This window comes from Lissotriton vulgaris, chromosome 7 (assembly GCF_964263255.1).
Source record: "Lissotriton vulgaris chromosome 7, aLisVul1.2, whole genome shotgun sequence".
NCBI classification, from domain to species: Eukaryota; Metazoa; Chordata; class Amphibia; order Caudata; family Salamandridae; genus Lissotriton; species Lissotriton vulgaris.
Window position 1 is genome coordinate 495,170,661 of NC_141695.1, and position 288,358 is coordinate 495,459,018.

Consider the following 288,358-nt stretch of genomic DNA (forward strand, 5'->3'; position numbering starts at 1 on the left):
GGAGACAGAGGGAGAGGAGAAAAAGGGAGGGAGGGAGACAGGGAGGGAGACAGAAGGAGGGATAGTGAGGGAGACAGAGGGCAGGTGAGAGACAGGGAGGGAGAGAAAGAGTGGGAGACAGAGAGAGAGGGAGAGGGAGACCGAGAGAGTGGGAGACAGAGTGGGAGACAGAGAGGGGGGAGACAGGGGGAGTGGGAGAACAACTGGGAGAGAGACTGGGAGACAGAGAGGGAGGGAGACAGAGAGGGAGGGAGACAGAGGGAGGGCGACAGAGGGAGGGGGACAGAGAGAGGGAGACAGAGGGAGGAGGGCGACAGAGGGAGACAGACAGAGGGAGGAGGGAGACAGAGGGAGGGAGACAGAGAGGGAGGGAGACAGAGAGAGTGGGAGAGAGAGTAGGAGACAGAGAGGAGGGAGACAGAGAGGGAGGGAGACAGAGGGAGGGAGACAGAGGTAGGGAGACAGAGAGGGAGACAGAGGGAGGGCGACAGAGGGAGGGCAACAGAGAGGGAGACAGAGGGAGACAGACAGAGGGAGGGAAACAGAGGGAGGTAGACAGAGAGAGGGGGACAGAGAGAGGGAGAAAGAGAGGGAGACAGAGGGAGGAGGGCGACAGAGGGAGACAAACAGTGGGAGGAGGGAGACAAAGGGAGGGAGAGAGAATGGGAGACAGAGAGGGAGACAGAGAAGGAGTGAGACAGAGAGAGTGGGAGACAGAGAGAGTTGGAGACAGAATAAGAGACAGAGAGGGAGACAGAGAGGGAGGGAGACAGAGAGGGAGGGAGACAGAGAGGGAGGGAGGCAGAGGGAGGTGGGCAGAGGGAGGGAGACAGAGGGAGACAGAGGGAGGGGGGCGACAGAGGGAGACAGGCAAAGGGAGGAGGGTGTCAGAGGGAAGAGGGCGACAGAGGGAGGGAGACATAGGGAGGGAGACAGAAGGAGGAAGATAGAGGGGCAAAGACAGAGGGATGGAGACAGAGAGGTAGACAGAGAGGTAGACAGAGAGGGAGACAGAGAGAGAGAGATAGAGGGAGAGAGAGGGAGAGAGAGGGAGGGCGACAGAGGGAGGTCTACAGAGGGTGACAGACGGAGGGAGACTGACAGACGTAGGGAGACAGACAGAGGGAGAGAGAGGAAGGGAAACAGAGGGAAGGAGACAGAGGGAGGGAGACAGAGGGAGGGAGACAGAGGGAAGGAGAGAGAAGGAGGGAGAGAGAGGGAGGGAGAGGGAGAGAAAGAGATGTGTGCATGCTGGGTCTGGTGGCTCAGTGGACGGAGGCGTCTGCTGGAGGGACCTGTGTTCAACCTCATGGTCACAATTTTTTTTGCTTTAGTCCCGCCCCCTTCCCCTATGATCCCGCCTCCACCGGTGCGGCCCTCGGCCACAAACCACACTGTAAATTTGGTCCCTGAGAGAGAGTTTGTGAGTACCAATGATTTAGAGTTAGTAAAAGATAATGGATGATTTCATTTTACAGGGAAAAGTGCTTCAGTTTGGTCTAATATTGATTTTTAGTTTGCGAGAAATGAAGACTGGATACAGTCATACAATATTTTTTGCAATTTGGTATGAACTTTTAGGGTAAAGCTCTGGATAACGCCCTTTACCTTCTCTTCCATAATGAGCAGAAACTGAATTAGAGAAGGCATTAAAAGGTAGCTCCCTCCAATGAAGAAGAGGAACAGGAAGGGGCGTCATTCATATACACGCACAAAGGATTCTTATGTGATTGAACAAGGGTTACTATGGATAGCTATTTCCCAGTGGTCCATGGCAAATGTAGTAAATGTTGTTTTTTTATTTCTGATGTGCTTTGAAGTCTGCCGGTTAGCAAAGTAAAGAAAGCTATGCATAATCCTTACCTCTATGTCCTTAATAGAATTGAAAGTTTCCTTCTCGTTAGCCAGGAAATTTTTCATTCAGGAATTCACTTCAGCATACTTCTTGTTCTTGGGGTCAGTGTTTCCATTTGCTTCTTGCTCCAGGTTTTTTCCTGTGCATGTGTCCTTGTGTCAGCACTGGTACCCCTCACCTCTCCTTCTTGGATGTTTGTACCAGGATCTTTCAGCTTCTGATGTCCGGGCTTTACCTCTGTAGTTTTCTCCAGGCAAGTGTTCTATTCCAGCGGGGTGTCCTAACATGGTTCCTTTTTTGTCCTCCCTGTTCAAAATCAGAGTCCATTTTTATTGTTGATGTCCCCACCTTTCGTTTTCTCTCCTCCATCTCTCTTGTTGTCCTTTGTTTCTTTCTTTCCTTATCTGACGCTGCCCTCTTTTTACTTTCAGTTCTGGGAAGTGTGGACCAGCTATTGGTGGACCCACTTCAGAAAAGTTTGTATTTCTTCCTTCTTGTTTGTCTACCCTCTCACACTCCCTAACTATATGAGCTTGAACACTTCACTCCTCTTTTTGATCTGTGATGTATGACTGGCCTACATAGGGAGCAATGGATGACACTTTACAGAGGACAATTACTGGAAGTGATTTTTTTTAAAAATCATAATCAATCTGATTAACTAATGTATGTTGTTTTGGTGTTGTTTAAATTGTCAAAAGTTCCTTATGTGCTAAATCCTTTTGGCAATTTTAGGTTCTTTATGCTTCTCAAATTTAAAGTTATTTTTTGGTACTGAAATACTGTGCATGCTTTTTAGCTGAAGGAATACTGTTGATTGAGTCACAGCTACCTGGGATGCACAAGATACCGCATGGAAAGAGTTTTTTTCAACTTAAGAATTAACTGTGTAAATGGTGTGAGAATGTATGCCTTATTTTCCCCTCAGCTACTAAACAATTGCCTCACACGTACTACCAGACATAGGAATGACATGACAGTCCTTGGATGGTAATGATGTCTCTGCGAAGACCTTTGTCTTAGTTTGCTCTGAAACATGGTTGTCAAAGAAGATGAAAGACACTGTAAGGAAGTCTGTCTACCTTTGTGTGTTTCTTATTCTCTTGTTTCTTTCGAACTGGAGGGCTTGTAAACAGGTTTGGTAAAAAGTAATCTGCAAAACCATTTGTCTGTGTCTTCTCAATGCAGCTTCTAGTATTGTCCTATTACTTACTGGCAATCTTCATTACTCCTGGTCCCGTTGTCCTCGTCCCATTCCTTACTAATTGGAGATGACCATCTCCACGACAGAAAAAAGAAAAGGAGGATGCTGGGGTACCCTACCCACTCGCTCCCACTGGGAGTACATAATCAGTACCAGCCCAGAATGCAGCCTGAAAACTCCAAGCCAACAACTGGAAGGCCGCCCATCAGGGAGGGAGGGGCATAAGGAATGGGACGAGGACAACGGGACCAGGAGTAATGAAGATTACCGGTAAGTAAAAGGACATTACCCCCAGGTCCCTCCTGTCCTCGTCCCATTCCTGACTAAATGGAGAATACTAAAGCAGAGAACCCGGCCTTCCAGAACACCACCAACGCCAAGGGCACCAGACCGAAAATCGGCACCCCACAGGAGCAAAATGAGCCCACAAGAAGGAGAGGAACGCAGGAAGGGAAACCCAACCAAGCATGCCCCCAACCCACGCGCAAAGCCAACCCCCCAATGGAGTAACCCGAGGGGCAAAAACCAATGGAGAAAAGGAGCCAGAAAGGGCAAACAACCAGGGAGAAACCCCCAAGGGTGCAGCCTCAGACCCAGGCACCACCAGGCAGCCACCCACCCAGGGACCAAACAGGCCAACCCAGCCCAACGGCCAAGAGTGGAGGAGAACAGACCGCACAGGCCAGCAGGGCCTAAGGTTCAGGTTGGAAAAAACAGAAGCAAATCACGACCAACCACCAGATGACCCCAATGCTCCAGGGGAAGCCACCAGCAGAGCCGCAAAGAGGGCAGAACCGGACAAGCAAACAGGCACCCTCCCAGAGGAAAAACAAGAAAGAGAAGGGGCTGTGAACCCTCCCCCCCCCTGGAGTTCTGGACTTTTTGGTTCCGTCCAGAGGTGTCAGGGAACAACACCCAAAGACCCCGGAGTTCCACCTGTCTTGGTGCGCAAATGAACAGAAACACGGGCTTCTCGAAGGTGGCGTCAAAGACCAAAGGTTTATTACTGCAGGGACACAGAAATCACAGAATCTACACACGGGCAGAATCTAGGAGACTGTTCGATTTGTACATTGAGGGTTGCTCCTTATATACCAAAAATTGTGCTTCAGGCAAATATTTCACATGTCAGTACATTCCCAAACCTTTGTGTCTTAAACAATAAATATTTGGCGTTACACAGGAACTGTCGATAATATCTGATGCCAAACATCACGAAGAGGGGTTCCCACTAGTCCATCACAATCCCTTGTCAATATTGCATTCAAGAGCCGGACCGCCTCATCGTAAAGTTCGTTACCTCCCCCTAATAAAGGCCCAGAAGGAAAGGAGCAGAGCCAGGTGCAGAAGATAGGAAAGCGGGATAAGAGATGTTTGTGGGTTGTAAATGGGCAAGGCTACCGGCTTCGGCCGCCTAATCATGATCAGGACAATGGACAGGAAAACCAGTTCAGGTGGGCTGGCCTCGGGCAGAGGAGGCAGCCTTTGTCGAGTCATGCAGCTTCAGCGTGATCTGGTTTAAGGTGTACGTGTCATGAAAGAGGTGAATCTCCGGCTAAGGCTACGTGTCCTTAATCAAAGTGAAGTGAATGAAGTGATCAGAGGCTATTGCATATGTGAGGGCAAGGAAACACAAAATGGCGGCCATGACCTAAGATGGATGCCATGGGTAGATCAGAAATGTGTTCATAACAAGAGTGCTCTTGCTCGTATCGTAGCGAAAACACCAGGATATGCTAAATGGATCATTTGCGGTTCGCTGATACTAATATTATGTATTTCCGACAAACTTGAAAACACGGGTTCAAATCGTCACGGAACCTCAGACCCTCCTTTTGCCCTTACATAGGCAATTATTCAGTCTATATCAGAGTCTAGTTCTATACTCATCAGGTCAGTGACATGTTGTTGTATCATCATCCTTTCTCGTGCCTTTTCTCCAAACGCCGGTGGTTTCCTAAAACAGGTTGCAGCACAAAGGCCACACAGGGCTGGACCACACTGGATAATCAGACAGCATGAGAAGAGGAATACTAATATGACACCAATGACCATTAGAACCTTCCATCCCCACGCTGAGATCAGAGTCCAAACCCACTCCATAAAGGACCAGTTTCCCTTGTCTACATGTATAGAGTCGGAAATCTTGTGTAGCTTAGAGATCGCCTCATAGACTGTTGGAGCATTATTAGGAATAAAGACACAGCAGCTCGATTGGATCATTCTGCATACCCCACCTCGGTCTGCAAGGATAACGTCTAAGACCATACGGTTTTGCAACGTCATGAGTCTATCCGCCTGAAGCTCAGCTGTTAGATTGCTAAGGGCACCAGCAGTTTCGGTAATAGTAGATTCAACTACCCGTGTTAGCTGACGTATGTTTCTACTATTGGCCATAGGCCCCCAAAACGGAAGGAAGCCTTTGAAGAAGTCTCCAGCTTCCTGACCAGCAGTATCTTCTTTGCTGAAGACACCTCTCGCTACTCTGGTTCTGTGGTAATCAGATGAAGCAGTGTATGTTGGAGGCAACAATCGAGCAATATAGCATGAACCTGAAAAGTCAGCAGGCAACCATGTATAAGCTCGGTCTTGACAAATGAAATAGGTACCCCTAGCAGTAAGGAAGGCAGGGGAAGAGTTAGCCGGAAACACATAAGTCTCAACGCACTCACTCCTCCCTAGCTGAGCTCTCGGATTTCTCCCATTACCTTGCAAACAGACCTGACCTTGGTGAGGTACGACCCAGATTGGAGTTGAGCTTTTACGCTTGCTTTCTCCTAAACTAAGGCGATACTCTGAAGTATTCCAACTCAAATACACTCGTAGTTCGTCTCTAGGGTATGATGGAGTATTATTGACATCCTTGATCATGTCAATAATTCCCTGGACTAAAGCTTTGTTGGCAGAGTTATATTTAGTGGAACGTGGTGGACGTGGAGGATAGGTCTCAAGGGCATAAGCAAAGATGGTTTGAAGGGCCTGAAATGATCCATTGTAACTGAAAGGCAAAACCAGATAGGGAATACCTTTATCCATAGTGTGGGGTATCAAGCCACACACCCAGCAGTCTGTAGTGTTGACTACCAGTTGGTGTTGGTGCAAGAGCTGTACAAAAGTGTTGTTGATGAATTCTGAGCGTCGAGCTTGCTCATGTTCTGGAAATGAGTGAAATGAGTGTATAGAAGAAACAGTAGAAGTAACAGGATCAAGGGGAGGTACTGTAGTAACTGGCACAAAAATCATTTTTATACCAAAGACTATTCCACCCACCAATGTTGCTAAAATAATCAAAAATGTAACGGCACATTGCATCAAAAAGCATTTGCTACGAAGAATTTTGTACAGTTTGTTTCTGCGAACATAAATCACATTTTTTTGTTGCAGCGCAGGAAGCTCCATCTTCTACAATCCGCTCGCGACCACTGATGATGTGTACGTAGATGAAAATGCCTCTGTCAGCCCTGGGAGTTCCCAAAACCAACAGAAAGATCGACCTTGTGTCAGACCCCTGCAAATTCAAACTAGGCACACAGCCACGACCCTACGGCTACCCAGACGGCAAGGCAATTTTAAAAACAATAAACAATAGCAAACTTCCTGGCTGAAAAGCAAAAGTTCAGTATATCAAAATTACAATATGCAGTTGCCTGCTTTATTAGTCCTTTTTATGGCTTCTAAGGTTGTATCTCTTCTTCGCTGGTACTGTCTGATCGGAAAATAGTGTATCACTAGCAGCTGTTGCAGAGTTTAAGTTCGCAGGTAACAAAGTTTCTTCTGATGCTGAAGACAAATGTTCAATGTTCGAAAGAGTTTTCTCAGGAGGAGAGTCAGGTTTCAAAGTGTCAGTAATCAAATCGGCATCACTGAAAGGGATAAATTTCGGGGTGATTTCAAATTCGGAGGCACCAATTCCCTTCTTCACCCAGTCGTCAAAAGGCAGCGGCAATGGAACACGCTTTACGTGAGAAGCGTGGATCCAGTTCTTCCGGCCAGCAACACGTACAGCTGTCCTCGTTGCCAGCAGGACCTGGAAGGGGCCGATGTAGCGAGGCTGAAGATTCTTTGTCCTCGCGAAGTTCCGGACCACAATGAAGTCACCCGGTTTCAGTTGATGCCCTGGACTCTCCGGAGGCTTTGGTAGTGCATCAAAAACCTGTTGATGAATAAGACTCAATTTAGCAGTCAAGTCGTAAAGGTAGTCTATCAACATAGGATATTCAATGGAGCAAAATTGTTTAGGCCTTGGCACACCCCAAATATTTGCCGGGCGGCCAAACACAATCTCGTATGGAGAAAGCCCTATTCTAGAATGCACTGTTGCTCTCGTTGATAACAAGGCCAAAGGAAGTGCGTCTGGCCAAGCCAAACCTGTGGATGCTTGTATTTTGGCTATCTTCAGCTTGAGGGTGCCATTATAACCCTCCACTAGACCAGCTGACTGAGGATGGTTCGCACTATGAAATTTTTGTTTCAAACCTAGGCCTGCACATACACTCTGCATAACTTTCCCTACAAACTCACTTCCGTTATCTGACCATACAATCCGTGGCATTCCAAATCTAGGGAAGTATTCTTTGAGAAGAATTTTGGCAGTTGATAAGGCGGTATTGTCCTTCAGTGGGTATGCTTCTATCCACCTGGAAAAAGCACAAACCACCACCAGGACGTATTTCAAGTTATTACAGCGTTCCATGTGAATGAAATCTAACTGAATCACTTCAAAGGGACAGGAAGGAGGAGCGAAATGACCAGCTGGAGTTGGAGTTCCCTTACCAGGGTTATGCATCAAGCACACCATACAATTTTTTACCACTCTCTCTGCACACTTACTGATCCCATCATTCTTCCAGACCGGAGCCAACATCTTACAGATGCCTTTAGAACTTATATGCGCTACTCCGTGCGCCATTGTCACTACTGCAAGCACATACGCATCCGGCAACATCCAACGTTGTTGCTCTGTCAAATCAATCCAACATCCATTCGAGTCCAACTTGCCCGTACTTTCTCTCCATACACGTTTCTCTTTCTCAGTCGCTTCTCTCTGAATCTCCTTCACACTTTCCATTGTATCTTCACACATCCCAGACTCAGCGATCCATCTTGCAGACGTTGCAACATACATTCTACTCATCACATCTCTAGCTGTCTGTTTAGCAATTTCATCAGCGAAAGCATTCCCACACCCAACATCATCCGTGATTGCTTTATGAGCACTGCACTTCACAATCGCAACTTCAGTCGGCAAGGTTAGAGATTCCAACAAGTCGTTAACTAGTTGACCATGTTGAATCTTAGTCCCATGGGACGTAATGAAACCTCTTTCTCTCCACAACTGGCCAAAACTATGGGCCACGCCAAATGCGTACTGACTATCTGTGAACACATTCACTCTCTTTCCCTCAGCTAAAACACATGCTCTCGTTAGAGCTATTAATTCTGCAGCTTGGGCAGAATTCTGACTCACTCTTGCAGTCTCCACAATCGTCTTCAAAGTTGTCACCGCATAAGCAGCAGTCACATCACCATTCTCCAATTTAAAACATGACCGGTCCACATATAGCGTACCATCCGGATCGAGTAACGGAGTATCTTTAAGGTCAATGCGTCCTTTTGTCTCTTCCTCCGTTTTAAAATAGCAGTCATGTGGCTCAGAATCACTCGACTCTTGATCAGTCGGCAACAGTGTTGCTGGATTCAATACATTACATCTTTTGATCTGAATATGACTCGCTAGTAGTGTCAGTTCGTAACCAGATAATCTCGCACTGGTAAGGTGTTGTGTCTTCGTTCGGTTCATGAGTGTATCCACTGCATGAGGAACCATGACCACTAGCATGTTATTCATCACCAAACCAGCAGATTGCCGAATGGAAGCCGCAGCTGCCGCTGTAGCCCTCAAACAACTAGGCAACGCTCTAGCTACCGGATCTAATGTTGATGAGAAATACGCACAAGGGCGTTGTTTATCACCAAACTTCTGTGTCAGGACACTCAACGCGCAACCTTCTCTCTCATGAACGTAGAGCGTGAATGGTTTACTGTAATCAGGTGTACCCAATACAGGAGCTGAACACAAGGCTTTTCGTAATTCAGTAAAACTCTCTTGACATTCATCAGACCATGGCACCGGACTCGGAACATTTTTCCCAGTCAAAGCTACCAATGGTTTCGCTAAAAGAGAAAAATTTGGAATCCACTGCCTACAGTAGGAGGTAATACCTAAAAAGGCACGTACTTCTCTCTGTGTGCGTGGAACACTCATTTGCGTAATTGCTTTTATTCTTTCTGGGGTCAACTTCCTTCCCTCCTTTGACAAGAGATGACCTAGGTAGGTCACTTCTTGGCAGCAGTATTGCATCTTGGAAGGTGATACTTTGTGATTCAAATCAGACAAATGATGTAACAACGATACCGTAGCTGCTTTGCAAGTTTCCTTGTCATCGGCAGCCACTAAAAGATCATCTACGTACTGTACTAGGGCAGAACCTGGAGGAAGGACAAAAGAATCTAGCTGACTTTTTAATGCTTGACTGTAAATAGATGGACTCTCACAGTAGCCTTGTGGAGCGCGTTTAAATCTGAAGCTTCGACCTCCTAGACAGAAGCCAAAAATATCCCTGCTTTCCTCGGCTATCGGAATGCTGAAAAAGGCATTCTTCAAGTCGATGACTGAGAACCAATTGGCTGTAGCAGGAATCAATGTTAACAAGGCAGTAATGTCTGGAACCACAGGAAACTGCGGAACCACAATCTTATTAACTTCTCTAAGATCTATGACAAACCTATATACTGGAGGTTTCGTAGGATCAGTTCGTTTCAGAATTGGCAATACAGGACTATTACAAACATTTCCTCGAGTTTCTTCAACCACACCTTTCTTGATCAAATCTTGCACAATCAATAAAAGTGCACGTTCTCCTTCACTTGATATTTTATATTGAGGAATTCTAGGAAATTTTACATTTGCTTTCAAAGTTACTACATACGGTGGTATTTCCAAAAGGCCTACATCATTAGGACCAGTCGCCCAAAGAGAATTAGGGAGTGAACGCAGCTCCGGCGGGAGTGCGTCCATTGACAAGTACATCGGAGAAGTGAGTCTTTTACCCAAAGTAAGCTGTACTCCTTCCGGAGAACAGTACAATGTCGCATATAGTCGTTTTAACAAATCTAAACCAAGCAGATTTTCATTACAACCTGTCGTCAAAATCAAGGGTGCTTTCAATTGGCATGGTCCAACAGAAATGGACAAAGGATTAGATATCGGGTTGTAAACAGGGGCGCCTGAAAAACCTACGGAAACATTCGTTGAGCCAGACAAAGGTGCGCCAGGGAGTTTCGCATGAATTATAGAACTTTTTGCGGCACCAGTATCCAACAGAAACGGTTCGACTACACCTGATGTTGCTACTGCGACATAAGGCCCACTCTGATCCACTGGAACTGATACTACTCCCTCTCTCTGTCCATGGCTGTCCTAGTACCCATTTTGCTGGAATCCCTCATCAACTTCACAATAATCCTCAACAAGATATTGCTGAGATCTATTCTGTTGAGCAGACTGTACGTTTCGTTGATCAAAGTGATTAGAGGGACGATCATTCGTTTGCGGAGGCATAGCACCTCGCCCTCGACCTCTAGAATTCTGCGCAAAACCACCACGACCTCTCTGAGCTGCTGCTGCATTATTTTGCGCTAGAATCGGACATTCATTCTTGTAGTGACCCTCTTTCTTACAGTACGCACACTGATTCCACTGATATTGAGGCCTGGTTGAATTATAATCTGTCCTTTGATACGAATTCTGTTGCATATTAGTCTGATTCGTGCGAGGCGGATACGCCTGCTGTAAAAGAACTTTAGTCTTTAAATCTTTCGTTTTCTTCTCTGATTTCTCCTTTTCCTCTTTATCCCTATTTTCGTAGTACTGTGCAGTCGCAAGTATTTGCGCTGTCGTAGATACAGCCCACGCACTTTCGGAATCTTTTAATTTATTGCATAATTCAGGTAACAAATTATGCACAAATTTATCGACAAACAGTCTCTGTCCTCCTTCAGTACTCATATCCTGACCACTATGATCTACAAAAGTCTCTTCGAACCTCGTGAAGAAGTCGGAGACACTTTCGTCTTTCTTTTGCTTGCATGCGGATAATTTATCCCAATTAACACGCAACGCAGGCATCAGAGTCTTCATTAAATCAATTATTCTACCTGGAAGATTAGCAATTAGGGGTTCGGGTTTTGCACCACCCGTTTGCTGACCATCTGCTGCAGTGATAGCTGCCCAATCACCACCTAAGGCTGCTTGATGATCCTCTCTACGAATTTTAGCCCACACTGGTTGTGGAACTACATTGCCAAATAGCATGTCAATGTCTGCCAAATTCATTATACAAGCTTCAACTGTCTGTGTCAATTCCTTGTAATATCCGGCCGGGTTCTTACGCGGATCTGGTAAGGCCTGTTTCACTGCTAGTACTTCTGCTCGCTTCCATGGAATGTGTATCCACACTCGTTGGAACTGTGCTGGAGCAGCTGCAATACCCGCAACCGCATCAGCTTGCACGGCTTCGCGCCAAATTGGAGGAACCTCCCTCATAGGATATTGGCGACTTAGCTTCATTTTACTTTTTTCTAAATCTCTCGGTGAACGAAGAGATGGATCATTCCTAAAACTCAAAATAAGTTCCATCGCTTCCTGTATTTTATCACCCACTATCATTCCTGCAGCAAACTCTTTTTGCACCTTAATTAAATCTTCCAAGTCTGATTCAACATCATCTTCCTCTATTTCCTCACGTAGCAACGAGCACATCTCATCGAAGACGTATCGTTGCGTTGATTCCTTCCACTGCATAAATGTATCTAATACATCTCTCGTATTATATCTTCTAACTTTCGTAATCCATCTGAGAGCCGTGGAATCTAAAACTCCCCGTTCTTCAGTACTTGGTAGCTGACTACGTCTCTGAACTGAATCAGAAGTAGGAGTCTTAATTAAGGATTTATATAAAGGAGACAGAATATTAGCAACAGAATCAGTTATTTTTCGACGTACAGAAAGTGGAGTTAACATACTCGCAGACGTAGAGAACACAGTAGAGGTAGGAACAGATTGCGAAGCAGTAGGAGTATCGATGAAAATAGTTTGTGAAGTATTAGGTGTAAGCGAGACAGATACAGGTATAGAAGTCGGCAACCCAGGAAGAGGAGGAGCCGTAGGAACATTCACATTAACCACAGGAGGTACAGGAACTAGATTCTGAGGAACAAGAATACCAGGTTGTCCAGCAACCGGCAATTGAACATTCGGTATAAGTTGAGCCGCAGCACCTTGTGCGTACGGTGGAGGTGAAGGTAACAGATAAGACAACAGAGGATCGTTTTCGGGGTCCTCCAGTATCTTAGCTGTTTTCGATGGCAAGGCAGGGTAGCACTTGTCAATCGCTAAATTATGCTCTCTGATTGCTACGTCTATAGCCTTTTCGCACTCATTATCTTGCAGTTGCTTAGTTGCTTGCTCTAGAGTTAACTCCTCTTGCTCTTTTTGTTCTTTCTTCAACCTTTTCATTTCTCTCTGTTTAGATTCTTTTCGCCAGTAACGGAAAGAATCAAACATTGCCGGCCGGGCTTTCTTACTAAACAGTTTCGCTTCTAAATTATCAAGGATCTCGGGTTCAAAACTACCATGTAGTGGCCAACTAAGGACACCATCCTTCTTACAATAACGGACCCACACCTCGTTATAGGATATAGGACCCACTCCAAATTTGCAATATAGGTCATAAAGGGGAGTCCCAATCGGAGGAACCAAACAAGAATCCTCCAATCGTGAGTCACTGTTGCAACTAAAACAAGACAACATTTTCCGACTTACCATTTTCAGTCTGGAACACAAAACAAACAAAACACGAAACAGATATGTGCACTTGAACCAAGAACTTAGGCCTACCAAAACCAAACTAATGTATCGATACCCAAACTGAACCAAATAGATTATCGTAACCAGAACAACTAGTGATAATCTTACGAAACCAAACCAAACCAAGAACCGATCAAGGATTTTTAACAATCCTCACAAAGTAACCAGCTAGCTATCACTAAATACTTAACTGAGGCACTGAAGACGTCACCAAGGAGAAACCCGTCACGTTTCGCTGTACTAAGGCTGCACCTCGGGTCCAAGACAGGGCGACGGTCAAGGCAACGGCCCACTGCAGCCGTCCTGAACGGGAACCCTCGTGGAAGAGAACTTCAGGGCCACTTTTGCGATATGCTGGGATCGATGAAGTGGGGCGCCTCCCTCAGGAATCTTCACACGAAGCTTCTCGAACTCTTCAGGCTTTTGGACCGGTACCGAATGACGTCGCCCTACGTTGGGCGCCAATTGGAGTTCTGGACTTTTTGGTTCCGTCCAGAGGTGTCAGGGAACAACACCCAAAGACCCCGGAGTTCCACCTGTCTTGGTGCGCAAATGAACAGAAACACGGGCTTCTCGAAGGTGGCGTCAAAGACCAAAGGTTTATTACTGCAGGGACACAGAAATCACAGAATCTACACACGGGCAGAATCTAGGAGACTGTTCGATTTGTACATTGAGGGTTGCTCCTTATATACCAAAAATTGTGCTTCAGGCAAATATTTCACATGTCAGTACATTCCCAAACCTTTGTGTCTTAAACAATAAATATTTGGCGTTACACAGGAACTGTCGATAATATCTGATGCCAAACATCACGAAGAGGGGTTCCCACTAGTCCATCACAATCCCTTGTCAATATTGCATTCAAGAGCCGGACCGCCTCATCGTAAAGTTCGTTACCTCCCCCTAATAAAGGCCCAGAAGGAAAGGAGCAGAGCCAGGTGCAGAAGATAGGAAAGCGGGATAAGAGATGTTTGTGGGTTGTAAATGGGCAAGGCTACCGGCTTCGGCCGCCTAATCATGATCAGGACAATGGACAGGAAAACCAGTTCAGGTGGGCTGGCCTCGGGCAGAGGAGGCAGCCTTTGTCGAGTCATGCAGCTTCAGCGTGATCTGGTTTAAGGTGTACGTGTCATGAAAGAGGTGAATCTCCGGCTAAGGCTACGTGTCCTTAATCAAAGTGAAGTGAATGAAGTGATCAGAGGCTATTGCATATGTGAGGGCAAGGAAACACAAAATGGCGGCCATGACCTAAGATGGATGCCATGGGTAGATCAGAAATGTGTTCATAACAAGAGTGCTCTTGCTCGTATCGTAGCGAAAACACCAGGATATGCTAAATGGATCATTTGCGGTTCGCTGATACTAATATTATGTATTTCCGACAAACTTGAAAACACGGGTTCAAATCGTCACGGAACCTCACCCCAAACAACAGCAGCAAGAGGGAAACCAGAGTCAGAAACCCACAGAAGGACCAGGCCACAGGACAGGACCGGCCAACGGCCACCCCCATGCAAGACACGGAAGCGCTGCAGCAACCAAAAGGCCACCACACTGGGAGAAGAACCAGGGGAACAAGAAAAGGCCAGGCCCGAGGCACAACCCCAAAGCAGGAGACACCGGGCCAAGACGCCCAGGAACCCACCTAACAGAGGCCAGGGAGAGCAATGAGGCTCAACCTGGAAACAGACTCGGCAAACACCAGAGCCCAAATAGGCCCCACACGGACCGGGGGAAACCAAAACCCCTGACCCGGAAAGGAGGAACCATACCAACAAAAAGCTGACCAACCGCCATGAGGAGAAAGGAGGACACCAAGAACCACAGAAGGCAAACCCCAAGAGGCAGAAGGGCAAAACAGAAAAAACCTACAAGGAGGCCAATAGCCCAACCCCAAGAAGCAAGCTGGAAAACCGTCAGGGTAGCCAGCCAGGAGGCACAGAACACAGCGCCACCAGGACCTGGAAGAAGAGGCAAAAAGAATCCCCAACCACGAAGGGGCACAGGGAAAGGCAAAGAAGACAACCACAGCCAGGCCACCCAGAGAGCGGAGAAGCAGAGGGAGGGATCCCAGAGCCCACACAACAGACCCAGCTCCACAGCTAGCCGAAGGGAGCGGCACCGGAAAGGATAGAAGACCAGTCCAGGACCTCGACAAAGCACACCTGCGGCCAGGAAAGGACCCAAGCAGGGACCGAAAGAGAACCCCAAGCAATCCAGGGCCCCACAGCACAAAGCCCAACCAACCAAGCCAAGAGGTGCACCACCAACCCAAAAGCAAAAGTGAACGGGAGGCCAAACACCGGGACTTGAAGGACAAAACCAACAGAGGCAAAGTCCAGGCCCCCAGAGCACACTAGAACAACCCAGACACTAAAAGCAAAGGAGAGGAGCCCGGAGAAGTTAAAGGCCCACTACCCAACAGGGGAGCGGGAACAGACCCAAACAAGGAGAGAAGGAACACCCCAGAGCCAACAAAAGAGCAAGGGCCACAGACCCACAGGCTGAAAAAAACAGCCCACGCGGGAGCACAAGACCAACAACAGGCCCCCAAAGGAAAAAGGCCAGAGCCCCAGACCCGAGGCAAAGCCAACCGCAACCCAAAGCAGAGCAAAGCACACCACTACAGTACCCCACCCAACAGCACAGTAGAACTTACCATAACAACACAGAATGCCCGGGAGTCCCACAGCGCAAACAGCGTGATTAGAGCAACACCGGCAGGAGCCAGCGCCCGGGGAGGCAACACCTGCACTGCCCATCGGCTCGGGAAGCAGCAAAGCGGCCCCCACAACAGGGGAAGCCACCACTCAACACCCACAAGCAGGGAAAGGGCACAGCAAACAGGGCAGGGCACAAGAGCCGGGCACCCGAAGAGCAAGAGGCCACCCAAGGCAGAGGCCGAGGAAGACCAACGACAACCAGCCCCCACAGGAGGCCAAAGAAGCAGCAGGTGAAAAGGTAAGCCCAAAAAGCCAACAGCCAACACCAGCCAGAACTCACCAGGGCCTAAGCCAGCACCGCCCCAGAGCCAACAGCCCAACAAGGCCAAGGGAACCCCAGAACTGAGGAAGAACACAACAGAACCCCCCCCTGAAAACAAGGGGGAGGGCCCAGCGAACCAGCGGAAGGCAGATACCCCCAGCTCGGGGCAAGCCAAAAGCACCCGGAAGCATTCCAGAAGGGCCCAACAGCAAAAACCGCAGGAACGCAGGCTCCCAGACATGCAACCAACAGGCCCTAACCCACAGAAGGGCAGGAACCAACTGGTGGAAGGACCGCAAGCAGCCAAAGGAAGTCCAAGAACCGCAAGGCACCAGGACCCGAAAAGGACAAAACGTCAGACAAGCAGCCAGGGGCGACCATAACAGGCCACAGCAACAGGCAAATCCAAGCGCACCCCAATCCAGGCACCAACCAGGGTCAACAGAAGCCCGCAGGACAGGATGGTTGGAGACTCAGAGGGCAGAGCAAAGAGGCCACAAAATGAAGCCAACAGACCTCGGGAGAGACAGCCCAAAGCGAGCCACGGCCCAGCAAGCAGACACCATCCCAGGGAGGAACCAGGGCCGACCGGCCAACCTACAGGGCGGGCAGCAGGCGCAACAGAAGCCAAGGCAGCAGCCCAGCATATGCAAGAAAGAATATGCCAGGCATCAGGCCCCAAGGGGACAGGCCAACGGGAGACCCACAGGGACCAACTCTCAGCCCAGAAGCCAACCAGCAACAATTGCCGAGCAAAAGGCTAGGGAAAACACAACCCATGGAGGAAGCACCGAAGGACCCCCTCCACCCCCCAGGCAGAACCACCCAAAAAAAGGCAGCTACCCAGGGGAAACCATGGCCCAAGACAGGACAGCAAAGGCAGGGAAGCCAACGTCGTAGGCAGCTGAAGAAGCAGGAGGACCGCCAATACCCTGGGAGCAGGGGGCAGCAGAGGCAGCAAACCAGTCCGGAGACACCATGGGCCTAGGACCGAGACAGCGAGCAGACCCACGCCACATGCAACCAGCAAAGCACAGAGGGCCAGCACACAGGACAGGAATCCACCAGCACCGGGCGAGACCTGAGGCCAACTGGAACCAACAGCACCTGAAAGAAGGCAAGGAACCCAGACAGCAAAACTCAGGGAAACCAGCGGAGGCCAGCGCAAAAAAAGGGCACAAGAAAAGCAAGCAGGAGGCCCCGGGTGCAAACCCCGGCACCACCCATAGACCCAGTCACACAGTGTGGCAGCAACCAAAAAGCTAAGCAAGCAGCAACCCAAACACCTGGGGAGGAGACACCACCCAGGGCTGCAAGCAAACCCCATGAAAAGCAGAAGCCAAATAAACCTGGAAAACCCAGGTGAAAAAGAAGATGCAGTAGCAGGGAGTGAAACCACAAGAGCATGTACAAAGGCATAGGAACGAAGGCAGCAATGCTGACCCCGTCAAACAGCCCATGCCCTAACCTGCCAAAATAGAAACAGCAGCAAGTGACACTGCAAAGGAAGCCACAGCAAAGGGACACGCACAGCAGTTCCACATAACATCAACATAATACACAAACGTGAGGCACAGCACACAAGGATGGGAACAAGTATGGAAACACAGGATGTGTTAGCGGATGCCAAGCCCAACCCCGCTAACACAGGCTCGAAAGGTGGCAGCTCCAGCCGCACGCCACAACCTCGCCCACCGACAAGAGCAGGAAGGAATGGCCAGAGGAGATGCGGCGAGGGCAGAAGCGGGATGAAGCCCAGGGGAAGAGTGCCTGCACTGCAGGCATGGGGCCCCTGGTACAAACCCCGGCTCTCCAGGAGACCCCGCCCCCCCCCCTCCAGGCAGCACCCAGAAGGAGAGTCAGCCAACATACCCCCAAAGCAGCAGGAGAAAAAAAAGAGGGACCGCTACGTGGTACTCACCAAGGGGGCAGGAAGGGCACACCACAAGCCCACTGCCCCCAAGAACCAGCCCAGGCGCGCACCAGGAAACCAGTGCCGGGAGGAGAAACCTGCCGAAGGCGGCCTCCAAGGCCACAAAAAGGCCTGCTCCAGCATCGACCCAACCAAGGGGAGGCAGGAAAAAGAGGAGGCCGGCAGGACAGCAAACGCCAGGCAGGGGGCCCAGGAGCATCGCCCAGCAGAGCCCATGGACCCACCAAACAGCCGCAACAGCGCGTCCCCGACACCGGCCAAGCCACAGGGAGACGCGCAAAGCAACCCTGAAGAGACCGGGAGGAATGGCGCCCCAGCCGCAAAGGACCGGTCGACAATCAACGCAGCTCCTGGCAAGCCCGGCAGGCCAGGAGAAAGTGGAAGAGGACAGCGAGGACAGCCCAGCAGCCCCGACGAGATGTCCAATAAAGAATCCATCAGGTAAGTCCAACATGTCCAAATCCGTCGGAAGACAGAAAAAAAAAACAGGCTGCATGCTGGGCTGGTACCGCTTGTGTACTCCCAGTGGGAAGGAGTGGGTAGGGTATCCCATCATGCTCCTTTTCTTTTTTTCTGTCGTGTAGATGGTCATCTCCAATTAGTAAGGAATGGGACTAGGACAGGAGGGACCTGGGGGTAATGAAAGCCTCTCATGACCACAATTTCAACTAATATCCTTTTGCTGCCACTTTTCAAGATTCAAATAACTAGCCCCTTGTTAAATAGTAGTAGAAGTACAGGATACGCTATCCTGTTGATTTATGGGAGATATATGGACACTGTGTTGAACAGAATGGTTAGCTGAAAAGCTAAACCATATAATTAGATTATCTCAAAAGAATTACACTGCAGTTTATTTAGTTAATCCCTCACTGCTTCTTGCAGTGTTGAGCTTTGAGCGTGGCCTAATTTCCAAAATCAAGGATAAGGAGTACTGCATGATGGACTTGTGCTCCCCTATGAGTGAATTGCTGGATTTGAGTGTTGCAGAAGCTTTTCTAGAACAAATTGAGTTTCTCTATTCTTTTACTTCTCGAACACAGGAACGTATTCGGATCACTTAACCATTTGGTTTTTACATTGACGCCAAGTTGATTACACATACAGCTAATAGAAGCATTGTAGAGAATGTAGGCCTCTATGTAAAGATATATAAAATCCCTGCTGTTGAAAAAGGATATAGAATAGGTTAATTCTCACATTTATATTAATTGAATACACTTATGAATGCCAGAATAGAAAAATTATGTTCTGAGATATTATGGAAACATATGTCATAGACAATGTTTGTAATATTTCCTATAAAGTTTCAATTGGAAGGATCTCTGCAATTCACTGAATGCTTTCTTTTTAAACAAAATCAGCACTATAAAACAGAGCATCTTAAACTCCCTGCCTCCCCCTCCTCTGGACGATGTTTACCATAATCCTTTTACCTTAGAAATCTTTCCCCCCATTGATGTAAAAACTTTGTCTGATCTTTTTGTAAGGGTTAAATCTGGATCGCCTGACGACATCTGTCCTCCTCATATTCTTAGAGAGGTGGGGTTAGCAATCCCACAGGGCGTCCTTCCGCTGTTAAATGGTTCACTTACACAGGGCAAAGTGCCTAGCTGCCTTAAGAAAGCCCTGCTTATTCCTTTGATTAAGAAAGCAGGAGCAGATCCGCATGATCCGATAAATTACAGACCAATATCTCTGTTACCCTATACATCTAAAATATTGGAAGCCCATGTTTCCACAAATGTGTCCAAATTTATAGTAAAATCTGAATATCTTGAACCCAATCAGGCAGGCTTCCGTCCTTGTCATTCAACGGAAGCTGTGGTTTTGGCGGTTCAAAATACTTTAAGGCGAAATGCTGATAAAGGTATCCACCAGGCCCTTGTACTTCTCGATCTCTCGGCAGCATTCGACATGGTTGATTATTCCATTCTTATCAACCGTGTCGAACAAGCCGGCCTCAGGGGCCCTGCTTTGAGTTGGATCAGTTCCTTTATCACAGGACGCACGCAATCAGTAAGATTAGGTCCTTTCACAGCCCCCACTATCCCCACCACATGCGGAGTGCCTCAGGGCTCATCACTGTCACCTTTATTATTTGATTTGTATCTTCGCCCACTATTATACTCCCTAGGGAATGCTAAAGTTACCATCTATAATTACGCGGACGATCTCCAACTCATCTTTCCTCTTAACACCAAGGACTCTGTGGTGGAATTTCATAACACCATGACACAAATACAGAGATGGATGAGTCTTAATCACCTGAAACTTAACCCAGGCAAGACAGAATTGATCTTGCCTGGGAAAAGCGAACTAAGTTGGAGTCCATGCTTCTGGCCATCTAGTATGGGGGCTCCACCTATGAGATTGTCCTCGGTTAAAAGCTTGGGAGTTATACTTAATGAGGATCTTTCTTTGAAAAGACAAGTTGGCACTGTAGTGTCTGCCAGCTTCTTTCAACTTAAGAAAATAAGAAAAATAGCCCAGTTCCTTACGCGGGCCGCTCTTATACAGGTTACCATTGCCCTTGTCCTGTCCCGACTGGACTTCTCAAATAGTCTTTACTTGGGACTTCCAGCGGGCGTCCAAAAAAGACTCCAGTTGGTTCAGAATCAAGCCGCAAGGCTTATTTTTGGACTAACAAAGTGGCAATCCATTAGACCTGGTCTGACACAACTGCACTGGTTGCCTGTAACACAGAGAATCGCGTTAAAACTGGGTGTATTATCTTTAAAACCTTACAAGATACAGCCCCTACGTTTATAAAAAACCTTGTTTCCAGATACAATCCACAATTAAATCTTCGCTCTGCTCAAAAAGCTTTGCTAATTGTTCCATCCTTTAAAAAGAAACGTATTGGTGGCTGCTGCTTTGACCATCTTGCAGCCCCCTTCTGGAATTCGCTTCCGCTGCACTTAAAAATGAGTGGAGATCTTCTAAGTTTCAGACACTCTCTTAAAACTTGGCTGTTTATCCAGGCCTACTGTTGCGCTGTACTTTGTGTTGTGTTCCCTCCGATAGCGCCATGAAGCCCCAGGGCGTACGAGCGCTTAACAAATGAATATTAACATAACATAACATAACAATAATGTAAATAAGAGTTCAATTTACCAGTAACCAAGATCGGAGAGTCAAGTACGCGGGCCGAACATTCTCCTTTAATTCAGCAGGACTTTGAAACTCCCTCCCTCTCTACCTCCGATCAGAGCCCAACCTGCTATCCTTTCGTAAAAAGCTAAAAACCCTATTATTCAATAAATAAACTCGGCCCCACCTTTCAATCACACACTCTAGTCCGCAGCGCTAGGATGCCTCAGGGTAGCTATCGCGCTATACAAAAACCACTTTCATTTCATTCATTCGTTTCATTTCAATTTCTTATCATACTCTAATAAATTTTTATTGTGGTTGAGGAAAGTCTGCATTTGGGTGACATAATCAGATGAAATAGAAATGAGTAAATCAATATTAATATCAGAACCATTTAAAATTATATTGAAGGTGGGTTAGGATGAAATCAGGAAAGTGGTGTAGATTTCTAATATATATAGGTGTCAAAGACCAGAAAGTCTATACTTGCTTCTACCATGCAAATGTGCGACAGTCCATAATGAAGATGCTAAGTAAAGTGACAAGCTTCGTGTTGAGATGTTAACTCACTAAGAGTACCAGCCTTTCCCTAGTCACTACAGAGGTATTGTGCACTCACCCACCTCAGTGGAAAAAGAGGGGGTACATGGGGATGGGGAAGAGAAACACAGGTGTACTTGCTGTTCATGAATGACATTGGTAAAATCCATACCGGACTGTTGTAGGCTTCTGGACTGGTATGTTATCTGCCATTAATGCTCGAAGATGGGGTACATTTTCAATATGGATGGTAAGTATCTGAAAGCTGGGAACTAGGCAGGGGCAATATGCTATGAAGCCTTTTAGGAATAATGCAAAGAGAATTAGACAAACCAAACAATAATTGACAAATAATCGAGGCAAATATACACAATAAAAGTAATGAGACCCAAGGATGAGTGGGTGAATTATGCAAGCTGTTGCTAGGCATTCGGCCCTGTTTACAGTCATGTTAAATAGACTCTTCCCAAGATAACCCGAAAGTGACTCTCACAATAGGAAATTCCCACCCCTGTGGTGGTTAGCAGTCTAGCTGTTCTTACGTTCCAAAGTCTCTTCTTCTTTACCATCTCATCTTTGCAGTGGGTACTTCTGTAATTTCCTCAGGGAACATAAAGGGGCACTGTATAGCATAGACATTCTGAAGTTCATAGGGCCTGACATGCAAATCCATTAACCATTTATGTGTTGTATAGCATTAACTACACAAGATTGCTAAAAAACAATTTGATCGCCAGAGTAGACTACGGACCTTAATTGCAGTTGTGGCCGGCGAGGCTCGTGGTTGGGGGTGTGGGGGGTGACAGGGGTCACGCAGGGAGGGGGTCACACGGGGGTTAATTTAATAATAATAAAAAATAAACTTCAGTTTCCGCTGGCCGGGTGCCGCGTCTTCTCTATTCCTGCTCTCCTGCTATCCAGGAACAGGAAACAGGCAGCCAGGCTCCCTCCTCTAGGCCAATCACAACGCTGCAAGCAGTGTTGTGATTGGTCGGGACGCCGCCTAGCCAGGGGCTTATGGGGAGGACATGTTCTCCATGCAGGCTGCATTGCAGTCTGCAAGGAGAAGGGCAGAGTGTGCATGACTGGTTTGGGCGGCCACAGAGAGCTGGCTTTGTGCACTCAGGAGTGGGCACACCAATCCTCCCTTGCCCTGCGCACAGAGGAACCCGGCCCACACGCCAGCCCACAACCAAACATAAAATGGTAATAACTTGAAGTTATTACCATTTTATGTTTCTGCTTCTCCCACTGCGAGAAAGCAGTAGGGCGACGCTCCTCTACCCTAGTGGAGGAACCGCCCCTGCTGAATCGATTACACTCAATCTACAAGGACAGCAAACGGTGAGTCACCTTTTACAACCATTATCAGATGCACTGGCTTTAATGTTGTTAGCATTTTGTGACCATAGTTTTAAATTCTGGCTACTGTATAATGGTGGTTTCTAGAAGCATGAATGGGCTTTAAATGTCCAGTTAAGGGTTTCTATATTTATAAATATTATTAAGGTTGCTTTAAATGTATTAACCTTGCACCCCATGTGCTATGTTACAGAAATCATGTACTAGTACAATAAATCAAAAACGGAAATCTTATTTTCACTACTGGGATGCTATCATAATAGGAAATACAGCAGGTATTTGTTTTCTTTAGAACACATTGTATAAAGAGGTTTTGAACAAGGCCAAACTTATACAAAGTTATCTTTGGTGTCATTGCTAAACATCTAAGAAATGTGCTTTCAAATATTTAACTTTTTTTTTTCTTCAGTTTTCTATAGCGCGAACTTGACCTGAATCGGGTATCAGAGCGCTTTACATAGCACCAGTTACGTTACATGAGGACACATATTCATTTTTGTTAGGCACGGGGAGATTACGTGGTTTGCCCAGAATCACAGGAAGTTTAGCGCCATTACCGAGACTCGAACCCAGTTCCCCAGGTCGAGCGCCCTGCCTCATGCCTCCATGCTCCTAGATACTGAAAACGATCTTCAAATAACTCCCAATCAACACCTGAGAAAACGTCAACTATGCTCTTAGTACAAACAAGCTGGACTACGGAAAAGCCCTCTGCACTGGGATCCACAACCAACTTTATCAGGAGGCTGCAGACTATCCAGAAGTCAGCGATCAGAATCACTATAAATCTCCCACGAAGGTCAACACATCGCTCCTCACCTCAAGGAGCTACGACTGGTTACTCATACACAAACGAGCAAAAGCCAAACTTCTCACCCACACTTTCAAGTCACTACATGACTCTGGCCCAGCATACCTCAACAATTTCTTATGGTTTCACAAACCTTACAGACACTTCCACTCATCACGACTCCTACTCGCACACGTCTCATGCATAGAGAACTAGATCCGGCAGTCAGGCCTTCTCCTGCATCACTCATTAAGTGGACCTGTAGCTAAACATCCGAGCCTTCGCCTCACATCTTGAATTCTGCAAGAAACTGAAGACCTGGCTTTTTGAGTAGTCTCTCTTGGCCCTAGGTTGGCTAGACTCATAGCTACACAGCATCAGGATACCCTCCAAGATGATAATGAGCTTTACAAATCACCATAACATAACATAACAAAATCTAACATAACGTAATAGTCCAGTCATCACAGGAGACGCTCGGCAAGATGCCAAGATCCAGGTTTCTCGATATTTGCTTCAGATATCCAGACTTTAGCATGGAGTGTTGCAGAAAACCGTAGTCCAAGTGCTTAAATAGGCTTTTTTGGCTAAAAAAAGCAAAAATGTTTTGGCACTATATTTTCTGTGAGAAGCGTTTTTCAGCAAAGCTAGCCCCACACATTCACATTTGAAAAAATATTATATAGAACAAAAATAGTGGGAACTTAGTTATCTTCATGCCTTCATGTTTTGCTTTCATACAAAACCTCAGATGGAGTAAATAGTCTTTGTTCCATAATCTGTTACAGAAGAAACAACACGATGTACATGCAAGTGCACTGGTTGTCTGGCACCGAGACAGCGTTTCTTAAATGCAGTTTCAGAAGAGAAAGTAAATATTACCACATCAACCACAATAAGTAGTGATACCCGCTAAACGTGTTGACTCAAGGAATTTTAGGTGCCCTGTGATAAATAACAGAATCGCATTTATATTAAATAGGAATAACAAACAACACAATCGGAGAGAACTGAGTTTTCAACGTTTCTTTATTTAAAATAGTGTTGCAAAATTCTTAGTAGTGGAAATAAAAGTGTTGCATAGTTAAATAGTTTATCTCTGGAGAATGAGTTTTCTTAAAAAGTGCACCTTTCCCCCAAACTGGAAGGAACATTTCTTCACAGACTTGTTACGTTTTTCAAACATTACATTTTACTTACAAGACAACAGGATTGGTAATTAAGAACAAAACTTTCACCAGGTAAAGAATCATTCAGTTTCAAGCTCCAGGTTAACATTGTTGGCACATTAGTAAAGCAAAAAACATTTTTGCTTTATTACCTCTCAACTAAAAAATAAATTTAAAGCACGTTTCACTTTACTTCCATTGGCACATTTCTAGTTCTCTGACGATACAAGCATTATGAGCATAACACAACCCTTAATTGAGTCACCATTTAAATATGGTTGAGTATTATATTTGCAGTTTGTGCACAGTTGTGGTTAGTCTTGCATCACACAAGTAGTTCCTGGAGTTCACAATTTCAAAGCATTGCATATTTTTTCTTTCGTTTTGACAAAAAACTAATCTCGTTCTTCCTGTAATTAGATATGGTCAGCCTTAATTTGAAACCATTTGTAACTGGACATCATTGAAGATGCTCAGAGCTTATTGTGTTTTAAGAAGCCATTAATACTTTTGATTTCTTATACGCAGTTGCAATAATTTCTTAGCTATCAGAAGTCAAAGTTTCTTTCCAAGTAAGGACGGACATCAATAGGCCAGCTGCCAAACAAACACTGCATCACTTTAAGAACTGCATGTGATATAGAGCAATATGAAACTTGAAATCAGAGATTTAACATATTTGAAACTGTTTACTTGTTTAAGTAACCGTGTGTCGAATTTTATACACTGAAACATAATTTCATAAAGTGGAAGATTTTTATGTGGGTTTAAATATATTGTTTATCTTTGGCAAGGTAACCTTCTATCCTGATTTAAGTTAGGAAAAGTCTACAAAAGTACCCAAAATTACTTGCTCAGACCAAAATAACTGAATAAAATTTTATCCTAGAATAAGAAAGCTAAAAAAGAAGTTCTAAAACAAGAAATGCAACAATTTTCAATACAGGGCCTGTACTGTACATGTATTTGTCTGTCGCAAAATTGAATCAAGGAACTAACCAGGTAATAAGACCATTTAAACTTTACATATACAATGTTTTATAAAATATCTCTAGACTGTTGCAATGACTTTTGGGAATTTGGATTTAATCAATAGGAGTCGATGAATAAACATTTTTCATAAAGGAAAACAAATTAACAAGCATTAAGTTTTTTTCTGTAAATACTGGTTTTGTATACTAGGTAATGCAAACATTACATAGAGGAAAACAGGGTGAAACTTGTTACATCTATATGTATGCAACTATAGTATTGAATTAAAATAATTGGGGGGATTTATTGTCTAGTTCATTTTCAGAGTTATTTAATGTCAAATGTAAAATAATTAAAGGTAATTTTTAACCAGTTCTATTATTGACTGTAGCATGTGACCCCATCTGGAAAGAGAAGAGGAAGAACTGGATCTAAGCAGAAAAATAAGAGAGGGAATGAGGGAGATATTTACTTTGACTAACCAAGCAGTTCATGGAAGGGAGACTTAGAACAATGAAGAAAATTTCACTGGTGGTTATAACAGAGAATCTCTTGAAACAGTGGCAAAGTATGAAGTAATTTATTAGCTGGAACATGCCTCTGTTTTCACTGATATTACTGGGTATGCAGTATTAAATAGAACATTTTTCTTCTGTAGCAGTTGTTAAGACATTCATTTTGTAGCCGGACATTCTTTGCTGTAAATTCTGACTCTACTAAAAATGTGTTTAAAGGTGTGCGAGTTATAACGTCCCTGGCATCAGTTTGGCTATAACCCATTCAAACTCCTTAGGTGACTGCAAAAGCAATTACATACAAATCTAATAAAGTGTGCACACAGTTTGTATGTGAAAAGAATACTTGGTCCCATGGATGTAACCCATTTAAAAATGTCCCGCGCCTTTGCCATTTGTTTATAAATTGAGGAAAACAAATCACATAAAAATGGCTTGGGGTTTACTAATTCCTAATGTAATTTATTTTCCAGTCAGTATGTTATTGCTTGGTTAAGACTGTTATCAGAATGTGTAGCTTTCTGTGCCAATTCTGGTGTTCCACTAATTCACACTGGCAGTGAGTTGGGGGTCCTGCAACCAGCTGGAACAACATCCAGCACCTCTTACTAGTAAATGGTGGTGATGAGTTAATACAGTGGTGTGACAGTAATGCCTTTGTTCAGAAATGGCATAGGGGGTGTCAGTGTTTCGGCTTGTATCAATCAAGTGGGATGCCATGCGGTGGAAGGGAAAGGTAGACTTTCTGGCTTAGAAATATTTTAGTGTTAATTTCAGCTCTACTGCTAAAACATATAAGAATATTGATATTTGATCCACTCCGGATCAGCGCCTCAATTGTTTCATTAAATATTGTTTCTAATTTACTCTGCAAACACAATTTAAACATCATATTTTTATTATTAGCAGAATTTTGTCAATGCAAGGGCAGCGCTTTGACCATTTTTAATTCAAGTGCTACCAAACATATGTATGGAATGCCTTCAAAAGTATCAATTTACAAAATACAAAAAGCAAAAATCATTTTGTGTTAGAAGATTCTACTCTAAAAGTGCACTGTGAACATATGTACAATATAAAAATGGTGAATTTAATACTTACTGTAAAAAGCTAAATCTATATTGTTCAGAAAACTTGCAAAAACATAACTTTCATAAAGTGTGAACAACATTTTTAGAATAGACTACATTAATACAATTCCGAATAATCCTCCATCAACTACCAAAGGTTTTATACATATATACAGCAATGTGCATACACAAACAAAACAAATATAATATAACTTAGGATGTTACTGCTTCCAAAAGGCTTGCATCTCATATGGTCATGGCATGCAACTTCGCTTTCCTTCCAGTAACTCATATATTAAATACATTATTCTGCAATTTCTTAGCAACAAATATTTCCTTTGTCAAAAATATGTTTTACGAGAATCACATGTTCGTGTGTCAAGAACTTGATCAAAATTGCTCCTGTAACTCAAATGGGCATGATGGAGTTTATCAAAGATGTTCTCTTTGAAGAGGTTCTGCTGGTGTCATCTTGAGATCTTCAATTTGAGCAACAAGAGATTTACATCTTCCAGATATTGCATTTGGCTGGTGTTGTCAATATTGAAAATAAAAGAAAGTCTTGTCTAGGGGTTTGCTACGTTCTGAAGTTGTTGTATAGTAATACCAACTTATAGTCTATCTGAAAGCTTGTATTATTTTGGTTAGAATGCTTAAGAATGCTTTGTTGGTTACTGGGAAGGAAACAATTACTCGTACTACGCTGATGCAGCTTCTCCACAAGGGATGTTGCAACCTCCCTTATTAAATAGTGTGTGAGGAGGGTCACATCCAGATGTAGGATATAATCCAGTATGCATTAACTTATAATCATTTTCACGATCCCTTCTTTTTCTTGTATTATTGCGTTATTGCTCTGTTTCCTTTTCCAATCACTCATCATTATATTACAACAATAGGAAATGCACTTATGATTTCAACTAGCAGGCTCGGATTTAGAAGTGCAAAATTATTTTGATGAAAGATATGGCAATAACGTCCAACTGCCACTTGCCTATTTTAGATTATGCCTTTTTGAGAAAAAAAATAAACCTTGATTCCTATAAAAATGAGACACATTTTACTCAGTTTGCAAGATATATTTGAGATGGCTGGGAGTTATCTCCTCTACTGGGAAAAAACAGTTTCTCACCGTTACTTGCGGGGGGTCTGGTATACCAAAAATAATCCAAATATTTTTACATTCAATAACTACAAAATGAAACAAAAATCACAGAAATATATGTTGATAATGTTTGTTGACCCACCAAAGAACCCTGTCATTTTTTTGGTCGAAAGTGTTTTCCATTTTGGTACATGTAGAGATCTACAGGCAGGCATCAGCTACAGTTTGTTGTTCATAGTCATCATTCTTTCCATAGGATTACATTTATAGAAGTGTCAGCCTTTACCATTGCTCCAAGTGAAGATCCATGGCAGTGTTCAAATTGAGATCAGAGACGTCTAGAAAATCTGTGTTAAAAATGCTAGCGCCATTTGTGGTCAGCGACACAAAGCCTGTTGCAGAACTTGGTGGGGTCAGATCAAGCCATTCCATACTTTCCCAAGGTGATTCAGTGAAACTTAAGTGTTGCAAAACAGTTCCCTCTGAAACTGTGGGTGACATCTGAGCTGGGATGGGTGGAAGAGATGTGTCTAAAATCTCACGTGAGCTACGAACCTCCTCTGATGCTTTGCCTGAAAATCCATCAATCATGCCTTCAAAGTGAGAGTCTTCAGTACCAAGTTTAAGAATGGGGATAGCACTAGCCCTTCGGGTAGGGCTGTGTGTGTTGAGTAAGACTTCAAGGTGACTACCATTGTTGTTTGTACAGTGATCAAAAGGCAGAATGGCAGGTGAAATATGCTCAAATGGTGTAGCTGACTTTGGCAATGAGACTGGTGTGCTCCCAGACGAGGAAACAGTTATTTGAGGCACTTTCTGAACACAGGAACGTTCATCTTTGGCATTTGCTGGCATTTCTATTTGAAAAAAGAAAACATTTTAAATTAATTTAAAATTAAAGAATTATGAATATTTTTTATGCAAAGTTAATAAAGTGCTCAAGATGCTTTAGCTTCATTTGGGGAACTTACTTTTTGTGTATGTTTTGAAATAAACATTGAAATGTTACTGATGTGACACACATTTTATAATAATAATTATAACTTGTTTTCTATATAATGCTTTGTTTCTTACTATTACTCTATATAATCATAGCTGGATTTAAGGTTTTGCGAGTATTCAAACCTGTGACCTTCAAATCACTGCAGATGAAAGTGATAAGAGTTAAGTCACTGGAGCTATGTTACTGAAATTGAGTATTGTGAGAAGCTGGTTTGGTGATTGACTTGAGTGTGGGCCCTTCCTTGTCAGGGTGAAGTACAAGTCAACCCCAAATTAACCTGTGCTCAACCCTCTGGCAGCTTGGCACAGAGAATTCCGGCATAACTTAGAGGCAATGTGTAATTTGTGCAACACTTCAAACAGTAATAAAGTGAAAAGCACCTCAAAAAAAGGATCATTGAACAAGGTAGAAAAATAAAGTTGTTAGTAATAAATAAAACAAAACAAAAACAAATGCCCAATCAGTAGAACCGAAGATATGTCATTTAAAATATTTCAGTGAAAATAGCGCCAAGAAGCTCAAAGAGGGACAAAGTCAGAATTTCAGGACAACCGTGATGGAGCGTGAGCCAGCTACAGGGACCCTGTTAGGCCCTCTGAACAATTGTACCTTAAATACTAGCTTGCACAGCATTGCAAGGTCCCAAATCGACGATGCATCGCTCAGGCAGGATGATGCGTCGGTTCTGAGGAGCGGTGAAGCTAAGATGTGAGGTCCTACATCGTTGTCGAGGATCACATTGATGAGGGCTTGTGATGGGAAGTCCATCCTCGAGGATACGTTGCGTAGTTGGGACTATGCCTCGGTTCTTAGGAGCTAGGAGGCTGCGATGTGAGAACCTGCTTTGTTTTCGGGGCTGCCGTGAAAGAGGGATGCAGAGGCGGGAATCTGGACAGCTTTGAACAGGTGACAGTTCTGATGTGGCTGCAGGGTATATATGGAGTCTTTTTAGTCTGGAGAACCCTTACAGCAGAGGTGATGTGTCAGTTCTGCTCAGGTTTGAACAAAGTAGCAGGGGAGATGCGTCGGTTTTGCTGGAACCACAGATGGGCTGGCAGAGCATCTTCAGGCCCACTTCCAAGGGTGCAAGACTGGGGTAGCATCACTTGGCAGAGTAGGACTCACAGATGGCAGAGACCAGGTGCTGGGTTTAAGATTGTTGGAGACTTCTGTCCCTGAGGCTCTAGTCAGGAAGCCAGACAAATAGCCCTTGGAGTCACTCTGGGGTCTTGGGTTTAACAGATGCAGGTCCGGTCCTTCTCACCCAGACAAGAGGGCAGCAGGTAGCATTCCAGCATGGCAGCAGCCCAGCAAAGCAATAGTCCGGTAGGGTGGCAGTCCTTCTTACTGGCAGAGTGTTCTGAAGAGGTAGTGTCTGAGGTACAAAATGCATACCTGGTGCCCTTCTTGTGGAAGGTGGGATAAATTATAAGTTTTGAAAAGGAAGGTTTGGGCCTGACAAAAGGTTCATTTTGCAAGGCCGAAATTGCAGCTTAAAACTGCACATACATGTTGCAATGGCAGGCCTGAGACATGTCTATAGAGGTTCTTAAGTGGATGAGGAAACTAGTGCTGCAGGCCCACTAGTAGTTTTTACAGGCCCTTTACTAGAGACTTACAAGTAAATTAAAAAAGTGAATTGGGTATAAGCCAATTCTACCATGTTTTAAGGAGATAGCACAAACACCTTAGCACGGGCAAGCAGTGATAAAGTGTGCAGAGACCTAAAGCCAATAAAAACAAATTCAGCAAAAATAGGAGTGAAGCAAAACGTTTGGGGATGACCCTGCAGAGAGGGCCAAGTCCAACAAGAATGTATTATTATTTGAAGTGTAATGGCTTACATGAAAATCATTTCCAATTCTTACAGAAAGTATTAGTATTTTTTAAGAGAAACTGACATTCTTAATTGACTATCATATCCCAAAGTTCCCAGTCATAACTCAGTAAGTAGACTAGTCTGCATGCTCTGCATCCCAGCCCCAGGTTGCTCCATTTCCTCTGTGTAGTGTCATATGATTGAGTTTCATTGATGTAAGACAAAACACTGCACTATGTATAGCATGTGGTTTGGAGACCTTGAAGAGAATGGAACATACTACCTGCTAAAGTACTCTCTTTTGTTAAAGCAGTTGTTTGTGTCCTGGTGTCTGAGGAATATAAGGTTCCTCTATAATAATAATAATACTCATAATAATAATAATAATAATAATAATAATAATAATAATAATAATAATAATAATACATGATTTAAAAAAAATAACCTTTCAATCCAACATACATAAAACAATAAAACATACTTGCATCATCCAGATAAGGGAAATTAAAATCCTCAGACATATATAAACAAGGTTCTTAACCATGTCCATATACTATTCTTATAAAGTGACAGTGCTATTACATAGTTATTAGAATGTGCAGCTATACTTGGGGCAGGATGGGAGACTGTAGAAATCAGTAAATACTGAAAAAATCACACAGTATAAGTCAGTACTATTGTGTGTATACAGAAAATATATAAAAAGGCCCTCATACTCGATGCATAGTCAGAGGCCACATGTAAATGAGTACTTTTCAGCCTTTCATCTCACACAGTTTCAACATATGGGAGAATACTGACATGAACTTGATAAACCTGATATTCAACATTGTTTTTTTGTGGTCTCAGGGCTGCCTTAACCACCTGTCCACAAGTCTGCATGTTTAGAAGGACAAACTGCTGGCGGAGCAGCCGTCTGTGATGCTCGGGCAACATAGGGCACATGCATAAAATGTGCAGTTTCCTGCTCTTTGTTACAAAGCCTGCATTGTGTGTCTGGCAGATGTGTTTGCCCCTTCGGGTAATGGTCCTAAGTTGGAATTGAAGGGCTCCAAAATGGAATGTTAAGTCTCTATCACCCAGATGGTTTTATATATATACATATCCAGGCATGGTTATATATGTAAGTATGTGTTTACTCTCACCAATGAGAGAGCTGCAAGAACTATTTCAACGAGGGTGAGACTGTGTTCTGGGTTCAACGGCGGCATCTGAGGAAGGCCCCATTGGCCGAAATGCATCATGCTTACCTGTTGTTTTCCATTAAAGCCTCCTAAATTGGATTCCCCGAGTGGCCTCTTCCTTTCTGTTCCAGGGAGGTTCATGCCGAGCATTTTCCGTGTCTGCCAGAGGCGCGCTGAGAGGCTCCGGCTCCATCAAGTGGCTGGTTGCCATTCTGGTTTCTGCTGCTGCAGTTTGTTTCCTTTGTCAAGGTATTGGACTGGTACCAGCACACCCTGAAGCGTGATTCTGCAAGGGCTGCCGCCAGCGGCGGCATGTGACTACGCATGGAGTTTGGCACAATTTCGGTCATCTCACGGCCCTGAGGACTTGCGCTTTCACGGTGGGAGTGTATGCGGGGACCCAAGGAGGCTTGAGGAGTGTATTCCAGCACACAGCGCCTGGTCTTGCAAAACACCCGCCCACAAGGATACATCTTTAACTCCCCACACAACACCATCCCAATAGAGATGCATTTTGGGGGATGTAGTGCCTACAGCGACATCCATGGTGTGTGATCACATGACTGGGGGAGGGTGTTTACTCTCACCAATGAGAGAGCTGCAAGAACTATTTCAACGAGGGTGAGACTGTGTTCTGGGTTCAACGGCGGCATCTGAGGAAGGCCCCATTGGCCGAAATGCATCATGCTTACCTGTTATTTTCCATTAAAGTCTCCTTAATTGGATTACCCGAGTGGCCTCTTCCTTTCTGTTCCAGGGAGGTTCATGCCGAACATTTTTCGTGTCTGCCAGAGGCGCGCCGAGAGGCTTCCGCTCCATCAAGTGGCTGATTGCCATTCTGGTTTCTGCTGCTGCAGTTTGTTTCCTTTGTCCAAGGTATTGGACTGGTACCAGCACACCCTGAAGCGTGATTCTGCAAGGCCTGCCACCAGCGGCGGCATGTGACTACGCATGGACCTTGGCACAATTTCGGTCATCTCACGGCCCAGAGGACTTGCGCTTTCACGGTAGGAGTGTATGCGGGGACCCAAGGAGGCTTGAGGAGTGTATTCCAGCACACATCGCTTCGTCTTGCAAAACCCCCGCCCAAAAGGATACATCTTTAACTCCCCACACAACACCGACCCAATAGAGATGCATTTTGGGGGATGTATTGCCTACAGCGACATCCATGGTGTGTGATCACATGACTGGAGGGTGTTTACTCTCACCAATGAGAGAGCTGCAAGAACTATTTCAAAGAGGGTGAGACTGTGTTCTGGGTTCAACGGCGGTATCTGAGGAAAGCCCCATTGGCCGAAATGCATCATGCTTACCTGTTGTTTTCCATTAAAGCCTCCTAAATTGGATTCCCCGAGTGGCCTCTTCCTTTCTGTTCCAAGGAGGTTCATGCCGAAAATGTATATATATATATATATATATATATATATATATATATATATATATATATAGAAACAAGGTCCTGCAATGTGACTCCTCACACATCCATCAGGTAAAGATCTCCATAACACCAAGAGATTAAATCAAAGGTGGCTTTATTTTTCCCTCGCCATCGGCATGACGCGTTTCGGCCGTCAAAAAACGGCCTTGATCACATATGTATATACAACCGTGAGCAAGCCGTCAGTTGGCGGCGAAACGCGTCGGTATTTATTATGCTGGAAACTGTGGATAGATAAATAATCTGAAAAGAAGAGATCCTGCGAGTGCGTATTCATTCCTGAAGGGGAGGTGTGGTTGATACATATATATATATATATATATATATATATATATATATATACACACACAGGTTCTTGTAAACAATGCAGCAGTCTTGATCCCACCGCAGCACCGCCAAAGAACAGGAGACCCAGTTTTTCCGTGAGTAAAAGTTTTATCCTGCAACGGACAGCATACACACATATATATGTATATATATATATATATATATATATATATATATATATATATATATATATATATATATATATATATATATATATATATATATATATATATATGTATACATATATACATATATATATATATATTTATACATATATATATGATCATACAGGCATGAGATCGCAGAGATAGGGTATCTTTGTCGGCCTTTGTGCCCTTTGACCCAGGCACCCGCATTCCCCACTTTTCTGAACTCATTCGGAGTCATTCCCAAGTTCCATACTCCGCTGAGGCAAAGGTCATCCAGACATGCATCCATGTGTTGAGCATGGGAAGCTTTATCTCTGGTATTCTTTAGCTCATTGCATATTTATTGGATCTTTGCCCAGCATCCTTTGACTCCCATAGGCAAGAACTTCGCCTTCATGACATGCAGTATCAAGACCATACTAGGACCCCACAGTTTTTTTCCTAAAGTGGACAGGGCGGCCTGGAGGGCATGAGCCTTATTTTGTATTGAAGTCTTTTGCTTCATGACGGACCCGTTGCATCTAGCCAAACCCTGAGGTATTTATATTCTGACACCTTTTCCATGTTAGCTCCGCCCATTGTTAGCTCCGCCCATCTGTCACATGGCTAGTTTCTTTTAAATAATAACAGCGAGTTACTCTTTTGCCAGTTTATGCTTTTAACAATGATGGCCTGGTCAGGCATTATATGTTAACTAGTGCTCTGGAGACTAAAAATAAATCATCCTTCATTTGGGGCCGCAGTTTCTACCAGTCGTTAAAATGTAAATATTATGTAGTAAATCTAACCAGTATACAAATGGGAAACACACAAATATAGAGGACACAAATGCATATCAATTCAGCACAGAACAAATGTTATAGCTATTGGCAAGCAGAGAAGACATTTATGCCTGTTGGACATGCTCATGATAGTTGTTCAATGTTTGGACATTTATGACATAGCCTTTGTATTTTATTATCGGGTGCTGTTATTTACTGACATAATTTTTAATTATGATTCAAGTAACAATCGTGAAGTTTGGAAAATAACAAAGGCACCTTGTAAAAGAGAATTATTTATTGTTTCATACCTCCGCTCTCAATAAGAACATCGAGTAGTTCATCCATTTGCTGACTTCTTGTAATCTGCTGTATTTAAAAACGATTAAGAAAGTTAAATATTTTTTTAAATAGAGTGTGATCTATTTATAAACAGACAGAATGTACAAGTAAATACTCATGAAAGTATTTTTATGAGTCCCTCCCGAACATTTAAATCACCAACAGCCCATTTTCATTGAAAAGGCAGAAATATTGCTTTTACTGTTTTATACCTCTGATTTGCGCAGGCTTCCAACACTATGGGAATTTACGAGAATATCCAGGCGCACGCACAGTATTGTAATTGTATTGTAATTGCATTTATATAGCGTTTACTACCCCTGACGAGGCGTCAAGGCGCTTTTTCGGCGAGTAGCACGCTACTCCGGGACCCATAGAGGATTAGTGTTGAATTAGTATAGTGAAACATGCAAGTACATTTTAAGTGGTGGATAGGTTAGTCAGTTATTTGGATTTGGAATGATAGCAGAAGGACAGAGGAGGACAAAGGTTTATATATATATATATAGCGCTTGTTGACGCACGCTATTCAGGAAGCCTACAAAGGATTAGTGGTGAATTAATATGGTAAAATATGAAGTCATTTCAGTGGTGGACATTAGTCAGTTACTTGGAGTGAGAAGGATAGTGGAGAGATAAAAGGGGAAGAATGATTTGCATTCATATAGCACTTGTTACCCCTGATGGGTGTTGAAGCGCTTTTCTGGCTAGTAGCACGCCACTCCGGAACCCATAAAGGATTACTATCGAAAATTAATATAGTAAAAAATATGAAATTATTTGAGTAGTGGATATGTTATTCAGTTATTTGGGTAGTATATTAGTATAGTTTATTATGGAATTGGAGAAGTGAACATGTGAGTATGTTAATTTCGATTGAAAAGGATAGTGGAGGGATAAAAGAGTGAAGGATTTTTTTTCTTTTTAGGTCTTAGCAGTAGGAGGAGGCTTTTGGACGAGTAAAAGGGAGTTTTGGAGGGGAGAACTCAGCGGGAAGAGTTTAGAAAGGTTTGTTTTAGGGGATCAGTATAGTAAAAGAGGTGTCAGATGATGCAAGGAGGGGTAGAGTAAGAGAGAGTCTAGAAAGGGTTATTTTGGCAATCATAGTAGTGGTATGGGGTTTGGGATAAATGAGACAGAGGATATATTGATAGATGTATAGGATGAGAGATAGGGTAGTGCATTGGAAGGAGTAGTGGAAGAAGTTTGAGATGAGTCTGAAGGTTGGGCTAGAAGATATATTGAGCAATGTATAGGCCGAGAAATAGGGTAGTGCATTGGACATGCTAAATTTGAAGGAAGTGATAAATATATAGATCCATAATTACATTGAAAGTATATAGATACATAAAGGAGGTAAGTATATGTAGATTAAAGATATTGATAGAGGCACAGGATGAGAAATAGGGTAGTGCATTGGATATGTATTTTTCAGGTGAAAAGTAACAGACACACAGATCCAAGTACATGAAAGGTACATAGGTGCACAATGGAAGTATGTACATGTAGTCCAAAAATGATTTTTATTTATTTGTTATTATTATTATTATTTTTTCTCTCAACAACATAATTATTTTACATGTTTATACAAAGTAATACACAAAGATAGGTACATATTTATAGTGAAAACAAATGCTTGTATACAGCGGAATATGCTGTAAATTTCTGTTTGCGTATGGTGCTTATGTGGTGAAGAGCCAAATCTTGAGTAGTTTTCTGAAGATAAGGTGGTTGTCAGTGGACCTTATGTTGGGGGGTAAAGAGTTCCTTTTTTTTATTTTTTTTAAATTTTTTTATTGTTAGCCAGCTGACATTAAAAAAAGGCATGGATAAGTTCAAACGTGTATTAAAAGACATCAAAGTAAGTATGTTATATAACAAATGAATTAATATATGGAGACAATGAAAGAATTCCAAATTCATAATCGATCTATAAAAATAAGTTTCTTTACACGTTCGAAAAAGGGAGAAAATTAACAATTGTACAATCTTGAGCAGAGTTTTACTCTAGAAAGGTTCCCCAGTTTCTATTAAACTTAATCAGTGAGCGTGTTCCCCTGAGATTTGCTAAGGCTAGATCCATGGCATGTATCTCTGTTACTAGTGCCCACCAATCCCAAACCGTTGGTGATTCCATACAGGTACAGGCCCTGGCCAAGGTTAGTTTGGCACAAGACATAAGTATAGTGACTAAGGCAGATTGTGGAGATGGCAGGGAATAGGAGTCTAGTAAAACCGAGACAGCCGTGAAGGTAGGTAGCCGAATGTTCTTTATTCTCAGAACATTCTGTATGTCCCCCCAAAAGGTCTTAAGTTTGGGGCATGAAAACAGCATGTGTACTAGATTAGCTGCATCGGCTAAACATTTAGGGCATTTAGTGCGTTGGCTATAAGCGGTGTTAGGGGACCATCTAGAAATTCTTTCAGGCGTATAGTAGAGCATGCAGGTTGTTCTGAATTGTTGTAGCCTAAGGCTAGATGACCGTACAAGTTTGTTGATATTAGCCAGAGAGTGCTCAATTTGTTTCGGGGTAATATTTATGCCTAATTGAATGCCCCACTTCACAGCTAGTTTATCACCATCTTTCACTTTAAAGTTACTAAGTGATTTATATGCCTCACTTATAGCTGATTTGTTCTTATTTGAATATAGACAGGTCCATACATCGCATTCGGTAATATTTTGGATCTTTTTTTTAATAATCAAGTAATCGTGCATCTGTAGATGTTTGTATCTTGTGGCTTCCGGTAAGTCATATATCTGTTTGAGCGTATTAAATTCCAAGAACCCTGCGTGCCATACAGATCCGCCAAAACCTTAATCCCTAGCGTCGCCCAGTTATGAGTAATATTATCCGTAAAGATAGCCGGGAGACCTGGGTTACCCCATAACGGAAGCTTCGGGTGATAAAAAGATGTTTTGCAGAATGTTAATACATTGCCCCAGATCCTAACAATGTCTCTAGCGGTCTTAAATCTCACCCTCTTGTAATAATTCGGGTCACTAACTCTAAGCAAAAACAAATGTGAGTCTTGTTTCAACATAAAAAAGTGAAAAAATAGAACTCTTTCTCCGTGAAGTAAGGAACGAAAACGTGTAAAGAACGCAGACCAGAAATACAATTTAAAATCTGGAAAGTTCAGCCCTCCCTCATTTGTATTATTTTTTAGCATTTTTAATGACCTTCTGGCCTTTTATAACCCCATATAAAGCTACTCAATACTCCATCTAGATGTTGAAAGAACTGATTATTTAGTGCCAGTGGGATGGATCGGAATAAATAGACAAACTTTGGCAAAACCTTCATCTTTATGAGATTAATTCTACTAATCAGGTTCAGGGGCAATCTGTTCCACTTTTTTAATAGTAGAATAGTTTGTTTGATCAGCTCGTTGTAGTTTATATTATTAATATCTTGTATTTTGGCCGTGTGCCACCCATGGTTTTTTTCTTGTATGGTGGGATTTTGAGGCGAGATGCTCCTTCAAAGCGGAGGTTCCTCTGTTGAATGTGTTTGGTGATTTTATTCCAGATGAAGAGTGGTCCCATTCCATTTATTGCTTTGTGGGTAATACAAAGCAGCTTGAACGTGGATCTTCTGGCAATGGGTAACCAATGCAGGGCTTTCAAGGCAGGGGAGATGTGGTCTCGCGGTTTGATATGCAAGAGCAGTCTGGCAGCCGAGTTCTGACTCTTTTGTAGTCTTTTCATGGTCGTTAAAGGTGATCCGTGGGAGAGGCTATTGGCGTAATCGAGTTTGGACAGAACAAGGGAGATGGTAGCTTGGACCTTGTGTGGAAATCCCAAATGAGGGAAAATTTGTTGCAGCGTTTTTATAGTAGCAAAGCTTGATCTTGCTAGTTTATCCACTTGGGCATTCATCGACAGCTTGGAGTCCATGGTCATTCCGAGGTTTCTTACTTCCTTCGATACTTTAAGCAGTGATCCCAGTTCATCAGGCCATGCGGCAAGCGGGTTGTAATATTTCCAATCGCCACACGTGAGTATTTCAGTTTTTGAAGCATTCAATTTGAGATGGCTCCAGGTCATCCATTGATCCAAGGCTCTGAGACAGCTGAAAATGTGTGATTTTCCAATGTATTTGGGGCATTCCAGTTGAAGGAGTATTTGCATGTCATCTGCATAGTTATAGCACGTGAGGTGAAATTTATTGATCAGTACTGGTAATGACTTAATGTAGATGTTGAAAAGCATGGGTGAGATGATAGAACCTTGAGGGACCCCTGCTTTTGTGGAGTATGGTTTGGACAAGAAAGGTGGGGTATAGATGACATTAGTTCTGTGTCGAAGGTATGACGCGATACAGTCTAGAGCAGTTCCCTCTATGCCGGCTTCATAGAGTCTTTGTTTCAGAGTGTCATGGTCAACCATGTTAACGGCAGCTGAGAGGTTCAAGAGGAGTAGCGCAGCAACCTCGTTGTGGCCAACTGTATTCTTTAGGTCATCCCAGATGGCAAGGAGGGCAGATTCAGTGCCTCTTCCCATAAGAAATCCTGTTTGTAAGTCTGAAAGTATGTAATTCTCTTCAATGAATTGTGACATCTGGATGAACGCTGCTCTTTTTATCAGTTTGCCCAGAAACTGTCCATTAAGTTGTCAGCATTCAGTGGGTCCAAGTTTCTTTTCTTCAGTAAAGGGCGCATGTATGACTTTTTGAGTTCTTCTGGAAATATTCCAGTAGTTAAGGAATCGTTGATGATTCTTCTTACTGAAGTGGCAGCATAGGTTGTTAAAAGAATTGTCTTGAAAGTTTGTGGCGGACAGGGGTCAGAAGGGCTGCCGGCAGGCCTGCTTGCTTTGACCAGGTCCATAAATTCATCGTGTGAGATGTGTTGGAAGGAACGAAGAGGCTTGATTAGAGCATTCTTGGATTGTTGTTTTGTGCAAGGGTTAGTGCTGGTGCTTTGTTTCTGTTTTAAGTAAGATTCCAACGTGTCTGCTTTGTCCGTGTAATGATTTGCCCGTTTGTCTGTGAAATCTAGAGTAACAGGAGGAGTTCCTTCTAGGCAATTTAGTTTGCGAAATTGAGTATTTTATAGAATTCTTTATTTGCACATTTAGCGTTTTGAATTCTGTCTGAATAGTACCTTTTCTTAGCTTTTTTGATAGCCGACTTGTATAATCTGTTAGTTTTCTGTAGGTGAAGTTTATCTTGTTTGGTATTTGCTTTGAGCCAGGTATATTGCAGCTTTCTAATTTGTTGTTTTATGTCTTTCATTTCTATGTTTCTCCAAGGCGCAATCTATTTAAGTCATATATATCTATGCATATCCCTGCACCATGTAACTTACAGGGTGACACATATATATGTGCACAACAACCTTTTTTCTTTATTTTTCTCATGGTAAACATTTTCCCCATGGAGAGCTCACCCCCTATGGAACCAATGATGTAGGGCTGAGTTCCCTTCCATATCCTAACCTAGAAATGCACTTACTCATGCCTTTCACAGGGGTACTTTACTTTGCCTTTCCAGGATGGGAATCACGGTGCAGAATGTTACCTAATATATATAGGTTTATAGGTATTACATACATATTGCCCAGGAACCCCTGCTCCTCTCCCTTTCATGTCTCAGCATTGTGAAAATCTTGACAAACTAGTACATTATATTTCAATTTCATCTAGGATTGTACATTTCTGCATATCCTGGTTCTTTGTATGATGACAAAGACATTTCCATTTGCAACGAGCCCCCTTTTGCACACCTTTGCTGGAATTAGGCAGACAAAAAGTTTGTGAACCTGTCTGATAGTTGTTTCTCAGGGAGGTAATATGGTCTAGTGCATGCAGGTCAATGAAGGTAGCTGCATCTGTTGAAACCATTTCACAGAACGTAGATGTAGGTGTCTTACACACAGTATTAATAAAGCAAAAGCTTGACACACAGGTTGTCATAGCATGGTAGAATTACATTAAAACAATAGTGAATCATTGCAAATTAACATTAGTTGCATTGAATCATATATATTTTTTTATTAATGTTATTGTAGGATTTGGCCCTATTTGGCTAAAGTCCCTAAACTTTTTGCTTTCCCCCTAGACCTTTTTCTGACATAGTGTTGCCAACTTAGATGCTTTGGACACTTTGCCACTGCTAAACAGTGTCAAAGTGTAAGTGTTCCCTGTATAAAGTAATGGTAATTGGTTGTCCATGATTGGTATGTTTGCCTTACTAAGTGAAGTCCCTTGTAAAGTGCACTATGTGTGCCAGGGCTGGTAATTCAACTGCTACTAGTGGGCCTGCAGCACTATTTGTGCCACCCACACATGTAGCCTTAAAAAAGGAAGTCAGGCCTGCCATTTGTTAAACTGCCATGTTGTTCTGTCCAGTGCATTCACTTGCCCGAACTTACCCTTCCCTTTCTGTGTACATCAGAAACATCTATGGTAGGTCTAGGGTATCCCCTGGACAGGGAGCAGTGCATGTGAGAGGTAGGATATGTACTAAGGTGTGTGTCATGTCCCGGCAGTGATATAATCTCCATTTCGTTTTTTCACAGTTGAAAGGCCATCTTGCCCATGGGAGGGCTGTGTACTATGCTTTCCAGCCTATCTTCCCTAGGCTTAAGATGGTAAGGTGAAGTTTATTATGCCTCAACCTACAATGTAATAACACATCTTTTTTATGAAGGTGTTTTTTGCATTGTGGGTTCAGAAGCCACTCTTTTAGAAGTGGCTGAGTTTTTGTGCTCTAACATTTGTGTGTGTCTCTGCCTAGCTGTGAATTGACTGTCTGTATTTGAAAGTGATAGGATCTGGGGAATGTCTGTACCCAGGGAAGGAGGTGAGACAGCAACAAGCTGACCTGCATCTGGAGTGTAGGGGGAGGAGAAGCCCTTAGAGATGAAGAGGCCTGGGTGGCTGCTATAAAACAATTGGCTCATCTCCTGCTGAGTGACTGAGAATCCAGACCCCCACTAATCAAAGGAAGAAAGGTGTCACTTGCAGGGGGGCACCCAGAACTGGTTTGAACAGGGGTCAGTGCCCCCTGAAGCACAAAGACTTCAAAGCCATTGAGGGGTATATCTATAAGAGCTGAAGCCCTTGTACTTTGGAGAATGGCTTGATTAAGTGTGAACAAGACTGGTCCTTCGTGGTCAAGAGGACCTTTGCCAAAGAAGAAACAACTGAAGAGACTGAAGGATAGGACTGACCCTTGCTGTGTGATCTGGGGCTGGCCTGCAGTTTGCTGTCTCATCCAAGGAAAGGCTAAAGAGACTCTGTTGTGTGCTGTATCCCCTTGCCTGAAGGACTTTGCTGTGTGCTGTATCCTGAAGTAACTATCGCCAAGGGCCTGAGGTGATCTGGCTCCCTGTTTGGAAACACACAAACATAAAAGTTTCCAGCAGAGTCTCAGCAGCACTGTGGGAGCGTGCCTGTTGCAGTCTGAGACCCTCGTAAGAACTGCCTGTGATCGTGGGCGCCTGGTGTCCAAATGAATCTCAGTGACGCTGCGTGCGTGTGCTTTGTACAGCAATGAGACCTCTTCAGAAGGATCGGTCTGTGATCAGGGGCATCTGGAATCCAAGCAAAGACCAGCAACGCTGTGTGAATGTGCTTTGTGCAATCTGAACACCGTTGGGAGGATTGTCCAGTGGTCGTGTGCACCGGAATTCAAGTGAGTCTCATCGACGCTGGGAGCGTGGGCCTAGTTCACCATGAGACCTTCATGAGGATTTGCCTTGCTATCGTGTGCACTGGAATCCAAGTGAGTCTCATCGACGCTGTGAGCATGTGCGTTGTGCACTGTGAGACCTCCGTGAAGATTTGCCTTGTTATCATGTGCACCGGGATCCGAGCGGGTCTTATTGCCGCTGTGGGCGGGTAAGTTGTGCACCGGGAAACCTTCGTGAGGTTTTGCTGTGTTGTGTATACCGGAGTAAAAGGAGTCTCAGCGACGCTGTGTGTGTGATCTTCGTGCAGCCTGATACCTGTGTGTGGAGTTCCTAGTGATCGTGCACCCGGAGTGTAAGAAGACTCAGCGATGCTGTGTGTGTGTGCTTTGTGGCAGCCTGAGGTCTTCCTAAGTGAAGCAGCCCAGGAGCTGTGTTGCCTGCCTTAGCTGCCGTTGCCATTTCACAAAGCTGCTTGGAGGCCCAGACGCTAGACAAGGAGAGGAGAGTGGGTTTGAGCCCCCCAGGTAATGTGTGCAAACTCCTGGGGCAGGGCGCGGGCTCGGAGGGAAACGCTCTTGGCCTCTCTCTCGTGTTGGCAGCGCAAGCCTGTGCTACAGCTCGTATCGTGGCGTGTATTGCCAAAGAGAGTGGCGGTACAGGGGCAGGAGTGCGAAGCTGCACTTTGGAATTACATCGTACTGTGTTGGGGCAACTGTGAGAGGCTGACTGTAGGTCAGAAGAGGAGGCGGAGAGACCGCCTAAGGCCCAGTGATCAGGGCCTGAGTGTACAACGTAGTATTCCATTTCTGAGAGTGGAGTACCTGACTGACATATTACACATTGCAACATTTCTGTATAACAAACTACTTGATTGTCATATGACGCATTGCTTGTTCCTGCATAACGAACTACCTGATTCGCGTTTTGCTCATTGTATTGTTCCTGCATAACAAATTACCTGATTAGTGTATATGCATTGCCTTATTATTGCAGAACGACATATGAGGTGGTTGGATTACGCATTGCATTGTTTTACCTTGCAGAGTGTCTGCTTGTTACGTTACGCATTACAGTATGTTTACATTGCAAAAGAACCTGATTCTAGCATTACGAACTGTATGACATGTTATTGGGAGTACAGGAGAATGTTTAGTGCTCATTGACATCGCCAGAACTTACAAGGGCAGGCTGGTCTAACAACCAGCCAGGAGAAATATTACACAACCTCATATGTTGGTTTTATATTGTGTGGTCTTATTGTATATCTTTTTACATAAAGTTGATTCTCATTTTATAAAACGTGTGTGGAGTCTATTTGTGGTATCATCAGTGGATTATTGTGAGCGTGGTTGCGAATACTTTACACATTTGCCTTGAAGCTAAGCCTGGCTGCTTGTGCCAAGCTACCAAGTGGGTGAGCGGTGCTTTCTAGAAGGTGACCTTCCTTTCCCTGGCGTTGGAACGTGGGTCCCTACTTGGCCTAAGGTACCTACCTCAGCCAACCAGGAATCACGGGTCTAACAGTTATGAATCAGATAATAACCATACAAAAGAGCATATTACACTCAACATACTAACAACGAGTACTGCACTGCATCTTGAAGCTCGTCAATCATACTACAAGTCTCCTTTTTATGGGACAGTTCGATCTTTCCAATGCAGACATGTCCAGGGAGTGTTTCAGACACACTAATATCTGCGTTGTTTGTTTATAATGGTTTTCTATTGACCTGAGAATGTTATTTTGTTCTTGTCACGTAGCTTAGGCGGTGCAGTACTGCGTTACTCTGTTATCGAAAGAGAGGCCTTAGCTGTTCACTGGGCTGTGAAGAAACTTAAGAATCTTCTATGGGGATTGAAATTTGAGGTTCGCACTGATCACAAGCCACTATGTCAAATTTTCAACAAGAAAGGAATTGATGCCATTTCTGGGAGAATTTCCAAGTGGGTAGTCGCTCTGCAGGGATACAATTTTAAGGTCGAACATTTACCTGGTGCTAAGAACAATGTTGCTGATATGTTTTCTAGGCTGGTGGTACAAAATGACGATACCACTTATTAAGAAGAGCATGATTTGAAAGAATGGGTTTGTGCCATTGAGAGTAGTGGGATGAAAGAAAGCAGATGGTGAAGAGAGTGCTGTTGATGAAGAATTTTTTGAGTTAACCACATTGCTCAAAGGATGGAACAATAAAGTGAAAGGTGTGTGTGAAACGTTTTGGTTGGTTAAGGTTGAATTATCTGAGAGTGATGATCTTATCTTTAGAGGCACCAGGTTAGTTCCCCCAGGTACCGTTCGTCAAGAACTTCTTGAGATAGCCCATGAAGGACATCAAGGAATGTCTAAAACTAAAGAGAGGCTCAGACTTTCTTACTGGTGGCCGGGCATGGACTTGCAATTGGAATGCCTTGTACGAAATTGCATACCGTGGGGCATGAGTGAGAGATGTCAGAAGCTCAGAGTTCAGCCCATGGTCTTTAGAGTACATCCCAAAAAGCCATGGGAAGAGTTAGCTTTCGACATACTGGGGCCTATTCGTGGGAATGGTTGTGAAAATGATGTCTTTGTGTTGGTCGATTTATATTCCAGATGGCCAGAAATTAAAATCACAAGAGTCATTGATACAAAACAAGTCATAGGGTTTCTTGGGAAGGTCTTTGGAAGAGAAGGATTACCAGGAGCCATATTAACTGATAATGGAATGCAATTAGTTTCTAATGAAATGGAGGAATTTTTATTGAGGTGTTCAATCAAACATAAGAGGTGCTCTCTGTATCACCCAGAAAGTAATGGTATGGTGGAATGTTTCAACCTCGTTTTGAAGGAAACAATTGACTTGGCCAAACAGAATTGCCTAGATTGGAAGGAAAAAATTGTCAGAAAGGTTTAAATATACAGAATATCCCCTCATGCCATTACAGGTCGCACCTTTTTGAGTTGCTTAAAGGTAGGTGTGCCAGCACATTGGTTGCACCGTTCTGGATCAATGATGCTGAATCCAAAAGAGGTGAGCAAGTCTCTGGTGATGATTGGAGATTAAAGGAAAGTGAAAAAATCAAACCATGCAAGGTTTGCTATGATCTAAGAAAAGCTGAGAAAGTCACTGCCGCCAGGGTGGGTGATTTGGTTATGATCAGAGCTATATTGGAGAAGTGTGGCTCACTGGTTAGAGGAGGCCGACCTGGAAGCAGAGGTCAGCCCGGGACCAGGGTTCAATTCCCGGCTCGGCAGGGTCTTGAGTCCTAAAATGTCCATGGACTCGACAATTCTCGCTCCGGTGCCTACTCGATTCATGGGTTCACACTCTGCGACTCTGGGCAATAGCTTGCTTAATCTCCACAACGGCCCCTCGCGGCGGGATGCCTGGCTTTCACCTTGCGGATACCCTGCTGGGGTTATCTCACAGGGGAATACCAGGACGGGTTCCCTAAGCAAGCGCTTAGAGACCGGTTGGTGATTTGCGCTATATAAATACCTGTACATTTACATTTACATTTACATATTTGGCAGGAAGACTTCAAATGTGTTTCAAAAACCTCATAGAGTAATCAAGGTGTTAACTAATGCAATCAAAACTGAAGACTCACGCATTTGGAACTTAAACGGAATTGCCATCATTAAGAATAGTAAACTAAATGTTGATGAAGGAGGTTCTTCTTCGCACATTTCTCCTACAAACATTGCGAAGGAAAGTAAAAATAGTAATAATCCAAAAGACAAAAGAATTACCAGACTACCTGTGAAATTTGATGATTATCAGATGTAGTATATAAGTTTTAATAATATTTATTTGTTACATTTTAAATTTCAATGCTTCATGTTATAATTTATATATGTTTTGTGTTTGGCTCGACCTTCCTTCTGTTTAGTGTAAAGGGGGAAGGTGTGTAGTATTGTGTAATTACCTATGTTTTACATCAGCACAGTTCTGTATTCATCTTGTGTATGCTTGAAGCTGCATCATGGTGATAGAACCTGGGGAAGTAGTGATGCTGTTGAATACTGTCAGTTGCATCTGACGCTGGCTTCTGGATGGATGGGATCTTTTTACTACATTAAACTTAATCTACATTTCAACTACTTGAAGAGCTCTCTTCATCATTTAACTTGAATCTTACAGAAGCCCATACCTGTTTGCACTAGTTGGGGCGAATTAAGGCATCATACGTTTAGAGAGAGCAATTTAGTGCCCATTGTGTGGGTCATCCATGAGTAACGTGTGGGTTAGAATCTGCGGGCAAAAGGGATGCAGGGGGGTGAAGCAAGGAGGACAGGAAGGGGTCCTGCATCATGTCTCCTTCCTTCACATGAATGATCATTCATGGCGATTTCCTGTTTTTTATGTGTGCTGTACAATACAGCACACATAGAAACAGTAAAAACGTTGAGAAATTAAGCATTTTTCCTTGTTTCACCATGTTAAAATGTTGGTGCTGCCTCATATTTATGCCACCCTTGTAAATAGGGGGCAGCATCAAAATCAATGGGTGCTACGTCTGAGGGCCCACCGCATCACCCATTGCACGCCCCCTTCACTGTAAGTGTAGCATGAAAGGGGGCCTTATGTACAAGGCGGTGTTAAGCCACGTTAAGTGGCTTAACACCGCCTTGTAAATAAGGTGAAGGGTTTATCGCCACTGGAAGTCAAAAAAAGAGATGCTCCTGTGGCGAGAGCGGCTTGTAAATATGCACCTACGTGTCACATTAGCACACAATTTGCGCTGTTTCATCTTGAACAAATTGAAAGTAAAATATGACCATTTGTATTTGCCAATTTAGCCTCATTATATGAAAATGTCAAATTGTGTGACCTCACTCAACTATTTTATAACATACTTACCAGTACCATTCTCTTACTCTTTCGGACTTTTAGAATGCAAAAATTTGAACAACTGAAATTCATGAATGCAAAACACAAGATTTGTTCAATAAATAAAGAAATTAGCTATGTTCATCAAATCTGGTCTTGTATAGAACCAGTTTATGGTAGAAATTTACCACAGCAATACTCTTGGTCGGAGTATCTAGAAAACTTGGCTGCCCTACACCCACAGGTTAACTACATTGCATGGGTGTAGATATACCCATTTTTCAAATCTTCAACGGTTTACCAGTGTATCCCTTGGTATATTGAGAAGTCTGCTGAGCAGGGGCAAATGCACTTGTTCACTGCTTTTTTTTAACTGTTTTCTCATTATGAAAATATATTTGCCTTTGGAAAAACACTGCTCCTACATTCCCATAAATTTCATTCCCCTGCATACTTGGAATGGAACTTACTCCTGACCTTATTGAGAGTAAATTCATTGCCTTTTGAGGGTAATAGAAGTTGGAGAGGAGTTTGATAATACCATTACGCTGGTAGGCTGTGTGTGTTTGCTGCTCAGTCTCTGGTAGTAGATTTACTCACACAATATCTTTGTTTGCACAGATCTTCTTACGAGTGCAAAACCAGCTAATGTGAATTACAAAACGGGTTTTACCTTTGTTAAAAAGTTTATTTGCGCTTGTTGATCAAACATACTGGTACTTCATAGAAATTGAAATCAGATCTTGTCCTTTGATAGTGGAACTTTTAATTCCAAGTTTTCCTTGGCCTAGACTGAATAAAACAGGCATTTTCTGTAGACCACAGAAACATACTGGAGTGGAAACTTTGGGTTTAGAAGCATAGGCTTCATGTACATAATCACATATTGGAACAAATTAAAATAAGGTATGGGGCAGTGAATCAAATCAATTAGAAAGCCCAATTGATCAAAATGGCTTTAAAAACTTTCCTACAGCATGTATTAAATGGTGTTTTGAAATGCTTCACTTTAGAATCTGTAGGGAGAGAATGATCGTTCCTTTAAACTGTATACATCACCTCACTTACCTGTATATGTAATTAGGGGAATCAGTTCCCCTGATTTTAGATTGCTAAATCGGTAGGCATCAAAACTTGACAGTGAATGTTTAGAGTCTATTGGCACACATGTTTTCACTTTAATTTGTGTATGACAATATAGATGCTTATGACCTTGATATGTAATAGAAGTATGCTTAGAAACGTTTTAATGAGGGCACTGACAAGTGTGAACACCCAACTTGTTGTCCTTGCAGTAGAGGTTTCTTGGCACAATGCTGTCTCTAAATGTTTACAAGGGAGGAGACAAAATTAGAGCACATTCCTATTTTTCGTAATGCTTGATAGGGGAAACTTCTGGCTGCACTGGGCATCTGATAACAGTTTATGTTGCTACATATCTCTGCTGATTTTATAGAGGCCTCTAGTAATGACGTTGTAATACACCTTTGTGCAGTTGGTAGCAAAAGGATGGAGATTCAGATAAGAAGTTACTCTTGAGGAAGTATGGGGAGATGTGTAGTGTCATTAGCATAAATATTAAGTCAAATGCATATGCTTCTCTTGTCTCCAAATGGAATGTGGCGGTATTACTGAGTGATGAAGGTGAGAGCCCAGCCTGAGTTTAAGTCCCTCCTCCTAAACGCCAGATCTTTAGTTAAACACAGTGCTGAATGCTCCCTGTTTATTGAGGAACGGGGTGTCAAGATGGCCTATATCACAGAGGCCTGTACTGACAGTACACCAGGGCCTGACATCATTAAAGCTTCTCCCCCAGACTTTCTCTGCCATAGGCTTGACAGACCTTTAAGGAAAGGAGGAGGTCTAGCGATCATTTATCACAAGAGCCTTTTGCCCTCATTTGCGGCTGCTTCTAATGCAGACTGTGAGGCTTTATCAGTAATGTGAGGTTTAAAGCTATGCTCATTTATCGACCCCCAGGCCCCAGAGGGGGTTTCTTGGAATCTTTGGGTTCACTTCTGGAGGAGGGATTCGGTGCCAAAACGTTTACCATATTGGGCGACTTCAACTTCCCTCTCGAAGACTCCTTCGACCCAGATACCGCCAGACTGCTGGAGATAATGGAGGGAGGTGATCTTTCGCAACGGGTGGAAGGCCCGACACAGAAGGTGGGCCACACCTTGGATGGAATCTTCTCCAACTCCCCTAGTCTCTTTGTTCGGGCCATATTGCCACTGCCTTGGTCTGACAATGCGGGAATTGTTTTTTCTAGTGCACGGCTCCTCACCAAATTACAATTTTTAAAGACCAGGGAGAAGATAGATACACAAGCCTGGAAAAATATTAACAGTACCAGCTTGGATAAAACCCTGACAGACACAATTCCTAACCTTTCCACTAATATTGAGGAAGCCACTAGGGCGTTCGAGGGGTGGATTGACTCCGCCTGTCAGAGATTAGCACCTGTCAAATGGTGCTTTCCCAGGCGTGGATCCCCTTCTGCCCCTTTGTTTCTCTCAGAAGCTACAGGATCTGGAAATCAGAGTGCGAGAGGCTGGAGCGTCTCTGGAGAAATAGATACAGACAGACCAATAAAATAACCTACAAAAATAGTCTTATTGACTATAAAAAAACAAGTCAGGAAGCAAAAAAAACTATTTCTCACAACAGATTGCTGTTGCAAAATCTTCAGTAAAAGAACTGTTTAGAACAGTGTCTAATCTTACGACTCCCCCTGAACCTACTACGCATAGTAGTCCAGAATTCTGTGACTCCCTAGCTTCTTTTTTTCTAAACAAAGTTGAAAGTATATTTTCCTCTTTTTGCCACAATCAGGATGAGACTAGTATTGAGGCTTTTAGGGCCATAGAAACACACCACCCCCTTACGTTCAACAAATTTACACCATTGAAGAATAAAGCGGTTAACATCTTATCGATGGGCAGTAGATCTGGCTCCCCTAAATAACCCGTGTCCGGCTGCGATAATGAAAATTTCACCAATCATAATCTCTAACATCCTTACCTCCTTACTTAACTAGAAATTGGAGGCAGGGCACTATCCGGTCGCCTGGAAAACTGCCTCAATTCTGCCACTCATAAAAAAAACTAATTTAGATTGCAGTGATCCCAACAACAACAGACCCATCTCCTGCCTCCCATTACCACCCAAAATTTTGGAGAAGGCCATGAACGTGCAATTAAGCCTGTTCTTGGAGAACAACAATATTCTGGATCCCTCTCAATGCGTGTTCTGTTCTGGTCACAGTAGGGAGTCAGCCCTGATTAAAGCTACGGAGGAGGTGCGTGAGGCGGTGGATCAGGGAGGCTCAGCCATTCTGATCATGCTTGATCTGTCGGACGCCTTCGATACGGTCCATCATGAGGTTCGGATGGATCAACTATCGAAGGCGGAGGTCCTGGGTGAAGCCTGGAACTTATTAAGATCTTTCCTAGCCGACAGAGTTCAATCTGTAGAGTTTGGGGGAGCAAGATCCAAACCATTCTCTCTTCCCTGTGGGATTCCCCAGGGCTCTTCACGTAGCCCAACACTCTTTAATGTTTACGTGAGACCACTGGCTGCCATCATAAGATCTTTTGGACTATTGTTAACCTCATATGCTGACGACACTCAAATCGTGTTATCAGTGCAGAGAGGCAAAGAAGCCAAAAAAGCCCCTAGCTGCCACAACTGCATGGTGGCAATAACCAGCTGGATGGAAGAGAATTGCTTGATATTGAATGTAGGCAAAACAGAGGTCATCATCTTTGGGAACAATCCCAACATCTGGTCCCCAGCTGGGTGGCCCAGCGATATGGGCCCCCCGCCACCACCGGTACGGAAGGTCAAAAACCTGGGAGTGATTGTGGATAACACCTTTTCTTTTGGTGATCAGGTTAGTAGCGTGGTATCTACCAGCTTTTTTATATTGAGAACTCTAAAGAAAAGAAAACTCCTCCTGACTGATGAAACGTTTAGAACAGTAATATCTGTTCTCGTGCTTTCTCGCCTGGATTACTGTAACAGCTTGTATCTGACCATCTCTAAGAAACATCTTAACAGATTACAGATGGTATAGAATGAGGTGGCCAGCCTGCTCACAAGCACCCCGAGGTTTGTGTCGGTTAGAAATGGGCTACGCCAACTTAATTGGCTTCCTGTTAAACAACGGGCCCAATTTAAAACCCTCTGTATTGTTTATAAAGCCTTGAGGGGGATTGGCCAGGAAGATCTCATAAAACGCATCCGATGGTATGTTCCAGTCACTTCGCTAAAGGGATGCAAAGAGGGAGGCCGTCCCAAAGACGAAAAAGGTGAACTGGGGCGGGAAGAGCTTTGTTTTCAGAGCCATTTCGGCATGGAATTAGCTCCCTCTCTATCTAAGGTCTGTTATGTAATTTCTATCTTTCAGAAAGGGCCTGAAAACATGGTTGTTTCCAGTTTAGCCATAGGTCCGCTTGCAAGATGTGGATGCTCTCAGGGAAACAGTGCACAGCGCCAGGACACCTTTGGGTAGCAGCGCGCATTATAAGCTGATATAACATAACATAACATAACATGATGCAAATACAGGTATGTACTGAGTATTAGTAAGTGGTGGTGAAAATCTTGATGTAAACTAACACTTACTGAGTGTTGGTGCAAATCGGATTATGTGATAGGATTATTGAGTGATGGTGTAAATCTGCCCATTCAGGGAGGTCAGCTGTATAACAGTGCAAACATAGCCAGACAATCAAGGCTTCTGAGTGCAAAGCTACAAAACCATTTAATATGAATGAGGTATTGTGTCAATCTGAACATGCACTATTGAATACTAAGTCATGGGTCAAATTTGTAAACACATTCAGGCCCTCATTTCGATGGCGGTTGGATGAGCCTCCGACTGCCATCGTATCGATAGGGAGACTGCCAGACATGTAGTAGGTGGCTCGACTTGACATATTATGATCCGACCGCCATGTAGGCGGTTGGAAACATGACTTTTTCAATTGAGGCTTGTGCTGCAGTCTGGAAAAGGGCCACAACACAAGCCACAATTGCAAAAGGCATTTTTTCAAACATCCATGCACCATGTGCTAGGCACCGTGTGGTCCCTTTCCATGGTGGTTGGACAGCCACATAAAGAAAGAGGGAAAAGGGACACTGTAACCCTTACAGTGGTGCCACCGGAGGCACTGCCCCATTGTAGGGATTAAGCTCCAAGGGCTTCTTGAGCCTGTCGAAGTCGTCAATCGGTCCCTCCACTGGCTGTGATGGTCAGACTGCTATGCTAGGTGTTGGAGGGCCCGCCACCAACAGCCTGTCAGTGGCGGACCCACCGATATCGGAATGAGACCCTTAGTACTCCTGAGTGATTGTGCACATCTGAACTTGCATACAACAGACACATTTTAGCAGATTGTGGGTATTTTTGGCACTATAGTGTCTTGTCCTCGTAATTCTGGGACTAGCATAATGGTGGAAAAGTCTTACCAAATTTTAGGCAATCATATGCATGTTTCGGGCATTTTTGGCATGCTCATACACATATCAAGTGTAATACCCAGCTTTCAGATGCCCTAATGTATAATATCAGTGTAGCCTATCTGCACCCATCAATGCAGTCACTTCATGCACTCAATTATTCAATAATTTAAATATCTACTAACTCAAGCATCCCCTGGCAATCTATACAATCAGCAATTTACTCATTAATCCAATTGTAGACTCTTTATCACATTCAGCCAGCCTTCCATCTACTCACAGACACTCTACATTTTTTACCTTTCGAATAATCACATAAATATTTTTCATTTTTCCCTAACGCACTTCCACTTCCCTCCACAGCTTCCAGCTAAAGCAACTTTTTTTGTAAGCAATATTTACGAACCAATATTCCACATCCCTCCCAAGGCTTTGGCCACCCCATACATCTCCTGCTCTTATTTTATGCTGTTTATTAGTTCGAGCCTGGGCAGTGCATGTGCTGCTCTGCAGGTATGCTGTATTCAGGTATGGACTTGAAGCTCCACCCATTTCCGTCTATCTTTTTAATTTGCTCTTGTTACTGTTGTTTCTAAATGATTGCTTTTGATTCTTGAATAGGCTTTGTAGTCCCTCCTTAGTTCCGCCTGGTCTGCATTTGTAACCTCCCATTAGTACTGGACTTTTTACTTGTTTTATTCCAAGGTCTGTTTTATCTACAGTCTGTGAGCACCATTTTCTTTAATGATTTTCCCCTATTACAGCCACAAAGTGCTTTCCTAAAAGGGTGCCCTCTTTGCCTCCAGGTGCACGCTACAGTTTCAGCACGGCACCCTCTTTAACGTTTTTATTCGGCCAAATTCACAAACAAACTTTTTTTGTAAGAGCGCCCCATACCGCGATTTCACTTTAATGGCTGCCACACACTTGAGCCACGTCTAAAGAAAGGGGTGCTTCCGCCATTAAATTGAAAGCTCGGCATGGGGCGCTTTTACAAGAATTTGCAATGCAATTGGCGAGAGTTGAATTGAAGCTAGTGGCATTTTGTAAATAACAATGCTTTTTATTTATGTGTTGTCTTTTAAAACATAAATAAAAGGCATTGTCATTTACAATGTCAATAGCTTAAACCCTAACAAATAAGAGACCTTTTGCATTACAAATGATTGTCAATATCTTCCCATTGATTTGTCCTTCTCCCTTGTTCTAGTGCTAAACTATGTGATTTGCAACATGCAATGGCCTGTAAACAGTATATTTTTTTTAACCCAAACTTTTCAAATTCAGTGTGTACTCTCTTCTATAGTGTTAGACGTGCCTCCTTCTGTGTACTTCAATGCCTTATGCATCCTATGTAAAACTCAGTTCATGTAAAGTTCTTTGACACCCTATGCAAGGGTTTGTGAAGCTATTTATTACGAGATTCGTGCCAGGAAATAATAGTAGCATCTCATATGAGTGAGAATATTGATTTAAAATGTCCATGAAACGTGAAACTAATATATTCATAGCCTTACCTAAAGTAAACTCAAAACGCGCCTGCACATAACACAATTAAGAGTTCTTGGAAAGTGTAGCAATGGAAACCACATTTTGAGCTTCACCGTGAGAGAACCTTCAAACTTTGAGAAACATTGGCTAATGGGATAGATAAAATGGTACATTTACCTGCTTAACTGCATCCTCGTAAGAGGGAGGCTGCTTTGTCTTGGCAACGACTGTGTTTGAATTACAAAAAGTTGGCGAGGGAAACTTCTGATTCGCCTGAGCAGAAGTGGTTGCCACAGCCATCTGCATCGAAATATGAGTAAAAGTAAGATATTTGTACATGATCTGTTTCATGGCCCATTTTGTTTAAATTACTATGTACATTTTGATGATAAGCTAAGATGCGCGACTTTTTTTTACAAACACCCCATCCAATACTTCAAACTAAACGGAGAATGTGGTAAGATCTTTTGCGAGTGGTTACCATAACTGGAGTTTGGAGTGTTGTGCGAGTAGTTGGTTTGTAATCTTTGTGCTTTCAATCAAAAGAGTGATTCACAAAAAGACAAGGTTTGTGAACGCAAAGTGGCTTTTCGTATGCATTATATCAATTTTGCAAGTCAGAAAAGCATTTCTGATTTGCAAAAATGGGTTTACTAAATCACAATGAGGAAGGGGAATTCCCTCTTGACTATGATTTGGTATGGTATGTTTCAATAGTTTGCACCCTCAAATGCGGTTGCGAAGCATGGATTAGTTGCCTACACCTCAAAAGAGGAGGTAACTGATTTGCAAAACGAAAGGGAATGGCAGCCTTGTGGGGATCGGGTAGTGTTTTTTTCTAAGTAGCACCAGTTCCTTTACAGAATGTTAGCAGCTTTAAAAAAATGTTTTTGGCAATGCATTCTCAAGTATGGTGGCCAGCTGTTCCTTGCAGGCCACCATCCTTGCATTTGTTGCAGTGCCTCAACATATGTCCCATTTAAATGTTCGCCAAGGAACGTCATGATATATTTACTCTATCATGACATTATAAGGGCAGTGGTCATTTAAAACATAGATGAACCACTAATAAGAAATATCTAAAGCATTCCACATGTAGCTGCGCTATTGTTTTTCTCTCCTATATTCGGTCACTTTCCTTCCGAGCTGTCAATCATCTGACAATACTGCAGGTAGGGCAGTATTTAGTAGGGTCAGTGTGGTCAAAATGTTTAGCTTGACATTGCTTTATGCACGATTTTCAGATTATGGGGGAAAATCCTGGCTATACTCACACTGAAGGAAACTCAAATCTACTATGAAATCTAGGAACACCTTTACCAATTAAACAAACAACCACAAAGAGAGGAGGTGTAGCGCTGCGGTCAGAGCGGCTGACTCCAGAGCACGATTTGAATCCCGGCACTTGCAGCAGCTCAGCTCAGCATCATGTGACTCTGGGCAACAGCTCTCCTTAATCTCCCCATCGGCCCCTAGCGCCTTGAAACCCTTAAGGGTACGCTTTACAAATAGGAATTGCTAATGTAATTCATTAAAAAACACAAATTGTTATCTAAAAATGATTGGGTACTACAGCATGCAGCATAATAAAATATAATTACGTATGTTGCAAACGTAGAAATATCAAAGCTAGTGACCAACCCGCTCTCCTTAAGTAACCATGTTACAAATTACACGTCAGAATGTATGACTGTTAGTTTCCTAATCAGAATATGGTTACTCTGTTAAACGTTTTGTTGTTTTTGAGAGTGCAAATCATATTTCGTATCAAAGCAGGCAGGAGCACTATATTGCTTTAGGGTTGGTGGTAAATTGAAATCAGTCACTTTTTAACCTTACCTTGTTACTTAAGCTTGGGCTCTTCGGTGATGAACAGTCCGGGTTCACTTGTTTGTTTTCGCTCTGGTTCCCCATATACGTGGGCTGCACGTTGGAAGGGTTCTGCGAGAAACAGTTAGGACTTCCAGTTTGTGAAATTGTACTCTGTTAAATAGAAAACAAAAATATGCATAATGAATTACACGAAACCAGTGCATGCCCTACCAGACAATTCTAAATGTCCAATGCATGCGCTAGATTACAATTCAAAAAGTCAACGTTAAATAATGATTTTTAAAAAAAAGTGATCATTTTTTAAATCCCATATATTTATTTACCTCTTTTCAGTTGGCTATGAAAGCGAAATTCAAAAATGATTTGATTGAAACCTCCTGCTGCACCTCATTAATGGCAAGTTCACTGATCGACGAGTGTGGTTTGTGGAAGGTAAACATGTCTGCTTGAATCTAAGTTCAATTTTGGATTGCTCAAATTTCAGCCTGTCATAGCTCTCATAAAACCTCTCAGGTGGAACATTAATGAGCTGAGGGCCACTTTCAGGTCAGACCTGGCCCACATTCTCCCTGGTCCTGTTAAGTCTTGATAAAGACCTGAAAATGTGTCACGCTCACAGTATAGAGATTGAAGCTGTGGCACTCAGCCCCGCAGGCCTTGGAGCACACGCAGTACATTTTAGTAAGAGGAAGGTTACAAAAGACTGTCATGGTGGGTGTAGCAACACTCGCCAATTAATTGACCCAAATTGTAATTTCACCTTTTGGTTCAGAGTTATGGACCTTCACTGCAGCATAACATAACATCATGAGGTGACCTGTAAAATACCCTCTTTTATGAAAAACAGTGGTCCATAGGATTAAATTTTTTCAAGAACAAATGGAAATATAGACTCCAATCAGTACTATATTGATTAGTTTTTTCAGTGCCCAGCCGGGCCTGAAATTTTATTCCAAATATAAACAATTTTAAAAGACCATCAAGGAGGTCTAATGCGAAAGTTGATAGGGTACAAGCCTGTACCTATCCAGAGTACACTCGAGGGTGAGAAAGGAAGCAGAGAAGAGAGGGTAAAGAATATCAGGCAAAAAGAACATGGGAGCCAATTGTCCCTTGCATCAATAGCATATTCGCAAGGCAAGTTCAGACAAACAATTCATGTAACAGTATCAACACAATTGGAAAGTTACAGAACTGAAAAAAGTGTCGACGGCGTTTCGATCCCCGGCTCCTAGTGAACTGGGATCATCATCAGGACTTAAACAATGTATTGCCTGTACGTGCTTTTTCTTAAAAACCTGTTGGAAATGAAAATTTACAGAAATGGGAAGAAAAGGAGAAAGGAAATTCTGTTTAAATACAGCACTAATTACAGGTACAATGCATATAGTATTCATTTTGTGTCATGCCAGGGTGATCATGTTGATGTCATTCAAGAGTCTTCCAGTGTTACAATCTCATGCTTTCTGAGAGGGTGCGAAGAGTTTAGGCTGAAGCCGACTCGATTTCTTACACCGTGAGCGTTTCGACGCTATCGTGGTTGTGGCTACAAGTGTCGCTTTCAGGGGTGACGTGGTAGTGATGAGTCATGTGGTTTTATCTTGTGAAACCTAAACCCACCGGATTAGGAAACCAAGGTAAACAAATTTCTTGCTCCCTTCCTTATTGCCGCAGGTTATTTTTAAACAAGCCTAATTGATCACCCTTCGCTTTAGGCACCAGCCCGCCACCCAACCATCTCGCCTTGACTCACAGGAGGTACCTGAAGACCTTTCGAAAAGGTGTGTTCTTTCACCACCATCATCGCCAATCTTTAGGCACGTAAAAAATCCCGCCACACTCACGTAACGCATGTTTACGTTGTAGTCACAATAATCTCAATCACAAGATAAAACCTTAGTCACAGACCCAAGCGTCAGACAGTAAGATCGAAACAATATGTACTTCACATGACTCATCACTACCACATCACCCCTGAAAGCGACACTTGTAGCCACAACCACGATAGCGTCGAAACGCTCACGGTGTAAGAAATCGAGTCGGCTTCAGCCTAAACTCTTCGCACCCTCTCAGAAAGCATGAGATTGTAACACTGGAAGACTCTTGAATGACATCAACATGATCAGCCTGGCATGACACAAAATGAATACTATATGCATTGTACCTGTAATTAGTGCTGTATTTAAACAGAATTTCCTTTCTCCTTTTCTTCCCATTTCTGTAAATTTTCATTTCCAACAGGTTTTTAAGAAAAAGCACGTACAGGCAATACATTGTTTAAGTCCTGATGATGATCCCAGTTCACTAGGAGCCGGGGATCGAAACGCCGTCGACACTTTTTTCAGTTCTGTAACTTTCCCATTGTGTTGATACTGTTACATGAATTGTTTGTCTGAACTTGCCTTGCGAATATGCTATTGATGCAAGGGACAATTGGCTCCCATGTTCTTTTTGCCTGATATTCTTTACCCTCTCTTCTCTGCTTCCTTTCTCACCCTCAAGTGTACTCTGGATAGGTACAGGCTTGTACCCTATCAACTTTCGCATTAGACCTCCTTGATGGTCTTTTAAAATTGTTTATATTTGGAATCAAATTTCAGGCCCGGCTGGGCACTGAAAAAACTAATCAATATAGTACTGATTGGAGTCTATATTTCCATTTGTTCTTGAAAAAATTTAATCCTATGGACCACTGTTTTTCATAATAGTTGTTTGCCCTAGGTCCCTAGGTACTTATTGGGTCCCCCTTGTTTTTGAAAATAGACTGTAAAATACCCTCAGCAGCAGAATCCTAACCCTCGAGGCATGGCAAATGTTGTACATTTTTTCAAACATTAACCAAGAATATGTAAAAAGAATGTGAAATTCAGTGAACAGTAATTCATGTGAAAATTGAGCTAAACGAAAGGCCATATCTTACATTCAAAAGTCACACAACATACAAGCAAAGCAACTCATTTGATTAGAATACTTTACTACCAGAGTTCTGCGAGACATTTTCTGTTCAAAACGTGTCTCTAACATAAAAATACTGTGCGAAATGTCACACCTTGACATTTGCAGAGCAACCCCCAGCACAGCATAGATAGACAATGGAGAAACTGGCAGGGCCTAGAAGCGTCTGATGCCAGGGCTCGAGTTCATCTTTTATGGACACACAAATCACCGATTAAATGAAGGCGGCTCAGCTCGTGGCAGTCTCACAACTGCTTGGAGTCAGAGATATGGAAGGGAATGTTAAGTGTCCCCAGCCATAGAAAGTACATAGCAAAGAGTGAGAAAGAGTGGAATTCACCGGCTTCTGATGGAAATATGAATATGAATGTGCAGACATTTGCTATTCCAAAGGTTTGCGTGCTAAAATGCTTGCCATATGCATCTGGCAGTAGACACATTCAACTGTTCTAAAGGCAATGATCATGGGAAGGTCATACGAAGGTCGATGTGAGTTTGAGTGTTTCAATAAGAACAATAAAAATGTTATGTCTCAGAGGAGTGGTTCACACAGGGTAACTGTATATAAATGTACTGAACTTTTTTGGAAGATACAAATCCAAATTATATTCAAAGTTCGTGACATGATTATGCACCACAGCTGCCAAAAATCAGCTTAAATATTCAGGGCCTAAGGTAGTGATGCAAGCATCGACATGCGCATGCGCCAGTCGAGGGTATGTGTCCAATGACACTGGCCGGCTGGGTTGAGCATCAGTCAACGAGATATTGGCGCCTGAGAACAAGCAAGAACTAGTAAAAACAATTTGCTTTAGCTGGTGCAGCGAGGACTGGAGGAGTTGTTGCACGGTTTTGTTTTCTGGTTCAGGCATCTGTGCAATTATTTCATGCGGTTCACGTCCTAAAAGAATGCATTTTGTTCAGCCTAATGAAAATATGTTTTTTGGAATGAGTTATGCGTGGATGCGCTGCATTTCGGCAAATATGTGAATTTATCTACAGGCTCGTTCCCTGCAAAGCTGAAGCACGAAATGTTTTCTGAAATGCCATAGCCTGCCCGATTTTGGTGTTTACATTTCACTTGTAATGTGGCACCAACAGCCAAAAAGCCATCTGTTCTCCAAATAATGAACTCATTACATATTCTCTACGACCCGAGGTGCAAGATGACCTGCACAGCGCCCTTCGAGCCTGATCTTGCTCACTTTACTGAGACAAACACTGACACTTACATCATAGGTATCTGCTGAATTGGTCTTGGGACAGATCATGATAAGTGTGCCAGGGCTGGCAATCTAAACTGGGGTGGCATGGTGAGCAAAAGAATGATGGATTTAACCCAGGTCTCTTGACTGGGGTGAATGCTTTGATTTGTTCTGCATTCCGTCCATCAATTGTGTGTCTAGGGCTGGCAATCTAGAACTAATGCCGCAAATGTTACCCGGGTATAGAGCACATTTACCACTGCCTTAGGCCTCAGTGAATGTGCAGTGATAGACTTATACAGAATATTATTTTTGAACTGGTGATCAATTTATATTTACTTATATGTACTTTGTATCATCCAAACTAGACCCACGTGGGCAGAGCTGTTCACCGAAGAATACAACAATTACAGCACACACAGTTACAAGAAGGTAAATCATAGAAATATCTGACAATAGCATTTACGAGTTGGTAAAAGGCATAATTGTAAGACATATTATCACGAGGGAGCAGAATGACAAAAGAAAGCATATGCATATTTACTATAAAGGGAGGAATGGCAAAGTGACAGTGAGGGCACAACTTCTCTCATTAAGCATATTTCGAGTTGGAAATCAATTAAGGAAATTAATTTCGAACAGAAGATGGTTCATTTCACTGTTGCAGGGATGGTGGGATCAAGCTCCATACCATGTGTGTGCTGCCAGACAAAGTTTGCAGTCTTTTTATTTATTTGCTATTCGAGCATGAGGGTGTCAGAGCTTGGCAGTTGAGGCTGTTCAGCCAAGATAACTCTTTTAGGTTCTAGGTAGTTCAAAGTCCCGGTATGTCGAGTTTTATGTCCAGTGTGAGTGTAATATGGCTGAACCACTTATATGCATGGTTAAGGCAGTCGGCATTTCAACTTCTGGCTGGCAGGGAGAGGAACCGGAGAGGAGGGCATGCGTGAAGGCGGGGACGTAATGAGGTAAATTGGACTGGGACTAGGGCTTCAGTGGGGGGCAGATTTTAAGGGAGGGGCCGGTTTTAGGGTTCAGGTGGGGGAGCAGAGGGGGCTAGGTTTTAAGTGAGGGGGCAATCTTAGGGCTCGGAGCAGGGGGCTGGGGTAGGTTTTAAGGTAGGAGGCAGAGTTTTAGGGCTGAGGACAGGGGAGGCGGAAGGGGCAGTTTCTAGGCCAGGGGAAGCGGTTATTAGGGCTCAGGGCAAAGGGAAGCTTGGGGTAAGGAAACGTAGGGGGAAGAGTTTTAGGGCTCAGAGGAAGGGGGAATTTTCAGGGCAAGGGGGCAGTTTTTAGGGCAGGGGGAGTCAGGTTATTTTAAGGTTTAAGGGGTGGGGTCGTTTTTATAGCTGGGGGTAGGGTAATAGGGCAGGGGCCAGGATTTAGGAGACTGGGTGGAGGAAAAGGGCAGTGAAATTTACTGCACATCCCTTTACCAAACATGCCTTTATCACAAAATTGCATGGTAAAGGCATGCTTGGAAAGTCATGTGTGGTAAAAGAATGCTTTCTTGAGACACATTCATGGTTCGGGCAGTGTGGTAGAGGCACGCGAGGTTCTACCATGCATGCCCCTGTCATACAACCCTGTGCCAAAGGCTGCAGACAGGTTCAGGATGGGGACAATGTATGAGTTACCTATGACTAAAACACAGAGTATATTGTCAATGATTTGCAATATTGCAGTCTCCACTCTACTGCCAGATCTAAATGCTGACTGAAAAACTTCAAATAAGACATTTCCCACCATAATTTTTGGGAGCTGGTTTTCTACACATTTTTCCAGCTCTTTATCCAGGAAATGTTTTGTAAGAGGGAGCAATTTATCAAGTTTACCCAAAATGGCATTTGTCATCTTTTCCATATGTTGAGTGGTTAACCTGGTAATTCCAGTGATGCTCAGATCTGTTGCAGCATTGAAGAAACTGTGTAAGTTAGGGTGTCTAGGTGAATGGCTATGCGGTCTTGAACCCATTGTTTTGGTGAATGCAAAGCAACTGTTCATGCAAGCTTCGCTGCAAAGTTTCTGGGCATCAGGGCAAAATGACCCATATCCAGTGCAAACATTTTCTACATCAGTGCAAACTATGTGATATCTCCTTAGTGAACAAAATCAAAAGAAACCCAATATCATTATTATTCATTTGTGGCTATTTAAATCAAAGCCTCCACTGACACACATCTTAACAATAAGATCACATGGAGGTTGGGGAAAGGTGGTTCAGAAATGCATTTCTAGTCCCATTAGCTGATCCTTGAGCCAATAAGATTACGAAGAAGATACTTAATCATCTGCTACATTCTGATTTTATTTTTCAGCAAGAAAAGTGCTCAGTATGCCACCTGGCACAGGCACTGTGTTTTATCTCCATGCTTAAAGCATTTGAGGCAACAACCTGAAACCCTGGATGCAGTACAAAACTCACCAAGGAGAGAGACAGCATGTGCTTGCCCAAGCTTTAAATGTTGACAATGCCCCAAGGGATCAATTACTGGAAATTCATTTTTACAGGCCCAGTAGACACAAATCGGCTGAATACGGCCATGATTTAATTTGTGAATGGTGCTATGGTCACAGAGTGCTGATTAGCACAGCTCTCTCCAGCAATTCACAGCTAAAGGTTGAACATGCAAGGTTTTCTTTTAGTCGATATTAAAATGCCATGGAGGGCACACGTTGTACTATAGAGAATTTTACAAGTAGATGTTACCTATTTCCTTTTAATAGTGTAATGTTCTATGTGGTGTCGTGTGGTGGCATCCTGAGTTGCCAAGTTTATTTCTCCCTTCACTCAAAGTCAAGCTTCTTACCCCCTAAGACGACCTGAAAGCTGCTACCTAGGCTCTTGTCATCCGAAGGCAAGACTTTGAAAACGCTGTTTTAGTAGGCATCAGACAAGTCTTCCTATCACTCTTCAAGGAATATTGCACTAATCAACTAAACTCAGCACTGAAACAAAAACCAAAAAATTCAACCACATCACGCTGATTCTCCAAGACCGCCAGTGGCTCCCTTGTCCAGCAAGGATTACATTTAGAATGACATTTAAATCCTCCAGCATCACCAATTAAGCCTTATATCTGTTGAAACTCACTTATTGGGCCATGCTCCTCACTATCTTGGGTGGTCTAACAGATAAAAGCTTTCTATAGTTGGCAGTTCCTTGCTTCAAAACCTTCCATACACAGATACATTTCTTCTATGGAGGGATTTTCTACTGTGTGAGAATACGGCTGAACCCACTCTTCTTGCATTCAGGAGACAGTTGAAACCCCCAATGGCGGCTCCTCCGCTATGGCGGAGGAGCGTCGCCCTACTGCTTTTAAGCAGTGCAAAGTACGAAACATAAAATGATAATAACTCTGAGTTATTATCATGTTATGCTTCATGATGCTTTGCGGGCGGGCGGGCGGGGCTGCTTTGCTCTCGGGGCAGGGCAGGGGAGAAGTGGTTTGCCCCCTCCTCAATGCGCAATGACTAATTGGTCTGCCCTCTTGGGCCGCCCAAACCAGCTATGCACATTTTCCCCTTCTCCATGCAGGCTGCAATACAGCCTGCTTGGAGAGCATGCCCACCCTTCCAGCCCTAGGCTGAGGGCCGGGTCATGGCGCTCAGACCAATTACAATGCTGCATTTCAGCAATATGATTGGTCAGGGGAGCCTAGGTGCTTACCAATCACAACGCTGCATTGCAGCATTGTGATTGGTCAGTGGGGCCTGGCTGTGCTTTCTGTTCCAAGACAAGGAGAGCGGGAGCAGAGACGTGGGACCCAGCTGCAAGGTAAGCGACTCCCTCCATGCCCCGCCACCTGCAAGCCATGCCGGCTGCCACTGGAAACCCCACCTGAACTGTGCCCTTATTCGCTACAGTTTGATCATTGTTTATCTAGAAACTTTATATCATAAATTGTTTATTCTTCTATTTCAAAAATGTTTTCTTTAAAGTGCTATGGTAAAAGTATGCTATATACACCTGTTAACTACGTTAAAAGCAAGTTTACATTTTGTAACCGGCTTCAAACCAAAATATATGGCATAAGCAATCACTGATTTTCACAGCGCTATTTACATATATCCGACCCTGTTAACAGGAAAGGCCTGGAATGTGCCTGTGACGTCATAATAAAGGGCGATTCTTTGCAGCATATGGCGAAATAAAATCATTAACTTCAAATTCGAACATAAACAGATGCAGAAATTACTGAATGCGATTTTTCAGTTCAGTGTTGCTCAGTACACAATAATGATCAAGAGGCAGGGAAAGATAGTTCAATACTGTGGAAAGGAAAAAGGTTCTATTTCAATGTTTGGCCTCCAGTTTTTGGGTTGTCTGTTTGCAGACACAGAGAACACAAGAGCTTTAAATGAGGGCGCTGAGCAGAAAAATAGAAGCTGGTGGTAGGAAAAACTAGTAGAACTAGGAAGCCAAACAAGAAAAACTGTGGAAAACATAAGCAAATTTGAAATAGGGGAAAGTCAAATATCACCACATCATGTTTAATGTCGGTAGAGAAAGTTAACTTTTAGCAAACCTTTATCTGTCAAAAAAATAGGAAGGGCAAGTGCCCAGGTGGAAACATGTATTTCACTTCCACAATACCTACATTGCTATTACTGGACAACTATCACCTAAGGAAGCAGAAATTGACAATTTACCTGATCAAACAGAAGAAAGACAGAAACAGTGGTGCCCATTAAAATGCAAAGACAGTGCAACAGTCCCTCACCTGCACTCCTCGCAGTCTACTGCTGCCTTGCGGAGACACGCTGCGCCCGTCTGCCTGGGATACTGGTGACACTGGAAGTAGATAATGGCTGTTTGGGGATGGTGGAAGACTTATGTGCTGTGGGCTGTGCACAGTTCCAAGCGGAGAATGCTGGGGCGAACACTGCGGACTTAAAAATGTAGAAGATATGGCATTTTGCCCTGATGAGTCCATACAATGGCTGTTGAGAATGTGAGAGATTTGCTGTGAAGCACATGATCTCATATTGTCCGGGGAACTGCTCGGTTGTGTCTTTATAGACATCTGCTCTGATGCAAAAGGACAACTAGAAACAGGGTTTTCCTGCTTGATGGGCACTCCAAAGAAATGCTGGGACATTATGTGCTTTTCCTGGGAGGCACTGCTTTTTTTTCTCTTTTGAAGCTGCAATTTCAGTTCTTCAACCTGCCTCTGCTCCTGTTGGAGTTTCCAAGTGAGTTCATTAATGACCTTTTGCTTCTCCACCAGCATTTTGTCCTTCTCTGCATCCATGACTTCCAGGTCACACTGGAAGCTGCCTCCATTCATGCTACTCATGAGGCTTTCTTCTGCACTGAGATGCGCTGGAGAGGGCTGCAGGCCATACTGAGGGGACGACATTGGTCTGTCGCTGAAGGTATCTGGGAGAGACCCTCCAACTGAAAGATCAGACGATGCTGGAGAAATTGGCGGGGTGGAGCTGGTGCTTCCAAACTGATAAAATCCATTTGACAAAACACTTGGAGATGGATGAGACTGGTAATTTGTCAGCGAGTTGTTGGGTGTTACTGGAAAGGTAACAGTAGTTATGTCATTAAATGGTGGCGCTGAGTTACCCCCACAGTCTTGGAAAGGTCTAAGGCGTTCCATAAGTGCGGTTTTTGTTCCAGATACTGGCAGGCCTCTTATTCTGAGCTGTTGCCTCAGCTCTGACACCTGAAAAAAATGTGATGAATATCAGTTTTAAGGGTAAATTGTATCAGTTCTTGAATGAAAAAACTATTGTAAGAATGTCTTAAAATGCACATGATGGTAATGCAGCAATAAACATTATGCTAGCATTGCCCGTTCTATGATTGGCATCCTAGTACCTGCTGAAGATTTAAGTTCTCCTTCATCTCTTGTTAGTGAATCCCACACAAAATCAACATTTTCTATTCACTTCAATAGAAGTACGGAAAGATAGACAAATTGCTTAAAGCTTAGGGCATTCAGCAGTATGGTGTTGTGTGTGTGTTACAGGTAACTATTGGGTTCCACAGAACTTTGGCCCAGGAGTTACCTTTTCTAACTCATTGGACCAACTTTGTATTGGAATATCCCTTTCTACACTTTTTCTCCTCGCATACTGTATCTATCTAAACTGACTTCAACCAGTTCACTCAAATACCAACTTCTAATGATCATTAATGTGACACAAAGTTAGATAACACAAGATTTAATTTGCTACTCTTTAGTTCATGTATTCGTCCATTCTTTGCTTCTTTGCCACCATGATATCTGAATATTAGGTAATGGCTGTCGAAGAGCATGGCAGGGATCAAAATTGGCTACACAGTGTAACAAGCCTTGCAAATGCCGACATGTCTGGCTTATGAATGCACTGTCAAAACAGGCCTACAAACCCATGTATGTTAATGTATGTCCTCCTCACATCTATGCTGCTGCCACACAAAAATACCATTTATGATGTAGTTATCTCAGACACTTTAATAGCATTAACAGGGCATGAGTGTGCCGATGTAGGTGAAAGCTCAGGATACTGGATAAGGAAAATGATCACAGCAGTGTAGGGGCAAACACATTTTTGTGGAAGCACATACTCTATCCAATCAAAACATGTACTTTGTTACCTCCTTCAAACTGAAGCGTGTGGGCGGTGCCAGGTTCGCTATACTAGCTCCCAGCTACTGGAATTCCCTGCCCTCCGAAATTAGATCTTGCACATACCTTTGGGCTTTAGGAAACTCCTCAAGACTTGGCTGTTTAGACAAGCTTACGTGTAAGTTTCCAGGAATCCGGCACCTCTTAGAGCAGCGCCGGTGTACGTGCGCTATACAAGAACTTGTTAACATAACATAACATAACTTCTGGTTCCCAACTTGCGTGTGCAGCCCAAAGCCCCTCTCCTGGCGATTCTCATAAAATTGTCTGGCAACAGCTCCGTTGTCAAACCAGATCATAAAAACGGACTCTCTATTAAGGAGGGACACACAGTAAAGCATGTTCCCTCAACGTCCCTTAGCTATCAGAACAGAATTAATGCCGGATCTTTGGCATTGTTTTCAACATAATAAGCAGTGGTTCTAATGATAAATTAGTTTATTCCAGCATTCGTATTCAGATGTTCATCCTACATTTTTTCTCATTTGAAGCAGAGCCTAACCGGACAGAAGGCGACAAGTTGATTGGCCTTGAATTCATAGCTTGAGGTCAAATTAAATATGCAAGAATTGAAGTACCTGTCAGAATATAGTGCCGCAGGACCTTTGATTTTATTACAAAGAATACATTTTGTGTTATGTAACAAACTTAAATTCAATCTTGTGCAATATTATAAAATACAAAAAAGTGTCTTTATTAAATGCGGTAATGAAGAACATGATGTATTCTGGAAACTGAAGCCGACATGAGAATTATTTTGGAAAGACTATTAGTACATAACAGTTTTGCAGACTTACAAAATACAGTGCATCATGCATTAGTTTCACGAATGTTATAGTACAGGAGGTGAAGATGCTTCTCCTGCTGTTAAAAGGTAATTACAATCTGCAGATACAATGGAAATTATTTTAAGCTACTAGAACATGCTATTGGAACATGGTGAAGACAAATTTACCTTTAGGTCATCAAGGTTGGAAGGTAGGGGGCCTGGTTTAACAGATGAGGCATTGGACTGCCCTGAGAATGTGGTTTTCACTGGAGACAGGGAGGGACTGCTGCCTGTAGAAGAGTTTGAGCTTCTTACCATGTGCTCACTTGGTTGCCTTAAAATACAAAATTACAAGGTTAGTTAAAGACTGGTGCTTTCCCAAACTAAAGTTTATTGGACTTCTGTAACCAGGGATGGTATAGCTGTCTGGCATGCAGCAAGTCCAACATCTGGTGCTCAACCATTTAACACTAATTAGAGTTAATACATGCCTTGAATATATAAATCGCTTGCACCAATGACGTGGTCATTCATACTATGAAGATAGATCAGCATATTATGGCTTTTTGCAGTCTGAGTTTTAATCCAGTTGTGGAGAAATCCATTGTTGTTACTATCTCTAAACTGAGATTTTCCTACCCCGTGGCAAGAAAATCAAGATTTTATTAAAGACATGTAGGAGATATTATATGTTTTTCCTCCTTTCTTTTTCGATTCTCAGAAGCAAGATTGGGCATCGATCTTCCCAGTACAGGTTCACAGATGGGAACATGCACAGACCACAGGAGGATTCCCTCTAATTACATGGTCTAAGGAAAAATGCAAATGAGGAGGTGTCTCTTCAATAATGTGTGGCTCCTGAACCAGTGAAAGGTATTTTGTACACAGAAGAGAAGCAATATAATTCATGGCTCACCCATTAGTCTTCTGCACCTGTGCAGTAGTTGAAAGCAGGGACTGAAGATTTTCAGGGCAATATGTAGCATTAAATTATAGATGGGGAAAAAGTGAATTTCGGGGACGTTTTTCCTCTCTGGGCTTTTTGTTCTATTTGATGTCACTCAGAACTCCTCAGTGAAAAGTATCACCTGAATTCACAGTTATAGATCTAGATTTCTATATGTGTGTATGGCTCTCATTGGGAGCCTCTATTGTTTATTTCAGTTTATGAATCTCTTAACCCACTGCTATGGTATAACAACAGTTAATAATAAAACTGATTACCCACCGTTGGGATGTCATAAAGGCCTTCAAGCTGAGCTCTGCTTATCTGCTTTGAATGAAATCAGAAAGCACAGCTCCAGGATGGGGAAAGAAGGCAAGGAAAGTGGTGGGGGTTGGTCAAGGATGGCAGGTAAGTCTTATTTCTTAACCTTTGGGACAGGGATACATAACAGACACCATATCATGTATGGGTCCCTCATAATCCCTCTGCCACTGCACAGCAGAGGGAAGCAGGGGCTGAGGGTTTTGGGGGCCATGCATAACTTAAATTATAGATGGGTAAAAAGTAAATTACAGGGATATTTCAGCGGCGGCTGCCACTAACAAAGGGTGGTGGGAGTGCTAGGGGGTAGCGTGCGGGGGGCGTGTTCATAATAATTTCGACAAATTACCTGAAGCTAACGGCCACCTCCCATGTCGCTCCTGCTGGCCTCTTCCTGGTCCCAACAGCACCTGGGACAGACTCCTATCCTATCCCAGTGCGGCAGAGCAGTGTGGGAATTGGCCTGAGCGGGCTGGAAAGACGCTCTGCCCAGGTCATGGGGTCTGTGGGGTTTCTCCAGCCTGGCTGCTGAGTGCAGTGAGGCTGGAGAAACCTAAGTGCGTATGTGTGTTTTGGTCAGTCTGAGGCAGCCAGCAAAACACATATTTGCATGTAAGGAGTGCACAAGCACTCCTCCTCCCGCCTCTCATGCCCGCCCACCCTGCACAAGCTGGCTTAGAGCCGGCAAATGGAAAATAAAATGATGCTAGAACAACGTTCCTCCACCATTGAGGAGGAGCAACTTCTGGCTATTTTTCCCCACGGGTTCTGAGTGATATCCTAGACAAATTGAGGTTTCCTCTCGTTGTCTATTTAATATCTCTCAGAACCCCTCGGTGAAAAACATCACTGTAATTCACTTTAACCCATCTTTAATTCTATTGGTTTGGCATTGCCTCCATAGGAAGCCTCAGCCATTTACACCTAATACTAGATCTGGTAACTCACTTCTATTATATAGCAACAGTTGATAACAAAACTCATTATCCACTGTTCTATGTCATAAAGGCCTTCCAGGCTAGGCTGACAGGACTATCTTAGGTCTGCCAGTGCTTGTCTGCTTAAACCGAAAGTGAAAGCAGAGCTGCAGGATGGAGAAGGAAGGCAGGTACATTTGTAAAAAAAATATTTACATTTTGGACAGAGATATCTAATAGAGGCCATATTATGTATGGCTCCCCCATCCCTCCTCTGCCCCTGCGTAGCAGTAGAAACTGACTTTTGGACCCAGACATTGCAGATGGGTTGAAAAGTCAATTACAATTATGATTTCCACCCTGGGGTTCTGAGTGACATCATAGACAATGAGAGCTTTGCTCTCGCTGTCTATTTGATGTCATTAAGAACTCTTTGGTGAAAAGCATCCCATTAATTAACTGTTACCCATATATAATCCCATATATTATTTAAAATGTTATTATTATCAAACAATCTGATTGTAACTGGCAAGAAAAAGCCACGCTTTTCAAGCACTGAAAAAATGTGGCTGTTGAAACTTCCTGCTTATTATGAATGAATGTGCTTTCCTTCTAAAGTGCTGTACAAATGTGTATGTAAATGATAAAATAAACGAATAGGGTGGTCATAATTCGTCATTCCTTCAAGGGAGAACTGTTTAACTGATAACCAAAAATGGAGAAACACGAACCCCACAGAAATATTTAGCAATGCATGGAAGTGAATTGTGACCTATGAATTTTCTCGACAGTGAAAAGGCAGGAATCGGGATACTTTCAGAAAGGCAAGTAGGTACAGAAGAGTCATTTTGCCACTTCCCTTGGCCATCAGACGTAGTGCATCACTTGCACTACTTCTAGAATGAATCTGATGCCCTCTTGCTCAGGGGCAGCTCCTGCGTGAGAGAGGAGGAGAGTCGCCCGCCACCTAAATTGCCCCAAAAGCCCCAAACATTAAAAATAAAATAATAATAAAGTTAATTTATTACCATTTTTTTTTCTTCCACCCCATCCAGAACTGTGGACCAGCACGGGGTGGGACTTGCTGAGTCAGCAGTAGGGAGGATGGAGGTCTGCCTGGGTGAGCCAAAGTGCATATGTTCCTTTGCCCGGTCGTCATTGGATGGCTAGCCAGGCATACGCACTTTGAAAGATCTAACACAAGACAGCTGGGTTAGAGGAAGTGCAGCGCTCATGTGTCCTCAGGAGCGACAAGAGAGCCCACTCCCTCCAATCCTGGCGCTGCTCTCATGCTGTTGAGATCAGCGCCAGGATTGATTAAGACAGTTGGCAGGGGTCCGCGTTGGAAGGCAGGAGCAGGAGTACGTATAGTGAGGAGGAGGGCGCGTTCAAGGTAAGTGTTTTTTATTTTTATTTATGCCCACCACCCATTTGCCCGCCTCACCACTCCCCATAGATGCCAGCCGTGACTGCTGTGTGGCTCACTACCGGGTGACCACCATCTACGCCTCTTCCGAAAAGGCAGAGATGATAGTGATGTGACAAATATTTTTGCTCAGCAAAGGATTGTTTTTACCAAAGGAGTGGGCTTATTGGACCCACCATCTTGCAGATTTATTTGTTCAGGTTTACGTATCAATTAATTGATGGCCTCTCCACATTTAGAACCGATGCTATTACCACTACCCCTCAAATGAATCCACTTGATTTGCCAGAACAAGGTGGATCCCTGCTTAAGCTGCCCTGCCCTAAACTCCAACTTCAATTTCTGCTTTCAAGAAATTGTCCCAAAGCTGAGGAAAACAGTAATTTGACCATATTTCCAATTAAATTTCAGTCTAGATTTTGCAGTAGCTTGCACTGGTAGTACTTCTGAATTTCAGAAATAATCCTGGCTTACTCTTGAAATTCATGAGTAAGACAGGAGTAATAACGGAGTAGGTTACACTTACTCATACATCAATCTTTGTAAATCTGGCCTGTGTGTATGTGTGGGCATTTGTATAGGATAAACCTTGTACAGGGGTAGTGGGTCACTGCACTTAGCCATTGCCAACAATATTATCCAAGATCATTAGTTATGTGGAATAAAGTTATAGTAGACTGAAAAAGTAAGACTTTTTTTATAGTATTGTGATAGTATTCCTTGAAGAGGCACCCTTTATCTAAAATGGAGGAGGGTCTGGGCATGTCTAATTGTTATGGGGATGTTGTTACAGATCCTGGTTGTGTTAATGGGACAGTCATTTTTTCTCACTTCTTTTTTTTCTTTTCTTTGATTCTTGTCAGGAGTTGTTCTGGCTGTGGTTATGGTGTGATCTTTTGGAGGTGGTTACTTTTTTAACCAGCCACGTGGGAAAGCCATTGCTCTGATGTGGAAAACCTGCAACCTTTTGTAGGCATGCCTCCTATATTTTAGGCTGCTTGGAGCTTAAAGATCGTGGAACCAAGAAAGCATGCAGAACAGTTGGATAATTTTCAGCCAGAGGAAAGGCCTACTTTGAAAGCATGTTACAGTCTCTTTTACAATTTGTGTGAGGCACTTTGATTTTTCAGGGAACATCTCCTCAGCCTTAAGGGGGCTAGCTGTCCCTACCTGTGAAAGTGTGCAGCCTTCTCAGAAAGAAAACAGTATTGCCCCACTCAAAGGATTTCTATTTTTGTAAAAATAAAAAAATAAACTGACTAAGCATTGAAAAAGGGAGCTCCTGCCTTCCACAGAATTAAACATACTAGACAAACCTGAAAGATTGAACTGACTCCGATAAAAAAAGTTAGAATTGCAAACTACATTTGACTCGTGCAACCCTCCAACACTCACCCAATCTCATCTATTCAAGGGTTGGTCTTGCTTGCTTCCTAGGTATTTCTGAACTCCTATGCAGTGAGATATTTTTCCTACCGCTCCCACCAATTTGCACTGAAATTTTCTTTTCTCATTGTTTCTACAGTTTAATAATTTTTAAATCACTTATCCGATTTTATCCCTCCATGTCTATGACTTTTATACATGTAATCCAGCTTGGTTAGGGACAATGAGGTTGCACTTTCTTACACGTTTATTGTTGTTTAGAGCACTGTATTGAGGGCTAGGCAACATTTTCGTTACACTGGTTTAATCTTGCATCATTTCTGGCCTTTTGCTTTACGGTTGTTTTGTAAAATTCCCAACATTACGCCATTACGCCTGGTTGCATAATTGAACACTGTTCGGGTAAAAATCCTATCGCAGGAGCATGGCAACAATGCTAACAACCAGAACACGAGTGTCTGTTCTCGGCTTTTATGGTTTTTCCCTATTTTTTTTGCAAAAAATGTGTCATCATGTCCAAAATGAACATGAGGATGCATTTCACACTAAATATTGTGCTAAATGCTAAATTTCAATTTCAGAATTTCAGAAATTTTGTGAATTACGCAAAAATAAATTACGCAAATGCCACACACCCCTAATTTTATCAAACATTATAACTCACACACATTTTTCTCTAAATTTGCTTTGTGGCTCAGTCTGTCCAAGAGTCAAGGCAGGCTCAGGGCATTATGAAGTGACCTCCTGTGTGAACTCACAGACTTCATTAGGGATGCGACTTCTCTCCAACATAGCTCGCCATGTTCTTTCATTCAACACGGCTTCCGCTTTTCTTTCATTCATCATATCACTAAAAAACGCTGAACTGTGTCGGAAAGGGACAATAGTCGCATCCAAACCCAAGAGCACTTACTTGAGCTGGGACTGGTGAAGGCCTTGATAGTTGAAATGGTGCTGCTGCTGCTGGCTGAGTATCTGCAGCTGGAGAAAGAGCTGCTGCTGCTGGAGCAGCCTGGCGTAGGCAGAGTCCATGGGGGGTGGGGACTTCTCTGCCTTCTGGTCCGGCGGAATGTACTGATGGTACTTCAACTTCTTTACCTTCGGCTTGGTGTCCTTGGGCTTCTTGTGGCGGTTCTTGTCACAGGACAGCTTGGACTGTGCATCACAGGGAGGAAGATCACAAGTAATCAGATGACAATGTGAATGTGTGCATGCCCTTAATTAAAGAAAGATTCCTGTTAATTTGATGTGGGACTGGAACATGCCAAGTCACAGTTCAGTACGGGCAGGCGAGGGGAAGTTGTATTTAGTTGTCTACTATTAGCTTAGTAGCTGGGAGTACCCACTCTTGAAACCAACGTGTAACCTGGAGATCACAGACTGAAATCCTGGCAGGGCTGAGTCTGCCTTTCTGTCTTGTAAGAACGATAACATAACAGCCATTGAAAGGGGCAACAATAATGCATATTATTTAAGCAGCAAAAGCCAATTCAGTTTGTGATGTACATTAAAGGAAAGACTAGAAATGAAGCATTACTGACCATAGCCAGTCTATAATGATAGTTATTGGTCCTCGACCAAATTTTGGACTCGAGACGCAACAAAGTACGCACAAAAAGAGTAATAGGCCATACTATTACTATTGACTTGATCCAAGTTCAATGAATAAATGTGTCTGCCGTGCCCATCTCACGTCCTTCCTCATTCAGGTGCCGGCTGAACGATAATTTCAACTAAGAGCCTATATCAGTAATGATGTAAATTCAGAACAACCTGATTGGTCAGCTCACTCTCAACGTTCCAATGAATGGCACATCATAACGGTGCTAGGTTAAGGGCACAGTTCTAAAGTCTGCACCAGAGGGCTGACAAATAGCTATATAGCAGGTAGGACATTAACGACAATTAAGGTTGCATGATAATGGAATGCAGAAGGTACTTGGGGCCTCATTTATGAAAACTGTCATATCGCTGCGACAAAACAGCGATGCAACAGTTTTCACTGCGGCCTCCTTGCGACATGATGGATGCGCCGTATTTAATGTACGACACTGCATGTCACAAAGAATGAAAGATATGTCAGGAATCCTGACACATCTGTCGGTGTAAAAGTCACACATTGCTGGAGTTGTGACATAAGCATGACACAACTCCAGCAATGCATGAGGCAGGCCTATACACACTGCATTGCATCACTCTTACATCTGCTATGAGGCAGGCGTAAGGTTTTGATGCAGTGGCGTCCTTAAAGAGGCACAGTAAAATCTGATAGATTTCACTGCGCCACTCCTACAAGGCTTTGTTGCATGGGAACGCCCACCCTACATACATTAGACCTGATGCAGGTATAATGTGGCGCTGGGCATTACAAGGTGACACAGCTGCCTATATGCATCACTTGTAAATATGGCGCAACGTGGTGCATTGTTTACGCCACCGTAGCGTCAAGAAAAGTGACGCAAGGGCAATGCAAAAGTGTCCCAAGGAAGACATAAATAAGGCCCTTGGGCTTCTGATAACAAGCCATCTGTAAATCATGGTATTTTGCAATGGAAAGACATGATTTACAGAATAGAGTTCAAGTTTCTGCTCAGCATTAGCAGTGTCTGTCCTATCCCTCTGTGTCCAGCAGTTGGTTTTAATGGGCTGGAGTTGGAGGGGGTCCATTACTTTCACAAGTCCACTCGTTCTAATGTTTGGAAAGATTTTGCAGTGCTTCAGTCACACACAGTGGGGGAGGGAGCTGCAGTTTGCTGCACAACTAAGCTGGCTCTGTGCTGTGGAAAATGTAAGCAGTCGTCTCTGGCGCGCTCCCAGGCACGCGCCGCCGAATGAGACTGTGCTGATGGGTTTGAAGAGTCTGCTCATCATGTTCTTCTCATAAATAACGGGAACACTAATGCCTTTTCCCTGACACACACACAGGGATCTTTGGGTGGCATTACACTTTTGGCATCTCCTTGTAGGTTTGCCTGTTTTGAAAGACTATATTAGCGGCATTTCAGACCCAAATGGCCTTCTGGGACAAAATCTGAGGATGGCTATGTCCCATAACCGGCCCCATCACCTCACTGCACCACACATGAAACCTAGATTCTGGGCAACAATACAGAGCCTTCTAAAAGAAAATGCAAATGGAGGTGACGAGGATCGCAGTCCCTACTGGTGAAAAGACCTCAACCTTAGAACGTCCTATCAACACTTTGGGAGCCCAAGTGAACTATATAGTTTGGGCACAAAAACAACGCCGGTAAAAAATCAAAGCAAGTTGAGCAGTGACTGCTGAGATCTGAGCGTGATCTGCTAGTCGCAGATCCGAATCATGCCAAAGTCGAATCAGCCTTTCAGCTTTCCGAGGTCAGTAAAATACACAGAAATTTCAATCAGTTAATAGTAACTGCATATAAAACAATGTACTATGTAATGTGCGTTTAATGCATGATAGATTTTTATTGTATTAATAGTATCTAGTAAGACAGCAGCTGATGCATCCCTCTACAAACAGACATTCAGTCGGCTCTGTGCACTATTACCAAGATAGTCAGTCAGCTACAGTACCAAGAGACCTAACCTCAGGGAGGCCTGACTACTACCTCTCTTCTTAGCAGTCTATCAGCATCCTATAGGCTTCTACATCTCAGTCCAACACCCTTCACAGTCTTTCATGTGACCACCATGACCATCTTTCCTCCTCCTGAACCCCAGACATTTTCCTTTCCCCACTTTTCCCTGTCTTTCTTCCTCATTTTTACTTTCCACTCTCTGGTCCCCTAGCCTCAAAGAATCCGCACACCCTCCAAACTTTGGGCCAGATGTAGAGTTTAGTGGGTGGGTACTCCATTACAAACATGGCTTTTGTCCCATTCGTCTTAAGATATAATGCACTTGTAATAAGACAGGATGGTGCGCTACATATGTGATGGAGTAACTGCCTAACAAACTCTAAATAAGGCCTTCTGAGCTCTACGCCCCGGTACCTTACTCAATCTGACCACAGCCTCCTCTGCGGCATGCCAGCCTCCAGCACCTTTCTCTCTTTGATTCGCTGCACTTGCATCTCTCCCATCTGCCCGCTGCTTATGTCTTCCTCTCGTCCACCCTGCAGCATCTTTCTATTCCTGATTCATCGGTGACATGCACAATCTACTCTTGCATCTTACACCTTCCTTCCTCTGCCCTCATTTGCTCTGCATATTCCTCTTTTTGATGCACCTCCCCCTTCTCAGCCCCACGCCCCTACTCTCTACTACGGGAAGAGGAAGAGAGGACCAGGCGGGGATGGAATCGACAGATGTGCTATAAATGGTACACGGATCAACTCAGCAGTGCAGCATATCATTATGTGATAATAAAACACCGAGTGTTAACAGCGAGGTGGACTAACAGGCAGCCCAAACCATTCGCGGGGTCCGCGACTTTCTCGTCAAGTTACTTCCCCAACCCCCCGGCCCTCATGACCAAGTTACTTCTCCCTCCACCCCTTTCTAATGGAATGTGCAACACGGGCCAAAAGATGAAAACCTTGCTCATTATGCTGCACGTGACGTCTGGCAGTTGGAGCCCGGAAGTATGACCGTATTACCCCTATTTAGTTTCATTTTCATTGGCTCTCCTTCTGCTGTCAAATTCAGTTTAGGTTACTCTGCGCTGCTTTTAAGACACGTCTACTGTTCCAACCTCTAGTCCTATCCGAGACGCTGTTTTGTTCTTTGATTTACAGCTTTTCCCTGCTATATTCATTTGCCGTTGCTTTTTATCATGTTTTTCAATCATCGCTCATCTCTTTTCCGATTATAATTGCATTGTTATTTATTTTATGTATTATTTTTTCTTTACATTGCGGATAGCCTAAACCGAGCACCGCGAATTGTGCACCAAAAAGGAAATATATGCAATTATACCTCTATTACGAGTCCTTCATAGCTGCATTATTTATTGCACCTGATAAATAACAAAATCCCATGGACCACTAGTTACCCCATTCAATAAGAAACGGGGACAGTGGTGGCTCCTTGAGGGAGTGCTGCGGGCTGTGGGGCGTGGTTGGGGAGGGACACTGTGGGGGGGTAGTAAACTCCGGCATACGGCCGATCGGAGTTAGGTAAAGAAATAAATCAATAAAACTAATGAAATTGTGTGCTGCAACACCAAATGCGTAGCAGCGCACGCAATTTCATTAGTTTAATTTATTTATTTCTTTACCTGACTCCGATCTGCCATATGCCAGAGTTTACTAACCCCCACCCTGTCCCTCCCCCCAGCCATGGCCCGTGGAGGGAGTTTCAGTGCGGCGGAGAGGCGGGGCGTGCTAAAAACTGGAGTATGGATAATTGAAGGTAAGTAAACAATTTAATTAATAAAACGAATTTCGTAGCGCACCCTGCATCGCATTTTGCGATGCAGGGCGAGCTACGAAATTCGTTTTATTAATTACATTGTTTACTTACCTTCAATTATCCATACTCCAGTTTTTAGCACCCCCCCCACCCTGCTCCTCCCCCTCCCCGCCTCTCTGCCTCACTGAAACTCCCTCCACTGGCCGTGGCTGCCTCCCCCACCTTGTCCCACCGCCCGCAGCACTCCCTCCAGGAGCCACCACTGAACGGGGATTACGAGTTTGGTGCTTCCCGCACCACAGTGCACCTAGCTGATCATTTACCAGGCAATCCACCCCTAGTAGATTTCACCAGGTGTAGCCTATTGAAATTTAACAGTGAAAAATCATGCTGTTAGATTCTACAGATAAACTTGGAGTTCCAGCACCCATACTAGTTGTGGTTTGTGTGGGTAGCGGAATTTTACGAGGCACTAGTAATCGGGCACCATAACAAGCACTTAAATTGTTAGATCACCCATCCTTAACACTATAGGACCGATGCAAAAAATGTGCATTGACAGTGACAACGTATGGAAAGAGGGGAACCTGCCCATACTTCTCATTCAGAGCTGGTAAAAAAATGATGCTTCTTGAGATGTGGAACCAAAGGGACTATTATACCAAAGCGTGGAGGAAAAGCAGATTTGCGACACAGGATTCCTTCCCCAGAAAGATGTCTCTAAACTTAGAAATGAGAAATATTTATGGAAGATGTGATAATTAACTACTGTGCTTTCCATTCTGCCTTGATTCATTCAATACACTTCAATAGAAGGTCTTGGAAGCTGATTTAATTAAATTATCTACTGGGCAAAACTGGTACAGGTTTACTTTGCATCCTTATCTCCTCAGTATGGAATAGAGCTGATTAATATTCCCATATGCTGTGTTCAACATGACACTGGGTAGGTCGACTGCCTAGCAGTGTAGGGCCGGGGCACCCACCGGTGACAAAATGTAGCCGAGTGAGTCTGCACTCCTTGAGACTGCCTGGAATGAATGCCAACTTGTTTAAGTTCCAGTGGTGGTAAGCAAGAACACCACATTTGTATTACAATGTGGGCCCTATGGCAGTAGGCACAGGCGAGTTTACATGATACTGCCAGAGTATAAGGGAGGATGGAGGTGACCAACTAGGGGAGGACGCCACGTGTCTCACTTCGACAAACATTCCAGCGAACTGCTCAGAAGGAATGATTGGATGGGTGGAAAATATCATCTACCCCACCTGTGTGGAGAGGGTATCAGATGTGATATCATTCCTCTCCACCTACACTAGCACAGGAAGTACATACAAAAATTCAGGAGTGTATTACAAGATTAAGGGTGAACATAGTTGTAGTACCCTTCCAGATGTGCTTGTGTGTGGGAAAGAATCTGGGGGCATATTACCAAGCAATAGCGATAATTATCGCTATTGCTTGGTTAGAGACAAAAATTTACCGCTGAGCTGCGGCGATTTTTACCGCAAATAAACCTTGGTATTACCAAGGCTTATCGCAAATGCGATAAAAATCGCTGCAATGCATGAATATCGCTGAAAAGTTAGTGATATTCATGCATTACCGAGCTAATGCTCTTAGCCATGTTATCCACCTCCTATTGGATATCATGGCTAAGAACTGCTCAGGGCAGGTGTTAGCTTTTGGAGATATTCGCGCTTAGCACGATTATCTCCAAAAGTTGGTAATAGGAGATAGCGATGTTAGCGACTGTTTTCAGTCTCTAACATCTTGGCACGCCCACTTTGCATGTCATTAGTGATAAATATCACTGACATGCAAAGTGGGGCCCAAGATGGTCGCTATCTCCTACTAGCTGTCGCTAACTGGTGTTAGCGACAGCTAGGTAATAGGGAGATAATTTTATCTCCGCTTTCTTGGCTTTTAAAGCCAAAAAAGCGGAGATAAACCCCCTTGATAATATGCCCCGAATCTGGTGTCCCGCGTAATTCGAGAGAGAGGCTAAATATGGCTTCTTCCTAGGTGAAGAACACTATAGAACCCTTCTGTCCTGAGTGGAGACACTTCTCAAAGCATCCAGATGAACCACTGAGTGACAGTTGCAGATGGGCAAGAAGCCCGACTGATCACCAATATCTAACTGAATGGATGCAGATAGATAACTTGACGAGACCCATCTGTGGTTGTTGATAACACACGTTGGCCACATATAGGTAATAATACCATGAATCATCACTGTTGGCTTTCACCATCCTTGTTTAGAAAGCAACTAACATAGGGTGACTGTGTTGCTTGCATATCTGAACTGTTGTGAAATGTATGTGGTGTATACACCTAATTATGACCGCAGAAACCTTGTTAGAGAATACCTTAATGATTCAAACATTCTGGACTTTTTAAGTTTCCAGATAGATCCTAAGTGCTAGAATATTGTTCTCCCATATTTAGCAGTGGGTCATTATGTGCAAGAAAGGTCCATGGTTTGATTGCACATCATTGAGAACCCTACAGGTCGTAGGTTAAAATGGTTGCTGGGCTGTCTCGTGCTTTCAGCCTTCTGAATCTGGACAACAGTAATACCAAATATTGACCTGTGACTTTCGTTTCCCGTGAGCGCCATATAACTATTCACTCTTGCTAAAATGTGTGAAGTACAAGCTCCCTCCCTACTCACCTTGACTGCAGCGGGGACCGGGATGGCAGGTGACATCTGTTCGCTGCTGTGGTTTGGGCTGTCCCCACTCTGCACAGACCCCTGGTCACAGACTCCATTTTCAGAGCCAGATGAAGGGTCCTGCAAGGAAAAAGGGAAACCATGACCACGAGGCTATTGACACGTGTCAAGCACCAAATAAGGCCTAATTGGAGCTCGTGTGGTGTGGTCTGATGTCAACATGCGTATACAATTAAAGCATTCACTTCCATTGCCAGTATTAGGGAGACTCTTCATTATTTCCAAGGCAACCATTATTATCACAATGTGAAGGTTACTAGCACCGTGTTTGTGCTCCGCATCTTGTTACTGGCAATTATGCTATTTTGACAAGGTGTCAGTAAAGCTGCCATTCGCCTAAGCAGGCTGATCAATATATATTGCTTTATGTCGACTTTACTCTAAAAATGTTGCCAAACAGTAGTTCCAGAGGGCACCGGAAGATTTGCCCAACGCCATCGAAGAGCTAGACCAGGAGTGTGATGCAACATTGGCGTGACGCCCTTACATCCGGGTCCTGGGAATAACCGGATGTGGCTAGTCTCCATCTGTGTCATCAGTTGCACATTGGTCAATGCTTGGCTTGCGGGCCTCCGGAAGGAGGTAGATGCAGAACACAGACAGATGGGAGTATGGAGCAATGCAGCAGGGAAGCAGACAAACCTCAGAGCAGCTGCAGCCTCCATTCCAGGCATGAACTGCACTAGAGTCTGACAGCGCCACATGAGCCGCATTAAGAGGCCGCACGTGACGGGGGCCGGGGAGAACATACATTTGGTTCAAAACCACACCTGTATTTAACTAATTGATGAATGAAGTCTTTGGTGGTCCACGCATTGTCTACATAAGAGAGGGGGGGCACATTACCTTCAAGATAATGTATAATATACATAAGCAGAAATGAAATCCAGTAACCACAGAAAGTATCAGTGCAACCTATCTGGTAAGAAGAGAACCAAAAATAGATCAAAACTGAGGCCCAGATTTGCTCCGACCTTTCAGCCTTGCAAAGCTTTGCACTGCTTTGCATCAAGGGGTTAGTGGGGCAGATGAGCACACACAGCCATTGGTGTTGACTCAGAGCCAGATGTACTAAGATAGCCAGACAGAGCTTTTCATCGAAAGCCAATAGCTACCTGAAACAGGAATCAGAAAAAGGAAGGTTTCCACGTCTGAAACAGGTGTATATTGCATGCGCGCTGCAGTGCCCAGCACACATCTAATACCCGGCATCCTTCTGAGTTTGTCTACGCATAGGAATGTGAACTCAATGGTATGTTTCCAGTATAGACCCGATGCCAGATAGTGCACTGTCACCACTGCAGCATAGTGCGAGGCTCTACATTGCACAAGGCAGCCTTGTCAGAGCACCAGCACAGCCGATGGCGGCAGTAGACCAGGCTGAGCAGGTGTTTTTTCCCGTGCTAACCAGTGCAGCTAATGTAACCGCTTCTCTGCGTGGCATGAAAAGTTAGGACATCTGGGCCTCAGAAAGGAAAAGGAGGAGAGCAAAGAGGCAGAGAAGACAAAAGCGAGAGAAGCGAGAGAAGCGATGACGTGTTACATATTATGCGATCTCAAACCCTACAAGGAATCTTGTTGTCATTTCTAGCTGTTTCAGTTTCCCTCTACCTACTGTAAATGTACACACCGAATGCACATTTACACTGATATCATGTAAACAGATGCAGAGCGAAAGTATACATCATAGTGACAAAATACATTACAAATAGCTTTAATGCCACCAACACATATTTCATATATACAAATGATAATACAATATATACATCTGAAGGCTCTTTAATACTAGGGCATTTTTTATTGTTGCATGGTTAGTCGACTATAGTTTTCTAAAATGCCAGAGGGAAAGTAACTTCTAAGTTACTGTCACGCAGAGGCACTGTGGATTTTTGTCTCATTTTCTGACAACCCTGGGCTGCAACTACAGTTTCTTGGCATACAGGGACGGTGAACAGAGAGAACGTGTAAACTAAAAGTGTTTCCATTGCCTGGAAAGTGATATTCAGTGTAAGAGAAAATATTCCACCACCCTCTCAAACTTCAGACCCTTGCTGCAGTTTGTTACTGTACAGGTCATGTGTTCATGCCTTAGGCCGCATGTATCAGCCCCTGCGTTTGCTGCCCGCGGCGGCCTGATCGAAGAGCGGGGGCGGTGGTTGGTGCTGGGGAGTCATGCGGCTGCAATGGCCTCAGGTAAGAGAGGGGGAGGGGGTGCCGCCCCCAAAACTCGTGCTGCCTGGAGTGGTCTGCCCCCATCACCCCTCCACCCCCCAACTATGCCACAGATTCATGCATTAAAAGTGGGGAATCAGCTGATATGTGCTCCAGTCGACTATGTGCAAAGCGATGATTGCATGTTTTGAGTATAGAAAACGTGCAGAACTGTCCCACCACCAGAGGGAGCTAGAAAACGTAGGTCACCATGAATGTGGACTGTAGGGTGTTCTACCATAATATCAGATTTAAACTATCGAACTTCAGGTATATCCAACCCACAATATCAACGTCTAGCATATCATCGAGGTACATAGAAGTGGACTTAAGAATAGCAAATGTGTACCTCCATATGTGCTTACCTTGACAATGTCCTTAAGTATCCATATGTGCTTACCTCGACAATATCCTTAAGTATCCATATGTGATTACCTTGACAATGTCCTTAAGTATCCATATGTGCTTACCTTGACAATGTCCTTAAGTATCCATATGTGCTTACCTTGACAATGTCCTTAAGTATCCATATGTGCTTACCTGGACAATATCCTTAAGTATCCATATGTGATTACCTTGACAATGTCCTTAAGTATCCATATGTGCTTACCTTAACAATGTCCTTAAGTATCCATATGTGCTTACCTCGACAATATCCTTAAGTATCCATATGTGATTACCTTGACAATGTCCTTAAGTATCCATATGTGCTTACCTTAACAATGTCCTTAAGTATGTGATGGCGTAGATATTGTTAATGAGATATATGTACACAGGCACGTATGGGTCTCTCTCTCGCTCTCTCTCTCTCCTCTCTCGCTCCCCCTTCCCTCACCCCTTTACGAAGCAGCCTGACTGCCCCCGGGATTCCTGCACTCACATGGTAGCATGGGTGCAGCTAAAAGTACTGTAAGTAATCTGTTGTGTACCCTCAGACTTACAAACACTATTCTGGGCTGTCACAACTTTGGATCATAAGGGGTAGTATGCCCTAGGCCTGGCACTTTCCATGGCCCTCTCTTCTTAAACCGCATATATTTATTAGGGTTGGGTGAAGCTTGCAGTTTCTGCTGCTTTTTTGCTACTGCTCTAGTAGATTTTTTACTCGAGTGGCAGCTTTCTCACTGCGTACGGTCGTAAATGCCTGTGATCACCCATGGTGGGAAAATCTGACTGGATGCCATCTTAGTGCCCGAAAATCGTGCTAGAGGACACAAAACTTGCGCCTACCAACTTAACGTTGGCGAGCACTCGTGAAAACATTTTTTTTGCCGAAACACCATGTTACAAGCATAACCCGGAGATAGCAAAATTCCTCTAAGTCCAACCCGGAGATAGCAAAATTCCTCTAAGTCCAACCCGAAGATAGCAAAATTCCTCTAAGTCCAACCGCTGAGCAGAATTTTTCTGCCCCCCTAATATTTATAGATTTTTGTATGTAAATCTGCTGGTTTCATTGCCTGGCCAGACCAATAGATAGCGCCCCATGCAATGTTTCTCTTTCCCTGGAATATATTTTTTTTACACTGAGAAAGAGAAAACCATGAGGGACTATTTTAAATTTTAAGTAAAGTACAGTAAATCTAAATGCATTTAATTCTCCATCTCATACATGCATAGCGTACAGAAAGCATTTTATTTACTGCGGCAAACAGCACATACAGACAGCAGCAGTGCAAGCTTCGTTTACACACAAACATATACAGCACCAGTATGGTATAGACAATAGCAGTGAAAGTTTCCCCCTCCCCCCAAACACACACACACTCCCTCCCCCCACCCAAAAAAGCAGTGGAAGCACAAATCAGCAAATAACATTTCGCTTTGGACACTGAGAAACGTTACCCTTTCAGGATGACTAGCATGTAGCATGGAAAAAGACAATAGATCCGGCTTTAATTTGCTAACACGTGCAAATTGCATCTTCAACATGCCTGTGTTTGCATGTATTACTATCCCTTCATAGCCAGAGTTAGTGGCTTTGCAAAAGCTTGTTTTGTGTGGTGTGGGCGAGAAGCTCTTTCTTTCACGCAGTTCCACGGAGCGTCAGGCATATACGGCCACATGCATCAAAGTCCGGTTTTGCGATTCCTTAATTGCGATTTTTAGGGAATCGCAAATAAGGAATCGCAAAACGGGATGCATGATTTAAATCGCATAAAATTTGCGATTCGGTTAAAATCGCAATTTTTACCGAATCGCAACTATTATGCGAATTCCAAATTGCGATTTCGCAATTCCCATTGATTCCTATGGGCCAAAAGGCCCATAGGAATCAATGGGAAGGCATTGACATTTTGCGAATTTCAATTAGCGATTCGCAAAATGTTAATGCATTCCATGGGTGTAGGGGGGGTCCAAAGGACCCCCCCCTGCACCCCTGAAATGTATTTTGAAGTGCATGTTTCACACACACATGTCCTAAGGACATGTGTGTCTGTAACATGACAGTGTTTTAAAATGCAATTTTGAGCATTTTAATATATTTTCGCAAATTTGCACCCCCTATTTGCGAATTCGCAATTTTAAAAGTAATCATGCATTGCTTTTAAGGAATCGCAAATTTGCGATTCCTTAAAAGAAATCACATTTTTGGAATTCGCTAAAAATAGCGATTTTGCCAAAAATGCTTGATGCATCCCAAAAACCTATTTAGGAATCGCAAACTGCCGAATTTACCGATTCGCACTGTTTACACTTCCTAAATAGGTAGATGCATGTGGCCGATAGCCCCGAATCCAGCCCTTCCCAAGGGGATCAGGAAATTGTTGCTCCAATACTTATTTTTTTCCGCGTCATTATGAGCATCCCTCCTCTTTTTCTTTTTCAAACAGTATCAGTTCAGGGCACCAGTGAAGACCAAAAGTATTCTACTGTTTTGCTATTCCACCCATTAATCATGGCCTGTTGGTTTATACAACCTGGGCACCTGGTCTAAACTAGTGGGAAAAGAAACAGTGCCAGTGTGGGAGCAGATTAGTCATCTGGAACGGTCCAAGAATAACAGAAGGGACATGAAACGAGGGATTTCAAATGAAGTTAAACCGAGTTTCTCTTCCTTGATCGATACATTCAAACATCTCAGTACAGATGACCAAAGGTCTTTCCTGTAACTCTCATTCCAGCCCACCCTGTACAAAACCTGAACATTACTAATATAAGCACATCTAGTCCAAGAACCTTTCACATAATGTCAACTTGCTCCAAAGGTGAAATTACGCATACTAGCTCGGGGACTCACCTTATCCTTGCCATAACCCGGAAAGTTTATTTTTAGTGTTTTGCCAATCTATTGTGCTCAAAACAAGCAGCAAAGAATAGGTGGTGCGTGTCTCGATGATGCAAACAGCAAAGTGCCTGCTAATTTGCTCTGTGTCTTGTTTTTATGCATGAGCATTAGTTGTCATTTTCAGGACTGCAGGTTCATTGGCTGCTCTACTTCGTTGGAAGACAAAAAAATCACGTCACCCAAAGCAATTAAGGATACTGAAGATAAAAATCAACATGCAATCAAGGGCAAAACTTTAAAGACACTTTGGAAATTAGCATTAATTACACTGCCTGCATAGATAACTGCAATATACGTGTTCTCTCGAGAGATGCCATGTATCTCCATCCATACTCGTGCTGCCTCATACAATTTACTGATGCTAAACATCGTTGTCATTGGGAGCATGGCAAAGCTATAAAAATGAACACCATAATTGAGAAAACATGATAAACAAGCACTGGCAAAACCAATTGGCCCGGGATTGGCAGCCAGCCGTTTGTTTTTTTTCAATTCTTGCTTATTCATGGTTTTCGAAAAACCTTATTGTGAGAAGAGCAGCTGGCCCTCACCAATATAAAAAGATGATTGAAATCAAAAATTACTTTTGTTCTACCACAAATTACTAGTTTAGTCCTTAGTGCTGAAGAAAACTATTTTGTGTGTGTAATTTGTGAAAGAGCAGAAAGCCATCCTCAAAGTGAAGCTAGCCAATGGTTAGAGTGCACTGACCCATTGCTCCATGATGTATGTCATAGTGGGTGGAAGAAATATGTGATTGACACCACAATGGAACAATGGGTAAAAAGGGCTTGCAAAATTAAAACGTCTTGGCTAACGCAAGAAGTAAATGTACTCCGAGTATGAGGCGCGGAATATCACTATCATAACACTTCATGCTTGAGATATTGATGTGACAAAAAGCCCAACAGAGCAAACAATGACTCTTTCTAAAGAAACTACTAGGATTGCCGTCAAAGAATTTCATTACAAAGGCCCTGTTAAAATCATGAATACTGCATAGGGTGGGGAAATGATGATAACGCTTTTTGGGAGAACAACAAGTTGGAGTTGCATATTACTACATTTGTTCCCCTGGAGTTTCACAAAGAGGTCTGAGCTGCTTTCAGCAAATGAAATCTCTGTTTCACAAACCATAACTACCAGGCGCATTGGAATTCATAGCCCACTTGTAATTGAGGCCTCAGTTTGCTTTGCTTTGGATTGCAAAAACTGGACCTTTGGCAAGTCTGGACAAGAATGGGCACATTTTGCTGCATCATTTGTTTACCCCTGTTTCCTGTTTTTTAACTCTCCCTCATCTTATTTTTATTCTACGCTGGTTAAAGCTTAGTTGAATAATTGATGCATACAAGTTGTGCTTTTTAATGCAACCAATTAGAGGGCTGATGTAGGGAAGACTTTGCATTCACAAAGACATAGGATTTATTTGTATATTAAATATTAATGTAACAAGGAGTATATATTTATTTTAATCTATACCACTATTATAAAGAGAGAACACAAACCTTTGAGCCAGGTAAACTCGGGAACCACAGCGCAAATCCACACACCCGATACATCGTAGAAATTGTCAGGGTGTGCAGATGGACATAGGCTATAAAAAATAAAAAATAAAACGTAAATTTAAAAATAAAACTTAAAAAAAAAAAGTAGTACCCTGAAAGAAGAGCCGGCCGGGACGCTGCGCTGGCCGCGACGTGCGTGATGACGAGGAGGAGCGGCGGACATGGAGCGGCGGTAAAGTGAGGAGCGCGGGGAAAATCGGCTCAGGTGCGTTATGACGAGGAGGAGCGGCGTACATGGAGCGGCAGTGAAGTGAGGAGCGCGGGGAGGAGCGGCGGCTCAGGTAAGGTAAAGGGACACATTGGAGTCGGGGCGGGAGCGGGTTTTTGCACAGAGGGACGGGCGGGAGCCCTTACTGCACGCAAGCCTCAAATGTTGCCCCCAGCGGCGGCTCCGGTAAGGTAAAGGGACACATTGGAGTCGGGGAGGGAGGGAGTCAGGGCGGGAGGGGTTCAGGGCGGGAGCGGGTGCGCACAGAGGGACGGGCGGCAGCCCTTAGTGCACGCAAGCCTCAAATGCTGCCCCCAGCCCCCTTCTGCCCCAGGCAATGCTGGGGCAGGCTGCTAGTGTAGAATACATGAAGAGAATTGTTTTTTTTAAAAATGTCAGCACTATTAACTTATTTGTATGAAAGATTTAATTATTTAAATATAGAAAGTTTTAAGTTAACATTATTTCTTCGAAGTTTAAATTAAAGAATAAATAACCACCTAAAATAAAAAGCAACATGGTTTATTATGTATTTATAATTATTAAGCATGATGTATAGAAATAATTAATATTAATACAATTATATTTTAATACAATTGTTAGAATAATTTACTAATTCAAAAAAGGTTATTAAAATATTTTTAATTTAAACAAATATTTTTTATTTTTAGATTTGATTTTTTAACATTGAATTATATTTATTTGTATTTAAAACGATTTTAAACAAGCTAATTTAATTATTATTTTATATGGGGTTTTAATTTTTATCTTATCTCCATTATTTTCTATGTGAGGGTGTTATGGTATTCGTGTTTGGCCATGTGTGGTGCTAGAGTTCCTACTGTTTTATTTTTGGCACTAATAACTTACACGTGTAAAGTTGACTCCACCCCATTTTTTCAGGCAATGGAGACGTGTTCGTTTACACTTTTGAGTAAGTTTACAATCTGATTTTATGATCAGCAAAAAGTAGTAAAGTTACTCAAATGTGTACAGATATAAGTTAAAAGTGTAACTTACCTTTCAATCTATCCATCAGGGGAATTGTTCGCACGCTACTCATCCGTGAGGGTCTCAAGGCGCTGGGGGGGGTAATCAGCTCGGTTCAGTCGAAGAACCAGGTCTTGAGCATCTTCCTGAAGATGTTCAGGGAGGGGGCACATCTGATGTTGAGCAGGAGCTTGTTCAAGGTCTTGACTGTTATGTAGGAGAAGGTTATTCCACCTGTTCTGGCTCTGCGGATGCGTGGGATTTTGGAGAGGATGAAGTCAGCGGATCAGAGGTTTCTCTTGGGTACGTGGAGGCAGATTCCCTCATTGAGGTATTGGGGTCCGGTGTTGTGGATGCATTAGTAGGTGTGGGTGAGTATCTTGAAAGTGACTCTCTTCTCAACGGGGAGCCAGTGGAGGTTACATAGGTGTTGGGTAGTGTGCTCATGTCAAGAAATGTCGAGGACGAGTCTGGCTGCTGTGTTCTGTATGGTCTGAAGCTTGCGGAGCAGAGACTTGTAGATCCGGGCGTAGAGGGCGTTTCTATAGTCCAGTCTGCTGGTTATGAGTGCGTGGATGATGACCTTTCTTGATTCATGGGGGATCCCCTTGAAGGTCTTTTGGAGGATTCAGAGAGTGTTGAAGCAGCTGAAGGCAACGGCGTTGACCTGTGTCATGTCATGGTGTTGTCCCATGCCGAGGGGGAGGGTCTAAGGACAAGGACTTCTGTCTTCTCAGATTTGAACTAAAGGCAGTTTCTGCTCATACATGATGCGAGGTCCTTCATTCCTTCCTGGAAGTTGAGTCTGGTAGTGATTGGGTCCTTGGTGAGGGAGAGGATGAGCTGGGTGTCGTCGGATACTATTCTAAATCTGTGCTGTCTGATGATGGCTGTGATACCAAAACTGGGCTGTGGCTTCAAAGCAGTAAGACCTTCCCTCAATAACTATTAAACAAAATAACTGCCAGTACTGCCTATTTATTTAGTGAGAATTTCAAATAGGACGTATTGACTGTAGAACAATATATGCCATAGACCTTTTGTTTCGTCTGAAATCAATCACTTTTACTTTTTTCTTTTGTTCACATTACAAAAACATTTTCAAAGTTTTTTTTTCTTTTTTACATTCCACAAAATTTACATTTGCACCATAGAAAAACATAGAAAACCAATCACTCAACTTCTCTCTTTCTTCACATTCAATCCAGCTTTCACAACCACAAACACACTTATTCACAAAATATTACAATATATACTTATATCAAACAAAAAATTCGACATTAACAGCCTTGGTATCTATTCATAATTTTACAAAAATCACAGTTTTTTAAGTAATCCTAGAGCTGTATTGGAAAGAAGGTCTACGCGTTTCGAACTCTCTGGGTTATGGAGAGTTCTCTTCAGGACCAGGCAAGCTTTTTAAGGCTTGAGCTAAACAGCTTTCAGAGAAGCCGATTCATCTGAGGCTGTCTTTCCGAAATCATGCGCTAGTCGTGAACTCGACGATAGCATAGAAGTCTGTAAGATTAATCCAATTGAGGGAAAATGGGCACCAATTCTCTGGCGTTTGTCGTGGTGCAAACTCTGTTGTTTGTTTCTCGTGCCGGTACCTTTTCATTGTATCCGACGCCTTACACTCCTTTCTGCAAATGCTTCCGATGGCAGCACAGGGAGCAATGTAGATGTTGAAGAGCGTGGGGCTGAGCAATGATCCTTGAGGGACTCCACAGTTGATTTCCTTGGGTTCGGAGAGGAAAGGAGGTAGTCTGATTCTTGGTTTCTGCCGGTGAGGAACGAGTGGATCCAGTCGAGGGCAGTTCCTTGTATGCAGGCATCGTGGTGTTTGGCAGTGAGTGTGCGGTGAAAGACGGTGTTGAACGCTGCAAAGAGGTCGAGTAGGATCAGAGCTGCAGTGTGTCTTTGGTCAAGGAGGGTGCGGATGTCGTCTGTGGCGGCAGGTAGGGCGGTTTCAGTGCTGTGGTTGCTGCAGAATCTGGATCAGGAGGGGTCGAGATTGGAGTTTTCTTCGATGAATTTGGTTAGGTGTGTATTGACGGTCTTCTCTGTGATTTTGGCTGCAAAGAGGAGGAGGTTGATGGGTCTGTAGTTCTTAAGGTTGGTGGGGTCTGCTGAGGGCTTCTTGAGCAGGGCACTGACTTCTGCGCGTTTCCAGTCGTCGGGAAAGATGCAGATTTTGAAGGTGGTTGTTGATGGTGTATCGTAGATGGGAGCGATGGCGGCTCTGTGGAAATTATGCAGGGGCTGGGGTCCCTGGGGGCCCCTCAGTGGATGGCTTTCATGGTCGAGGTGGTGTCTTCAGTGGTGACAGAGGTACAGAAGGAGACGGTAGGCAGGATGGCGTTTCTGGAGCAGGAAGTGTTTTTGGAGTTGGGTGTCTGGTGGTTGAAGTTGTCATAGAGTGCCTTGATTTTTAGATGGAAGTAGGATTCAAGCTTGTCGCAGAGGTCCTGGGAAGGGGCGATGTCCGTGGTTTCGCTGGGGGGCTTGATGAATTCCTGGATGACGCTGAAGAGTTGCTTGGAGTTGCCGGTGTTGGCGCAGATCTTGTTTTGGATGAAGGTCCTTTTGATGGATCTGATGCATTGGTGGTATTCCTTCATGGCGTTTTTGAAGGTGGTGCGACCTTCTGGCATTCTGATTAGTCAACTATTTTATCATCATATGGAACTTAAATATTAAACAAACAATCAAACACAATTTTTCTAATTGGAAGAAATTCATTTTGCCACCTGAATGCAATCTGATTTTCATGAAACACACAGTAAAAGGAAATCTCATTACTCTTTTAAATTTGGCATTCCTAGCAATGTTAAGTCTGGGTAGAGGTGATAAAAATAAAAAACTTGCAAAAATCCAGCATTATACATTTAAAGTGAATGGAGGTGGTCCTTGGTCATCTCCTAAGAGAGCCAATAGGATTTCAAGGCAGTAGTCAGAGCAGAGTCGTTTTAGCTTCTGATGCATGTGACCTGCCATTGATAATGCAAGACCAAGAGTATTTTATATGTCCCATACAATTAGGCCAGCAGAGGAGACAATTCCTTGGCTGGCTGCCATAAGTGCTTGGAAAATAGAGGTGAGCAGCGCCAAGTACACTGTGTAACAAAGACACAGGAATGAAGTCGAGCTGACAAAGCCAAGCATCTGTCATTTCCAAGTTAACAATTGCTCAGGATCCTTCACAGGACACCATAATATTCTGCGTGGCCACTAGAGGCCGCTATAACTGCATATGTAGTCAGTGTGCTATTCAGTGTGCTGTGCGCGCTGCTTATTTGAGGCGGCGGAGTTGAGGAAGGACCCTGCAGTCAGGGTTGACTGACGGCTGTTGGATTAATCTCTTATTATTACAAATTTCAACATGATGTTTTTGATTGCTATCGTACGTTAGCAGACGCATTTGGTATCATTAATTGGTTGGAGAACCCCAAATAGGTTAAAGAATTAAAGGGGGCGATGCACACATTATGGACACTTGCAAAGGTCAGCAGAAGTCTGTCCTTAGAAAAGGCCGTCCTGCCTCCAATTGCCTGCATGCAGCCAGTCTAACCTTTCAACTACTCACGAGTGGGCCTCTGTTCAGAACAGGCATGCGTGTCATTTGCCATTGCGCATACAGTAAGGCCGCCATTTTGTAGAAAACAGGAATTCACAACGCTTTTTCAGATTTATGCCTGCGACTGCTGCAGCCTTCCAGGCACACTTCTGGAAAGATTTGTGAATGTCAGCAAGTCTTAAAAACTGCATCCATGAGAGGTAGTAACCCTGTGAATGTAGATTTACGACTAATTTTAGATTCGGGACCAAAGTTTTCATTGCATCTTGTGCGGGTTTAATGCTCAACAAAAACAAAACAGGGACATATTACGGATTTCGGGGGCCCTCGGCCAATTGTAATTTGGGGGGGCGGGGGGGGGGGGGGGCTGTGTGGAACAGATTTGGGTTCATGATCTAATTTCAGCTCTACCGTGCCCTCTATGGCCAGATCACTGAAAGTTTACATTTAATACTCAAGGAGAGTGAGTGACCTGTTTTCAATATTAGAATATACAGCAGCAGCGCGCCAAAATGATTGCCAATAATGTTTGCAACCCCCACCCATTTCTCGTTTGAAAGGTCCTGTTTTAATGTAAGAAACACTTTTTATATGGATGTTGCTGATGTTGAAAAACATGAACATTTCTCTGAAAAATGTCTGTAATAGACTCTTCCACACACCACTCACATTGAAATTAAATTAAAGGAAAACGGTGTTTAAAAAAATCTGTTTAAAGTGTTTCCAAGGTCAACAGGGCAACACTCTGCAAACAAATGTGGCTGTACCAAGGAGGGGCCCCCTGAAAGCCTTGGGCCCTGGGCCAGGGCCCACGTTGCCCATGTCTTAGAATGTATCTGCAATAAACAGCATACCAGCTTTGCTTCTGTTCAGTGCTATGACAGCCTGCATGACAGGGCGCACTGTTAACGCTGCACCTGCTGGGGCTACACGTTTTTTCCACACCACATTGCGGTGGAACCTAAAATGTGATCCCTGCACACTGATGTCGGGCAGACTTTTCTGTCTGATCACAATATCATATATTCGGTTCATACTGTTTCTTTTGGTACCGAGTAGGGTGATAAGCTGGTGGTATTTTTCCACATGTAAGCTCTGGAATACGAAAGAGGTTTAGGAATTTCGGCATAGCAGCTTTTCTTTTTGTTTTGGGGTGGCTATCGCTGAAATCTAGTGTATTGTTTTCTGGTTTTCTGCAACCGCGAAATGGACCACCCAGAGCAGTGTAAAGGTTGGCCGTGTCAGCAAGCCCTGGATCGGTATCTCCTGTTACTGACATTTAAAAGTCGAGGTTTAGGGAAACTGGTTTAGAGAACTCAATATGCACAACTGCACACAACTTTCCTACCTGATGAAATCTGTATTTGAAGCAGTAGTAAAGCATTGGCGCCTAGAGTGCTAAACTTTCTGCACAGCAGAATCGAGGGGACACAAGCGCCATACACAATCTTGAGGGTCCGGATTACATATGTTCCTATGATGGCAGTGTCGTTTCCACAAGAAATGTAAACCAACCTAGCACTGCAAAATGTGAAATAAGCAAGGGTCATATTGTGCAAAAGTATTTTTGAACTTGTCAGATAGTACACAGTTAGGCAGCACCAGTGCAATCTATATAATCTGCAAAAATTGGTGCATATTTCACCGACATTGGTGTAATCTGCGTGACGTGTTCCAGCTTTATCCTACGAACATACTCGTGTGCCATCTATGCAGTGCACAAGTCAGGGGTACACACGGGTGGACAGCATCCACCCACTATTTTTACAGGGTGAACGCCGTCCACCTTGCCTAGAATTTGAGCCCCAATGAATAATGTGCTGAACTCGTCCCAGTGTAATTTACTAACACCAGGATACTTTCAAAAGCACCTGCATGTTGTCTGCTTTCCATCTGCAACAAGTGCAGATGGGACTGGCTTTTTTGTTTCAGACTCCTGCTGGGCCCATAACAAAGGCCGAATGTGAGGGGTCATGAGGGCTCCTTTTGCTGGGGTCTCTTGGCTGGGGGCAGTCAGGAGCCTCACACCTGATGCAAATGAAGCAGAGGGGAAACAAAGTCTCACTCCTTGTGAGCAATTCACACATACTTAAGAGAGGCAGCTTTTCACTTTGTTCAGTCCTTGTTCAGGAGATATTCATGCACTGTAAGAATGTCAGATGTGTTGGTCTTTTCCAGTATTTACACAAAGCAAATTGCATTTATCTAGAGTTTACTTACCCTGAGGAAGCATTGAAATAGTTTAAGTACATTATTTTTTCTTGTATAGCCCTACTCATCCCAATGCAGGGTGTCAGAGCACTTTACATCAACACATGCATATTACATGTACAATACATTATATACGTTTCTAAATGAATGTGCAGGATGTGTTACATAAAACTGGGAGATTGCAAGGTGTAGAACTCACATATCATCTTCCATAGCTCACTGTGCTATTATCCTCACAATGTGCTAAAACCTACACATGGAAGGCCTGCTAAACATATATGAAAGGGCTTTAGATGTGATGTCCCTTCTTGTGATACCACTTCCTGTAAAGTCGTGGCTTGTGATGCCACTTTCTATGATGCCAATTCGTGTGATGTCATGTGTGATGTCCCGTGCCGGGATTTTGTGCACCGTGATGTCACTTGCATACTGCCTAACTAGGTAAGCCCCCCCACTTATTTTTTTAGGACTTGTGCCCTGCATCTATGCATAAGAAGGGGTGCTCTTACCTCCAAAGCTGCCGGGGTGCTGGAAGAAGCCATCTCGGAGCTCTGTACCTCCGGGGGAGATCCCGCTGAAGACCCCTGGGAATCATCGCTTCTTGGCTGCTCAGGGGACAGACCGTCACTGCTGTCTTCGTCAAAGGCAAAAGCATCTTCTGACTTCGAGAAGTTCACCTGGTTCCCTTTGCAAAAAAAGAAATGGACAGCGCTTTGGTAAAAAGGGGAGTCGTTCTCACATTTTTCACCTTAAGACCCTCTTCACTCCCAAACTATAAAGACGGAAAGGGCGATACGATGTTAAAATAATGATGATGTATTTTCCAAATTGATCAGAACAGAAGTGCACAATATTCACCACAAACGAAATATGCCTAGTCAGCGCTTGTCAAATCATTGTATATTTAAAGGTAACTTTCCAATCTTTTTGCTCTTTCCTTAAAATTTATGTTAGGGAAGCAGAAACTGCATGTATACCAACCCCAATTCGATCATGTAAATGGAGGGGAATCTGGCACAGTGTCCAGTGAGGAGAGGTGTTGGTTCAGTAGATCCATTGCATGTTTTATATTGTATGCTGTATGTACAGAGACATTAGGGAAAGGGCAATTGAAGGTGAATAATACACCAATATGAATTCCTGGGCTACTTTTGCTAGTCCTAATGAAAGCCTGGGAACCTTAGGACTGTTAAGTAGAGGCTGAAACATGTTGATAGTACAAAGGGTGTAGTGCCGTTCTACCTCACAGATACCCAACCTTTGTTTTTATTCATACTGTGGACATCCTCTATTAAAGGGATACCTGGCGTTCCTTAGGTATTTTTAAAGTGCAATGTATCCCGGCTAAAAATCAGTATCTCAAAGTGCACCCTGGAATATGGTTGAGCCTGTCCTGATTTTTGGATGGATGAGACTCCATGATGAAGCATGTCATTAACAGAGTGGGTAAGGACCCTTCATCAAACCTAAATATGTTTTTTGTGGGTCACATTTAATTTTCTCTTCCTTCATTCCAGTAAATAATCTTGTTCGACATAGGTTATAGAATACCTTGTTGTGATAAGATGTCTTCATCAGCATTAAAATACCGGAACACAGTCTGGTTTTGTATTTGTTTTCAATCCCCTGCTCCATTGCCAGCAGAAAACATTTTGAAGTTCTAATTTTGAACCACACTGCAGAATAACATTATTTTCAGCATAGACTAGTAGTATGAGCCTTATAGGCTGATACTTCAATACATCTATCTGATATCTATTTAAAATCAAAAGCGGTAAAAGCAAAGAGAGAAAAATTGAAGATGCCAGATGGATTATCACCCTTGGGCCCAGCATGCATTGTATAAAGACATATAAAAAAATTAAATTAATGCGCAGATCATAGAATGATTTCATAAGTGGGTTGCGATTTTACCTTTATTTTGAATTGTTTCCTAGTGTTACAAACAGTTGGGGCTAGATTTCATAAATTCTGCACTGCTTTAAAAAGGGAGCAAACGCTGTCTTGCTACTTATCCAATAGGGAAAGGAGCAAAGAGAGTTTTACTACCCCATAATACATAATGCACCGGGATAAAGAATGGTGACAAAAAGATCACAAACAATTTCAGAATGTAACTGGGATCTTCTGGTAGTGTGTGTATGCATTATAATATATAATTGAAATCAATTAACGTGTCAATAGAGAGACTATTTATTCCTTCGCGTACCTCACCTCAATTGTCTGTGTCCTGATGAAGAAATGTATAAGTTGGGTGGCCGAAATGTGCATTGATTTAGGAAGATACTTTAAAGCAAGCCTGTGCACCACTAGCTAGTTTGACTCTGTAACAATACATATTCAATAATTACCTTTGTTCATCTTTTCAATTACATAATTATACTGTTAGTATTGGCACAGTAAAGGGACCATCATGTAGGGTTAATTATATTTGGTCATCTGTTTGAATCTTCGTATTAAAAAAACGTGAATACAATTTTTTCATCATTTTTAGCCTCCTGGCTTAATTTTTAATGTTATTCCTCGTCCCAAACTCTGTTTCACCCCTTTCCTTCTTCATGACAATTAAATATTCTAGATGTCCAGTGCCTTTGTCATTTACCTACCCATGGCATTCTGCATGTAGCATCATTTTGTGAGGACAAAACTCAAGTCTCTTCTGGGACATACGTTTAACCTACTTTTTGCAATTGAATCCACTACACAAAACATTAAACACAAGACAACGTTATGCCTATCTGCTATCAGCTGCTCTTTCTTTATATAATCAGCATGTTAGAGACATGTTTTGCTGTATTGCAGAACTTGCAATAGCTCCTGGCCCCTGGAATCTACTGATTAGCTAAGTGCTTTGAAAACAAACCTATTAGCCGAGTCAACTCATCAGGCTGACACCGCATTGGAGGAAAGGCTACCGACATTCTAATCTTGAAGGTCTCGCTTTGGCCATTCTCTGTCCAAATCATTACTTAGGTTAATCGCAATGTGACCATTTCTATATGGTACACCACAAACGGAATTGTCTCTTGGTACTTAATGGATTCATGTAAATAGGAGAGATTTAGATTAAATGTATGTCATTGACGTCCTAAGGATGGAAGGCATGGTGAGGGAAGCAGAGAGAGCTTGCGGGCTGCATGTTACACACAAATTGCAGAATTTTGCTTTCTCACTAGTTAGGCCAGACATTTAAAACCGAGTTGGATGGATATAATACAACTAAATAATGAATTACATAAATGTTTATGGAATAAGGAAGGTAACAAACTAATTATCAATCACCATGTCCTTGATTATTTCAAAAATATTATTGTTTTAAGAGGTCATCTGAATTTTCTACAAAAAGTGGCCTACTGGCCTAGAACATCAGCCTGGGGATAAATTGACAGATAGGTACAATATCACTAATGGTTCTATCTCTGGGCTCTCACTTGGTGTGGTGTAGGTTTGCAACACTGATGCTGTGTTCTTAGCTGGCTCGGATTCAGCTTAGATAGGAGCTGACAGGCGACAACATCCATTGGGCTCAAAGGGCCTCAGCCCCGCCCGTCGTGTGGGTCAGCCCCGGCTGAGACAGCTTCCCGGCACACACACAGCCACACCCAAGTACTTCACAGGTCTTTTGAAGACCATTTGCTTGTAAATGAGACTTTGTTGTGTTTTTCACCCCTTCTTAGAGCCCCTGCATCTCCACTGTGCCTATGGCTGGAAGAATTACCCCCCCCCCCAAACAAATCTGAGCACCCCCTCCAAAATTTGGCTCTAGTTGTGCCTCTGGGAGCTGAGATCGGCTCTGGGTTGGGGGTGTGTACAAGGCCGGGCCGTCTCGGAGGCAAGTTGTATCAGCAACACAGAAGAAACAACTTAAAACATGGCAATTTTTCAAAAGTTACATTTAAAACTGAAAATCTAAAAAGAGAGGTCAGTGGTGTGAGACTCTTCAAAGAGATCTGGAGGCCACACATTGAAATTGTCATGAGCCAAGTTCGTCTTACATGTGTCCGAAGTCTAAGTCACGTAATAAATAGTCTTGGTGTGCATAATAAAACAAATTATTAAACGCGTAGAGATCATTTAATTATATCTTCACACTATATATTATTAAAAATATTATTTTTAATATTATTGCTGTTGTTAGTAGTAAAATACACATCATTTCAGTTAATCATTATAGAGCTCCTTTTAATACTAGCATTACTTACTTTTGACAATATTCCCCAGCAACAGGCCTGTGCCTAATTCTGCTAGGTATAAAAAATTAAAAATAGTTTTTTTGATTTGTATGAAAATAATATTTAATTAATATTTAATTATACACAACATTAACCTGAAAAAAGCCATCAACATATTTAACCAATTAATAAACAACATGAAGCATGACCAATTATCATCAGAACAGAGTCAAACCTAACACAGGACACTAAACAATATACTCACACTGTGGGCAAAGGAGGCAAAAAGAATGCACTGCAACAAATTACAATACCTTTCTTGCGGAAAAAACATTTTTCTAGATATTTTATTCATCATACTAACACCAACATTTTTCCTACGTTGTTTTTAACGGACATGAAAAGTGTGACAACTTTGGTCATTCTTTACTTATGAGTAGATTAACAGAGAGCCCTGATCTACCTGATTCCAGTTAGATGTGCTTCATCTTCTTCTTCTGAATAAGATTATCTGGAAGAAGTGAGAACTCCCTGGAGCCAACAGCCGCATCTACCAGGGGCCTGGGCCTGTCTGGATTTCTACTAACTCCTCAGTTGACCTGCCTATCTCTAATCCAGAAACACAAATACAATTTGCAGTGAAACGTAGATGATGTCAAAGTGTATTCTTTGGGACTGAGAACACGTAGGTTGAACTCTGGTGCAACAAAATAAAGTCTGTATTTTATTGCCAGAGATTAGATTGATAGAATCAGGATCTGTGGACATTCACACCTACAAATTGAATTTAGCACCATGGAAAAGCTGTCCGTACTGAGGATGTTTTGCGCTACTATGTTCAGGGGAAAGGTCAAGACTTGGGTATTCTCAGGATATGATTGGGGAGGCAGTGGCAATGGAAAGGCTATTTCCGGCAACAAAGTTGTAATTTGGTGGGTACTCACAACCATATCATATAGATTTTACTCCCTATTGAATCTTATTCCAAGTAATTTTGGGGTAAAAGCGTAAGTCTAAGGGGCTGACTGTGACTTTGGCAGTTTGGGAGCCTAACGCCACGCCAGTGCCCCGCTCCCCCACCGCCAAAGTCAACCGCCAGCCACCCGCCAGATTAGAACTTTTCTCCTGGTCTGGCTGCTTTGGCATTTCCTCAGTGGATCTTTTGAAAAAGGCACCGCAATGGGAATGCCAAAGCATGTTTCTGCACGGCATGAAAACTGAAATCCATGCCGTGCAGGAACTGGGTGTGCATGCACACAGGGGGGCACAGCATGAGCCCCCAGGCATGCATCCCAGTGTGCACAGGCAACAGGGGTGCCACCATGTATTTGGCAGTCGATGGACTGCCAAACTCATATTCAGCCCCTACGTAATTTTATTTATTTATCATTGTTTCCTCTGAGATGGTATTTTAAGTCCCTGCCTAAATTTTTTCTGTGAGAGGGTGTTGCAATACCAGACAGTAGCACTTTACCTACTTCAATGTTGGGTTTTTCGAGCATTTACTACTATTTTGACTCTTTAAAGTAGTAGTATATTTAGAAGAGCAGCTTTTCAATGGCAATGGCTTACTCTTTTGTGGTTGGATGTTTGTAGCAGCCTATCCCTCTCTTACTCCCTTCCCATTTTGTAGTACATATTACCTCTTTTGCGGCTGATCCCCCTTGTCCCTCGAGATGTATTATTAAAATGTAGGTTAATGAGTTCGGAGCCCTCTGCTAGTACATAAGTGGTAATACTGTAGTACTAAAATCTGCACATAACTTTTAACAAATGCTAATGTATATTTAATACAAAATAAAATGTTAATTTGGGGGTTTATTTGTTATTTGTGCTTTTCGAAATATTATAAATATATTGTTATTGATTAAGCATTGAATACACAATTAATTTAATGTTTTGAGTATTAATAATTAATGGTTTATAAAAATATTTTGCATTCTTTTACATTTATATTTTATATTAAAATAGGTTTTTATTTTTTCATAGTACAATAAACCATTTGTTACGTATACTTTGCCATAGAGAAATCTCCAACACAGTGGCAGAGATCACCACTTATGTGTGAAAAGTTGTAAGTGGTAACTTTACACCCATCAGTCCTGCTATAGGTGGCCCCAAAAAGGGATGTGTCATGTAAGAATATGCTTAGGTGTAAATCTGCACTCGGATGGGTGAATAGCAAAGAAATGTAGATTTACATCTATCTGCAGTAGTAAATTTACACTTGAGTAAATCTACATATGTAAATGTACCTTTCTGAATTAGATCATATGTGTATTACTTGAAAAAGCTGATATCATGAAATCTAAGCTGATACCCTACCAACTATTATTTTGCTTAAAACGTGCGCATACTCCTGCCACCTAAAGACAAAGGGGCATATTATCAAGCCCATTAACGCCACTTTAGAGATAATTTTCGTCCGAATACGGTCTCTAATATTATCGCAGTATTATGAAGGGCACGCTAACAGGCTTTCCTTGTGCTAGCACCTGTTTTACTAACGCCTTGCATCGCATCACTAATGAGATGCAAAGTAGGCGTTCCTCACATAACTTCATGGGAATACATCTCTAACTCAGCTTCGCGATATTTACAACGGTGCCCCGGTCCCACGTACCGACAATTAAAATCGCGCTAAGCCCCCTTTAAGGGTTGAATCTAATGTCTGCAAAATCATGCATTGCTTTTAAGGAATCGCAAATTTGCGATTCCTTAAAAGCAATTGCATTTTTGGAATTCGCTAAAAATAGCGATTTTTCCAAAAATGTTTGATGCATCCCAAAAACCTATTTAGGAATCGCAAACGGCCGAATTTACCGATTCACACCGTTTGCACTTCCTAAATAGGTTGATGCATGTGGCCGTTTGTATTAGCCCCAGGATCGCTGTTCATTTCTACTTTCAAGCAAACACCCAACCTGCTCACGGAGGTCGAGATGTCTTATTCACCGAGTGCTGCACATCAGACCTGCTGCTTCACAGACAACAAGGAGACCACCCTTTTGATGCTTTTCATTGGGAGCACCTAAGAGCGTCGCACCAGTGCTGTCACCCAATCATATATCCAAGTTTTAAATTTGCTATGTGTGACATTTCAGCATTTTAAGTGCACTTTAAAGTGACGACTTTTTAGTGCTTTGCGTGTGACACTTTGAGTGACTCTATCACACGAAATAACAAGCCTTGGCATAGCCAATAAGTCTTGCCTTGGGGACCATATAACTGTTTAGACATGCAACAGTTAATGTTGTTGCACCGAGGATACTGTGCTGCATAACTAAATACTTATAAGGTCCCAAAGGCGAGACCTATTGGCTATGCCAATGATTGTGTTTAAATGATTGTGGCTCAATCATTAAAGCCAACGGCCTGGAAGTCAAGTGATTCCTTCAGCGCTCTCTAATTGGTTGTCCAAGATGTCTAGAATTCAGACTTCAGCAAGCTGATTCTATTAAGTGTGTCACAGTCATAAAACATAATATACATTTGGAAGTGGATTTGTTTTCCATATTTTCGTTTTTGTGTATTGTTTTGCACTACAAATTAAAAAAGCAAGAAAAATATAAAGAATGTTGTGCAAAATGATATTATAAGGCACAGGCCAGAAATGAGGGATACCAGTTGTAGGGTTCTGGGCCCTAGGCCTGCATGTAGAGACAAGGATGACATGGACACATAAGTAGGGTACTCACAACTGGCCCAGGCCATGTGCGCTGGCCCATTTAATTGGCAGGCACCACGTCACTAGTGACGCCTGTGCTGGATGGGTGTGGGGTGAGTCGGAGGCCAGCCCTTAGGGAGTAGCTGAATACAGTGACGTGTCCTGCAGAACTCTACAACAGTGAGTGTGTGCTTTTGTGTGCTACACTAAGTGGAAAGAGTATGCACTGTTTCCACTGCATGAAAGGTTTGCACTTGAACAGGGCCGAGGCAAATCAACCAATTGTTGACAACTGTGTACCCAACTTGAAAAATCAAAGTGCACTTGAGACCAGGAGAATATTTTTGCACATTGTGAACTCCCTTTATAATGCACCAAACCCAACTTGTTGGGCAGTCAGGCTTTGGCCAATCACAATCAGTCCGTGGTTTCCCTGTGAAAGAGTCTGCTAGCTCTATTTATGGTGGTGCGTTATAGGAAAGGGCACAATGCCCATCTTTGAGCTTGGTCTGCCACCAGACTCATTCCAGAGAGGCCATTCAAAAACCACAGGTGGGTAATGAACTTTGATAACCATCAGCGTACATTGGATGAAAAACCATGCCTGCAGGTAACAGACTGCACGGTTATTCCTTTCAATGCAAACCTGGCACAGTGTTGGATTTGCAGGCATCATACAAGGTAGGTCGCCGTTCTGGTACTCCTTTGGTTATGACGTTGCCATTTTTAGACACTCTCCCTTACAGTTGCAACAGTTGCTTAAATACGTGAAATTAAAAGGCCGCAAAGCTGACGCTATTAATTTCTTTCCACCTGAAGTCCACCTGGAACCATCCCTTCTCTGCTTCAGAAGAGAGCTCCAAACCTCCTCTAATCGGGCAGTGCACTCTACAGATCACAGGAGGAATTGGGCGTTGCAAACTCAGACCCTTCGGCTGACCCAGCACACTTACATCTAACTGAAACTTCTCCTGTCCAGCATTGCATGCCCCGCAGCCCTCAATCATGCGCACCTCCGTTACACCCCCACAAGCAGCCATCACTCTCTCCTTTCACCCACTTGCCTTTCTGCCCTCATTCAACATCTACTGTACAACGCTCGACTGCTTTTCAGCGGCGGCCGGCACAGGTAAATGCAGTGGGGTGGTGGGGCATGTGGGTCGGGGTGGGAGAAGTGGAAGTCAACAGATGACGGAATAGGTATAATTAAATAAATAAATAATACCTATTCTATGGTCTGTCGGCTTCCTCCTTGCTGCGCCCTGCCCCACCCCACCGCGTTTACCTGAGCCAGCCGCCTCTGCTGCTTTGCCTCTAAGTCTGCGTCAGACAAACCCCTACACATACACACAAACTGAATGCAGCCTCCTGTCAATGAGCCATAACCTCAGAATTACAACTCAGCTCATGAAGACTGCATGAGAACGCTACTGCTGGTTGCTCGGGATGTTTCAAGCACTTTAGCATGGTGCATGTGAACCAGACAGCCAAGGCGTACCTGATCTACCAGCACAGAAGATGCAGGCATGTGATGCCAGGGTATGAGAACCCAGAGCCAGTGCTGCAACCCTCCCTCAAGAAGAAGGCAACAAGTGTACCAATCGTTGTCTGCAATAGTACTGCAGCAAAGGCCCACCCGTTGGGTATATTATTGCTGCAACTCTGCACAGGAAATAGAACATTCCTGCACAAGATCAGGTTGGCCACTTGCTGCCTTACAAAAACATTTACACTCACCAAACAACTAATGAAACATTTGCACAAACAGACCATGTCAAGTTTGGTTTCACGTTGGGTATTGTTTAAATGTCACTTTGCACAAGCCAGCTGGTAAACGTTGCAGTGCAAAATTGCCCCAAAGTAGCGAAACTAATGCAAGCGGGGAATTATTAGCAATGAATATTTTCAAACCACCATGCTTCTTATTGTTTGGCAAGAAATACATGGATGTGTGGTGCGGCGTTATTCAAGACTGCATTCATTCAATTCTTCATTCACCATTCACAAGCTCAGATCAGGATGTCACAGTCCAAAAGCAAATGAGACTGGCCTGGTCCTAGTTTGGACTACATCGAAAACCCACAATGTCTAACGTTTTCAAATAAAAGGAACCTTGAAGTCCAAACTCCCCGCATAGGAGGCAGAGCGAACGCGCTGCTGTGTTTAAACAGCTTCAGACGCTATCTCACGAGCGGTCTCGTGTTTCCTTGCTCATGCCAGCGACCTGCACACATTGCGCAGGCCATGCGGAATGCCATGTGTGCCTGTTATCTCCCCTGCTGGCTTTAGTGTACCGGTGCCTGCCTCTTGCTTTATTTTAGGACGCCATGTCACCGCTGTAATCTCAAACACAACGGATCTTGCCTTGTGCTTTTTATAAAAGGCACTGTGTCCTGTCCCGTCAGAGGCAGTGCTCCGAGTGATGACAGGAGCTTGGCAGCAAACCTTCTACTATCGAGCTTAGGGTAAGCCGAGGCTTGCTGCAGCGCCCCAGCCCGCTCGACCGTCTCCGGCGAGGAGAACCAAGCCGGGGTGCCCCACCCCTCCTCCCGCCAGTATCCAACCGTCTCTTCCGGATATAAACACACTGGATTCAAAGGCTGAGGTTGTGCGGAGTCACTCCACTGGTATGATAAACAAAGTAACTACATGGCAAAGTAATGCCAAAGAACAGATTACCCGTAAATGTTAAAACGAATTTTTATCAAAGCAACTAAAATTGGGAGTGCTTAGAAACAGGCTAACTCCATAACTTGCTGCTGGGCAGCCGTGAACGTCCTGGTCTGTCAGTGATATTTACAATGATTAGCCCTTTCGGTGCACCAGTGCACAGGGGAGGAACTATGCCCCTAAGTACAGTTTTAAAACAAACCCTTGAAGGAATTCCAAAGCAAGACTCCGATGAACTTCCCACCATTTGTTGCTGCTGTTTTTTTATTTCACAAAGTCATTTCAACAGAGAATGTGCTCACTATATATGAGCATTCACAACTATACCACTTATGTATGACTTTCACACATACATTGAGAAATCTGAACGGACGGCTCCTCCATTTGAGTGGAGCAGAGTCGCCCCACAAGCTCCAGAGCTGAAAATTCAAACGGTAATAAAGTTTATTTATTACCGTTTTCTTTTTCAGAACCAGTCCTGAACTAAGTGTCAGGATGGGGCGTGGCCAGTGCTGCCGAGTGGCAGCAGCAGAAACTTATGCGTGTTAAAATGGGCATGTCTCTTTGGCTGCTCGTCTTGGGCAAGACAGTCAGACATGCACATTTTCAAGTTCTCTAACTTAGCTGTCTTAGACAGCTGGGTTACAGAAAGCACAGGCCTCCGGTGATTTTAGGAGCGCTGGGAGAGCCTGCTCTACCCAATCCTGCTGCTGCTTTGATGCTGTGAAAGCAGCACCAGGATTGGGTAGTGCACTTTCCTGCATCAGGAACTTCCTGAAGACACACGAGGGAGGAGGATGTTTTTTTCTGTGCCTTCCCACCTCCGCCCTCAGTACAAGCCTGCCGCCTCTGAATATGAATGCAGTCTAATGACATGAGCTGCTGAATTTCACTCTGGGGATCCATGTTCGAGTCTGAGCTTTGGCTCAACATCCTTTGACTCTGAGCAAACTACTCAATCTGCTGTCCTTCAAATAAAATGAATCTGATCTTGTGTATTGTACTCTAGTGCTCCTGTAACGTGCTCCAATGCCTTATGTAAAGTCCAAAATGCATTAATGGGCCTCGTTTTAATACAAAAATTGATATGAGACCATATTCCACGCTTTGCTACAGAAGAGGTTTTTCAAATTTGGTAAAATCCCTAGTATCAACACCAAGATTTTTCAGAAGCAGTGTGATTATAGTGAAAGGATGCCATAGGCCAGCACCCCACTCTGACAAAGTATTCTAGCTCCAGAACTCCCCTAGAGTTCACTATCTACCAGTTCTATGGGCAGATGAATGTCTTGGACACAGTTCAATATTAAAGGGCACGGTCAAGGACCCGACAATTACAAGCAATTGCTGTTATTACATTAAAAAAATCTCCCTGTCTCATGTTCATTAAAGTTAGGTGAGTCACACAAGTTTTTTGTTTGAATATCAAGTGGTGGTTCTAAAAAGTTTGGGAAGCTCTGTTTTGTTGGATCTCTGTGGCGGTCATGCACCTGCGATGGGGACTAACAGGAAGTGTTTCTGACTCTATAGTTTACTTCTTCTATAGTTTACTTCTAGAGCGCCAGCAATGGGTTCAGTTCTTTACACATATACTTTCAGTCCATCAGTAACCTCAAGATTGCTCATGGTTATCCTTCTGTTTACTAAATCCTGGAATTTCTTTTCCGCTGTTTGATGAGGGCTGTTTTGTTATATATTTTCAGTCAACTCCACTTTTGCATTACAGTGAAACCTATTGCCTTTAAAACTCTAAAAGGATGCTGGATTTGTTGCAACAACATATGGCATGGTGCCTGAGATTTACTGAAATTGCAAACTGAGTACAACATTGTGAGCAATACAATATGTCAGCTTCTTTAGAAGCCTGCCTCAAATTGGCTTCATTTTATGATGTTTGACTTAAACACATTTCCTACTTGCCTTCCTTGTTTCAACTCTCTCATGTTCATTTTGGATAAGTTAGAATAGCTCGGAGTATCATATCTATAGAAAATGATTTGTAATTAACTTGGCCAGGCTCCCAGAAAAGTGAGTGCCATCCACAACAGCAAACTTAAGGCAATGTATTTTAATTTTTAGTGTAGCTTCCTCTGAACTCGGTAAAACCAAACATGTGGGGCTTAATTCCATGGAATGTTGCAACTTCTATATTTGTTATAAATTCAATTTCTGTGTGAATCTGAACTTCAGAGGATGTTTACATACCAAAGACTGACAACTAAAAGTAATGACACCGTAGAGCTGGCACTTACTCAACCATTGGCCCTTCCATTCCCTACCCCGCCTCTGCATCTGCCTTGGACTTCTGTGGAACGCATCCCTGTGGTGGCAGCCCTGCATGTTTTAGATTTAGGGGGCAACTACTTGAAATTGATTCTCAAAATGCTTTATTTTTAAAATCTTAGCAGCCATAATAAGGGTTTGATTGGAAGAGTACTTGGCCACAAATTCTGCACACCCCAGTTGGCTTGCTCTATTTAGAGTTGGGCGAACCATCATGTTCCCCCGATAGAGCCTCCACTGTCTCATCCATGGAAACCATAGACCGATGGCCCAACTAATATTGGGCCATCGGTCAAAGTACCTCAGGCCATCTTCCTTTTTTAGGACTGTTCCAGAAATTCCTTAAATTATACCATTATTCCACATACATGACAGTTGTGGTAACAATTTACAGTGAATGCTTAATTTGCTGTACATTTTTCTTAAATGCATGGGAATTACAGAACATGAGCGCCTGTTGTTTGTTTTTCTGCACTATCATTTTAGAGTGAAATGAGACCCCACATCAAAAGTTGATGTGAGGATTGAATTTATGCTGAAATAGAATGCGAGATGACAGATTTGCATTTTGCATAATTGTGTTCATTTCATGTAATGTTGCCAACATTTTGAGCAATTATGCAAATGTTTCACACCCATAAAAAGCATCTGTCGCAGAAATATATGCTCTAAAATACAGATTACCAAACTCTTGACTCTACTTAACATCTTACTATACAAATGTTGACCTATATTTAATGCTTGACACTCATCATTTTGAAAATCTAACTGGTTTTCAATGAGCTTGCTCAAGGCAAGCCCTTCCGCAAAATAGTTTCCATTATCCAAGAATACATTACAGCCTCTCATTACAAACATTTGACGGTGTCCACCATTTGTCCTTGAGGGTTGCACTTGTGTCAGGCTCGAGCCATCCTGAATTCTTAGGATATATGTACATGAGCTACATTTGCATGCAAACTAATCTCAATTGAACCAATTTACGCAGTCAGAGGTGTTCTTAAATTCCAGTATCATTCCCCCTCTTGAGGACAATTGTAGGACACCTTTGCAGAGCATCCTTGAGATGTTTTACTCTTTCTAGATAAACTCTATAGACATAAGAGATTGATAAATTATCTAATTTATTTCTGTTAATACAACCTAGATATAATTTGCATATCCACGTCATACTGTTCATAGGTGGCTGCAGAAAATAAATAAGGAAATAGTGCTTGGTCTACCTTTCATCGCCTCTTTCACAGTTGAATCAACTGGAATGATATTCTTCTCCACCAGTTCCAGGGGACCTGGCCTGAGAGCTATCTTTTCATTCAGGTCATCTGCAAGGCGGGCTCTTTTCAGCTTCATCTGAGTAGCCTGAAGCGACCCATCTGCGCCTGAGTCTAGGAGGTCAAAACCAACAAGGTCAGCTCAGAAACTCGACAGTTTTAGTTTTACTATGAAATAAAGACAGACACTAGCTTTGATTTGCTTGCTTGTTAGAAAGAATTACACGGAGACTTATTATTGACAGGATGATGCAGTTAGTTAACACTCTCTGTTGACTTCCGCGTTAATATGAATGTTATTAGCTCAAATTTTGACAAGGCCTACTCTGGTTTTAATTCTTCCACAGTCAGTAAATGTAGGACCATAAAATGTTTATGATACCAGTTCTTTACAGTACTTAGGTGTGCATCAGAATGTCTCACAGAGAAATGTTGTCTGCCAGAAACATTACCTAGAATGGTGAGATATTTTTGCAGATGGTATTTAGGAAATGTTATTTGTTGGACAATATTCTGCCAGTGCTATTCTGATATCACACCCTCATCAGAGCTTTTCAAATGTTTACCTACTTGGGATGTGGAAGTTGACTGTTTTCTATCCTGATGGGAAAGAATTACTCTTACAAACCTCTAATGAAGGCTACCATGTTAATCTGTCACTTCCAGGTATGAGGTTGGATCTCTGTGGATAACATTCGAGTTTGTTTTTCCATTTATTAACATAACATAAAATAACACTGGCTTGCTGGGCCTGAAAAAAACGACATTGACATGACTTCCCCTGATATGGCACTTCAATCCTGGAAGTATCATCTACATAGAAATGATGCCTCTATCTCTATGATCCCTCCCTTTTAACAATATATGGAGCATTGAAGGACTAGAGAGATGTTCTGGAGAGGTCATACAGGCAGGGAGCCTCCAGCTAAGCAGTTGAAGGTCTCTATCAAGATGCTAATGTTGTTTTTTTAAATTTGTTTTGAACAGTAATGATATGCGCCATTCGGTGGTCACTTAAGGTTACTTTTACACCATTGAGTCATTTAACAGGTTCAGTATATCTTTCTGTGTTACCTTGGTGACCCTTGCATAAGTGTATACATATGTCACAGGCATCAGATCCCAGAGCAGATTTCATAAAAGTTTAATATTATTCTATAGCTCATCTGCATATGAGACTATTAATGTGGTCTACAGTATAAAAACACATTACGTGCAGTAGAGACCAATCAGGGGCAATAGCAACTTGGTAAGAATTGTAAAATCACATAACTGTATTCAGAGAACGGTTTAGGGGAGTAGTTCTTAACCTTTTAACTTATGGGACCTCCACTTCAATATTACTGGAGCCTGGGGACCCCCCTCTGAACCATTATTGTGATCAGGGTACCCTTACTGAGTCATTAATTTAACTGGGGACCTCAGGCTAAGCAATTTCAGTGATTAGAACCGCAAAACAATACACAAAAATTATGAAACAAGCATTCATCAAACAAATACATAAATGACGAAATATTTAATTTAATTTACAATCAAATATTAAAAAAATCTAAACTGAAATTTTAATGGGAAGGTTGGAGCTTTTCTAAATTCAATTGAATCCACCCATTATGCATACTATATTCTGTGTGACACAGCCGCGGTCGGTAGCGGAGTGAGTACCTGCCGGGGCGGTGACGTAGGGAGGGGGTGGGACAGGGTGGTGGGGGGGTAATCTATTGATAATGGAGGTTTACAGGTAAATAAACATGTAAATAAATGAAACGAATTTCGTTGTGTGCACTACATCCCCACATGCAATGCAGTGCGCGCAACAAAATTTGATTGATTTATTTAAATGTTTACTTAACTGTAAACCTCCATTATCCATAGATTACTACCCCCCACCCTACCCCTCCCCCTCCCTACGTCACCGCCCCGGCAGGTACTCCCCTACCGACCACGGCTGGTGTGACGCACTGCTCACATTAATTAATCTGAAGATACCAACATGGTGCCTAATTTAGAGTTTGGTGGATAGGATGCTCCATCCAAAAAGTGACGAATATTCCAAGCACCATATTACAAATACCATTTAATATAATGCATGTATAATACGGTGGACAGGATATCCATCGATTTTGTAGAGGAGTATCTTATCCTCTAAACTCTAAGGGGCAGATTTATGAGGCCCTTGCGCCACGTTTACGCCGCTGTTGCGTCACGCAAGGCGGCGTAAACGTGGCGCATCCCTATGAACGATTTACAACGTGACGCATCTAGGCTGATGCGTCACGTTGTAAAGCCCTGCGCCGCTTGTGGGCGTTCCGGCGCAGGGTGGGCGTTCCGGGGCAGGTGCGCCTCGCAAAAGTGGCTGAGTGAAATCTATGAGATTTCACTCAGTCACTTTTAAGCCAATGCTGCGTCAAAAGCCTGCGCCTGCTTGAAGCAGGCGTAGGTCTTGACGCAGCATTGTTAAAATGGGGCACCCCCGAGCCTTGCTGGAGCTGCGTCGCGCTTGCGACGCAACTCCAGCAATGCGCCACATTTCCGGCACAGATGCGTCACGCATCTGTGCCGTTTTTGCACCATGGTGCGCCGCATTATAAATGCGGCGCACCATGGCTGGCGGAGCTGTGGCGCACTGTGGCGCATGTTAACTGGCGCATCCCTGGGGATGCGCCAGTTAACATAAATCTGCCCCTAAATTAGTCCAAGAATTTTTAGCTCCCAATTTCAAATTCCTACACATTTACTGAAAGTTTTAAACATTTCAGTTTTCAAAGTTGCTTCTTTATTTACATAAACGTTATTAATATGTTAATATTTTTTTAATTTCATATGGAATTGAGGACCCCCTGGGCAGGTGTTACGGACCCCTAGGGGGTCCCAGGACCACAGGTTAAAAACCACTGGTTTAGTGGGTAAAGTCAGTATATTGGGTGGATTATGACTAAATACATAAGGGTGAAGTAAAGTTCAGATTGGGCAAGCTATTTACGGGCAAGAAGTGCCTGCAGTTCTTTCCTAGATACAAACAATAAAACTGAGCTCTTAAAAGATTGGGTAGAACGTTCTATAATTCAGGACGGTCCCTGAAAAGAAGTGTCTAAAGCCTGAGGGGTTCTGAATTTCAGCTGCACCGAAGCCATCCTTATTTCTGTGCGTGGCCTCTTGGAACGCTGTTGTTTTTGAGGACCATTTTTATTATGCAGTTCTCTGGGACTGTCTCCCACAATGAGGGCTCCAGAACTGGATATATGGCGCTAGATATGACCTCTAAAACTGGATTTGAGCCTCTATGTAGTGCCTTGCCAATGATACTTCGCACAAAACTCATTTACAGACTTACAAATAGGCACAAGTGAATGGCGGCAAGCTTACTGAGTGATTATTGCTAGCCACAGAAGCGCTATCATGGTGAGACAAGAAGGAAAGCGAAAACCTCTACAAAACCTACATCGGCCTTAAAGGAAAGTGATTAGAAACTGAAGAACTAGCAAGGCTACTGTTTTCCAGACTCTTCGGAAATGGTTGTGGTAACTTCCCACAAAGCAAGCCATGGTTGAAAAAGACATGGACATTGATTCAACAAAGTCCTGGGGACCTTTGTTTAGCAGAATGACATCACACAGTCGAGGCTTTGCCTATCAATAGCCTTCTCTTGGCTGCTGAGGGTCTGGGGAAGAGAAATGTGTGGAACCACAGAAAGTAAGCAAAGCTAGAAGGCCCAAAATACAGGAGATTCTTCCGAGTTGTGGAAATATGAGGTCATTACAAGATCGTCTCTTAGAGATGGGGAATGATGTCCAGGGATCAGTGTCACAGGACTGATTCCCACATGTTATATCTCATTTGCGGTCCATTTTTCACCAGTAAAGCTCACCTGTTTTGAAGGAGAAATTTCCGGTTATAAGACATGGAAGTCGAAGTACTCTTACAACATTTCTAATACCTGGTGTGGCTGGCAACTCCTAGCGGCCACACGCGGAGTTACGGGATTCGTGTAATGAAGGCCAGCCTTTACCTTCATGTATCCTGTGGCCTGGGGTTGACAGAACAGTCCCTGGGGTGTTAAAGGGCGGGTAAGTGGGATCCACTGTTAACTTGTCTAAGGGATGCCCAGGAAGGACACCAGGGTTCATCTGTATATTCTTGAAAAGTTGTTTCCCCAAATAAAAAGTGAGGACTGAAACAACACATATCTTCATGAGTCTGCTCAGTTATAAATATGGAACTCGGTCTTGAAAAACAATTTACTTAGTAAAGACCTTTAATCCATGAAAAGCGAACAAGGGGCCAGGCGGCAGGTCTGCTTTCTGTAGCAGACGACAATAACAAGGCTACATGCCTGTACACGACACCTTCATTTCCTGACAGCCCATCTGCCTGAGCTATGACTTATTGAATGTTGTGAGTTATTATTCATTATCTACTGTGATAAAGGCTCCCCCTTTTCTCGCCTGTCCACACATCTGGCTTCTAGATACCGCTGTCTTCATCAGTCGCCAATGCCAGAACTGATCTATCAGAAAGACTGATGTACACTATTAATGCATTGCACCAACTGGGATTGCACCAGACGTGCTCCATCAAAGATGTGACTGATGCACTAAATCAAGCTTCGACATCAGTCTAACTGGGAGTCTGATGCCATTTGGGAAGGTACAATCTTGGCAAGAACTAAACATATCTCCCAGTCTTCTCCGTGCAATTAAGCCACTCCTCTCTCTCTCTCCCTCTCCCTCTCTCTCTCTCTCTCCCTCCCTCTCTCTCTCCCTTCCTCTCTCTCTCTCTCTCACTCTCTCTCTCACTCTCTCTCTCTCCCTCTCTCTCCCTCCCTCTCTCTCTCTCTCTCTCTCTCGCTCCCTCTCTCTCCCTCTTTCTCCCTCTCTCTCTCTCTCTCTCTCTCTCTCCCTCTCTCTCTCTCTCTCTCTCTCTCTCTCTCTCTCTCTCTCTCTCAATCTCTCTCTCCCTCTCTCTCTCTCTCTTTCTCCTTCCCCACTCTCCCTCGTTCTTCTCTCTCTCCCCCTTACTATCTCTTCTCTTGTTCTCCCCCCTCCCTCTTCTCTCTCTCTCAGGTCACCTATGTTCATTCGCTCAGCCTCTAATTGAAGGCAGTCTGCCCATTTGGTAAAGTACATATTCACTCCTTGGGGCTTCTTGGTGCTGAATAGCAGATGTTTGTTGTCACCTAACTCAATAGCACTCATAGTGTCCAACTTGGAGGGATGAAAGGCTGAGTGGCCTGTTGTGGTCCAGCCTGTGACCAAGAGGCAAACACTGATTCCCGGAGCGGGCGCATTAGTGCACAGGAGTCTTACTTTACGCGTATCTGCCTCCCAGGAAAAGACGAAGGGCAGGGCATGTTATGCTTGACATCAATGGACGCTGGGGCTTAACTCCAGAAAACAAAATAAGCTCTAACTTTTCCCATTTGCAGGTGGGTATGTGGGTGCTCGCAGGCGCGTCCCCTATGCTGGGCCTTTTATGGGGGCAAACACAGCCATTTGTCGGACCGACCAGTAATGTATGCAGCGTACTTGATATGATAGGTGAGTGGTTCACTGCAACCCCGGCGTGACTTACATGCACCCCTGTTTGTAAATCTAAGAACGAGGCTAAATATGAATTGTTTTGTAGTTTGTTTTTGTGTGAATCTTTCTGATTGCATTTTGTGATCGGTGCTTATTAACTCGTGCTTCCTAAATAAGGTGGGTAGTGGAGTTCGTAGTACCACATACAAAATCAGGAGGTGAAAATGAGGAGCGACGCTCGCGCTTCCAATGCTTCAATATCATTTCACGCATAACTAGAAACAAAAGGAAGCACTTCTTACCTTCTAGAATGTGCATATTGACCAAATCCGACCTTTCGGGTCTGTTTCTCATTTTGTGCTTTAAATATTCTTCAGTCTGTGAAACAAAAATACATACCAATGGTTTACACCCTGAAGTATGACACTTTGTATTTTACTTATATTGGAAGGATTTTCACATATTTCTATTGTTATGTCACACAGATTCCGGTATATAGCATAAAACGACTTTAAGCAATTTAATTCTCCAAATGGTCCAACCCATGTATATTCATTCATTCATTTATTAATTCACTCTTCTACTGACACTCACACACATGCTATGCCACTGTGTCAGACATGACTAAGGGCACTGAGATACTAAACCATCAATACGCCTCACAGCCACCAATCAGTGCTTACTTCTACAGATGGGGACTTATGGAGCTGCTATGGAATATGTAACTGCTCCATATGGTTATACTAGTCTTACCTGAAAAGGTTGTGTGTCAGAATATCATAGACATAAAAGAAACCTGGCATAAATACTGTGTCCTAAATTTCGTTTACAAAAATTCCACCCCATTGGGCATAGATGTTCCAATATTAACTCCAATGGGCTGATATTTTTGGAAAAGATATTTAAGACACAATACTTCAGACAGTGTTATGACTGCAACATTCTGGTGCCAGAACCTAATAAAACAAGCGTGCTTGCAATACATTTAGACACATGCAGCAATTTCTTTCATCCACATACATAAGACCATAGACATAGGCAGCCTCAGGTAGTGCTAAGCACTGAGTGATAGAGCAGGGCCTCTCTGATTGGCTCCAGGGCATGGACAACAACTGGTAGAGTCAAGAGCCCTGCTGGTCTCTTATTTTAACCAAGCTTCATAAAAAGTACTGCAGGTGCCCTCGAGATACTCCTTCTCTGGCACTCTTATCTGCCGCCCCTAGTGGCTCAAACTAGCTGCACCTCAAAGTTACCCACAACGCACCAAGTCCTCATAACGACCCACACCTAATGGAAATATGTAACATGTTATCTGAACACACAAACACACAACTGAATTAGAATTAGATTGTTGAACACAATCCTAGTTTTTTGTTTACTTTCTGACTATATGTAGGCTCAAAGGTCATTGTTCCGCAAAACCACACTATAAATGTCAGCCTGTTCTCTTTAGGGAAAAAAAACCTCAATGAATGTTTTCCTGGCTCAGTTATTTGTTCCATTTGGGAACTGTCTGAATGATAGCTGTGTTTAAAATTTCTCCCATTATTTACGGTAGCCTGCGCCAGACTGAGTCCCTTGACACTTGGCAGCAGCATTATATATAGCGCGCGCCCATTCCAACAAGGATTTGCAATGCAATAGGTCTCTCATACACGCAAGTTTGAGGTAGTGGCATTGTAAGTGACAATGCCTTTAATTTTTGTTTTGATTTTTAAAACATAAATAAAAGGCATTGTCATTTGCAATGCTAATAGCTTAAACTCTGGCAAATGTTTGTATTCCAAATGCTTGCTTGCAAAAGCGCCCTATGCCGCACTTTCACTTTAATGGTGTCCATGACCCTTTCTTTAGACGACTCGCGTCTAAAGAAAGGTGCGTGGCCATGATTAAAGTGAAAGCTCGAATGGGGTGGTTTTACAAAAAAAAGCAGTTGTGTAAGTTGTCAAACAAATGTTTTTTTTTTGTAAAAGCGCCCTATACCGCACTTTGACTTTAATGGCGGCCACGCCCATTTCTTTAGACGAGGCTTGTGTAAAGAAAGGTACGCAGCCGCCATTCAATTGAAATGGGGCACTTTTATAAAAAAAACATTTGTTTGTCAAGTTAACAAATGATTTTTTTTCGTAAAAACGCCCTATGCATTTCTTTAACTTTTAACGTCGGCCACACAACTATCTTTAAGATGCAGCTCATCTAAAGAAGGTGCGGCCGCCATTAAACTAAAAGCTAGGTATGGGGCACTTTTAAAAGTCAAAAGCATTTGTTTAGTAGCATAGCACGCTCAGAAGAGCCGCCCTGTGCAGGGAGCATTTTTGAAAGATAAAGCGCAGCGTCCATGATCGGGCGCCGCGCTGTCATAGAAGCAGGGTGGGTTAGAGAGAGCCTGTTGTGCCTGCAAAAGCAGCTAGATTAAAGACATTAAAGAAAGTAGTGCTCACAGACTGTAGCTAAAACAGACTGTGTAACAACACAAGTAAAAAGTCCAGTACTCATGAGAGGTTACAAATGCAGACAAGGCGTTACCAGCCGCGGTCCGTGCAGGTACCAGCGGTGGGGCTACCTGGGGGTGTGGGGGATTTCGTGGGACGATGCTGAGGGAAAATTAAATAAATAATTAATTTTCCCACTGCATGGTCCCTCGAAATCCCCCCAACGCGGTCCCACTGCCCCACCGTTGCTACCTGCACGGACAGCTGCTGGGCGTTACTAAGGCGGTACTAACAAGCCTCTTAACGAATCAGTAGCAACCATTGAAAAAGGACAATAGCAGGAGCCAATTGATAAGATGGGCGGAGAGTGGGCAGAGCTTCAAGTCCATACCTGAATACAGCATGCCTCGCAGAGCAGCGCATGCGCTGCCCATGCTCGACCGAAAAAGTCTCTGTGAAACAGTTTTTGCTGCAAAGTTGTCAAGTTTGTTTTACCAATGACTCTATGAGGATAGCCTCACGTTAGATATTGTCAGTCCGAGTACACAATCTTCACATTTTATTGATCGAATCAGAAAACCCAGACTGTTCACCAGTGAGTGTGGAATTTTTTATTCGAAATATCGTCATCAGTTTCTACCAGTCAATAGCTGAGTCAAGGTTTCAACAAATTTCACTCTCACATTTATCGCAAAATGCAATTCCCAACTTCCATGTTTATTGCGTCAACAAGTATTTCCTTTACACTTGTTGAATTCTCCAAATGTACACCTACTAGAATTCCCTAAAAGAAATGCCACTTCTCCCCATCCTATGTATGACCCATATTCCTTGTCCCACCTCTCCACTCTTCCTTTTTACCCCTTCTGTTGGATGATCCTCTTCCACCTCACTGTTTTCCCTCTTTTGTACAGACCACAGGTGCTTTGCCATTGGACTTGTGCACAGTCTCATACCTAAGACTATAGAGCCACTGAAAGCTAGAGCCAGGCTCGAGTGAGGCTCGTGCAAGGTGGCTGACTCTGATTAATTTTGCAGTGTTTTTGGACCATTGAGCCTAAAATGAGCTTCACTTTTAGGTAGCTTCCACCTGCCACACATGCTCAAACCTGATGCACCATAATCAAAGCCAAAGGGTTAACCTTTGATGCAAAACAGGTGTGAGAAAAGATAACCAGGGAGAGGCTGAATTGCATAATGGCAAACTAGAAAACCTGATATCAGTTCCGGCTTCCCTGCTTGAACAAATTGAGTGATCCTAAGCAAATATTTAATTTAACTATGCCTCCTTTTTCATTGCTAGTGCACATTAGAGCATTTTGAAATATTCAACTTCAGAGTGTGCACTGTTCAATTGCTTCTTGTGTTTGATTTAATAAGCTATAATGTTGATCCATATATAATAAGAATCTAAGGGCCCGATGTAGGTCGGTCGGTAACAGCCGAAAATCGGTATTTTCGGCCGTTACCGATCGGTAAATAGGTGATTGGAATGTAGGGGGCTTTATTTTACCGAATCGGTAAAATTACCGATTCGGTAATTTTACCGATTCGGTAAAATTAAAAATCGGTAAATTTACCGAATCTGAGCCACCCATATGTAGGTGGGACTCTTCAGAGTCCCAGGAGCCTTACCAAATCGGTATTTTACCATCAAATCCAATTTGATGGTAAAATACCGATTCCGGTGTGCATGCACATGTGTGCATGCACACCTATGCCATGTGACAGGCAGACCTGCCCTTAGGGCATGTATGCCTGCCACAAGGCATCCGAGCCTGTTTTGGGGGTGCCAGAGGGTGTCAAAGTGACATCCCCTGCACCCTTGTGAAAATCGGTATTTACCGATTCGGTAAATACCGAATCGGTAATGCCCATTCATTCCTATGGGCTTCAAAGCCCATAGGAATGAATGGGCATTACCGATTCGGTATTTACCGAATCGGTAAATACCGAAATCATCCGATTCGGTATTCCAGCACATCTGGAATACCTACATGTCGACCCCATAGATTTACAGATTTTTAATTACCGAATCGGTAAAATTCGGTCATTTAAAATCGGTAAATCTATTTCACCTACATCTGGCCCTAAGTCACACATAAGGTGCACACAAAAAGTGACTTGCCTCTTAATTAATACACCAATGGCATTGTCTCAGAGGGGAACAGCGTTTACAACGCAAGTTTTACCACGCACTACCTTTACCACGCAACTTTTAAAACTCAAGTCGTTACAACGACTTACGCTGGGGGGCGCTGTAGGATAGGGAATGGTTTAATTTACTATCCAAAACCTTCCCTACTATCCACGGGGACTGGAGTTGGAATAGTAAATTAAACTATTGACTATCCAGCGCCCCCCAACGCAAGTCGTTGTAACGACTTGCGTTGTAAAAGTTGCGTGGTAAAGGCATTGGTTGTAAAAGCAACAACATACATCCGTCTCAGATGGTGGAGGGTCATAAATGCTTCTGACTTCATGTTTAAAAACTATCCCTTTTATAAAATCCTTCTTAATGCAGCGATATAATCTGAGGTACGCACGACCGTTGGCCGATGCAGCCTTGCCCACCTAATGGAATGCCCGCACCACTGTGGAATTTACGCCGCGGTAAATGGTTTATGTAAAACCTTCTGGATTTGAACAAAAAAAGATTGCTTTATTGAAAAGCAATCACAGACATGGTGGCATCGCAAAACATTGGTATTTGGCAATCACTATTTCAAATAGGCTTTATTAGTTTTAGTGCGGTCCGTTCAAAGTGTTTGTGAACAGGAAGCGTTGTAGTGGTCTCTGCTTAGAGACAGTGCTTAAATTGTACAAACATAAGCACAGGGACCCAACTTGTTTCTTATGAGAGCGCTACTGGCACTGGTGAATGCTGTATTGGATGAATCCTAGGTTTGCTGCCTAGGCCTCATCCCCTTCATTCTTCTTTCCAGGTGGAGAAGCAAGGCTGCCACGTGCCCTAATTTAATCAAGGCAAATGTGCGCTCGCCCCTCTTTTTAGAAGTTAAGAAAACATCTATTAGTGAGGTGTCCATGGGTCCTGGTGCCATTCCCCCTGCTCTACTGTAGGTAGCCATATTAACCTTCCGGCTATTTTATTTACATTTATTACATTTATTATTCTATTTCTCTACAGCTTACTGCTGGACACCTGTAAATCACTCGTGTCCTCTGGAGTTTATCCCTTTAAAACAGTTTAGTATAGTTTTAGAAACGGTATGCAAGCTGACCGACATGAAATATGCGAATAATAAAACTGAAAATTGGATGCTAGTAACATTTTATGTCAGGAAGCTTTCCTTGCTTTGCTGGCAACCATTTTTAATATTCTTTTGAAACCCTTTCCTGTTCTAAGTCGTGTCCGTTCCAGTTGAGGAGTCTCAATATCTGAAATAATCAAAACAGAATGATGCGTTTCAATTAATAGACTGAAGGGGGTGCATGCAGGTGTATTTGGCAAACACAAATCTGAATCAAAATTTGGGATTTTTTAAGAAGTTAACCCCAGATACCTTTTTCTAATTGATGTGTAAGGCACTAAGGCACAGTATTAAACCCAACCATAGATGGCAACGTTATATTTCTCTGATTGGCGGGAAAGGTGTTAAGGCACAGTATTTAAACTAAATGCTAGATGACCATAGCAGCTTTCTCCTATTGATGGGTGAGGTGTAACGGCACAGTATTATATCCAACACTACTAGGAAATAATAGCTTTGCCTGGTTGAGGGGAAACAGCATTATGACGCAGTATTAGATCCAACTCTAAACAGCAATGTGATGTTTCTATGAATGATGTGAAAGGCACTATGGTACAGTGTTAAATTCAGCCCTTCATTACAAAGCTAGCTTTCTCTGATTGATGGGTAAGGTGTTAAGGCACAGTATTAAACTAAATCCTAGATGACCATGAAAGTTTTCTCTGATTGATGGGTTAGGTGTTACAGCAGAGTGTTAATAAATCCAGCTCTAATTGGTCATGCTAGCTTTCTCTGGTTGACAGATGAGGCATTATGACACAATATTATATCCAATTAAAAATGCAATGATACATTGCTTGGTTGCTAGGTTTCGAGGATGATTGCTGTGTAAGGTGCTATGGCACAGTATTACGTCCAACCCTACATGACAAACTTAGCTTTCCCTGATTGGGGTAGGGCCTAATGGCACAGTGTTAAATCTAACCCTAGATAGCCTTGCTAAATGTTGTTACAGCGCAGTAAAAAATGCAACCTCAGATGCTGATGCAAGGTTTCTCTGACTGCAGTCAGGCTCGTAGTAAACCGTGAGGCGGCACATGTTTATTTGCATGTTGGTTGTAAATGTGTCTATTGCCTTGAAAAATTGGATACAGAAAATTGAATGGACAATTAATTAGATACTTTTCACGTGAATTGAAATGTAGTTTAAGTTTATGAAGATTTTGAGGAGTTCTGCTCTCGTGTCAATTACCTGACGCAGGATTTTCTATAACAATACATTTTGACAAGTATTTGAGGCATGACCTTTCTCATTCATTTGATAATCAAAGCAAAAATAAAGCGAATAACAATAAAAAAGACAACCCGGATCTTATCCACTCTGCTAGTGACCAAACAGTACCCGGGCTTTTACAGGCTTCTTGTGACGTTACATGAAGTAATACGACATGACAGCTCGCGAACATTGATGTCACGTATCAGAGATGCACCGTTTCCATTGTATATCTCTCCGGCAGTACACAAGAGAAATATTTCAGGCTAGGTTGGAAACTGAGGGGCATATTATCAACGTTAAGCGATATTACCCGCTAACGATGCTTAGCAACAAATTTTTTAACGCTAAGCATCGCCGGAAATTATCGCAGAGATAACTTGCTATTAGCAAGGTTTATCTCAGAAGTGATAAAAATCCTCACGCTAACTGCCAATTGAGAGATTATCACTGGAAAACCAACGATAATCTCTCAAAGTTTGGCGTTAGCTTGATGATAGGGGCTCACAAACTTAGCCATGATATCCACCTTCCATAGGATATCATGGCTAAGTCACGAAAATACCAGGTGTAAAAAAAGCAGTGCTAACCGTGGTTAGCGCTGCTTTTTTATCACTAACAGGGTTAGCAAAATCCTTGATATTAGGAGAAATGTCGCTTAACAACATTTCTCCTATTATTTTTCTCTGGAACGCCCCCTTTGCATCTCATTAGAGATGCAAGGGGAAGCGTAGAGAAAAAGGGTGCTAACATGCGAATTTGCGTGTTAGCACCCTGTTGCTGATAATATAATCTCCGCTTTCTTGGCTTTTAAAGCCAAAAAAGCGGAGATAAATCCCTTGATAATATGCCCCTGAATGTTGATAGTTTATGGTACCTCTAGAGCTATGGTCTTGGAGAAACCTACACTTGCAGTGCTTGTCATAAATTGTGCTCCGCTGAAATGGAACCCTTGGGTTGCGCTGATTTATAAAGACAGGTGCGGATATGCGCAGACGTTACCTTGGCTCGCTCCAGACTTTTCCTTTGCTCATGGAACGCAGCTGGGCTCTTGAGTGCTGGAAGAATAGGAAGAAGATGGGGCTGATGAGAGACAACTCTGCAATAGGAATGCTCATTACCTGCTTTTAATCATTGGACACAACCTCCTTAAACACTGCACAAAGGAAGTTTCCATTGTTTAGCAATGTATCCTAGACCGATCTGGAAACGAGAGCAGTTGCAATGGAATTGACTGGGTAGAACCCTGCTTCACTTCATCTCTTCCACCAATCCGAATTATACGTTGCCAATAATTAATTTTGTCATAGAGTAGAAAATAAAAGTTGCCAAACAACACAATTTTAACCTTCCTTTGATTAGAGAGACTACCATGACGTTGGATGGGTGCTGGTTATAAAATATCTTGAAAATGATACATAAATATTTTTACATCAACTTTCCTCAAAATAAGTGATATTTTTTTTACAAGAAAACAAGAATATGTCACAAGATAATGTTTCAATACTGGTGTTCTCATTTAAATTGTCAAAACGTGACCTATGTTATTATGTTATATGTTTAACAAGTAATATCCGGTAGTATCTTTTAAGATCTGTAAACAGAAGTGGTGCACTGCCACAGGAGTCCGTAGAGGGGACCCTGGAATATTTAGTGATGACAAAAGGAAGGTTGCCAGCTGCTGATAAATCACATAATGATACTTTTTGTTAATAACGTCCCAATAGTAAAATACCGTTAACATGTTGGGCACAGAACATCCTCGAAATAAAGAGGTATTTTTTTCTTATTCAGAGATAGACTAAAAAACATGACAATTGGCCTCAGAAGACCGCCCCAGCATGAAGTGATACTGCAGGCAAAAGAACGCATCTTGAGCATGGTATTCAATTAAAGGTGCCATGAGATGTAGCAACAGCAACCCTTGGCTTGTTCTATGGTCCCCTTCCCGCTGCCCTTCCTACCCCTGGTCTCAAGGGCCATGTGGGCAGTGCTATGAACAGAAGCAAACAGGGCTTGAATCTCCCTGCATCCTTGTGATGTTTAAGTGCCTTGAGCTCCGTGTAGCACTTCAGCAGCAGTGCAAACAGTGGGACAAAGAATCAAGTGCAAAGTTATCCAAGTCCAACGAGTGCATGGTTTCGCTTCTTCTACCCCTAACATTTTGGTAAATCAATACGTTTACAGCAAGGATGTCTTGGAATCTTATGCAAGCAAGGAAGATGGGCTCCTCAACCTGCTGGATTGTAAAAGACACACAGAATTGGGATGCAGTGGGCCCTTCACACATCTTTGCATCAGTGTCATTACACCTGCTGCACTATTGATAGTTATGCTCTTAACCTTGATGTCCATTCATGTGTGTGTGTGTGTGGGTGTGTGTGTGTGGTTGTGTGTGGTTGTGTGTGTGTGTGGTTGTGTGTGTGGTTGTGGTTGTGTGTGTGTGTTTAGTTGTGGTTGTGTGTGCAGTTGTGTGTGGTTGTGTATGTGGTTGTGTGTGGTTATGGTTGTGTGTGTGGTTGTGTGTGTGGTTGTGTATGTTGGTGTGTGTGGTTGTGGTTCTGTGTGTGGTTGTGTGTGTGTGGTTGTGGTTGTGTGTGTGGTTGTGGTTATGTGTGTGGTTGTGTGAGTGTGGTTGTGTGTGTGTGGTTGTGGTTGTGTGTGTGGTTGTGGTTGTGTGTGTGGTTGTGTGTGTGTGGCTGTATGTGTGTGGTTGTGTGTGTGTGGTTGTGTGTGTGGCTGTGTGTGTGGTTGTGTGTGTGTGGCTGTATGTGTGTGGTTGGGTGTGTGTGGTTGTGTGTGTGGCTGTGTGTGTGGTTGTGTGTGTGGGTGTGTGTGTATGTGTGGTTGTGTGTGGTTGTGGTTGTGTGTGTGGTTGGGTGTGGTTGTAGTGTGTGATTGTGTGTGGTTGTGGTTGGGTGTGTGTGTGTGTGTGGATTTGTGTGTGTATCGTTGTGTGTGTGTGTGTGTGTGTGTGTATGTGTGTGTGTGTGTGTGTGTGTGCATGGAGTGTGGTACCTGTGGTACGTGAAGGGATACATTTAAGTAGGCCACTCCACGTTATTTCCAAAGGTGCAGTGTGCCATGGGAGCAACTTCCCCTTTATGAATCAGTTAACACTCCAACTTGAAAGTAGGGTTGAACTGGCCTATATGGCAATCAAGCAGTACCCGAGTGGCTGGCCGGATAGGTCTGTGTGTGGGCCAGTTTCTTGGAAGTTTGAGGGCCTGTTTTATGGTCTGGTGGGCTGTTTTTTGCAGTTGATTTCCTTGATACAATCACAAACATTGACTCAAGGTAGCACCAATGCACGCAGTCTCTCAAAGTTTCTAAACACCTGTGCAGTGTGTCTTTGCCAGTTCGAAGGCACCCTATTTACAAGTCTGGGACACCTTTTTAGCTATCTGATTCACTAATGGGCTGCCACTCCTATTTGGTGTCTGGGCCTGTTTTCTGTCTCAGTACAACCCTCCTTGGGAGTAGATAAGATTTCAATGGCTTTACGTCAGTTGTTGCCACAAATCATTGATACATTACAGTGCAATTCTCAAAGAGAAGGCAGAATCTACTTTTATGTCCAGTCCTTTTTACGATTTGGAATGAGTCACAAAAGGTATTTAATGAGTCAGAAAACTTGACCAACCGACTCACTGTTTGCAGCTACAAAGCCTGTAATTTTGTTATTTTCCGGCTTTGCAATGGCATAACAATGTTGTACATCAGGTATGTGTAGATGGGGGCCTCCACCTCATTGATTCCTTGCATGCTTTGCCAGTACCCTTCATAAAAGTACTGCACATCTGGACAGCAGCAGGTTGGTCTAAACCTGGGCATCTTTCCTACTGCCCCACCAACTTTATAATATTAACCCGGCATTTGGTGCAGGTCGAGACTGTAACGAAGAACCGTCTTTAAATGTGGCATCCACGCTGGTGAGGGACTCCCACCGATAGAGCACCCTCCAAACTCTCCTTTCCATTACCGCTCCCAAACACCATGCTCCCCACGCACCTTTCACTGGTCTGGCCCATTGGATTGTCAGTGCTTCCTTCCCCCCCGCCCCTCCCCCAGGTCAAACCATTGCACTCGAGGTCCTAACTTAGTGAATGTTCGCTGAATAGTGAATCTACTGTCCCCCTTCTACGGCAGTCCGTGACTTCTATACTTATGCTCTGTACATACACATATGAATGACGCTTGCACATCCTGGTTGCCAATGTAGTCAACCAGCGTTGATGTGGATTCTAAATGAACCAGTGTTCTACCATTAATAAAGAACGTGTTATATGTGCTTCGCTTGCCGCCGCAGCCATGCAGCTCTCCGGCACTGCAGGCAATAGGTCTTACCACCTCGAAGGTCTGCTGAACTGGGAAAGGGGCAGGATTTGATTATTTGACTTACAGGTAAGTGCAACACACACATAATTGATACAATTGCTCCATCCCAGTGAGCTATTTTACCAATCTGGAATAACATAAAGCAACCAATGCAGTGCAATCAGTCGCAACACAAGACACAACACAATATAACATATTCCAATAAGCAAAATGGAACAGCGCCGCCATCAATCACACTGTCGATTAAGTAACTTTGAGTGGCTAAAACAGGATTTATAAGTTAAAGTTTCATCTTTCAGACAAGAATACACTAGCACTCGGAAAATACTTTCAAAACACAACTACACATTCACAGCCCAGGAACCAAGGGTGCTTTCGCTGCAGTTTTTTTCCTTTTCTTGATAGGGCCACTTCACTTGGGTTTTGAGAGCATTAGGATATTTTTAAAGGCGACAAGCAGCACCCGAGTAACAGATAAAAACACAATCTGAAATTCCTTCCAGGCCAGGCACACTTTTGACAATCTCTATTTCCGAAGGTTTAAATGCCTTGTGAGATGGATAAGCGTTTGCTCTGCATTGTCTCTTTCTGCACCATTTATCTAACAAATTAGTGCCCAGCAAATGATGCACTGGTAATTAAATCCAGAGACCTCTGTGTATGTAACAACTACAGAGAATCGAGTGAATGCAGAACTCGCACAAGATATTTACTGCCAACCCACTGTCATTTAAAAGAAGTATTAACTGATATGAGTTTTTATCTCACCCTCAGAAAGCACATATATGTACCTAATCACAACAACCAGTGACAACGCATCATACCTCTGTTCTTAGAGCACCACTCATGATTAGCTTAAATTTCAATAGGCAAACATGTTTGCTATATTGTGTGACTCATTCTATATTAACTATTGAACCATATCAAAAATTTAAATATATACCTACACTGAGCTAACTCCAAAGGGCAGCCTGAGGCAGAATAAATAAAGAGAGAGGGCAAAGAGACATCATCTACAGGAGACCACGATGTGCTCGAACAAATGATGGCTGCTAGATCTTCGTAAGTGGCACGCAACATTTCTTTGCAATCTTCACAAGGTTCTAATGAAATCTGCAAGTTTTTGGCTTTAGAACACGCAGCTCCCCCGTGTAGGTATCTTTCCTGAAGGCTGTTCCTGTGGTCTGAGGATTATCACAATCTGCAAGGAGGGTTGGGGGAATGAATGGTGCCTTCTGCCTTGGGGGTCACTTATATCCCTTCAGGTTGTTTCAGCTTCTTGGCTGTTTGCTCTGTGTCCCAGATAGGGTACGTGGCTTGACCATTACTAAATCTCAAATGAAGCCATCCTTAATGGTAGTTAAGATGGCTGTCCAGATTTGGGAGATTTCCAACTGCACTCACAATTACACTCCCATAACTCTGGGGCCGATTACAGAACTAATCTGAGATAAAATCCTAAACTTACTACTTTTGGTATTCACAGATGGCATTTAGTAGTTGAAAAGTTAGGAATCCTAACTTTACAACTACTAAATGTCTTGTATGAATACCAAAAGTAGTAAGTGTAGAATTTTATCTCAGATTAGTTCTGAATCGGCCTCACCATTTTTTAACACCTTGCCTGCGGCGCCGATTCTCCCCCGGTGCTGAACATTCCATTCGCGGGTGTGGTCGTGACGGAACCATTCCGTCATCCGCACAGCCCAACCGTGAGGCATGACGGAATGGTTCTGTCACTAGCATCGAAGGGGTTAATGGTACTTGCTGCTCAAAATCCTAATTTAAGCCTCACATCATTATTTTGGACACGGCCCGTCTTATGCTATGGTGATTTCCATTTCTGGTAATGCTTACCCCATTAGAATACTATTTCCAATTCTGTAGTATTCCAAGCAGCAGGGTTTTGCTTTTTGACTGTACCAAGCATTTAACAGTAACCATTTGTCCATCCCTTTACCCATTTCTCTCTCTGATACCTTTGCTGTACTTTTCACATTCTAAACAAGGGACACACAGCCATTCCTACTGATCTTGGATTTTTCCATGAGACAACCTCAAAGGAGCAGTGACAAGCATGGATCGCTTAGAAACCCCCTCCCCATCCCCCAGTACTATCCTCTGCCTATGCAGAGAGATGGGTTGTACAGTGTTTCTGCCAAAGTTTTCCTTGTTTTGTCATTTTCTTGCACAGGCACATTTGTGCAGAATGCAATCAACAAAACAAATGGTCAATGTGTCTCAACCTAAAAGATACCACAATATGTGGTTTTAGAAATTGTACAAGCTACTTTTGCCAAAGTATGTTCATTTCTGCACTCGTAACGGACTGAGGTCTGAAGCCACAATTATACGAACTTGTTAAAAAAGTGGGCAGCCCTTCCTGATTTGGTCTGATACTATTTAAGTTACTCTATCTATAATTGGATCGATTACTGTAATGAACTCATATATTTCTTTTCTTTTCCTATATCAATTGTATCATTATGTATTGTATCTTAACTTTTTTAACCTTCTAAATCTTTAATAAACTTATTGAACTAAAAGAAAAAAGTGGCCAGCCCTTGTCACTAAACTGGTAACCCAGTACCTTACCTCTACATCTCCACTGGTTCAAAAAAGTACAGTTTTGTGACCTATCTAGAAGACTTACTTGAGCTGGCTCCTCTCCAGCTATGGGACATCATTTGGCATTCTCTCACGTTTGGTCTCACTCAAAGTATTCTTTTAGACTCCATGGTCTTGGACAAGATGGTTAATATTCCCTGGTTATTAATGTCATCATCATTTTTTCAAGACTGGGGGTTTCTGAAGTTTTTACAACCCCTGAACTTCTAAGTCTGCTGCCAGAGCCTGGATAAGGCTTAATGTACACTCCGGACCAATGCCCTTCGTTGTCCTCTTTGGCAAGTTATTAGACCTTATCCCCCAGATACGAGTTGGAGTTTTATCCAATCTATGCAGACAATACTCAGCATAGATTAGATTTAACCAGTTAATGTATGGGTGTTTTACATTTTCTTTTAGATTTCATCCAACAAGGAGCATGGTTTGAAAAGCTTCTAATTGCCCGTGTGATAACCACTCACACCAAAGTATAGTTAATTTTATGCTTTGTTGTTGTTGGTGTGAACTCGATTGTCCAATCCAGTTTTACTCCCTTTAAATTGAAAATCCTACTAAAAGGATTACTGCCACTTACAGAAGCTAGATGTGCCAGAAGTCTGGTGTGCAATTATTAGTTTCATTAGAGGGTCATTAATTATTAGAAAAAGATATTCTTAACAAGTGCCTGCCACGAACTTCTCATTACAATTATGCATTTGCACTTTGTCCTTCTAGCAGTAATTTGCTATGATAGCTTAAAGGGGATTCGAATTTTCTTAGTCATATAATGTGTGATTTTATGTCGCTCATATCACATTTTAATTGTGGTCCTTGTCATTTATTGTTGTTAGAATGATTGCATGAAATCTTTTTATGATTTACTTTTACAGTATTAATGCCGAATGAAGTTTGTTTGATGATAATGATGCCCAGCGCTTAATTTGAGCCTGTGGAAGCCACAGCACTTATTTTTGAGGACCAACAGTTATTTTTCTGCATCAGATATTTACAGAGTTCAAGAGAAGGTAAAACACACAGATGAGAAAGAGGACGAGACTGGAGGAAGCAGACACTTGCGAGGGTTTGATAATGAGGCTGGGATTGTCTAGTAGTGGAAACAAGAGGCATCAGGTGGATTTAGGGCTACCAGCCTTGGTATGCATCACACTGACATTTAAATTAAGCACTGTTTGTGACCATGGGGTGGTTGCTTCAAACACCATGGGCTGTGATCATGCTCTTCACTCAGGAGAGGTGGTTGTGGGTTTACCAGAACAACGTGGAGTATTTCTAGACCTTGAGAAAGTAACGGGTATATTCACAAGAGTATGTGATAACTACCGCAAGAGTAGGTTAACGCAATTTTCAACATCGCAGCCCATCGCGGGAAAACAACTCTGTAACAACGAGGAATTCACAAGACGGCTGTAGCATGCGATAGTCTGCCGACACCGCGGACAATGTCCGCGACACAACCACCTCGACGGAGATAAAGAAACAAACCCCAACGCAAAAAAAGCACAATAAGAAAACAGTGACAACCAGTGCGAGGGCAGCAAAACTCAAGCACAATGCGGGAAAATAGTACAAGAACAGCATGCAGAAAATGCCACAGAACAAAATCTACCAGCAGTGGAGTATCACGGATGCACCCTGGCCAACTGCAGAGGACAACATGTACACCACAACATCCAAGCACTGTAGAAGAACTGAACCGACAGGCATTCTGCACAAAAGAGACCAGTGGCAGACAAATCAGAGCCGCAGGAGTGATACACCCACCATGCAGCATATGCACATAAGGAGGAGTGCACCCCTGCATTGACAACATCACGGTTCAAACAGCACCCCCACCACATCTGAGCACAGGACACAACTGGTTCAGCAAATGTGCACAACCTTCCAAATCACATCCGAAATCGCAGGGAAAAGTAACATTAAAATGTAGAAGTACAAGCTGAGACCTGCAAATATGTTTTCTTCACACATGCAGTGCATTTGGACATTTTCTACTGTCGATTGATTGGCAGGGAGAGTCACAATGTGATGTGCTCATGAAAATTAAGTGTCAATGATGGTATTCCGACGGGTTATTCCTGCCGCTGCTGCAGTGGGATGTGGGCTACCTGCCCCATCACCACCACCATCGGCCGGTACCTCTGGAACTGGGAGCCATGGGCCCTGGTGCAAACACAGATGTTGTGCAACACACAGAATGCAACGATCAGCTTGCACATGATGTCCGAACTGTACAGGAGCTTCCTACCTGTGCCATCCAGGCACCTGAAACGTGACTTCAACACGCCAAATGTGCATTCAACGATGCTCCTGGTGTGTATGTGGGTCGTGTTGTACTGCCTCTGGGTGGGTGTGGCCAGGGGGGTGTCATCATCCAAGAGCAGTGTGCATATCCCTGATCACCTATGACAGTGCAGGGAGAAAAGAGTCAATACTTGGTTTGCAGAATGTGATGGCAGGTCCACCAATCCAGTGACACCCGTGCTGGCTGTGTGTGGGGTGAGTGTTAGGCAGCCCACAGGGAGTAGCTGATGCTGGCAACTACACCACCAGTCATAAGGCCCTCAGACATGCAATGTCAGAACTACAAGGGGGGATGACATGAGTCGCACAGGGCTAGTGGCCCTGTAAGCACAGCGTGCAACATGGGCCCACCACCACGGGTCGCTGGCTTGCGGGGGACTGGGGTAGGGTCATATGGGCAGAGTAGTGCTTCAAATGTGTTATGCCTGCATTCCGCAACTCCACACGTTCAACTGTTGTGTGGCTGTGGTGCCATTATATGTCTGTATTGGGTGCAGGGGTAGCCTGGGTAGTTGGCGACAAAATTGGTGAAGAGTCCCCGGAGGTCCCATATTGCCTACACATTGATGGAATGCAAGTGCTTTCTGTTGCGATAGTGGTGTGCAGTATCCGCAGGGGGCACAAGTGGGACATGTGTGCAGTTGATTGCCCCCAACACGGCTGGGAATCCAGCTATGGTATATAAGCCTTGCTTTGTCTCCAGATGTTCCTGCGCAGTGTTGGGGAAGTGAAGGTACTGGGGTATTAAGCTGAGGATGGCATCCAGGACAGGTTTGATGAACTTTGATAGAGCTGGATATGATTCTCTGCTGTGTTGGGACCGTCAGCCTGTGGGCGATGTGGGTCATGATGCGGTGAATGGTAGTCCTTTTGAGCCTGTAGTGGGCAATGACTTCCTCGGGCGTTAGGTCTGTGAGAGTGGTACGTTTTTGGTAGGTCTGCTGTCTTACTCTGCGCTGCCTCTGTGGTGGTCCGGGGGTGGGGCGGGTCAGGGTCCTGGGGGTGGTGGCAGTGGGTGTTGTGGCCCTGTTGGGGCTCCTAGATGCATGATGAGTAGCTCCATGGCCTTGTTTGTTCTTCGAGTGTGGCTGTAAGTGGGGTTCAGTTGCCTACTGCAGGTAGTCATCCGTCTTTACACATGCTTGAGGCAGGTGTTAAATACCTGCATCTCCCGCGCCTTATCGCATGTTTTCGGTTCGCTTCGCGGATCAGTCAGTTAATTGTGAAAGTGTTGTTGTTTTTTCATGTGTTTCTGCACGGGAACGCCTACTCTGCATCTCATTAGCGTTAGTTGGTGATGTCCGCCGTGGTCTTAGGTTTTGGGTCTGTTATCGCCGGAAATCTGACTATGTCTGCTGTTTGCACCAGCTTGTGACTGGGGTGTTAAATCTATCTCCAATGTTGCTGCGTTAAGGTGGATTTAAATCGGAGTTAACTCCTTGTGAATATACCCCTAAGTCTTTCAAAACCTTGCACTTTGTTAAAGGCCTTGCTTCAGCTACAGAGGAACCGCAGGATGGTCACAGCGGTCACTAACCACTGGTGTTAACCTCTTTACTGCCCGGAGCTGCCTAGGTGATACTCTTTCATTCTGACTGGTTGCAGCCTATCGGATTCCGCACCTCTTAGTCTAGCTTCTAGACTTACAACGAGCAAAATATGGCGGAGCTGACACCGTGCGAAAGTTTTTCACAGATAATCAATAACATTCGTTTGTAGAGTTTGCTGTGGCAGGTAGCAGCGCTATCTGCTTCAACAGATACATGCTTGAATCCGACACAGAATCGCCCCAAGGGAAACTGGAAGGATTTGGACCCCTTCCTTTCTACACATCCATCTTTAACGAAGAACATCTGCAAATCTGTTTTCAACTAGGAGCCCCTTTCTGCCAAACTAAGACTTAATTATATTCCAGTAGCAAACTGCTCCCTGGATCATGTGTAGGTTGGACTTAGAAACACACCAGTGACTAAAGTTAAAAATTTCAAACACGCACTATCGTGTGCACTCACACTTTCATTTTTCTCAGTGCACTTAATAGCCATAGACCAGAAGTTATAACCATTTTCTAAACTTCATTGATTAAAATTGCCTTTTAAATGTAATTTCATTTAAATAGACTATTATCAGATTTAAAAGACAAGCAGCCCAATTTCAGAGTGTGCGATGTCAATTTTGAGTGTGCAAGGATAAATGGCTGTGGTCTCACAAGTCCGCATTATGACTTTTTAAACTGCTCGTATTTCACCCAACACGATGCTGACAACGGTAAAAAGATATTTTAAAAAACAGGTATGAAAAAAGACTCAGCACCACACTGGGATACTTTCCCCCCAACTTGCAGCTGCAGGCCGAGTTCAGTCGTTTATCTTTGTCATTGGCAGAGTTCCCCTCTGTCTCCTTTCCCCACTGCCGCAGGTTCCACCTTGAGAGGGTCTTTTTGAGGGGTCAAGGAGTGTTCAACAGACTTTCTGGAACAATCTGAAGAAGGTGCTGACATATATTGCACCTTCCAGTGTGAGGTGAAATTACCGTCATGATGGATACAGACAGTGCTGAGTAGGCACATTCCACTTCCAGCTTTTAAGGGGGGATCCGACAGCAGGCGCTCCGCTGCCTTTTGGCTAGGTTTGCGCAATAGAAATACCACATATATACATAAGTTTAATGGTGGAGGATGCAGTCTCTCGCTGAAACCACACCACAAGGGAGCCCTCAGGAAGAATTGCTAAAAAACGTATAAAAATGATTGGATGGAATCCATCAAAGTGGGTTTAACTAGTTGAAGAGGCTGGAACACTGTTTTTCTCCTTGTAAAATAAGCTTAGAATAAAATGATCATTTTGGAGACCAGAAAACCAGCGACTTTGCATCATTCAAGATGTCTTTAGAATGCCTGGAGAGGTAGAAATTACGCCCACGTTTACAAACCGATTCATCACTGCATTCTGTCAGGAATATTATATCCAGGTACACTGGCACAACCCACCACGCTAAGCTCAGACCTAAGAGTCATGGAGGACGGCTCCTGAGAGCATCATCGTCTCTTTTCTGTTGAGTCTATAAAGACTCAACTGAGTTACTGACCATTCACAAAGACTTAAAATTGCTCTGCTAAGAGAATGATTTGGCTCCCAAAATGGCGAAGTTTGACACCCACCTCCAGAAGGACCTAGGGCCATATGTACAATGAAGTGGTGTAGAGAGGCGTTAGCCTTCTCGGCTTAACATCTCTCTCCAGCACTTCTGAAATGCAAGGCTGCACAATATTTACAAGAATGTGGGGCAGCCTTGCGATTCCCCAAGCGATGGCGCTAAGTTTAGCAGCTTAGCACCAACGCAGCCACCCTTGACCCATAGTGCAAAGGTGTCTCTGTGCAGGGGAGGATTGTTTATGTTTAGGAAAGTGCCCATTCCTGCACATAAACAATCCTGAAATACCATTGTGTCACTTTCATGTGTGCTGCTTCATGCAGCACACATGAAAGTGACAAAATAGCATTTTTTAAAAAGATTTTTTTATGTACAGGAAGGTACACCTTCCTGTTTATAAACACACCATGGCATTTTGCTTTTTCCATATGTGCTGCACAAGGTAGCACAAATGGAAAAAGCAACAACGAGGAGAAATAATGCATTTCTCCTCATTTCGCCAACTTAAGACCAGGATTGACCTGGTCTTAATTTTGGAGCTGCCTCCTATGTACGCCACCCTTGTACATAGGGTGCAGCATCAAAATGAATGGGTGTTGAGGTGGAAAGCACAACACCCACTGCCCACCCCTTTCAAGCTAACCATGGCATGTAAGGGGGCCTTATGGACAAGGCAGCGTTAAGCCACGTTAAGTGGTTTAACACTGCCTTGAACATAAAGTGGAGCCCCTATCACCACCACAACGTCAGTAAATGTGACGTTGTGGTGGCGATAGGGGCATGTACATATGCCTCTTAGTTCTTTCATCCAATTCGTTTATCAGACCCAGGCTGCAAGCAAAATTCAGTCAGATCCATTGTGCACAGTTCCTTTTTGGGAGGATGCCTCCTTAGCATTGGTTGTCAGACATTCATGAGCTGAAATCCAAAATTGTAATCAACAACAACGTGGTTCAACTTGCATCTCAGCCCCTGACCACTAAAATGTCGCTCACTTTACTTGTAAACAGACACAGTACATCCATCATTTAGAAGGCCCTTGCCAAAGGTGGGTGGAGAGTCCCAACTTTGCCCAAAGTCTCAGGGGGAGCTTAAACCAATCCATCCAGCAGCAGACAGGATTTCCTACTGCACAATGGCTTGCTGAAGGGCCATTTAGCAGCAGAGAAGGGATCCTGAGCAGCAGGGAATATATCCTGAGCAGCAGGGAATAGATTCCAAGCAGCAGGGAATAGATCCTGAGCAGCAGGGAATAGATCCTGAGAAGCATGGAATAGATCCCGAGCAGCAGGGAATAGATCCTGAGCAGCATGGAACAGATCCTGAGCAGCAGGGAATAGATCCTGAGCAGCATGGAATAGATCCCGAGCAGCAGGGAATAGAGCCTGAGCAGCAGGGAATAAATCCTGAGCAGCATGGAATAGATCCCGAGCAGCAGGGAATAGATCCCGAGCAGCAGGGAATAGATCCTGAGCAGCAAGGAATAGATCCTGAGCAGCATGGAACAGATCCTGAGCAGCAGGGAATAGATCCCGAGCAGCAGGGAATAGAGCCTGAGCAGCAGGGAATAGATCCTGAGCAGCATGGAATAGATCCCGAGCAGCAGGGAATAGATCCCGAGCAGCAGGGAATAGAGCCTGAGCAGCAGGGAATAGATCCTGAGCAGCATGGAATAGATGCCGAGCAGCAGGGAATAGATCCTGAGCAGCATGGAATAGATCCCGAGCAGCATGGAATAGATCCTGAGCAGCAGGGAATAGATCCCGAGCAGCAGGAAATAGATCGTGAGGCTGCAGCGCTCTCTAGAGTCACAAGATGAAGAGTCTTGGAATGTGAGTGTGGGTTGGGGTTCCTAGAAGGGCACGGTGCAGGAGACAGGGCACAGCAGAGAAAGAGATTGTGCAGGAGTGGAGGCTGGGGGTGATGGGGGTGCAGAGGTTGGACAGAGGAGCAGGTTACGCAGATGCAAATAGACTTAGGAATTTGCCAGAGACTCAGGGGACAAGAGATGTGGACGGTTGTTAAGCAATGCCTGCCCAATAACTGCCCTTCACTCTCCTTTATAGCTCCATGTAAAAGATCCCACTGCGGCAAATGGTAGTAAAAGTGCCTTCTTTTAAACCACAAGCTTTGCACAGCACAAAACTCTCAAAGCTTCAAAAAGCACAGTCGTAAGTCAGATAGCAGTTGTGCACACCCCTGCATATAAAAGATCTAGAGTGCACAGACATCTGTTTCTGCATGAATCATGACTAAGCAAATACACAAAGAAATTGGTTGTTATTTTCGGGCTCATTTTGTGTCTTGTCCTCAATTCAATTTTCAGGAGATGAGAAAATCCACGTCACCCAAAATACCAGCGATACCTTAGCACGTTAGAATTGTTTAAACTCGAGACTATCCTGAAAGTTAACTATCTTTACTCAAGATGCTGTTGTGACATAATTTACCTTCTGATCATCACTCAGCAAGACCCATCCTACAGCCAACGGTGGTAACCAGATGTCAAACCTTGACTGACAGCCACAGAAATATTGTGAAAGTCAAATAAAATAGTACAGTGAACGTCACTAGCGTCTATTCTAAGTGATGTTAGTCAACAACGTAATGTTAGCATATAGTACGCATACGCGACTCACCTGGAGCCGTAGATGTTAAAACCTTGGGACATAATCTACATTTTCCCATATCTCTTCTTCCTAGTCTCCAGGTAAAATGTAAAATGCACTTTGAGGTTTTATAACAGTGGTCACGTTCTTCAGAATGATGTAATGGTAAAAGGCATGCAATCAAATGTGTGCTTGTAACCCTACTTGCCAAACAGTGGGATTCATTGAGCTGTTAATTGTCTTTAAGTTCACAGACGTTTTGTTTATGCTTCATAACTGTTGTGCGAATACAAGAAGCAGAACTGCGCAGAAATTTGACAGCTCATCGGCTCAACCAGATTTCGTGAGATCGTGAATATTCGATCGGGGATCCTGAATATTTGACAGTGCCATCCAGGTTTTCGCTATTAATCTATTTTGAGCCTTTGCCTTGGAACATAGAGGCATATGATTTAGTGCATCTGAGTGAAAATATCCATCCCTACAGCTTTTGCATATTCCCTGATTTGGGGGTAAACCCCTTGGTAAAAGAATGCAGAGGAGGTCTAATGTTGTATAGAAATGATCTAGCTCACTGGACACACTTTACTGGGTATATAGGTTTACTGTAGGCCACTAGCTGTAATCTTTAGATAGAAGGTTGTTATCTAGTACTACATCAAAAACGGATTCCACTCAATTTTGTGACTGTACAAAAGCATACATCAAACTAAGTTATGTACTTTCAAGCGACTTCATTTCATAGAAAAAATGTATGCCCAAATTTACTGAATTTGATACAACAAATTATACCAGGTTGTGCATCAATTCATGCCTTGAATGACCTAACCAATAACCTACAACATTCTATGCTCCTTTTTTTCCAGACAACGACTCTAGAGGCATATCTCTACAAAACATAAGAAATAAAACAACTACACATATATTACGGCCAAAATAGCAAATGGACAGAAGCATGTGAGACTCACTATTGGAAGCCGGAGACTCCGACCCAAACCATTTCTATGCTGTGCACCTCAACAAAATACAGAAATAAGGTCACATAAAGGAAATACCCAAATGAGAAACTATTTTCTTTAATTCACAAACAAAAATAATAACATTGAAATTTAAAGCGCAGGTTAGAGTGGTTCAAGACTGGGTTTTAATTTTAAAAGACACATCGATAAACTACATTGTAGCATATCACTTCATCCTTTCTGCTCCAACTACATCCTCTCTTTTTGTCAGAACATACCAGTGCTTCAATTGAGGCCGCCAAACGGCCAAACTATTGTTTTTCTATAATTGTGCCCTTTCCAAAAATCAAGATCAGGACACTAACTTAATTTTTAGCCTACAATTTGAGATTCCTTCCCATTTACAGAGTGTTAAAAAATATAAACATTTCCATTTTGATTTGTTATGTGTGTATACTTTTCTAAACAGTTCGGGATCCCTGAGTAGATGTCACAGACCAACAGGGCCCACGGACCAGAGGTAAAGAACCACTGCACTAAGGTGTACCGCAAGCGAGGTCTCCACTGCAAGAAGGTCATTCCCATTGACTCTGGAAATTGACCAGATTCCAGATAGACATCTCCACCGCAACTACATTTTTGCAAATACCTCCACGGCTTTAGCAAAAAAAATAAGCACCCCATAGCTCTCGGGGTCTTTTCCAACTTTCATTACTAAACTAAGGGGGCTCATGTGCTATTGTGTGATAACACTGTGAAATCAATGAAAGGCGTGTCTAAAAGGTTTAAAAACGTCAGCCCACAAGGAAAAGGATTCCAAGCAATGCCGCTGGAGGCATCTGAAGATGTCAGGAGCTCTATAGGTGTGCTCCTAAGCACAAGCCACAAAAAAGCAACAGGATTAAATAGAGGAAATTCTGCTAGGATACCTTGGAGTTTACTTTAGAGGACAAACCAAGTTAAGCAATTTATCAATTTGTATTAAAATTGCCTCATCGCCTATTAAAAAGGATCACTCAGCCAGACTCCTAATGTTCTTTAAAAGTGAATGGAACATAATTATTCAGAGATAAACTCAAATTGCTTTCACGAGCGAACATAACAGATCCACAAAGGCCAGTAGCTTAAAAGATCTCAAATTGAAGGATAGTACTCAGAGATGTTTTTTTTTCCTATATTGACTCAAGTTTGCAAATAAGAGATACCACATCTATCCTGACCTGGGGGTGCTGCTAAAGTGAAGCTGCTCTCAGAATGTAAGGGAAATATTTAAGATGATTTCCTGTACAGAGGCGTACACATGACCTTCATGCACTGTTATGTTTATGTTGATTTCTAAATTACAGTCTTCATGTATCTGAGCTTCTCTCCCTTCTCCTGTTTCTACTGCTCCTCTAGTGTCTTCCTGCAGATTGGACGCATTCATATTTCAAATCTGCCAGTAGTAGTCTTGATTAATATTTTGCTTTTTTTCCAAGTTGTCTCCATTGCACACAGTGAGGCAGAGTTACTAACAACTTTCAAGTCACAACAGTGCTGTAAACCGGGGCAAACTGTTGATATTGGATTTACTTTTCAGCACAAACTTTATTTGTGCTGTTAAAGAATCCCTAAAGAAACGCAAAGTAGTGCTCTGTGCTGCTTTGTGTTGCACTGTGCCAAAGAAGGCGTACCATGAGTGGTACATGGGCGTTCCCATCCGTGGCAGCCCCTTCGCTAAGACCGCAGAGCGTTGCTCAACTGCCCTCCAGCAGTCAAACTAAGGAAACATAAAATGCTAATAACATGAGGTTATTATCATTTTATATTATCCTGCTGCGGAAGCTTTGCGGGTGGGGCAAGGCTGCTCTGATGACGCAGGGGGCGGAGTGCTGGCACACTGTAAGTGTGCATGAATATTTGACCAGCCTTATGGGGCTGGCTGAACAGTTATGCACACTTTGCATGATCTCCACCCAGGCTGTAATACAGCCTGAGTGGAGAACATGCCCAGTCTCCCATTGCCTGTCTGAGTGCCGAACCGTGGTGCTCAGACCTATCACAACGCTGTTGTGATTGGCTTAGGGGAGCCTGGTTGCTTCTTGTTCCAGCCCGACGCGCAGGAGAGACGGAGGAGAGATGCAGCGATAAGATACGCTTTTTCCTTTTTTCACACCCTCTTACCCTCCCCACCCCTCCCCGGCCACCCCGATCTGTGCCTGCCTCCACTGGTTGCCATACAACAACCATGGGGTTAGATTCAAAGTTCGATCTACTAATATGTGTAGACAAGGCTTTGTGCTGAAAATTAATGCCTCTTTGAGGCTATCGTCAACTTGAAGAAAAAAAATGTTTCCCACATCTTGCATATGTGCTGCACAGCACACACACAAGTAGGAAAAGTGTTTAAACTATTTTTTTAGGCATGGTATTTTGTAATGGAAGGATACTCTTTCAGCACAAAACCTTTGCTAGAAATCACACAGAAACCCTTTCACTGTGGCGCTTTACCCGTTGACCGCGGCTGGAATTCCGCCGCGGTGCGGGTGATTTATGACTGGGCGTGGTCAGAATGGCCCCCGGCTGTCCTCCGCACACGCCCACCGTGACGTTGGACGGCAGGGGGCCGTCCGACGCACGGAAAGGGTTAATGGCTGAAGTGTGGCAGGGGTCACCGGAGGGAGGGAGAAAACAGCATCATATATTAGTAGAAATGGCTCTGTCCTGCTATGTCCCTTTCATGCGACACAACACAGCACAGCATGCAAAGTTAGTAAATTGGGCCCAGAATTTGTAGTATGTAGGCAGCGTCATTGTGTTGGCAGTCTACTTCTTTCATGAGTAGCCCAGCTGTAAAGTCTCTGGTGCTGGACTCAAAGTTCCAGATTGGCCGCCTCTAATGATTTGCACCCGAGGCATTATTCACAACTGCCTCTGACTGGAGGTCATACCTCTTCAGACTTAAAAATCACTTCCTGCCGTCTATTTACATCGTTTTAACATCTACACAAAAAGCCAGATGTTCAGAAGTTTTGAGTCACATCATTCAGCAAGCAATACTCAATGAAACCAAGGACTGCTGGTCAACCACAGAAAATGTAAGTACATTCTTTCTACCAGACATTGCTGCTTGCGCAGTCGTCTTTCGCCCTGCCCTTCCCCTTCCTTCGTTAATCTTTACTTCAGGGGCACATCCAAGCAAAATAAAATAGTTTTCTTCTAGATATCAACACAAAATAGCAAAATGTTTAGTGTATGCTGTGCATGTGTCCATATAATGAAGACTGACTAATGTATAAAGAATGTGCTTGTTTACAAGACACATCGACATGTAAGTAAGTGTTTACAAACTGTGTACACATACACACCCTGAAATTCCAACATCACTTGCTCAGTGATCTCCGAGATACTTCTAAACTGGACTGTGCAGAACTAAAAGCTGATAGTTATTATCTGAATATCCAACTTTTGTTGCAAAAACGTACAAGCACATGAATACTCCAAAGGTAAGTGTGCATGCACTCCTGCACACAGACACAATCTCAGACAACCACGCCCCTCTACTATAGCTCTACTGGCACTTCTAATGCATCGATTCAACGCTTGAAAATCCCAAAGCTGTAGGTACGGTCATATGCGTGTCCTGTATTACCACAACATTATGAGTGTTTTCATTAAGATGGAGAATTACTGCCGAAATATGTATTTACATACCAATGTCAATATAGAGTTCCTATATTTAAAGGTAATTTTCCAAATACATTTTTCACCAGGTTTGATGTGCCGAAATATGTCTAATTCTTGTTTCCGTCAAAACTTTAACACAAAGAAACTCAGAAAGAGGGCATAAATGTGCATTACTTTCTGGTTGAAATGAATAATCAATCATTTTTTTCCAGTTTTGCATAGCGCAAACTTGACCGAAAGTTATCAGAGCACTTTACCTGAGCACCAGTTACCTTACACAGGGACACATTCATTTTTGTTAGGCGTGGGAGATTAAGGGATTTGCCCAGAATCACAGGATGTTGTGCGTCATTGCTGAGACTCGAACCCAGTTCCCCAGATTTGAAATAGGGATGTATGACGTTATAACGCATACCATTACAACTACCTACCATTACAACGCGACCATTACAACGCATACCATTACAACGCATAGCGCTTAGAGGTGCTGGATAGTGGTAAGTATAATTTACTATTCCAACTCCAGTCCCCGTGGACACTAGGGAAGGTGTTGGATAGTAAATTAAACTTATTCCCTATCCTAGAGCGCCCCCCAGCGCAATGCGTTGTAATGGTATGCGTTGTAAAAGTTGCGTTGTAATGGTAGGTAGTTGTAAACGTTGCGTTGTAACAGGTGTATACCTTGAAATAGACCACCCTAGCTATTAGGCCACATCTTCTCACCTTCGTTATACAGAATAGGACAGTTTGTTCAAATAAATCACTCAGACCCAACATGAAGACACAAAAACATATGTTATGTTATGTTACAGAAATTTATATCGCTCACGGCTACTCCTGAGTGTCCCGGCGCGGAGCCAAATAGAAGACTGTGGGGAACCTTAGTCCCTGCCAATTAGATAAACAATAGAGTTTTTTATCTCTTCCTGAACAGACGAGGATCATGAATGCTCCGCAAATCAAGAAGAAGAGAGTTCCAGGCTTCAGCTGCTTTAAAAGATAGAGAACTCCCACCAACTCTAACAAGCCAAAAGCAAGGAATCGATGCCAGACACTGTGAGGCAGAGCAAAGATGCCTTCGGGGGGAGCAGAACCTAAACCGTTTCCTCAGGTAGAGCGGGCCACATCAGCGAAGGGCTGAGTGGGCCAAAGTGAGAGCCTTAAATTTGACTTTTTGAGCCACTGGAAGCCAGTGCAGGTCATGCAGGTGTTTCTTTTATGCTAGACCTGCCCGGGATGCCCATCAAAGCTCTGGTCGCAGCATTCTGTACTACTTGGAGTTTTTGAGCTGGTATCTTGGTAGGCCAATATAAAGAGCATTGGCATAGTCAAGGCAACTGAGAAGCAGAGCACGAGTGACCATCTCTGTCGCAGTCCTGGGTAATAGAGGCAGGAACTTCCTAAGGGATTTCAGCGTGCCAAAACATTGACCTGCCAGTTTCTTTTTTGCGTGGAGAACCAAAGGATCTCCTCAAACCAGACTCCCAAGTTGTTAACTGCTTTTCCTGTAGAACTGGGGAGAGGGTAATCTGGAAGCCAGAGAGCTTCCCTAAACTGTGGAGGAAAGCATGCACACATGCATGTAGACCTAAATATACACATACACCTCTAATCGTCTAACTCATCTGCGGTGAACAAATTGCTAATGTTTGACAATCTTTCCCCAAGAAAGGTATTCTGTTTGAATTCGGCATCATGATTCTACTGCCCTTAATCTGGGAAGACCAGAACCAATCACACAATAATCATACAACCCAAAGATCCTTCCCATCACAAACCCCAAGCCAGGCAGCACACTGCCAACCTACACCAATTTCACACTTTTCCAGCTAGAAGAATGTAGGTCTGTTCATCAAAATTCTAACGGAATACTGCAGTTGTGTGTATGCAGAATTCACACAATGGAGCACTCTGTTAATGTAGTTTGAAAATGGATATCTGTTAATTTGTTCTTTTCTTAAGAGAGATGAAGCTGCTCAACACCCATGATTGTAGACCACCATGTAAGAAGATCTTGGAGGTCTTACTCCGTAACTTCAGACATTAAAGAGAACATGTGGAGGTGTGTGGCTGATACTGAGTCTGGGCAGACGAAAACTCTAAGAGGTGGAGCTTTACAGGAGATTGTTCCCCTTCCAAGGTAACTTGCCTAGTAACAGATGACATGGCTGTTTTAAGGGTTAATATAAGATAAAAGAGGATATGGTTGTTTCAAGAGATGTTAAAATGTGACATATTCTTCAATAAATGTAAATATCTCTTGAATACAATGCCATCCTCATGAACAAAGACACTATTTCTAAATAAAAAAAAGGTTTACAAAGCAACATCTTTCTAAGTGTTAAAACATATAAACAAATGAAGCAATGGTCACCCCATCCTTTTCAGTTAGCTTTCTCTTGCAGACAGCATTGTACTATACTGCATAGGGTGTCCTTTGGGTCAGCACTTGCTCTTGATTGGTTGGCTTTCCAGTACATTCCAGGTCCTACTCCTGATTACATAGCTTTCCTCCCTATACTTGCGTTTGTTCAACCAGTGAAGAATTTAGGTTACAATCTCACTTTTGAATGGTTCAGCGTATCCTTCAACTTCTGGCATCAGGCACTTATTTTTTGTATTTTTTTAATTGTTTATTGTTTAGTCCTATGCTTCCTTCTCACTTATTCCCCTCAGTCCATAACCCCATCTCTCTTTACCAACATCATAGTCATCCTGAATTACCTGACATAGGCGGCTGATGTCAACCTGAGAGGGAGGGGGCGGAGGGGGGGTGGAAAGAAAAAAAATAAAGTTACCTTTGCTGCTGGCCGCCACAATCCTCTCCTCCCGTGCCGCTCTGCTCCACTGCCCCTGTACCGATGACAGTACATTTCCCATGGGCACAGGCTTCCAAACCCCACTCAATCCCAGTGCTTCTCCCAGCATGAGAGAAACACTGGGATTGGGCGGAGCTGGCCCTTTTTGCGCTCCAGCAGGGTCTTGGAGCCTGTGCCCCCGAACACTAGGATATCTCCAAGGGAACAGCCTGGAGATATCCAAATGTGATGTGGGTTTGGCCGTCCGTGGATGGCTGGCCAAACCCACTGCGCACTTTTATTGCCTGCCTACCACCACTACCCTTGCTTTGTGATGCTGATGGCAAGCCCCGCCCCCAACGTGGCGGGCTGGAAGTAAAAATAAAATGTCAATAAATTGTTTCATTGTAATTTTGTATTTTTTCTTACGGCTGTGTTTTTGCAGTGCGGCGACTCTCCTCCGCCATAGCGGAAGAGTCGCATCTGTGCTCCACTAACTCTTCACCTGACACCGCGCACTGTAGAAGTTCAGTTTCTCTCTCTGCCTACTTCCCTTCTGTCGGATCACTACTACTGGCATAGTCAATGCTTCTAAAACTGAGCCGGCATCTGGAAAGCCAACAGTGGCTTTCCTTTGTCTTACAATTGTGTTTTCAACACTTCCAAAATATCCTTCTCGTGTGTGTAGTTGCAACATGGTGGCAATTTGAACGTTATTTTTATATTTCCATGATAATAGTCATGTTGAGTCTGTACACAACGCGCCTGTTGTTTTGGAACTGCAGAAAATAATGTTTCTAGAAGTCCAGATGCTCTTTTCTATGCTTTCAAGATGCCCACTGTGTTGCATCTACATGCAATGTGACGGTCATTTGGAAGCATAGAAAAGAAAATTCCAAAATGGATGGTCACTCTTTTGCCGGTGCTGGCTCAATTTTAGAAGCATTGGTAAAGCTAAGAACAGCAAGCAAAAAGAATTTGCAGAGTGAGACCGATTGACTTTGTCAATGCTTGTTAGAAAAAGGTTGATAGATACTAACTATAATGTCCTACCTGCCTTTCCCCGCGGTGACGCTGGTGAATGAATTATCCATTAGGTCCTTCTGAGTCCTCTGGCTTCTTTTCTCTTTCACCCCAAAACTTCTACTGTCTGGCCCGTGATCAGACTCTATGGTTAACCTTTTCATCTTTGTAGGCCTTCCTACAGCCCTGCGTCCTTGGATGCACTGCAGTGCTCTCCGTAAGGCGCTCTTGTGCTGATTCATACCTACTCTGCACAACTTTACAAAGCGCTTTAAACGACAACAAATGAAATAAGGCATATTAAAAAATATGTGAGATAGCATAGTAACGAAACTGCAAGAATGCACAGCAGTTGGAGCCTGAGGGGTCACTGTGACAAGAACGTTCAGAGTGTGAGAAGGAAAACAATAGGAGAAGGAGGCACAAAGGTTTAAATGAGAAAGCACTACCATCGATTGGTGAGGGTGCAACACTCACATAGAGGTGTGGGTAGGAACAGATGTATGCATCTATGCCGGGACAATGACATCAACAAGTGCAGAGGGTAGAATATGTTAAAACACTTAGATACAAATCAAGGTGGCATCGATTTAAAGGGGACTTGAAGTGTCACAATACACCTCAAAACTTCAGCTGACGTAATCAAAGGAGCTAACATTCTAGAGGCCTTTTATTGGTGATTGCTAGAGGTGCAGGACTGGCTGAAGAGAATTGTGTTTTCCTCTACACCGGAGGGTCCCTTTAAGTGTTGGGTATTTCTAGGGAAAGGAAGAGGGTAGGGTCAGTCGGGTGTGGAAGTAAACCCTGGAGCTCCAAAGCACAGATTTAAAGCAGGCATCTACAAAAGATGAGCAGCGGAGACTGCACCAATGAAGACTGGCTCTGCCCCACCCCACATGGCTACAGGGCCCGTATTAATAGGTGCACAACGCTTCACAGGTCACGGTGAGCTAAGAGCAGATCTCCGGGGGAGGATCCATCGCTACTAACAGTGGGATTCAAAATTGGATCAAAAGGGAAGGGGATTCAGTCGGGTACTCACGAGGCATGGTGCCCTGGTCCGCCAGCTGCTCTCGGGTTCTTCTCTGCTGAAGCCGTAACTGCAAAACTGTTAGAAGAAAAATGTCAGGAAACACACCTTTTCCTTGATGCACGAGCCGCTTCCACCGCACGGCACACCCCGGAGACCTTTAGGGCAGGTGAGGAAAGCTCTGCCGCACAGTCTCTGGGCAGGAGCCAGCTGCGGACCAGCATGCACCTCGGCGCTCAGGAAGGAAAGGGTCAAGTTATGACGAGCGGTTAGAGAGGTCCCTACAGTCATGGTTAGGAGTATTAATCATCTTAGTACGCGTTATTGATCCATGCAGGAAGGCAAATCAAAAGTTAAAACCATCACACCCCGAAGATGATATTAAACAGAAGACAAATGTTGTGATTTTGTTGGTAGTATAATGTGTTACAATGGCACAGCCCGGTTCAGAAATGGACAGCTCTCTACTAGCAAAACTCATTAAAAAGGGAAATTGGCCTGACTGGCCTACTTGGGAGTGTATGAACTTTGTAGATTGTGTGTTGAATGATGAAGCCTTTTTTTAACTGCAGGGCTTGCTCCACCCACCGATTTTCCACTCAGCTCACTCTTCCTCCGGGATACCTCTATGGTACCCCCAAAATCTTCTTCCTACCCCTGAATTGGGAGAAAATAATAGAGGGAGGAGCAAATCACAGAGGGAAGCCTGTGAGAAAGCCATGCCGCAGAAGGAGTGCGCCGCCTCGCATACATACAATATTTGGGTTTTGATTCACACAGTACCAGATGATATATTGACTCACGGTTCTTTGAGGGCGCTTTCAAAAGAGAAAGACTACTTAATAGGTGGGCACTAGTAGCATATAGAGTGAGTAGTAAGAGACACTGCACCAGTTTCAAATACAAAGTTGAAACATATGAAATTAATAAAAGCTTATGTAACTAGTGGGTGCCAAGCATTGAGGAAGTAATTAAACAACAGGGGGTGGTGATGGACAGAGTTTCTGAATTAAGCAGAATACTCTCACCCAGTCAAGAGATCAGGGCTTAATCCAACACCGTTTTTTAGCTCACTGCACCATCTCAGCTCAGAACCTGGCTATATGCAAATTAGTCTGTCCCTGGCCCAGTGCATCATGGGAACAGGGACAGGCTAATTTGCATATAGCCAGGTTCTGAGCTGGGATGGTGCAGTGAGCTGAAAAACGGCGTTCAATTAAGCCCTGATCTCTTGACTGGGTGAGAGTATTCTGCTTAATTCAGGAACTCTGTCCATCACCACCCCCTGTTGTTTAATAAGCATTGAGGAAGAGCAGCCACGCCAATGGTCTCCAAGTGTAAACTGACTAGTTCAAACACCTCATCTGACAAAAGCTGTCGCGCCAAAGCTTAAGGGTAGAGCTGTCCTTCAGCAAGAGCCAATGAAAGTAAGTCCATGTAAAGCAGCCTCCTTTTATTTATAACAATCCATAGGTAACACGCGTTTTGTCATGATAGTGATGAACCATGGCTACGTCCGTGCTGGATAGTACACGTACCAAGTGCATTGTACTGCTTTTCAACCTCATTTTGGTGAGAAATCTCCACCAATGTACACAACATATTAGCATTGCATATAGTGTCTGGCAAAGAATTCCATTTGATTATGCCACGGTATACCATGTCCTTTTCAGTGCATGCCTCGGTGTATAACTTACTAGAATGACCAATACTGCATTTCAAAAGCAAGCAATCATTATGTTCACATACATGTCCTGGTAAAGCCCGTTTGCATTAAATTGTATAACATTTAAGCTAAATACGCAATCAAACGTGCTTTACTTAGACACAATTACCTCATAAATGTAACCATAGTGATTGTTTGCTTTTAAAAAATCATCTTACAAAATACACAAAAACCGCGATAAACTTGGCATCTTTAACGAACGCTTCTTTGCCAAATTAAAGATGAAGGAGAGTCGAAAAATACAAAAAAATAGTTATCAGAGGATATTATTGCTCACGAGTGTCTTCAATAAAATTATGGTTATCTTTGAAAAATGTTAAAATTCATCTAAATTTGCTCTGAGTTGGTGCAATTTCATAAAACATGTAAATGTAAAAACTATTTTCTTACATTTATCGAGTCATTTTTTAGACTAGACTGTTTATATCACAATACTTTGAAACGGATATATCTTTAGACTTGCACTGTGCTTGATACCACAAAAGCAGACCATCTTGGGCAATTGCCAAGGGCTCCATCAGCAATGGCCATCAAATTGTTCCTTAGCCTCTTCGATGCGTCGAACGGCCCCCGGCCGTCCGACATCACAGCGCGCGTGTGCGGAGGGCGTGGGCAGCGGGGAACCGTCCGAACCGCGCACGTGACGAATTCCTTAACACTGCAGGGAAATTCCGGCCTCAGCGAATCGGTTAAAAAAAAGAAATAGAGCACTATTGTCAAACGTGGCAACATATCAGTTTTCCTTGGGATACAAAAAGTCTTTGCATTCGTAAAAGAGACAAAAGGAACAACTGATGCTTCACTGCATGGCACTGCTTAAATTGTGACAGTGGTTTCTGGCGCTCAGCGCCGGCACATTATTGTTAACACTGGCACTTATGACAGTCTGCCACATGGTGGTGCTGTTTGAGTAACTTAGAGATAAGCAGAAGAAGAGTTGTGCATTAATTCAATATACTTTGAAAAAGACCTGCCTCCCAAGCCATTCTTAAAGCTATCGAGGCCTGGACTAGTTTGTGTTATCTCACTTGTAGGAAGGTGCTTGTTAGTAGTTGTGTGCTACTGTCATTGGCAGTGCTGGCAGGAGTCCCTAGCACTTTATTTTACTAATTAAGCACTGCTGTATGGTAACTGTTTTGCGCTATTTTTTCCAAGACACACGTGTCCTCTACTCACTCCCGAGAATGAAACATAAGTTCATAGTGAGTCAACCTGAAGGAATATTATGCTGTTGACCTCAAATGAGGCAATAGCAATCTCAAACTCCAGCTACATACTTACTTGTTTGTCTTGTACACAAACTTTTAAATTCGACAAATCACACACTGTTTGACCAAGAGCGGTCAGTTGTTTTCTCACCTACTTTGAGGCATTGACACTTTCTGCTAGTAAACCCTATATTTCTTTTTTTAAATGCAGCCTGACGCAATCTTTCTCAGATAGTGTCCCAAAATTCAGAAATCACATTCCTTTTCAACTTGCAAAAAATAAATTAAAGGGGACATTCGGTGTAATGTAAAACACATAATTCTCTTCACTAACAATCACCAGCAGTAGGCAAGTTATAATGCTACTTTTATGATAGTTTGGGGTTTTGAGATGTATTCTGACATAAATCTCTGGATGACCCCTTTAAAACAATTTCTTTTGCACCCACATTACCACACAGACTCTTTCTGCATACCAGGCCACCTGTTAAGTTCTAATGAACATTGATAGAAATAGTTGACTTGACTTCTTCTTGAAGATGTGATGGCAACTCTATGATATGTTGTGCCTTCCACATTATGTTATCCTCAATACCCTTTTGTATGTAGTTGTTAAATTACGTTAGCAAAATTTAGGTTATCTTCTACCAATTATTAAGTGCTGTTTTTTATAATCTTTTAATAGACCGATGATGTACTTTGCCGTTACAATTGCTTATGTTTATTTTGCAACCCTGCTTGTGTACAGCGCTCTGCTGCTCTGAGCCTTGTACATGCTAGATAAAACTCTCTAGAAATAAATATCTCATTTTCTGTGTAGAGAAGCTGGAGTGTTGAGTGGTGTTGAGCATTTTAGGTGAGTAGTTTAGTACATGCATGAGGGCTGGACTTGTGCTGCTGAGCAGCTTGAGAACAGGGAAGTGTGGGGAGCTCCGAGTTATGGCAGATGAATAGGAGAATGGTTGAAATGATCTATAGTGGGGGAATCCAGGAAGCTGAGAATTTGGGTGCTGAGCTTTTGAGAAAACAGGGAAACAAGGAAATTGAATGAATGGTGGAGCTGGACATATGGTATCAAAGGAAACGTGGAATACGAAGAAAAGACATTTTAAGGAATGGCCAAAGTGGGCTCTGGCCCAAGGCCTCAACCTTTTAGGGGGGTCCTCACCCAAGGTTTTGGTACAGTTCCAACTCACCTAAGGTTTTGGGACAGTCCCTGACTATATACTGTACATAATTGAGGGTGGTTAGCTATCAGGGTACTAGCGCTCCTGGGGGAAATACACACTATCTAAATGTCATGAGTCTACTGTGCGGTGCACCCATCTCTCTATAACGTGGCCTAGGCCACCTAATCAACACATAATTCCCCAGTACATGCTCAAAATTTTAAGAAATCAATCAAATTTCACAGTTGTGTCTGCTTCCTTTATTCTTCTTATAATCGTAGATCCACCATTCTCAGACGACACGTGTTTCGTCGCCTATAGGGGATCACATCCTGCGACTTCTTCAGGGTTCCAAGTGTAGAACGTTGTGCTTTGTTTTCAGTGTAAATTCTGAACCATCCGCTAACAGTATTGCGGCTCCTCTATTGTATAAACAATCATGGTTTACGTGTTCCCAAATATTGCTTGAGCAAGTAACCAAATTCTAGACTCTAGACTTACTGCTATATTTGGGAACAGGGAGACCATGATTGTTTATACAATAGAAGTGCAGCAATACTGTTATCGCCGAAGCGGACAGTTCGGAAAGCACAACGTTCTACACCTGGAGCCCTGAAGAAGTCACAGGATGTGATGCCTGGAAGGCAGCGAAGCACGTGTCGGCTGAGAATAGTGGATCTACGATTATAAGAAGAATAAAAGAAGCAGACAAAACTGTCAAATTTGATTGATTTCTTAACATTTTGAGCATGTACTGGGGAATTTTGTGTTGATTAGGTGGCCTGATTGTCCAGATTGTATACAGTTTTAAAATAAACTGTTTATTTACTTACTTTATGCTTTTATTTTTGAGACAGCGCAGGATGTCTGGCCAGGCTCCACACTGCCCGAGAGATAGAGGGGGTTAAAGAAAAATACATGTTTTATCTGGTTAGATTCAACAAGAGCTCTAACCTTTTAATGTGTTAGGCCCAGTCAAACTGCACAGCCCAGTTAAACTGCACAGGCCTTTGCCTTTATTTAGCATGTGCCAATTATGTAAATATAGGCATTGTATATGCCCTCTGTGATTGTGGAGATGCTTCCACCTGTTTCAATGACAGCCTGCTGCCTTCTGAGTCCACATGCCTGTCTCACACAGCACAGGCAGTGCAGTAAACAAAAACCCCCATCAGCACCGGAATCCCCAAATGGTGATGACAGACTAGCTACAGCAGACATTTTTGGTAGAAGGCTTAGTCAGAACACAAGTCTTTCTACTTTTTTGGCAGGTAGACCATGTGCAATTGTGAAGTGCAGAAAGGCATTATTGGCTCCCTCAATGACCACATTGTATACGTAAAGCAGCTGATGGCTGGTACTATCACAGGTGAGTGCCAATGACTCAGAGTCCCTACTACTAATTGAGCAAGGACTAAAATGTAGTATGAAAAAAACCACCCTCTACATGCACAGACCCAACGAGTGAAACACCAATCTACTGACCCATGCACAGCATGCAGTGAGCTCATTTACGCCATTAGTATTTCTGCTTTTCTGGTGCTGAGAAACACTGTTTACTCCATGGTTGGGCTCAGATCTAGGCTGGACAAGGAAGAGGGTTGTCAATGATCCACCCATAGTCGCTGAGCGCATGAATAAGCCTAAAATGGATGATAAATTCCCCTGATAGGAATGACTGGAAAGGGACAAGCTGGGTGGCTGAAAGCTGTCAACCCGACTGGTACATCTCCAGAACTGGAGAAAAGGAAAGAAGTGGGGGTGGTGTAATCATAATGGACTCAGGACAGTGATCCATCATACCCTCTATGTATTTGATTAGCCCCTAGCACTACTTTAAAGGCTGTTATGTTGATTTGTATAGCACACTAATCACTTGAGAGGATATACAGGCGCTTGGCCACGAGGTGTAGATGTGTGTTCACAAGGTGCTTATATGAAGAGCTAGATCTTCAGCTTCTTGCAGCACTGAAGAAGAGGGGGGCTCTGATGTGTTGACGGAGGTCATTCTATGTCTTGACTGTGAGGTAGGACAATCAGCAACCTCCAGTTTTGCTTTTGTGGATGTGGGGAGTGTGTGTGGGTGAGAGTGAGGCAGAGCATAGGTGTCTGATGGGCTGGTGAAAGGTTGCGGCTGTTCAGGTATTCTGGCACTGCAGTGTGTAGGGCTTTGTTTGTGTGTGAGAAGTTTGAATTGGATGCACTTGTGAATGGGGAGCCAGTGAAGCTTCTTGGGGTGTAGTGTGATGTAGGTGCGGCGTGGCGTGGGAGGTCAAGTATGGGTCTTACAGCTGCGTTCTAGATGGTCTGGAGTCTTTGTAGGAGTTGTTTGGAGGTTCTGGAATAGAGAATGTTGCTGTAATCCAGCCTGCTGGTGATAAGTGCTTTTGTGCCTGTCCGTCTGGTGTTCTGAGGTAACCATTTGAAGATCTTTCACAGCATGTGTAGCCTGTAGATGCAGGAGGTGTACACTGCATTGGCTTGAGCCGTCACATTGAGCTTGTCATCTAGGATGAACCCTAGATGTCTTGCGTGATAGGTGGGTGTGGGGGTTGGTCGTTGCTCCGATGGCCACCAGGTGGAATCCCATGGCGAGGTCTTGTTAGTATTGAGTTTCAGGTAGTTGGTGCTCATTCAGTTTGCTACCATGGTCATGCAGTTGCTGAAGGTGGTTCTGGTGGTGTTTGTCTTGTCCAACTGGGAGAGGATGAGTTGGGTGTCATCAGTGTAGGAGATGACGGTGATGTCTTGTGATTGGATGATGTTGGCGAGCGGTGTCTATGTTGAAAAGAGTGGAGCTGAGTGATGATTCCTGTGAGACACCGCCTATCAGTTTCTAGGTCTTTGATGGGAAGGGTGGCAGCCTGACCATTTGCATTTACAATCGAGATCTCCAGGTAGCTGTTGAAGCTTCCTTCAACGCGGACCACTACTGCTTTTTTCTTGGTGTCTCTAATTTGCTAGTAATAGCTTCTGAGTGTAGTCTTGTAGGTAGTTATGTTAGTGACGTCGTGGCTGGCTCTCCATTTCTTTTCGATCTGTTAACAGTGTCATTTGGTGTCTTGGCGGTCTTCTGTATACCATCTTACCTGCTTGATTGATTTACAATGCTTGTTGAGTCAGATGGGTGCAAGAGAGTCTGTACAGTTCTTGATCTTGTTGTTGAAGTTATTGATGTCCTTCTCGAGGTTATCTGTGGGGATAAGCTGATCAGTGCTGAGGGTGCTGGGATAGTATGCATCTGTGATTTTGCCCCAGCTGCGTCTTGGAGTGCAGAACCTGATAGGGGTGTCGACTTGAGGTGTGTTGATTTGGAAGTGGATGATGGAGTGGTTGGTCCATGTATCTGTGTGGTGAAGGAGTGCCACAGAGTATTGCTGGGCAGTCATTGGACAGAGTCCCTGGCACTGGACGTGGTCCAGGTATGGATGGCCGCAGATGGACGTGCCTTAGGAGTGCCGCTGCGTGTGTTCCCTGTGTGTCTGTATTGTAGCTGTCATTAAGTAGGTCCTCGGAGGAGGGAGGAGTCCAGGGTGTCATGATGTAATTTTCTGTGCTGATAGTGATGGGAAATTATGTCCTCTTGCTTGCCTTCTTCTTTCAAAGATGGTTCTGGTGGGAAAACCAGTAATGCCACTTCTTGTCCAGATGGATGATGGGACATTCAGTGATGTCACTTCCTGTACAGGTGGATGATGGGCAATCCAGTGATGATGGGTCGTGGGAAGTGAGGTCCGCTTTCTTGGCTTCTTCTTTTCAAGACAGTTTTGGCAGAAAAAACAGTAATATCACTTCCTTTCCACATGGATAATGGAAAGTTGAGTGATGTCACTACATGTGCAAGTGGATGATGGGAGATCCAGTGTTTTCACTTCCTCAGCTGATGGGTGGTGGCCGATAGTTTTCTACTTGATAGTTAAAAATATAGCACTGTAACAAGTTATATTTTTATTTGATGATTGTCTTTTAACAAGATAAATGATTTGCCTTTGGAACTGAAACAAAGGCTAAAGACCACACCTGTTGAAAAGGCGTAAATGTTCCCTTAGTTTATTAAGCTATCCAGCAGCACAAAATGTCAAAAATATCTATTTTAGATAAGTATGACTATTTGGCCTGTACTATACCTGCTTACTCGACCATTCAGAAAGCACATTTAGGGGGTAAGAAAGCACTATACAGTTGCTATGATACAGTACCACCCATCTTCATGTAATGATGCGGGCATGGTATGCGACATTGCAATTGTGTGGGCAGCAATAATGGGCATTATTAATACAACTCGTCCAAAGGAAAGATTGATTTTCTTGTCAAAATGGTGTATTTTGATATCTAGCCGATTATTTTGCAAACTCATAGCAGATTTGTGTGTCCCATTTAGCAGATTGTGCTTATGTTTCACTAGGGAAGCATTGTATAAGACAGCCAGCATTCTCTTGGCTTTCCCACACACACTATTGCCACATGTGACCTAATGCTGCGGCGACCTCTTGTCAAGGAAAGAGCAAATGACGCTACTGCCAGAACTGCTTCCGGAGTTGGCAGGTCAACAGCTGCTTCCACCCCACCCTAGCAGCTCGCGACCAATGGCCGGGGGTGTACCGAGACCCGCCTAAAATGTTTAATGAAGGCCTCGAATCCTTGCAGGAGTGTTCGAGTGGCGGGTGCTTCCGAACGTGCTCCCAGCACAGGACTGTATTTTTAGCTCGCAGATCCTGATCAGAGAGGAGCCCAACTCCTCCGCAGTTGTGCAGCAGCAGTGTGAAGTGGGCTCTTCAGGAGGCAATGAGCTCATGGAATGCCTCTGTATGATCTTAGAGGGTGAGGGGAGGGGCGGGCATCTGATGGAGACCTACAAGTGCCATCGTTTTTTCAGGCAGGAAATTAAGAATTAATGAACATTAGTCAGAGCGGCTCAGGAGAAACGTAAGGAGAAGACAGGCAGACCTGCTGATGGCACAGAGAGGTTCTTCACAGGAAAGTCATAAATACCTGGGTGTAATTTTGGGCAGAAGTGGCCCGGGGTAGTCATAAACAGAGCTGGTCGGAACACATGGGAGTGATGATGACAGCATAACACAACACGGAGGGAGCGTCAGTGGACCATGCAGCCTAGACTTGCCACTGCATCGTCCTTTTCTCTCAGTATCTATGCACGGATGGGACCGAGTGTTCGAGCCACGCAGGTGTTCTGAATGTCTGTGATACATGCATATACAGGAGCTACATCTTGATATAAACACAATCATTATCAGCCTCATCTTTCGGCATTTACCTCCCGCTATCTGTGCTCCTGTCCAGTCCCGCAGCCCTGCATTTGTGAATTTTCACAATTGATTTTATTTTATACGTTGACAAAAGACAGTATTTTTTAAAATGTAAACATGGTTGTGTAGAATTTTCAATTAATGCAGTCAGGTGGCCTGAAAACACCACAGTTATCAACCCCTAATCTATTTGACGAACGCTAAAGTCTCACGTCTTCCTAAAATGCTCCACAGTGAAGACAGATGGGCGGAAAAGAACAAAGAGAAAATCGCTAGGGCTATTCGAAATTGTGAAGTAATTTGCACACTTTTTCCAAACGGTATGCCAGATTCATTAGCCACGAACCTGGCAAAGCTTTTTAAAAAGCAGCCCTGGCCTGTGTGGCAGTGGCAACTGTCCCGCTGCATAGAATGGAGGCTTCAGCTGCCTACGTTGTATTGGCCACACCCACTCCTTGTCTCCTCTATACCGGAAGTGAGGATGTCCAGAATCAGGTAAAGACCCTTTGATTGGTAGATCTTAGAGAGAGGTGGGCGGTGTAGCCAGGCGGTGTAGCCAAAATACATTCCTGCATTCTGGTACCCTGCAAGGTCCTGGTGAATTTAACCTATGGTTCACTGGACAGACGTGTGGAGCGTCTCACTTCAATGCGATATTCCCAACATTCTCCCTGGTAACATGACAGTAATTAAAAATCCACTCGGTACTAAAAATGTGGCTTCAATGACACTGGCATTCTTGCAATCATTGTTATGCAGTTTCTGAAATGCCAGCACCTGGGATGCATGTCCTGAGACACTAAGTGGTTGACATTTACATTAATGGCCTGTATATTTGCACCAGACTGATGAATAACTGTGCATGCCTGTCTTTTGCGGGTTCAATTCTGCACAGCATTCCCTTTTCCAAGGAGTTTAACACTCACATTTACCACCTGCTGTTAGATTGGATCTGAGGCCTTTGTTGAGCAGTAGGCTTGGGGTGGGTATCAGAGAATGTATCCGGGCAGGGCGTACATTATATGTGCCTCTGTCCCTAAGAGGAGATCTACTGGGGGGTGGGTGGATTTACAGACCATTTCTTTACTGGCTGGATTTGCTGGTTAGTAAAATCGGGTCTTGTGTTCGGGTTTGGGAGCAATGGGCCATTTTTAAGCAGACAGAGTGGTATCTTTTTTGGTATGCAACCTTTACAACGCAACTTTTACCACACAGTGCTGTTACAACGCATGTATTACAACGAAAACCATTACAATGCATTACACTGGGGGGCGTTCTAGGATAAGGAATAGTTTTAATTTACTATCCAACACCTTCCCTAGTGTCAACGGGGACTGGAGTTGGAATAGTAAATTAAACTATTCACTATCCAGCACCCCCAAGTGTAATGCGTTGTAAAGGTTTTCGTTGTTATACTTGCGTTGTAACAGCATGCGTGGTAAAAGCATGCGTTGTAACGTCATACATCCATCTTTTTTTTTTATTGGAGGATTGGTCCGACCACTTCACAGACATACAAATGCCGTGGGCTGCGCAAGGACTCCATCAATGGGGTGCTCATTAACACTACATTGACTCTAGGAGCTTATTTTATGCTCTGGGACTAAGGGCTTTTTTTCGAAATAGACTATTTAAAGTAAATACCAACTCTTTACCTCCGTGCAAATAGTTTCCCAACTCTCTGACTGACCAAGACTGAAGATCAGCAAGAGGACCCTTGAAGCAGGAAATTGTACTGTTAAACATGCACAATGTTTGGTAAACACATGTCACTGCGGCGTGTGGCCAGAGATACACACTGTGTGCAATACAGGAAAGTTAATGGAAGATATGCCTAAACAAATCCAGGCGACAGTGAAGTACCCCTCCTCCAAGCCAGAAGCATAGGAAGTGCAGAGACACTGTCAGGACTACATTGAAATGCTACCCTTTTCATTGAATGGCGGGGAGTGCCACCATCACAGGGATTTCAGTAAAAGAAAATACAAGTTTTTGTCTCTAAATATAATGACTTAAAACATCGTAAAAAAAATGTAAACACACCAAGGCACTTAAATGACAAGAGATTCTTTTCTGAGGGACTTGAGTGCACAACCCATATCCTGTTCTTAGTTCAATTACGAGCAAATCATTTGTTGTGACCAGCTGTGCTGGGCTAGAGGACACTCTTAGTCTTCCTCCGTCGCGAGGAAGTACATTCGCAAAGGTGTGGTCTGTATGCAGTCTCCAGGTAAGGCGGAGCAATCCAATCAGGGGCTTGTAAAGCGTGGCTACTCACACGTGAGGGTCTCAAAGCTATGGGGAGGGGGCTGCTGGTTGGACTGGCTGGAGTAGTCATGGGTTTGTATTACCTTCCCCAACGACACCCGGGGAGATCCATCACATATCTTCACCGTTATCATGAAAAGACCCCTTCCCCCTTAGTTGGAACATAGCTGTTAGACCAGCCTGCAGTAGTCTAAAATTGCATAATGGAGAGTAGTGCAGTTGTATTGTATTGCAGTTAAACTGCGCCTCAAGCCCATATGTGGGGTGCTGTAGAGCATCCCTTGCCAACCTACAAGCTGACCGTTGGGGACTGCCTGACTGGAAGGGTGTTTTTTTCAGTGTGAGCCTACATGGGAAGCACTTTGGTGTCGTGCAGGAGTGACCAGAAGGGTGTTCTTATTTTGTCTTGGGGCAGAGAACTTAGCGACGTGATAGATGAAAACAGTGTGAGAAATAGGTGTGTAGGCTTATTATAGGGTGGAGGCTAGCATTACCTCTGAAGATCCCCAGTTGTTATGTGGTTTCTTCCTTTCAGAACCATTCAAGCTATTTACATCAGAAAAACATTCACCTTGATTTCTGGACAGTGTAGCAACAACTGAGAAAACTAAAGGAAAATATCAAAGGGGACAGAAAAGTTCACGTATTAGATTTGGCCGTATGGGTTATTGGGCAAATGATAAGTCATGTCCTGCACGTAATGCTACATGCCTGAAATGCAAAACATTAGGACACTATGCACATGTCTGCAGAGGTATGTCATCTAAATATGTTGGAGTTGTAAGTGACATGAGTTATGTTGACTCAGAGAATGAAGATGGGTCTGATGATCACATTTGGTATATTATTGAGGTTGAGGGAGAAGAATGCGATGAACAAGTAGTCTTGTCAGTCATTGATTGTGATAAAGAGATATGCTTGAGGGTAAGGGACCCTTAGTGTGTTATTGAAATTAATGGAATCCTTTCTGTATGTTGGTGGACTCTGGAGCTAAATATACTATCATTTCAAAAGAAGATTTTAGGAAATCGGAGATGTATAAAGCCAAGGAATTGTGCAAACCAGGCTGAGTTGAGGGGGCCAGCAGATATAGGTTTGTGTTAAAATCCTCCTCCTTATGATTAGTATTGGGCAGGTATAGACAGATTGCTGTGGACACTGTAGAGAGGATTATGTTAGAGGCCTCCAAATCTGTATAGCAGATATTTCTCTACGGGTGTCTGCCAGTTTTACATGATGTGCTTAATTACAGTGGACTCCTAAGTTACTCAAGTGCAGAAAAGCTCCTGCCGACGACTTGAAAAGACATGGAGGAACAACAGAAGCCCAGTAACACGCACCACCTACAGCCACCACAGCACACCACCAACTCATCAAATCCACAAAGAAGAAATCCCTCCAAGACAGAATCCTCACCAAAGCCCCCAGCACCAAAGAACTCTTCTCCATCAGCAAGGAATTGGCCAAACCCAACAGGGAAACAACAGACGTCCCACCCTCCCAAGATCTCTGCAACAGACTCAGTACCTTTCTTTACCTCAAGATTAAGATAATCTATGACAACTTCGACAACCAAGACCTCCGCATCACTCCAGATTCCACCCCCAGTGACACCACCCAACAAACCCTGCTCACCTGGACTACGCTCACAACAGAATAAGACTGTGAAGAGCATACACTCCGGAGGACCCTCAGACCCCTGCTCACCTCACATCTTCCACAGAGCCACCACGGCCATTTTACCCGAACTACGCTGGATGATCAACTGCTTCCTTAGAACCGCCATGTTGCCTGATGACTGGAAACATGCAGAAACATGCAGAAATCAACCCCTACCTGAAGAAACCCTCCGCAGACCAGATGGACCTCAAGACCTCAAGAACTTCAGGCCTACCTCCCTGCTTTTATTCACAACCAAGGTCATTGAAAAGGCCGTCAACATCCAGCTAGCAAACTTCATAGAAGCCAACAATGTCCTGGTCTCCAATCTGGATTCTGCAGCAACCACAGCACCAAGAATGCTCTACTCGCGGCCACCGACGACATTCACTCCCTCATTGACCAGGGTCAAATGGCAGACTTCATCCTCCTGGACCTCTAAGCTGCCTTCGACACCATCTCCCACCACACACTAGCCACCAGACTCCATGACACCAGTATCCACGGAATGGCCCTTGACTGGGTATGCACATATCTCACAGGCAGAACTCAGTGAGTGAGACTCCCGCCCCATCGTCAGAAATCACTGGCTCAACATCGTCTCCTTCGCCGACAACACCAAGATCATCCTCTCCCTCACCAAAAAACCCAACATCACCAGGCACAACTTCCAAGAAGAGATGAAAGCCATCGCCACCTGGATGAAGAGCTGCTTGAAACTCAACTCAGAGAAACAGAAGTCCTTATCCTTGGCTCCACCCCCTCCACATGGGACGACACCTGGTGGGCCCCCACCCTCAGAAACCCTGCCAACCCGACGGACCTCGCACAAAACCTCGGCATCATACTTGACTCATCTCTCACGATGAACCACAAGATCAACGGCGTATCTTAGGCCTTGCTTCAACACCCTCCGTATACTCCGAAAAATGTTCAGATGGATCCCATTCAAATCCAGAACAACAGTCACAAATGCCCTCATTAGTAGCAGACTAGACTATGGCAACACCCTCTAAGCCGGAATCAACAAGAAACTACTCCGTAAACTTCAAGCCGGTCAGAACACTGCAGCAAGACGGATCCTAGACAAGCCCCATCACAACCACATCACCCAACACCTCTGTGATCTCCACTGGCTCCCCTTTGAAAGAAGAATTACCTTCAAGCTCCTCAGTCATGCATACAAGGCCCTTTACAACATTGGACCAGCATACCTAAAAAACCTCCTCTCCTTCCCCACACCCAAGAGACACCTCCAATCAGCTGACCTTTCTCTGAACAACATCCCACGCCTCTACAAGATCATAACAGGAGGAAAGTTCTTCTTCTACCTCACAGCCAAGGCCCGGACCAACCTCCCCTCTCCACCTCTGGCAAGTCCCTACACTGCTCCAGTTCAGAAGGACCTCGAGACCTGGCTCTTTGAATGACCATAGAGCTCAACAGAGCTGTTCCCCCTCCCTCCTAGTGCCATGAGACCCTCACGGGTGAGTAGCTGCACTTTACAAACCCTTGATTGATTGATTGATACAAACCTTTCTGTAGGGCTTGATATTACCAAATTATATTGATGAGGAAATCTGGACCAACGGAGTATGATTTGCGTTGGGACTTCTATGACTGACTTAATAGTGGAGGGTAATTGTTAGACAGGCTTGGATGGGGTTACTTCCCCACAGAATACTTTACTATGGGTAAGCCAGAAGAATTCAAGAGCGTATTGTCATCTTTTTGATTTAGGCTAGATGACTGTGTTGGTCTTCTAAATGTTGTGGCCATTAGTCCATGTTGGTGCCTTATCATGGTGTCTATTAGAGAGTGTTATTTTTTAGTGCTGCTATTTGAGTAATGAATTAGTTTGTCTTGGGAACTGACATGTTTTTACTTCTGATTTGAGGATCAGGCGCTCCTGTAGATACTGTAGACTGGCTAGCAGCAAATTCCAGAGCCTTGTGGCATATAAAGACAGAACCATCAGTTGACTTCTAATTGTACTAGGGGTTTAAGGATATTTGAAGCTAGTGTTGAACATTGTGTCCTATTTTGAGTTTTATTATTTGAACCTTAATTGTTGTAGGTACAGTGGACCTTTTCCTTGAGTAACTCTGTGGATGATATAGAGCCACAATTATAAGTGCCATTTCGACCTGGCATAATAAACTTTTCTCCAGTCCTAAACTTTGCTTTTTAATACATTTAAGTCACCCTTAGTTAGGGCCTAAAGACACATATTGCAGGGCCCATTGTATTTAAAATGTTGGACATGTGAGTTTAAGTTTGACATGTCCTGGCAGCGAAAAACTCTTACATTTAGTTTTTCACTCCTGTAAGGCCTATCTTTTCCATTGAAAAACACGGGATTACCATTTACATTTAATAAGTGCTAACTTTCCATTGGGAGCAGGTAGAAATATCATGTTTGCACTGAAATGAATTGTAATTCAGATTGATTTTTGATAGTAAAGCTGGATTTTAAGTCGCAAATTTGAAAATGCCACTTTAAAAAAGTTTTAATTTTCTTGCCCTAACCACTTTATGCCTGCTGCCAGTGTACTGATTCACATGACTGGGAATGGATCTGCTGGTGGGGTTTGTGTATTCTTGCCAGACAGTGAGCCTGGATGGCTGGTGGCGGAGCTCTACCCTGTACCACTAACATTTCAAAGAGCTTGCCTCCAGCATACATAAAGGAACCTGACAGCAGCCTTTTGTCACTCCAGACTTCTTGAATCCTTGGTAGGGGAAGACCGTTTCAGATGGCAGGGTAGCCGAGGATGTCCCCCCACTTCAAAGGCTTGCACTAGATATGAATATTGGGCTCTCAGAACACCTCTTCAGGGCACTCCTGGACCTGTGGAAGACTTCAGAAAGACTAACTGGACCCCCAGAGGACTACCCTGCTGCTAACAGAGCACTGCCCTGCTGCTTGAAGGCTTGCCTTGCTGCTCGAAGGAGCTGCTCGAAGGAGAACTGCTTGAGCCCAGGATCACCAGAATTGACTCCAAGGGCTAGTTGGCTGCACTCCTGTTTGAGCTATAAGGACAGGCTCAAGAGACCTTGAATCCTGTACCCGAAAATGAAATCAAATTTCTTCAAAATCTGAAGTTAGGCCAAGAATAGGAACAATCTACCGTGTGTATCCGACCAGTGCCCTAACTTTCACACGCTAGTACCTGCGTTTTGTACTGTGATCTTTTAGGCGCTATTTTGCACAAAAAAACTCCAACATTCAGATTCTATAGATTGGATTTCATTTTTTTAGGTATCATTTTTATTTATTAAAATGTACTGGTTTTTCCGAATTGGTTTAGCCTTCCGTTGCTCACCCTGACAAGAATTGTGGTTGTTGCATCAGCTGGGCTTCCATCCCCTTCAACCATTAACCCAATTTCTAACAGCCTGTTTTTGATAGCTGAATCATCCTATTGAATAAGTGCATGCCAAATACTGGCTTCTTTGGGATAACTGTGTTGTACTTACTGGTTACCATGGCTTAATTAAAAACCGGAACCAATGAACAAACCGTGGGGCATATTACCAAGCAATAGCGATAATTATCGCTATTGCTTGGTTAGCGGGAAAAAAATATCGCCGAGCACCGAGGATTTTTACAGCTGAGATACCTTGCTATTATCAAGGTTTATCTCAAAAGCGGTAAAAATCCTGCGAAATGCATGAATATCGCTGAAAAATCAGCGATATTCATGCATTATCGTGACAATGCTCTTAGCCATGTTATCCACCTTCCATTGGATAACATGGCTAAGAACTGCTTTTAGCAGGCGTTAGCTTTTGGAGATATTCGCGCTTAGCGCAAATATTTCCAAAAGTTGTAAATAGGAGTTAGAGATGTTAGCGACTGTTTTCAGTCGCTAACATCTTGGCACGCCCACTTTGCATGTCATTAGCGATAATTATCACTGACATGCAAAGTGGGCCCCTAAATGCCCGCTATCGCCTACAAGCTGTCGCTAACTGGTGTTAGCGACAGCTTGGTAATAGGGCGATAAAATTATCGCCGCATTAGCGGGTAAAAGTCCCACTAATGCGGCGATAATGCCCTTGGTAATATGCCCCCTAGAGTCTTCTCACAACGTAACTACAATTAATGCTAAGTTTCATATATTTTGGTGCTGATCCATCCCTAAATAGCATTTTGGATCGAGTACAAAGAAAAAAACTTATGGGGTGAGTTTCCACAATGCTTAAATTACATTTGATATGGAAAAAAATTACCATATCACCAATTTATTCATTTAATCAGTTTTTAATCCAAAATTTGCAGTTTCTAATACCTTTTATGATGCTTTTTCGGTCATAGGCCCTTCTTTAGGTGAAGTAAATATTGTACACTTAAGAGACGTAAGAGACTTAAGACGTGGTTGTTTACCCAATAACTTCAATAAATATAGGTAACTTGTTGAGCACTTTAACATCGATCTGAAGTCTGCAAATTAACTAGCGCCAAGACGCCTGCGGGTATTTGTCGCGCTTTACAAATGACAATAAATATATACACTTCGATAAAGAAATGAATACACGGTGACTGCATTTGAGAGAAAGTATCATTGCTTAGTGTTCACCAACTGCCATATTGTCATTAATGCTTTCAGGTGAGTGAACGCATAGTGATTAGGCCTGGGTGGAGTTTGTTGATTTTTGCTTCGCGGAACTCTGTGAAGTGACCAAAAAACTCTGCCGTGGTACGGGGAGTTCCAAAGCTGCGGAGTGTGTTAGGTCACCCGTTGGTGTTGATTTTTAGCACCAGGAGTTTGTCCTGCGCTGCAAAATCAGCGCGAACGGCACCATGAGCAACACAGGATAGCCTGTTTCTTTCTGCAGCTCGAGTAGATCTTGTTCTCGAGTGGCAGCTTCCTCAATGTGAATGGATGGTTTCTCAACTTAAGCGGTTGTGACCATCCGCGACCGCCCGCGCTGAGAAAGTTTACCAGGACGTGCTTTGGAGTAAGATTTTAGCCACTCGCGCTCGTCAACTTAATGTTGGCGAACGAAGAAAAAACATTCCCCCCTTCAACCAAGCCACGACTCGGAATTTGGCTGAATTAATTGAGTTCAAACATTGCTAAGAAATATTCATTCGCCCCAAATATGTAACATATCATCTGAGTAAAGAGACTTTGTAAATAGTGATTAACAATGGAAAACTTTAATCAGGGACCCTTCACTGAAAAAGCCACACTGACGTCAGGCAAAAATAAACAAAGGATTGCAAAAAGACTTTGCAAAACACACCCCCTTAAAACCACCTTAGGTCATATCCCATTGCGAGTATATTTAATGTGTGCATTCGTCATCATTTCCTTTGGCTAACCATTCACATCCTTTGGTGCAGGTACATGTTCGGCACGAAAAGTTCCAACACTCCTTTTTTTGTTGGAGAGAGATTCCAAAGTTTGAGTGTACAACTTGCACAATTAAACAAACAATTTCAAACAATGAGCTCTGAAGACAAATGGTTCTAATAAGACCACCACCATTCCCTTTTAGAAGTCGTCCTGGCTTGTTTATATGTCCACGGGCCAAGCACTACAGATGAATTAAAATGACAGCGTCCGTACGACATAAGTCATTTATTACACCCGGAGACAAAGAACGTTGGAAAGAAGCTTGCTGTCTGACGTTATACACTCCAAAGATGTCGCTGGCGCAAGGGAGACATTGGCCAACCCACGCCTGTTGACTGAATGCTGGCTCACTCAATACGCGTCTGGGCCGTGCAGTATCGCAAGGAGCATGGCAGCCCAGGATTTTTATGCGGCCTCATTCCAGTGGCATCATTCTTTATTTCAGAAAACCTTTATTAAACGGTAACAAAGCATCAGAGTGTTTTTTATAGTACAACTCTTTCTTAGCATCATCTTTTTTAATATATATTTTATTTATTGAGTTTTTTCAACGTATAAAACAACAATACAGTTTGCATTTCAGCCAATACTGCGCATTACCTACCATTTGGTACTTTTATACTGGGAATGCAATGAGCCAAGGGGCTAGGGGGTGTAGGAGGGAAGAGTAGGAGGGAAAAGATGAGAGGGGGAGGAAGATGAAGGAGGAAAGTAACCAAGAAAGTTAACCAATAACATTGACACTCCGAGAAGTCTTCTTCTTGCTAGATAGCTAAGTCTGGATTGAGCACATCTATTTAGGACAGATTGTTGGGACGCCTGTCAGCCATAGTGGGGCTTACGGGCAAGGTGTCACTATGTACAGGAGACATAGGCAGGGATGTAGTCTGTGGTCCTCGGTCGGATCGATAAGTGACCTAAGATAGCTTGTCAGGGGAGTGCAGGTGTCTTTGGGTTGGAGTGGCCTGGCATCAACTCCTAGTATGCGCCCAGCAGTTCTTGACAAAGAGCTACATTCTGTGGCCAAGCATTCCTCGCGGTAACTTGTCGCTCGCCCCAATACATTGCCACCCTATGCTTGGCCATCATTAGCGATTCAGAAAAGGGGGTGGTGATGGACAGAGTATCTGAATTAAGCAGAACACTCGTACCCAGTAAACAGATCAGGGCTTGGTCCATCACTGTTTTTTAGCTCACTGCACCATCCCAGCTCAGAACCTGGCTACATGCAAATTAGTCTGTCCCTGGCCCAGTGCATCATGGGAACAGGGCAGACTAAACTACCAAGCCAATTATTTTACTGGAAAGGAAACAAGCTTCCGGGGACCGGTTTCTGGCATTACAGCCGTCTTCGGCCCGGCTTGCTTGAATCCTGATGGTACAGTGAGCAAGGGACTCATGTCTGAGCATACCCTTCCACGCTTATGGTGGACAAAACGATTCAGAAAAGGGGGTGGTGATGGACAGAGTATCTGAATTAAGCAGAACACTTGTACCCAGTCAACAGATCAGGGCTTGATCCATCACCGTTTTTTAGCTCACTGCACCATCCCAGCTCAGAACCTGGCTACATGCAAATTAGTCTGTCCCTGGCCCAGTGCATCATGGGAGCAGGGCAGACCAAACTACCAAGCCAATTCTTTTATTAGAAAGGAAACAAGCTTCCGGGGACCGGTTTCTGGCATTACAGCCGTCTTCGGCCCGGCTTGCTTGAATCCTGACGGTACAGTGAGCAAGGGACTCATGTCTGGGCATACCCTTCCACGCTTATGGTGGACAAAACGATTCAGAAAAGGGGGTGGTGATGGAGAGAGTATCTGAATTAAGCAGAACACTCGTACCCAGTCAACAGATCAGGGCTTGATCCATCACCGTTTTTTAGCTCACTGCACCATCCCAGCTCAGAACCTGGCTACATGCAAATTAGTCTGTCCCTGGCCCAGTGCATCTTCGGCCCGGCTTGCTTGAATCCTGATGGTACAGTGAGCAAGGGAGTGTTCTGTTTAATTCAGATACTCTGTCCATCACCACCCCCTTTTCTGAATTGTTTTGTCCACCATAAGCGTGGAAGGGTATACTCAGATGTGAGTCCCTTGCTCACTGCACCATCAGGATTCAAGCAAGCCGGGCCGAAGACGGCTGTAATGCCAGAAACCGGTCCCCGGAAGCTTGTTTCCTTTCCAGTAAAAGAATTGGCTTGGTAGTTTGGTCTGCCCTGTTCCCATGATGCACTGGGCCAGGGACAAACTAATTTGCATGTAGCCAGGTTCTGAGCTGAGATGGTGCAGTGAGCTAAAAAACGGTGATGGATCAAGCCCTGATCTGTTGACTGGGTACGAGTGTTCTGTTTAATTCAGATACTCTGTCCATCACCACCCCCTTTTCTGAATCATTTTGGCCATCATTAGCAGCATTGCCAACAGACCTCGGGGAGATTTCTTTGACGTAGCTTAAAAGGGTGTGCTATCTGGGGCTTGGCCAGTAATGATGGCGATATCTTTAACCACCATTGCCCAGAAGTCACAAATCTCGGGGCATTCCCATGCTAGATGCAGAAAGCCAGCGCGCTGTGCAGTGCAGCACAAGCAGTGCAGGTCCTCCACTAGCCCCATTCTCTGTAGTCGCTCAGGTGAATGATATAGTCTGTGTAAAGATTTGAAATGAAATAAATTACAGCCTGCAGTTCATAGACACTCTTTAGACTGAGTGCAGTATTTAGCTTAATCTTTTCACCCAAGGAGACAACAGTGCTTTAAACTGCTCATGATATAAGATCTTAGTAGGAAACATAGGAGTAGACTTACTAAATGTTCACCTTTCTTGCAGAAAATACCCTTTGCGCTTGAAAGTAAATGTGTCACTTTGTGTCACTTTGTGATGGCTCAAAGCCTTAGGAAGTCTGGGCCATAGTGAAAATAACAATGCGCTAAACTTGTTACATATTTGGTTGCCTCTTTACAGACATGGTACCCGTAAATTTTGTGTAGTTAGCCAATTTGAAGATACCTTTTATGCCATAATTCCTAACAGCATACAATTCGGTGTACACTACGGATCTATTGAGAGCCACCAACAACTTCGGAGTAGGCATTTTCAAAATTGACAAATCTTTAATTGGAGTATATGTACACATAGAGGCTGTGGATACACTCCATATTCCAATAGTTCTGGGTAATCACTGAATCCCTACGTGTCAAAAGTGTAAATTCCTGGGGTTTTACTCCTGGCAAATTACTAATCTACAGAGATAAAAACTATTCTGGATGGTACTGTTAGATGTGTTGGTATTTTGAGGTGTCCGCAGTCACATTATATAACAGTTGAGACAGGTGTATACCTTTATCACAGGGGCTGATCATTTTCCACAGTGAAGGAAAAAAATGCCACTGGCCAGTAAATAAAAGAGTGGAGTTTTCATTATAAATGCTACTACTTTCAAATAGATGTATTTTGTTAAATGGGGAAGAAATCTGTAAATGGCACGGAAAGCTTTGCCACATCGCCCCTGTTTGGATTTTTCAAGCTTACTCTAATGTTATCCCCTCAGTAGACTTGACAATGTGTGATTTAGCTGAAGGAGCTCATTTTTAGGTCTCACCCAAATAGTACACGTGTTGTCATTTTGAGACATTTTATTTTTTATCAGTGGACTTAGAGATTGCTTACTATTTGTTGGTCTCATTGTCATCAGCTGCTGTATGCATCCACCCCCTTCATGTGTTTGTCCCACCCATGGAGCATGGATGCATTGCTTGCGTCCTTCCATTGCTCAGTTCTTTAGGCACACTTTTTTTCTCTGTTTAATGATGATACCAGAATGCATCGTTTACAGCTGACTTCCTTTGTTTACTTCCTCCCAATCCATGTTCCTCACCTGTCCATGTTAGCTTGCCCCCATTCTCTTCTTGTCTGTGTTGGCTTGCACCTTCCTCCCACCGGTTGTATGTGTTGACTTGCCCCCATCCTCCCTCCCTTTAGCCATATCAGCTTGCCCTATCCTCACTTCTATTCTCATTGTTGCCCTACTCCCACCCTCCTGCTCGTTGTTCATGCTGCCCTACTATCTCCATGTTGCCTTGCCCACCTTCCCTCCCATTTTCTGTGCTGGCTTTCCTCACCCTCCTTCCCATTGTACATGTTGCCTTGCCCCCACCCTCCCTCCCATTGCCAAGACCATAGAGGGCCTTATGAGCAATGGTCAATATTTTGAATTTTATGCGAGATTCCAGTGGGAGCCAGTGCAAGGTGTGCAGATGTGCGCGCACACTACACCTATTTGTCATACCCAAAAGTAGTCTGGCTGCCGAGTTTTGGACTTCTTGCAATTTCTTTATGAGGTACCCAGGGATGCCCACAAAGAGTGCGTTAGCATAGTCCAGACAGGACAAAATCAACGCACGGACCACCGTTTCTTTGGCAGATCTAGGGAGGAGAGGAAGAAACTTCCTCAGTGTCTTTCAGGTGCCAAAGCAGGTCCCCGCCAGCTTCTTAATCTGTGTTGAAAAGTTCAAAGTTTCATTGAACCAGATGCCCAGATTTTTTGCAGCATTTCTCTCTGCACTCGGCAGGGGGAAGCCAGGGGGCCACAGTCTCTCTCTAAAGTTGGCCGGAAATGAACAGCATAAAAGGACCTTGGACTTCTCCTCATTGCATTTCAACTGTGCCTGAGCGAGCCAATGAAACACGGAGGATAGGCAATGCTGTGCCGCAAGGACTGAGTCATCGTCCCTGTCTCAAGTGAACAAAAGCTGAGTGTCATCAGCATAGGCCTTCACCTTAGCCCCTAATGATTCCGCTAGATAAACCAGGGGAGTGACGTAGAAGTTAAAAAGAAGGGGTCTATGGGATGACCCCTGCGGGACACCAGTGTCCACCTGCTGAAGCCCCGAGACAAACGGAGGAAGCCAGACCTTTTGAGACTGGCCCTCCAAGAAGGATCTGATCCAGCAGAGCACAATCTCCGAGAGACGGTCAAGGAGTAAGAAGTGGGGCACCGTGTCAAATGCCACAGAGAGGTCTAGCATAACAAGAGCTGCTCTCCCGCTGGCATCCAGACTCTCCCAGATCGCCTCCGACACTTCCAGAAATGCAGACTCTGTGCTGTGCAGAGGCCGGAAACCAGATTGTGCCGGATGCAGCAGACCCGATGCCTCCACATGATTGGTAAGTTGATTCATGGCCACCTTTTCGCAAACCTTAGCCAAGCTAGGCCGGAACGAAATGGGACAAGCTTTGTCCTTGTTGGTTTGCACCCATTCCCCCTTTCTGTTGTTTGTATTGCCCTGATCCAACCCTCTCTCACATTTTCTGCGTTGCCCTGTTTCCCTTCTCCTTTCCGTTGTCTGTGTTACCCCCCCATCACCAGAACAAAAAAAGCGCTATGACATGGACACTGCTGACCTTGCTATATCGTTTTGCCTCCCTCCCTCCTTCCTTCTGCTGTCTGTGCTGACCCTCTCTCCCATGTGTCCTCCCTTCATTGTCCGGGTTGCCCCCTCAAATCACCATAAGAAAACAAAGCATTGTTACACTGACACAGCTGGCCGCATCGTATTGCTTTTTAAATTGTTGCACCTTCCCATTTTACCTCTCCCCTTTCATTCATGTTGTCTCACGTCTCACCCTCCCTCCCACCAGCAATAGAAAACAAAAGCGCTATGGTGTGACTAGCCATGGCTGGGTCATATAGTTTTATTATAGGTTTCAGCCGTGCTGAACAGCAGCTGTGCTGGTGTACAACATGTCAACAAAAACATTGATGAAGCCTAAACCTCCAGTATGAGAGACCAATTAGCAATTCCAGTGCTTGTTTTCTCTGTATTGAGGAAGGGAGGTACCCAGGAGTTCTGTAAACATTGCACCTTAGGGGCCAGAGAAACAATGAAGGACATAACTAGTTAAAGCTTGGCGAGAGTTTTCTATGACCTGCCAGTGTGACTGGCCCCTATTCTCCCACTCCAGCCATAGCGTGTCTGGCTTGATCAAAGCCCTAACTGACCTAATGCATGCACAATGGGACACACATTTTCTCTCAGCCTCCTACAACTAAAGGTTATCCATTTGCTGAGGCTACTCATCATGAATCCAAAACATTTTAAACTCCCTCCACCCCATTTACAGTGCTCAAGATTTTGCAATCTGAAGTGACAGTTGAACCCACACCCTAAATCCGAGTCCACGGTTCCTTGCAGTGAACTGGTGAGCCCATTGCATACTCCAGGTACGTTTGCTGACGCCACTTACAGTCTTGGCTCCCACTGCCATTTCTCGAGATACAAGCCCATCAAGTTTAGTGCTCTTGCTGGACAGTATTTGGTTGGCAATCCCATCATTAGTCTAAATCCAGAACAAGCACATCTTAGCTCACCCCAAAATTAGTATGTTGAATATCCAATTGGATTGCATTATTATCTACTAACTTAGGACAATGGTAACAAATGGCATACCCTGCCACTGCTCTGCCTTGGGACCTCTGATTGACAAAGGACAGAGACAAGATAACTTGTGGCAATGCATTTACCACTGATAGAAATATTACCAACTGTGGTAATTAGGAATTGATTTAGTAGACAGGTCTGCAGAAGTTTAAGCTGTCCTCCCCTCCTATAATCATCAATATCATGCAGTATCTTAACACCTTAGCATCTTTGGAACGTCCAGCTCCAATGCTGAACGTTCCATTGCGCAGGTGCAGTTGGAACGTCCAACGGCCGACGGCAGCACTCCCGAGGTAGTGCTGCCGTCGGCCGCTGGTATAGGCGCAGCGCTTAAGGGGTTAACTTACCCTTGGAGTAAAGGGCATTGTAGACTAATTGTTATATTTGTATGGTGCCACATACTAAGGCATGGAGGTTTCAGGCATGCAGAGGAGACATCTTATTTGGAATAGGACTCCCTTGAATATTAGTATTTGGTCTTGAGCAGTGATCTCAAGCAACACTTTCCACAATGCAACATTACTACTTTTCAACTGTTCCTTAAATTACTTGCTGAATGTTTAACTTTCCCCAAAATATTCCAGAATTGGAGTTACAATAGTAAGCACGCCTCTTGGATTATTTAGGTGAAGCATCTTCTGCAAATATTCTACAACTGGAGTTAGAATTAAAAGTAATTTCCACAATGGCCACTGCTGAATAGAGGGTACAACTCAAGGCAAAACACATATAATACAAATATGGAAGGACACATTGAAGTAAACCTACAGTTTTCACAGTTTGTCAATGACAAATATAGGGATAAAGGACTGCCACATAGATCCCTGTAAAGTGTGAACTCTCCTTAGAAATAGTCACTAGCCCCTGCCTCTTCAAAAAGAAGCTGATATTTATTTTCTAAAGAATCATGCTAAAAGGTAGTTGAGTTCGGAAAAACATAATGTTAATGTACTTTCACCCTCTCTCCAATGGTGGACCACAGTGATACTATTCCTTTTTAACATTCAAAAGTGAGATGCTAGCTGGAGAAAGTGCCTCAAACTGTAGCTAGTATTTCATCTGAAGCTACTGAAAGGTCTTTCAATAGCAGTCCTAAAGATAGTGATGAGTGTCTTTATCTGCCTTATTGGAAAGACCAGAGACCATATGCAACTGTCCCACAATAGTGTCTATAATGGAGGCAGATCTATGTCCACTGCGCACCAATTATACGGCACTTGTTTGGAGAATTCAAAAATCATCTTGAAATGTCTGTAGCAGGTCAACGGTAAATTACAATGTAACATTTTCAGTTTATTATCTAATTGATAAATCAAGACTGAGTTTAGAAAAATATTCTAAAATGCAGAAATCAGGTATCCCAATCCGGTCTTAAAGCACATTCAAAATCTCAAAACAGGGGTAGCTTAATACAATGAGTGGTACATATTAGGAGCACTTCATGTCAGTGATGAGATGACAATCAAAGGTAATGCCCTCTGTGAGTTGTTGCCCAAATGCCATGACATTCATAAACCGAGGTGCCACAGAGAACACCATTCTCCCCTCCCAAGAACTCTGCAACACTGTCTTGGACTACTTCCACAGCAAGATTGTCACCACCTACAACAGCTTTGACCCCCAACTCACCACTCTCAACCTCAAGAGCCTCAACCGACCATCATGCACCAGCCAAATGATCACAACCTGGTCTCCGATCACCACCCATTTTGCCACACCCATCATGCTATCCATCCACTTCGGGGCACCAAATGACCCCTGCCCCATGGTATCTTCAACCTTTGAACCAACTCTATCAGCGCAGAACTCACCACCATCACCAAAACCTCCATCTCCACAGCAGCCTTCCCAGACAGATGGAAACATCCAGAGGTCAGGCCCACCCCAACAAAACCATTTGCTGACCTGAGAATAATCACAAAATATTGACCGATTTCCCTGCTCCATTATCAAAGTACTTGAGAATCCAATCAACTAACAGCTCACTGAATACCTCGAACAAAACCAACTACTGGACGTCTCCCAGTATGGGTTCTACACCAACTGCAGCACTTGGACGGTGCTGATCGATGCCACAGATGGCATCAGAACCCTCCTTGACCATGGCAAGACTGTGGCCCTGATCCTCCTTGACCTCTCTGCTGTGTTTGACATACAGCAAAAACGTCCTCATGTGGATCGCTTCCTTCCTTACAGGATGCAGTCAGAGCATCCTGCTGCCTTTCGTCACCTCTGAACCCAAGGAAATCATATGCAGCGTACCCCAAGGATCATCCATCATTCCCACCTTGTTCAACACCTACATGACCACCTCTCGCAGACATAATCAGATCCCACTGCCTCAACATAATTTCCTACACGGATGACACCAAACTCACCAAAGACCCCCTCCAATGCCAAAACTAACTTCTGCAACACCATGACCAATGTAATTAGCTGGATGAGAGACAACTGCCTTTAACTAAAACCTGACAAAACAGAAGTTCTGCTCTTCGGGAAGAAAACCTCTGTCTGGGACAACAGCTGGTGACCAGCAGGACTCGGGCCAACACCCACCCCAACTGACCAGGCACGCACACTTGGTATTATCCTTTACAGCGAACTGTGCATGACAAGACAAGTCAACACAGTCGCCTACTCCTGCTTCCACAACCTTCACATGCTTTGAAGAATCTTCAGATGGATCCCAGTCAGCAGCCGAAAGACCGTCACTGAAGCCCTCGTCACTACTGCCTCGACTACGACAATTCTCTCTATGACTGCATCCCCACCCAGCTCCTCAGAAGACTTCAGACCATTCAGAATGCCACAGCCAGACTCATTCTGGACCTCCCCAAATAGGTGCATTCCCCCCCTACCTCAGAAGCCTCCAATGGATCACCATTACGAAGAGATGCCAGTTCAAGATCGTCACACACGACTACAAAACTCTACATGATCATCCTACTTCAACCATTGACTGAACTTCTATGTACCAGCAAGAGACCTGCAATGCTCCTTACTTGCCCGTGCACACCCCCCACATCTATTGCGGCTGAAGCAGAGGCTGCTCCTTCTCCTACATCTCGACTAAGACCTGGAACAACCTGCCCCTCCATCTCCGAAAAGCACCCTCCCTGGCAGACAACAGAAATAAACTAAAGACCTGGCTTTTTGACAGAGACGTCTCACCCACAGGACCCAGAGATCCCTACGGGTGACAGTGCTGCGCTATACAAATGCTGATTTGATTGGTTCTCATACAATGACACTTTCTCAGTTTGAAATAACTGCAATTAAAGCAATATACTCCATAGAAACATAGGCATGTGAGCTTTAAAGAGTACGCTATTTTGATTTTCTGTCAAGCTATGTTTTTCACTCAGAGCTATGTGATAACGGTCACTTGACCTCATGTTAATTTTCCCATTGATCCACCAGATGTGGGCTGCAAAGCCCTAGGCTTACATCATGCTTTACTATTGGTGCATATATTTTATCAAGTGTCCAGCCAAGTGGCAATAATGGGGTTACAACACAGTAGTGTTTGACTTTGGAAATATCACGGAGTTTAAAAAATTCAATGGTGGTACCATCCCTCTGATCTGAAGTCCCCCTTATGTTCTTATTTCTACGCTCATAATTTCATAATTTAATATTCCTGAAATGATGACATCTTTGAAAAAAAACGAAATGAAGCAATTTAACTACATTGAACTTTTGACACCTACTGGTCAGAAGACCTATCATGAGTTTTAGAAACAATAATCTGAAAGATTACAGAAAGAACTAATTTAAAGTTCGTTTTTTTTGTATTGGTGCGTTTGTAGAGGTGCTTTCAAGGCACCTCTGAGCTCACAGACTCCATAAGTAACACGTTTGTAGTCCATAATTAATACATATTTAACTTAGTTATATTCAGGTGAGGTTTGGAAAGTCTCAAAATCACACAAGTCTGTCTGCCTCAATGATTATATTGTGTTACATGCTACATAATGGAAGAGTCTCAGAAGTTCGGCAGCAAATTGAACTGGGTGCATATTCACTTGATCAAAGCACTTCAGATTCAACAAATGTAATTAGTAAATAAGCATACAAAGAAAGTGCACTGCTGAAGTTCGGCGCATACCTTGGGGCGAGCTACAGCGACTGCTGTAGTGACATTTGTTAATAGCGCAGTTGCTTTAGTCACCTGTATCGTTTCTGCACAAACAATACGTTTCTTATACAATCAAATGTATATGATAACTCAGCACATATGAGGCTACATGTGCTAGGTAGACTCAAAGGGGAATGATAAAACCTCTGACAACGGTGGCTCATGGTAATGTCCTCTTTGTAAAGTAGAAGTGTCACACTGCAGGTCCTGCAATCTGATTGGTCGTTTTCACTGTGAATTAGTAATCATATTTTACAGTTAATCGGATACCTCTTTTTAAGTACTCACTGTTTCAGAAACAACACTGAAAATGGAAAAGATAAGTAATCTGTATCTTAAGGCATATATTATTATAGTTGATGCCATAATTACCAAAACATTCTTTCAACTCTACAGGTTTTGAAATGTAACCTAACTTTCACACTGTCAGTTTTTTAAAAGTTTCAGACTCCTTGGTAAGGCGATAAATTTCCCACCATCTTGTAAGATGTTCCTATCAGGTTACCATACATGCACTTCCATCCTTTCTGAAATATATGACTGCCTAATGAAAGAAACAAAAGCCACGGTAATACCTTGAAATGGACCTACTCAACATAGGTGAATGGAGATGCTGGAAGATTATCTGTATATGTCACTTTTTGGGTGTATTTTTCATTACCGCCCACATCTAAATTAGACTTGGAAATTGCACTTCAGCTAGAAGTATTATCATACTTTGGATAATGATTTCGAAGATATTTGTAACAGATAGTACGAAGTCGATAGTAGAGCAAGGCACTAAGCCAAGGGAGACACATTTAGGTGCATGGCAATTTGTAAAAAGAAAAATATTGATGCTAATGCAAAATTAGTTCAACCAGCTACATTCTTGCCTCACACATGTAAAGTATTCTATTTTTAAATCACTCCTGTCCATACTGCAGTGTGGTGACGTAGGTGGTTTGACGCAATTCACATTAGAATATGCCCTTTCAGAAGACAGCCTTTCTAAGCTCTGCCGCGTTTGCTCTAACTTCAGGGCACATATTGCCTGCACACCAATGTGTCAGAACACCCAAGTCTGACAGTTTTATCAGTCAATCAGTTTGACTTGGTGAAAGGAATATTTTAGGACGGAGCAGCTAAATGTGCCTTGAGAAATATTATCAAGTGTGGCTTCAAAGAGGAATTCTCTCTCTAGATTAGGAAGGAGTGACCCGGTCAGCTACTGAGTTTCTTAGAGGAAGAATAGCATACTCTGGAGAACAGTGAACCCTAATGAAATGCATTTTAAGGCTACTAGCCTGTCCTGTAATGTAATATCATTATAATATATGAGTGTGCGCAATTCCTGTATCAAAAATGAAAAGCTGTCTCAAATTTCTTTATACTACTTGGATTCTGCAATCCCGTTACAAAAACCTGACTGAATTCTTTATAATCAGCGGCTTGTGACACACAAAGTCGCCTGTTATAAAGAAATGAAGTCAGAACTCAACTGTTATAACGTATTTACAGTTGAGTTTTTCATCACTATGCCTGCTGCCAGAGCCAGCAACATGGAAGAAATGCAGGCCACACGATGAAGCATAATTAAAGCTTCTGTTTAAGGAACAAGACGGAAAGTTACTTTTCTTTCTTGTGCTCTGTTTTTCTAGTTGTGTAGTAACATGCAGAGTTGTAGGAGTCAAGGAGATATTTATGGCAATATGTTTATTTTTTTCACTTTTTAAGATATTATTGAAAAGTTTGAATCTTGTTGCCTGTTTCTTCACATTCTGAGGTACTGAGCCTTTAAAAAACTGACTTGTATTGAACTGATTTTAATCTTTTTTTTGCAACAAATATCTAAAAGCATCTATTATGTGTTTCATTTTGCACTAGAGATTCTGTTTTTATTCTTCATGTTTGCAAACATGCTCTCTCTTCATATGAAAGAGCTGGCACCACAAATTGAAGTGGTTTGTGAGAAAGGTGTTGGTGTAGCCATGTATTATATGGAATACCGTATCCCCTGCCATACATGATAAGGATAGTACAAGTCACCTCAGAGTTTGATAACTTATTAAAGGAAATCAGTCTTCAGCCTCGTACCTCTTTATCGCCATGGAACACATTGGTGACGCCCTTAGAATGTATGGCGGGGTACTTTATCCCTTTGACTATGAGGAACATTCATCAATACATACAACGAACAACAAATAATAGCTACACTCCTAAATGAAGCAGCTTATGAAACAGAATTGTTGCAATGAACTCATAAAATGTGTTGCTGCTACCCATCTCTATGGTATTTGTTGACCTTGGAAGGTCAACAAAAGCCTGGGAATTTCCTATTATACAAGACATTTGTAGTGGTGCATTAACTCATCAATGTGTTGTACTTGCAGTTTATTAGGCATAAAGGACGTATGTGGCCAATATCCACTCTATTCCATCCTGTCATGTTCAATTAATAACACCACAAAATATTATGTTTTGGAATAGTTTTTTGAAAACTATTACATTTAGAATGCTAGAAGGAACTTAAATTATTGTAGCCACATTTGCGTCAATGTAGGGCTAAACTGTAGACTACTAACAGTTATTTGGAGGCCAGTACAATGGAATTGAAAATTGGAATGTTTTGAAATCAAGCAAGTGTACAGTTTTGTAACAACTGAGCAAATTTGAGGGATGACCCAGAAAGCTCTACATAATGTTTCCGTTTGTACAGCTCTAAGCACAATTTTACGATATTGGCAAACCCTAAACTGTGCCTGAGAGTGCAACAGTTTTTGCCACAATCTTTGCAGTCATTGGCTGTTCATAAATTAAGCAATAAGCAGCTTCAATAGTTCAGCAATGATGGCAAATATTATATCGTAAAATATGGACTATTTAACATATTGTGAGGTTACCTTAAATATCATTTGACAATTTGTAAAAGGCTGCTTATATGTAGCTATAGATTATGGATAAAACAATCAAATAGCAAGGTTCACACATGGTGGTTAAGTGAGAATGCTGGGATCAGCACTCTGAGCTCCACATTCATCAGCTAAAAAAAATACCCACACAGCCTGCTATGAATGTGGTGGACAGTTTTATTTTAATCAGATAGCCAGCATTCTCCCCAAGTAACCAATTTGTACAGCCATCTGATTTGGTGAAATTGCTTGCTGGTGGTACTCAGTCCCAGGTCCTCTCTGAACCAGATCGCTGGGTCTAATGTGAGTCCCCGAGGTGGGCAAAAGAATGATGAGTTGGAATACTGCCCTGAGCGATTGCCAGTGGTTAGATAAATTGCAAGCAATTCTCCCATCAACTTTTGTGTGTTTAAACTGAATATCTCAACAGTCCAGCTCGAAATTCCAAGACAGGTCTTCCCTGGTTCGGAAACAAACATCCTGGGACTGGTTTCAGGGTAACACCCCTCATAAGTCAGGCTAGCTTTATCCAGTGAAAAAGTGAGCTAAGGACCAGCGTTTCGGCATACCATGCCACCTTAGAGCAAACAAAGCAAACACAAGGAGATGATGGACGGGGCACTGAAACTTTAAAATATGTCGGCACTGTGATGCTCATGAAGGTACATTACCTCCCTTGCAGCATGATGACTGTGAATGTAGGCATGTGTTCTGGTCTAGAGAGAGGAAAAATAAATCTAGAATCACTGGTGTATTACTGCCATTAAAAGAGAAACAATGTTGTAGATGGGACCAGGTTGCAGCCTGAAATCCTATGGTTGAAGTTTGCAATTGATCTAGAGTTTCAAAGTGTAGCCTTAAACCTAATAATCTAAACTTAGAACAATGTCCAGAAGGCATGTTTGTGGGATGGTGTTTTCTTTTAAGACTTTTCTAGAGAGAAGATGTACAGATGACATTTGCCGCCCAACACAATTTGAAAAAAATGGAGCTCTGAAAATTCTTTAAGTGAAATATTAAAGCACACCTTATACAGCTTTATGCCCCCTTGAACTGTTAACCTTCTTCTAACTCCTTTGCCACTCTAGAAACATGCTCCTATTTTAGTTGAATTTCAGTTTCATTTATTTTAATTTCTGTATTGTGCTCCCTTCCCTATCCATTTTCCATGTAAAGTTTTGTGTAGTTTTAACTATTTATTACCAACCTATTTATTGACAATGTGTAATTCTAAAATGGATCTTTATAGCTATGACCCTTTATCAAGTGTGTGGTTGTTTTTGCATTTCTATAACTGACTACTTTATTGAGTTGTTTCATTTAATGCTAGTTCTTACCATTAATTGGCAATTACGAGCTTTATTGATTAAACAATCTGTGCTCTAGTAAACGAGTTGCTAACATATCTATAATTTAGCGAAACAGATGAAAACTATTTATCTCACTCTACATCTTAACCCTTTCGGTGCTCATGACGAGCTCAGCTCGTCATGATGCACAGTTGAGCTGTGCTGATGACGAGCTGAGCTCGTCATGACACCAGCAAAATGGCAATTTTCAGCACAGGGGGGGGGGGAAACGCCTAGCAGCCAAGGTGTTAAACACAACACAAATAAGTAAAGGGAGAATGACTTAAAAAAAATTAGAAAAGCGATACCAGCTTGAAGTGCTCACTTGTGACTGCAATCAATTGATGAATTGAGAATCTCAGATTCATCAACTAGATAACGATTATTTAGGACTCGATGCCATAGATTATCACTAGTTCTGGATTTTAATTTTCTAAATAAATCTCAGTGATCATTTCTTTTCAAGACAAGCTCTAAGGTCCTGTTTTATTGATAAATGGATTGTCAAAAGGTTTCCTGCACAATCCAATTTCCAAAGGCTAATCAAATATAAGTTCTTGTCCCATGTACATTGTGTAGCAATTCCCCTAACATGCAAAAGGTAGTAACATGTAACGTGTCCTCTTTAGTACGATAAGTGTTGGCTACTGAGCCTATCACGCCTTGAGCCCTATTGCGCGCTTTTCTCTATATTGTCCACAATTAGAACCTGTTGTCCTGATTCCCTACCCGCATGCACCCAGTCAAAGCCTGCGCCACATCACATGCGCTACAGCACATGCGCAGCACATCTCATGAAAAGGAATCCTGCCAGAGCTCCACTTATTTCCTTCAGCCTGACAAAACCCATCAGGAATGCTCACTCATAAAGAGTAATCGGCTTGTACAAGGTACTAAATAGGGCTTTGCAAATGTTCCTTTTATTGTGGTAAATGTTTGCTGCTCTGGAAAATATGCGCCACGTGATCTTGCCCTAAATCATCATTGTGACGGTCCTGCCAAACAAAGAGTGAAGAAAGAGCCTGGGCAGGGTCATTATGACAAAGAGAATCAGTGTCACAGAACGCACTGATCAAACGAGAACACTCATCCCTACCATATTCCCTTTAGTTACAGCACCGTGTTTATATTTCTGCATTTTAACCACTAGATAAAGATTATTTAGGACTCCATGTCATAGATTATCACTAGTTCTGGATTTTGATTTTCTAAACAAATCTCAGTGATCATTTTTTTCCAAGAACATTTTGTCAGGATGACCGTCTTTATTTTTTTTTTTTTTATCAAAGCAGTGTTTGTCACGCATTGGCTTGGCAGGGCTTTTGCCGCAGTTGCCCACCTGGGGCAGTGCCAGGGCAGTTAAAATGCCTGGATGCAGCAGAGCAAGCCCGAGGAGCAGTAATGGCATGGTAGTTTGACCCGCTGAAAAAATTGGCAGGAAGGAGGTTTTGCAATGAATGTTCTACGGTGGTGATAAATATAGAATTGAGAAGATAGAGGTAAAATGAATGGTATTTGTAGGGTGATTGAAACAAGAAGGTAAAGTTATTTAGGAGAGCTGTTAGGTTAACTGAGCCAGTGGTTCATTCAAATTTAGATGACATGTAATCCCAGCAAATGAAAGAAGAGTAAACACAAATTGAGGTAAACTCTTGTTTTACTGTCGAGCTTATGAAATGTAGACATCAAAAATCTGTATTAACTATTAGAATACTGTCATGATTTATCCCATGGTAATAGCTGCAACCCATTTAGAGATCACGTGTTAACATATAGCATATAGTTCATCTTCTGATGTTATATGGCCATGGAAAGAATATTTGACAGAAAGCAGAAAACTAAACAACATTTTATATGACGACCTGTCAAGTGTCTTACTGTGGGATTTTACCATGTAACATCAAGTCCCTGACATATAGCGTTTACTATAAAGAGCTGGACCACATGAAGGATTGCACCCTTGCCGCCCGCCCATGATGTCGAGGGATGTCCTTTGAGGGGTAGTGACAATGGATATCCTAGCACACAACAACAAACAGGTACTGCGCATTACCTCCTCGTCCTGTCTCCCCGTCCCATTCCTTAACCATGAGCAGCTAGTATGCTCTACAGAAACATATTACCTAGCTGAGCTTTTGCACTTCCCCCAACATGGCGTCACCATCACGTGACAATAAAGGGGGAAGTGCAGTAGAGAAACTTCCTGTTCTTTTTTTTCTGCGTTGCAGTCCTTGATGCCTAGCTGTGCTATGGATCTACTTGTAGTAAGTGTTCCCTTTTCTTTTTGTTTGTGTTGCGGCGGCCTGCTTTAGCGGCCACCTTTGTCTTCATGCTCCAATGCTGCCTGATGTTCCAGTTTCTACGTGGTTCGCATTAGAGGCCACTTTTACTGGGTGCTCTCTCCTGTTGGGTTGCGGCCTGCCTCAGCAGCCGTTCTCCTGTTTGCCGGTCCCGGTGAGCCCTGCTTTAGTGGGCGGGGGTTACTAAGGTGTTTTTGGCGGCGCATTTATTCCTTTGTGTTACCGCTTCTACGGGATGGATCCTGGGGCGAAATTCGGCTGCCGGCTGTTGTTTTAAAGCTGACCCCCTTTTCCTGGTCCCGCGGAAGCTCGGGTCCTCGGGACTTCATTGCTTTAAGATGGGGTCCTTTTTTTCAAGCACTTGTCCTATTTGAGTGCATGTTTTGGTACGTTGCTGTTGCAATCATGGACTCGGGTGCCTCTTCCTCTGCTGCTCCTCTTGATGCCCTGCGCCTGTTGATTAATGAGGCGGTGGCTGCTGCCTTCCAGGCCAGGGACGCTGCTGGGCCTCCTTCCAAGGTGCCTCGTGGTTCTGTGGATCCACAGGCTGTTCCTGATGATGAGATGGCTCCTGAAGAGAATGAGGGTGTCCAGGGGCGATTTGTTCAGGGTGCTGAGCTCTCTGGCTTATTTGCCCATGTGCGGGACAATTTGGGGTTCACTCCTCCTGTGGCGGATGTTCTGGAGGATGACTTCTTTACGCAGTATCACCAGCCGGCTCCTGACTCATTCCCGTTGCATGGTGCTGTGCGCAAGGTGCTGTATCACGAGTGGAAGGAAGTGGACAAATACGCCTTCCATCGCTTTTTGTCTAGGCGTTACCCTCTGAAGGGTTTTGCTGCTGAGTTTCCGCAAGCTGTGAAGGTAGACAATTTGATGGCTGGTCTGTTCTCTCAGGGTTTGGTCCTCCCAGATGACGCCCTTCCTGCAGACACTATGGATAAGCATGTTGAAGGGGCGGTGAAGCGTTCCTACGCTGCTTCCAGTTTTTCTGTCCGTGGTACTGCCTATTCAAATACATGGTCCAGTCCCTCCTCAAGGATTTTCAGTCCCTGTCCGTTCTGTTGAAAGAGGGTGAGGATGCCTCCCCTCTTTTGTCCATGACGGAGTTGCAGGTGCGATACTTGTCGGATCTTTCCTTTGACAATTTGAGTGCCGCTGCGGCTGCTTCTGGTGCTTTGATTGCTGCACGGCGTCATATCTGGATGCGTTCCTGGAAAGCTGAGTCTTCCCAGAAGTCGGTCCTCCTTTGGTTGCCCTTTGGGGGTTCCAAATTGTTCGGCCCTCAGCTGGAGGAGATGGTCAAGCAATCGGCGGAGAACCGCAAGCTTGTGGCTCCTGTCCGCCTTCCGTCTTTGGGCCATGGGTTTGGCTACTGTTGCGCTTTTGCCCCTCCTGCTCGGGGAGCTTTGCAGCCCTTTCGTGGCAGGGGTCGTGGCTGGGGGGCCCCTGGAGGTGCCAAAGCCTGAGATAGTGTTGCTGCCACCGCTTCTTCCTCTTCCCAATAACTATCTGCCTTTGCCAGTTGGTGGTCGCCTTCAGTCTTTCCTGCCCCAGTGGTTGTTGGTTCCAGATGCCTGGGCGGATCAGACTGTGTCGGAGGGTTGTTGGATAGAATTTTCCTCTCCTCCGCCTCCCGTCTTCCTTGTGACTCCCCTGCCCCATCTTCCTCTGCGAAGATAGGCGTTGTTGGCGGGTGTGCGACTTCTGTTGGAGAAGAAGGCTATGGTGGACGTTCCGCCTCTGGAGAGAGGCGAGGGTTGTTATTCGATCCTCTTTCTGGTCTCAAAGAAAAATACTTTGGATCTGCATCCTGTTTTGGATCTGAAGTGGGTCAATCGCTTCGTTCTCCATCGTCCGTTCAAGATGGTGACTGGCATTCCATCCTGCCTCTGGTGCTTCCGGGGGGCTTCCTGGCATCCCTGGATCTGATGGATGCGTATCTGCACGTCCTGATCCATCCGGCTGATCAGATATATCTCCAGTTTGCTGTGGGTTCCCGTCACTATATGTTCTGGGTGATCTCCTTTTGCCTTTCATCGGCGCCCAGGGTTTTCACAAAACTCTTGGCCCATCTGGTGGGTATTCTTCATTCCAGAGAGCTGCAGGTTTTTCCCTATCTCGATGACTGGTTGATTGTTTCTCCTTCTCTTTCTCAGGCTCTGCCAGATGTGGACCAGGTGTGTCGTCTCCTGGGTTCCTTTGGGTTCCTCATCAACCACCGAAAGTCCTCCCTGGTACCCTCCCAGTCCCTAAAGTTCCTGGGGGCTCTATTCCGCATGGATCTAGGAATGGTGTTCCTCTCCCAGGAGCACCAGTTGACATTGTTTCTTAACCTTTCTTGGCTTCTGTCCGGGTCCCAGGTGTCCGCCCGTCTGTGGTTGAGGAGTCAAGGGGAGATGGCATCCACTTTGCATCGCCTTCCTTGGGCCAGGCTGCATTTGTATCCCCTCTTGCATCATGTCCTGTCGCACTGGGATCCTGCCTCCCTGGACTACGAGGCTCTGATACCGGTCTCTCTGGGGATTCGGGTGGATCTCCAATGGTGGTTGTCCCCTCATTCTCTTTCCCGGGTTGTGTTGTCCATGGATGCCAGTGCTGTGCGTTGGGGTGCTGTAATGGGTGCCTCCAAGGTTCAGGGTCGTGGTTCAGTTTCGAGTCCCTCCAGTCCTCGAACTGGAAGGAGTTGATGGCGGTTTGGTTGGCTCTTTGGTGGTTCCCTCCTCTTCTTCGGGGTCAAGCGGTCTCGGTGCCAACCGACAACCAGGTGGTTCGGGCTTTATGTCAATCGAAGGGGGGAATTTGTCGGTCTCTGTTTCTCCTCTCCAGGAAGATCGGGCTTTGGGCCGAGCAGAATCTCTTGTCTCTGACGGCGGTCTATCGTCTGGGGAAGGAGAATGGGCCTGCGGACTCTTTGAGCAGGGTGTTCCCCTCCTTTGTGTCTCTGTGTCTGTCCCCGGATCTGTTCGGTCAGATTGTCCTCAGGTTCGGACGTCCTTGGCTGGATCTTTTTGTCTCGGAGGATTCTGCTCTTCTTCCTCGGTTTTGCAGCCTCGTTCCCTCCCGGTTGGCATCGGTGACCGATGCTTTCTCAGTTCCGTGGTCACTGGGGCTCCTATTTGCCTTCCCTCGCTTTTTTTATTCCGCGGGTCCTCCGGAAGATTCAGTTGGACCGGGTGCAGGTTCTCCTGGTTGTGCCGGAGTGGTCTCGTCAGTCTTGGTTTCACCTGCTGCTGACCTTGTCTGTATGGCCCCATTGAAGGTTTCCCCTGTGTCCCTCCCCTCTATGGACTCATCTTCTCGGGATTGCCTACCTGCGCCGCCTCCGGCAGGAGGTTGCCCGGTGCCTCCAGTTGTCGCGACACCCTTCCACCTTGAAGTCCTATGCCCGTCATTGGAAGAATTTCTCCTCCTGGGGTCTTGGGAAGGGTCTCACTTCGGCCTCCTGTGAGGCTGTGAGGGTGTTGGACTTCTTACGGGATGGTTTCGTCTTGGGGCTCGCTGTTTCTGCCCTGCGTGCGCAGTGGGCGGCCATTCTTACTTTTCGGGGTTCCTCTGACTCCTCTGTCTCTCCGTTGGTGGCTCGCCTTCTGCAGAGTTTTTTGATTCAGCGTCCTGTTTCTCACTCTCTTGTGCCTGCCTGGGATCTTCCCTTGGTTCTCCAGGCCTTGACGGGCCCCCCTTTCGAGTCCTTGGGCTCAGTGGACCTTAAGTTCCTTTTGCTAAGGTTCTTTTCCTGGTGGCCGTTACTTCTGAGCGGTGGGTTGGTGAGATTGGGGCTTTGATGGCTTCTCCCCCCTTTTTGCGCCTTTGCGCTGACAAGGTCATTCTCCGTCCCAGTCAGTTTTTTCTGCATAAGGTGTTGTCATCTTTCCACTGTCAGGAGGATATTGTTCTCCTGGGTTTTTTTTCCGGATCCTGCCTCTCCTAAAGAGGTGGTCCTCCATTCGTTGGATGTGCTGAGGGCTCTCCGCATCTACTTGGAATGGACCTCTAGTTTCCGTAAGGTTGATTCCTTGTTTGTCACCTATGGCCTGTCTGGACTGGGTTTTCGTCCTTCTTTGTCCACCTTGGCTCGTCGGGTCAAGGGTGCTGTAGTTTCCGCCTATGATTCTGCCCACTGTCCTCTCCCCTTGTTGGGGATGGCGGCCTCTGCTGCCTTTGGCGCTCATGTCCTGTCTGCAGTACATGGTTTGTGATATGTACTGTTTTCTGTTGATTAAATGGACCTGTTTTTCTCGCACTTCTGGTCTGTTTTTCTTACAATTACTGTGTGCTTGGGTATGGGCTCACTGTTAAGGAATGGGACGGGGAGACAGGACGTGGGGATAATGCCTGGTTACTCACCGGTAATATTCATTACTCCAAGTCCTGGTCTCCCTGTCCCATTCCTGAGCCCTTCCCTCCCTCCCTGTGTTGCATTTAATTTTTGGGGTGATTGTTTCGTTTTCTGGGTTCTTTTATTTGGTATTCTCAGGAAGTTTCTCTACTGCACTACCCCCTTTATTGTCACGTGATGGTTATGCCATGTTGGGGGAAGTGCAAAAGCTCAGCTAGGTAATAGGTTTCTTTAGAGCAGACTAGATGCTCACTGCTAAGGAATGGGATGGGGAGACCAGTACTCAGAGTAATGAAAATTACCTGTGGGTAACTGGGCATATCTGCATGCCGGCTTAGTGATGTCACTGCACCAGCATTGTGGTACAAGGTTGTGCAGCTTGCTGCTATTTATAGGCACTATTCAGTAAAAATTCAAATGTGCCCTCTTATCGAATCTCACATCGAAAGGCGGGAATGTCCTTATGGTTTATGACATCTGGTTGGATTGTAAAACATATTGTGGTACCAACCACTAGAAGGTCCCTTAAATATTATTCACAAGAGTTTCCCATAAAGGCCCTACCACACGGTTCTGGAGTACCAGCCTTTTAAGAATCCGTTTATTAATTATACCAAATAATTGACTGATCACCTTCCTATACCTGCTGGTTTTGGAATTTGCTAAATCATTTGCCAATAAGTAAAATGTTTTAGGAGCACTTTTGACTCATTTTTAGGCTCATTATTTGTCTTAAGTCCAGAGATTAAACCATCGCATGTTAAGCTGTGGATAAAGCCTCATGGATGAATAACAGAAATAAAGAAAGGTCTTTGATGGTGCAGCCAGACAAAACGCCTGCGTTGATATTGACTGATTCGCCAGGGCAGCTTCCATTGGCCTTGCTTCTAGCTTTAAAATAAACTATACTTTGATAAATGTTGTCTCAAGAAATCCGGTGTTTCTGCATTTAGGTCCCCTTGATGCTTTCACTGCCTCTGTGCACTGCATTGTATTTAGAGCTGGTGTGACATTTTCTGGTGTTTGGATTACGTGCTATTTGTTGGGTAAAGTGAAGAAAGAGAGATTATTCACAAAATGCAATAAAAAACAATATAAATACAGGGTTTTCTGGAAGACCAGCAGATAATAAAGGGACAATGTCTTTTCATGCTTCTGGAATTAAATTTAACATAAAATTAATCTTGTCTACTAGCCACACCACTAAGTGATTTTTCAATAGCCAAGCAATATGACCCTGTAATTATTTCAGGTCATCAAAAAAGTAATGCAATCTTTGAAATGGATAACTTTCTGCAATAAAATGTGGCCATGTAAAATGTCTGCCATTTGAGGAGACTTTGCTGAATGATAATTCAGAAAGGTTAATGATATATATGCATGGTTGCCACTGTGTAGTTATAATTATGTCAAAGTTTCTATAGGAAGAAGTTTTTTTTGTTTCGCTAATAATTTTGGAGCATTTTAAAAATATTCACAAAACGGTCCCAAAAAAAGTTAATTCAATTCAATTTTTTCCTGAAACATTTCACACCCATCAGTCAAGCGGGGACAGGTAAAAAGGTGGTCCAAAAATATAAATTTTCCATAGAACAATTCTGTTGCACCTACAGAAAAAAAGCTAAGCGGAATAACACCAAATATGACAAAAAGTTAGAACTTTACTGAAAATGTACGTTTTTTTGTGATTTAGTGTAAATATGTGCAGTTGTTTTCAAGAAATTAGTGTTTAAAGACTTTCTCGTAGGGCATGAAGTAGTTATAAAAACGTTTGGTACATCTTTACTGTTGGGGTCCAGATATATTCTGATTGCCCATTTTGAAGGATACTAGTGAGTCCGAATTTCTGGCCACAACCTGAACAATATGTTTTGAAAGCCCTTGACTCATGGATATGGTCCCAGTGTACTGAAAATAAACCAAGAAAATATTTAACAGGCAGTATAATGTGGCAGGGTAAGCACAACCTGACCCCAAAAGGGCTTGTGGGAAGTGCCAAGGGGACTAAAGCACCCTTGACTGGCTGGCCAGAACATGTATATGGTCTGTGTTTAAATGAATGTAGTGAAATCTTGTTTTGAGAGTTACACAAAGAAGCACATATAAAAGGTGAAAACAGATTTTAGTCACAATATAAACCATTTGTTAGCTGTATCATACTAATTGTATAAATTACAGAGTGTTATAAACTGATCCCCTGCTGAGATTTCATGAACCATGTGTGAGGAAAAACTGGTTTCTCTCACGATTTGCTCATAGAGGTAATGGAAGGTGCTTCAGAAGCTATAATGAGAGCACGTTTTCTATAAGTTCACACTATTTTCCATGCGAGGATAAAATGTGATATCCTGAGTAAAACGTGTACTTCCAACAGCAGCAGTCTGATTCCCAAGTGTTCTACAGTAGCTCCCCACAGTGTTCTAATGAACACTTAGGATCTCATTCACAAAGGTAAACTATCTTATGTGTGTAAGTTTGTGATTCTTTGCTTTTCACAAAGGGATTTATGGGTAGTATCTTTACAAGTGCGGTAGGCCTACACATAAAAAATAGGACTGACCTCTCTTTTTTATGTGCGGAGACTTCGCACACGTAAAGATACTACTCATGAATCCCTTCATGAATAGTAAACAATTGAAATCTTGCACAAAAGTGTAAGTTGATCTTTGTGAATTAGGCCCCTAACATTCTGTATTTATGACAAAACTGCAGCACACATGAAGTAATCTAGTAAGGAATCAATGTTGTAAAAAGTAAAGCATTTCCTTTGGAAATTAAGAAAATAAGGGGATTGTTTTGTCATTGAAATTATGGTTAGTACTCTAGAAAGCTAAAATTACATATGTTCTATTAATTTTAAAATATCTTTTTCATCCACACAGTAAAACATTCTGACATGCAGACTGAAACATGTACTTTTAACACCAGCATAAGTCTGTCCATAAACGTCCTAGTAGTCAAGGGCAGTTTCCCACAGTGTTCTAATGAACAACTATAGGCCAAAAATTCTGACTTTATGACAAAAGTGTTGCACACTTGAAGCTATCCTGATAGAGTCATACAGTAGCGGCTTGTGGAGGGAGTGCCGCGGGGTGGGGGTAGTAAACTCCGGCTCACGGACGTCCGGAGTAATGTAAACAAATAAATAAATAAAACGAATTTCATTGGGGGTGCTGAAACTCATATGGCGTTTCAGCGCGCAAAATGAAATTCGTTTTACCTATTTATTTGTTTACATTACTCTGATCGGCCGTGAGCCGGAGTTTACTACCCACCACCCTACCCCTTCCCCACCCCGCCCCATAGCACTCCCTCCATGGGTCGCTACTGGAGTTATAGCTGAAACACTTAAAGCAGTTCTTTTACAAATGAACAACATAACACGAGGCACTTGTTATTCTCAAATGAATTATGGTTAGTGCTTGAGAAATCTAAAATAAGGGCACATTTTCAATGCGTACTCGAACATCTTCCTCATCCATTTTTAGTATAACATTCTGACATGCAGACTGAAACGTGTACTTTCAACACCACCAGCAACCTGTCAGTTAAAACCCCAGTAATCAACACAGCTTTACTGCAAAGTTCTAATAAGCAACTAGAGAGCTAGTTTTTGATGAAATCCAAGCTGTAAAACTGAAACCATTTCCTACAGAGCATACTTCTGGAAAATAAAAAATGAAGGGGTTCTTTCTGTCATTGAAATTATGGTTAGTGCTCTAGAACACTAAAATGAGGTAACATTTTCCATGAGTTTTCAAATATCTTTCTTATCAATTTCAGTAAAACATTCTGACAAGCTGACTGAAACATGTACTTTCAACATCACCAGCAGCCTGTCAGTTAACTCCCTAGTAATCAACTACCACAAAGTTCTAAAAACATCTAGAGTGTTAATATTCTGAATTTATGGCCAAACTGTGGCACACCTGAATGCTATATTGATGAAATCAAAACTTTAAAACTGAAAGCATTTCCTAGAGAGGATACTGCGATAAATGAAAAATTAAGGTTTTCTTGGTCAAAGAGATTATGGTTATTGCTTTAGAAAACTAAAATGAGATAAAATGAGATCACATCTTCTATGAGTTTTCTCAGGTATCTTCATTATGAATTTCAGTAAAACATTCTGATATGCTGACTGAAATATATACTTTTAACACCACCACCTGCCAGTCATTAAACTCCCTAGTAATCAACTGCCACTTTACGACAAAGTTCTAATGACAAATATGAGGCGTACATCAGAAAGGGAGCAGACATTGTTAAATAAATGGCCTACCGGTGTACAAAATATATATTTGCCACTCAAAAACAAAGGGTAAAGTCATGCTATAATTAAGTGTTGAGCAGGGTAAAAACCAAGAAAAACTATGAAATTCACCATTTATAGTTAACTGAACTAACTACAATGTGTACCCTTGCCTTGCACTGCTTATGATTTCACATATTACATCACTCAAGACTTCTTACATGACATCATGATAACACTATAGTCTAGTGGTTCACACACACTTTATAGAACCGTGACCCACTTTTTAGAGCAACAAACTTTTAAACCCACCTACCTTTAATGGAAATGACGCAGAGTGCTTTTTGAACATAACTAGAGTATTGTGATAGCACATTGTCATTTGCAGACACCACATTTTCCATTGAAATGGACAGTAAATAAGCACAGACATACAGTTTTATAGATAAAACTATATAGAACACAAATGATGTGTGGAGCAGGTTTCTGTGAATATTTATTGTTTGTGCCTCACCAGTAAGTGTCTTGATTTGTTTTGATCCAAATCTTTTTCCAATACACTTTAGAATTACTAAAAGGTGGTTCATTTTTGATACCCTAACTGCTGGATGCATACAGTTCATTTACAGGTAATTACATTTTGTTGTTTTTTGCACAAAACAATGACCCTACATTAACACATAATTCACTTTAAAAACTCCTCTCACTTTGCAGTCAGAGAACGAAAGGTAAACACCAGTCACCATGTTAAAAGAATAAAACAGCCTGAAATGTGACCTTTGTTTTTGAATCACAGCCGAATGTGACAAGTTAAACACAGAATTTAAAGGCCTCTCTATTTATTGCTCTGACTTTCATGACCCACCAAAAACCAGCTTGCAACACATTTTTGGGCCATGCCCCATAATTTGGGAAACACTGCTATAGTCGTATATAGCACAGAGTTACAGAGTGTACACATGTACACATGTGGGTCAAAAGCATGGAGATAGTGTAAGCCATGGAGACAAGTGTAATTTTGCATTTTAACAGTTAGGTGGTGCATCATTTACACATCTCTAAGATTGGGGTGGACAAAACACTCTATGTTAAACAAGGTAAAGGCTGAGCATACCTAATGTGGGTTGCAGATAGATGTTTGAAAGTAGCTTGTGATTTAAAGCCAATGTTTGTTCTAACAAATCTATGAGAAAGCTGTTGTTGACATCTTAACCACCAGTGCATATCCAGGCACATACCAATGTTAAATGGTTATAATACAGTGGCATAGACAAATTCTATAAGCTGTGCATGTTTATTTCTAGAACGTTACTAAAGATTTTGAGAAATTGCAAGATATTGGATAATGTAGATGGTAGGGTGCTCCTCTTAGAACTGGTTTATCTCATATTGGTGTTGTAAGCATGTCTCTTAGGTTTTACACCATTATGTCCATCTCAGGACTTTGGTAGTGTATTTCATTAAACAAAGGAGGGTCCATTGAGCCTGACAAAAGGTGTATTTACAATTTCAAATGTATACCTGTCAACTTCTTGACTTAAAATTGTGGTTGTAATGAAGTAATTAATTGGGCAATCCCAATAAGTTGAATAGAAAATGATCCACAGGTGTAGGTTAGTTAATTACCTCAAGTCCACAAACCCTATAGAATGGTGTCATAATAATTGCAAAATGTCATTAGTGATCTCATCAATGACGTCATTTGAGACCTTATCAGTGATGCCAACAATGATGTCATTTAAATTGTTATTAGGAGAATCACAACTCACAAGCGCATTTGTTTTGTTTTTTAAACGTTAGTTTTTACTATAGTTCAAGTCTTAATCATAACTTTACTTTAACCATTGATCTTTGGAGCGAATATATATATGCTATGCATACAGGTAGGCCATTTATTTAACAACATTGGCTCTCTTTCTGATACACTTACTGTTCTATGCATTGAGATACATTATAAGACCGTGCGGACATTCTCTAACATAATGATGGTTCTTTGTTAGTGTAGATGGATTATTTGCAGTGTGCACTTTAAAATGGTGGTGATGGATCGAATTGGACAATCTGATGAAGGAATGAACCGAAACACCTCATTGTTTATGAGCAGCATTTTTTAAAAAAATTTTGCAACAGTATAAGTCTGTGTGTGTGCGCACATACGTATATGTGTATGTGTGTATAAAACATCTGGTGACCCATCCAGTCAAATGCAGTATTCTCTTTTCCACTTGTCACCGTGTTTATACACTAAAAGTGCTGGTAAAAAAATTTTTTATTTTGAAGTATGAACATTTTATATTTCTGATATTAAGCGTTGGATTTTCTGCACATGGCCTCTGTCTTGATAAGTTGTTGGTGTTGCACAAGTAAGTACGTAAATGAACCACATTTTATTCGCAAATATTTCATAATATATGTCGAAATAAATGCATCTAATAATCTATTGGGTAACAAATTGGATGAGAAACATTCTGTTGACAAAAAGCAAGTAAGAGAAATGGGTCCGGGAAATATTTCATGGACACGCTAAGCATGCATGAGTACCGATATGTCATGGCTACACTGATAAGTCAAGGATAGCTTAGAAAATGATTTGAGCAACCCCCAAAATATGCTGAACATCTAAAGAAACATTCGGAAAATACGGGCCAAATTATACATTTGACAGCACAATTTTGCAAAAATATTTACAACAATTCTGAAGGGGTACAAATGGAATACTGCAGAACTGTGGCATCTGCCATGGAACACAGAAGCAATATTTCTCCATCCTAGCAAATCATATGCCATTCAAAAAGTGTGCACCTAAGACAAAATATTTGAAGCAGAGCAGACACGTACTTCTTCTACCCAGGGAGGGGTGTTGTTCAAATAAGGCAGATTTCTGTTTAATGTGCATGCTTGCCGAGGAACTCGGACCTTATTTTGTAAAATAATAAGTGACAGGTCCCAAAGTTTTGCTCAGAACCATGGGGCTGAGGCTACTAAATATCGGTGTGCCCAGTGCCAAGACTACTTAGTCTCAATTCCATTTTGAGCCTCTTTAATCCACCACCAGACATTCCCTGACAATTTATCTCACTCGTGCAAGGGTTTTTTCTTCCGTGCTTTCTCCGTTTACACGTTTTTTTCATGTTGTTTTCCCTTCCTCTTTTACCCTTGTGTTTTCTATCTCTTGATCTGGGTCAAATTCTGATAAGAGAAATAATGCTTGTGAGCCCAACCTGCAACCCCCTCTTCAAATTAAGCACTGACAAGCGTATTCGCTAACGTTCAATTAGACCAGACCTGGTTATTGTGCTAGTCAGGCTACAGGGATTTCTCAGAATGCTGCAGGTTACTTCTTAGGGGTAGACTAATGATCCTGCACGGGAGGCCTCAGAATTATTAATTATCTATTAGTCTAAAGATACGCTGGTATCCATAGTTTTGTAGCATGCAATGCTCCACAGCCAAGCCATGTCTAAATCTCCCAAGTAGTTAAAGCATTGTAACAATATCCAGTTGCCACATTACGTATGTAAACTACCTTAAGCAGGCCATTTTCCACATTTAGATTCACGTGTATTTTAGGGATTTAATCTATCCCACTTTTATATGCTTACTTCAACAATATAATATTTTCCTTTCTTCTTTCCATCTTATGTGGGCAATTGATTAATTGTACTTTTAAATGAGCCAAATAAAAATACAATGAATCACTTGCCTACGTTTGCAAAGCATCATAACCAAGACTCTTCTACAATGCGTCAGCTTCTAAAAAATAGTCAGTAGGGACATTGATTCATTATGTAAAACAGCATAACTGGGCCGTTTCCATACTGAAGTATTTAAAGCACAATGCCATTACCAACTTCTACCTTGCCCCATCATGTTGATCATCATAGCCATATTTAGCAACAAGCATCGTGGCCAGTACAGTTTTCACAATGAAAGAGTTTCTAAGCAAATTGACCAGGACAGTTCTCACAATGAAGGAGTATCTAATGCCCATTGGCCAGTGCAGTTTTCACAGTGAATGAGTATCGAAAGCACATTGGCCAGGGCAGTTTTCACAGTGAATTAGTATCGAAAGCCCATTGGTCAGGGCAGTTTTCACAGTGAATGAGTTTCTAAAGCACATTGATCAGGGCAGTTTTCACAGTGAATGAGTATCGAAAGCACATTTGCCAGGGCAGTTTTCACAGTGAATGAGTATCTAAAGCAGTTTTTACAGAGAATGAATATCTAAAGCACATTGGTCAGGGCAGTTTTCACAGTGAATGAGTATCTAAAGCACATTGACCAGGGGAGTTTTCACAGTGAATGAGTATCGAAAGCACATTGGCCAGGGTAGTTTTCACAGTGAATGAGTATCTAAAGCAGATTTCACATAGAATGAATATGTAAAGCACATTGACCAGGGCAGTTTTCACAGTGAATGAGTATCTAAAGCACATTGACGAGGGGAGTTTTCACAGTGAATGAGTATCGAAAGCACATTGGCCAGGGCAGTTTTCACAGTGAATGAGTATCTAAAGCAGATTTACAGAGAATGAATATCTAAAGCACATTGTCCAGGGCAGTTTTCGCAGTGAATGAGTATCTAAAGCACATCGGACTAGGCAGTTTCCACAGGAAATGAGTATTGAAAGCACATTGGCCAGGGCAGTTTTCACAGTGAATGAGTATCTAAAGCAGATTTCACAGAGAATCAATATCTAAAGCACATTGACCAGGGCAGTTTTCACAGTGAATGAGTATCAAAAGCACATTGACCAGGGCAGTTTTCACAGTGAATGAGTATCTAAAGCAGATTTCACAGAAAACGAATATCTAAAGCACATTGACCAGGGCAGGTTTCACAGTGAATGGGTATCTAAAGCAGTTTTTCACAATGAATCAGTATCTAAAGCAGATTTCACAGAGAATGAATATCTAAAGCACATTGGCCAGGGCAGTTTCCACAATGCCACTTATGTCAAACACTTTAGCAAGTCCAGTATTCACAACACCTCTGTCTATAAAGCAACACAGCATGGCTAGCGCCTACACTTATCTCCAGAGTGTACATCTCTATTACTAGGAAACTCAAAACGTCCCTCCACCCACTTCCAACTGTCCAGTTCCGATTTCCACAGCAAAGTCTTGTGACAACTGCAGTTCCTGCTCCACCACACTGGCTACTGGAGCAGAAAGTGAAGCCCAAAAGGGCTAAGGGGCATATTATCAAGGGGGTTTATCTCAGCTTTTTTGGCTTTAAAAGCCAAGAAAGCGGAGATAAAATTATCTCCCTATTACCTAGCTGTCGCTAACACCAGTTAGTGACAGCTAGTAGGAGATAGCGACCATCTTGGGCCCCACTTTGCATGTCAGTGATATTTATCACTAATGACATGCAAAGTGGGCGTGCCAAGATGTTAGAGACTGGAAACAGTCGCTAACATCGCTATCTCCTATTACCAACTTTTGGAGATATTCGCGCTAAGCGCGAATATCTCCAAAAGCTAACATCTGCCCTGAGCAGTTCTTAGCCATGTTATCCAATGGGAGGTGGATAACATGGCTAAGAGCATTAGCTCGGTAATGCATGAATATCGCTGACTTTTCAGCGATATTCATGTATTGCGGCCGATTTTTAACGCATTTGCGATAAACCTTGGTAATACCAAGGTTTATTTGCGATAAAAATCGCCGCAGCTCAGCTGTAAATTTATGTCTCTAATCTAACCAAGCAATAGCGATAATTATCGCTATTGCTTGGTAATATGCCCCTAAGTTCCTCACCAAGGCGATTTCACCACGCTGTGCACTGCAGGGGTGACTTGGTGTGCTGCAGGGGGCAGTTGTGTGGGCTAAAAACCTTGCATTATGCTAAAGTACTAAGCCAGCTTTGCATTCAGTAGTGCATGTGCACCATCAGTGCACCTGCCACTGTGAAAACAGAATGATTTCAGGAGTCCATTTGTGGAGCTGCCCAGATTTCACCCCCTACCTCTTTGAGAATATCTCCTTAGACAGAGCAGAGCTCCACCAAGGCCCTCTTCTCTGCTGGCAGTCTGGGGCTTTAACCAAAGGGCATGGAATGCCCATGATGCACATCTGTCCTGCTGGCAGCTCAGGCAGCAACATGTGGCATAACAAGGTGGCTTGGATCCTATTGCAAGCAAGGAAAAGGACCCTCCTAGCTTCCAATTGGATATTACAAGACAGCCATAGTCAGGGTGCAGATCCCCCAAACCCATAGATACTAGTGCCACTGTACCTCCTTCAATAATGTTTGCCATACCCCTGAGCAGGACATGGACGTTTGAACGTGAGCAATTGCCTCGGGCCTCCATCTCCTAATGGGCCCCTCGGCAAAGTCACTTTTGTCAGGTTCTCTCACTTTATTGAATTCTGTCAGAACCTCTCTCCTTCTCCCTTCCTGCCTCTGACTCCGGGCCTCTCTCTACCCAGTGTCAATGTAAGGATTTGTGGCCAACCGGCGAGACACATTTCTGCAGTTTTGTGTGAAAGTTAGGTGCAATTCGATATTGCTTAGCATCATACTGACTTGAATTAACAGAAAATACGGAATAAAATGCAACGTTTTTGTAACAGTGGTCCCCAACATATTTGATGCCCGAGGCCCCAAAGAATCTTAAGATCAGACTGGAGCAGGACGTTTCCAATGGTGCGACAAAGGCCAGCCCCGCAGTGCTCGTGTACATCCCGTGGGATTACCCTCCTGCCCACGGTATACTGCGCAGTGTGATCTGCACCCCAGAGTGCATCATGTGCAGTCTATGAGCCTCATCTGCGCATGTGCCGTAGAGGAAGCCACCGGGCTCTGAAAGCCATCCTCCAGTCTCAGGAGGGTCTCGCACTGGCCCACATAGCCAGCAGGACATCCAGCAGGCAAACGGATATTAACATTGGCATATATATGGTCTACAGCAAGTTTGGGTGTGAATAATATCAGGTGTAAACTTTAGTTTAATTATAATCTGCATTCGAAGAAATTCCAGGAAATGCGCAAACATTCCTTTAAGATTGACCACAGAGAAGTATTAAAGTTCATGTTACCCTTTCTGTCAAGGGGAGTGTTGAGATAATGCCAGGCCTGGACAGGCCATTCTGTCACTCTGGCATTTTACCACTTGGCTGAAGGCTTTCTGGTGCTGAGAATGGGGATTATCTGGAGACCTCACTCATGTGACCCCAACAGAAACTCCGTATAACGAGTCAATACTGAAGCAAGACAATGACAACTTTGGATGAACTCGGGGTCTGTGCTGGAACTTTGGGGTGCATGTATGTATGGTCAGCAGATGGTTATGTGGCATGTTTGTTTCACTGGGAACAATGGTCGGAGACTTTAATGGCAGGTTTTCTGTGACAAGAGCATTATTAGCCTGGACACGGCTCAATTTCATGATCCTGCTTTTAACATAACACAGCTTTGGGGCTGTTTTGATCATGACTAACACATGGGTCTGAAAACTGCTATGAACATAGCAGTCTAAAACAATTTCTAGTTTTAAATTATTTTGGCACCATTCACATAGTTCATGCATTTTACATTTCTGGTGGTTCTTAAATCACACATAAAACACTAGTACGCAGAGCCTGAGGTGTGTAACAACATTCACTTCAGGTGAGTAGGTTTCTTCTAGCACAGACTCACTTTTGTTGCCTCAGTCGAGGAAGAGGTAGAGTCCGGCAAGTCAGCTTGTTTTACAGCTGAGACAAAGTGGGCGACCAGAGCACAGAAGAGGGCTCATTTGTCTCTTTGGCTTCAGCCTGGTGCTGAGATCAGGGTTGGAGCACTCCGAAGAAGCACTATAGAATGAGGCGCTACAATGAGCAGTTGAAATGGTCGTTGCACCTTAACAGTTACATGTAGGTTAATTTTCTCAAACTAGTGAGATGTCCTGCTAGTGGAGAGTGGTGCTGACTTTAATCTGAAACTCTATGGATGAAAATGATGCCGAGGATAACATAGGGGAGAACAATAGTCATACACTCCACCACTCGACAATCTATCCACGAGGGCATCCATTTATGCCCTCATCCACCCATCCAACTCATACAGTGGTAAGTGATGTGCACTGGCATACAACAGGTCCCAATCTGTACTCCAACTACTGTAGAAAGCAAGCATGCTTGCAAGGGAGTGGAGTTTGACAAAAACTACTTTCAAGCTGTATTGTCAAATGGGAAAAGAAAAGGAAGAAAGATAGCAGCTACACCTAGTTAGTTAGTTCACAATGTCTGGACAATGTCACAAAGTCCAGCAATAGACTTGTGACCTGAGACTTGGTGCATATAGTTGGGAAACAAAACTACAGCGGACCATTAAGGTGAAGAAAGACAACACTTATCACTCGTCTGGTCTGCTAAGTGCAGTTGTAGTATGTGCCACACAAATGGATTTATTGAAAATGGCTGTCCTAGGGAGCGAGTCTATCATTTGGGTTTACTGACCTATTTAAATGTCTCCTAGAGTCGTTATGGTGCCAGCTACAGTAAGGTGTCAAAGACAATTGCACTTAAGTACTCTTTATATGTAGCTTAAAAATGGTAATTCAAAAGAATCAAGGAAAACAGCTATGCATAAACATATACTTATTTGTGCCGTAGCTTCCATTGTACATGTTCCTATTAAGTGATGTAACCCCAAAGGAACATGGTGGGTTGTAGATTGGTTGTGTGGTTGATGGTGTCCATGCAGGGACCAACTGAACGGGAAGATCTAGACTTTGTGCTTGAAATTTCATTTTTAAGCACAGCATGCACATTATTATATTCCAATTTGCTGAACTCATGAAATGTTTAACAGTCAAGAATTTACCAGACTTCTGGTAAATTCCAGCTGCCATAATGATTCAACAACTGTGCACGGCACCCTGCCTTGCATATGGTTACACTTTGATTGTTTGGGATCAGTGCTTTGTACCATTGGCACTGTTGGAACCCTCATCTGGTATACTGTTGATTCAAATTATACATCTTGCTGGTTGTTCCCAACTTTTGTCCCTTGTCCTGATGGTGACCTAATGAATTAATAAGGTCAAAAGGTCATCAACGTCTTACTTTGGCAAAAATAAAAGAGGGAGCATACAATGCATGTTTTTCCTGTTATCTGTTGGACCTGTTTTGTTTAACCTTTCTTTTTGCCATTGTTTGTGTACACTGTAAATTGTATTTTTTAGTTGTTTGTTTTGTGTTACTTTAAGAGCACCATTTGTGTATTGTATGTTGGAATTTTGTATTTTTTTAATAAATATTTGTAATAAACGCTTTTTGAATAATTGTAATGGGTATCTTCTCAGTATTTTCTTTCCTGTTTTCTGTTTCTAAATTAATTTGTTTCATTTATGTATAATTATAGTGGTCAGCTGTCTTGTATGAAATAATTAATTCAACCACTGTAGCTGTTATAATATTTAATTGGTCCCAGGTTCTGGGTAACAGGGTGGCCCCTGTTTTATGCAACCATAATAGATCTATTGGAGGGTTTTTAATCTATCCAGAAATTAATAGCTACTTTTTTATCGGGATTTGGTATATAAATGGCATTTAATTGGTAAGGATACCTTTGGAAAGAATTATTGAACCCTTGACTGTATAGGCTGTGGTAAGCTCGACTAGATGGATTCTCAAAGCCAGGGGTAGGACCCTAGGGGGTTCAGCACAAAGACTATCTATGGTCACTCAGGGAAAGAAGCCCAATCAATATTAATTAATAAAAAAAAAACTTAGTATTGTTAAAAATGAAGGGAGTAGGGGTATCAACACTGTATGTATATATATACAAATATATTAAAAGAAAGGAGGGTCCTGAGGAAAAAAACTTGAGAATACCTGGTCTAGTTGTAAAATAGTTAGAAAAGAAGTCAATTGTATGTTCTGAAACCAGAATTTTCTTGCTGTAGCCGTCTACTTTTGTGGAGCTGACAACAGACAAACCACTTTAACTCCCAAGTGCTTCGGATTAAACAACTGTCAACTAGTAACACTAACAACACTTCTGTGTCCCCTTTCAGAGATTGTCATACCGGCCGTCATCAGATATTCAACAGAAACTGCTTCATACACAACATTTCTTTGGCACTCTGCTAGGAAAATGCTTTGGGGTCTTGTTTGGATTGGATGAATAGCTTGTCCTATCATGAGTTAACCATGCAATCCTGCTTTCTCTACAACTAGATCAAGTTGAATATGTAGAATTTAAACAGCCAATTCTGTGGGTTATGCCATAATCCACTAAAGTTTAGAGTTCTAGAATGACGTCTATTCTCAGATTAAAAATTGTAAGGCCTTATTGAATTTATTTGATGTTTTTCATTGTTTTGTTCAATGTGTAGCATTACTTTTCTTAGCCCCTTTCTCAGTCACATTCTTTGCTCACTTACTCAACTACCCATTATCCACCCTTCTAATCATGCACTCACCAGATTAGTCACACCACCCACTCACCAATTCCAAACTCTTAGTCAAGGGCAACGTGTTTTAAAGGAAAACACCGGTGTCCTAATTACTCACTAAAAAAATATTTTCTGAGTAAGCCTTTCACTGTTGGTCTTCCATGCTTCACTGTTTCAAGTGTCTGATATTTTGATGCACACCTTGAAAAAATATCAATATTGTATGCATCACGTATATATCACAGTGCTGATATCGCAGAGAATCCTCTTAAAGCGCCACTCATATTTACTTTTCGGTTTTTCAGGTAATTGGGTTCTTTCAATTCACCTTCCCTTTCATAATTTCAAATACAAAAGTGTTACTTCTTCTATAGAATTTAATCTTAAAGAACAAAAGCAGGTTAAATTGAGATAAACTTGAGCTCCCAATGTTACCTTTTCTTTATGTTTGCTACTACCCATTTAACCAGCCTTTTCCCTGGATTCGCAAAAACACGTTTGACTGCAGTTATACTTTGGAATTTAAGAATACATACAACTCACACTGATGAGCGGCATAGATTCCTTCCCGATCACAGGTTATGAAGTCCACAAATCCCGCTCCAGTCAAACTTGCCTTATACATATATTGGCCTATACACATAGATATTTGGAGTATGCAAAGTAGTACTCCTGTAGTTCTCTTTTACATATTCCAACAAACCTTTGTGAATTATCCACAGAACATCTAAAATGGGAGTAAACTTGGAGTAGACAGGTAATATTCATTTAGAACTAGCACAAATAGAATACCCTATTCACACGTTTAGTAATAGGATGTTGGATGTTTCAAGTCTGCTTCACAAAGGCATGTGAAGCAGACTTGAAAGTGGCAAGTGGACTAGTGTGGCTACTTGTTAGAGGCGGCAGACCTGTAAGCAGAGAACGGGCCGGGACCAGGGTTCAATTCCCGACGCGGCAGGGTCATGGACCAGGGTCAAAACGGACTCGATAATTCTCGCCTCGGTGCCTACTCTAACCAGGGAACACACTTGGCAACTCTGGGTATTAAGCTGGCCTCATCTCTACAATGGCCCCCCACAGACGCCGGGGATGCCTGGTTTCCCCTTGGAGATACCCAGAAAGGGACCATCTCACAGGGAAAACCAGGACGGGTTCCCCAGCGGTCTTCAGCGCCAGGATACTCCATGGAGTCGCAGTGCGCTTTACAAGTACACCCACATTTACATGTGGAGTATGTACTCCTGTAGTACATTTTCCTTCATCCATAAACGTTTTTATAGATTGGGTACTATGTGTGTATATGTAGATAGGTGAATTATAGATGGCTCTTTCATAAACTGAAAAAAAATATAAATATTCTCTTTGAATTTATGATTCACTTTGTTAAAAAACACACGACTTTGGGGTCTTCGTTCAACACAAGTGATCTACACTGACAAAACACAGCAGATGCAGCAGCAACTAAAGGCAGCTTTGGACACATCGACTTACCTACAGATTAAAATGAAGGGTATTTATTGATAGAAAAAAGTACAATGCACATAAGCACTTTTGAAGTTTCTGGTGCTGTATGCTACATTCTTGTTTTTAAAAGGGCTTCAGTTCGCAATATAGTAGTCTCAGCAATAATGAAAAAACACAATAGCATGTAAATTCGAGTCTTTTCTGCAGATGGTAGAATTATGTTAGTTTGCACTGAAAATTGACAATTGACTTTGGTCGTGTAATGAAAGCGCCTGCTGGTTACCACTAAAAAACGGGTTTAAAATATTTGCCCATGAGCACCGGAGCCAATCTAGATTTTTAAGAGAACTATTAGTTATGTAAACTACAGTTATTTGAATTCATTGAATGTAAATATTTCTAAGCTGGATACACTGAAACTCTCTGAGTTAGGCACTCAATATGTTTAAATGGCCAGATTAGTGTTTTATTATAAATCTCAACCAGGTCTGTTATTTAACAATGTTCCGTTTTTTTCAGTTTGGTTCCAGGTAAGGAGAAATAGCGTGGAAGGTATTTTTACTGGAGAAGTTTTTTGTTATACCTGGAGGGGAAGCTATCATTGTGGCATGATTTTTCCTCCTCCGTTGGGGGCGTGCTCAGTCAACAACGTGACATGATAGCTGCGGGCTGTCTTTCATGCAGTGACATGGGAACAGGCCTCACGGGACACCGTATGTGAAAGTACCACAAACATACCAACAATAATAATAATAATACGAATAGTAAATAACAATTACCACGAAAAGTACTAGTGACTGCATGGTGTTAGGATGCATTTCCTGTGTTGGGTTATTGACCGTAAGTCAATCGTGAATAAACATACACAAAACACCTCACAGGTCTAGAGACCTGTCTGATAATCCTGTTCAAGGGGCCTCTTTTTCCAAAAGAGGTGAGGTTGCGTGCTGTACGTGCCCTGGTTACTCATTACACAATCATACACCCACCTTTTGGTAAGAGAGTGCTACAAAGGCACATACTTCACAATCTTGCTTTTTACAGTAGTCGTAGCGTTTTATTCCATTACTGTATCACAAACCATGTACTGACATCACGACGGATGTTCCATGTCTGGAGTTAGTAGTTTCTCCAGTCCTGGTAGTTTCTTTACACGGTGGTATGTGTACTTTTCATCTTCCTAGTTATTATACAGTACTATAAGTACCACAATGCACATAAAAATAACACCTGAAAAAAACTGCATTAACGTGATAATCGTATCAGAGCGTTTACTTGGACTCTTCAGTACGATCTGAGAATGCCGTCTGCCAGGTGTGGGTAAATAGCCATGCATCGCTGGAGGAAGTCACCTGCGCTTTTTTACTCACCTCTTCCCCAGGGGGGGTGTGAACGCTGCTCGGCGCGAGCCAGACAGTCGTGGCACCTCAGACGCCCCTCCCTAATTGCAGGAGACGTGGAGATGCGCCCTCTGCCCTCCCCGAAACCTTGAGCCGGATCACATGGGATCCATCAGTGTCAGAACGGCGCAGCGTCAACGTGTGAAACGGAGAGGGGCTCGGCTGAGGGGCAGGGCCCAGAGGCCGCAAACATATATATGAGTGAACTATATTTCAAGTATTTCAGCGCCCAACTTGCGAGGAATGCTGCTTAACTGGTGGGAATTGGAGCGGAGGGAAGTGCGTGCCATAAATCTGCTGGCCTGGAAGTCCTGGAGAGGCAGGCTGATTTATGGACCCTCTGCCCATAAAGTTTACTCTCGCCGCAGAATCACTTGAAAAATATGTTTTGGGATCCTAAAATGAACCGCGCGATGAAAGCTTTGGAAGGGGAAAATAGCGGGGCTGAGTTCAGAACAATAACACGCTGGTTGGAGGGCAGCGCGCGAGCCGAGGCGCTCGTCAGAGAGTGGCAGTGTTGCTCTGTTGCTCGCGCGAGGCGACTGCACTCAGAAATGCTGAGGGGAAGATTGAACGCACGCGCCAGTGGCGTAGCCTGGGGGCCACGGGCCATCACACCTAGGGAAAGGCCCCCGTGCGCTCGTGTAAAAGCCATTGTTTGAATGAAGCGAGCCCCTTGCGTCACGGGGCCCCGGTTCCATGCACCTGTTGCACTAATTACGACTACTCCAATGGCGCCGGCCCCTACAAAGCACCCACCAACCACGTAAAACGATGGAGTAACTTGGCGTGGCTGGCATATAGGTATGACGCAAATCACAGACAGTCGAGTCCCCGGTTGTGTATAGGATGGGAGTGTTGGGAGGTAGTGTGGGGGCCACGTCAATTTGTAGAACTAGCCTAAGAAGCTATGGAGCTAGAACGGAGGGAGTGCTAACGGCTCGGCCTCACGGCGCTGTTTGGGTGTTTTAGCAGAATCATATCATGTTGCCTGTTTGAAATCGAGAATGTACCACCCTATCCTACTTTGATATTGGCTTACATACAAGGGGTGTGGGGGGGGGGGGGAGGGGGGAATAGTGGCTTGCAGCAGAGTATTAGGCTCTTGGGTTTGCCTTTTGACTAAAGTGAGTTATTCTTCGACAAAGGCGGTAAATAACAGTTATAAAATATAACTGTTGTTTATTATAACAAAAAAAGCTCCCACTCTTACTTTGAGGAGTTCATGTTTTGCGGACAGTCTCGAATTTGCTTTTTCTCACTTGTCAGCATTGACAAACACTCGCTTTTCCAACTGTACACTGGAAATGCTAGACTTCAAACCCCTCTGGTGGGTTGGCCCTGAATCCAAAATCAGAGAGTACGGACATTTAGTAAACACGAAACTAAAGTTACCCATGTTAGGGGAGAGCATTGCATGCGGTCCTGCATCTGATCGAGTAAAAGGCACCAGTGGATGCCAGTTTTGTGCTGTGGTGGTTAATTGTATACCAGTGCCTGACTACTTTACATCTGAGGTGAACGGAAGTTTGCAATAACCGACCAGGACCGAATGTCGATTCCTCTCTCGTCAGCTGGTGCAAATGTTTAGCAGTAGCCTGTCATCCAATTCTGTCCCCAAAAATACCCAGCTACAGCGCAAAACTGCTCAGAACGAATTCTGCACTGCATTTGCGTGATATGGTCTCTTCTTCTTTCTGGCATTTTAAGATGTTCTTGCTCTCCCTTAATACCCAGGACCTCATCATAAACTACAAACATCAAGTACCACACTGCAGTACGAAAAAGAGCCCCCGGGCCTGACTGCGGGAGATATCTGTTGTAAAACTGAGAAAATGTCTCCAAAGTGTATCATCTGAAAACGTTTAAAGGCCAGTATGCACTTACTGTGCGCTGACTGGAGTCGAGATCTATGTATCCTGGGCTCTGATACCAGCTACACTAGTATTACAGTACCATATTATCACAGTAACACTTACACCTCTCGAATATTACAGCAGCACTTGCACTACTCGAATATCACAGTACACACTACTACACTGATCTAACTGTAGCACACTACACTAATATTACAGCTGCACTTGCACTACTCGAGTATCACAGTGACACACTACTTCACTGATCTAACAGTAGCACACTACACTAATATTATTGTAACATACTATTACAGTAACACTTACACCACACTAATAGCACACTTGCATTACTCGAATATCACAGTACACACTACTACACTGATCTAACTGTAGCACATTACACTAATAATAAAGCAGTGCTTGCACTACTCGAATATCACAGTAATACACTACCACACTGATCTAACAGTAGCACACTACACTAATGTTACAGTAGCACTACATTATTATTACAACTGCACTTGCACTACTCGAAAATCACAGTGACACAATACTTCACTGATCTAACAGTAGCACACTACACTACACTGATATTACTGTAACATACTATTACAGTAACACTTACACCACACTAATAGCATACTTGCACTACTCAAATATCACAGTACACACTACTACACTGATCTAATTGTAGCACACTACACTAATGTTACAGTAGCACTACATTATTATTACAGCTGCACTTGCACTACTCGAAAATCACAGTGACACAATACTTCACTGATCTAACAGTAGCACACTACACAACACTGATATTACTGTAACATACTATTACAGTAACACTTACATCACACTAATAGCATACTTGCACTACTCAAATATCACAGTACACACTACTACACTGATCTAATTGTAGCACACTACACTAATGTTACAGTAGCACTACATTATTATTACAGCTGCACTTGCACTACTCGAAAATCACAGTGACACACTACTTCACGGATCTAACAGTAGCACACTACACAAATCTTACTGTAACATACTATTACAGTAACACTTACACCACACTAATAGCACACTTGCACTACTCGAATATCACAGTACACACTACTACACTGATCTAACTGTAGCACACTACACTAATGTTACAGTAGCACTACATTATTATTACAGCTGCACTTGCACTACTCGAAAATCACAGTGACACAATACTTCACTGATCTAACAGTAGCACACTACACTACACTGATATTACTGTAACGTACTATTACAGTAACACTTACACCACACTAATAGCATACTTGCACTACTCAAATATCACAGTACACACTACTACACTGATCTAATTGTAGCACACTACACTAATGTTACAGTAGCACTACATTATTATTACAGCTGCACTTGCACTACTCGATAATCACAGTGACACACTACTTCACTGATCTAACAGTAGCACACTACACAAATCTTACTGTAACATACTATTACAGTAACACTTACACCACACTAATAGCACACTTGCACTACTCGAATATCACAGTACACACTACTACACTGATCTAACTGTAGCACATTAGACTAATATTAAAGCAGTGCTTGCACTACTCGAGTATCACAGTACTACACTGCTCTAACAGTAGCACACTGCACTAATATTACAGTAACATACTATTACAGTAACACACACTACACTAATATTACAGCAGCACTTGCACTATTCCAATATCACAGTACACACTAATACACCAATCTAACAGTAGCACACTACACTACACTAACGGTACAGTAACACTACACTAATATTACAGCCGCACATGCACTACTCGAATATCACAGTAACACACTACTACACTGATCTAACAGTAGCACAATACACTAATGTTACAGTAGCACTACATTATTATTACAGCTGCCCTTGCACTACTCGAAAATTACAGTGACACACTACTTCACTGATCTAACAGTAGCACACTACAGCAACACTACACTTATATTACATTGGGTAATATTGAACGCAAAATAGCTTCTCTCTGTGCATCACTTCCCGGTTCTGACCAAAGTGAGAGCGCTTTGAAGCTGTATAAATGCACGCTCGAATCACCATAGTGAAAATAGACATTTACATCACAGCGCACACATCCACCTTTCTATTCATACATTAAGACTCTGTCAGGAGCTCATCATTGCCCTCTCTTTCTTTTGCATTCTGACACTTTTACTCTAGCATTTACCACCTGGAAAGTACAACTACAAATGCCAGAATGCAAATAAAATAGAACTGTGTTATCTGTGCACCCATCGGGTCTCCGCAACGCGCGCCTTCACAGGCTCCGGATGTGAGGCGGCTAGAGATGGGAGCCATCCGGAGACATATCCCTTTCGCTGATGAGTGGGAAATGACGGGGCGCACCACTTTAATTTGTATAATCGTGCCTAAGTTGTTGTCGTTGCAAACTCAAGAAGTGGGAACAGGCTGGAATCACACAGACCATATTTCCGATGTCTGCCCCCTGGAACATCTGGCTTCCACATCTGTGTGGAAGCGCATCTCACACGCAGTGGCTGAAACCGCAAGGATGCGGCCAGGCAAGCAGGAGTTCCCATGCAGACCTCAGCTGATGGAGAGAACAGGGGGATGTGGGAGTTGTCGTTTTTAATGGGACTGGTTAGCATGCAACAAGAAAACTGCAATCATCAGTCAAGTTCACACGAACAGTGATTATTCGACAAAAAGTTATTTTGCCTACTTACAGGCGGGGAGCCCACGCTGTTAATGGGTAAGGGGTTGTTTAAAAATCAGCTCCGCTCCTGGGTACGAGCCCTACCTGATCTGAACTTGTTCCTGATCAGCAGAGAGTGTTCAGAGCCCAGAAGAGTCATGGTCATTTTCAGAGAGAGAGATTCCAGCAACAGGGTGAAAAAAACACACCCCTCACTCAAACCATCAACAGCTTCGGAGAGGGAGAGATGCCACAGAGCGGGGAAAGGGGCACATCCAGAGTCCTGTGCCGATGCCCCTGGGCGCCTTCACAGCTGCGGATCTCAGCCCGGCACAGGTTTGGTCCCATGTAGCACTCGGAAGCATCTGCTGGCCCTCTCCTGAGCTGAGCTAATGAACGTCCAGCCGGCGGGACCCTCCCCCCTCGCATCCCTTACTATCAGCAGCATCACCGCTGGGCTGGGACTGACGTCATAGTCTAGCAGGGACCATCCCCGCAGACAGGGCTGTGATATCCGAGCCCTTTGACAACCACCGCCCCCAAGCCGGTCCTCGGGCTGCTGTCTCCCACTGCATCAACACACTACCCGGGACTTAACCCTTTCCAGGTTGAGAGCTCCCCTTGCCCCTGCCATGATGTAATGCTTCCCGAACTATTTCCCAACTCTTGGGAAGAATTTTTTTTCAAGATTCGAAATCTTTGACAAAATATTTTTTTACCATTTGTTCAAGATAACAATGTGCCTGACTTCGTGTTCCCAAATTACATGCGAGCGCATAACACCCCCCAGAAAATTAATTGCTACTAAGCACTTCCAGGGTGAACATAACATTCCGTTAATTAACCCCCCCCCCCAAAAAAAAAAACCCCACTTAAAACATATTTGCCAGATATGAGAACTAGAATACCAGAGCAGATGCTTTGTGCACGATCACACACTTTTTGGCCAGCGGGGAAGCCGGGATCCCTGAATTCAGTACGCGTAGCTCGTTTACAAGCAATTTATCTGAAGGGTGGCCGCTATATTGAGCTTATATTATTTCCGTATCTCTCTCTCTCAAACACACACGCACGCACGCACGCACGCACACGCTCTCTTTCTCTTCTTTCATCCTCAACACGTTGTGTATATATTTATTTTATTAACTCAGGTTTCTAATGCCATGTTACTAATTTTGTACTGCTCTTTCGCACCCAAAGGGCTTCTTGCGGGTAACGAGTTAGATGCATAGCGGGCTGGGAGAAGGAATGCAGAGCGCCAAACATGTAGTAATATGTCAGCAGGATCAAGGATGTTTAGAATACTTGAATATAACAATACATTACACTACACTTCTTAAATAAAATCACATGTGGCACTTGGTTTGTTTTCAAATACATTTAATCTGTGCTATAAACTAAACACATACTAAGTTAAAGGGAGTCTCCAGTGATAAAAGGCACATCATAAAACGTGTGATTGGGACTGTCTCTCGCGAGGTTGTTTGGCTGTCTCCATTTTCTTGTAAACTTCACTTTTTACCATTGCCACCATTCAGTCTGCTAGAAAAACAAACCGAGAACGCGCCATTTTCTGTTCTGATGGCAGGCCATTAAACATCTGTTTTGTGATGAGATCAGCAGCAGACAGGACACATTTTGTGCTCTGTGTTATGGTCAAACTGCAGATTGAATCACTGTCAGAAGAACTTCTACTACCAGTAAAATGTATTGTCCTCAAAAGCAAAGGGAATGTTTTATTTTAATGGAGTCTATGCTGTTGCTGGAGTTTTTTATTTACATGCAATTAGGGTATTTAGCTTTCCCTGTGGGATAATGCACACAAAGTTAAATATGCCAGTTTAATAAAACGTGCCTCGGCATCCACGCGCCAAATGCTGGTAGAAAGACACCAGGCTGCTTCAATCCAGTTTACGTCCATTGTCACATTTGTCTCAGAGGCATCAAATGGAATGAAGAAAAAAAAGACGAAGGCCCTCTTGTGATCATGTGTAGTTTTATAACCAGCAGAGTTATATTACCATTTTTACACTTGAATGAGATTTCAAAACAAGACTAGGGAGAGTATAATACATTGTACACTTAATAAATAAGGGGAAATTAAGGTCGCTGTGTGGCATTAGGGGTTGGGGGTCAGCCGACCAGGGGGAGGTATGGCACCCGTGATGATTGGGGGAGTTGGTGCAGTCCAGGTGATTGCCAATAGTTTTTTGGCTACTTTCCGTTAGAGGATGTAGCTCAACGTATATAGCCAGGTATATAGTCAGTCATTTTGGTCTACATAGCCACCTTTTTGAGGTAGGTGACCCGGTGGCTAACTGCGAGTTAGGAGAGGGAAGAGGATTTGGTTCTGGAGAAGTGTGGTCAGGATGGAAGAAGATAAGGTTGCCCAGGTGCTGAGCTTAATGATGGAATCAGGCTGTCTGGATCTATTGGTGGTGGCTGTTGATGCTAGCTTTAGCCGATCAATACGTAGGGTCTTGGAGATGTTGGCTGCTCCATCTGGGCATGCTCCCCGCTTTAGAGGTCACAGTCGGGAGGACAGAAAGTGCAGGTATGTGCAACAGGCCTCTCAAAAGTTTGATGAGCAACCTCGATGGGGGGTGCACGGCAGAGTTGGGGTTGGGGAGAGTCCCACTATGGTAGTGGGCAGGGAGAGGCTGGGTGACCCTCTGTGGCAGGAAGGATCAACCCATGTGTCGACTGCCCTCATTGTCACGCAAACATCCACAGAATCAGGAAGTAGGCAATGGGATGAGCCGGGGCCTCGTGGAGTGTCGGAGGAGTCTTACAGAAGCAGCGCGAGCAGGGTTATTGCTGAACACGGCATGAGAGAGTCAGGCACGGGCCTAGCAGTACACCTGGGGTGTGCTATTTTTATCCTTAAATTATAGAATGTTATGCTTAGAATTATAGGAGGTTATATATGTAATTAGTTATTTGCAGGTTAGGCCGCTCCCCACTCCGCACAACTCCACCTGTGTGTCCCTACCTCTGTGCCCGCTGCTGCTGTTCTCTGAGTTCGCCGCTCCTCCTTCTCTAGCTGTATTTTTGCCTGCTCCTGTATTTATTTTGTGGCCTTCTGTAAACTGTTTTTTTGCCTTTTTGCCTATTCTGGTTTGCCTCTTTCTTCCGTTCCCTCTTTGCCTACTGTACCCCCGTTTCTTCCTGCCGCTGCTTCCCTGCAGCCTGCCCCTCACTCACCCATCCGCCACCCTGCTCCCGCCTCCCAGCTGCTCCTCCCTCCCACCTCCCCTTATATGGCGGCCGCGCCGAATACGCCCTAAAGCAACCCAATCTACGCCCGCCATGCCTGGACCGCGCCCAGCACCAGAACCCCTGGTCCCCAAAAACGCCACAAAGCACAACACTGCTACGATACCAGCACCCTCCATGCACTCAACACCGGAAAATCAAAAACCTGCTTCCTGGCCGCAACAAAGCGCACCCAAGGACCCACTCCTGCTGGAGCAGCAGCTTCATCAGCATACAGTCTGCCACGCCAACCACCGTGAAAGAATGCAACCACCTCAGATGCATTCTTCCCAACACCCGCTCCGCCTGCAAACACGCAGTCGAACTCTGGGACCAACTCGACTCAACCTCCCCAGACGTCGCCTTCCTGACGGAGACCCGGCTGAACCCCTCCTCGGCACCCGACATTGCCATATCCATCCCGGACGGCTACAAGATCACCCACAGGGACCGCACCAACGGAGCAGGAGGAGGAATCGCCATCGTCCACAGAAACACTCTCAGAGTCTCGACGAACACTGATGAGACCCTCAGCACCGCCGAACACATGCACTTCCAGATCCACACCGATCCCAACACCACCCTCAGAGGAACCCTCATATACAGACCCCCTGGACACATATCACAGTTCAGCAACTCCATCGCCGACCTCGTCAGTACACAGACTATATCTCTACTTGTTCTTCAACAGCAGTGCACCACACGTCTCTCTTGCTCGGTTCATGATGATGACTGTTCTGGGACGTAGTTACTCGGAGTCAGGGTTCAGAAGGAGGATGGAAGAACTCAGGGCGGGAGTAGCCAGACTACCTCATCAACAGCTATAAGCAAGACGTTATCAACTTCATTTCAACAGTGAAACAAGAGTCCGAGGCCTAGTAATCAGCTATGTGAACTAGAGAGAGGTGCTTTTCTGAAATGCTGCTGTGTGTGCGTGTGTGTGTTGGACTTGTGGCAAAAGTGAAACTCTGAGTCCCCCTCTTGTTTTTTTTGCTCTGCCTCTAAGTCTTCCTGATACACTCCTCATGAAGCTTACCTTCCTTCTGACCTTCTCCTTGATTCTAAAATACAGATTCTCTTTTACAATCCTCAGGCGTTCTTCTAGTTTTTTGCATGAATGAAGGGCAAAATCTAAGTTCAACAACACTCCTGTGTACATTGTGGACCAGTCGAGACAGGTACCAAAGAGTGGAAATTCCAGAGGAGAATGCAGATGCACCACCTAATTTTGAAATACAGTATCATTTTTCTTTTAACAATCATATTTGGAGAACTGGGTGGGTGGGTGGGTTCACTCCCTAACCTAGAAGACAGAACATTTAGATATCTTATAACTTGAGTCTTGGGGGAAGAAGAACTGTTTGCAATCACTTATATGTACTCTGTCATACTCATTCCTTTGTTTTCTTCCATAACAAATTGATGATGAATGATGTTCTGCTCATTGCCCAGATGAATGTTTTCCTTTGTCAAACCGTTCCACAAATCCCCCTTCCCATTCATCCATTAATCAAACCCTAATCTTCTTCCCCCAGGCTGTGTGATATATTGAGGTGTGGCTTAATTTACACCATCAATTGATCACACACTTGGTGGGGCGGATGTGGTGAAGGAAACATCAACTTACTACAGGATCTTCTAAGCAATAGCCCACACTGGCTCCATTTACCCACCTATGCATGAAAAGTTATCCATATTTTATATATAGAAGGAAAAACATCAGCTGTCATCATGCTCATTCAAGCCTTGTGTCGCGTAACCAAAAATGCCTAACCTAAACTTGTCCACTCCAGACTCTGAGTCTATTTTTTATAACTGGAGAAGTTTTTCAAATAATACTACTAGCTCTCCATTAGCCAAAACTTACTAGTATTGCTATTTTTTGTATTTAAGCACTGTCAGGCATTCTCATTGTGTCATCATGTGTACTCAGGTGTGAATTCATTGTAAGGTTTTGATAAGATTTAACCCACTAACTCAGGATTTTTTCATTTCCATTTAGTTGTCTACGATGGATAGTCAATCATTCAGATTAATCCTACAGTTGGAGCTCACCTGGGTGGAACTGAAAGTGAGACCTCACTTTGGAAGTTGTGATGCCTTCCCTGTTATTGCTTAATCTATATTCAGGTAAGAAAACTGAACTAATTAACTTAGTAAGTAGTTTAGTAAGTAGTAAGTAGGTACTGCTACTATTTTCTATCTCGGTTGTTGTAGACAATATAGGTCATGGCAATATTCCCCATAATGCTCAAGATAGTTAGAGAAGTAAAACTCTAAAACTAAGTGCTACACTCTCTCTTACAAACACATAAACAGGCTGAATAAAAGCTGAAGGCAGCAGTGCAAAGTAAGAGTAAAACAAACTACTTCAGACATACATTTAGCTGAAAAAAAAATATTTCACTAGTTATGTTTTTTTTTATAAAGAAACCCACCCACTCACCCACACAACATGCCCACCCCTCCCCAAACAAAACTGAACCAAGCCCCAAAGTCCCAAAATTCAAAGTGACCTAAGAAAGTCACTACCAACTACCTTCCCACCCTCTCCAACCAGCCACTCCCACCAAAACAAAACATTTGCAAAAGTGCTAGAAGAGGGCATTGTGGATGTAGGTCCGGAGCAGGTCAGGCCTCTGCTCTATTGTGGTGCAGCAGGTCATAGAAGCTGGCGGTGGTGCCGGCAATGGGATATTCAGGAGGCTGGAGGCTGAGGGGTACTGGTTGCATTGGGGTGCAGTTGAGAGGTGTTTCTTTCCTCCTCCTCCTCTTCCAGGACCACCAGCCACCAATCCTCTTTCTGGATACACTCCAGCCTCTGCCGCTGCAAACGGGTCGCTATCTCCTGCCTGTTGGATGGTCTAGCTGGACCAGAAGGAGCAGCTATATTAAGAAAAAAAAGACAAATTGTAAATAATGCTCTGAGCAAACAATTTGTTTTAAATTACTGGGTGGCACAGTAGCAATACATTGCTAGTCCCCTAGGACCATTGGAATTTGATGCGATTATGATTAGGATAGTCACAAGGTCAATTTTATGTTTTACCCACACATCCCTTGCATAATAAGCACAGGCAGTGTGGCCGGAAAAGTATTAAAAGATAGAACAGCACTGTATTAAAAAAAATTGTGATTTGATTATTTTTTTCTTAAAGGCTTTTCAAGTAACTTTGAGTTGAAAAATAGATTACCTTTCATTAACGAGAATGTCATTATGCACAATGGAGTACAAGGTGTGTGTTGTGCCAAAATAAAGAAGCCATGTTCATTGCTAGCCAGCGCTTTGGGTAGCTTGTTACTGTCTGCAGCTAAGGGCAGCTGGAGTTGTCATTTATCTCTTTTTACTTCTGATGGCCCTGCTCTTCTCCAAATGCATTTCTCTTTCTATCCTGATTCTAAAAAGGTAGATAGATAATAAATAAGATACTATGTCTCACACCTCACATAGGAAATGCAGGTATTAATATTACAATTATTCTGTCTGCCATTGGGGAAAATTAATCATGCTGGACTGCACTACAGGAAAAGGAATGGGCTATATAGATTGGAGTTTGCACATTTGTTACTATGTTGGTCGCTGTCCCTCTGGTTAAGAGCAGCCGGGCGGGAGGGCGTTCCTTCCGCTATTTGGCAGCCAGGCTGTGGAACTCTTTGCCGGAGCACATCCATGGTATGGATTGTCTAATTGCCTTCTGAAAAGCTGTCAAGACTTTCCTCTTTCCATTAGCTTAACTTTTGGTATTTCTGGCTGCTGCTTTGTTTCCGGTCATTGTGCCTCTCATATTTTGTAGCTGAAAGCGCCGGGATGCCCCTTTGCTGGGGCAGCTGTGCGCTATACAAGCCACTCTAACATAACATAACATAACATAACATAACATAACATAACATTACATAACATAACATAACATAACATAACATAACATAACATAACATAACATAACATAACATAACATAACATAACATAACATAACATATCTCACACCTCAACCTTGACATCAAATCATGCTCTTGCTCCCACTTTTCTTTATGGCCTCACCCGCCACCACATATTTCCAACTAATTCATTCACTGGGCAGCAAGCAAGGAATGGAAACTTAATTTATTCTCTACTGCAGGGGTAGGGTAGAGGGATCAGACAGATAGGGTAGAGCTTTTTGGATATAGAGTAGAGGGGCCACTACACAGATTATCATTATCTTTGGGTTTTTTCAGTCACTGTACAAGTCAAAAGGAAAAAATCTGAACAGGTGTAAAATAGATCTGTTATGGGAAACCATGGAATATATTCTGGAAGCACTTCACTTCTCATCGTTCTAAAATGAAATGTGGCACATGTCAAAAATGGATTTTCCAATTCGGTAGGCTGGGACGGAAAACACGAGGAAAAAGTAGTAAGAGGTGAAGTACTAAGAGGTGACTAAGAGGGTGAAGGAAAACAACACACCCTGTGTTTTCAGTTTGCAATGCATTGAAAACAGCAGAAATGCTGCATTAACTGAAGCAGAGCAGACACACATTGCTGAGCCGACAGTGTGGTCACAAATTGCACCATATTACATTTCTGTCATAGGTGGCAAAAAAATGACATAGGCGGGGGGTGATGAATGATGGGTGGGATACATCTGGCTCACTTAACAAATACAGCGAGTCAAGGAAGTAGAACAAAAAATAAAAAATACCCCTCACTTTGAACCATAGCTTTTGATAACCCTACAAAATAAGCAAAGTCTGTGAGCAGTATGCTCCTAATGAGAAGAGCTGCCTTGCTTAAACATCCAAACAATCCAACTATTCATTTATCAGTTCATTCTTCCAATTCACTCTTCATAGTCAGCACGATTAAGCTTTACATTCTCTCTCCCAGTCTTTCACCAACATTTCAATCCATTATCCATCCATTCAGTTAACCACCCTTTCTTCTAACCATCCTTTCACCCATTCATCCCTTTTTAGTTTTTACCCACCCCGCACCCTTTCACCGACTTACCCACCCTTTCACCCACCTATCCTTTCACTCATTTACCATTAGCATTGAGAATTCTACTGAAGCCCAGGCGCATATGCTAGAAGTTCTTAGGTATACAGTCAGCTGGATGACTGTCAACCTATTGAAAATCAACCCTGAAAAGACAGAAGTCCTGGTGATATCTACAGGAACATCACCCTGGGGTGATGGGTACTGGCCACAAGAACTTGGTCCTACTCCAATACCAGCAGCAAATGTAAAAAGTCTCGGCATAAACATTGACTGTGATCTGTCAATGTCTGCCCAGATTTCTACGGTAGTTGGCGTGTGTATCGGTCTTATTAGGCAATTACGTAAGCTTGTCCCTCTCCTCTCTCAGTCGATGCTCCGCACGGTAGTGTCAGCCACGATTATATCACGATTGGACTATGGCAATGTCCTTTATTTAGGCCTGCCAAATAGTCTGATCAAGAAACTACAGGTGGTTATGAACGATGCGGCACGCCTGATTTTTAAGCTTCCCAGGAAAGCCCATGCCTCCCCCCTACTACATACGCTTCACTGGCTTCCGGTGAAGCAGAGGGTGGAATTCAAGAGCCTGTGCGTTGCACATAAGGCAATATATGGACAAGCACCAGTCTATATCAAGGATCGTCTGACTCGTTACAATCCGAAACGATCACTTAGATCCTCGGATGCTCAACTGTTGGTTTGCCCTCGTTTCAAACTGGCAACAAAGGGTGGAAGATCCTTTTCCACACAAATCCCACAGCTGTGGAATAAGTTGCCAGACATGCTTCGTAAGGAGGCCAATCTTCTACAATTTAGAAAACAACTGAAAACAACATTATTCAGGGAAGCTTTTGGCCCTTCTTAATTATAAGGTATTCTATTCCTTCGCTAGCCTGGAAAATGTTTTGTGTTTCTTGGTCTGAAAGCGTCTTGAGACCGGTGGGTGAGCTGGCGCTATACAAACTAAAGTAACAATAACAATAACAATAACAATTTCCTTTCTTTTAACATTCTGTTCTTTCATGTTTCCTTCAAGCCATAAACGCTCATTATGTGAGCTTTTCATGAGTTGCAGATAAAAGAGGCCATATTCTCAACCACCGTTGCAGCTGGTAAAGCTATATGGGGGGCAGTTTCACAGACACATGTTGAGTTAAGTTTTTATTTTTTATTGAAATCCATCATGAAAATGTTATAAATTCATCCATACGATTTATTCAAAATGTCAAATAATAATGCCTGTCAACACCACATACAACGTTTAATACAATACCCTAATCAAAATGGCCTAGAACTAAAAATGATCATTAGAGACCAGATACAGGGCCAAATCTATCAAATGGTTTCACCCATTCTATGTCAATGGGAAAATGTGTTCATACACAGTATCATATCGACTTTAAGACAATTATAGCAAACGTTCCTACAATACATTGAAAAGTACATGCAAGTGAATCTTATAAATGTAACCTTAAATAAAACTACGGATAATATTTTAAGATCCAATACAACGACTGCCTATTTTAAAATGAGCTAAAATATCGATTATGCCTTAGTTACATTAAAATATGCAAAGATTTCCACATGTGTGCCGTAGATAATATTTCATCCTATAAAAGCAACTTCAAGTACTAAACAATAAGAACTAAAGTGTGTATAGTGCAATAAAGTGCTAAGAATTAGGTGTCCTTAGTGCAATCAAGTCCAAGAAGGTGTGCAATTATATCAAGAGATGCAACAGTGAATAAGGTTCCAACATAATAAGAATACTTCCAAAAATATAAGCTCTTGTTTGAAAATGTAATCAAAATAGGCCGCCCAGACATGCTCAAACTTCTTGATCCCCCCAATTCGCAGTGCATAGAGTCACTCCCTTTTCTTAACCTGCTTCATTTTCTGAACCCACTCGCCTTTTGTTGGTATAAGATCTGATCGCCATCTCTAACACAGGAGTGACCTGGCAATTGCCATTGCGATAAATAATGATTTAACCACCTTATCGGTAAAATGTAGAGTGGGTTCGTAACCAAAAACTTTCAGATGAATATTGGGATCTATTGTGATTAAACATTCAGCTTCCAAATGACCACAAATATCATTCCAGAACCCCTGAATCAAGGGGCACTGTGGTATGATGTGTGTCCAATTGGCTATAAGATGATTAAGACTGTGAAAACACTGACCTGATTGGCTGGGGAAGATCTTAAATAGTAAATGTGAGGTTCTGTAGAGAAGCCACTTGCTAAAGAATAGCATCCGGCACCAATTAGCCCCACTCAGCGTGCTGAAATTAAGTTTATTTAATACGGACCGCTTACTCGCTGTGACTTCAAAATCCTGATGTTTTTCCCATTTAGTTATTGCTTTCTCCGTGAGATCTATATGCTTGATAGAGGCTAGACAATGTTTCCACTCCCCGGGGATCTTAACTATGACCATTCCTTAAGAAATCAGAGATTTTCCAAAAGCCGGCCTTAGACCATTTTTGTATGATTACAGTCAAATCTCTAATTCCAAATACTGAAGTGAGTTCGGATAGCGGGGTTGAAGAATTACTTACGAGGATTGAATATCTTCGATAAAAAGCCTGTTTGTAAAAAAAAACCCACTGCATACACTTATAGCGCACTAGTTTAGGGGATTTCAAAAATTTCAATGGACAGCTGATCTGGTTCTCTTTACAAATTAATTTCATAAAATAATTTACAAATAGACCTGTTTGTGGTTCCAGCTTAAACCTTGAAATATTTTGTGCAAAACATGCAAAGAATAATCCCTGAGATTGGGGAGAGCTAATCTGCCATTATCCCGCTCCTCATATAAAGCGCTGAGTGCAATTCAAGCAGTTTTCTTACCCCAGAGAAAGGATGTAAACATGGGCTCTATTTAGCAAAGAAAGTTGCTGTTAAGACGAAGGGGATCGCAGAGAATAAAAAATTAAATAATGGGAGGACAGACATCTAGTGGAATTGAGTTCCATCGATGGAATAAATCTTGTACTTTCAGCAGAAGAGGGGCAAAATTAATGTCATATAGTTTGGAGATTCATGATGAGAAATAAACCCCCAGATATCTTTTCGGTTTAGAATTTAAACAGGAGAGGATATCAGCGTGTAAAACATCAGGCTTGCAGCCAAACTGGATTATTTCCATTTTGTTTTTGTTGATTTTATAACCTCCAAGCAACTCAAACTGCTCAAAAATCTCGAAAACTTTTGCTTGGACCTCCTTATCCCCTTTTATTATTAGCATGATATCATCAGCATATTATTGAAGTTTTCCCATAGTTGGTAGAGGGGGATGAATATCTGCATTATTTGGGATGGCAATTGCCAAAGGCTCAATAAAAAAAGCAAATAACACAAGGGACAGTGGCCAATCTTGTCTAGTCCCCCGTTTGACACTGATTTGGCCTGCCTCAGAGGCATTAATAATAATCTTGGCTTCTGCATTTAGGTACATTCTCTGGATCAGCCCCATCATTTTGAGAAGTATACCGAAGTTTTAAAGAATACAAAATAAGGTCTCCCAAATGCCTTCTCAGCATCTAATAAAAGTATGAAAGCTGGTATCTTCTGGGTCTCAAAATAATTCAGTGCTTCGGCTAAATATTGTATATTGGTCCCAAAATGTCTCCCTGCGATAAAACCATTTTGATCGGAATGGATCAGTTGCGAGGCTATTACATTGAATTGGTTGGCTAAAAGTTTAGTAATGATTTTCTAATCAGAATTTAAAAGCGTAATAGGACGATATGATTTAGGGACTTCACAATCTTTTAAAAAAACAGACTACATTTCCATTTCGGAATGAAGGTGGTATTGGGCCGCCCTCTAAAATTGAATTTGCGATCAACAAAAGATATTCAACAATGGCGCTCAAAAAGGTTTTAAAAAACTCCTCCGGAAGACCTATGGACCACATGCTTTACCATTTTAGAGATTTTTAACAAAATCCCTAGATTCTTCTTTAGAGAAAGGACGCGTCATTTTAATTTTAACAACCTCAGAGAGTTCCGGCATTTCATGTCTCAGGAGAAATTTCTCCAAGGATGCCTTATCAATAGACTGTTGTTGGCCATAGATATTCCTGTAGTGTTGTAACATTGTATCGCGATGACCACTGGATCTTCAGAACGATTATCAGTTAAAGGGCATCTTTATGTACTAATCTGGTTGTTTGCTGCCTGCTCCCTGGCGTACCATGCAAGGAACCTCCCGGTATAATTACTCTCTTCATATACCTTTTGCCTATGGTTATTATGAGAGGACTTGCATTTAACATAATATTCTTCGCTAAGATTCCATATAGTCTGGTCAAGTTTCTGTTGGTTAAGGACCGAGGGGCTACTAAGAAAGATCTCATAGCACCTTTGCACCTTCTGCTCTAGATTTTGCTTTTTTTCTTCACTTTTCTTGAGCTGTCAGCACCTTTCCCAAAGACTAGTCCATAAATATAAGCCTTAAGCGAGTCCCAGACTATGAAGATGGCGGACAGTCTTGCGTCCGCCCGCCACCCCGGGGTGGAGGGACCGTCCGCAGGGGCAGCGGCGTTCCCTCCATTGGGATTGGGATGTGATCGCCACCCTGGCGGTCACATCCTGTATATTTATCATTGCGGCGGGTGCTGCTTTAAGCAGCCCCCCCGCAAGGTTAAATATGCACGCTTTGCATTTGCATGCACAAAGCGGCAGGCACCGCGTGGTGCCTGCTGCTTTGTACATGCAAATGCTGTGGGGTACCATAGGTACCCCCCGTATGCACCCCCCACCCCTGACACCCTGGGGGCCCACGAGGGCCCCCCAGAAGCTAATCTCCACAGGCTTTTCCACAGCAGAAAATCTGCCGCGGAAAAGCATGTTTACATACCCATCGTAATTTGGCTGGCGGTGTCTTGCAGACACCGCCACCAAATTGTGGCCAACACCTGCGGATCAGCGGCGGATGGACCTGCCATCCGCCGCTGCTCCCACCGCCATCATAATCTGGCGGTGGGTGTTTTGCAGGTCTGCAGCGGTGAATCCGCATCCTCCGGGCCAGCGGTGGCTTCCATCGGCCCGGAGGATGCGGATTCACCGCGATCATAATCGAGCCCCATATGAGGAGGTGCCATACCGTGATTTTGCACAAGAAACTCCTTTATCTCTGTTTTATCTAGAAGCACCCAGCTTTCGTCTGATAGTTATTGCCTATTTAAAGTCAATCTTTTGGAATATGTAACGTTTTTGCCTGACTCTGACTCTAACTCTAGAATGATCATGCCATGATCCGAGAACCCGTTCGGAAGAATTCTCTGCTGGCTAAAAGTCAATGTCCTAGATATGAGAAATAAATCAATACGTGAGGAGGTGCAAAATCTACTAGAAAAACAGGTATATGCAATCTTAGTCAGGAAAGCTGCCCTCCATGGTTCAAATATATCCTAAGATCTTCCATAATTTTTTACAACTCTAAGAGTCTTCAGTTTTAATTGTTTTTTTAAAAATGACTGAGGAATTCATTTTAGGGTTCCTTAAAAATGTAAATCCCCCCCTATAACCACTTCACCAAGAATTTGAATTAGAGATTGAAAAAGCTCTTCGTATTGTAAAGGATTATCTTCTACTGGGGCAAAAATGCTAGCAAAAGTTAGAAGTCTATTCCCCAGATTGCAGGTTACCCAACACACCTTCCACTCTGATCACTTACAGAATTGACCACCTCGTTTTGGAGTTTTTTTTACCCAAGAAGATGGCTGTGTTGCCATGTGAGGCAGAGGAGCAGGAGAAGCCCCGATATACTGCCCAGGACCAGAACGTAGGAAAGTCTACTAGCTTCCCAGCTGATATATGGGTCTCTTGAATTACAATAACAGCTGGATTTTCTGTCTTAATCCATGATTCGATGGCCTACATTTTCTTTTTATTGTTAAGACCATTACCATTAAAATAGACCACCTCTAAAATGTGCTTTTTATCCATTAGCACACAGCACAATATGTTCTCAACGGGATTACGAAGTAGGCTAAGGTGTGCTGAAAAAGTGTGGCATTGATCATTGACCCCATCCTTGCCCCAACAAAATATGAATTTATGAATAGTGATTGGATAAATCTAAATTTTACAAAGGGATTTCTTTTTCCCCTCATTCTTCCCATTCCACCCACATGACCCCCCTCCCTGAAAGCCAGGTTGAGCAGTCCACTGTTCATGCTCCCACCTAAAAGGCTAACCCAACTCCCCACAACTGGCACCCTGACTTTGTGCCAAGTACTACCAGCCTACCTACCCCACCATCCCCCCTTCCCTCAGTGAAAAAGAAAAAACAACAGGAGAATAGAAGAAGGAGCAGTATCAGCCCCCAGACACTGTCTGAACAGACAGAACATAAAACTGAGAGACCGAAACAGAGATAAATGAGAAACTGGTGACATCTGCAATTTTACAAGCCCAAGTCGAAGATATCAGGACTTGTTTGAAGAAATTTGTTGCAATAATTCCTGTGCTTCGGGGACATTGCAAAATGCATGGAATCTGCCTTTTACGAGCACTTTCAATTTGTTCTGTTGGGCAATCATTACCTGCGCCCCCTGTTCTTTAAATAGGTGTAACATTTTAATGAACTCTTTTCGCCTGTTGGCTTCAGAGGCAGACATGTCAGGGAAAATACGACAAAGTGGAACCTCCGAAGAGGTGAACTGTCGCTGCTTTATGGCCTTAGAAAGTATTTGTTCCTTGACCCTGTAGTCCCAAAGTTAACAAGGATTGTCAGCGGAAATTTGGCATTGGGAGGAAGATGCCCAGGCACCCGATGGGCTCACATAAGAGACAAATCTCCGTTATAATCCGGGAGGACATTTTTAATGAAGGAATCAACCCATTGTAATGTCTGCTGCCTCTCGAGGCCTTCCGCAATTTCAAGGATACGAAGATTGGAGCTTCTGGAGTGATTCTCCAATTCCTCCAGTTTATACTCCACTGCTGATTTTTAACTGTGATAAGCTGCAGTCAATCAATCAATCAAAGCATTTATATAGCGCGCTACTCACCCAGAGGGTCTCAAGGCGCTTGGGGAGGGGGGGTCCGCTACTGCTCGAACAGCCAGGTATTGAGCTTCTTCCTGAAGGCGAGGTGGTCTTGGGTCAGGCGGAAGTGGGTCGGGAGGGAGTTCCACGTCTTGGAGGCCAGGTAGGAGAAGGACCTTCCTCCTGTGGTGGCTCTTCGGATGCGGGGGGCGGTGGCGAGGGCGTGGCTGGTCGATCAAAGCTGGCGTGTGGGAGTGTAGAAGTTGAGGCGGTTGTTGAGGTATCTTGGGCCTTGGTTGTGTAGGGCTTTGTGTGCGTGGGTGAGGAGTCGGAACGTGATTCTCTTGTTGACCGGGAGCCAGTGCAGGTCTCTCAGGTGTCCGGAGATGTGGCTGTGTCGGGGGATGTCCAGGATGAGTCTTGCTGAGACGTTCTGGATCCGCTGGAGTCTCTTCTGGAGTTTGGCAGTGGTTCCAGCGTAGAGGGAGTTGCCGTAGTCCAGTCGGCTGGTGACGAGGGCCTGGGTGACCGTCTTTCTGGTCTCAGTGGGGATCCACCGGAAGATCTTACGTAGCATGCGCAGGATGTTGAAGCACGACGAGGAGACGGCGTTGACTTGTCTGGTCATGGAGAGGGAGGAGTCCAGGATGAAGCCCAAGCTGCATGCGTGGTCCGTTGGTTTGGGTGCGCTGCCCAGGGCAGGGGGCCACCATGAGTCGTCCCAGGCGGAGGGCAAAGATCCCAGAATGAGGACTTCCGTCTTGTCTGAATTCAGTTTCAGGCGGCTGTTCATCATCCAATCGGCTATGTCTTTCATCCCTTCGTGTAGGTTGGCTCTGGCGGTGGCGGGGTCGTTGGTGAGGGAGAGGATCAGCTGGGTGTCGTCGGCGTAAGAGATGATGTTGAGGTTGTGTTGGCGTGCGATGGCCGCAAGGGGGCTCATGTAGACATTGAAGAGGGTGGGGCTGAGCGAGGAGCCTTGAGGGACGCCTCAGATGACTTCGGTGGCTTCTGATCTGAACGGACGGAGGCGGACTCTCTGTGTCCTTCCGGCGAGGAAGGAGATGATCCATTCTAGTGCCTTCTCTTGGATTCCGACGTTGCTGAGTCGCTGCACTAGGGTGCGGTGGCAGACAGTGTTGAATGCTGCGGAGAGGTCCAGGAGGCTGAGGGCTGCTGTTTCCCCGTTGTCGAGCAGGGCTGTCGTCAGTGGCTGCAATGAGGGCGGTCTCGGTGCTGTGGTTGGCCCGGAAGCCAGACTGCGAGAGGTCGAGGGATCCGTTTGTCTCGAGGAAGGCGGCCAGCTGCTTGTTGGCGGTCTTCTCGATGACTTTGGCCGGAAACGGGAGGAGCGAGATGGGGCGGTAGTTTTTGAGTTCGGTGGGGTCCGCGGATGGTTTCTTCAGTAGAGCGCTGAGTTCGGCGTGCTTCCAACTCTCCGGGAAGGTGGCGGTGTCGAAGGAGGTGTTGATGATGCCCCGCAGGTGGGGCGCGATGACAGCGTCGGCCTTGTATAAGACGTGGTGAGGGCAGGGGTCGGTTGGAGATCCGGAGTGGATGGAGTTCATCGTGCGTAGGGTTTCTTCGGTGTTGATCTGGGTCCAGGTTCGGAGGGCGGTTGTGGGGGGTGCAGGTGCGGTCGTGGGGTGCGTCGGCTGTGTGCTGAAGCTGTTGTGTATGTCTGCGATCTTGTTGTGGAAGTAGGAGGCGAGGGAGTTGCAGAGGTCTTGTGATGGGGTGATGTCGTTGTTTCCGGCGCTGGGGTTGGAGAGCTCTTTGACGATGTTGAAGAGTTCCTTGCTGTTGTGGGCGTTGTTGTCCAGTCATTCCTTGAATGTGGTTTTCTTGGTGGCGTGGATCAGTTGGTGGTGTTTTCGAGTGGCGAGCTTTAGGGTGGTCATGTTGTCTGGTGTTGGGTCTCTGCGCCAGGCTCTCTCGAGGGCTCGGCAGTTCCTCTTGGAGCTCTTGAGTTTGTCGGTGAACCATGGTGCTTTCTTACTGCCGGGTCTGCTGGGCGGGGTCCTCAGTAGGGCGAGGTCGTCTGCGCAGTTGCTGATCCACTTCGTGAGGTTGTTGGCAGCCTGGCTGGGGTTCACTGAGCTGGCGGGGGGGTCCCGGCTCAGGGATGCGGCGAGCTGGTCGGCAGTAATCTTGTTCCAGCTTCTGCGTGCAATCTGTTGCTGGTGGTGGTGGATCGTGTTCTTTCTGAAGCTGAAATGGACGCAGCTGTGGTCCATCCAGTGGAGTCCGGTGGTGTGGCTGAAGGTGATATCCTTGCTGGAGGAGAAGACGGGGTCGAGTGTGTGTCCGGCGTGGTGGGTGGGGGTGGTCACCAGCTGCTTGAGACCCAGGTTGGCGAGGTTTTCCAGCAGGGTGGTGGTGTTGCGGTCGTTGTTGTTCTCCAGGTGGAAGTTGAGGTCCCCGAGGAGGATGTAGTCAGCGGAGGGGAGGGCGTGTGGGCTGATGAAGTCGGCGATGTCTTCGCTGAATTGTGTGTGAGGTCCCGTATCATTCATAATTGAAACTTGATCCTCCAATTGCAAGATTCTAGTCTCTGCCTCAAGAAGATGCGCCAGGACCTGAGCCATGTTTTCTTCGGTTTTAGTGAGGCAGGCATGAATTGCAGCAATTTCCGCAGATTGAGAGGTTTTAAGCTCTTGGATCTCCTCCACAATTAAGTTGAGGAGACTCTTGGCATCCCATTGTATAGTGAAGGATCTATTGTCCTGAGAGGAGTTTTCCTGGATCAGTTCTGGCCCGGATTCAGATTCCAACACTGAAGGGACAGAGGATACAATCTTATCTGATACAGCCAGCCCATCGTCTACAGGAACGGAGAGTCCAGATGGGCTCCACCCGGGAGAAGGCGAAAGTTGAACCGGGGGTTGTGGAGGAGGGCGACTGCCGTCACTAAGTCATCCATCTTTAATAATGTCAGGAGGCAGATCGGCTGATGATAAAACACTTGCTGCTCTCTCTGCAACAGATGTTAGTCCAGACTTAGCTTTAAAAAATATAGGATATTTTTTAAGATCCTTGGATTTCCCAGGCTCAGCATCAACCCTAGAGGTTGTTGTCTTTGGATCATCAGAATCTTGGGAAGTAGAGGGACCTGCCCCGGGAGAAACCATAGGGACGGGGCTGGTGCTTGAATCTAGATCAGCACAGGCACCTCCCATATAATCTTGCTTGGAAGACTCTAGAGTAGCCCTCTCAGAGTTTTCTGGGAGCAGTCCCAAATCTTTCCTCAGAGCTGCGGCACAGTTTGCCCGAGCTGCTGCTTGTCCAACATGTTTTTTGACCCTTTGAACCAGAGCTGGGGAATCAGGATGGGCTGCAGCAGTGCTTCTAGAAAATTTTCGTATATTGATAGTTGCCAAGAAAATTCTTTCACTGTTCCTGTAACAGGTTAGCCGTGATAAGAACCTGGAAAAAAAATAAAAGGGGGCTTTGGCACATGGAACGATCCAAGCGGCCCTCAACCAAGTAGTACACAGAGCCCCATACACCAACAGGCCGGCAGGCATAGCCCATGTACTTACCCCCCTTGGTGAGAAACCTGGTGGTCCCAAATGGCACAGCGAAGGAAAAAACAATCTTGAGAAGTTGCAGGTTGTTCAAGCTCTGAAAAGATGATACAGCATGAATCAAAGCTCTTAATGTGCCCTTGATGTCCACAGCATTATTCCAGTACTATTCCGGAGCACCCCCCTCTGGGAACGGAGGGCCCGGAGCTTCGTGGGTGACAAGGCTCTCACAGGCTCTCACAGGCTGTATGATGGTTACAAACTGTAGCTTAAAGTTAGTAAAAAAAAGGGAAAAAAACATAATTCAGGGCTTGTCCTGCCTTCCCCGGTCCTCTCAGCAGTATCCTTAGAGTGTTCCCAGACCGGGCATTCAACTGTCTCCTCCCAGCCTGATAATGTTGTTCTGTCTCCAGCCAGGAAAGAGCGAGGAGAGGGTCAGGATGAAACAAAAGCAGCTCCCCTGCAGGTTAACACCTCCAGAGACCCTGCACAGAACTGCACAAGTGCCTGCACTCTATCCAGTCAACCTGGAGCTGCCGAGTTCTATAGGGCGGACCGCGGGTCTCACCCAGGCCTCACCGGCTCCCAATCCCATTCGAGGTGTCCTCCGTGGCGACTTCTCTGTGCAGCGACTCAGCCGGCATCCTGCGTTTGTCTGTCATCAGCTGCAGCCCAAATCCAACATCCGGAGGTGAAAGGAGGGCGGTGTGGTTTACGGCGGGATCAGCCCAGCCACATGTTGAGTTGACGATGCCATGTACAAGCTAGTGAGTATAGTAATCTCAAGAAATTATGTGACTTACTAGTGTCTATCCCTGCTGCCATTTCTTCAACTACAGCTGACCCATTTCCTCCTGCAGCAGCACTGGAGCTGGCATCACTGGTGCTCTGTGTGGCTAGAATAAAACATTATACACATTTTAGATGCCATACACACCACCCTAAATACAAGTTCATTTAGCACTGCAGTATCTTCTAAAAAAATTATCTCTCTGGGCATTTGATTGCTTCACAAAGTTAGACAAGCCAGGGGTGGAATAATGGACAGTGAAAGCCTTATGGTGTTGGCTGGAAAATGCAGGAGTGAGACCTCATACTTTTTTCCAGCCATGCTGCACTATCATGGGAAACTGCTGGTATACTGTAACTATAAACGAGTGAGACAGCAGTACACTACATTGGGGAAAGGGTGGTCCATGATGACCATTGGCACTCTCTTGTGAACTCAACTGTATTAGAGCATGAGCAGGAAAAAGAAAGCCTTCTTAACGAACATGCATGGTAAATTTTATTTATATTACTAGCTTACTTGGGCCTGCAATGTTCACAATTAACAGCATCAACATTTCAGTAGCCCAAGATTTTATCCTAAATTCTCAACAATCATAAAACCCAACATTAGGGAAATAATAATGGTAAATAATAAGATTTATTAGGTTTAGGAGATCCCTTGGCCATGGCACTGGTGGTCAACGCCGGAAAACCAGCTACTCCTGGACCTACCTCCTGAACATCTCTCTTCTTGCCCTTGGGTGCTGGTGTAAGAAATGAAGAACATAAAAAAAAATAGATGAGTGATTCCATTAAAAATCTCCACAGATCTTTTATGACAAGCAAATGCTGTCACATTGCGCTCCTCTAGAACAGATCGTCTACAGTACTACTAGTTTTGAGTCGAGTCTATCGACTATCGTTGAGTTGCCCATACTAATCCTGAAATGGCTATTCCAAATTTCTTTAACAAACACTACATTTGGACCTAATGCATTGCAGTGAATGATCTTTCATTCTATTCCCATTTCCCAACCCTCTTGATGGACAAATTCAGTCACCCTTTTTTGCAGTGCATAGATGCATACTGCACATCACTGTGAAATAAATTACTTAGAACTGTATGAGCTAAGTAAAGTCACAGAGAGAACGCGCTTCTCACTGATATCACTGATTCACCATAGTGACAGGAGAACAGTCTGAAATTGCTTCCTAATTAAACAGTCAAAGCGAATGCCAATGATGAGCATGATTAGATAGCACTGAGCACCTGCCTAGCAGAAACTAAAAACTAAATCACACAGTAGTATACCAACGTAAACTAAATGTAACTTACCTCCGAATGTGAACACCATGCTATTATGATTTTTTTTGGTAGCATTGTAGAATGCAATCACAACAAATAATTAATACTCACTGAGTCCCGGAATCTTGATACCTAGCAGGTCGAGCAGTTCCTGTTCCTGGTCCAGGATGTCTCATCCAGGGGTGCATCAGCTGCTGGACGCTGATCCAAACCTGGTTGGTGGGTGGCATGCATGGGCGCACCCTCCCCCAGCACAGCCGATGATCCCGCAGGGGGTATCCGCTACTGTGCTTGCCGCCTGCTGCCACTATGGAGGAGAAGTGGTGCGGCACAAAAAAACATAGCTGCCCTGCCTCTGCCATGGAACTGGGTGGGTTCAGAAAAAAAGAAAAGGAAAAGGAAAGGAAAAAAGAAAAATAAGGAAGTAAGGGGAAGTAAACCATAAGATACGGAAAACACGATTATTTTTCCCAAAAATGCAAAATACACAAATACAAAGACATAAACTAATATGAAAAATAAAAGTGAGGGGTCGATTAGTTTAAAAAGGGGGGAGAATTATGCAGATAAAAGCGAGATTACATTTTAGGCTGAGTTCCATACAGAAAGCAGAAAAATGAGATGTCCGCACCCCTGTGGACCATATGGTGCTCTTCATGCGAGATTCAGAACGTGAGAACGCACTTTAGAACAGCGTGGTGCATTTCATATACAATTTGGAACGTGAGGATGCACTCCGCATTTCCATCACACCACGAATTGGCGCGCCGGCAAACATCACCCGCCAAAGGAACTTCGCGTAGCGTGGCAGTTTTTTTGCAACTTTGTGGCATTCCTCATAGCGCAACTCTGTGACCTCCACCCAGGTCTACTAACAATGCCCTCCTTCCCTAGTTCTTTTCCAAAGTGGTGTGTCCTCAGGATTGGGCAATGAATACCCTTTCAATCCCCTGGCACTTGGGCTTTCTGTATGCCTAGCCTCTGATTTCCGTCCTCCAGAGGGTGCTGCACAAGATTCGGGTGGCGAGGGTGTCTGTTCTCCTGATTGCTCCTTTTTGGCCTTGTTGCCTTTGGTTCCCACTGTTGCGATGGTTGTCTGGGGTCAGGTTTGTCTGGCTTTCAGTGATCCTATCGCCACTTCAGTTACCCCTCCTGTCATTGCCTCATTTCCGTCAGCTGAAACACAGGATATTCAACATTCTCACCGAACTTTCACCCTTAAGTCTTACAATAAACATTGGAGTTCTCATGGGGTCGATCCTGTGGCTGGGAAGCCAACAAAATTCTTGATTTTCTCAGAGACACTTTTTTAAAGAATCTTTCCCCCTCTACTTTGGCTGTACAGTGGGTGGTTATCAATGCCTGTAGGGGTTTGGGGGTTGTGCTGGATGGTGTTGCTTCCTTAGTGGGTCGGTTGCTGCAGAGTTTTCGGCTTCATCGCCCGGTCACTCCAAAGATTGTACCCTCTTGAGATTTGTTGTCTGTCCTGCAGGGTCTCCAATTATACCCTTTTTAGCCTTGGGTGGAGGCCAACTTGCTGTGATTAACTGCTAAGTTGGCCTTTCTGTTGGCCATTACTTCAGCTCTGAAGTTGTTTGAATTAGGTTTCTTGTGTATATCTTTTACCTATTTACAGTTTCTCTCAGACAGAGTGGTTTTGTGTCTGGATCCGGGTTTACTCCCTAAGGTCTTCTCTAAATTCCATTTACATCAGGAGGTTCTTCTTCATGATTTTTCAGAGGAGGAGGGTGCTCTGGTTCCATCTGTATGAGCTGTTCAGAGGGCCCTTTAGATAAGCACTGTGCCCTAGGCTGTTGTCTTTCCTCTGCTCTGTTTGTGTCCTGTGGGGGTGTGGCTAGGGAGAAGAAGTTGTCTACGTCCACCATAAGTAGGTGGGTGTGCATGGCCGTTTGCCAGTTTTATAAGTCTATGAGGCTGGCTCCTTCAACTCATGTTCAGGGTTACTCCAGTCGGTCAGTGCCCACTTCCTGGGCTGGCGCAGCTGGTGTCTCACACCTGTAGATTTGTAGGGGGGCTACCTGTCAGTCGCATCACACTTTTATCAAGCCTTGTCATCTTGATGTGTTGCATGCTTCTGTGGACTATTTTGCTGTTGGCGTTATAAATGCAGCTATATCATAAAGTTTGCTTTTGATTAAACTTTGTTTTCAGCGTGTATTTTTTGTGTTATGCTTTGTGTCTGTGTTTTTTCTTTTGAGATCCACACTAATGTAAGGACTGGTTGATGAGGTCCTATGAGGGGGTAATGTGTTGGTACATACTGGTAATCTTCATTACTTGGATTAAGGTCCTCCTCATCTCAGTCCTGTTCCCTCCCTCCCACTGTTATTGTGTCTGGTCTTGCTACTAGCAGACATGGCAGAGGGTGGGAGGGGTTTAGATACTAAAAAAAAAAAAACAGACTAGGACTGTAAGGACCCTGCTCCAGTTTACATGACTCTTGCTGGGAAAAAGAAGAGAATTACTTGCACTCCTGCAGACTTCTCAAAACCAATCTGTTGAAAAAGTCCTTCGCTGCAGTCACCAAAGAATGTCAAATAGGGGATCTCCCTTACCCACTGGATTCAGGGATCTTCCTCTAAAGCGGACTTTGGTGCAACCCAGGGCTCTGGGGTTGACTGAAGTTAGTCTAGCCGCGCTTCATAAAACGCCTGGAAGAAATCTATTTATAAACAAATATTATCAATGAAGCCAATGGAAGATTGCAATTTCTAATCAATTCAGCATCTTTACGAACAGAAAAAGCAAAAACTGTTATTTTTATCTTTTTGTGACTGATACAGATTTTTTCCCTAGGGTTCTTTATTGGAATAATTCGCCACCGTGTTTCATACTACAAAACGATTTAATAGCATAGGATATGACTGGCTTCGAGGGTTATTTAAGTTAATCAACCATGTTTTACGTTGTTTTCTAAAGTATATTTAAATGCGGCATGTCTGTTTGTCTGTTCCCATACCAAACGAATGGGAAATCCTTTTTTAAGATGCAGCGCATCACTTCATAATTACAGGAGGATATTTCACGTGGGAAATTAAAGGTTTCCTTGCCAGGACTAGGCTGCAAAACATTTCCTCATAGTTTATCCTTTTATACAATCCCTGACCACGGGTCATGTCAACACAAAACACGACTAAAATTAGCAGTTCATTGGACAAAAAATCCCAAACTTTTCAAACTTATGCTAAATTTAGTACAGAACTCCTGTGACTGTCACAGGCTGAGGCAATGCAAATACGGCAGTTTTCTTCTCTTGAATCCATTTGACATTTTTTTTACCGAAGATTTGAAAGTCCCAAACACGAAAAATTTATTAGGCAGTATATTTGAATTTGGCGTTGGTTCTGAAAGCTGCAAAAAATTCTAATGCTTTTAGAACAAATGCAGGTATTCGGGTCTCCTCAAGCAGTGCAATATTTATCGGAGTTTGCGCTCAATAAGGATACTTGCATGAACTAGTCTATTGAATAAAACATTGCCTAGAATACAAAAGGTGCGGTGCTGTGAAAATCCCTCATAACTACTCCAACCAAATGAAACAATACATTTGCACACTTTGCAAACTCGGCTCACCATTTTGTGATAGAATGGCAAACTTTAGTGGATTTGCCATCCGGAAATATAATTTATTTTACTGGCAACATCTTTTTTAGGCTGTCACCCATACTTATTCTGTTTCATCTCGAGGTATCAGTACGTGATACATAATGTGGCATGGCATGACAGGCCTGTGCTCGTGCCCAGATGCTCCATTCTCGGCCAATGAAAAATGGCTAAAGCACTAGGACAAGGGAAGAGTTAATAAGAGAGACAAGTTACCAGTGATGGCCCCTCCCCTAAGGTGAATGACCGTCGCCCACTGCTCATGGAGCAGTGCAAAAAAATGACAATAACAGAAGTTATTTCTGTTATTATCATTTTTTTTCTGGCCAGTTTAGGCAGGGCTGGGACTCCCGTGACGTCCTGGAGGAGGAGTGGTTACTGCACTCCAAAGTGCGCAGGACTGCTTTGCCGGCCCTCTCATATTTGACATGTTCCCCCACCAGTCTGCATTACCCAACCTGGTGAGGATCATGCCCAGCCTCCCGCCTGAGAGCCAAGCCATAGCGCTCAGACCAATCACAGCGCTGCATTGCATTAGCAGCGTTGTGATTGGCTAAGGGGAGAGAGCCTGTGTACTTCATGGTTCTGGTGGAGAGATGATGAGGGACGATGTAGGAGAGGAGACTGAGGAGAGATGCAGCGAGGAGGTAAGTGTTTTTTTGATTTATTTTGTAATTCCCACTTTCCCCCGCGACCCAACTCGCCCCTCCACTCTCGTTCCCTGCCAGCTGCTACTGCAAGTTACTCCAGCCTTGCTTGGTCCTGCGTGAAATTATCTTGTGTCTGGTAGCCAAACCCCACTGCGCATAATATTCGGACTTTTACAGCACAGATTGCCCATTGTGCTTGTCCCATTCTGCGCAGGGAGTGGCTCAACCATTCGTAGGCCACCTATCTCCACTGTACATGTCCTTTGGCTGTGTGCAGTGGGTGTTTCTTTCCTATATTTATGCATATATGTCTATATAATGTATGTATGTCTTGAGGCCCATTGTGGACAGTGTCTCAGGAGCCCCATCCCACAGGGCACCGCAGTTCCCTGCCTTGGAGAGAGCAGACATTCCCTGCTCGCACTCTCCCAGGCAGAGAGCACAACTTTGGTCCCTCTCAGCCTGGAACACAGAAAAATGCTTCTCTCGCCTGGTGGGAGCAAAGTGACCGAGATGGCTCCTGGACGGGGCCACGGGGCATTGAGTGCCCCAGCAACCCCTAATGAATTGGCCACATGTGGGTGCACTAGGTGGTCACTGTGGAACCCACTTTTTTAAGTAAATGGATATTGCCTACCGGCATCGATCATAGGTGCTGATGGGGAGCTGGCAAGGGCTGTGGGGGCCTTAGCGTTCCCCCCGGGGCCCCAACATATACATTTTTTAAAGTGCAGGTGCCCAGGGTGAGCACCCAGAAAATATTTCAAAATAACCCAAAAAAATGAATAATAAACGAGTGGCAGGAGCCAATCATTTATTATTCCCTGCTCCAGCAAGGAGCGCTCCATAACAGCCTGGGCTTTTAAAAACGGAATAGTTTCTTCCTGATGGTTCCCCTACACAGACAGGGGCACCACCAACCATTTTATAATGTTGTGGAGAGGTATAGGCATTATTGGACAGGGGAATTCAGTCCTCATGTCCTGAAAACCACAAATAAAAAAAAAGCTATAAGTGGGTAGGGTAATGGTAACTTGACCCAATTGCCCTTGTGTGGGGGGTCAACATAAACAAAATTGAACCTGCAGGTCCGCTGTGTTTTTTTGTGACCCACCAGTGATGCTCCACTAAGTTCAGCTGGACCCAACGTGGCCCCAGAGTACTCCAGCTGGAGTACCGTGTGAGTATCACTGGATAGGAACAAATAAAACAAGCATTGACATAACCAAGAGGTCTTGCCTTTGGGACCTTAAAAGTGTTTAGTTAATCAGTACAATATCCTTGGTGCAACAACATCAACTGTTGCGTGACTAAACACTTATAAGGTCCAAAAGGCGAGACTTATTGGTTGTGCCAATGCTTGTTTAATACTAGTAGCCATCTGTACTGTGCAATGCAATTGTGTGCATGTCACTGCATCAGGCAATCCTGTTTTTAAAAAATGTCTCTCTCGGCAGCACGTTGCTGCTGGTGGTAATAGCCTGAGAACAGACACTGAAAGGTTGTGCACCTTATTTATAAATGCTCCTCACTGTGCCATTTCTTAAAACTATGGTTGCAATGCTTTCTTTTAGGTCTGTGTGCACTTGCACATAACATGTTTTGGTGCCAGGATAAAACGTTTTTGCAGTTTGAGGGTGCCTGTAAGAAGTGTTTTAAAGATAGTTTTTTTTTTGTCGGGTCAGAATTGCTTATTTTGTGATGTTTATTCTCTGGGTATGGGGGTGGCAGGTCGATGCATGGGAGGGTGAATGAAGTCCTTCACTGACCTACTCCCTTTGCCATCCACTCATGGTCATCCTCCACCGATAGCATAATATCTAGAATTGGCATTACTGTGATAATTCCTATCATCCTTTAGACATGATTATGGCTCTTCGAGGCACAATGGACGAAAACCTTTGCTCATTCATTGTGATTACTGGTAGGAAGATGATGCTCACCACTGATGTCTCACTGGCTCTGTCATACACGGCATGATCTGTACCCATTTCTGGAAGAATGCGTGCCCATATGCCATTGTATCAATCACTGGCACGTTATTGGCATTCATTCAAACGCATGGTAAAGCTCAGGATAGATAGTTGTAAAAATAGGTGACTGGATGAGGAAGACCCTTTTGCGGCAGCACCTGGCAATGGCATCAGTAGTCTATACTTGGACTAGCTGCTTCCTGGCGGTTTTATTGGCTCTCAACTTTTTATATTCCGAGCCATCCATCAAGGCTGCAAAAATGATCTTGTCAGCAGCACCTGTTTGGCGATGAGAGGGCGGCGTGACAAGCAAAGGGCGAAGCTAAACAGGAGGTTAGTTCTCTCGGCATTTTCTGCTCTTCCCACGTGAAAGAGCAGCAGCGTCGTTCATGAACACCTCGTACAGCACAGCACACTGTGCACAGCTAAGTGGTGAACTATTCATGGTGTGTCGGTCTAGTGCTTAGCACACAGGTTACACTTCTGAGCTCTTAAAGGAAGGAAAAGGGTAAAGTGGTTAATGTTAACAAATTACCGCCTTCACCAAGGATGCAGCATTCTAGTCCTGGATTTTCAATTCAGTGCCTAAGGCATTTTGGGAGTTGAAGTCCTGGGTCACTGACCCGGTTGAAACAGCACACCTGAAAACAATTGTGTGTATAGGGAAAGCCAGGACTGGATCATATTGTGTTTGTGGACATGGGGGCAGGTGGTACCTTTAAAAGGGAAACAAGGGTCTATTGTGAACTGGCAGAACCCAGGCGCTCTCATCAGGGCCAAGAAGTCTGTGTCCGAGGTGCACTTGTGATACCTTCAGATAGTCCTGGATTTTGACCCGCACTTGAACGCAGGGACTTGAAGGCTGAAACTTACGTAGGAAACGGGACAGGTCAGGACCCTGCACGCACGAGAGGTTGGCAGCTAACCAGGACAGGGTGAGGCTGTCACGACATTAATCGGATCGGCAGCTATGTCTGTGTACAAATAAAACAACATTTGAACTCTGCACCACAACAGGCAAAAATATCCCTGGTGGAGAGAGTGAAAGGGAAAGCTCTGAGTCCCTGCTGCAAACAGGAGGCTCTGGAATGGGACTTCTCACCATCTACAGAGGTAGGTAAGAGACAATCTGCTCACCTACTGCAGAAGAAAGGAACAGACCGCTTCCCAGCAGCACAGGCAAAAAAGAGACTGCTCATCAACTACAGAGGCAAGCCGGAGACATGCTGCTTACCAACTGGGAAAAGGGAGCCAGCCTACCAGCCACACTTCCGCCTGCTGTCTCCTGTTTCCACACTGGCAGCAGTGATGTTACCAAGCAGCTGAGCTCGTTCAACTCCGAAAGGGTAAGGTAGAGGCATCTTGGCACCAAGAGCCTTCCGTAGCTGTGAAACAGTTGTTACCACGAATTGGTTAAACAAATACAGACGGGCCAATGAGGTAAATAAAAAAAAAAAAAGTTCTCGCGCCTCACGCTGAAAGAGGAGTAGGCAGCAGGGGGAGGAGAGAGAAGAGGGGGCCTGCGCCTGTTTCCCTTGCGAGAGCAAGCAGGAACCATCTGTTAATTACAAAAAGATGGCTTCAAAGCTTGCTCCCGCAAGGGAATCGCCAAACATGCACCTGTTGCCATTGAAAGCAATGCAACGCGTGCACGTTTTTGGGCCAAAAACTGAATCGAATACTAAAGGTCTCCTCCTATGCAGCGCATATACGCTGCGTAGGCGAGACCTAAAAAACAACATGGCCCCGAGCTGAGCCCTGTGCTGCGCACAGGCATGCATTGCAAATGTTTGGCTGCAGGGCCTGGCCGCAGGTTAAAGTCATGTTATGGTTAGGAAAAGAAATAAGGTCTTACTTTATGCAAAAACAAGCAATGAATTTCACTGAAAAAAGCAAAGGTTAAAGTGACAGTAGTTAACTCTGGTAAAAATATCTTACTTTACATTAAAAACATCTCAGAAATTGACTGAAAAAAAACAAAGGCTAAAGAGATGTTGTAGTTAGGTAAAGTACTAAGAATGTAGATCTATCTATCTAACTATCTATCCATCTATCTATCTATCTATCTATCTATCTATCTATCTATCTATCTATCTATCTATCTATCTATCTATCTATCTATCTATCTATCTATCTATCTATCTATCTATCAATGTGTTTATTCTAGAAAAAATGTGAAGGTAGAAATATATATATATATATATATATATATATATATATATATATATATATATATATATATATATATATATATATATATATATATATATATATATATATATATATATATATATATATATATATATATGTGCACACACTCCAGGTTCCAATCCTTTCGCAGAAAAACCAGAGTCGGAGCCCAAGTATAGAACGGTTTTGGGCTCCGACTCTGGTTTTTCTGCGAAAGGATTGGAACCTGGAGTGTGTGCATATTGAGGGGCTGGCGAACCCCGTCGTGAGCCCGCCGTCTAAGTGGCTTAAGCACGCCATCCTTGCGTGTGTTTATTTATATATATGTATGTATATATATATATATATTACCTACTGGCGGTAGCCAGTAGGTATATATAGTTAGGACGGGTTCCCATAGGAAATCCCCAACATTCTATTGGGAATAACTTTGGCCCTGGTTGATGAATCTTTGCAAATTTCTCAAAGAAGATGGCTCGCTCCGCTCCGCTCCTTCCCTGAAAATTTGGGGGGGGGTTCGTCAAGTGGGGGCTGAGAAAAAAGGGGGGTCCCAAAACGTGTTTTCCCCATGTTAATTTCCATAGGACCTTTAGACTCAGCTACAGCCTGAACCGCTGAAGGGAATTACACCAAACTTGTCAAAATGGTAGTGTCTGGTATGCAGATCACGCTTGTGGTAAAATAGTGAAAATCCCTCCAGTGGTTCCTGAGAAAATTAGAAGAGAAATCAATTATATATCTATAAGCGCGCACGCGTGCGCGCACCCCCGCGAATTTTTGGAATTGTTTTTGGGGGGGGGGGCTTGGGGGGCTTCTGCCTTATATTTTCTTGTGTTTTATTTTAATTTCGAGGGTGCTCACCCCTCGTTTTACTGCCGAGATCACCGCCGCGGCCCGAGCCGCCTTAAAATGGCCGCCGCCTGGTTGTAGGCGGGGCCGGGAGGACGTGGTTTCCGCTTCCCCCTGCCTGGGGGAAGCCTTTGATGTCCGGACCGGTCTCCCGTGCCAAGGGGGAGACCGGTTAATGATGCGGGCTGGTGCAGTACTTGTGCGGGGCTCCCGTGTGCTGAGGAGCCCCCGCCTGCACCATTACTGATTACCGCTAGAAGAGCAGAGCGGAGCAGAGATACGGAGCTGCGGCAATCCGCAAGCTGCAAACCGTGAGTCACGCTGCTCCAGTCACCTAACAACAACCGAAAACCTGGAGCTGTTTTTTTTTTTAAACGACCAAGTGGCCCAACGGTCTGCTCATAAAATGGTACTTTTATGGCTGTTCGTTTCATGGCTTCGAAATGCAGACACTTATGAAGTCTATTAGAAGTGCTAGTGCAACCTATAGTCTTTGGGCATGTAAACCAATTTACGTCAACACGTGTTCCCTGTGCGCTACGGCCCAACCTACACTGTCTATAATGTAATTCCTCTACTTCTTCCAAAATAAAAATTGTGAGACCCCCAGCCTCCCTTCGGAGCCTTGTTTACACTAACGTAAAGTATACACAAGCATTTGCAATGCCGATGGGTCCTTTTTTAAAGTGCTCCACCCTGCTTTCATCTTAGCATGCATCTCACTCTGTATTCACAAGGAGGCATCTCACCCTTCATTTATAGAGACCTCAATCCTACAATCACATAGGCACGTCACTCACCCTGTCTTAGCCTGTGGTCACAATTCATGTACACTGCACTCTTACACCGGACACAGTAGACACGCCCACCACTCCCTCTTCACTCACCCTTTAGTCATGCATTACATACCGTGCTCTACAGACGACCATCATTGCCTCTGCATCGCGGGATGTGCTTCGCCATCTTCCACACTACACACACTCCATTCACCCATCTCTCACCCATCACCCACTCACCATTCACACGGCACCCAGACTCCGCTCACCTCAAACCAGACATCACTCACCCTGCACTCACGCACCACAAACCTACTTCACCATGCACTCACACACTACTAAACACTACTTACGGTCCCTTTTTCACTCACCCATTGCTAACCTTTTATAAACCTACCACCCCCCATGACAACCTGGAAACCTTCCACGATCTTGTTAACAGGGATCTGCTTATCCTGTGGGAGAAAACCAAGAATATGCATGCCCATATTCTGACCCCACAGCAGAGGGAAGCTCTGAAAACCCTTAATGGGGACAAGAGCCTTGTAATCAAACCCTCAGACAAGGGCGGCAACGTTGTTTTGTTGGACATTAACCTATACAAACAGGAAGCCAGAAAACAACTGGAGCTGTCAGGCAATTACAGGAGGGCGAACAGGGAGGAATATATGTTGAGTATCTCAACTTATCATGACAAATTAAGGGATTGGAGAGACAGGGATCTGTTAGCCGAATCCGAGTTCAGATTCCTGCATGTACAACATCCCATTTCCCCCTGTTTTTACATGCTACCCAAGGTCCACAAGGACAAAGATGACCCACCAGGTAGGCCGATAGTATCTGCGAATGGTAGCCTGCTTGAGAATACTTCGATTTTTCTGGACACGTTTCTTTTTCCTTATGTTTTGAATCTTCCCTCATACTGTAGAGACAGTACTGACTTTATCTCCAAGATTGAGGGTATCAGATGGGAGGACAGCTACTGTATGGTTACCATTGACGTGGTCTCTTTGTATACATGCATTAAACACAGTGATGGTCTGAATGCTTGTAGACACTACATGAGGGACCGGTCGATTTTTCATCTTAACCAAACAAAAATGCTTCTAGAGATGCTGGAATTTTGCCTTACTAACAACTTCTTTCTGTTTGATAATACCTGGTACAAACAACAAGTTGGGAGTTGTTTTGCTCCTAGTTTTGCCTGTATGTTAATGGGATGGTGGGAGGAACAGATCCTGTGGTCTGAAGACAATGCTGATACAACTCGTCATATTGTGTTTTACACCAGATACATAGACGACATCTTCCTGATCTGGGATGGGTCGAGATCTGACCTTAACAAATTACTCCTTGACAACAATAGAAATGATGTGAATCTTAGATTCACTAGTAAGATAGATCCCGTGGAGATGGATTTCTTAGATGTCACAGTCAGGGTTGTTGAGGGGGAAATTGTAACAGACCTTTACAGGAAACCCACTTCGGGTAATAGCATTTTACATGCTAGAAGCCATCATCCTAACAGCTTCAAAGAAAGCATCCCATATGGTGAAATTTTAAGGGCAAAAAGAAATTGCAGCACCAATGATAACTTTGAAAGGGCACAAGGTAACATGATTCAAAGGTTCCGAGCCAGGGGTTACTCAGACCAGACACTTATGACAGCGAAAGAAAAAGTGAAAACAAGGAATAGGGCATCACTTTTAACCAAGAAGGTTAACAAACATCTTGAGAATTCTGGGTCTAGCAATGTTAGGATGATAACATCATACAATGTTGAGGCAGGAAGCATACGAGGTATCCTCAAGAAACATTGGCACATAGTGAAAAGTGATCCGACCATTGGGAAATTGATCAATAGTTCACCACAGATCAGCTACAGGAAGGCACGTTCTCTACAAGACATGCTTGTCAGAAGTAACTTTGAGAGCCCAATAAAAACGAAACACTGGCTCAAAGAACAAAAAGGGTTCTATAAATGTGGCAAATGTAAAGCCTGTGCTACCAGTCGAAATGTGAAGTCCTATTTACTCCCTATGGGAAAAACTGAGAGTATAAGGAAATTCATGAACTGTAATACCGATCACTGTGTTTATGTAATCATGTGTCCATGCTCTAAGCTCTATGTAGGCAGTACCATCTTCCCTATAAAAAAGAGGATCCTTGAACACATGCGTGCTATCAGAAATGTTGATTTGACCTATGCAACTGCTAGACATTGGCTTCGTGTTCACAACAGTGATGTTAACCAATTTTCCTTTTTTGGCATCGACAGGGTCCCAGCAAACCCCAGAGGGGGTTACCGTCTCAAACAACTACGTGTCCTGGAATCCCGCTATATCATCCGCCTGGATTCGATGAACCCCTTTGGTCTGAACGAAGATGAAGAACTGTATGTGCATATTGGCTAAGACCCTGTGTTGAGCCGAAAGATCTGCCTTTACCCTGCACCAGTTCTAACTGTGTCCTTACTCCCTCTGTTACCCAGATCCCCCTTCGCTGGTGTCTGTGTTTGTCCCCCCCTTCCCTCACTAACCTGCTCAGAGAGGGCTCTCTCTGACACAGGTGGGTCAATGACATCTGTACCCTTATATCCCAAATGGGTTCTGAGTTACCTTACTTGGCCCAATCTGTCTGAAATGTCTGGTTTTATACTATGATACAATCTATCATGTGTAATGATATGTCCCCTATCCGAATGAGGGTATCCGTGCTAATACCATTGATTTTATTATTTTTTCACATTCACACCATTGTGCTTGTCCTTGTTATACCTGGCTAGGTAAGCTTTCAGACAACACAGGGTTCACTTTTTTAGCTCACAAGGCTGAAAGAAGTATTTCAGTTCCTCACCCTTTTATTTCTTTACTTTTTAGTTGGTTTGAAATGATTTCTATATAACGTGGGGAACACCTGTTATATATAAAGGGATATTTCCCCGTCTTACCTTAAATAGAGAGTAGGTTCATCTGCTTGAATTGAATTGTTATGAACAACCTAGACTACCAATTTGGAGTATTCACAACATTATTATTTGGCCACTTGGCCGTGATGTGTTAAAACTTTCAACGTTGTTGTGAATTAGGCCACTTGGCCGTGATGGTATGTTTTACAGTACTGTGCGAACAAAATGAAACTATGATTGTTTCAAACGGTCTAGAAAAGGTTTAACAGTATTTTGAAATGACATGTTTGATAGGTGCAGTAAAAATGAACTGTTTTTTTGGCATATTAGTAGCCCATATCTTGTCGCACACAATATTTTGTAAAATCACCATTAACAGTATAGTGATTTAATTTATATTATTTAATCTGTGCCCTGTATATATTTATTTAACAAACTGTCATCATTAACTCTATTCTATGTTTTGAGACCGTTTTGGCAGAGTCTGTCTTCTACCTTCATGGTAGTTTACTTAAAATGTAGTTCCAAGTAATGGAGCAGTCCTACCTCTATTTTCTGTAATGTGTAAAACACTTTGTGCATAAAATGGTGATTTTGTTTACTCATGGTTGGCTTTGGAAGAAGACCGTTCGGTCGAAACGCGTCGCCATTAAAAACATCTGAAAACACAGACCCTGGAGTGCGAGTCTCTTTGTGTGGTTCCGGCGTAGATGTTGGCTGGGAACCCTTTCGGACATATATATATATATATATATATATATATATATATATTATTTATATATATTTTCCAAACACCCAGTCCCCACTTCTCAGACTGTTCCCAATAAAGAGACTCCAGGAGGTCTTAACAATGAAGAAGAGATGTGGGCACACATAGGATAGAGCTAATCTAATATGAAGGGTAAAAATAAAAGTATCAATAATTCCTCATTACCTGTATCCCCTTTCTGTCATCCCCTAAAACTGAACTCCCTCACCTGAGTCCGATAAAAACAATACTGCGCTCAACCCAGAACAATAAACAATATAGGCCCATCCAGGGCAATATCTTTTGGGCAGAACGCAAAATAATGGCGCACAAAGTAGGCCAACCAGATATAATGAGATAGTAAATTAGACTTGTGAAATTATATTCGAAAGGATAAGATCATGATATAATGAAATGTAGTCCTATCATAATCAAGGGCGTAAATGTATTGATTAATAATTGAATGTAGATGAATATCTTAACATTTACAAAGTACTTTTGATCATTGAAAGATGGCCGCCACAATGAATGAATTGTATAGATTGTGCCATTTTTTATTTTCTTTCTTTTAATGCACGTGACTGAATGTCACAACAAACTTTATTTAAATGCACACACAATGCGATTAAGGTTTACACTGATGAAGGCGGCAACGCCGAAACGCGTTTGTTTAACGTTTTTGGAAACTGCAGTGCTATGAATAAATATGGCATGTGAAGTGCGCTAAATAACTTTGAGCACTCTTTATTGGGAACAGTCCGAGAAGTGGGGACTGGGTGTTTGAAAAATAATACGCACTCCACCATGCGGTAAGAGGCACCCATGGTAAAGCGGAGCAGCGGTTGGTGTGTGGTAAATTTATATTACCGTATCATTTTTGCCATATAATTACAAGTCATAAGGATAGCTCAATCAAATGAGAGGCAGAGTCCGTGGTATCTGAGTCATACGGGCTTTAATGGAATGCTTCGAAGCATGGGACATCGGGTTCCATCACCACTCAGGTTCAGGAAGGGACATCCAACATTTTATTAGCATCACACATTATATATAGTAAAACAGTATACATGGAAGTGAATACAGTAGGCGTAACAGGTGAAAAGAGAGAGATAAGAACACATGTGCGTAGCAGGAGGCGTGTAAGAAGGCGTACACATGGGCGTGCACTGGACATGTCAGAGAATCGTCACATGAAACGTCACAAGTGGGTGGATGCATAGAGAAAGTTTGCAGAATCAGCAGAAACGTATGACCTATATGCGCGCGCAGCTGAGCATGACGTGTAACCGGGAAAAACTGGGGCTTTGACTTTTGCACGAGTAGAGGAGACTAATGTCTGGGGTGTCAAAACGACCTGTACCTATAGCATATCTGATATCGTATGTTTTGAGGATGTAGTGTCTGGAGTAAAAGTCTCTCGGGCAGGGGCCGTTCGACACTGAATGCTAGTGCGTGCATACGGATTCTCATGTAGAGTGCGGGGGCCATGGGCCTACCATGGTAACAGGAGCAGTAACAGGAGCAGTAAATTACTTGCATGGAGACAGGAAGGCAGGGCCCTTTGCTCTGTAGCCGGGAATATGTTTACCTATTTCACTAGACTGGAATGTGTTTTCGAGGAGGCTGAGCAGATAACTTGTAGGTAAAACATCATCTTGGCAAGCGGACCAGGCCGAGCCGGGCACCGCTCGTCTGAGGCAGGAAGTAAGGCAGAGGTCAGGGATGCATACCTAAACGGCAGCTTTCAGAGGGAGAAAAAAGAACTCGGAGCCTCGTGTAAGGGCCTAACTCAACTGGGCCAGAAAACATGGAGGAAAACGTGAAAGTGCACCATGTAAAGACGTTGGCACCATAGGCCTAGAAGCTTAATTAATGGGATTTCTATGCATGACTGGATAGCTGACATGTTAACGTTGGACGCAAATGTATTTGCGTCTTTCTAGCATGAACAGAAAAGAAGTTACACGACATACAAGGAACATGGGTGCATGGATAGGGTGCGAGTGGGGGACACATTGGTTACCTGAAAATTTCTATTACCTCATTCCCTCCTTGGCCCCTACCAAACCCTTTAAGATATATCTATATTCATGAGACCATCTATCTGTTCATATAACATCATCTGTTCGTCTTTTATCATTCGGGAACGGGAACTTGGACCTGGAATACAAGCTGTGGCGCACAAGCCGCAAATCGCTGGCCCACATTGCAGACAGAGACAACAACTGAATACTATGACCAATATTATTCCTAGGAATGATAACAATTTCCATCCCCAAGCGGATATCACACTCCAGAGCCAACCGGACCAAGTCCAGGAGCCTGGATTCTGGTGAATCAGGTGAGCAATTTCGTGAAGCCGTGTGATGGCCTCATACACGGATGGCGCGTTATTAGGAATAAACACGCAACAACTGGATCCGATGACTCTACAAGCCCCGCCCCTATCGGCCAGGATGACGTCAAGCACAAGGCGATTTTGAAGAACAACAATTCTCATAGCAGATTGTTCCTCGGTCAGATTACCTAAAGCAGAAGTAGTTTCGTTCACTACCGCTTCCAAAGTTCTAGTTAATTTGCGTATCAATTTACTGTTTTGAACAGGACCTACAAAGAAAAAGAATCCTTTATTGAAATCTGTGTATTGTTCCCACGTGGTTTCAGTCTGATCGACAATCGGGGTCTTAATCTCCCTTCTATGTCTAATATTCACAAGGCGTGAATTTCTATGATAATCAGGTGGGGCTAGGAAAACAGGTGGCAATAGGAACGCAATGTAACACGTCCCATCCCAATCGAGGGGCAGATGTACATAAGCAGTGTGACCACAAATGAAATAAGAATGGCAAGAGGCTTTGAAAGTAGACTTTCCTTTGTCACTGAATTCGACCACAGTATTACAATCACTGTGTCCTAGATGTACTGAGCCATTCTTTCTAACGCACAATTCGCCCGTCACTGGCAAGACTGATATAAACGGCAAGTTCGAATTAGTCTCGGACTGGACGTTCAGGATCATGAGATTGAGGGAAAAATTACCTAATTTATACACTTCATTTTCTAGGTCGGTCCCTTTCCTTTGGGGAAGACCGTCTGCATCTGGAAAACATGCTCTATTCATGACTGTATTCAGGTTCCCCCATATCCAATTGCCTTGGGAAACTTTGGACTTACTGTCTAGGGAGGACATTAAAGTAAACCATGCACCACATGAACCATTATGTGTGAACGGGTATGGAAAGAGAGGCAGAGCTCCCTTGTATTTCGGATAAGGTGGGAGTCGGCCACATACCCAGCAATTTGTGGCATTGCTGGCCTGATGAGTATGGTGTAACATACGAATGAATGTATTGTTGCGCATTGCTAATCGATAGGATAATTCATGAGGGGGCAGGTCGCTGAAGGAGTGCTCTACAGTGTCATTAGAGGAAGCATGCATATGTGAATCAAGAGGGAAAAAACATGTAGCATTAAACTTATGCATATGATCGTAAGACTCAGAAGAAACATGAAAATTAATGTGATTACACATCGACTGTGCACATTTTTACAGTATTGTTCTCTTTTCTTGATACGCCTATCTCTCTGACTACTTGGGTCTATCTTATACATGTCAGAAACCTGTCTAACCGCTTCACCCGAGGGGGACTTAAACAATTAAGCGCTGTCTGACTTACTAGACCTTAGCTTGGCACGATACTCCTGTTGAGGAGTTTTTTCTATCAGGGGGAGTTTAGAGTCAGAGTCCGATAGGGGGCAGTCTTTAACCGGAGTTTCTGGACACAGTCCGTGAAATTTCTTAATGTGGCTGGAATGCAACCACCCTTTACGTCCTTCCAACTTGACGGCCGTCCTCGTCGTCATCAACACCAACTTTGGCTGTTTCCACCTCGGCTCCAGCGGACTTGATCGATCGAAATTTCTCACGTATACCAGCTCACCCGGAACGACTTCATGCGGTTTTACTTGGGTGTTGTCCGGGAAGGCAGCTGCAACCTGTGAACGACAAGATTGTAGTGCAGACATCAAGGAAGCTAGGTAATCTGTCAGCATATTACAGTCGACATCAGTGATCTTGTGGGGCATAGGCGTACCCCACATATTGGGAGGCCGCCCGAAAACCACCTCATAAGGAGATAGTCCGGTTCTGGAATGTGCAACCATGCGCATATAGAAGAGGGCAACTGGCAAGGCTACTATCCAATCTACACCTTTTTCTGCACAAACTTTGGCTAAGCGTGTTTTCAGGGTTTGATTATGTCTCTCTACGAGACCAGCTGCTTCAGGGTGTCGTACGCAGTGGAACTTCCACTGGTAACCTAACAGGAGTGATACCTGTTTCATAAGCTCGGACGAGAATGGCTGTCCATTATCTGAGTATACGACACGGGGCAAGCCGTATCGCGGGAAGAATTCACAAACCAACTGTTTGGCAGTGGTCGCGGCAGTGTAATCTGGGACTGGATATGCTTCTGTCCATCGGGAAAGGGCACATACAACTATGAGGACATATTTAAAACCTCTACATCTGTCCATCTGGATATAATCCATCTGGAGGACTTCAAAAGGATGGTCAGGAGGATGGAATCCACCTTGTTCCACGGGAACACCTTTGCCTGGATTGAACTGACAACAGATCATGCAGGTACGCACTTTCTGTTTTGCTGCTGCTCGTAAATGTTTGTTGAACCAGAGGGTTTGAATGCTGTCTAACATGGCTTTTTCTCCTAAGTGTGCTGGACTATGTGCTGTGATAATGATTACTTGAACCATAGAGTCGGGGAGGAACCATGTGGCTCTTCCCTTTGTCATCCATCCCTGATCTGTCTGGATCCCTCCTTGTTCAGTCCATTTCTTGATTTCATCTGGAGTGGCATGTGTCTGTATGTCGAGTACGTCTAGAATGGGATCCTTCACTGTCATACAATGTGTCTGTGATGTCACGTCAGTCTTTGTCATGTCCGTTGGGATGTCTGTCTGAGCTGTGAGTTTAGCTGTTCGATCTGCCAGGTCGTTACCCTGAGAAATGGTGTCAGTGGCTTTAGTATGTGCCTTGCACTTCATGATAGCAATGGATGCAGGTAAGTGTATTGCTTCTAACAGAGCTTGAATGAGGGGACCATGCTGTATCTTGGCGCCATGAGAAGTTAAAAAACCTCTCTCTTGCCAGAGGATACCGAAGTCGTGAACAAATCCGAATGCATACTGTGAATCTGTGTATATGTTTACTTTCTTGTTCTTGGCTAGTACACAGGCTTGTGTCAGAGCAATGAGTTCTGCTGCTTGAGCAGACAAGGTGTCAATACGATGTGTTTCTATGACTTCAGTTTCAGTGGTCACTGCATATGCGGCCACTAACTCTCCTGTGCTTGTTCTCATACATGAACCATCCATGTAAAGTGTCAGGTCGGGGTCGGGTAATGCAATGTCTGTCAAGTCTTGTCTGGGCTTCGTTACAGTATTGATGACTTCTACGCAGTCATGTGGTGTCGGATCAGTTGTGCTCGAGGGTAACAATGTGGCAGGGTTTAATGTGTTGCATCGTCTGATCTCTATGTGTGGCTGAAACAATGTCAGTTCATATCCTGTCAGTCTTGCTATGGTCAAGTGCTGAGTCTGGGTACGGTTCAGAAGAACTTCCACTGAGTGTGGAACTTGTACTGTCAGGGGATGTCCTAACACTATGGAATCGCTTTGTCTAATTGCTAGAGCTGTTGCTGCAACTGATTTGAGGCACGCAGGCAGAGCCTGGGCCACTGGATCCAATGTACTAGAAAAATAAGCACAAGGCTTGTGGTGTCCTGCTTGATCTTGTGTGAGAACAGATAATGCTGTGCCATCGCGTTCAGTAACAAAGAGTGTAAAAGGTTTTCTGTAACATGGTGTCGCTAAAACTGGTGCTTGACATAAGGCTTTCTTTAACTCGTCAAAAGCTTGTGTATGTTCCTGAGTCCAAGGGAGGACAGTCGAAGACGCTGCCTCCTGTGTTGTCAACTGTATGAGTGGTTTAGCTAGATATGCGTACTGAGGAATCCATTGTCTGCAGTAAGAAGTGAGGCCAATGAAGGCCCGTACCTCCTTTTGTGTCTTGGGTTGTGGCAGATGTGCAATTAACTGGATGCTGTCTGGTGTCAGCTGTCTCCCCCATTTGGACAGCAAGTGCCCAAGGTATACCACTTGCTGGGCACAGAATTTTAGCTTCGAAGGGGACACTTTTGCCCCTTTTCGGCCAAGAAATACAAGACAGTCAGTGACGCGCGCTCGCAGTCACGTTCGGTCCGTGCAGTGATCAACAAGTCATCTACATATTGCAGCAGAGCAGTGTCAGTAGGCATGTGGATACTGTCTAGTTGTCTTTTCAGTGCTTTACTGTAAATACTAGGACTTTCCGTGAACCCTTGAGGTGCACGTGCAAATTTGAAGCTTCGGCCATTTAAAGAGAATCCGAATAAATATTGGCTTTCAGGATGAATGGGGACACTAAAGAAAGCGTTCTTGAGATCGATTACAGTAAAGAACGCTGCTTCGGAATCTATAGCCGTCAAGAGGGAAGATATGTCTGGCACTACCGGGTACTGTGGAACGATGCATTTATTCAGTTCTCGAAGATCAATCACCAATCGGTAGACTGGGTGTGCATCTGGGTCAGTTCGTTTAAGAATTGGAATGATCGGGGAATTACATACATTGGAATCAGTTTCAATAACTACTCCTTGGGCAATGAGCTCGTCAATAATCTTCAGTAAGGCTGTTACAGCCTCGGGTGGCAATTTGTATTGTCGGATTCGGGGCAGTACAACTCCTTGCTTGAGAGTAACACGATAAGGTGTAATGTGCATACAACCTACATCAGTTGCACCTTGTGCCCATAAATGTGCTGGTACATTCTGCAATCGTGGATCAAAATCTCGTAACACATAATGACCTTTGAAGTCACGTAAGAACAATCTCACTCCTTCCGGAGCACAACATATTACAGCACCTAGTGCTTTCAACGTTTTAATACCAAGCAGATTTTCAGGACATGCTTTTGTAAGTAACAAGTCAGTAGTACGGGACAATGGACCAACTTCAAGAGAAACTGGCTTTGACACTTCATTAACAATAGGCTTTCCTGAAAAACCCAGGGAAACATTCTGTGAGCCTGGGAGGGGTGCCCCTGGAACCTCGTCATGACTAATGGTAGTTCTGCTCGCCCCTGTGTCAATCAAAAATTTTCTGTCTTTCCCTAATACCTGACTATGTACATAGGGACCATCTTGATCTACAGGAACCTCGATGAGGGGCAAGCCAACCTCCCTCTCTAGGCTGTTTCATGTGTATTGCTGATAATCGGGGTAATCTGACTGTGCATACTGGTACATTTGCTGTGTGACATGTTTCGTGGCAGCAATAGGCTGCGGTTGGGGTACAGCTACTGTCTGTTGTGCTTGTTGTGGTGGTTGCGTGTTCTGTGGGATATGCTGTGGAACGTGTTCTGGTCTAGGTGGACGCGGTCTCTCTTTCGTTTTGCCTGTAGCAATATTGTGTTTCAAAACCAAACATTCATTTATATAGTGACCTGGCTGCTTACAATAGTTGCAGTTCCCTTTTACAGGAGCTGCAGATTGGCCTGGAGGTGCTGTACCCTTTTTCTGACTGTCAGCTGGAACAGATTGGGCAACTAGTACTTTCATTTTCGTGTCTCTCATACGTCTCTGTTCATGATCATGTTCCTCTCTAATTCTGTTCTGGTGGTACTGTAGCATTTGTAACATTTGAGAAGGGGTATTTGCTTGCCATGTGCTCTCGACTTTCAATACTCTGGGGCATATTATCAAGAAAGGTCGTTACATTATCGCCGCTTTTATCGGCAGGAAACTGCCGATAAAGCGGCGATAATGAGCTTGATAATATGCTCTATGCAATTCCAACCGATGCCCATGTTAGATGTCTTCACATCTAACATGGGCTTCGATTGGAATTGCATAGAGCATATTATCAAGCCCATTATCGCCGCTTTATCAGCAGTTTCCTGCCGATAAAAGTGGCGATAATGTAACGACCTTTCTTGATAATATGCCCCTCTATTTTTAACTTGTGGTAAGAAATTCTCGACTAATTTGGTCACAAAAAGATGTGGATATGATTCGCTACTTGTTTTCAGGCCGCTATTTATAATGAAACATTTCTCGAATCTAGAATAAAAATCACTAGTGTCTTCGTCTTGTTTCTGTTTGCAGGCTGAGATTGCATCCTAGTCTTCCTTTTTAATTGTCAATAACCTCGGCAAGACCTGCACTAATAATCCTGGTAATGCTTTAGCTTTGTCCCCAAGACCTAAACCTGGGGTACGTCTATTTTCTTCGTCCTCTAATTCAGTCCAATTAATCTTTTTATCTCCCACCTCCCATTCTTTCTCTTTCAGTTTTTCGTAAATACCAGCCGGTAACAATACCTTTAACATTTTCAGAATGTCGGAATATGTATAATCCCCCATTAGTAGCATGTCTTTTATTTCACGGTGAAAACCTGCTGGATCTTTATCATGACAGGGCACTATTTTCTTCATTTCCAATAGTTCCATTTTGCTTAAGGGTGTATATACGAATACACGCTGAAGCGTACCCCCTGGGGCCTGGACGGGGTGCACTTCTCGTAAGGGATTCTGTCTGTCTATGTAAAATGGTTGTCTTACTGGGGGTGGGACAGAAACAAAATGTGGGGTCAAGAAAGTTCTGTATTTGTGTCGTTGTTCTAGAATGATATTAATTAAATCGGTACCTAGACCTCTCCATCTTTTTAGGAGTAATTCTTCCAATATATTATATAGGGGACCTGGATCAGAATGCTGACTCTCATATAATGAAATGAGATGCTGGATCATGTACATACCAGCAAGTCGCTGTTCGTCTGGGGAAAGAGTCAAAAATGTTTGTGCTACTGAATCATCTTTATATATGCTATCATTTCCAGCCCATTGGACTGCTGACCGTGCTAATTCCTGATCTCGCATTGTACTAAGTTCATGGTAACCTATTCTTTCTTTCAGTATTTTATCGGTATCTTGAAACACATGTTCAAGAGAACATTGTTCTGGTATGGGGGAAAGGAAACGTTTCTTGTTTTCTGGACGAATGGGTCTGTCAAATGGTTTGTCAAAAGAATACTGTTTAGGAAGCCTCACTCTACCTACGTACGCCATTGTTCCTGGCCTTTCTTCTACAGGATTATCTATCTCTTCTTCTTCTGAATTTTTACTCTCTTTCTCGGTTCCCCTGGCTTCTTTCTCTTTTTCGTGTATTATTATTATTTCTTTACGGATCATTTTGTACATGGAATCTATGCAATTTTGTCTATCATGTTTACCATCAGCTATGTTATTACTCCATTTTATCAGCCTATCCATTTCTTCTTTGCTTGCATCTGGCCGATCTTGTTCCCGTATTAAACAATTAATCAGAAATCATAAGATCATACCTTGTGTCTCAACCTTATGGTGTGCCATGGCCTCGCGAATGCATTCTGGTCTCTCCCCTGTTCTAATGAAATGATATATATTGTCTAGATGTTCTTCCATCTGTGGCAGGAGAACCAAATAATTTGCGACTCGTCGTAAACGTGATGAAAATAACAGCATGTCGGCTTCGCCTGGTACTGGATCATATCTACAATTTGTAATGAACTCTTTAAGTTTGTCGTACGTCGCCGCTCTAGGTGTGCGTTGTGAAGCTAACTCTCTATACGTTAGTCGTTTTGTCTGAGGCGGAGTGTGAAGATGACCCCCTACGGCGCCTCCTGAAGCGGAAGCGTAACCATCACCTAGTTGTGATGTTGTTGCTGGTGTCATTAATTGGAAAGTAGGTGCAGGTATTGCCGAACTCTGGGTTGCCGGTATACCGAACGGATTATGAGGACCAACAGTGGTAGGAACAGTAGTAATAGTAGTGACAGGAATGGTTGTGACAGGGACAGTAGTGACAGGAGGGGGAATAACAACGGATGAGGAAGTCGAGTCTTGAGGGGGTGGAGGTGACGTGTCTTGGACAGACTGTACGGATGGAGTAGGCTGCTGTATGTTTTGAACAGGTGGGAGAGGTTGCTGTACATTATTGGCTGGGGGTACGCGTACATTGGTATACGCAGGAGCTACGTCATCCAAATAGGAAGAAAGGAAAATGTCCGCTGTGGTCTGTTTGTGACGGAGTTTAGTCAGGACCGATGGTGGTGGCAAGTTACGGGGTGCTACCGGGGTCGCCTTAGGCAGGCCCTCGGCAAGAACTGGATACAGTCCTGTAATTAGTGCATCTCTTTGTCTGTCTTGTTGTTCTATTCTGACTCGTTCTCCTTCTTCTAGTAACTCATTTTCCCTAGCTTTTTCGGATTCTTCTCTACTTCTCTCTGCTTTCCTGATTTCTTTTTCTGTTCTTCTATGCGCTTCTTTACGCCATAATTCTATGGCATTTTTCTGGGATTGTCTGGCTTTCTTTTTCCATAACGCTTCTTCTACTCTCATGATGCAATCAGCATCCCATGTCCCTGAGACAGGCCATCTATACTTTTCTTCCAGACCCTTGGTGTAGTCCACCCATAAATCTAGATACAGTATGGCATCTAAGCCATGCTTATTATACATAAAATGTCCAGGAGTGTTCCCAGGTGGGACAGGAACCGCTTCTTCGAGTATCCCTTTCCTGGTCCCTATCTGACGTAACTTCGAAAACAGTGGCATGGTCGGATTACTTTAAACGTGGACACAGTAAACACAGTAATGAATAGCAAAAACAGTCACTCATACCACGACATTAAAACCACATTAAAACATATTACCTGATACATAGAAAACACATAAGCACTGAAATCTCGAGTTGCAACACTAGAATACTGAATCACTGAATTACTGAATTACTAGATGCACTGCTAAAACAGTACAGACAATACCGGTCCCATAAAGAGACACGTCGGACCGTATTCACCTAAGTGAACACGTCTAGACCAGGCCTGTCTTGACCGGGAACAAATTAATGAACCCGTCTAGATGCGTTCCCAACAACGGTACTCACCGGGAAGCAAGAACTGAAGGTCTCGGAAACTGGACTGGACTGGACTGCTACGACATCTGGCTGCTACGCTTGCGCTTCGGAACAGGTGGGCCTCTGAATACCTCGGACCTTGCTCTCTCGACTAGGGGCTCTGGTCGGGATCTTCCGCATTCCTCACCGCCTCGTCTGGATGCCGGACCGCAGTCTCCGTCTCCTCCGTGGGCCCGAGGGAGATAGCAGGAAAACCCGCAGGCGTGCACGGTTCCGTCGCGGCTGTAGAAGGGGTCAAAACCTGCGTAACATCACCGGCGAGTGGGGAAGGGGGTTCCTGTTCGGGCGCCAAATTATGTGGTAAATTTATATTACCGTATCGTTTTTGCCATATAATTACAAGTCATAAGGATAGCTCAATCAAATGAGAGGCAGAGTCCGTGGTATCTGAGTCATACGGGCTTTAATGGTGTAGAAAATTAGAAATATTGATGTACATAAGCAACGTTCATTTCCCTTTTCCCACTCCTCTCCCTGCATGCACCATGAATACCGTAAAGCATTGACTGCATCACTCTGCCAGCAAAGGCCTGTACCCATGTGTACATGACAGCCATTTTAGGCACCCTAGCCTTTTGCCCACCTAAGATTAGAAACACCGGCTTCCCTTCTGCGCGTATTTGAAACCCCCCCTCTCTCTCACATGCATAAACCATGAAACCCTCTCCCTCTGCGCAACCCTGCCCTGGAAGGCAGCCCTTCTGCTTGACCCACGCAAACCCCCCCATTCACTCTTGAAGAGGCCACCTTCGCCCCAGCTGACATAGCCCACCCCAGCTGCGCCTGACTACCACCGCTCTCTCATGCATGAGTCATAAGACCTCTCTCTTTGTGCGACTCTGTCCCTGTGCACACCCTGGCTCCCCCTTCCCCTTCTCCCTCACACGGGCAAGTCATAAACCTTCTTCTGCAAGACCCTGTACTTGGTAGTCACGGCCGCGCCTGACCAACACCTCCTTTCCTTCCATGAATGCCCCTCTGTTGACAAGCCCTCCCTCCGCACTCGATTGTCCACACGGCATGAATGCCACTCCTTTGATGACCCCTTCCCCCGAGTCCGACTGACCACACATGTCCGAGGCCTTCACCTAAAGCCAGGAGATACCATTTACTGCCCTTTTTTTTGTATGAAGTCACTCCTCTTCAAAGGACCCACTATTGATCCTGGCCACCCCACCCCCTGGGCTATGATCAGGCGCACACATCCTAAACAGTTGACGGAACACTCAGCTGCGTGATTGCCCTCCCCTCTTATCAGCAGGTCAAGGGTCCCTATTGTGAACACATGTGGGGTAGGATTGACACGAGGATTATGGGGATGTCTTTTCTTTGTTTCACAATGCTGTGATTGTAATGCCAAGTGTTTTGTAAGGTATAAAAGACGGAGTCTCAGCTCACTTGTTAGAGCACCTCCCGATGACACCTTGTTTCGTGTCTGAAATGACAGGCTCTCCTCATGAGAAATAAATTCTGTTCTTGTGATTCCTGCTCCCAGCGCCCGTCTCTTTATTTTGGTAACTATTCAGAATGGGAACTAATAGGCGACTTGCGCCAGCCATCCGGGCATCGATACTAGTATGGAAACGCACATTTTTACAATTGGCGTCCCAACGCGGGGTCCATCAGTGACATAAGGTCCAATAAGAGAGATCCAGACGATGAGGTGAACATCTAAATGATCGGAGTATACCTGCCTTGAGAGGGCCCTCGTCCGGCTGCCGATTGAATGAACTTCACCAATTCTGAACGGACCTCTCTTGAGTGACCCACTGTCCTGACTGGAATCCCACAGGACTGCTGCGGTAAAATCATGGAGTAAGAGAACGATCGGGCGCTGGAAGGAGGAAGGCGAAGAACTGCCCACACGGTCCGGTCCGGGTAAGGTCGCGTAAATGCGACAAATTGTGAGATAATTGTTTGGTTTGGATAATACTAGTATTACTCTTTTGTTGGTACCTCTGGAGATTCACCGTCTGCAAACGGAGAAACAACAGGCTCTCCCTTCGCAAGCAGTGAAGGATAGGTAGCGCGGACTTTTGTCCCCGTTGTAATCCGTCGTGCCTATCTTCCTCCCCCACTGTTTCCCGAACTATTGTTCGTGGATTATTGTCTGGAGATTCTCTGTCTACAAACAGGGAAGAACAAGGTCTCTCTTTGTAGGTAGCGAAAAGGTAGGTAACGCAAACCTTTAACACGTCGTACCTACTTATTCTCCCCACTGATTGTTTGATTGACCGTACATTAAGTGTTCGGTATTGGTTCTTTTGAGGTATTCACCGCCTGCAAACAACGGAGAATAGAAATATTCTGTCTAGTCTTTGCCCGCCGTGATAAGATAGGTAGTGCAGACCTTTGTCCCCGTTGTAATCCGTCATGCCTATCTTCTCCCCACTGATTGGTAGCCTGTTTAGCCCGGACCACTTATTAGAGATGAACCATCCAGCTCCACTGGAGGGCACACCTAATAAGGACCTGTTCATTAAGTGTGGACTAGTCGCTATAGCTTATAATAGGTTATGGCATAAAAATACAAGAAAAGGAGTTGAGCGAAATCAGTAGGCCACTGAGGAGTTTTCAACTTCGATAAAAATTAAATAAGAAACGTCAGAAATAACCAGTAATAAGAAGCATAAAAATGGCGAGGGAAGACAAGCTTGACACCAAGGCAAGCCACGAGGTAGCTAGGTTCCGTTGCCTATTCCTGCCCTAAACATGTCTGCCTCATTGCCCACCACGCCCAAATAACGGTCACATGAAATAGATACAAATCAATAGGTACCTACCCCCATTCCGGAAACTCCCGAAGTGCCACAGGTCCGCGGTTACGCCCATCCGGTAGGCGAGGCCTCGAGGCATGCGGGGCTCGCCTGGCCGCAGTCGGAAGGGGAGGCTGTGGGGCGGACGGGCCAGAAAACCGTGATGGCCTCTCCTTCTCTCCTCTTCTGCTGCCCTGCAGGCCACGGGGGGGGGGCTGTCTTGCCTCAGCCACCGACCACCCCCCCCCTCTGTCTCTCGCCTGGTCCGGCCCGCAAAGAAGGCCGAAGCCAAAGCGAGAACGGCGGCGCTTACAGGTAGTCCCGCCACATGTCAAATTCCTGGATAGTTTCAGGTAGTCCTGCCACATGCCGACGCCTGGACAAGCGCAAGTAGTCCCGCCACATGTCAACCCCTGGAGAGTTGGAGGTAGTCCCGCCACATGTAAAAGGGGGGGGGGGCTGTCTTGCCTCAGCCACCGACCCCCCCCCCCCCATCTTCAATAGCCGGCACGGCCAATATCGAAACGGCGGAGCCGAGGATCGGCGAGAGGTCGCTGGAAGGGGGAGGTGGCGCGAACGAGCCTCCCCCACCTCCCTCCAGGTGGAGGCTTCCAGCGACACCCCAACGCTCTTACTTAAAGAGGGTCCACATCGAAAAGCGGTCTTTTGCCCGGGACGGGCACACGCCCCATGCCTTCTCTCCTCAACTTTGAAGATTCTATGAGAGCCGGGGGGGCCCCCGACCCCTCTGCATGGGTGCCCCCGTCCCCCTCACTGGGACCCGCGACATCGACACACTCCCGCCGGCGCCAGCCTCAGTTTGGAAATGGCTAAAACACAGCCAAGGTACAGACTTGTTCAGTTCCGGTGGAACACCAGAATGACCCGGTAGGAAAATTGTTGTTGCCCTCCCCACTCTTTGACTGATGGTCCATTTGTTAGACTGTTACCACATTGCGAAAAACTTTTTGAATTGCCAACGGAAGGTTCTGGTCCAACCATGAGTCATTGGAGACATTCTGACTATACCGGAACCTGCCTGACCTCGCCCAAAATGGCGCCGATACACGAAACGAAAACTTTCGAACTCCCTGTTCACCTGGATTGCTCGAATATTGATGCTCTGAGATATGTATGCATTTTTGGGCAATGAAAGTCGATAAGATGGATAGTGATTATGTGCTTAGAGAAGAAAGCAATACAGATATTGATCATGTGTTTGGACAATGAACTGATTTAGGGTGGGTACTAATTATGAATGGGAACAATGAATTGGTGTAATTTAGACAGTGAACGAGCATCTGGATAATGAATTAATGAATTAATTGAAAAACTGAATTCTTGATATGCATCATGCTTGCTCTGTAATAAAGTTCGATACGATTTTATTGCACTGCCGCACTTTATGCAATGAACTGCCACCAACTTCGTTCTTCTTATGTACAGTTCCAATCTGCTCCGTGGCCGGTCCACTGGGTTGTAGGCCTGTATTTATACACCAGCACTTTTTATTAAAGGTATTTTTGAAAAAGAAAGCATAGTTGTAGCGGTTGCATTAATGAGTTTTGAATGTATTACTACTGTGAGCAACGAGAAAGTATGATGAAGGCTGAAGGTTAAAAAGGACCCGATATTTAGCAGCTACATTATGTGTCACAGGCAGCCGGAAAAGTGTTTTAGGAGCCTTAAAGCGACACCACAGAAATGCCACCTGACCGCCACCCTTGCACCCAACCAAAAGGGGTTGCGACCAAGTAACTCATGTAGATACGCAGATCGTCAATGATTATCTATCTGACATTTCTGGTCCTTCTGGGCTTAAACGCCGAGATGGCAAAGAAATGCACTACGTGGAGATAGGTCGAGTATGTGGTAGGTAAAAACATTTTCGGATTACTGCATGCTGATGTGGTTTGAATGCTGCCCCCCCATCCCCCTTCTTTCTCTGCCCTTCTGCAGGTCGCGTTGGAACATCGGCTGAAGTATGGGAGGACGATGATCGAACCACCGACGAAAAAGGGAAGAAGGGAATATGAGCATGGTCCTCATGACGATAAGTTTTTAAAAGACGTAGACTTAAAATGACTGTTCCTCCTTAGAACATAGCGACTGGGAGGATGGACTGACATAGAGACTTGACGGGTACTGTATGACGAAAATTGACTCGAAATAACACGTTAGAGAATGTAACTAGACGTTTGACTAGGTAGGGAAAGGACAAAAGAAAAGTACACGGGTAAGGGTTACCAAGACTGCACCCATCTGGGAAGTTAGAAATGTTGCTGATATTCAAAAAGTACTGCCCCCCTTCTCACACTCTTATAGATCTAGCCAAGCTGTCCGACTGTTCTCCCGATCAATACTTGCCGTTGCCTCAGCCTGAAGAACTTCCCACCAAAGGAAGAAACTGGAGAATGGTTTAAAATCCAACCATGGGTAAATAGTGCGACCAGGTTCATTTCTGATCGACTAACCAAGGTGTGAGTATTGGCCATTGAGAGCGCTCGAAGAGATAACAAGCGAGAGGGAAAAGGAGGGAAAAGGAGGGAAAGGTAGAAAGAGCTAAGCACGTAGGTAAATAGGATAGTAAAAGATAAATAGGATATAAAAAATATAGATCTTGTTGGCCAACTATTGTTTTCTGTTTTGTTGTGAATGTCTTATATATATGTAATGCATGTACTGTCTTCCCCTGTCTGAGTTCGTGTGTGTGTACTGTAGGGGTTTATGTTCTCCCTTTGTTTGTGTCCCTCTGTTACCTGACCCCCTGCTGTTCTGTGTTATGAACGCACTAAATGACCTATTTTTGTATACGTCTCTCCCTTTCTCTATCTCTCTCCCTCACTCTCTCTCTCTCTCTCTCTCTCTCTCTCTCTCTCTCTCTACATGTCATACGTGTACCAAATGGCTCGTTTAGATTGCGGACGACTCTCACTCTATGAGAGTCTCCTTATTTCCTCTTCCCTTTTATGGTAAAATCGTGCCTCGCAGGCACCAGTCCGATTGGATAATTATTGAACGCGAAGGCGTTCAGCGAAATTGACCGAAAACTAAAATGATTGTATATCGCCATATTACTACCTCTCCTTTCTGCAAAATGAATGAACTCGAATTGGCTGAGAAGGAAAGGACAGGTAAGACGACTAAGGTCCCCCAATCTGGCCATTTATAGGGGAACTGTATGTCAATGGCACCTTATTTCTTTGTTCATCAGAGACGAACGCCAACGTCTAGATTGACCCCCAATGCCCAGATTGCCCCACCCCCTTTGCACCCAAGCGCGAACGCTCGAAGCATCCCCGCCCCATTTGATAGACCCCAGCTGCTGTCCCGGATATAAACGTGATGACCATGAGTAACTGTCGTCCCTCGAGAAAAACCTGTTTTACCTGACTCTCGATGATAGCGCCCCCGCCCTGTTTGGAAGGGTTAGCCAGCCTTGAAGGGAAATGTTAGACTGATAAAGGCTTGGGTTTGAAAGGCAAGTCTACACTGGAAGTTCCAAAATGTTGAAATTGATGAAATGCGCAGTTGATGGGAATATTATTTCTATAAATTTATGTCATGAATAGACGATGAATACCCTTGGCATGAACACAGTAGGAATGTTGACATATGCACTGCTTGGTAATAGACCTCTGACTGTGGCCGATGAGCGTATCTCCCAAGTGCGCAGGATTGAGGGAGGAATTCACCTGCATAAATGACTTCTTCTGTCAGTTCTCTAAAAACTTGTTTTGTACCTATTCAAAGATTTGCGATCACCGGAGGAGAAGGGTCGGACGTGCCTGGCTGCAGATCTTGAGATACATGCGACCTCGACCAAAGGTGGAGCTGCAGAGCAACAAGATACGGGACGAGACAGCAATTTCAAACGTGGAAAATGCCGTCTGCTGAACCCACGTGTGCCTGGAGTCTCCGTCCCCCTTCTTTGGGCCCGATTGATGGGCCTGCCTGCTTGTTATCCTTTGCTCCCCTGGTCCCTTGTGTGTGTCCCAGGAACTCTGACCCAACCCCACTCTCTCTCCTATCGACTATTTGAACCACACGCACCCTCTTTTCCCCGTGACTTGTTGTCAAAAGGAAAGAACTGCATTCAAATGGGAATAGGGTGTTGCTACGGAAATATAGGTGCCGAGCATAAGGCGCCGCCAAACGGGTTGTTTAGGAAACAGGACTGTGGTCTAACAGCAGAGGACTGGCCGCACCCTGCAACGTGTAAGGATAAATCCGAGCTGGACCTATAGCTCCACCGCCGGTGCTCAACAGCGCCAACAAAAGGACACGGACTAGAGCCTACCAGTGATGGCTCACTACTAAAAAGACACTGTGACGAAGAGATCTTGTGTATTGAACTGAATTCCGCCCTCAACTACTTGGTCAAAATGTTCATTGGTCACATTTTTAAGTTAGAAACATTTATGCTATGTAGTGCTTTGAAATAACAGGAACTCGACAAATGTAATATCGTATGTGCTGCATTCTGCCAAACACATCAACTGTCCATGATTATATGCCATATGTTAGTATTGACAAATGCTAATTCTTCGACCGCACCTGTTTATATGTACCCTCATCGATTACGAAAATGAACTTTGCTATATAAAAAGGGGCGACTGTAGAAAATTAGAAATATTGATGTACATAAGCAACGTTCATTTCCCTTTTCCCACTCCTCTCCCTGCATGCACCATGAATACCGTAAAGCATTGACTGCATCACTCTGCCAGCAAAGGCCTGTACCCATGTGTACATGACAGCCATTTTAGGCACCCTAGCCTTTTGCCCACCTAAGATTAGAAACACCGGCTTCCCTTCTGCGCGTATTTGAAACCCCCCCTCTCTCTCACATGCATAAACCATGAAACCCTCTCCCTCTGCGCGACCCTGCCCTGGAAGGCAGCCCTTCTGCTTGACCCACGCAAACCCCCCCATTCACTCTTGAAGAGGCCACCTTCGCCCCAGCTGACATAGCCCACCCCAGCTGCGCCTGACTACCACCGCTCTCTCATGCATGAGTCATAAGACCTCTCTCTTTGTGCGACTCTGTCCCTGTGCACACCCTGGCTCCCCCTTCCCCTTCTCCCTCACACGGGCAAGTCATAAACCTTCTTCTGCAAGACCCTGTCCTTGGTAGTCACGGCCGCGCCTGACCAACACCTCCTTTCCTTCCATGAATGCCCCTCTGTTGACAAGCCCTCCCTCCGCACTCGATTGTCCACGCGGCATGAATACCACTCCTTTGATGACCCCTTCCCCCGAGTCCGACTGACCACACATGTCCGAGGCCTTCGCCTAAAGCCAGGAGATACCATTTACTGCCCTTTTTTTTGTATGAAGTCACTCCTCTTCAAAGGACCCACTATTGATCCTGGCCACCCCACCCCCTGGGCTATGATCAGGCGCACACATCCTAAACAGTTGACGGAACACTCAGCTGCGTGATTGCCCTCCCCTCTTATCAGCAGGTCAAGGGTCCCTATTATGAACACATGTGGGGTAGGATTGACACGAGGATTATGGGGATGTCTTTTCTTTGTTTCACAATGCTGTGATTGTAATGCCAAGTGTTTTGTAAGGTATAAAAGACGGAGTCTCAGCTCACTTGTTAGAGCACCTCCCGATGACACCTTGTTTCGTGTCTGAAATGACAGGCTCTCCTCATGAGAAATAAATTCTGTTCTTGTGATTCTTGCTCCCAGCGCCCGTCTCTTTATTTTGGTAACTATTCAGAATGGGAACTAATAGGCGACTTGCGCCAGCCATCCGGGCATCGATACTAGTATGGAAACGCACATTTTTACAATGGAATGCTTCGAAGCATGGGACATCGGGTTCCATCACCACTCAGGTTCAGGAAGGGACATTCAACATTTTATTAGCATCACACATTATATATAGTAAAACAGTATACATGGAAGTGAATACAGTAGGCGTAACAGGTGAAAAGAGAGAGATAAGAACACATGTGCATAGCAGGAGGCGTGTAAGAAGGCGTACACATGGGCGTGCACTGGACATGTCAGAGAATCGTCACATGAAACGTCACAAGTGGGTGGATGCATAGAGAAAGTTTGCAGAATCAGCAGAAACTTATGACCTATATGCGCGCGCAGCTGAGCATGACGTGTAACCGGGAAAAACTGGGGCTTTGACTTTTGCACGAGTAGAGGAGACTAATGTCTGGGGTGTCAAAACGACCTGTACCTATAGCATATCTGATATCGTATGTTTTGAGGATGTAGTGTCTGGAGTAAAAGTCTCTCGGGCAGGGGCCGTTCGACACTGAATGCTAGTGCGTGCATACGGATTCTCATGTAGAGTGCGGGGGCCATGGGCCTACCATGGTAACAGGAGCAGTAACAGGAGCAGTAAATTACTTGCATGGAGACAGGAAGGCAGGGCCCTTTGCTCTGTAGCCGGGAATATGTTTACCTATTTCACTAGACTGGAATGTGTTTTCGAGGAGGCTGAGCAGATAACTTGTAGGTAAAACATCATCTTGGCAAGCGGACCAGGCCGAGCCGGGCACCGCTCGTCTGAGGCAGGAAGTAAGGCAGAGGTCAGGGATGCATACCTAAACGGCAGCTTTCAGAGGGAGAAAAAAGAACTCGGAGCCTCGTTTAAGGGCCTAACTCAATTGGGCCAGAAAACATGGAGGAAAACGTGAAAGTGCACCATGTAAAGACGTTGGCACCATAGGCCTAGAAGCTTAATTAACGGGATTTCTATGCATGACTGGATAGCTGACATGTTAACGTTGGACGCAAATGTATTTGCGTCTTTCTAGCATGAACAGAAAAGAAGTTACACGACATACAAGGAACATGGGTGCATGGATAGGGTGCGAGTGGGGGACACATTGGTTACCTGAAAATTTCTATTACCTCAGGTGGAAGAGAGTCAAGGAGTTTAAATTACCGACTGTCCCCGCCGGTAACGAAGCGTGCAACGAGGAAAAGCACAGTGCGCATTTGTGATAAGAATACCAAACAGCCAACCACTCACCGGGAAAACGCCGACCAAGACCTCGGAGGAATCCAAGGAATCGGAAGACGGGGTGAGTGGACGGCTTTGTATTTGAAATTACCGGCCACTACGTTAAGTTTAAAGCGATAGTGACAGCCTACAAGTCAAAATCGCGCACTGCAGCAAGAAATGTTTTCGGACACTGAAAGGGAGGAAGCTGCAGGGAGTCTGTTTATACTAAAAACAGGAGCAAGAAGTAAGGAAACCACGTCAGAGAAAAAGATGACACCGAGTACACTTGCAAGTCTTTTCATAGCATTAGAGAAGACCTATGAAAAAGAAATTCGTAAGTGGTGGGAGGCCACCAGCTTACAAAAATACTTGAAAGTTGGACGAGTCCCGAGGGGGCTAAGGATCTTCATAGTACCGTTGTACGAAAATCCAAACAAAGAACTGTTACAAGAATGGTCTGAGTTCCTGACCGAGGTAACACAAAAAATACTTAAACTGCTGGTAAAACATGCGTGGAACTACAGAATAAAATTACAAGAAGAAATCAAGGAGATCGAGAAAAAGATTAGTGGGGAAAAAGATGTGAAGAAAAGTGATGAACTACGCCATTCAATGAAACAACGCCTAATTGATTATGAAAACGTAATCAAATTAAGGAAGCAGACTAAATTCATAAGAGATGAGAAAGATTATGCGAATGGACGAATCCTAACCTTCGCTAGAAAGTACGATGTACCCAGGAAGAATTTGCTGTCAGGCAAACCACAAATCGGAGTACAACTGAGTACCTCAGAATCAGAAGTATCGAAGGACGAGTCAGTCCGTGGAAGTAAGAACGGTGGTACAAGAAATACAGGAGGCGGGGGAGACAAGAACGGTGGGGAAGAGGAACCATCCACATCTTCTCCCGTATCCTCATCTTTTTTTTAGGAATACGAGTTGATGCGGGGGTTGAGACAAAGACCCGTGGCAAGAACACACCCTCCAGAGGCGGCAAGAGGAAACGAGGAGGGGCAAAAAAAGCCGAAACGGGACGTTCAACCCCAATGGTAACCCAAAGGAAACGGGGAGGGCCGATGGAATTGAACGAATGAACAATTACCCAACAAACAATAGTGAATCTGTCTGATAGGGAGCTAACAGACAAAGAACAACAAATATTACAGCTAGGCCTGACCTTCTGCCCGACACCGGCTTTTGATTATACACAAATGCGTATTGACCTCAATAAGTTTGTAAGAAAAATAAAACTGATGAAAATTCATACTCTACATCCGAAAAGGAACGCATTGGAAATGCCAGGAGAGGGAAGCATACTTGATCACTTCACAGGGACGGATTTGGAAGCAATTGCTACAGCACAAATCTTGGCACATGAATTGGAGGTTCCAGTAGATTGGGAAAATCAACCGACACAGATGTTGGAGGGAGCAGGAATTGTACAGCAAGGTTGTAAGAGCAAAATAATCATACAACCTAAATTCATTCCTAGGACCCCGCATGATGCAATAGACACCTTCCAAGAAGTGATAATCGAGGAGATGAAAAATTTACAAAAAAAGAAATTCAATGATGGAAAAAGGAATTTAAGCAAAGAGGAATAGGAGATAATCAAGAGCTTCAAAGAAGAAGAGAATATAATAATTAAGCCAAGTGACAAAGGAGGTAACATAGTTATCCTCAACCGGCAACAATATGAGGATGAAGCACTCTCACAATTGGGGAGAAAGGACCATTATGCTCCCATTAAGAGAGACAAGTACATTGATAGCATCTCGAATTTTAACAGCCTCATCACTAAGTGGAGAGATGAGGGTATACTGGACCAAAGAGATTGGCAGAATTTGAGATGCGACTATCCCCAACTAGCAACGTTCTATCACTTGCCTAAAGTGCACAAAAGTAAAATCTGGCCACCAGGACGGCCTAATGTGTCGGCTAAAAACAGCTTGTTAGAGAATACCCCGACCTACATTGAAAATGTCATCTCTCCACTAGTAAGGACCTAAGCTACTATTTGAGGGACACTAAAGACTTCTTAAGGATTATTCAAGGAGTAAGATGGGAAGAAGACATGGTATTGATAACACTAGACATTACAAGCCTTTACACCTCGATTAAACACGAGGATGGACTTAGAGCCATGAAGTTTTTTCTGGAGAAAAGAGCTCTAAAATTTTGGACTCATCATCGTATGTTGGCGGTAATTGACAGAGTTCTGTTTGCAACATAACATCTTTCTGTTTTCAGGTCAGCTCTATTTGCATCTCCGGGGTACCGCGATGGGCATGTGCTTCGCCCCCAGCTACGCGAATATTTTCGTGGGCTGGTGGGAGAAGCACGTGGCCTGGGCAGGAACAAATGAAGTGTGGATGAACAAAATTGCTCTGTGGACCCGCTACATTGATGACTTGTTCATCCTGTGGCGGGGCCCACAGAGCGAAGCTGAAGAGTACATTAAACTCCTAAATGTAAATCAGCTTAATCTTAGCTTCACAAGTAACATCAGCAAGAAAGAAGTCTTCTATTTAGATTTAAGAGGACAATATCATGCCCTTTATCGCAAACCCACAGCGGGAAATACCATCCTGCATGCGGGGAGCTGCCACCCACGTAGTGTGGTCAATAATATTCCACTGGGAGAGTTCCTTCGAATGAAGGGGAACTGCTCCACAAATGGGGAATATGAGAAAGCAAAAGGAGAATCGAGAGAAAGGTTCAAACCGAGAGGATATTGTAAAGGGATATTAGACCAGGCTGAATTAAAGAGCAATGCAGTGAGAAGAAATGAACTGCTGATTGATAAACCCAAGATGGAGACTCAAAACTGAGACTTATCACGAATTTCTCAGAGAAATCTTCAGAGATGTTCCAAATCCTTAAAAAAAATTGGAAAATTTTAAAATCAGATAATGTGGTGGGCACATTACTATCAAACTACCCACTAGTGACCTATAGGAAAGGAAACTCTCTTAGAGATCAACTGGTCAATAGTCATTATGAATGCAAAAGAAAAAGGAAGACACCAGTTGTGGGATTCTACCCATGCATGAAGTGCAAGGCCTGTAAGAATTCGCACAAAGTCAAAGATTACCAAATACCAGGAAAAGCAGGCAAAACGGTGATATCAAAATTGCTGAACTGCAATTCAGAGTTCACTGTTTATTGCCTGGTGTGCCCATGTGGGAAAAAATATGTGGGAAGTACCACAAAATAAACCAAACTAAGAATCTTGGAGCACATGAGGGCAATTACCACACAGGACCAAAGCTACCCTGTTGCGAGACATTTTGAGGAAATGCACAAAAGCAACAGCAATCTACTCACCTTCTTTATCCTAGATCAGATGGTAAAAACAGAATGAGGGGGAGACTGGTGTGGAAAATTGATTTGTATTACTAAACATTATCTACGCCATCTTGCCTTTTTTCCAATGCCACACTTTTGTCGCACACGGCAGCCATTTTAGATGCCTTGGTCAGACCCTCTCTCTGCACGCCGCCGATCTCCAGCGTGGCTCCCCACCCTCGCAAGCATCTCCCCCACGCACTGGTCACCCCCGCTCTCTCTCTCTCTCTCTCTCTCTCTCTCTCTCTCATGCATGGGCAATAAACCCCCTCCATCTGCGCTGCTCTTCCCTGAGAATCACATCCTGTGCCTGCCCGACACCTCCCTTTCATCCTATTCACTATCGCACCCTCTGACGCTCCTCTTCCTCTGTGTCCGATTGTCCAGGCCGTTCCCAGGCTATCACCTCGCCCTGTGGATGCAGTTTATGGCCCCAACTGTAAAGAACCACCCCTCTTCAAAGGAGTTACAGTAGATCAAGGCTCCCACCCCCTGAGATCCGTCACACCACACGCATTCCGGGAATCGGCGGAATGCCCTGCTGTTCCTACCGTCTGATAACGATCCTGTATTGTGATTGGGGAGGGGATTCTCACTGTTAGGGTGTGTGGGAATGGGCCTGAAGCGGAAGATTCCGGGGATGTCTTTCATACTTCAAAGTACCTTTATTGTAATAAAGAATGTCTTCCTGCCATAAATGCGTGTATAAGAGGCCAGGCCTCAGAGATGCAGTTAGAGCACCTCGAGAAGATTCCCTGTTGGTCTGATCTGATGTGTTCTCCTCCGGAGAAAATAAACCCTTGTTTCCTGCCTTCCAGTCTCCAGCGCCTGCCTCTTTACTGATCAATACTCAGTGGGTTAAGAGGCGACATCGCCGGGCAATACTTAAGGTTATTTTGTTTGTTGATTGCCTTCCCGTTTTACACTGGGTGAAAACACTTCGAACTCTGGAATCCAGGTTCATCATAATGCTCCAGACAAAGACTCCAGGAGGTCTTAACAATGAAGAAGAGATGTGGGCACACATAGGATAGAGCTAATCTAATGTGAAGGGTAAAAATAAAAGTATCAATAATACCTCATTACCTGTATCCCCTTTCTGTCATCCCCTAAAACTGAACTCCCTCACCTGAGTCTGATAAAAACAATACTGCGCTCAACCCAGAATAATAAACGATATAGGCCCATCCAGGGCAATATCTTTTGGGCAGAACGCAAAATAATGGTGCAACAAACTAGGTCAACCAGATATAATGAGATGGTAAATTAGAATTGTGAAATTAAATTCGAACGAATAAGATCATGATATAATGAAATGTAGTCCTATCATAATCAAGGACGTAAATGTATTGATTAATGATTGAATGTAGATGAATATCTTAAAATTTCAAAGTACTTTTGATCATTGAAGGATGGCCGCCACAATGAATGAATTGTATAGATTGTGCCATTTTTTATTTTCTTTCTTTTAATGCACGTGACTGAATGTCACAACAAACTTTATTTAAATGCACACACAATGCAATTGAGGTTTACACTGACGAAGGCGGCAACGCCGAAACGCGTTTGTTTAACCTTTTTGGAAACTGCAGTGCTATGAATAAATATGGCATGTGAACTGCGCTAAATAACTTTGAGTGCTCTTTATTGGGAACAGTCCGAGAAGTGGGGACTGGGTGTTTGTAAACTAATACGCACTCCACTGTGCGGTAAGAGGCACCCGTGGTAAAGCGAAGCAGCGGTTTTTGGAAGAGAGTCAAGGAGAATATATATATATATATATATATATATATATATATATATATATATATATATATATATATATATATATATATATATATATATATATATATATATATATACATATATATATATATATAAACACCACATACAACTCCTTTAAGAATGAAACTGGACACTGACACAGGGGGAAATCTTCGGTAATTGAGTCTTTTAATCTATAATTTTGCTGCAACGCGTTTCGGCAAAAACTGCCTTGATCACACATACAAAAAAATGAATAAATATATATATATATATATTCACTGAAAAAACCATAGGTTATAGACCATATATAGTTAGGGATTAGCATTTACAAAACCTTATTTTACTCGCACAAAACCATTGAAATTCGCATAAATAGTTAGTTGCACTAACTATATATCGCGCACCCGCAATCCACTGCTGATGATGTCACATATTACATCATTCATGACATGGTCAGTGACATCACTGATGACATCACTGATGACATCATCCAGTGAGTGTATGTTTCTGTAAAGTTAAAATATGTCTTACATATTGAAGAATGAGTGGATGTATAAGTGTCTGGATGAAGGATTTAGTAGGTGCATGACTGACTGTATGAGAGAGTGATTAAATGTGTCTCCCTGAGTGAACCTATGGAGACACAAGATGGCGGCCGCTTCGGACTGTTTAGAATGTTGACAGTCACTGGGGAGCCAATCCGCTTCTCCTCGCGAAGTTCCGTTACGCGTCAGGTACGCGAACCGGGGCGCTAACCGGGACGCTGTCACAGATATATCTGTTTTTTCAAATGTTAATTTCTCAAAATCCACTGGAGCACATATATTGAGACATAGCAAAAGCACGTCGGGCAAACCAAATCTACAATTTTGCCAAGTTTCGTGTAAATCTATTCAGCCGTTCAAGCTAAAAGTGATTCCAACCGCCCTATGGAAAAATGAATGGGAAAAACATGTTTTGGGACCCCCCTTTTTTCTTGGCCCCCCCTTGACGAAACCCCCCCAAATTTTCAGGGGCTGCTCAGAAACAAAATGTGCCATTTCCGTCCACAAACGCCAAAGTTATTCGACATAGAATTTTCAGAAATCCCATAGGAAAAAAATCCTAACTATATATACCTACTGGCGACCGCCAGTAGGTAATACATATATATATATATATATATATATATATATATATATATATATATATATATATATATATATATATATATATATATATATATATATATATATATATATATATATATATATATTTATATATATATATATATATATATATTGCCATCTATCCCGTTTTTATTGGAAAAACGGGTCTGACACATGCTTCAGCTGCATTCAGGTAAGTTTTAATGCCACCAATTGACACTTTACAGCAGACGCGTTTCAGCGGTATGCTTTCTTTAGTGCCGGTTGTTTGCTGGAAGGGTGCGTTGTACTAAGACTCTCGTAGGCAGTTTAAATCGCCAGGTGAGTGACCCCATTGGACAGCAGATATTCACACAGAGAGAGGACTGGGACAATTCCTCACACAGTACTTTTCCCCTCTCTGGTTCCAAGCTCTCTCCAGTGCTCGGATCGCGCTTTACAGGAACAAACACGCTTTGGAAACGTGAGCAAGATACAATGTTCCTCTCAGGCATACGATTGCGCCCTGACTTCGTCAGCCCTCCAAGCGCCCTGTTCCTTCTTACAAAGCACAATCCATGGCGGAATTTTTCACCTGTGTGCAGCTCATCAACAGACAGGCTGTTGCTCTTTCCCCAATACCTGCACTTCCATCCAGGTTGGGGGGGCGCCGCATTTGTGCAGTCCGTGCACGAAAACCAAAGAGTTTGCCGGCCATATGCGGAGCTCCAGATCAAGAGGCGTGCCAGTATGCGGAGCCGACCTCCGTCATTAACATTGCCACCAATCCCGTTTTTATTGGAAAAACGGGTCTGACACATGCTTGAGCTGCATTCAGGTAAGTTTTAATGCCACCAATTGACACTTTACAAAATTCACGAGGTACTGTCTCCCAGCTCCTGGCAGACGCGTTTCAGCGGTATGCTTTCTTCAGTGCCAGTTGTTTGCTGGAAGGGTGCGTTGTACTAAGACTCTCGTAGGCAGTTTAAATCGCCAGGTGAGTGACCCCATTGGACAGCAGATATTCACACAGAGAGAGGACTGGGACAATTCCTCACACAGTACTTTTCCCCTCTCTGGTTCCAAGGTCTCTCCAGTGCTCGGATCGCGCTTTACAGGAACAAACACGCTTTGGAAACGTGAGCAAGATACAATGTTCCTCTCAGGCATACGATTGCGCCCTGACTTCGTCAGCCCTCCAAGCTCCCTGTTCCTTCTTACAAAGCACAATCCATGGCGGAATTTTTCACCTGTGTGTAGCTCATCCACAGACAGGCTGTTGCTCTTTCCCCAATACCTACACTTCCATCAAGTTTGGTGGGGCTCCGCATTTGTGCAGTCCGTGCACGAAAACCAAAGAGTTGCCGGCCATATGCTGCGCTCCAGATCAAGATATGCATATATATATATATATATATATATATATATATATATATATATATATATATATATATATATATATATATATATATATATATATATATATATATATATATATATATATATATATAAATATATATATATTCGAGCTCCGCAGGTTGAGAACCGGCAAAAAATCAGCACTCGCAGTAGTATAAACCAGGTTCGGTTTATTTGCACACAAATCAAATAAAACAGACGTGTTTCAGCACTTGCCTTCGTCAGTGTCAACTGGCGACGGCAAGGCGGTAGTAAAATAAGGCATTTACAATTGAAAGTAAAAGCGGGCAATTATTGCAATCTTAAGCGCCATCTTTGAATGGTGAAATAACGCAAATAACGAAAAGAAACCAATTTCATAGCAATGCTCATAATGCTGAACAAATCATGCAATCCTATTCATTGAAAATTTAAACTAGGTTATCTAATGCCGACATTGAGCCCTGGATGGGCTAATTCATTTGGCTTAGAATTAAAACCTTGTTTCCTTAAATCAGCATCGGTCACATTGCACAAACAATCAATATACTACATTGATAAGAAGTTTTGAAGAATTCTAACCAATAAAAGCTCTGATGAATAGATCAGTGATTAAGGCCTGAATGGCCATATTAGTGAAACTGTAAATCATAATTAACCAGACCCCTACATAACACTATTAAATTAAATCCCAACATTAATTCATCATGGAGGATCAAAACTATATACCAAGTAAATTTCTTAAAGCATTTAAGTAGATGAAAAATTCTCAGACAATGACACAGTTCATTTCATACGGTTACATTTGGTCATACTATAAGTGTGATAGTAATTCTTCCCCTGCATTAAGTCCTCCTGGTGACTTCGTTTGGAGATCGATAATATATCGTGACTCCAAGCGTCTAAGTCTACGTTTCAGGTCTCCACCCCTTATATCTTGAGGGATACAGTTCAAGCTGAAGAAGCTAAGTAGAATCCTATCGCTATTATGGTGACTAGCGAAATGTCGGGCCATCGGATAACTCTCATCCTTGTTGGCGATGGCCCGTTGATGTTCTAGGATTCTCAGCTTGACTGCCTTCGTTGTACTCCCCACGTACATAAGTCCGCAGGGGCACTTCAGACAGTACACCACAAATGTGGTAGAGCAGGTGATAAACTTGTTAATCTTGATTTTAGAATCCTTATGTGGCACCTGATAGGTAAGTACCCTCTGGCTGTTACTGCAGGCCTTGCATATCCCACATGGATATGAGCCATGCATGGCGTGCAGATCCCCTTTGGACTTCTCCTTGGATAGATGGCTTGTGACTAGTCTGTCTATCAATGATCTTATTCTTCTGAATGTTATCATTGGGTGTTTTTGCAAATCCTTACCAATTATGGTATCTGATTGAAGGATCCCCCAATTTTTTGACATGATGGCTCTGACTTTATTCGCTGCCACCGAATAGTTTGTTATAAGTCTAATGATGCCACTACCTCCTTTAGTTGTGCCAATCTTTTTATCCAGCAGTAGGGTTTGTCTTTCGACTGTTTTAGCTTTCTCTTCAGCCTGTTGGAGGACGGTTCTGGAGTAGCCGCGAGATTTGAAGCATTTCACGCTTCTTTGTGCGGCCTCTGTGAAATCTCTCTCAAGGGAACTGTTGCGCTTTATCCTCAACAGTTCCCCATAGGGAATACTTTTAACTAGGGAGGTCGGATGGCTGCTGCGTCCATGTAGGACAGAATTCCCTGCCGTCTCCTTTCTATAAAGGGCGGTCTGGATGGTGCCTAAGTCAACGAAAACCCTTAAGTCTAGAAAGTTGACCTCTTCCTTGCTCATGTTATAGGTAAATTGTAGGTTAAGATCATTTTGATTTAGAACCCTGATGTATTCCTGTGCTGAGAGTTCAGACCCTCTCCAAATAAGGAAGAGGTCGTCGATGTACCTTCTCCAGCATATCACCCTATCGACCCATGGGGTTTTATCATCTGCCCAGGCCACCTGCTTCTCCCACCAGCCTATGAAAAGGTTTGCATAGCTGGGGGCGAAGCAGGTGCCCATCGCAGTCCCCCTAACCTGTCTATATCGTTGGTTCTGGAAGATAAAGATGTTATTGTTTAAACAGAAAGATATAAAGTCTAAAATCATTCTGCTATGTTCCAGGTAGCGGGCTATATATATATATATATATATATATATATATATATATATATATATTACCTACTGGCGGTCGCCAGTAGGTATATATAGTTAGGATTTTTTCCCTATGGGATTTCTGAAAATTCTATGCCTAATAACTTTTGCGTTTGTGGACGGAATCGGCTGAAATTTTCAGGAAAATGGCACATTTTGTTTCTGAGCAGCCCTTGAAAATTTGGGGGGGTTTTGTGGAGGGGGGGCCGAGAAAAAAGGGGGGTCCCAAAATGCCTTTTTCCCATGTTAATTTCCATAGGGCGGTTGGACTCACTTTTAGCCCGAACGGCTGAATGGATTTTCACGAAACTTGGCAAAATTGTAGGGACTGTTAGCCCGATGTGCCTTTGCTAGGTCTCAATATATGTGCTTCAGTGGATTTTGAGAAATTAACGTTTAAATCAAGATATATATCTGTAACAGCGCTCCGGGCAGCGATCCGGTTAGCGAACCTTTCGCGTATCGGAACTTTGCGATGCGAAGCTGATTGGCCCTCCGGTGTCTGTCAACATTCTAAACAGTCCGGAGCGGCCGCCATCTTGTCTCTCGGTAGGATCGAGAGACAAGAGGAGGCCAAAACAAAGGGGGAAATTACCATAAGGGGGCATAGTAGATCCTCGTTGACCCCCTAGGTTTTATGTGGAGGTTTTAAAAGGGCCTAGGAGGGTCCAAAAAAAAAAAAAAAAAATTTTTTTTTTGCATGGTAAGCACCAAGTTCGCGAACCGGAAAGCGTTCTGGGCAGCGAACTTTATGGATAAAAGAATGAAAGACTTTTCTAATACTGTATGTTAATTATTTGTTGGTTTTGTTGATTATTTTTTAATTTTTTTATTTTTTAAGCAATTATTTATTATTGTGATTGTGTTTCAAAATTTAATAACATTTCTAACATTTAACTAGTTTATGAATTACATATAAAAATGATTAAAGACTCAAACATTTTTTTAATATTACATACAATTTTATTTTTCGGATTGTTTTTCAAAATTTAATACAACGTCTAGCATTTCACTGTCTGATATGTGTTCTTGTTCAGTGAACATAAGTTCCAACATTTGACCGTCATCATAATGAAGTAAATGATCCACAGATTCTACACATTGAACTAATTCATGGTCCCGTGATTCATCCATGAAATCTGAGTCATCATTGTCCTCAAAAACTTTTTCTGTGTTGTTCTCCAGAACAATTTCGAAGGAAACATTCTGCTCACCTTCCATTTTATTGCTGTAATTTGCATAAAAAATAAATATATCAGTAGAGATAGGGCACTGTTGGGTTTAAGTTCAGACAGGCACTTGTGAGTTTATAACAGAGAAGTAATCTATGGGCACTGTATGGTTTCAGGCGTGAAGTAGTACTATTAAAAAGTGCCTGTGAAGAAGCCTAAGTAAATTCATAATTATACCACAGAAACCTAAATCAGTCCATAATTATAATAAAGAAGCCTTTCTCAATGTCTAACTCTTACAGAGGGATAGTATATAACTATCTGAAAAAGTTTACCATATTTACTTATAGTGCACAATATACTTCAGTTTTAAAAATAACAACTTACCTTTAGAAACAAGTTGATGTTATTAGTGATATTCTAAATGATATATACAACAACAAGTAGTAGTCAAAATGGCTGTGTTTCCTTCTCTTCCTTTATATATATTCAGGTATATAACCAATCAAATGTCAGGTAATAAAAGTAGAAAATGAAAGTAACATTTTCATTGGTTGTCAATTCCAACACTTCAGATGTGTTTTGTGAAGTAATTTACCTCACGGTACTTAGAGAGGTCTACAGGCTTCATGGCTAAATGGAATTTCATTCAAATTTGTGAAAATGAAAGGGATTGTTATGTAGTATGAGCTAATCTATATTTGGTGAGAGTGACTCTAGTCGTTTTTCTGTAAATTACTTTCCCACCTTTTTTTTGGACCGCTTTCCGGGAAGCGGCCCGGTTCGCGAACCTTAAGCGTCACGGGAGTCCACCATTTTGTGTTTCGGTCGCATTAAGATACAAGATGGAGGGCAAATAATGTTTAGAATGGGTAGAAGGGGTCATGGTAGACTTATCTTGACCCTCTAGGTTTTCTGAGGGTGGCTGAGGAGACTTATATGTGCGGAAAAAAACATTTTTTTAAAAAATTCCGCGAGGTTAGCTTTCGGTTCGCGAACCGGGTAGCGCCCCGGGGAGCGAATTTTGTGGAAAATTAATGAAAAAAGTTAGAAAAAAATAATAATTGTGAGTGATCAGATAAAGGGTAGCTCTGAGAAGAGCTTTTGGGTTTATGGTACATTTAGGTACTTATAAGTAGGTACCAATGCACAGTCTTAAATTCAGAATGAAAATTCTGTTGCCCTCATCTGAGAAGTGAACTCCATCTCCTCTGTAGATATCTTGCATGTAGTAACGCAAGTTATTGTTGTACAGAGAGCCCATTCCATGGTCTCTCATGAAAGCTGAAACAGATTTGTTTACATGCTTCCTCGCTTTCTCAATTTGTGGACAAAATTGGTTGGACCACCTCCATTTCTGTCTTTGGCATATATTGGAATATACCAAGGCAGTTTGAGGAAAAAGTGCCATTAATTGCTCAAAGGTGTCCTTTAAAAGCCTTTCCAGACCTACCCCTGTCAAAGTGCCCAAATCATTACCTCCACAGTGCACTATTAACAGGTCAGGTTTTGGCAAATGCATAAAGGTTTTCACCAATGGTATCAATTGGTGACATTTTAATCCTCTTTGGCCCAACCACTTAATTTCCACATCTTGTAAATTGAGGTTAGGTAAATTTCTGTTCTCAGCATACCTTTGAGCCCAGTGGATGTAACTATGTCCAACAATCCAGACCTTAAACATGGTGGGAGAAGGTTGTTCTGCAGTCAGATGAAGTGTGGTAATGAAAGGGCAGTTGAAACAGTAGGAGTTTCTAAAGAAAAAAAAGTGTGGATTTGCAATGCTAATGAATCATTAGCAGTGATTGGTGCATTTCCATTTCTGAAAACAGAAAGTTAGGGTGCATGGATGTGTTCTTTGAAACATGTAATTTGAATGGTCAAGGAAGAAACATTTAATGAAAGATTGCACTGGATACGCAGGTGCACTGAGAGTTCAGAGTTCAATTGAAACATTGTTGTGTGAATTTGCAAACATGAGAGGTCTTCCAGGAGGTGGTTGCTATGGAAACAAGGCAGAGAGGGCAGAGGGGGGAAGGGTTTTGATTTGAAAAAAGTGAGGGAAGAGGTATGATTGGCTAATATGAGAGATATGTGAAATGAATATCTGTATTTCTGTGCTTTCAATAGCTGCAGCCTTTGGAGTGCATCCTTTTTCTTCTGCTGAAGACAATTTGGTGTATTTCTGAGACTGTTTTCAAAACTCAAAAAATATTTGCTAAGGTGAGAAAAGATTTATTTAATTTAGATAGAGAATAGTATGATTTAAGGAGAAAATGATGAAGAAAGCTGTGTTTTTAAAATGTGGTTTTGTCTCTAGTGATATACTAATAGAATTAGTTTCATAGAGAAAATGTAATTGCATATTTGGTGTAACATTCTGGCATGCAGTAACACAAGTTATTGTGGTACATGGAGCCCATTCCATGGTCTGTTATGTAAGCTGAAACAGATATGTTGTTTTTAAAAACGATTTAAGAAATCAATTACATTTCTGGATATGTACTGCTAGAGCTTCATAGGTTGTTTTGAGCCATATTTATAAGGTATTTGAGTGTCTAAGATGTTATGTTTTCCTTTTAAAATGTAAAGTGTTCCTCATGGGGCAAGTGTCTTGTAAATACGCTCCCACTTGTGCTTGGCAAATTTAGATTTTGATTATGGGAGTTACCTAGCCATGTTAATAGTGTCCCAAAAATGGTGCTAGGGCATTCCAGAAAACACTTTCATGTGTCTCAAGGACATTTTTAGTCATTTCTTCATGAATGCAGGTATACAATTGATTTATATGCTGTGTTTAAAAACGAATTTTGAAATCAATTAAATTTCAGGATATGTACTGTTAGAGCTTCATAGGTTGTTTGGGGTCATATTTAGAAGGCATGTTAGTGTCTTTGATGTTATTTTTCCCTTTTTAAATGGAAAGCGTTCCTCATGGGGCCCTGAGCAGTTCTTAGCCATGTTATTTAATAGGAAGTGGATAACATGGCTAAGAGCATTTGCTGGAAAATGCATGAATATCGCTGACTTTTCTGCGATATTCATGCATTGCGGCCGTTTTTTTCGCATTTGCGAGCAGTTCTTAGCCATGTTATTTAATAGGAAGTGGATAACATGGCTAAGAGCATTTGCTGGATAATGCATGAATATCGTTGACTTTTCAGCGATATTCATGCATTGCGGCTGTTTTTAATCGCATTTGTGATAAACAATTACATTTCTTGATATGTACTTTTAGAGCTTCATAGGTTGTTTGGGGTCATATTTAGAAGGCATTTTAGTGTCTTTGATGTTATGTTTTCCTTTTAAAATGGAAAGTGTTCCTCATGGGGCAAGTGTCTTGTAAATACGCTCCCACTTGTGCTTGGCAAATTTAGATTTTGATTATGGGAGTTACCTAGCCATGTTAATAGTGTCCCAAAAATGGTGCTAGGGCATTCCAGAAAACACTTTCATGTGTCTCAAGGACATTTTTAGTCATTTCTTCATGAATGCAGGTATACAATTGATTTATATGCTGTGTTTAAAAACGAATTTTGAAATCAATTAAATTTCAGGATATGTACTGTTAGAGCTTCATAGGTTGTTTGGGGTCATATTTAGAAGGCATTTTAGTGTCTTTGATGTTATTTTTCCCTTTTTAAATGGAAAGCGTTCCTCATGGGGCCCTGAGCAGTTCTTAGCCATGTTATTTAATAGGAAGTGGATAACATGGCTAAGAGCATTTGCTGGAAAATGCATGAATATCGCTGACTTTTCTGCGATATTCATGCATTGCGGCCGTTTTTTTTCGCATTTGCGAGCAGTTCTTAGCCATGTTATTTAATAGGAAGTGGATAACATGGCTAAGAGCATTTGCTGGATAATGCATGAATATCGTTGACTTTTCAGCGATATTCATGCATTGCGGCTGTTTTTAATCGCATTTGTGATAAACAATTACATTTCTTGATATGTACTTTTAGAGCTTCATAGGTTGTTTGGGGTCATATTTAGAAGGCATTTTAGTGTCTTTGATGTTATGTTTACCTTTTTAAATGGAAAGCGTTCCTCTTGGGGCAAGTGTCTTGTAAATACGCTCCCACTTGCGCTTGGCAAATTTAGATTTTGATTATGGGAGTTACCTAGCCATGTTAATAGTGTCCCAAAAATGGTGCTAGGGCATTCCAGAAAACTCTTTCATGTGTCTCAAGGACATTTTTAGTCATTTCTTCATGAATGCAGGTATACAATTGATTTATATGCTGTGTTTAAAAAGGAATTTTGAAATCAATTAAATTTCAGGATATGTACTGTTAGAGCTTCATAGGTTGTTTGGGGTTATATTTAGAAGGCATTTTAGTGTCTTTGATGTTATTTTTCCCTTTTTAAATGGAAAGCGTTCCTCATGGGGCCCTGAGCAGTTCTAAGCCATGTTATTTAATAGGAAGTGGATAACATGGCTAAGAGCATTTGCTGGAAAATGTATGAATATCGCTGACTTTTCTGCGATATTCATGCATTGCGGCCGTTTTTTTTCGCATTTGCGAGCAGTTCTTAGCCATGTTATCCAATGGGAGGTGGATAACATGGCTAAGAGCATTTGCTTCAAAGGTTGTTTGGGGTTATACATCATTTTTGGGAAATTATTAACATGCCTATGTAAATCCCATAATCAAAATCTAAATTTGCTAACCGCAGGTGGGAGCGTATTTACAATAAATTTGCACCATGAAGAACGTAAAATAGCATACTAGACACTCAAATGCCTTATAAATATGACCCAAAACATCTTATGAAGCACTAGTAGTGCATATTTCCAGAAATGTATTGGTTTTCATTTAATGATTTACTTCATTGGTAGGCCTTCACATGTTTTTTTACCTTGGTTTTTTTCAGTGAAAATCTTATCTGCAACCATGTGTTGGCCTCACCTCAAATAAACAAAACAGGTGATGGACTGAATGTGGATCAATGACACACATTCACCCCAGTCTAAAGATCTGGGCCTAAACAAATCTTTAGATAGGCTACATCTTATCGTCATCCTGAATTAATGATTTAAAATATTAGGGAGTGATTTATGAGTGTTGTATGCCTGTTTTGTACCATTGAGTGTCATTTTTGTGATGCAGTGCTGGTGGAAAACATTTGCTATGTTAAATAATTAGTACGGCATTAAGTTTTAGATGACTGTTATTTATTTACTGTTTGGTAATAGTGGTTAATAACATTTTATATTATATTTTTCCACAGATTCAACTGCAGATTCTTTCATAGTTTGGAAAATGCCTTCAAAAAGTAGAATAAGAAAGGCTAGAAAACGTCAAAGACAGCAGGATGATGTTTTATTGCAGCAGTCCTCTTCTCCAAATACTTGTCAAAACAGCAAGAAAGGTCCGGGTAAGAGCACGAAATCATTCTTAAGAAATATTTGTAGTAAAAAAAGTTTTGCTCCAAAAAATGTTTCAGTTCACAAAAAGAAAAGTAATTTAAATGGAAAGGAGAGACCCATCACAAATGTTACTGGTAGAGGAAGAGATAACTCTGTGCATGATAGTAGAAGGAAACAACAGTTTAGGGACATTCGAAATCGAATGTTCCGTAATAGGATATTAGTTAATTTATTGAAAAATATTAAAAAGAAAGGCCAACAGAAAGCGGCATTTTATAAGAAGAAGAAAAATGTAGAGAAAATTATTGATCATGCTTTTGAAATTAAGCGAAAGTTGTTTATTTTGGTAATCAATAGAATTAGGAAACTAAGCAAGGTAATTTCTGATTTCAAAACAAAAAGTAGATGGAAGAGAGTAGTAAATCGTACTAACTTTTGTGAAGTTTTTTCCGGAGAATGGATGCATAGTTCAAGTTGTGAGGCATTTTTTAATGAGGAGACTTATTTTCAGGATAATGATTTGGTGCATGCAGTTGACATCAGTGGTCGAGCTTATGAAGTGAAGGATGGTTGTCCAGTTGAAAAAGAACAACTTGTGACAACAGAGACAGAAGAGGCGCTAAGTGATGAGGTTTTAGGAAGACGTCCTAAGGGTCCTGTGTACATTTGGAAGTGTACTTCTATTTGCAGTGTGCGACAAGTTTCCATCAATTTGCTTTGTGATTTTATACGGACATTTAATAAGAAAAGTTTGAAGCAGAAAATGAAGTTGTTGCAAGATTTAGATCCTTGCAGAGTGAGACAAATGACAGGTTTGCGTGGTCATTCACTGGCTTGTCTTTCCAGGAGAGTATGCCAGAGTGTTTTTCATCATTTCAGGATGCTAGCAGTGCATCATAATAAAGTGAGAAAATTAGTGAGAATGTTGTATTATGCTAAGAGTCCAGCAATTATGCTTAAACAATTATGTGCTGCTCTTTTGCATGGTTCTGAAATAGATGTGAAGAATATTTGTGAAGAAATTGAGTTTTGTTACTTTGGTAGTAAAGATGAGAATGTTCAAATTGACCCTGAAGTAGAGGGTAATGTGGAAGATAATGTACAGGTTTCCAGTACAGATAATTTTCAGAAGGAAATTGCCACGTTTCAGATGAAATCAAGTGAGAGGCCTAATTTCACTTGTGTATGTTGTCGACGCACTTATTATAAGAATCAGACTAAGGTAGTGGATTTATATGCAAAAAGTGACAGGGAAAATAATAGTGAATGGAAGGATTTTGCCACATACTTGATGGTAGAAAATTATTTTGATTTGGGATCGGATCAACGTGTGTGTACTTATTGTTGTAATAAATTAAACCAAAACCAGATGCCTGCTAGGGCAGTTCATAATAATCTGGAATTGGTTGAGATTCCTTCTGAATTGAAGGATTTAAATACTTATGAATCTATTTTGATTCAAAGTATCCATCCCTTTCAAGCTATTGTAAGAATGGAGCCAAAGACAGGGAAGTTGCCTCCAGCAGATTTACAGAGAGGATTAAAGGGAAGAGTTGTTTATTTGCCTCTAGATTTGAACAAAAACATTAACACAATTGGAATAGAAAAAGTGGAAGAGGAACCTCTGGTTATCTTGGTTAATGGGGTTCCGACAAAGAATAAGAAAATATGGCAAGATTTAGTGGATGTTAGGAAAGTCAAAAAGGCAACAGTGTATTTGAAGAAAAATAATAAGTACTATAAGAATGTATATGTTGCAGAAGAGGAAGTAAGTGATGAAGAGGATAGCGATTTGTGTGCTGGCCAAATTGAGAAAGTAGAGGCCTCTAAAAGTGAAGAAATATATGAACATTATAGTGTTCATCCTTTGCATTCCAAGGAAGTCATGGGGAATGCTATTGAGTTGTTTCAAATGAAACAAGCCAAAGGGAGTCCCATTAGTGTTTGGGAGGAAAGTTTGGAAGCTCGGTGTTTCCCACAGCTATTTCCCACAGGTCAAGGAGGAAGATATGATGAGCGACCTCATCAAATTCCTGCGTCTGAATACCGGACTTTACGATTGTATGCAGAAGATCCTAGGTTTCGGCAATGCATTCCCTATTTGTTTCATCTCCTGTTTGAAAGCGATCTGTCTGGACTGTCATATGCAGTGAACCACATCTTAAAAAGTGGTATACAGATGCGAAACATCTCGGCAAGTGACTTTATGCATAAAGTCAATGTCCAAGACAGTATTTTGGATTCTCACTTAATTAATCTCATGGCGTGTCAGCGTGGTACTAATGAGTACTGGTACCGTCGTCATGGTGATTTAAAATGTATGCTGAGGAACTTAGGAACTCCAACATGGTTCCTCACTCTGAGCTGTGCCGAGTATGGCTGGGAAGACTTACTTGAATTTCTACGAGAGGCAAATGGAAATATTTAAAACATTGAATTCAAGACACCTGGAGAACTGTGTTCTTTGGATCCAGTGAATGTATGCAGGTACTTCAATCATAGATTTGAAGCTATGATGTCTTTCATCACAAATAAAAAGAATCCACCTCTTGGAGAGGTGTTGGATTTCTTCTGGAGAAAGGAGTACCAAGCAAGAGGTGCCCCTCATATACATATGTTGTTGTGGATCAAGGATGCACCTAAATTTGGAACAGATCCGGATGACTTAGTGATGAATTTCATCGAACAGTATTCTACGTGTGCTGTTCCAAACGCAACGGAGAAGAAAAGTCTAAGAGAACAAGTTCTACGTTTCCAAAGCCATCGTTGTGGAAAGTACTGTCGTCGTAAATTCAGAAACAAGGACAAGTTCTACACCAAATGTCGTTTCAACTTTCCACGACCGGTGATTTCTAAAGGAAGAGTGAACAGTTTGATGTCTTCGCTGCGACATAATGTGACGAGGAAATCACCCAAGAATACATACAATTTGAAAAGGAACGAAGAGTCCAAGTACATCAATGACTACAACCCAGTGATTTTGTCCATGTGGAATGCTAACATGGATATACAGTTTGTGGCTGACAACTGTATGGCTGTGGCTCGGTATGTGACATCTTACATCACCAAAAAAGAAAAGACCGAACTGAAGGATATGTGGGAGGACATTTCCCATGAAAAGAGCCTCAGCAAGAAGTTGTACAGTTTCAGTCTGAAGATGTTGTCGCATCGAGAAATCGGAGCTTACGAATGTTCTGATCGATTGTCTTCAGCAAGTCTCTATGCCAAATCCAGGAGTCTCGTTTGGGCGAGTCTTGGTCTTGCTGCAACGCGAAATCGAGTTCTAAAACCTGTCCGGGAAATTGAGTATTTGGCAGAAAAGGAACCAAACAGTACCGACATTTTGAAGACCAACATGTTGGATACATATTATCCAAATCGAAGCAGTCATCTTGAGAATGTTTGTCTATATGAGGTTCTCCAAAATTATATATTCAAGAGGAACATCAAAGAAGATATTGAGAAAGGAGTGTATGCTGTAATTGGAAGTGAGGGATGCCTGGTCAAGCAAAGAAAATGCCAATTAGTAAACCATCGAAAATTGAGTGGTGAATCTCCAGAAAAAAAGGAGTTTTTTTATTTAGCACTTTTGCAACTTTTCAAGCCTTGGCGTGCAGAAGAGGAACTGCTTGGAGATTTCCTCTGTTACGAAGACTCTTTCAATGCAGCCAAGGAGTCCATAGAATGTCCTGCTTTTTCTAAATATCAAGAAATGCTAACTTTGGAAATCGAGCAGGAAGCAACGATTGCAGCCGAGATTGCCAGAGACAGTTCTCAGGACAGTCAGAGTTCTGTTTCATTGAGTCAAGATCCACTTGGAGGACCTATTATCGAAAATGAAGCTGCCACTGCTATGAATGAAGTAGAAAGAGCCATGGCACATGCTCAGGAGGATTCAGTTAACTTAGAAGACTTGGAAAAACAACTCAACGTTGAGCAGAGGAAAATATATGATGAAGTTACCAAGGAAATTGAGCACGGATTAAGTCATGAGAAGAACAAGTGCTCATGTACATCGTTGAAGCCTGTCCGACTGTACGTGAGTGGAGAAGCGGGAACTGGAAAAAGTTTCCTCATTAAAGCAATCTCTTGTTATTTGCAGGAAAGGAGTGAGTCATCGCTGTCTTGTGTTGTCACCGCTCCTACTGGACTGGCAGCACATAACATTAAAGGTATTACTTTGCATCGTCTACTGATGCTGCCGGTGGAGCATGACAACAAATTACAATACAACAAGTTATCTGGAGATGCTTGCTGTGAAGTTTCAAGAGTCTTGAGGAAAATGAAACTACTTATCATTGACGAAGTAAGCATGGTTTCCAATGTCATGCTTGCCTTTGTGCATTTGAGAATGCAAGAAGTACTTAAAACTGAATATGATGTGTTATTTGGTGGGAAACACATCATTGTTTTCGGAGATCTTCTGCAGCTGACACCAGTAAAAGGTCAACCTGTGTTCAAAATACTCACGCATGAAGATACCAGGAAGTGCCTAGGGAGCATTGGCAACGTCAATATATGGTTAAACTTCAATTATGCAGAACTGCATCAAAATATGCGTCAGGCAAAGGATGAAGATTACAAGAATATTCTACAAGATATTAGAATTGGAAAAGTGACCGAGCATGGGAAAGAAGCTTTAAATGCACGATTACTGTCAAATTTATATCCCAAACAAGAGATTGTGCCTGAGAATATTTTTCAGAAAATTACTGAGAAGAAATCCGGAATATGTCTCATGCCAACTCTTGCAGAATGTGCCATCTTCAACAACAAAATGTTGAATTTAGAAAAGCAAGAGATTGTGAAACTTGAAGCTATCGACAAATTAGAGCATATGGGATCAACAATTATTTTGTCAGACAATTTGAAATCAAAATTGGATTCATTAGAGAAGACTATATCTAAAACAGCGGGTTTTGAAAAGACTTTGAATGTGTGTTTAAATTGCCGAATCATTTTGAGAAGGAATTTACATGTAGAAAGAGGTCTGGTAAATGGATCAATGGGTAATGTTGTTGATTTTGAGAAATACAGAAATAGAGATGGAATAGAATTTTTAAGAATTAAATTTGATGGCATTGAGGAAGTACAGCAAATTGGTCGTTGTTCTGCTAGGTTTATGCTTGTTAAAGACTTATATGTTCGCCGTAAACAGTTTCCTGTTTGCTTGGCATATGCGGTGACAATCCATAAATCGCAAGGTTTAAGTGTAGACTGTGCATTGGTGAATATTGGCAGTTCTGTGTTCAAGGAGGGTATGGCATATGTGGCATTGTCACGAGTTAGAACTTTATCGGGATTGTACTTAATTGACTGTGATGTCACAAACATTTGTGCGGATCTAGATTGTATTAAGGAATACAATAGGTTAAGAAGAGAGTATGCGCCACATTTGCCTCAATATCCTTTGTTTGAGAAACGTGTGGTAGGCCGCAAACGTAGAAATAGCAGTAATAGTAGGGAGGTTGTTGCAAAAAGACTAAAAGTCAATGAACCGAAAATTGTTAGCAGAAAGAAAGTGGATTCTGTTGAAGATGTTGTCGGTTTTCAATTTGAAAACAGTTCTGGTGTCAACTGCTATGCAAATGTAGTGGTTAATGTTCTCTTTTCACTAGAGAGTTTAAAAGAACAGATTCTGTTGAATTCAGAACAAATTTTATGCTGTTTGTTGAATTCTGTTTTCGAGAAATGTAGCACTGATCGAACAAAAGTAGAAAGTGTGTCTGAAGTTCGTTATCTGTTAGATGAATGTTCAGGTCAAACAGACTTCTCTGAAAATAATCAGCAAGATTGTCAGGAGTTTTTAATGTATATGCTTGATATATTGCAAGATGAGGGTGTAGATGTAGATCAACTGTTTGGGCTTTCTTATCAATGGCAGCATGACTGCGAGAATTGTAGGGTATCAAGTACTACTAGTGTAGACTCAGAAAGATTTATATATTTAACTTTGCCAGACAGTAAATCAGTCTCCTTTAATAAGCTAGTAAATGCAGCTGATCACAACATGGAGTGTAACCAATGTAAATCTGAAATGATGTCAACATTACTTATACGTAGATATGGCCAGTATGTCATTTTAATGATGCAATGATGTAGGCCTGATGGATCAAAATTGTCAACTTTAATAAAAAATTTTGTGGCTTCTCAGCTTTCAATATCAGGAAGGACTTTTGTAACTGTAGCAATTATCTATCACGATGGTCCTTCAACAACTTCAGGACATTATACAGCTTATTTAAAGTCTCGAAACGGCTGGTCATTCTGCAATGATTCCGTTGTAAGTTTCAAAAAAAAATTGCCGTTTGACCTTAAAAATTCTTACCTGGTGTTTTTAAAACCAAAATTTTAAAGAAAGAATCTCGGGATTTCCTGTGAAGAATTGCAAAAGGTTCATCAAGTTGAGGGAATGTAAGTCTGCAATGCTGTCTAGATTATTGGTCCAAAACTTTTAATTATAATGTTATTTTGTAAAATCCGACTATATAAACCTGATGCAAGTAAGTCTGCTTCATAGTAAGCAGTATCAGTGTCATAGGAAAAGGAGAACATGAGTGACAAAGAAGGGTAAGATATTAGTAGTCCAGGATTGTGTAAATTATCTTAAATGTTTTCTTTTTGAAAGTTGCGAATATAGAAAATGACGGGATTTGATTGGAAGAATTACAAGACTTGTGAATAGCTGCAACATGATTTGGCCAAGTGGAAACATGTGGTAGAATGTGAGAAGTCTTTTCTTGTATGTAGCATATTTTTCGAATCGTTGGAGGTTTTCTTTCAGAAAGTGGCGGGCTGACAATATTTATAGCACAACACAGTGGACGCTGTTCATAGGACATCCTTCGACGTCATTGAAAGTAAGTTAATTTTAAGGAGTTTTGAATTCAGATTTCTTATGTTGAATGGGTTTTTTTAAACACAATCATTTTGATTGTGTTTTTTTTTCCCTGCTGTTACATGATGAATACCTTCAAGTCACTGATTTAAGTGAAATTTGATACATTCTGAGAACAGCAAAAATAAACCATTTAACATGTATAATTAATGTTTTGCTTTTTGTACTTATGATATACATTTAGAAATGTGAAGTAGATATGGAGAAACTGAGTCTTCTGTAAGTGTCAATTTTAATCCTTACAGTGCTGTACTTCTGGGTACTGTTTTAAAAAAAAAAAAATGAATAGGCCTCACCTCAAAGAAAGCTGTTGAAAGCACACATCTTATTTGCATCCTGAAACAATCATTTAAAATGTTAGACACAATTTTATGATGGCTTTACATCTTTTTTGCGCTGCAATTGCATCACTATTGTGAGACATTAGCAGTGCAAAAAAAGCACCATGTTCCAAAATAGGCCTCAGTTCATCAACATCAAGATACAGTTTCTTTAAAATATATATCTTTAGGATTGTGTAGGGGACGTAGAGAAGCAGAGACTTCTGTAAATGTCAAAGTTGTTGAAAAACTGTTTGTTCTTGAACCTTTTCCCTTGTCTTTTCTAATTTTTAAATACATGTTTTAATATTTTTGGAAATGTTTGTTCTCTCTTTTACAGATTGAAAGTATGAAAAAATATTTTAAAAAGGTAACATGAATTATAAGGTAAATGTTTTCTACTCTTTTTACCCGCAATGCACTGCTGATGATGTCACTGACACTATCTCTCATTTACTCTCTATAGCTGTCTTTCTTTTTACATTATTCTCTGTTTACTTCCCTTATACTAACTCTTCTTTTTTTTAAAAAAATATTTTTTTAGTTCGCTTACAGTTCGCGAACCGGTCAGCGAACTTGAAGCGAACCAAAAGAAATAGAGCTTGCCAGAGTGATAAACATTCTAGCAATTTTATTTGAAAGGGGAGGTAGTTCTGAAAAGAACTTTTTTTTTTTGTTTTTGTTGTTTTATATATATTTTTTTTTTTTCTGAACATTTTTTGATTT

The 288,358-nt window shown here is 43.3% G+C and overlaps 1 protein-coding gene across 6 annotated transcripts; it reads right to left on the reverse strand.

Annotated features, from left to right (window-relative positions):
• Nucleotides 1-24,707: 24,707 nt before the first annotated feature.
• On the reverse strand, nucleotides 24,708-209,089 carry MYOCD (myocardin). Of its 6 annotated transcripts, XM_086930582.1 has the most exons (15): nucleotides 208,786-208,994; nucleotides 146,490-146,555; nucleotides 122,975-123,030; nucleotides 115,358-115,433; nucleotides 109,492-109,653; nucleotides 99,679-99,720; nucleotides 95,986-96,161; nucleotides 81,363-81,482; nucleotides 74,262-74,503; nucleotides 68,539-68,686; nucleotides 65,682-66,635; nucleotides 56,802-56,945; nucleotides 55,140-55,262; nucleotides 35,523-35,580; nucleotides 24,708-29,384 (listed from the first exon to the last, which is right to left on the reverse strand). In XM_086930582.1, the coding sequence occupies exons 1-15, from the start codon at nucleotides 208,844-208,846 to the stop codon at nucleotides 28,810-28,812; spliced, it is 3,003 nt and encodes a 1,000-aa protein (XP_086786708.1). In that variant the 5' UTR covers nucleotides 208,847-208,994; the 3' UTR covers nucleotides 24,708-28,809. The 6 variants fall into 6 exon arrangements, with proteins under 6 accessions (XP_086786708.1, XP_086786710.1, XP_086786709.1 ...); XM_086930584.1 differs by lacking the exon at nucleotides 146,490-146,555 and having other exon boundaries at nucleotides 208,786-209,046; XM_086930583.1 differs by lacking the exon at nucleotides 99,679-99,720.
• Nucleotides 209,090-288,358: the final 79,269 nt, after the last annotated feature.

Coding starts and splice junctions, on each gene's coding strand:
- MYOCD (XM_086930582.1), bottom strand. CDS start 208,846: ATGACCATGACTCTTCTGGGCTCTGAACACTCTCTGCTGATCAGGAAC. Junction 115,434..122,974: donor AAAGTCTGGAGCGAGCCAAG/GTAACGTCTGCG, acceptor TTTGTTTCACAG/ACTGAAGAATATTTAAAGCA. Junction 35,581..55,139: donor ACGAGGATGCAGTTAAGCAG/GTAAATGTACCA, acceptor TTTTAAATACAG/CAGATTACAAGAAGTCAGCA.